General features: G+C 35.0%; 7 protein-coding genes and 1 long non-coding RNA gene across 42 annotated transcripts; 5 read left to right on the plus strand and 3 right to left on the minus strand.

The window, feature by feature from the left end:
- The first annotated feature begins 5,806 nt into the window (after positions 1–5,806).
- Positions 5,807–44,521, plus strand: LOC123525752 (uncharacterized). The gene is made up of 55 exons (XM_053538519.1): positions 5,807–5,955; positions 6,576–6,644; positions 7,887–8,006; positions 8,653–8,861; positions 9,228–9,393; positions 9,630–9,749; positions 10,071–10,146; positions 10,859–10,892; positions 11,129–11,267; positions 12,122–12,230; positions 12,537–12,683; positions 13,101–13,254; positions 14,787–14,853; positions 15,171–15,258; positions 15,755–15,915; positions 16,060–16,230; positions 17,273–17,405; positions 17,700–17,777; positions 18,105–18,237; positions 18,832–18,997; positions 19,282–19,484; positions 19,829–19,994; positions 21,092–21,211; positions 22,258–22,333; positions 22,817–22,850; positions 23,144–23,282; positions 23,524–23,632; positions 24,163–24,312; positions 24,901–25,057; positions 26,944–27,007; positions 27,269–27,356; positions 27,549–27,712; positions 28,260–28,433; positions 28,707–28,830; positions 29,094–29,162; positions 29,757–29,886; positions 30,120–30,273; positions 30,827–31,026; positions 31,304–31,469; positions 32,525–32,644; positions 33,316–33,391; positions 33,737–33,770; positions 35,946–36,087; positions 36,803–36,911; positions 37,177–37,341; positions 37,515–37,668; positions 38,583–38,646; positions 39,288–39,375; positions 39,615–39,820; positions 40,102–40,302; positions 40,540–40,645; positions 40,940–41,017; positions 41,318–41,441; positions 42,205–42,331; positions 43,870–44,521. Exons 1-55 carry the CDS (start codon positions 5,917–5,919, stop codon positions 44,005–44,007), a joined length of 6,798 nt encoding a protein of 2,265 aa, XP_053394494.1. The 5' UTR covers positions 5,807–5,916; the 3' UTR covers positions 44,008–44,521.
- Positions 44,522–48,956: 4,435 nt separating this feature from the next.
- On the plus strand, positions 48,957–52,353 carry LOC123524738 (uncharacterized). The gene has a single exon (XM_045303195.2). The coding sequence runs from the start codon at positions 49,172–49,174 to the stop codon at positions 50,741–50,743; it is 1,572 nt and encodes a 523-aa protein (XP_045159130.1). The 5' UTR covers positions 48,957–49,171; the 3' UTR covers positions 50,744–52,353.
- A 5,988-nt stretch (positions 52,354–58,341) lies between these two features.
- LOC123524737 (uncharacterized) lies at positions 58,342–60,915 on the plus strand. Its single transcript, XM_045303194.2, has one exon. The coding sequence runs from the start codon at positions 58,402–58,404 to the stop codon at positions 60,118–60,120; it is 1,719 nt and encodes a 572-aa protein (XP_045159129.1). The 5' UTR covers positions 58,342–58,401; the 3' UTR covers positions 60,121–60,915.
- A 15,707-nt stretch (positions 60,916–76,622) lies between these two features.
- Positions 76,623–83,046, minus strand: LOC128555901 (uncharacterized). Its single transcript, XM_053539708.1, has 6 exons — positions 82,883–83,046; positions 79,444–80,496; positions 79,283–79,391; positions 78,263–78,379; positions 77,931–78,033; positions 76,623–77,502 (listed from the first exon to the last, which is right to left on the minus strand). Exons 1-6 carry the CDS (start codon positions 82,904–82,906, stop codon positions 77,046–77,048), a joined length of 1,863 nt encoding a protein of 620 aa, XP_053395683.1. The 5' UTR covers positions 82,907–83,046; the 3' UTR covers positions 76,623–77,045.
- Positions 83,047–83,200: 154 nt separating this feature from the next.
- On the plus strand, positions 83,201–135,284 carry LOC123525750 (uncharacterized). Of its 9 annotated transcripts, none has more exons than XM_053538510.1 (58): positions 83,201–83,229; positions 88,851–88,877; positions 90,414–90,506; positions 93,550–93,594; positions 98,782–98,850; positions 99,150–99,245; positions 99,808–100,010; positions 100,281–100,446; positions 100,918–101,037; positions 101,669–101,744; positions 102,138–102,171; positions 102,369–102,507; positions 103,417–103,525; positions 103,736–103,882; positions 104,326–104,479; positions 106,343–106,409; positions 106,772–106,859; positions 107,185–107,345; positions 107,502–107,672; positions 109,124–109,256; positions 109,641–109,718; positions 110,057–110,189; positions 111,058–111,223; positions 111,583–111,785; positions 112,130–112,295; positions 113,513–113,632; positions 114,120–114,195; positions 114,661–114,694; positions 115,002–115,140; positions 115,400–115,508; positions 115,999–116,148; positions 116,743–116,899; positions 118,132–118,195; positions 118,449–118,536; positions 118,728–118,891; positions 119,439–119,612; positions 119,913–120,036; positions 120,355–120,423; positions 120,789–120,918; positions 121,098–121,251; positions 121,675–121,874; positions 122,184–122,349; positions 123,901–124,020; positions 124,204–124,279; positions 125,016–125,049; positions 125,611–125,752; positions 128,608–128,716; positions 129,012–129,176; positions 129,336–129,489; positions 129,922–129,985; positions 130,774–130,861; positions 131,116–131,321; positions 131,724–131,924; positions 132,168–132,273; positions 132,626–132,703; positions 133,098–133,221; positions 133,970–134,105; positions 134,563–135,284. In XM_053538510.1, exons 3-58 carry the CDS (start codon positions 90,477–90,479, stop codon positions 134,698–134,700), a joined length of 6,813 nt encoding a protein of 2,270 aa, XP_053394485.1. In that variant the 5' UTR covers positions 83,201–83,229; positions 88,851–88,877; positions 90,414–90,476; the 3' UTR covers positions 134,701–135,284. The 9 variants fall into 9 exon arrangements, with proteins under 9 accessions (XP_053394485.1, XP_053394492.1, XP_053394488.1 ...); XM_053538513.1 differs by lacking the exon at positions 83,201–83,229 and adding an exon at positions 87,923–88,198 and having other exon boundaries at positions 133,976–134,105; XM_053538509.1 differs by lacking the exon at positions 83,201–83,229 and adding an exon at positions 87,924–88,198.
- Positions 135,285–139,954: 4,670 nt separating this feature from the next.
- On the plus strand, positions 139,955–144,288 carry LOC123524736 (uncharacterized). The gene is made up of 6 exons (XM_053538521.1): positions 139,955–140,064; positions 141,319–141,363; positions 142,046–142,123; positions 142,873–143,046; positions 143,326–143,438; positions 143,681–144,288. The coding sequence occupies exons 1-5, from the start codon at positions 140,056–140,058 to the stop codon at positions 143,431–143,433; spliced, it is 414 nt and encodes a 137-aa protein (XP_053394496.1). The 5' UTR covers positions 139,955–140,055; the 3' UTR covers positions 143,434–143,438; positions 143,681–144,288.
- A 4,403-nt stretch (positions 144,289–148,691) lies between these two features.
- LOC123524733 (protein phosphatase 1 regulatory subunit 42-like) lies at positions 148,692–209,933 on the minus strand. 27 transcript variants are annotated; one of them, XM_045303182.2, is made up of 13 exons: positions 207,292–207,529; positions 203,958–204,068; positions 185,081–185,238; positions 184,779–184,948; positions 184,059–184,197; positions 181,800–182,034; positions 181,340–181,474; positions 180,613–180,687; positions 176,753–176,764; positions 171,730–171,809; positions 166,328–166,439; positions 158,831–158,860; positions 155,402–155,510 (listed from the first exon to the last, which is right to left on the minus strand). In XM_045303182.2, the coding sequence occupies exons 2-11, from the start codon at positions 204,004–204,006 to the stop codon at positions 166,335–166,337; spliced, it is 1,158 nt and encodes a 385-aa protein (XP_045159117.1). In that variant the 5' UTR covers positions 204,007–204,068; positions 207,292–207,529; the 3' UTR covers positions 155,402–155,510; positions 158,831–158,860; positions 166,328–166,334. The 27 variants fall into 27 exon arrangements, 21 of the variants coding, with proteins under 21 accessions (XP_053394497.1, XP_045159105.1, XP_045159108.1 ...); XM_045303183.2 differs by having other exon boundaries at positions 155,406–155,510; positions 158,827–158,860; positions 207,292–207,530; XR_006681332.2 differs by lacking the exon at positions 158,831–158,860 and adding an exon at positions 162,673–162,718 and having other exon boundaries at positions 155,436–155,510; positions 207,292–207,530.
- LOC128555632 (uncharacterized) lies at positions 198,801–200,721 on the minus strand. The gene is made up of 2 exons (XR_008370228.1): positions 200,434–200,721; positions 198,801–199,684 (listed from the first exon to the last, which is right to left on the minus strand). It is a non-coding gene; the product is annotated as an uncharacterized LOC128555632 (long non-coding RNA).
- Positions 209,934–214,894: the final 4,961 nt, after the last annotated feature.

Raw genomic sequence — 214,894 nt, forward strand, 5'->3', positions numbered from 1 at the left:
TAGGAAAACTGGGCAAAAAGAACATATTGTAAAGGTTTTGACTTTGAAATTGGCATATAGGTACATGGTGATGTGTCCATGTGCAGAGCGCTTGAATCGGCTCTGTAGATTTAAATAAGGTCAAAGTAGGTCAAAACTGTCCATCGGATTTTGTAGCATAACAAATTAACCACACAAGGTATTAACTTCAAACTTGGCATGTAGATAGGTGGCAATGTGACAATTTGCAGAAAACATAAATCGTCTGTAGGTCAAAGGTCAAGGTCACAAACTGAGCTCAAATGACAAATTTGTCCGTCTTATTTAGTGTCCGGAGCATAACTTTAAAAATATTAAGGTATTGATTTGAAACTTGGAATATATACAGATGGTGATGAGACGATGTGCAGACTGCGACAATCTACATTACAACCCCCTACCCACCTCCAATACCCGCACCCGCACCCGCACCCGCCTCCCCCCCCCCCACCCCAAAAAAGTCATTACCTTTAATATTTTAAGTTATGCTCTGGGCACAAAGTATGATGGACAGATTTGACCCTGCTGTGTCATCGACCTTTGACCTACCACCCTGATTGATGCACTCTGTACATCGTCTTATCACAGCCTACCTACATGGCAAGTTTGAAGTCAATACCCTGAATTGCTTATAAGTCATGCTCCGGAAACTAAATATAACGGAAAGATTTGACATTTGAGCTCAATTTATGACTTTGACCGTAAACCTACAGACCAGGTTCATGTTCACTGCACATCGTCTCATCACTACCTACTTTTCGGTGTATACATTAACTTTTGATACTATTTTTCGAGGATACAGTTTACATGCAAGGTAGTAAGCATGACGAAAATAAGTTTTGACCTGGAAAAGGTAAAGATTTTTTTCACCTATTTTCCCAATGCAAGAACAGTATCGAAATAATTCCTGGAGTAGCAGGGTTTAACCTGCTGGTTGTCACGGATGTTACCACCGCTTTTTTATTTGTTGCACTGTCAGTTATGAAATTTCTTCGCTGCATGTGCAGTTTATTGATGTGTGACTCGTCGCAATGAAAGGACTACTTCAACGTCGTTTTTTGCGGCGATACTACCTTAAAGAGTTGTTGTTACACAATTTGTATTGGGATCTCTTTTAGTGTTTTTTTTTTGTTATCATTGTTGTTGTTGTCGTTGTTTTTGTTTTCTTTTCTCTGCCTTATGGCCGTAAAAGAAAACTTTCTGTTTTTCAGTTTACCAGGAAGTTTTTTTAGTTCTTATCTTGCAATCATCTCATGACTACGAGATTCTGCAGAAAATATCAACACCTGCCCACTCTATGTTTCGTACGATTCTCCCAATAAACAGAACATTGTGAAGAAAACATGAACACAGAACAAATGAAATGTTATTGTTTTATACCTCTTATTGACCTAATTCATTTACTGAAACATGTACATTTAAAAACAACAGAACTTGAACTCATTCGGAATATAGTTCGAGATAGACTTGAAATCCTCAGAATAAGCAGACATACAGTTTAGAGACGTACATATTTCGTTTGAAAAGGTACCTGAAAATTCAACAGTTCTATAAACTTTTGTGAAAACTGTTACTTCATGTACTGAATTATTTCATATAGATACAGATGGTTGAATGCTTAGAATAAAAAGCTTTGATGTTAAATAATAATTTCAGATCAATGAATAAAGTAAAACAGTTTTTGCAAGAATTTAACAAAAACTGTAAAATACGTCCAAATAATTGCAAGTATATGTACAGAATTCTGATAATAGTATCTCGTCATTGTACATACATTTGTACAATGATATTATTGACACATTTAATGGCGTAAAGAGAATGAAACTGCAACACCACTGCTAACCAGGAATATCAGATACTACTTAAATCAGTGATAGAAAGGCAAAGAGGATTCTATTGCACGCGAATTAAGAAACGGTAACATGAAGCCGTACAATTTCGTTTTAATCAAATCAATGTGAATTTAGTTATGTGTGTTGGGTTTTACGACGAATCGACACAAAATGGTATAAATGATAACCACAATAGTTACCTTGGGTATTATCTACATCATTGAATGCTATGTACATATAAACAAACTGATATGTATGCATTTCATTTGATGTTGTATTTAAATATTTTATCTTTAAAGCGGCTAACCCACACATCATGGTGTGAGATCTTAAAATATCAAACTTTTCACCCCTATGTATTCTTCATCTAATTCTGTTGAAAATCGTTATTTTTCTAATAAATTTAAAGTAAAAGCATTCATGTACGATTTCCGATAGGGTTTCCCAGTTTATAAAAAACGGGATTCCCTTCAGCGAGCACCTTGCAAACACTACGTGTCAGTGAGAAAAAAACACAGTTATGTAGAGTAATATAGTAAAATGATGCGTAATGTAGCAAAATGGGGCGTAATGTGTAAATAGATTTAACAATAGAGCTAAAATACTTGCACAATGACATTTTTTGTTGCTTATAAAACATTTTCTCTCATAAATTATGATAATTATTATTTTATATGTGGTAAAACACATTATCTAGGTACCATTTAAAGCTAAGTACGGCATAAGTACAGCTATCTAAGCGTAGTCTAGTAGAGGCGTATTGTATGTATGAAATTTATACCAGATATTAGATAAAGAGGGTAGTCAGAAATAGTTTTGAATATATCTATGCCTGATCTGTAGGCTATAAATATATAATTTAATGCTATAAAATCTTTTTCCTTCAATTATAACTATCGATATCTAAGATATATATACATTCCCCCATACATTATATAACATTACGCCTCATTACGCCACATTTTGGCATGCGTAGTTTTGGTTCGCTGCCCACGTGAAGACAGAGTCTAAAATTACTGTCGCTTTTCGTTCTATATTTATCAATGTTTACAAAATAAAGCATTGCAACTGTTTATAAAAGTGCAAGCGAAAAACTTCGAAAATTCGAAAGGTCCTGTAATTCTGGAAACAAGAAACTTATCAACCATTAAGTTTCATGTAAATATATAAAACCGTGGCGACATTTTGCTTTTCGGTGATATTTATTTAAAAAAATCACAAATCACAATGTGTGGGTTAGTCGCTTTAACGAGTACTTTTGTCATCGTTTTACAAATATACATTATTTTTAAAATGTATGTCAATAACTGTACGTAGCTGATGCTATTTGTATATGTACCATCCGGCTTAAAATAAATTGGATTATTGCATTTGAGTATAGTAGTCGCAACTTGACCGCGATGGTTGACCTTTGGCTGATTATTCATATCGATTATTTCATTATAGTAATCAAGTGTGCTTAGGGTAGCCGTGTATATTTAAATTGAACTAGTTTGTATACATTGCAGTATCAAAGTATATATACTTGCATTTGATCAGTCAATACTTTCCAATACACTAATTTATATTTACATAAAATATTTCCTTTTTCTCGTGCAGCTCGTGTTTTACGTACACTCCTATTCAATAATATGTTGTGTCTCATTATGTATTATAATACAAAGGTCAACCATCGGGGTCAAGTTGCGTCCACTATACGTTTAACGAAATTTAAAGTTAATAAATCACCTTACACTAATACCGTTCCTTCTCAATATTTGCTATACAATTTATTTTTGTTTTGAACATATTTGCATTAAATACATTAAAGTCCCGTGACACATAAATTTAGATGTATGGACCAGAAGTTATCGACTGAAAAAAAGACCATTTGTGCCATTTGACGGAGGTTTTGATGTTTTTCGTTTTTGTCATTCTAGATAGATGTTTACAGGTATGCCAGACCTGTCACTCTAGGCAAAGGTTTGCATGTTTGCAATCCATGTAACTCTAGATAGAGATTTGCTTGTTTGTCACCCCTTTAACTCTAGACAGAGGTTTGTTTGATTGCCATCCCTACAACTCTATATAAAGGTTTGCTTCTTGGCCATCGTTGTACCTCTAGGTAGAGATTTGCGCGTTTGCCCTCCCTGTAACTCTAGATAAAGACTTGATTATTTGTCATCCATGTAACTCTAGATAAATGTATGCCTTTTTTGTCATAATGGAATGTGTGTGTTTGCCATCCCAGTAACATTAGATAGAGGTTTGACTATTTGCCATTTCTGTTACTCTAGACAGAGGTCTGCTTGTTTTTCATCAAGTATCCCATGATGAAGGTTTGTGTGTTTACCATGCTGCAGTATTTTAAACGACGATTGCTATTGAAATGCTCTAAGACATTTATAGGGGATGAAAATCCCCGAGACGGTAACGTCCGTATATAGTTATTCGTCTTTGCTTTCTGCATATACTGAGGCAATTTTTTCGATGTTTTCCGTTTCCGGTTTATGTACACACCACTGACTGGTTGTCTGCATGAACGTCCGAGCACCCCGAATCAGTCACAGAAATTCGTAAACCGCGCCAATATGAGTATTTTGCTTCTTTTTTCGTAATGAAAACTGTACATGCAACTGAAAAACACTTTTAAAACAGTAAGGAAGTGGAAAGGCCGTCAAGTTTCTGCGTGGAGTGCAAACAAACGAAAAAAATTCCTAAAGCCAGTGCGAGAACGCGGTGAATGACGTCACCGTCACGGCTTCTCGTAAATTTTGCAAAGTATGATATTCGCTGTAAAAAGTATGATGACCCTAAATGTAAACTGTTTAGAGCGAAGTTTCACTTTCTTTTGAGTGTTGAATATTTCTTTGTAAGTGAATATATGTAAAAGATAAATCCCCATGCTAGGCGGTGCCTTAATTCATATTATTTCAGAACTCGGCCTACGGCAATCTGGCTTTACAGTGATCATAGTTTCAAGTAAGTATATTGGAGAAGAAATATCTAAAAATGTATTTAATACGCCGCCGTTTTGTTTTATGGTTCCAAGGAAACAAAATAGCAGATATTAAAATGTTCAACTTTCTCATATTTTTGTTTGTTTACTGTATTGTTTAGAACGTTGAGTTGCGGTGTGATGTGAAGTTACCAACTGTCTCTTCAATTATTATTCGAGCAGCTTAATTTTATTATCGTCAAGTGATATGAACGTAGAGGAGGATTCAGGAATAGGGAAGAATAAATATATAATCTGAAAGAAAGGCTCACTCATCTTACTATCGCTTAGGTAATACATGATGACTTTGGTCAATATTTGTCTATTATAAGACAGAAACGTTGCTCATATTATTGCAGAACAGACGCACAAAAAGCCATTCAATTATTTTTTTTGACCAAATTATCAATAGTTGAAATTAGAAAACATCTGGATAATAAATGATTTTTATCACTTTCAAACAATCCTTTACTATTCCAATAAATATAATGTGTAATTTTTTTTCTATTTACAAATCATCATAGATTTTTGACATTATGGAGGTATAATACGGTTTACAGCGAGACGACGTGCACAGAATTGTGCAGAATGTGCATCAGTCACCTTAAGTATGGAGTGTGAATGTGTTTGTGTGTGTGCGTGCGTGCGTGCATGTTTGTGTGTGGTATTTATAACAAACAGATAAGACTGGATATATCACTTAGCAAATAAAGAATGGGGAACAAGCAATACATCAGAATATTCAGCTCAAAAACAGTTGACTGCAACCTTCAAACATTATCATGTTTTTCATGAACTTAATTGATAACACCTTCGTACTTCACTAAACTGAGTACTAGCAACGCGATATAAACATACTAGGTATTAGATGTGCATATATTTGGCTGTTTTTAACTATAGTGTATACCAAGTAATCATGTTATAATTTTACGTCTGCGCTCTATCGTTGTGTCGATATCTTGACGATAGTGGCATTAACAGACTGACAGGATGTATTTTTTGTTGGACCTCTGTCATATAAATTACATTTTTTCTGAAATCATTGAGAGCATTTCCTAAGATGTTTTGGTCGGACATTTAAATCTAAAAATGAAAACGGAAAATAACAATGGAAAGGGTTTTAACACGGTAAAACTTTCTAAATTCTTGTAAAATGATTAATGAACGTAGAATAAAAATTTTATTATTTGCTTTCGTCAGTAAATTTCCTTTTTACTTGCATACATTTAAATGAAGTAAAAATCGTCGATGTATTTATTATTAATAAACACAAGTTCAATATGCTATTATCGTTGTAGTTTACATAGTCCGCCTTCTCGTTATTTCATTTAAGTACATTATTTATAATAATACAATAAGCTCAATTTTTTTCACACCAGTAATACTTAAAAAAGTACCAAGGTGCATGTATATCATTAGTATATGTAAGCTGGATTTTTTTAAAGAGTACACTAAATTATCCTCATGTGCACGTTCCGCGCTCTGAACCAATGCATCCAGTTTGGTATCATAATTTACGATATACTTGATGGCTGCTCATATAGATTTTTTTTTTATCTTATCATAAAAGTCTTTGGTCAAGACACGTTCTAGTAGGCCACTTAGCAGATCGTAAACAGGGACCAGTTGCATGGACATGAAATACTTTGGATAAGTAATTTGACCATTACACTCAGCATAGATTGAATCGAAGTCAACCTTGCCATGCGCATGCATCAAAAATAAGCATGTCTTATAATTGTTTTCAGTTAATATCGGAAGATCAACACGATTTCAAGTTTCGAAGAAAAAGAACCAGATGTATACTTGCGGCTGTGGTAAGATACATATGTATATTAGCATCAACGGATATTTCAATAGCTAGATACGTGTGATTGTTTTTAACCTGTACCAACTACCGTGACCTGTAATTTTTTCAACAGTTTCTCTTTGTTATTGCAAGACAGCAACTTGCAATTTTAGTACGTTAACCACTGAAGTGTCCAAGTTTGTTTGTTTTATTCAGTTCATTTAAAGGTATTTCTTATCTGAAAATATATAAAAAAATACAACATTTATATAGTTTTTAAAATTGCTAGCGTAATCTGACGATATTCATAAAAACATGAATACAGTGGCGACGTTGGAAATTGCTTTCTTAATTAGACGATAGAATTTCCAAACGAATATTAAACTGTAGCTTTAAACTAATTCTTGTGAAGGTAAAGCTCAAAATTGAAACGACCCGAGTGCATGATTTTTCACTGGATTTTACGATATTCTAAATAGATAGCAGGAACTGTATTTATATCGGCCGGACGTGGGCGGGTTTTTCTGGCTGTTCTACATAGATGTTGAAAAGATCAATATCCAGGCATCTGTTTAGATTTTCTGATACTCTTGGAAAGTAAACCACTTATTTTCTGTTGCAAGCTACCATAAAATGTAAATATAAGAATGTTGATTTGCTCTTTTGTACGGGTATATACAATATATAGTAGTCGCAACTTGACCGCGATGGTTGACCTTAGGCTGATTATTCATATCGAGTATTTCATTGTAGAAATAAGTGGTGCTTAGGGTGGCCGTGTATATTTAAATGGAATGAGTTTGTATACAGTGTTTTATGTACATTCCTTTTCAATAATAGGTTGTGCCTCATTACGTATTATAATACAAAGGTCAACCATCGGGGTCAAGTTGCGTCCACTATATAACATAATAATATAACAATATATATAACAATCTTAGTTCACGCTTTTTACGGGTATAAACTGCATTGATACTTCTCGCAAATTACCCCTGAATCGCTAGCGCGATTCATGGATTTACAAATAGTCCTAATGTGATTTATACTCAAATAACCTTACAAAATTGGAGGTTTTTTTCTTCAAATAAACACTTACTTTAGTAAAACTAAATATATTTGAGAATTGATAGTATGTCAAGCAAATATCTGAGATAAAGTACGTTAATGAAATGGGCGGTGGAAAACTTCAAGGGTCTGCCCGACCGTGAAGCCAACATAACTGATTTGGCACCGTAAGCGCCAGTCTGCATTTCTCCCTATCTTTATACAGGCAGTCGTCTGTTTAGTTGCCCTTGCAGTGGGATTGAAAAAGAAAAACAAGTCTGGCGCACCACATGGCGATATAGAAGGTGATATAGAAGCACATGCCCGAAAGAGGTTTTTATTTCAGGTAATGTTATTTACTTGTAAGATTTTATACTAGGATAATTGTATTTGTTTTTGTTGGGTTTGACGTCGCATCAACATAGTTATCTGTAGATGGTGGAGGTAGACAACCAGATGCTTCTGCGACTACTATTTCAGGAATAAACGCTCTTCGTTCTTCTGGGTAGAAACAATACTATAATTCCAACCAAAAACCATGAGAGGATGTCTATTCAATGTATATCGTTAAGATTTTGATTTTTCCAAATGTGGAATATGAATATAAAGGGAGATTAGTCGTTTCATTTTACCAATAATAGTCATTGGAAAGCAGATCGCAGTTTCTTATAAGTATATAGGATATGTATTTAGAATTTCTAGTCGCTTCTGTGCTCTTGAGCATTCAAAAGTATTCTTTATTGTATATACTTGTCTAACAAGTAAGAAGGAAAAGATGTTGCTGTGTCACCAAAAAGGCATGAAATAGAAAATGAAAACAAAATGTTTCAAATTATAACAGGTTATTCTGCCTAAGTGTCGGAAGCGTGGCGATGGATGTGATGAAAAGAACTATATTTATAAATGCGCCCTGTTCGCTGTATATGCCCCGATACGTTAGCCGGGAACGTGTGTTTGGCACTCTTTGAAACATGTTTATTACAATGTTACAGGTAGAGTCAACATCTGCTCCATCACCAACGCAAGTTCCCGAAACTACAACAGCTATAGATAGGATATCAACCAGTCAATCGTCAGCTACAACGGCTAAAGATAGGTTATCTACCCGTCCATCTTCAACACCTGGCACTACGACACAGCCTGTTGATTGGCTATCTACTCCATGTTCGAATCTTTCAGCCGCACCTCATTGTCCATGGAGGTATTCCTGAAAGAACATTGCAAAACAAATAAGATATACGAATCAACTCAGGCACTATTTATGATTAACATGACTTAAAAACAAGTTAGGAGAAGCTCGTATACCTGTTAACACTTACCAGTTTTTACATAAATCTAATTACGTAATGAAAACAACTAGTTTTTATTCCAAATTGTAACACTTATCCAGGAGTAAGTTTGTCCTTGAATGCAATGAAAATGCTATGCAGTTTAATGCCAGATAAAGAATATGTTATCTTATATGTAAAGAAGACTCCCAGATTATGTTCTAAGGCATCATTTATGAGTCAGCACCGTGTTTATCTTTTCATTGACGCTAAGTTTGATTTTTTTTTAACAATTTCAGGCAGAATCCTTTGCTGCTTGTGTCCCTGGACGGATTTCAGGCAGAATATTTACTGAGAAATCTAACGCCAACTATAGAGAAACTACGAGACTGTGGGGTTCATACGCCATACATGAGAGCTGTATATCCAACACTGACTTTCCCTAACCATTACACCATTGTCACGGTACTTTATTACGTCTTTTATCCAAACCGATAGACTACTGTTGCATGGTATACCGTCGCTATAACATTTAAAATAAAGTAACACTTTAGAAAGTATCGAATAAAGTATTTTGTGCCAACATAAATACAGGAGTCGTTTTAGGGCATATATAGTTTTACTTAGTCGTCTTTACTTAACTGTTCGGATGTTAAAACAACCAACTCAAAGGCTTCAAAATAAAATGTATGTATTTTCAGGGGCTGTACCCGGAGTCGCATGGCATTGTGAGTAACAGTATGTATGACCCACATATCAATGCATCTTTCTCAATAGGAGGTCGGGAAAAATTGAACTCTGCGTGGTGGGGTGGAGAGCCGGTATGGTTCAATATTATTCATTTCAGTGTACCAATATTAGGGAAGTGGACAGTCTGTTATTTCCCTGTGATTACATTCTCGTATTTAGTTTCGGTATACTTCAGGGATGTGTTTCATAAAGAATCTTGTGACTGTTTATTTACTCTTAAGAGTAAACTTGGTGAAAACTGCGTTTCAAGAAAAGTCCTAAGTGCAAAATTACGACTAAATTTAGGACTATTCCTGTAAAATAATAGTATAGATTTTTTACCAGTTGAACTGCTTTATATTTTGCGTATTTTGTTAGAGTCAAACGCTAATAGTCTTAAATTACTTTTACAGCTATGGGTAACTGCTAAAAAGCACGGCAAAAAGACAGCCTCCTTTTTCTGGGTTGGAAGTGAAATGAACAATTCAGGTACAGGTATTTAAACTTGGTGGCATTAGTGTAGAGACTACCCAGTATGAACTATGATACACATCAAAACCAAAATATTTGTTAAAGATAAATTCATTTAATGCTAATGTAAACTTCTGCTACGTAAAAGAAAATAATTTTTATGGTTGATAATTAAGAAACCTTTTTTAATATCAGTTTTACTTAAATGTATAGCTATACTAATTTCATTTACAGAAGTTTGACATGTGTTTATTTGTGATATTTAAGTCAATAGTGTGTGTTCATGGTGCTATTCGGTAATTAAAACGAAAACAAGCTGACATTAAAGACACAAAAACATATAACTTATATTATTCTATACCTATTTTATCTATCCAATCGCGAACGTTCATTTGCAACACGTGACCGTACAATATATTACGGTATTTGGATGCACGTGCGTACAAAAAATCCTGTATTTTCTGTATTTGGACGCACGCGCGTACAAAAAATCCTGTATTTTCTGTATTTGGACGGTTCAGCAGTCCCATGTTAAACATACGATAAAGCCCGAAACGCGTGAAAATGTTCCGAATATAAATCGCCAAGCGGCTCGTCCAATATGGTTTTCTCAGCTGGGTACTCGTCCAAATATATCTCCGTATTGTACAGAACAATGTTAAATAACCTAATAATATCAGACAAACCAAGTAAAGAACAACCGTTTTCCAATATTTCTATATATTTACAGGGATGCAGCCGGATATCTGGATACCTTACAATGGGTATTGATACTGTTTGAATAAGTGTTTAAATATACAAAGTTTTAAATAAATATGTATACGAATTAATGACTTTTAAGACAATGTATTAAAAAATTCGTTCGAATCGTGTAAAATGTTTGATAAATGTGAAATCATAGCAAGAATACAATGAAAAAGAATTATGATCATGCACAGGACCAGAAGCAAAAAGTTTAGAGATTTTTGTTGGGTATTGTAATAACCTTCGTATATTTTAGGAGTATCACTTACGAAGATCGTGTTGACACGGTGTTAGGATGGCTAGACATGCCTGACAAAGAAAGACCCGAGTTTATTACACTTTATTTCGACGAACCAGATCACGATGGTCATTGGTCAGGGCCCAACAGCGAAAAGGTAAGATGGATATAGGCAAAGACATATTATAAAGTTTTTCATTTACTCCAAGAGATATCATAAACTGTTTTCATGTACTTTAGTGTCAGGACCCAACAGCGAAAATGTAGGATGGACATAGGCAAAGAGACATCCCAACGTATTTTTATTTACTTAGTGACTTTAAGCAAGGATATATCACACAGTAATTTCATTTACTTTTGTACCTTTAAGCGAAACGTTCATTGTGTATGAAAGGCAGTTTTGTAAATCATTTCTTATTTGCGAAAACAGATTGAATAATATCGCGGATAGCTGCAAATTACCGACGATTTGTATTGATTCCATTTATTCCTTTTCCAAAATATGTACTAGCAGAGATTATTCCAAGACATTACAAATAAATTTCCTATATGTATGCTATATTTGTTGTTTTTATCCAGCATTTGGTAATCTTTGTGTCCTTCTGAAAATGGCAACATTATTAAAACTCGAGTGAATTCTATAAAAGAGATATGAAAGAAAAAAAGAAAATTAACTGCGGAAATATCTATCTATATGTATTTTTGTTTATTATTATGTTCCTGCATATCTATATTTCATATGCCATATAAACGTTTCAGGTCAACTGATGGTAATATTTCATATGTTATCTTTTTACAGTCGCGCCGATACAGTTTAAGCTATATAGCGGCTCAAATGCCCCTCAGGGCATTCTTTCATCACGAATTGGCACTTGGATAGAACCAAACCACCTTTTTATCTCCTTGTCAAATCCTCTTTGTATAGTTTTATCATACACAGTGTCAGAGTTTCATGTCGACTTTGTAGTTTCAAGGCACCACGTGTATCATATTCTTATATCAATGTTTCAGGTTAACTCTGTGCTAGGGCGGATGGATACTATAATTCGTAGGTTAATGGACGGGCTGCTCAGGCGTAATATGGACCACTGCGTCAACTTGATTGTCCTTGCTGATCATGGTAGTACATCTTTCTTTTCGCTTGTGGATGTCCTTAAAGACACATAAAACATTAAACCCTGAACATTGTAGAAATTATTTATATGTCTGCGATATCCCACCTGACTCATGTTTCCATCAATATTATGATTCGAAAGATCTTTATTCGTAGCATTTCTTATATGTAATGATCAATGTTATTGTGTATGTGTTTTATGTGTTTTGTGACAGTGTGAAATTTTGATACAGGAAAACAGAATTGTTAAATCATTCATAAAGAAATATGAATATATGTTTGAAAAAAGTGAACAATTTATCCCTTTTTCAGGCATGGCAGACACATCATGTGAGAGACAGGTCGTGTTAGATAAGTATCTAGATGGTGTTGACGACATGTTGATATACTCTGGCACTACAGGTCATATCAATACAAAATACAGAAAAGACAATACAATTGTATACGAAAATGAAAATGGTAAGGCAAAAAGAAGGACATTTTCATAAAAATCAAGTTTTCTTTGAAATATGATTTTAACATCGTGACTGTAATGCTTCTTAGTCTACCACCGATGTGTCACCAAAGTGGACATATGATTTCCCTCGTCTGTCTGTCATATGGAAAAGTTTTTCGTTTTGATATTTTGTTGCTACTCACAATTTTGTAACTTTTGCAACAATTAGTTATAAACGTGAAAATGCACATCCCGCAATGACATGAGCAGGTTAAAGAGACATTTTAATAGAGATCCTAATTCATAGGTAGTAGACATTATAGAAAAGATGAAGGTCAGTTTTATTTACCCTTTTTGGATGTCGACAGGCCAGTGCGTAAATTTGCATATAGCCCTAAATGCAAAGTGTAATCTGCTAAAGGTTTATTGCTCTTTATCAGTTGTACCAACAGAAGACGTCATTAAATCTCTGCAATGTAAGAATTCTCATCTAAACATCTTCTCAAAATCGTCGCTACCTGCCCGGCATCACTATGCTAACAACGACAGAATTGGCAATGTTGTCCTTGACATCGAACAATCCTGGCTGGTATAGTATGTACTCTATTTTCCTCATACATATGATCTAAATAGAACAAAATTTAAACTGTTGTTATGATAAGTCAGCGTAAAATGAAGCCCTATAAAATAAATTGTAAAGGTGATGAGTATTGACACGGAAGTGTTAAATTGATGAATGATTATACTTATTATATTATTTTACCATTGACTTCATAAGTTTCTTTATTCCCATTTTCGATCAATAAATGCATGCGCCTTGTGTTTTAAATAACGTGTATTTACACTGGCTTCATGATGAAGCCTTATTTGCCGAAATCTTCATAGCTAATATCTTTTTTTTTCATTTAGTGTGCCAGCAACAAATAAACCTATAAATAAAAAAAGAGACAATGAATTTTCCTACTCATCATCAGTTTTGCGCTAGGCTTACAGTCATGGGAAATCTCATTTTATATGCATTTTCCTTCCTTACTGTTTCATAAGCTTTTGAAATCTGTTTTAAAGAAATTAATGACATTTGCAGTAACAGTATGTTTAACCCGTAGCAATACAAAACAAGAGCTGTCATAAAACTGATATAAATTCCCAAATTGTATCCAGGGCACAGGAAGTGGAACAACATTCGCTTATATAGTGCACGAAAAAATTAAGCTTACAAAGGTTTAAAAGAGATTTTAGATAAATGAGCGATTATCTAGGAAAGAAGTTTGTTTCGAGGCCATTGCACTCCATCCCCCCAAAAAGCGTAACATTAAAGCCCAAAAAATATGAGCATATCCATTGGATTTATTAATTATTTATAATACCAGTTTGAAGGAACTTCTAGAAGGTGTGGAATACACAAAGTCCAAAGGTCATTGTAATACTATGAAGCCCAAAATCGGACCTAACTAAGATAAAATGTTCGAAAAGAAAGCCCGGATAATATGTGCATGTCCACTTAATGTCGAAGTTGCACATCATTTTTCATATAAATTTCATGAAGACTTGAGTAGGATTCGAGTATCAACAGGTGTATATAAACTACTTTTCTTGAACATTTGGGAAATATGTTAGGGTGCTATTATTCGGGAAAGGATGTTTATTCTGGGAACTAATGTGGTACATGTTCATCCAAATACATACACATGGGCACTTTGATTTTTGGGCCTGGAAGAGCGCGTTTATTGAAGCGGAGGCGTTTATGTTGGGTAATGAAAATAAATGCATATCCATGAACATGTGTTAGTTCATTTCAGATCAATGGCTTTCTGTTCTTTTTGTGTTACGTCCCTTGAAAAATGTTACTTGTATAGCAAACTACAGCATTTTGATGAATTATAAATGAACATAGAACCGGACATGGTTCGCATTAGTCGATTTCGTGTCTGTGTAAAGGTTGATATGCTTCCTAGGTAACAAAATCGTTTTGAATTTTGCGAATACGATTCCGTCAAGCCTACGAAGCCAATATTATTGATTTTTCAAGAAGCCTTGTCCGCTTGTTCATTCTTTTGAGAAACAGGCAATCTATATGCCATGTATATAAGCTGTTTTTTCTTTTTTTTTTCTTTTTTTCATTTTAGCCCAACAAAACGAAAAAGTTGTCTAAAAGGAAACCACGGGTACGACAACATATATAAAAGCATGCACGTAAGTAATTGACCAGTTATTTTCAATATCACGTGACTCACGTAATGATTATCGCGGCGGTAAAATGTTGGCTACCATTTGCCACAGGTTAATATACCAAGGTCCAAGGGGTGTTTTTTTCCGGACAGAGTAATCTTTAGATATTTCTTTCTAGTGGCTTTTTTAACAGTTATTATCATTATTATTCATTATAACTATCATTGCTGTTCTTGTCTTAAAAGTGAAATCAGATTACAAACTTCACATGCCGTTAAACATAAATTGTACTGCATTTCTATCTCCAGTCCTTTAACTGGTTTCGAACATTATAATTCCAGGCACTGTTTCTGGCTCATGGTCCTGATTTTAAACAAAATGAAGCTGTAGATCCTTTCGAAAACATCGAGTTGTATAATTTGATGGCTGGTTAGTAATTGTATCACATTTACTTGTAATCCACATACATGTATATTATATTGTTTTTTTTTGCACGAGTTAATATATCGAAGGTAACACAACATTTACATTTTATGAAGTTACAAAAAATAGCAGATATATTATATATTAACAGCATGATATTAATATACCTAATAAATGCAGTGCAGTGTGGCGTATACATCTGTAGTCATATTATATCTATTGCGAGGTACATTGCATCTGAAAGTAGCTTAAGAGCAAAGATCATGGCTTTGAAAGTGTTTCAAAGAATATGGTTACTTTAGTGTTGGGTTTGTTTCGAAATATAAAGTGGCGTTGAAGTTTTTAAAAGAACTTTATCAATAGAAGGTGTTCCTAATCAAGACCTTCTTTCGTGTCAAGTAAGCATTATGCTTAACATGAAAGTAAAATCATACTAAAATGTTATTTAAATTTTGTTTAAGCTCTTAAGATATTATACACATTGCTGCATTTATTCTTGCAGAAATCCTAAAGTTACAGCCTGCTCCAAACAATGGAACATCTGGAGCACTCAGCCACCTTCTACGAAATCCTTTCAGTTCATCTTCAGCACTTTCTTCTGCGTACCCAACTTGCACCGCCTCATCAGAAATAAAGTTGCTTGGTTGTGCCTGTAATGATACGGTAATATATGTTCTGTAACATTTTTTTCACTATTTTTTGAAAATAAAATGCGAGTCAAGGCTGTTAATAATGGAGCATCACAGACTGAATTAGAAGATATGTTTAACATACGTCGCTTTTGCTCACTGTATTTCTTTTTTGCAGATACAACTGAAGCCGTCTAATAAGTCCGGGAACGAAGTGTTTCCGTTCGGTGAACCTACTGTTGTACACGGTGATGGTGCTTGCGTTCTCCATGGAAACCACTTTTCTGCTTTCTACAGTAAATTATACAAAGCGCCAATCTTAAGTTCATACAGACTGACCGCAGACCAAGTACGTTTGAAAGCAAATATTAAAAACTTAAATGTGTGCCAAAAATGCTCCTGCAGAGACATGTTTTGAAAAAGGAATTAATGACAACATTATATTTAGATTTAGTTTTGTTTTGCAATAAAGGTAGTGGTATACGCTTTTTGACATTGAAAGCTCTCAGCGTTTCCTTGCTATGTATTTATTCAACGCTCAAACGTATTACAATGCCCATGAATTATATTACTGGAATACGTCCATTTTGAATGGATATTTATTACATATTTTGGAGTTCTTTATATGTAATAACATGGCAACAAATAAAGAACAAAACGTCTAACCTTCTATTTGCTATTTTGCAAATATCTTAACAGTTACTAAAATTTATTTTTAAAATTAAACATAAACTTCTACCAGTATGTAAACCTACTGGATCACCCAAAGTTTTTATACAATTTACTACAGCATCAATTTTTTTTAAAGCCACAAAAACAAACGAAAGTTGTGTTTTTAGAAAACATCGAGCACAGTTTATAAAAATGAAGAGAAGTGTTTTCCCTGAAAAATGACTAAATATCACACAAATATTTTTTTCAACATTGATTGGATTGACCTTATTTCGTTTTTATTTTGCATTTCGTTTCCTCACAATTTTTTTGCTAGTTTGTTTGTAAATTGTAATAATTTTGGTGTATTTTTGTGACTTTTCAAAATTGGGTTTAGTCCTTAAATGAAAAATTAATATGATGTCATAGTTTTATATTAATGAAATATTTAAACATAATCAACAGCATACCGTTCTGAATGTACGCTAAATTTTGAAATGATACTTCTAGTATTTATAAGAATACGGGCAAATCACAAAGAGAAGTTTTGCTGTTTAGTTCAGTATATTGGTGATGTAAAAAATAAGCGAGAATTGTCGTCTCTATTATTGTTACTATTGAAAGACTCTAGGTCTCCCACTTTTCTATTCGCACTTTAGAAATGTCTCCCATTGCCTTAGATTGTTTAAATGTTATGGATGCATTCACATTCATTTTTCTGAAATTATCTTTACGTCAAGGTTCGTAGTTACAGTGATGATACTGATGACTGCCTAATACCTGACCCAAGACTTAATTCACAAGATGATCTTGACTGCTCGCAATATAAAGATATTAACAAAAGTATAGACTTAGTTCGTCTCTTTAATCCAGGTAAGCTTTACTCTCAATAGACAATATGAAGTATACATGTGTCTGTCCACAAAGCAGGGACATAAAAGAAAATATTGACATTCTTCATCTCTTAAATCTAGTTAACATGCGTGTACATGACATTGATTGCTCTCAGTATATCAATTTTAACAGTCCAAGTATACAGTATATTATTCAGTCAAAACTGAAAAGGTAACGCATATATATTCACAACATATAGGAGAACGTACACGTTAGTATAGATTTTGTTTAATCATGATCTTGACCTTCCGAATATATATTTGCTATTTTTAGGTTTTGTGCTCAACGATGGGAAATCTGAAGCACATTTATCGTCAAACAAAGTTCCGATGTACACAGGGTTTAGAGATGGTACACAATTTTCTCTGCATTTATAGTCATATAGATTTATAAGCAACGATATTAGAGAGAAATGTCTACATTTTACATTTGAATCTAAATATATGAACGGAACCCATAACATAAGTTAATTGCAGTTTCATGTGTTGCCAGTTACCATTTTATGATTATGACATTTTTGTATACATTTTAAATAATGTGATAATGTAATATGTTTGGGAAATTACTATTAATTGTTTGTGTTCGGACACTATATAACATTTATTCAGGCATCGGAAAATTCTCGTGTTTGGTAAAGGATATCTCCAGTGATGTAATACTTAATTCTTTGTTTTGCAGGTATTTGGTCTTACACTTGGCGTGTTTTAAAAGAATACGCTATCAAATACAAAGCAATTCATGTGTCAGTTGGACCTATCTATGACTATGATTTTGATAGTCATGCGGATACAACATTAAGCAATCATACTATGTAAGAGTGACCAACTAAGTGAAAAATATCTAGATTATAAATACACAAATAATGTATATAAAACGTATCATCTCTATGTAAGTGATTTGTATACAGTAACTATGAATAGATTTAAAAGATTTTGTATATTTTATTTACACAAGCGGAAAAGCATCTAAGAATCAATGTACAACGGATCTGGCCAAAAACAAAATATATGTTGGAATAAGATGTAGCGATGTATTGCACTTGACATATTAGCATGTCACGGCTCTAAAAGCAAGGTATCGGAAATGTGAAAGAGTGAGCGCTTAAAGTTTTTACTATCTTTGAGATGATTAGAAATACAAGGACAACAAGTTTCAGCATAGTATGTATGTTCATGTAAAGGTAAATAATGAACATTTACACAAAGATACTAGACACGATTCCATTTTCCAGATATGTAGACACAAACGAAATGTGAAAATGTGAAAGAGGAGCGCTTAAAGTTTTTACTATCTTTGAGATGATTAGAAATACAAGGACAACAAGTTTCAGCATAGTATGTATGTTCATGTAAAGGTAAATAATGAACATTTACACAAAGATACTAGACACGTTTCCATTTTCCAGATATGTAGACACAAACGAAGTCATTCCAGTACCAAGCCATTTCTACATGATACTGATGAAATGCTCCGATAAACTATCCGGCCAATTATCCGAATGTATTTCACCTGAAAATGTTGACGTTTTACCTATAATTTTACCACACCAAAATGGGACAAATAATTGTTTGGTAAAGTTTCTTTTGTAACTTGTTTATAGTCTGCATATTACAGCCTGTTAAGATGTTGTTGGCTTACCTATGATACTATTTGTCACTTGTGTTATAATCTACATCATATGGGTTTCCTAAAATTAGATGACCGAAATCAGTTCTTCAGTGTACTGAAGTAAGGCAGAAGTATAAAAAATATTGATTTTGCTTTTTTCTCCGGTTATATTTATGCCGACTTTAAGATTTTCTCCAGAAACTGGTTTGCGTTAATGCTCTAACACTGACTTTTTTATTCAACACAGACACACAAGGATTTCCTGCTGAATAATGCTGCAAGAGTTCGAGATATCGAACACCTAACTGGTATGAGATTTTTAACATCATTTGGAAGGTCAGAGGGAGTCAGATTACGAACTTTCCTTCCCCTGAAAATGTGGCCTTCACCTTTAATGACACCATGGGAAGACTTACCCTGCCCGATAGCGAACGCAGCTTGTCCAGCAGGGTATGCACTATAACATTATTATTGCGTCCTCTTTGATATATTGGCAGACAGACAACTATTTAGTAATGGTATTTTTACAAGCTGGAGGATTTTTTAAAATTTCCATTGTAATATTACGATAAATTTGTGAAGTAAATTCACACTTCATTCATAAAGATACAAATCAACAACTGAAAATTTTAACATTTTAAATCATAAAGTTATACAGCCATAGTGGATGTAGCTGTGAATATAATCGAAGTATAATATCTTCGAAGTCGGATTTCTCTGTCAAAGTCGGGAAATCTGGTCACTCATACAAACTTCAAAATGCAATACAAATCTACATTAAGCATATATTTCAGATCTAAACCGTTATTGCTGATTTCCTTAGATGGGTTTCGAGCAGACTACCTAGGTCGACATTTGACCCCTACAGTCGAGAGACTTGCTAAATGTGGAGTGCACACACCTTACATGAGATCTGCCTACCCGACAGTTACATTTCCAAACCACTACACGATCGTTACCGTAAGCAAGAAATATCTCCTTTTATCACAGTATTTTATAGTAGTGAAACACTTCATCAATGATTTATTAGTTTTTTCGCTTGGTTTAAACTTACAAAAAAAAACAAAGACAAATATCAAACAGGAAACGCCACGTACCATAAACGCAGCCTCCCCAAAACGAAACCCACAGCACGCAGACGTGCACACCACAAACACACACACACAGGCACGCGCGCACACACAAAGCCAACGCACGAGGACAAAACGAACAAACAAAGGAATACAATGGGACAACGCCTTGGAACTGTCAGTGGCAAGTCACACTGATACAGTGAAGATTTTCACAAGAAGAAATATCAACCTTACGTTCTCTCAAAGCTTAAAAACGATCTGCGGTTTCAAAGTACTTTCATTGACACTTTCACTAATGTAGCACAACAGCCTATGTGCATGGTCTTCGAATAGCAGAACATAACCTTGTAAGAAATAAAGTTTTGTGAATCAGATTTCGCAATTATTTATACAGCTTCCGGGAACTTTTCCTTTGTTGATTTGTAGTCTGGGGCTAATGAGCCGTGCATTTTTCGTAACTTTGCTTGTCCACTTTAGATAAATATCACGGTTAAAAGCTTCTAAGCTCTCTCATTTGTCACATACTTTCGCGCATACAACTTACTTGTTTTCGAATTAAAATGCATGTATATAAGATAATGTCATAAAGATAAAGACACAAAGCTCAGATCTCGAAATTCTCATGCATGCCTCGCGGAGACTGCATCTGCAAAGTGGTATATTATGAATTGGAGACCTCTCATATATGATACGTACAAAACCTATTGAGACCTAGATACAGTACTAGTTACATATACGGTCTCCATTAAAGCGAACAGTGAACGTTCTTCCATTAGGTTATTTCTATATTGCTCCTATTAAATGATTAAATGTTACAGAGGAAGAAAGTTTGAAGAATAATAGGTCTATAGAGAAGAAACATAGAAATAAATCGATTGAAGACATGTTTTGTAAACATTTAATATTACATCATTTTCTAACACTTAAATTGGAGAAAGCGACGTCTGTAAAATAAAATTTTAAAAGTTCCTTCATTACTTATAGGGTCTGTATCCAGAAAGTCACGGGATTGTATCAAACAAAATGTATGACGAAGACATTGATCAGATATTCTCTCTCTCCGCTAGAACAGCCAAGGACCCGAGATGGTGGAAGGGAGAACCGGTAAAACAATTCAATAACAAACTAGAAGCAATCAAATGTAGTTTTATAGTGTTGTTTAGGTATGACATTAGTTTGTTTCAGTTTGTTTAGTTCTGCCCTTCGTTTTTTTACGTTTAAGGGAAGCCTTTTTTTAACTGGAATCCAAACGCCGCTTTTCATGAAATCACACACTAGTGTATCATTGAACGTTCCATGTGCACAGCCGTATGAACACATTTGCGGTTGTCTCTGAATTGTTTTTTCTACTTGTAACATATGTAAATTTTGAGTTTTGCTCAACCCGTGACTAGAGGGCGTGGACGGTAGCATGCATTTCCAATACAGTCCATGAACAGACCTAATCAAACCGAGACTGCAACAATTTCCTTATAGTCGTGTTGAGCGACCTGTGTTTCCATTTTTTATAGCTTTTTAATCGGGAACATTTGCAATGCAGCTGAAAGGCTTACTTCACGACTTCAGTATTGTATTTCAAATGCTAACAATTTTTGAATATTCTTTTATATAAACAAAAAAACATTTTACCGCGTATTGTCTTGTCTTTTTTCGTTCAGGTGCCTCGTAATTAATATAAGCATCTGAATTCAAAACCGTGTTTTATTTGCCAACAAAGGACGCAAAATTAAAATCTATCTCCCAAGTTTCAATTAATGAAACCTTTTTCAAAGAAGCAAATGAAAAGATTATTACAAAAGAAACCCATCCCCTTAAAAGTATGTTTAAAGTCACGAGTTGTATCTTGTAATTTCAGTTTTTGTGTATTTCATGCGTCATAAAATAGTAACAGTACATTTTTAAACATAGGCGGTTATGTCACACCATACGCTTCTGGTCAAATTTCTCATGTCGACGTTGCAATATAAACAAGAACAGTTGTACGTGTTGACCTTAAACACTCTATGCAAGTCATCTATGATTACAATGAAACTGTTGTAGGAATAAGAATTCATCGAAGACGTTACAAACATGTTAATTAATTCACATTCTGTACTATTTTAGTGTTAAGCGTTTAAATACGTTGGAACCAGACTACAATATTTTTTCAGTTATGGATAACTGCCAAGAAGCAAGGATTGAAAACTGCTACGTACTTTTGGCCAGGCTCCGATGTTAATATATCAGGTAGACTTTTTATCATATTTAATGCATGTTACAGAAAAATGTAAATTGAATATAATAATTTGATCTCGCCGAAAAGATCGTAACTGAATCATGAACAATTAATCTTTAACATAATTAAAAATTATACATAGGACATAATTGTTACTTTTCTGCTTTTTTAATCACGGTCAAACTTATTTTGATTTCGTCATTTGCATTTTAAACAGATGTTTCGGCTTTTAAATTGTACTACATGGCATCATCATTTACAGATAGCCGTAAACCCGTGTAGGGACTTAGAATCATATTATAAAAGGAAGCCACCATGCAGCTTGTGGGAGGTCGGCGGTTCTACCTAGGTACCCGCCTTTGCCTGAAATAAAGCACGGAGGGGCACATTGGGTATTGCTTCGATATTAAAAGCTGTTAAGTCGCGATATGACATGTAATTATGCCGGTGTGACGTTAAACCAAAATAAATTAATATCTGATGTCAATTTTCAGGGATGTATCCAGATATATGGAAAAGTTACGATGGGTATGGCTTTTTCTCACGTGTTTGCAGACGTTGTTGTACAATTTTATTCTGATTCTATATAACAATTTAAGCACCAATCATATTTACCACTACCAATCTTGTCGTTATATTTATCTTTATTCATTGTGATTGTAATAATAGAGTTATGTGGGATTTCTTTTCAATAGAAAGTCAAACAGTCTTATTTAGCTTAAGTAGATTATGACATCACGCTTTGTTTAAATAAGCTATTTGTCCGTGTGTTGAAATAAAACTGGAACAGCATATTGACTGAAGTATTTGTATTTTTACAGAAAAGCCGGATACAGTCAGCGCGTATACGATGTTTTAGATTGGCTAACCATGCCAGAGAAAACCAGGCCTGATTTTATTACACTCTATTTTGATGAACCTGACCACGCCGGCCACAACAGCGGTCCAGAGAGTGATGAAGTGAAAAAATAATTATTAACTGGTTTTTTGCCCGAGTAGACATGAGAAATTATTATTTATTACATGTTTGTCATATTTAATAAAACAGTACTAGAGTTGTCTTTTGATACAAATAGTCATACAATTAACAATATCAATTTGTAACTGCATGAGACATAAAATACGAAGGATTTCATAACGTAATGTAGGGTAAATTATAAATTGATGAACCTTCATATCATTATATATCTTTTGTATACAGGTGAACGGACAGTTAGAGACTGTAGATGAATTGTTACATATTTTGATGTCCAATCTGTATGAGAAAGGTCTTCATAATTGTATCAACATGATCGTTCTAGCTGATCACGGTGTGTTCACGTATCAATTATTTAAAGACATGATAATAATAACTCGCAAGTAAATGTTTTATTCCGAAAATAGATTTTTATACTGTTTAATGTTTACCGAATGGTATGGAACTACTGCCTTTCATTTGAGATATAGATATAACTGTATGCATATATTTCACAGATATGTCACAACCTTGAACCGTTTTGCCAAAAAGTTTCGACACGGTTCGTATCTTACATATTGCAAAACGGTTCTCTGAATCCGCCTGAAGTAATATCAGCACAGCACATACTGGAGCCTCGGATATCTAATGACATTATTTATCGCTACCGATCTCAGCAATGCTGTTTAATTCTTTTTACACGAATATATCCATATTCTCTCAGTCTTAAATTCCCGCTACATCAATATGGTAGAAACGTCTCCACTGAGTGACAGATGCTACAGACACTCTTAAGAAACCCCTAGGCACTTTGCAGAATGTAGATACAACTCTTTGAATGAAATGACTCCATCTGTTGATTCAAAACGAATTATAATTTATCAGGAATGTCACCACAAAGCTGTGAGAGGAAGGTCAGTTTGAAAGATTTCTATCCAAATATAGAGAATATGCTCATGTTTGAAAGGGTGTTTGGACAAATATTTCCACAGTTTCAGAACGATGATAGATACAATGCTCACAGACTGAATACATGTACGTATATTATGTTTGGTGTCAACTCAAGTCAGTCCAATATATGCACGCAGTATACCTGAAACAATCGGTTAACAGTATTGTAGCTAATTTCTGCCATTTCCTTTTGGCATTTTGGCTAGCTTGAAGAGCGCCTACATGTCAGAATGTCAAAAAGCCAAACGAGATGGCAGAAACATCCACCATACAAAAGTACATATCAGATAATACTCATTCATAATTGTAATAAAAAATCTTACAGCAGATCTGAAAAAAATGCGGTATAAATAAATATCCTTTTTTAACAATTATTTTACAAATTGTCAAATTCTTGTAAGCGTTGATAAAAATGACAGCTAATTTGAATATTTACATAGAGCGCAATGGAGGGATTAAGTTTTACCGGAATGCATTTGAAACAGAACATATAAAACAGAACGATCCTGTATGAAAAGGTGATATTATGAATTAAACTTAATGCAATATTGCACCCTTCAAATATATTAACAACGCCTGAGTCAATTATCATTTCTTCTTTTAATTTATGCATTTGGGTAAAAATGTGCTAAATTATTAAAGCCATTGTCTTATGACAATAAGGATATTCAGCCTTTCAGTCAGAGGAGATAGTGCAGAGTTTAATGTGCAAACATTCAGCAATGAAGGTGTTCACTAAAGACACTATGCCAAGACGCCACCATTATACAAACTCTAACAGAATTGGACAAGTTTCTATTGATATGAAGGATGGGTGGCTAGTGTTGAGGTAAATTATCATAAATCTCTTCTGTTGTACTGCTGTAAAAACAAGAAATGTAAAAGTGCCTCAACTCCTCTTTAAAAGAATTTGCTCATGGAAGATGATGCTAATGTGTATAAATCTTTCATACATAGTTTTATTTAGAGTCGATCGCCAATAGATAGATGTCAGATATTCGTAAAATCGCGAAATCACATAAGGATACACAAACAAGCAAAATGAACAGTAGTACTTTACCCTAGTTATGAATTATAATAAATCCATAATTTGTTTACGAAATTACACAACATATTTTACCCGATTCGCATTATTTCCAATATGGCGGCCGTACAAACACTTGAAATATGGGTATTACTCCGCTGATTGTTGTTGTTGTTGTTGTTGTTTAACAAACTCGGCGATTGTTCACATCTTACAGCACAATAAAGACGATTAAAATTTCTAGTCCTGATTTGTGCTAGAAAATGTTCCTAATATATAATTGTTGCGGATATAGTTTTGGTATACATTGATTTTTTGTTGTTTGGGCTACCTGTGGGGAATATAAATCGGACAAAATGAAAAGTGCCAATATCTTTGTCTTTCGTGACGAAAAACATAATATATAAAAAACAATTGTTTTTTATGTAAAATGTAATTTTATTTCACCGAGTGAGCTTTGAGAATAGTATCCTCACGAGTGGCGGCATAAAAATAACACTACCTCCATGTACACAAGCGACACTGGTGACGCTTTAGTTAAAACTTGTTTTGAATAATAAGTCATAAATATCCCCTAAACCGGTAAATAAAATATAGGTAGAAACTCGGATACTGGATAATTAAATCACGAATGCTGTAGCACGACTGATCTAATTAGTCTAATCCGAACGATTGCATATATTTTATTCACTAATCAACTATAGGAACTCACACAATTGTTGTTTTTTTTTTGTTTTTTGTTTTTTGTTTGTTTGTTTGTTTGTTTGTTTTTTCGATTCTAACCACGTTGAATATTTGCACTAACTAGCTGAACAATAATTTGGCATTAACTTTTTACAATTCACATGCCGACTGTAAAGTACTAGTACTGTATTGCGGATTTTTTATGTGTATTTAACAACTAGTAATCTAACATTTTGTTCTTGGCGAAAAAAATTTCAAAGGGCCCCTTATATATTTTTATATGACCACTTGTTATGACTTGTATAACTTGGTCGTCCTGATGTCATATTCGTTGAACTTTTTATAAATTATACCTAAGCAAGTGCTCTCGGTAAGAAGTTGGAGTTTTTACTCCGTAAACGGGTAAATACAATGTGTAATCATATTTTATGACTGTGTTTTTCAAATGATGTTTCATAGCCGTTTGGCATTGAAATATTTCGTATACATAACACATTAAATGGGACAGAGGTAGCATCTCCAACATACAACTAATGGGATAAAAAGTAACTGAGAAGTATATTTAAACATTTACATAAACTACATACAGATTTATGTTCAGAGATGAATATAGAAAAAAGTTACTGATCGTATTATAATTTTAATTGTAAGTATTTACATACATGGTGTGTACATGAATGAATGTTGTTATGCATTTTTTATTTTCTCGAGAGTATACAGATGTTATTCCTTCATTCGTGTAAACACTATGCATATCACTAGATGTAATCTTTTAGAAATTTCTTTCTAATTTCATACATTGTGTGTTTGCCTGGAGAAGTATTTTAATACGAAATGCGTTGCAAACTTGAGTTGTCTTCTTTCTTTAACCATATTATTTCTATTTTTAACTTATTTTAACCGGAATATATGTTCTACCTCGATTACTTGTTTGGTGTAGAAACCATTGCATTGCATTTGCAACTTATAAAAATGTTTAAAATATTTACATCTAAGCTTAATTTCAGTGATAGGACACATTGGTGCACGGGTGGAAATCACGGATGGGATAACACATATAAGAACATGCATGTAAGTATAGAACAACATTGAAAATACTGTTAAGTCCAATTACCTCCAATTATCTTATCAATATACAGTATGTATGCTCAGAAATACATATGTTTTTTTGGCAAGATGTCGCTCCTTTTCAGGTTGCAGAATTATATCTCCTTTCATACAAATGTATAAAAATCATATTCTTTCTGTTTCAGGAAAAAAACAACAGAGTTTTTAAATATTATTTTGTCAGCTATCTGTATAATTCTACTGAAATGATATGTATTCTTTCAGGCATTATTCCTTGCCCACGGGCCAGCTTTCAAAGATAATTTTACGGCAGAACCGTTTGAAAATATAGAATTATACGATCTAATGGCAGGTAAATATTTTGTTTCTACAGAAACATACACTCTTATAGATAAGACATTATTTTCTTTTTTCTTTATATTATAATGTAAAAAGAAACACAAATCATTCGATGTTAAGCATTTTATATTTACCATTTCCTGAAATTACTCAACGCTCAGCTGTCCATACTTCTCTGAATTAACATTTGAATTGATTGTTTCAGAGGTTTTGAACATATCAGGTGCACCAAACAATGGTACGCGGGGTAGTTTGCACTATATTCTGAGGTCAAGTAAACCTCTACCTACGCCAAATATGTCAGTTGTTAGAAACTGCCGAACCGGTGATGCGGGAGCGTTGTTGCCTTGCGGATGCAACAACATTCATGTAAGTTACATGATCTAAAGATAAACAGACCAGCTGAGCTTGAAGCTCCATTACAGGTTTAGTTGATTCGGTGCTCGATCTAGATATTAACTAGTGCCATGGCTGCATTCTAAAACTCTTCTACAAACCCAGTTTTATAATCTCGAACCAAGATCATCAAAAGAAAAATGATAATATCCTATTCTAATGAGTAAAGTCAGTGAATCTATGTAGTCTATTATTATATGTATATAGATAACGTTAAAAGAAGAAAAGAAAATCAAATAACAGTGAAAATAGAAATAAATTTAGATCAGAAACCCAAACAACATTGCAGGACATCTTCTGATATAAATTTATGCCTGTGTTGAAAAATAAAGAAAAGGATTGATTTTCTCACTTGTTTTTCATTTTAAAATGTTCGTTTTCTTTTTTCCTTTGAAACAACACTTTTTATTTAATCCTATTTTTATTTACTTATGTCCACTACGTTTCCAATCACATATGTGTGTATATGTTACAGTAACATTGATAACTGTCATCTGTTTTACAACATGATTATTTTCAGAACCGTGTTAGTTCAGATGTACTTTTAGACCAGGACGACAGTGCGTTTCCGTTTGGGAAACCAGCACATACAAATGATTCGTCATGCATGCTTCACCAAAAGGGTTTCTCAGTCGCCTTTAGTCATACGTTTAGTGGCCCAGTCATGTTAGCGACGACGCTAAATAAACAGTCGGTGTGCTTATACTTCTTTTTCAAAGCTCAAACTTGATCGAATCTTGTAAAATTTTATTGAGGACCAGTGACGGACTGGCTTTTCCTTAACAATTATTAAATACCTTGCATTCAATTGAGTCTTGGCTCAATAGACAATACGACTATAGAAACTTTTGTGAAAACAGAAATGTGACAGAATCTACTTTTTAATTATTACACATCCGATCATAAAATGCTTAAAACTTTCTGAGAATGTTTTCTGATATATAATTCTTGTATGTTTCATTTTCAGCAAATTATAAGAGCTGGTTCGGATCTGTGTATATTAAACGACACCCGTGTGCCACCAACTGTTGATCTATGTTCCACTACTACGAATTATTCAGATGTAAAACTATTCCCGCTTCTAGGAAAAGGTCAGTTAGCTTTAATTTCTACTGCAGGTGATAATTGTTGATAAAAATGGAGAAGATGCTGATGATGCTGAAACATGTAATCTTATATTGACAATTATTATTTTCCGTAAAATATTTTTTTTCATGCTTAATGTTCTTAGATGATATTCTCCTGTATTAATATTAACACTACAATCATTTATCAGTTATGACGGAGTAAATGAATTTTATGTTAAGATTCGAAAGCTGTATCCTTTCATAAACAATTCTTTGTGTAATTTTAGTTGCCGAGTTGGCAAGCGATGCATACCTGACATCATCAGTGGTCCCTCTTTTTACTGGATTCCATGATGGTACGTTACGTTGGTTTTCAAAATGTAAAACGATTATGTGAAGTAGATAAACAAATACATAAACTACTTGTATAAACAGTTATTGAGTTTTACTAGAATTGATTACATATTACATCGTTTGGCATGTTTTCACTTGGTTTTTGAAACTGAAACAGACGGAGAATCGTACCTGAAATTGAAAAAAAGGTCTGCTGTTGATTTAGTTTGGATGCATTCTAATTTCTAAGGATCTCTTATATTATTTCGTTCTTTCACCTTGTGTTATGACTGAACTTTGCATTATATTATAGCATCATAATTATCACATACATTAGCTAAGTAGTTGAGGTTTGCCAGCGTTTATTATATACTGGGTTATTACTTGGTCTTAGAAACTAAAGCAGCAGGAGAATCATATCTGAGATTGAATAAAAAGGTAGGTTTAGAGAACGTGACAAGGTGACAGGCAGTATTTATACAAACATTCGATGGTGGGGTAAGAATTGGTGGCGAGGTACAAATGATGTCAGTCAAACAGTCAGCATTGACATTAAGACGTTGAATAAGTGGAACCCTAATGCTGCACCGCCAATCACTATTTAAACTGACTTTCAGGAATATGGAAGTACCTGTTTGAACTGCTCACAGATTACAAGACACGTTATGGTAACATCAGCTTTACAGTGGGGACAATTTACGATTATAACAATGATGGGTTGTGGGAAGGAATCATCAATAAAACAAGGTTAGTTCCTGGTCACATGATAGGAGGTGATTATAGTCCTGTCAACGATAATTGTAGAGGAAGAAACTAAACCTTTAATGATATCTTAGTTCATATCACTACGTATTCCGATTACAACATTTTCTAAATTGAATTAAAATACGTCCCGGTGCTATGGCTAAACGTAATGTTGCTTCATTAATCATTTATGCTATTCTGTTCTTAAATTTTAATTCATGTTTCACAATGTATAGGTACTTGGACACAGATGGTGTTCTTCCTATCCCATCACATATCTATGCAATACTTATCAAGTGCAAAGACACCGAAGAACAACTGCCATGTGGTGGAAATATTGACATACTTCCATTTATACTACAAAACTTGAAAGATGCTCCCAATTGTTTGGTATGAATAAGTTTCAAGCCTTTGTATAATTAAAACATTTCTTCCTATGCCCTTTTATTCTTTTTATTCAACGAAAAAAAAACATATATTACGTTATGTTTGACTCTGTCAAGTCTAACATGCAACCCAAAATTATAAAGAAGTAAGATTGCTGTCGTTTATCCAGCTCGCCCTCAAAACCGTACCATTCTTGTCAAAGTTTATATAAACATATTTCCTTCGACTCGCCTCGCAAACTGAAGTGGTATTTCAATCTAGTCGTCATTTTGATTCAGTCTGTGTGCGATATATATATGTATTTGTATTTGCTGCGATAACCAATTGTTCACACGCGGACAGGTTTATGAGCGGTCATGAATGACTAGAAAAGCAAAATACTGTTTAGAAAAAAAAATGAATGTATAAGTTCAAATTAAGTTTCGATGTATATCAGTAACCCCCCCCCCCCCCCCCCCCAAAAAAAAGTTGAACAGGAAATACCGCATTTGAAACACAGCCACCTTTACAAACCAACGTGCTCTATATGATGATATATGATTTTATTTTTTGACAGAAACCCGATGTTTACTTAAAGGACAATGTAGCAAGGATAAGAGACATAGAATTACTGACAGGTCTACAGTTTATGACTTCATTTAATGTTTCCACTGCTGCTAGACTGAGGACATTTCTACCTGAAGATATCTGGGAAACTTCTGTACTACGTACATGGGAAGACGAACAATGTCCACACCAAGATTTGTGCCAATCTGAGTACGCAACCCTTTTTTATTTATAGTTATAAATTTATAAGAAAAAAAATAACCTCAGATTGATTATATATCAATGGAAACCTTGAGTATGTATGAGACTGGAAAACTTTTGTGAGCCATGCTTAATGGCTTAGGTTCTTGCACAACGACATGGAAAAGACCATTTTTGACAGAATGTCTAAGAAAAATATTTACGGATGTTTATATAATGAAAATATTCAAGATAATATGCTGAACTAAATCACATAGCTTATCGTTTTCCATATCATATATCTTAGTTACAAGCCTACGATACTGATCTCGCTGGATGGATTTCGTGCGGATTATCTGTTGAGAAACATGACCCCAACGATTTCTAAACTGAGCAAGTGCGGTGTACATGCACCTTATATGAGATCAGTTTATCCAACAAAAACTTTTCCGAACCACTACAGTATTGTCACTGTAAGTATATTTTGTATTCCAGACACATCCATCAGATTAAAATATGTTTCAGAAAACATGTTTTCAATGCAAAATATATTGTGTTTTTCATTCCTAGGTATCCTTTTGGCATATATAGAATTAATGCAAGATACTTCTGCATTATACGTTTTACAAGAAGTGAATCTGTATTCGCACGATCTCATATTCCCAGCTTAATTGTTTTTCAACAATGTCCTTTGAAGGCATGTTTTAGTTAAATTTCAATGTTTACATACTACATTACTACTTGGATAAATCAAGTCCAATATAATTTTCATAGAAACGTTTCAAAGAACATGTACAAATGAAAACAATCAAGGCCTTCTTGTGGTTTGTCGCCTAACTTACCACTGTTTTTCGTTCATATCCTTAGATAATCAATGCCTGCGTATCTGAATTCTAAATCGTGATAAATACATATGACGACAAAAAGCTGAAAGGTCTTGATTATTTCTAAATATTAATGGCAACCTTTTTCCGCGATGTGGAACGTGCGATTAGATCTGACGTCATTCATAAAATATCATAAAATTGGCAGCAAAAAATTTAAAAGAAAAATCAATAATAGCTTAACTACTTCTCCCATGGTAAAGATTAATGAAACGACTATGCAGTAAGGATATTTTTTAAATCATAATCAGGAAAAGTATTTGTTTCAGAAGACAAATTGCAACTTAAAACGGGCTGTTTTTTTTTGTTGTACTGTCCACATATCGTTAGTTTTAAGTCGGAGATTGATATGAGTTTCTAATGTTTATGGGAAACACTCCTGTTTTGTATAACATTACCGCGAATATGTAAGTATAAGGACTGCTTGTTAATTCACGCGCTATTATACGGATATGAATCACTTTTGGACTTCTGGCATGTAGTCCAAGAATCATTGGCGCGATTCATTGATTTGCCAAAGTCCTAATCTGGTTAATACCTGTATAAACGCACAAGAAATACAAATGTAGTTTATTCTTATTTTTGACCGTTTGCCTGCTTTGATTCGAGCAAATATTTGCTGATTTCATTTTCTGTAATTTCAGGGATTATATCCAGAATCTCACGGGATTATAGACAACAACATGTACGATATGGAAATAGGAAAACGTTTCTATTTAGGTAGTAACACATCAGGTGACCCAAGATGGTGGGGTGGCGAACCGGTCGGTACTTTTTGTGTTGTTTTTCTTTGGTGTGTCTAACAGACTATATTGATCCTGGATATTGATAGCAATGAGTGTTTAATTTACGCCTGTTTCCATGTTTTGATAACATGATGTAAAGATGAAACATAATAATTTGATTTCAACCCGTTATATTATGGTCTAATAGCAGTGGTAGTTGTAAGTATTATATATCAATATAGAGGTCAAATCACTTTCACGTCTATGACCTTGTTCTTTATTGCGATATTGACTGGTATTCATTGTCAACAAAATCAAGACTGAGTTTTCATTATGGCTTTTGTTTCTGTAGTTTATTTAGACCAGAGCACGGTCAGTTATATAGCTTATGTATAATTTCTATCAGTCATAACATATTTAAGTCATTTCATAAACAAATAATCGAACCCTTTATTTATATGAGCCGCGTCATGAGAAAACCAACATAGTGGCTTTGCGACCAGCATGGATCCAGACCAGCCTGCGCATTCGCGCAGTCTGGTCAGGATCCATGCTGTTCGCTTCTAAAGCCTACTGCAATAAGAGAAACCGTTAGTGAACAGCATGGATCCTGATGCGCAGGCTGGTCTGGTTCCATGCTGGTCACAAAGCCACTATGTTGGTTTTCTCATGGCGCGGCTCATATGATAATGACGTATCGTCATCTTTAGATATGGCTTACTGCCAAACGACAAGGTCTCAAAACGGCGACATACTTTTGGCCTGGGTCTGACGTTAAAATTCAAGGTAAGTTGTACGTATGTACATGTAGTAATTTCATGTTGATAGCTATGATACTTTATATAAGTAAAAAACGCACAAACATGAGTAAGTCTGATCAATCAACCCGAAATATTTAATAATTCTTGATATGTCAAAACAAAATGCTTTATAGAAAGTCTGTAAAAAAGAAAAATGTTGAATAAGTTTTGATAAACAACACACTCAATCTTGATAAATGAGCACAAAATGTTTAGAAAGAATAAGTCTTGAAAAATCGACACGTAGTTTAATGAGAAAGGATTGATAGATTTATATACAATACACACATAGGTCCGTTATAATGATAATTATTTTTTTTCTTTGTAACAGGAGAGTATCCAGATATCTTTAAGAAATATGATGGGTATGGTATTTTTTATTTCATGTTTATAAGACATGCATTCAGATTAAAATGAAAATAAATCGAATTCCATACATATGACACAAATCATCATGTGTTTAACGTTGCTGAGGTAAAATGAAACCATGTCATGCTTTGGTACATGTATAAGTGTAATTGACTTGATTTCAAGTATAAAAACAGCCGATTATCGAATTAACTTTGTCAAAGAATTATTTTCATTTGTATATTTCTACATTGAATTTATTAAACACGTTGAATAACACGTTGTTATTATCCCCCGACGAAAGTCGGAGGGATATAGTTTTGGCGTTGTCCGTCCGTCCGTCCATCCGTCCGTCTGTCTGTCCGTCCGTCCGTCCTTCCGTTCGTCCGTCCGGAGCCATATCTAGGAAACAGTTGAGAGTATTTATTTCAACTTCATATACATGTTCACCACTATGAGTTCTTGCGGCCCGTCAAGTTTCAGTCAGATTGCCCAAGTAACACCAGAGTTATCGCCCTTAGAAGTTTCTAGTGTTAACTATATAGGATACTATAAATATGCCAATTTCTGCATCATAACTTTTGATATATTTGACCTAGAACTATGAAACTTAAACAGAATTTAGATCACCATAATATAGTTGTGTACACACAATTTCATTCAGATTTATTTGTAAATTAAGAGTTAATGCCCTTTAATTGTATAAAAATCCACATATTTGTACATAACAAACTTACCATTTGGTAGAATTTCATTGAATTTCTTTCATTTTTTTCCATCAACATTTATTGTAAACATGTGTAGTTGTGTACCCACACCTGGTCACCCGCTTACCTTGATCACACACCACCTTCCCTATCCCCCCCCCCCCCCCCCCCTCCCCACCACCCCAAAAAAAATAATTCCTTATTTTAGATTTTTTTCAAACAAACTTCATATACATGTTCACCACTATGAGGTTATGGGGCCCATCAAGTAACACCAGAGTTATGGCCCTTAGAAGTTTGTAGTGTTAACTATATAGGGTACTATAGATATGGCAATTTCTGCATCATAACTTTTGATATATTTGACCTAGAACTAGGAAACTTTAACAGAATTTAGAGCACTATAATGTGGTTGTGCACAGACAATTTTGTACGAATTTCTTTTGTAACTTCAGAGTTATTGCCCTTTAATTGTCTAAAAATCCACATATTTGTACATAACAAACTTACCATTTGGTAGAATTTCATTAAATTTCTTTCATTCTTTTCTGTGAACATTTATTATAAACATGTAAAGTTGCGCACCCACACCTGGTCACCTACTTGCCTTGGTCACACCCCTCCCCCTCCCAACCCCACTCCCCCTCCCCCTCCCCCCCCCCAAAAAAAAAAAAAATATTTTTCATTTCTTATTTTAGATTTTTTTCAAACCTTCCAAGTTGTACCATTCCCCCACCTCACTTCTCCACCCAGTCATGCCCACCACTGATCATGCACCCTTTCCCCCCCCCCCCCCCCCCCCCCCCCCCCACAACTTCACCCTTTTATCCGCTTTTTTTTTTCATTTTTAATTTTCAATCAATATTTATAATCAACATGTGAAATTTTGTTTCCTCTCCCGTTCCTCTGCACCCCCACCCCCTAAAAAATAAATATATACATATATCTATATAAAAACATATATATATTTCCATTTTATTTTTTTTTAATGTTCAAACCTTCAACATGTTAAGTTGTGACTGCACAAACCTTGCCCTCAGCCATGTTCAAGATATCTTACCTATGTTCTCTAAAGGAAATCTGTTCTTTTAAGTTCAAATGAACTTGTTAAACAGCAACACCTGGTGCCAAACCACTCAAAGACAATATTTCGTTCCAGTTAAACTTCAAGCTCACATTTCAATTAACTGCATTTAATTTTAAAAGCTAAGCTAGTAAGCATATCCCATTCAAAATAAATTCTTTAGTAGGGATCAAAGTATCATACATTTATTATGTACTCTTTAATTAAACATTTGTTTTCTGTTAAATTGATTTTGACTAATGAAATTATTTGCTTCTTATTAACATCCTTAACTTTTTGCCGGATATATCTTTTTGCCATTCCTCACCACAAACCCTTTCGGCGGAGAAACCAATTAATCGAATTTGCTTGTTATATTCAAATTTTGCCTTCTTTCACTTGGAATAAATAATATATTTTAGATCAGTTACGTATTCTTCTCGTGTACGTGATGTCATTTCCTGGATGTCGCTGCCGGAAGGAGAGAGACCAGATTTCATCACCCTGTATTTTGATGAACCAGATTTAGCCGGACATAAACATGGTCCAAGTGATGAAGCAGAGGTATATTGACTTAAATGGAAATGCGTAATATGTAACATAAACGAACTTCATGCTTTTCTTGGACATGTGAGCGGATAGCTTAATCAAACTATGAGTGAATGAAATTATTTGAAATTAACATTTTGATTATAAAATTGAAGACCGATTGTAACTATTATATTTATCTCCGAAAAAATGGGAGAAAGTCTTCGTTGTATTTTTGTAACTATTGTTACAGTCTTTCGAAACATAATCCGCGGCGGGTTGTGTAACTCTTCTACGTCACAGAGTGCTTCTTTAAATTATATAAAGTAAATGATATTGAAGCTTTTGATCTGTAATATTTGCCTTAAACTAGTTTTTTTCCAATAATATGCAAGTTAAGTATCATGAAAGCTTTTCAGTTATATTTTTAAATATACGTTTTTTCATTTAATGAGCGATAGCATGATGCCTAAAACTGATCCAAATTTCTTGCGATTTTAACTTATCTGAAATACTTTTAAGATAAATTGATCTTCGTACTGTTTTAATAGGTTACACCACAGGCATATTATGAACCGTAGGCATATTATGAAGTTTATTGTACAGTACTAAGATTTATATGATATCTAAAGCTCCAGCTACTGAACTTAAGCGTTTATACTAGTATTTTATATTTATTTATGTACATATATATACCTGGTACTCTATATACCAAAAACGAAACTGTAAAATTAACAAAAAAACTTTTCAGATTGGTGCAACTTTAGCACGTGTAGACGAAACCATTGGTGAACTGATGGATGGCTTGTTTTCTAGGAAGCTACATCATTGCGTAAACCTTGTTATTACTGCTGACCATGGTAAGTAAATACTGCAAGTAACTGAGGAAATGTTCTGCGTACTGCATATATATTTATGTAAACATTTAGATATATATTGGCACTTTGACGTTATATTTTTGTACACAAAATTTCGTTGAAATGATTAATGGCGATCAGTTTAACCTGATGCTATTGAATGTCCCCTGTCAGTGTGAACACTTGTACACATTGAATGATATATATTATCACCAGACGTTAACACAGATATATCAACATTATGTTTCTCTTTATTTTCTTCTCCTAGGAATGGATGATGTAAGTTGCAAAAAGATTGTTCGCCTCAGTCATTACGTTGACAACGACTACCTGAGAGGCAACTTTTACATTTGGGAGGGACCATTTGGCAGAATAGCGAATAAGTACCGTTACAATTCAACTGTACGGGACATATGGCCAGCTGACAACCCAGGTATATGACTCATATTACCTATTATTTAATGTGTTTGTCTGGAAAGTATAACTTCATTACAAATTTAAATCATTTGGAAACATGTTTTTATCAGTAGTTGTAATAACACCACAGTCTTTTGTTTGAGCTATATTGATGTGTATACACGTCTGATAATGTTGTAATTATCACAGAGCCTTATGATGATCTGCTGTCAAATATAACGTGTGCAAGTCCTCACATGAATGTGTACCAGAAGACGTCACTTCCTGTTCGTCATCATTATACAAACAACGATAGAATTGACGACACAATATTAGATGTTGAAACAGGATGGCTTGTTACTCGGTATATAACTATCTTTAGTTTTCCTCACAACACAAAGAAACTCACTAAAATGGCTTCAAAGATGATTTACTTGCTCAACAAGGCTACTTTGAACGAATTTTATGGCCATAGTTCTGTCTACTTCTTTAGCAGATAACAACAATCAGATAAATGACATCTTTTTTACTTGTTTTACATACACGTATATATTTAAAATAAACAAAATTCAACTTGCCCGGATTATGAGGTATCTTTGAAACAATTGCTCTAGTTAGTTGAAACATTTATTGTCATTCTATATATATATCTTCGTAAGAAGCTATATACATGTTTGAAAGTCACAGTGACATTTCCCAGTTTAATGGTTTTTACTCGTTTTATAAAAACACAACTTTTTGTTTTTTTAGCCCTTTCTATCTTTTCGTAATTTGATATTTCTGAAATTTTGTTATGTAGTATGTTGACCAAATAGAATCATGCTTAATTGTGGAAAAAGCTTTGAGTAATTCTAAAATATTGGCAAAATGAAAATGGCGGAAAAAATGTTTTGTCTAGTAAACATTATAATGTTCTCATTTTCTTAGCGGTAATTACAAACATAAAAACAAAATTCATGGAAATGAAAATTAAACCTTAATGCTTAAAATAGTTTTTTCGGATAGTAGAAAAGTTTTTCTGGAGTACACTTCCACAAGGTATTTACAGTAACCAATTTTAAAAACAAAATCTGCGAAGCCTTAGTAATACATGTATTTCAGCATATAAAACAATGTGAAATTATCCCTACTGTCTCTGCTTGACCCATGTTCAAACTTGTACCGGTTTCCATTACACATTTTCTTTGTACTTTCTAGTTTATATATTTTCAGTATAATTCAATGTACAAATTTTTTACGTTGACGCTCCTGTTTTTAAAAGTTGGTATGTTTAATTAGGAGCTATGTCAGGAGTTGTTGGGGCGGTAACCATGGATACGATAATATTTACAAAAGCATGGAGGTATGTGTCCTTGTACAAGCATAAAGTATTGCATTAAATTCAAAGAATTCATAGATAAATATACTTTGCAACATTTTATCTGTATGAAGAAACAGTTCTATTTTGACTGATTAAATTTGATTTTCAAACTTTTCAGATACATCAAAGATATGATGATATGCTTCTACATATAAAATGAATTTATTTTATCGGGTTTAGCGTCACACCGGCACAATTGCAGGTCATATGGCGATATTCCAGTTTTGAAGGGTAGAGGAAGACCCCAGGTGCTCCTCCGTGCATTATTTCACCACGAGCGGGCACCTGGGTAGAACCACCGACCTTCCGTAAGCCAGCTGGATGGCTTCCTCACAGGAATAATTCAGCGCCCCGAGTGAGGCTCGAACCCACATCGATGAGGGGCAAGTGATCCAGAGTCAGCGACCTTAACCACACGGCCACGGAGGCCCCAGATGTAAAATGAAAGTAATATTGATTTCTGTATACTATAGCAAAATGTATATGTGTTTAACATCAAATTTTTGGTATTGCTGAAGTCCGCTGTGGTTGCATTTTAAGTGCGGTTGTTATATTCAATTTAACGTTACGATATTTAATAGGAAGCACTCCGTTATATCTTGCACTACACTTTTGTTTTTCAGGCGTTATTCCTTGCTTATGGTCCCGCATTTAAATGGAATCAGACAATCGATCCATTTGAAAACATCGAACTTTATAACATGTTTACTGGTAATGTCTAGATTATAAAACTTTATATTACATGGATTTTATTTTTGTTGTTAATATAATTGAATGGCACTTTGTCTCCACTATTGTCCCTACTGTCTCTGTGTTATTATCATATACTGTAATTTCAATGTAATTTGTACATTATATTAAAAGTTATGTAAGTACATTTTCATATTGAATAGCTCTGGTATATAATATGCAATCTTTTTCATTTATCATACACATCAAATGATTTGCAGAAATTCTAAATATTACTGCTGCCCCTAACAATGGAACTGTGGGATCTCTGAACCATATTCTTAAGGAGCCAGTGAATGTTAAACGTGAAGAACAGTATGAAGAATATGAAAACTCTTCATCTAAATATAGAAGTGCGGACGAATATGTTTTCTTCGTGAAGTCACTAAATTGTGCTGGAAACTGTTCATCTTTGTCTGTTAATGAGGCAAGTTTATTATGTTTATCATATTTGCATAATTGATAAACTTATTAGTCTAAGATTTACTAACAACCTATCTGAATTTTATGAATCACGTCAAAATGAAAATCCTCACAATGTTTCTCGTCACCAGGTGACTGCCTTGACTTTTGCAAGTTTTTTACCATTTTTAACTTTTGTCATTTATATTTTTGTCAGCAGATAAATGGATGAATCTTATTCTAAAGATTATTTAAGTTAGGCGGGCGGATTGTCGTGTTTTACAGTTAATTAACTTTTCCGAACAGATAAAGAATATCTACACGGCCTTATCTGAACCTCGACCAAATAGAAATCATACCCCACTTGGACAGCCAAAGCTTGATGCAAATTCATTTCGGTATAGGAATGTGACGCTACTCAGTTATGAGGACTCTGTGTTGGCGTATGATAAACAGTTGGAGATACCAGTCTGGGTATCACAAACATTGAACGGATCACAAGTCACGGTATTCCTTTTGAAATATTTGTGTTGCAGTTGTTCTGCAGTAAAGTCCTCTTTAGTATAAACCTATTAATTCATCAGGACATACAGTCGTAAGGCCATCATCTATTAATTTATCTCTTTTCTGTTTTGTTTTACATCTCCCTTTAGAAAATTAGCTTTCGGTTTATTCGGTTTAATTGCTTTTTTCCAAATGATGGTTATCACGTTTTTTCTTTTCACGTTTTTCCTTATATGGCAGGGTCCAAGGGAAATTGGGAATTGTTATATACCAGACCCGAGAATACAGAATCAGTCTACAAATATGTGTGATTCCAGTCAAGATGTAATGCACACGCTATTAAACGGTATTTATAATTTACATCAGGAATAATCTTATGGGCAAATTTTTGATGCGTCGATTAATTAATCTTGTACCCATAAAGTGCGAAACTGTGCTCACTCCTATATCCCTTTTGAATCCTCTGAAAGATGTTTGTATTGGGACAAACTTAAAATGGCTTAAGACGTATGGTAACATCAAAATGTGCACGACAGTTAAGCCTGTTATTATGCAATCGTTAAATTATGCCGTTCAGAAATAAAATAACACTATGCTTCTTATAATGTATGTTTGATCGTGTAACTATATTTTGTTGCAGAGTATTTCCAGACAGACCGTAGTAGTTCTACCTTTCTATCACCAGGTCTAACTAGAATGAAGTCTTCGTTTTATGGAAGTATGTAATTTCCTTTTACTTGCGTGTGTTTGAAAATTGTATGCATTATACATCATCAAGAAAAAAGAATAAAACTGAACATTATGGTTAACAGTGTCATATTCAGTAAACAATACATACAATGATAATTAAAGATACATTCAGGATTTTTTTTCAATTTGTCTTTCTTGAAATTTATACATTATTGTTGACGACCTCCTTTGTTCTTAAAACAGTGCAACAGAATATCATTTTCTCACATTTCACCTACTGATTAATTAACGGTCTTATCAGTCTTAAAACAATTTTTGTCAATTCTAGATATTTGGAAACCAGTTATGAATTTCATCATTAAGAAAATATTACCTAATGAGGATGTGAACGTTTTGCTAGGACCAGCATTTGACAATGACCATAACAGTTTGCCAGATAGTGTAAACATAAGGTTTGTTTATTAATGTCCTCTTTCTACGTATTTCTATCGTGATGTGTGAATTGTTGTACGTTTGTGGAACACACTTCATATTTCCTTACCAATGGCGTAAACACCTCCAAAATTTTTAAACTTGATGATAATTGATAATTGAGAGGGACGTCTGAAAAGCGGAACCCTGTTATGGATCAAGGCGAAATATTGCTTGGGAATGACCAGGTCGTTTTCAAATTGGTTGGGCAATATTTACCTACGCCATCCACAACTGAACAAATTAAGTATACTAGTATTTGTCGATGTAATTATTAAGAACTTTTTACGCTAATATATTTATTGGAACATTGGTAGAACACATACATTATCATCATTTGATATGCTTTGTAGTATCACATACATTTTTCAGACTGCTATATATATTATGTTTGTCGTTCTCCATTGAACTGCAATTTGTTAATATGATATTATGCTGCCATTATCCACTGTATAACTATGAAAATGTTGCTTATGTTGTTTACTTGATGTAAATCTAAGTTGGAAAATAAAGTTTGAAAGTTTGAAAGACATCTACATCTACATCTGTGTCACTGATATAATAGAGTGTACTGTCTGTGTTGATCTCAATGTGATCTACTTGTCAAAGAGTAAAATCAGTCAATATTTGATCACATGTTAGACATGGACATCAACACATAACATTTAAAGCATTTGATTATTAAAAAATATTCAATTAATATGAGGTCAGGAGTTAATGTTTACAGTTGTTTCTTTTTTTCAGTCTTCCAAGCCATTACTTCATCATCCTAACAAACTGTATGGAGACGAGCAAGAAGATTGATACTTGTGAGAAATACCACATTGAATCATATATCATTCCTCACCTTGATCATACTAGAATATGTAAGGTAAATAAGAACTTTCATTAGATAAAGAAGGGTTTTTAATTTCCCCAAGACGTTTCTAATAGCATCGGCAGGATGGTAAAGTCCATGCCAGATCTCGTAGTAGGCTTAAATTTCTCTAGCTTAACACACTATGTAGACTAGCCACTAAACTGCTAATAAAATATTTCTACATTGATTTTCCTTTTTTTCTAATTCAATTTCGTAGAGTCAAAAGCCAGTCTATTCTTGATATTTCTTAGAGGAAAGATGTTAAAATTATCATTGTCGGCTCAGTTCACGACATTGAATCATAAAAATGTAAAAACGTATATCATAGTCTATGAGCTAGTCTATACACTGTGTAATCTATTTAGTGAGATTAAACTTTCGTCAACACAATGTTTAGTAATTACTTTTGTTATACGCCCGAAGGGACGTATTATGTTATGACGCTGGTGTCCGTCTGTCCGTCCGTCCGTCTGTCCATTAGCAATTTCGTGTCCGCTCTGTAACTCTTGAACCCCTTGAAGGATTTGAAAGAAACTTGACACAAATGTTCACCACACCAAGACGACATGCAGAGCGCCTGTTTTGGATGTCTTGCTTCAAGGACAAGGTCACACTTAGGAGTCAAATGTCATATCAATTTGTTTCGTGTCCGCTCTGTAACTCTTGAACCTCTTGAAGGATTTCAAAGAAACTTGACACAAATGTTCACCACACCAAGACGACGTGCAAAATGCTCCGGATGATTGCTTCAAGGTCAAGGTCACAGTGAGTGTTCAAAATTCATATCAGTTTGTTTCGTGTCGGCTCTGTAACTCTTGAACTGCTGGATGGATTCAAAGAAACTTGGCAGAAATGTTCACCACACTGAGGCAACGTGCAGAGCGCATGTTCCGGATAACTCGCTTCAAGGTCAAGGTCACACTTAAGGGTCAAAGGTCATATATTACTTTGCTTTGTGTATATTGCTCTGCTTTGCAGTGCTCTTGTTTTTATTTGGCAGATATCTTTTTTGTTCACTTGCAGTAAATTTTTTTAATTACTTCCCTTTTATGTTACTATAAATAGCTTATTTTTAAACTTTTTTAGTATTGGCCGTAGGGAAAAACCGAGACCACTTTTCTGTGGTACAACATGGATGGTACCTCCAATTTTTAAGTGTATTTTTACATACCTGTACCTGATAAGGATTTTTTTTGTGGACTTTGAACATTTTTTTTTGTGGACTTTTGTTTTTTAAGTTTTCCTTTTGTTTTTCCAGTCCTTTGGGATATAACAGTCAAGTTCTTTAAATTTTGCTCCCATCCTCTGATGTAACCCTTCGCGCGTATATTGCCCCGCTTGGCGGAGCTCTTGTTCGATTTATGACAACCACACATTACATTATGATTTCTATTTCCTTTTATTTGAAGATGAACACATATGTAGCGGATCTAACACCGTGAAAACATCCAATATAAGGTCATGCATATAGTTTGTTTCTGACATTGCTACTCGATACTTATATTGCCATTGCTGTGGAATCAATTTAAAATTAACACGTTTATTTTCAGGACATTGACACATTCTTGAAAGAAAACGAAGCGAGGGTTCGTGATGTTGAATTGCTTACAGGACTTGGACTTTTATCAGCAGTACCGTTTGATGTTGCCGTCCGGTTGAGAACCTTGTTACCACTTAATTTTGGATAGCTTTACTTACACTTCAAAGTGTATATGAGTGTAAAACGTGAATTTGTACGTTCAACATTTACTATTCATTTCAGATATGTACTCCAATATTTCTTGTGTTCTGCATGAATCGAGTTGTTTTATCAGTATATGTAGAAAGACGTTTATATGATCAGTATCTGTGATGAATCTGCACTGAACATACCACATCAAATCAAAAAGAATCCATGTCATGATTTCTTCAATGATTTTCTTTCATTCAACAAATTGTAAATTAGAATATTCAGTGATGCCTTGTTCATTCTAGTAACTGTTTTCTACTCTAGTTTCAATTATCGCGTTTCTGTAATTTTGCTTGACACAAGCAATTCTCATTTATTATTGTATCAGATGACACCATCCCACTTCTATATCGATTCAGTTTCGTGTATTTCATTTGATATTTTAATACATCAGATACCAGATATACTACATATCCATTGATATCTTTTGTTCAAATAAAACTGTGATTTATATGAATAAAGTTCATATCATTTGTATGCCTCCGCTGTCGAACACCTGGGAGAATATAGTGTTTGAACTGTCAGCGCGTCCATCAGTCTGTCCATTCGTCCGTCTGTCACACTTTTGTATGTAATCAACTCCTCCAATTAAAATTGAACTTGGTAAATATCAGCATTAAGTTGTCATGCTTATATTATCGGGACTTTCAGTGTTCTGAATTTGTCCCGAATAAGCTTGAAAAGTACCAAAAGCCGTACATGTACTAACAGGGATAAACCTGAATGTTCATGTTCTGATATTGTCCTGCTATAAAAGAACCAGTGACGGAATAATTAGTAGATCTAGCGCTGAAAACGTTAGCATTTGTTGTGTCCGAAGCGTGAAATCATCCCGGATTACTGTTAAGTGAGAGTTCGTAATTTCATTATATTCTGTCGTAACCGGATGACTCTAGGTTGTTAACTGGCATAAGTGTGTGCGCCTATGCGTTCTCCTAGTTTCAACTTGTAAGGCCATCGTTGAAGTCTCCGCCCTACGGCTTCCGCCCTGGATTGTCTCCTCGGCATTTCCAGATATGTAAATAAATTGAATACACGCGAAGGTATAAAAACATGTAGATCTATACCACGTGCTCGGGTCTTAAACGGCCAAAAAGCAGGTAGACAAAGATCTGAAGTTTATATTGCTAAGTCTACTAGATCTATACAAATTATAAACATATTTTAAATATTTAGACTTTCTAATAAATCAAGAGTATAACATGCACAGCTCGTTTATAAACTCTATTTTAACAATATTAAAATAATAACTAAGAGAATTTTTTTCTGACCTGTATTCATTGCTGGAATCTTCGAAAGAGAACGCTGTGACGAATGTGATGCATTACGTCAGCAGGGGATAATCATTACTTTAAGCTTTACTAGACAAGGCCGCTAGAGTTGTCTTCCCCTCTCGACAATGACATACATTTCAAGACAGACTTAAATATATGTGATTAAAATGAAATGAAACTTAGTATACGTCATCAAACATGGAGTTGACATGCACATATCGTCGTATTAGTTTTGGTACACTGCAACTGCCGTTTTTTATTGATTTTGAAATATTATAACTCATATCTAGATAGATCTACATCGAAATATTTTGTACTCAACACGTCCTTCAGTTTTCGTCCAGCAGAATTGAACTTTGTTTACTTCACCAACATGAACTGGTCACGCATATTGTTTGGATTTTTATATCCGTTTATGTTTTTAAACTATTTGTCCTTTTTCTGGACGTTGAGTTTCTACACCGGGACATTGTCTAATCATCAACAATTTCCATCAAATTGAAATGAACCTTGGTACACGTCATCAACATAAAGTGGACACGCACATGTATTTTCAGAAAAATAAGACACTTTTCATGATAAATTTCGCGTGTTCATGGCGAAAACAAAAGCAGGGTCGTTTACTGCGCGACGCCGTCAACAACGCGATCCGAGAAAGAGTCAGTGGCTTCAATCTGGCGGCGTTTCACCAAAAATCTGTCTACAACCCCTTTTCTTTTAATAGTTTGACAGCTTATTATTTGTAGTTTACGATGATATATGGGTTTTTCTAGAAAGTATAGTAAATAGATCTCAACTGTGGCGAATTTACACTAGAACCCTTTGGGAAATGTTTTACTGGTATAAAACATTTACATTTCATGAGGAATTCAGCACGATTTTATGTGTCGCGACACTAAATGTGTAGAGAAAGTAACTAATAATTTGAGGGTTGTGCACCTCGGAGAGGGTCTCAGGAGTCAGGTTGATAGGGGTACGGGGCATGCTATTAAATCATATGAAAGGAAACGTCTGTAAACAAAGATAATCTTACGTTATCAGTTGTAAACCATATTTCATCATTATCAATGCACGTGCACTTGGGATCATCACAGGTTGCACAGTTCAATTTACGTGATCAGATTTCTACTTCACAAACATAACAGAAACTGATTTCATTTGAAAAAAATATCTGACTGATGATTCTAGGAAACTCCTCAAATATAGTTAACTGATCTACCAAGACTTAGGTAAGTTGAGGGAGTTAGTTTGTTTTCCATTTGTTTTAAAATGTTATGGTCAGGTGCTATTTTTTATTTCACTAACTGCGTCTCCATTTTTTGTCTGATCTTTTTTCTTTTCTCTATTTGACATCTGTTGTACTTTTTCACTAAACCTTTTTTCGACTGTAGCGTTTGCATTCTTCTTTCTTGATTACAGGCTTCATTTTCTAACTGGTAATTACACTGTCGCTCACGACATAAGGCAGTCCTCTCCTCACGTTCAAACTAGAAAATGCTTTTGTAAAAAGGCGCATGTCTCCCCCAATGCAAAGTCCTATAGGCAAGAAGTCAATAGGGGTCAGGAGCAAAAGTCAAAGAGACACTGATGGTTGGCTGCAATAGGGATCATCTACTTGGCATGTCCAGACATCCCGCTAAATTTCAACACTCGTGGCCTAGTGGTTCTCAAGTCACTGTTCAGGCTCCTGTGACCCTGACCTTTGATCAAGTGACCTCAAAATAAATAGGGGTCATGTACTCTGCATGTCCAATCATCCTATTAAGTTTCAACATTGTAGGTCAAGTGGTTCTCAAGTTATTTCCAAAAAATGATTTTACATGAACAGGCCACTGTGACCTTGACCTTTAATAGCCTGACCCCAAAATCAATAGGGGTCATCTACTCTGCATGTTCAATCATCCTATGAAGTTTCAACATTCTGGGTCAAGTGGTTCTCAAGTTATTGATCGGACCTGGTTATCAATGTTCAGGCCCCTGTGACCTTGACCTTTAACAGAGTGACCCCAAAAACAATAAGGGTCATTTACTCTGCATGAACAATCATCCTATGAAGTTTCAACATTCTGGGTCGAGAGGTTCTCAAGTTATTGATTGGAAATGGTTTTCCATGTTCAGGCCCCTGTGGCCTTGACCTTTAACAGAGTGACCCTAAAATCGTTAGGGTTCATCTACTCTGCATGACCAATCATCCTACGAAGTTTTATCATTCTGGGTCAAGTGGTTCTCAAGTTACTGACCGGAAATGGTTTTCAATGTGCGGGCCCCTGTGACCTTGACCTTTCACAGAGTGACCCCAAAATCGTTAGGGGTCATCTACTCTTTATAACCAATCATCCTATTATGTTTCAACATTCTGGGTCAACTTGTTCTCTAGTTATTGATCGGAAATGGTTTTCAATGTTCAGGCCCCTGTGACCTTGACCTTTGACGGAGTGACCCCAAAATCAATAGAGGTCATCTACTCTTCATGACCAATCATCCTATGAAGTTTCAACATTCTGGGTCAAGTGGTTCTCTAGTTATTGATCGGAAATGGTTTTCAATGTTCAGGCCCCTGTGACCTTGACCTTTGACGGAGTGACCCCAAAATCAATAGGGGTCATCTACTCTTCATGATCAATCATTCTATTAAGTTTCAACATTCTGGATCAAGTGGTTCTCTAGTTATTGATCGGAAATGGTTTTCAATGTTCAGGCCCCTGTGACCTTGACCTTTGATGGAGTGACCCCAAAAACAATAGGGGTCGTCTACTCTAGCAGCCCTACAAACCTATGAAGTTTGAAGGTTCTAGGTCAAATGGTTCTCCAGTTATTGCTCGGAAATGAAGTGTGACGTACGGACGGATGGACGGACGGACAGACGGACGGACGGACAGGGCAAAAACAATATGTCTCCTAGGGGAGACATAATTACTTCATCAAAAGAAATCTGGTATTTGCAGTCTTCCATGCTTTCAAAATGATCTCTGAATTCGTACTGGGCAACTCTCTTTATCTAAAAAATCTAAAAAAAAAATTATCTACGTAGAAAATCATATTCTGTATGTAACTGATCAATATTTGAAACAAAAATCAAATAAAGTATTTTGAAATTCTGACGACAGACTTTGCCCAAAAAGTATGGAATTACCTATCTATCCATTACTGTGTGTATTTACAGATGATGTTACTGGCTTTTTACTGGTGTGCTAATTACTTCAAGGATTTCTCTTTTTACTTACACTTTATCCCTTAAGTGATATTATCCTGCAAGAAACCAAGCTGTTTCTGTTTTGACTGCCTAACGAAACAAAGACGATATTGAATCTAACTCATTAAGTTATATAAACATAGGACCTGCGTCATGACAAGAATTTACAAATTTCGGTGATAAATATCCATTTGGCAGTATCGAGTTGCAAACTTCGATTACATGTACAGAACTTCGATATTTCTAAAGAATGTACATCGAAACATGCATGCATCATTACATTAATGCATGAAGCTAATCTAAGAAGATAATATTTGCCCGATATTTGACCTCAATCCACTTTTCTCAGAAAATATAAACATCTATTTTCGAGAATTTTGCTAATGCAGTTCTGATAAGAATCTCCCTAATACTTTTTCAAGAGAAAATGTAAACAATCTGCCTGGTGTATATCCTGTTTACTTGCAAGAACTTCACAGTTTTACAACTTGATATGTTGATGCTAGCAAGATGTGTAAAATATTCTATATTTTGGTTGTACTATATTGTCATTTCCGCACTTTTACGCTACGTTAAAATCATCGTCAGAAAAAGAATCTATTCATGAACTTATTTTTGATGAAATAGGTGCTATTAAACGGAAAGTATGGGTAGATATGTCGGCTCAAATTCGAGATCTGGCTGAAAAAATTGATGGATTGATATCAGAGGGGAAGACATGTGAGTGCAAATCGTTTGGGAACAACAATGTCTCGGATCAAGACAACCTTGTGACACATCAAGAGTATGTTAGGCTATTGAAAGGGTTCAATGAAGAAAAGTGTATTACTAAGGCTATGGAACATAGACTTCAAGACGCTTTTTTGAAAATTTCAAAACTAGAAAATGAACTCGGTATTTATAAGCAGGAAAATTACAATCTAAAGTTAGAGTTTGATACGTCTTCAAAGGATCTCAGAAAAACAGCAGACGGTTTGGATAATGCTCATTCCTCTATCATTGGCTTACAGTCTGCAGACGACGATCTTAGAAAGGATATAGACTCGGTTAATAGTACATGTTTTGATTACCATAACTTTAACACCGGTTTCCTTGGACCTTCATTTGTAAGTGAATGGATGTTTATGCGGGCTCACGACCAGGAAAATGTTCAACGCGTTGTGCAACATGGATTAAGGGTATTGCCGTTCAAAGTAGAAGTTCAAATTCGACCAACAACAGGACCTAATGCAGGTTGGATATTTCACGGAGATCCAGCCTTCCAAAGTGATGATGACAACGGGGAAGTATACGGGGGCATTGTTTATTTGTATAACGAAACACATGTCATTCTTGTTGCACCAACTAAAAGTAACAATCAAGATGCAGGTGTTGTTGTAAACACCGGCAGCGCCGATTTCCGACGTATTGGAAATAATCACCAAACTGCCACTGAAGCCTACGTGCGCGTTAAAGTTTGGGCTCCCTCTGATTTTCCAAAGCCAGATTTTAAAACAGATTGGTTACCGCTAGATGTAACAAACAGTTCTTTATCATACTATGAACTGAAACACGGGTTATCTGGATACCCTCGGTTTATCAATGTACAAATTCGTTTTCATGCTGCAGATTATAGCGTGGTTTCTGAAGGTCTTGGCGCCACCATGATGCACCGGAAGTATTCAAACGCAGGGGGTGTTGTTTATGCCTTTAGTGACAAGAATGTTCGTCTTTGGGCGGGATATTTGGAGTCAACATCAGATAATGGACATTACAGGCTAATAGGGTATAGCGATGGCTGGGGTTCTGATCCGATAAAAGGTGTTAACATACTCAAAGGCGAATTCAGAATCCTTTCATGGGATCGTAGCGTACCAATGCACTATGATTTTGACACTGAGGTAAAAACCGAACGGAATACATATTTCTCGGAATGGCCTGCCTATGAACACATTTCTTTTGATAGTGACTTACTGTCATTCTATGTCGAGGCAGTTGATGGAGTTAACAAGGGATACCGTTTTAGAGGCTACGGTAATTCCCAGTCCATTGATTCACCTTTCGGCGGAGCTGTGTATGCGTTTAATTCTGGAGGTGATTTCAGAATCTGGCGTCCAAATGCCACCACTGATGGGTACCTAATACATGTTCATTCACCATATGGAAACGGGAAACATGTTCAAGCTTCAACAAACGGACAGTACGTGAGCACATTGATCAAGAAGTCGGGACCAGTGTCTAGACCTTAAAAAGAATGTATTTAATAATGTTAAACATGTTCTATACAGCGAACGTTCATTATCTTTTCAATGAATTAAGCCAGAAGAACGATTTGCATTGATCAATTTTGGCTTGTGTTCAAGATAGTTAATGATGCGACAAAATACTGTAAGATAGTTAATGATGTGACAAAATACTGTCTGCCTCTTTTCACAGTTCATATGAGAAAAGTGCTTTTGTAATACCCAAGAAAAGTATATAGAGAACTGATTATTTTCCTACGCATTAACTCTTCATCGTGCTTAATTTAAACACGCCTTTGGTTTATATGTTACTTTTTTTTGTTTCATTATCTGTTATCATGTCAAAGTACATAGTGATGTTGTCAACACAGCGTGTTATTAAAAGCTAGAAAGATCCAATGATACTTTCAGATTATAACGTAACATTTTGACAAAACAGTATTTTATTTTGTCAAAATGTTACGTTATAATCTGAAAGTATCATTGGATTTTTCTAGCTTTTAATAACACGCTGTGTTGGCAACATCACTAGGAACTTTGACATAATAGCATAGCTTTTTTGACATTATAAGACACTATTTGGACAAATTATCAGCACACTTTGACATGATTACATAGTTTTTAAACGTGATAAAACACTGTTTTCAAAAGATAACACCTAACCCTGAGAAGATAATATGACTATTTAACATAAGAAGACACTGTTTTGACAAATTAACACCACACTTTGACATGATAACATACATAATGTGTAGTTTCTTTACATAATTAAACATTGTATAGGTAAGTTTACACCATATTCCGACAAAAATGTATGAAATGACCGGGCATAAGACAGCTGCGGCGTTCCATATAAACTTGTGTTTTTATGCCTTCGTTTAAACGCACTGATTCCGTGTCCACCGAATGGTCGGGCACCGTTGCAGAAAATTTGTTTATTTTTTACAAACATGACATACTTTGAAAAATTTGTACTCTTGATAATCTTTATATTTAATTTAAATAGAGATCTAAAAATCATATATTTCTACAGAATAAAAGATAAATATTTCAGTAAATGCTTCCCGTTTTATATTTAACGCCAACTTTCCAAAACTAAAGGTCGTTTTGGATGGCGTCATAAACGTCACCGGCAATTTGGTATTCATAATACAGCCGCGAAAGGGTTAAGGACACTCAGAAAGATCTGTTTGCATGGAGGAAGTTGTTCTTTCTTGCTCTTGCTGTCAAATATGTCATACCTGTTCGACATAGTCCAATTTATTGACTATTGATAATTGGTTCTCTCCCCCTCCCCTACCCACACCCATCTCCAAACACACACACACTTTAACTTAGTTTCCCACCCCACCCCCTTAGTGTTTGTGCAACAAAAAGGGAGAAAAAAACTAAGCAGTTGATTTTTTTTCTTCCCTGGTTGTTTTTTTTCTAGTCCCAATCTGTGACTCCGGTGATAATGACGTCATGAGTTGGACTAGTTTCCCTGTTTCTTTTATCACTCCAAGCTTCTGTGCACAAACAGAGGAAAATAGTAAAGCAGTTGAGTTTATTCTACCCCCTGGTTAGTTTTCCGTTTAGTTTATTGTACACAATAAATGAGAAAAAAATAAGTGACACCTCTCGTTTAGTTTATTCCTTCTCAGTTTTTGTGATCGAACTTCGTCCGTCGTCCGTCCGTCCATCCCTCCGTTCACAATTTCTTGTGAACACGATAGAGATCACATTTTTCAATCGATTTTAATCAAATTTGCACACAACTTGTATTGGCATAATATCTTGGTTCCTTTTGAAAACTGGCTAGATCCCTTCCTGGGTGCCAGTGTTATGGCCCTTAAAGGGCCAAAACTTGCTATTTTGGCTTGTGAACACGATAGAGAAAAACAATAACAAGTGCCATCCCCCGTTTAGTTTATTCCTTCTCAGTTTTTCTGATCGCCCTTCGTCCGTCTTCCGTCCGTCGTCCGTCCGTCCCTCCGTTCACAATTTATTGTTAACACGATAGAGACAACATTTTGCAATCAATTAATTTTAATCAAACTTATACATAACTTACATTGGCATAATATCTCGGTTACTTTTGAAAACTGGCTAATCCCATCATGGGTTCCAGGGTTATGCCCTCTTAAAGGGCAAAATTTGCTATTTTGGCTTTTGCAGCCATATAGAGACTTCAATTATGGTTTGATTTGATATAAGCTTGCAAAAATATCTTTAACAACAATAGATCTTGGATTCTATGATGGATCCGTCAGATCCAATCTTAGGTTCCGGAGTTACGGCCCCTGATTGACCCCTGAAAGAGCAAAAATTGGTTAATTTGAACGTTGTGAACATGATAGAAGTGACATTTTACATTTGATTTTAACTACACTTACACACAACTTAAGTCACAATAAAATCTCGGTTCCTTTCGAAAACTGGCTAGATTTCATCATAGGCTCTAGAGGTACTGACCCTGAATGGGGCAACAATTTCTATTATGTTTTAATTTGATACAAACTTATATAGAATGTTTTTTTGATGATTTTAAAGCCAAGTTCGAAACTGGGTCTCGAGTAGTTTCAAAAACTAGGTCACCAGGTCAAATCAAAGGAAAAGCTTGTCAACACCCTACAGGCCACATTTTATACCTATCTTCATGAAACTTGGTCAGAAAGTTTATCTTGATGATTCATATACCAAGTTTACAACTGGATCATATGGGGGTCAAAAACTAGGTCACCCGGTCAAATCAAAGTAAAAGCTTGTTAACACTGTAAAGGCCACATTTATAACCATATCTTCATGACACTTGGTCAGAATATTTATCTTGATGATTCCTAGGTCAAGTTCGAAACTGGGTCATGTGTGATCAAAAACTAGATCTCCCGCTCAAATCAGAGGAAAAGCTTGTTAACACTCTAGAGGCATATTTATGACCATGTCTTCATGAAACTTGGTCAGAATGTTTATCTTCATGATTCCTAGGCCAAATTTAACAGGCGAGCGATATAGGGTCATTATGACACGCTTGTATATAAAAGGGAGGAAATACTGACCAGCTGATCATGATTCATTACCCTGTGGTAGGTACCCCGCCCCAATAGTTTGTGTACACAAAAAATAAGAAATTAACAATGTTTATTTTTTTTATCGATTATCTATACCATTAACAACCCCTGCCCACTGTCTATTATTCATATTATTCATGTATGTAGAAAATACATACCATGGTGGAAAGTACTAAATAGTAAATTTCTTCCTCTTTCACTGTCTATTATTCAGGTATTTAGACACATACGTACTAGAAGAAACGTCTACTAATTAAGTGTGTAGATACATATACAGGACGGACGAAGGGGAAAAACAAAGTACTCAGTTCCTTCCTCTTTCATTGTCTACCTGGTCAGTTGGCCAAGGCCAAAAAAATTGAAAGTCGTAACCCAGAAATAAGGCAAAGGTTGACTATATTATGGTTTTATACTATCCTTCAGAAAACTTTTAATTAAGGTTGGATGCCGGTCTTAGCAACATGACAGTAAAACTCAATGACGATTTAAAAAAAAACCGTTGGTGTCTAACGAATGCAATTTAGCCTAATATTGTGATAACGTTGATATGGATGGTGAAAACGACATTTATGTGACACTTCGTATTATAGATCTTTTATTGCCGGAAATGATTGTTAGTTTGATTTGGTTGTTACAAAATGCTATTTTATGTATTATATACGGAATAAAATGTAAAACATTACGGTCGATGTACCCCACACACCACATTAGGGCATATACTTATTTGGAAAATCTTAAAAACCTCTAACCCTTAATGAAATAAATTACGCCCAACAATGCAATAAAGAAAACAAAATAGATAAACAATTATCTAAAAAAATCAAATACCATTCCAGCCTAATGTCAGTCGGCTTAAAATATGGTTCGCGTTTCATTTCTAGGTGATTTGCCTACTGACAGGCCTATTCTTTATAGTGGGGTAGAAATTATGAAAGTATTGCAAAATTTGATACAAGCGCGTAACTTTCAACAAATATTCCCCATCGGCAACATCAAAATGAAGAAAATACAAAGGTCTAAGTCTTCATTTAAGACGACAACCAATTCAAATTGGTAAACTGAAATTATTAAAATGATATCATACAAATGAGATGTAGCCTAAAATTATTCCGGTAGGTAGATACATATAGATAAGGGAGGGGGGAGAACAAACTACTAGTAGTCAGTTTCTATCCGCTTCACCCTCTATTATAATTCAGGTATGTACATATATACATACTTGAGGAATGAACCAACCAGTTATTTTCTTCCGCTTTTATCATTTATTATTCAGGTATGTAGACTTACAGGGAATAACTATGTAATAAGTTTCTTCCGTGCCTGCTAGAGGGAAAGAACCAACTAGTCACTTTCTTTCCACTTACTGTTTATTATTCATATGTAGATGCTCTAACATTAGTGATGAAATTATAAAAATATTCAAATCAGGGTAAACATGAAGTAGATCAGTACACCAAATAAACTCAATGATTTGTAGTCATCACGCCATCAACTAGGAAAGTGACTAACTGTAGAGGGTTCATTCACCAAACATGTGCTTTTCTTTACGATTTTCGTATTGTTTCTTCTTTTAATATTTTCTTTACAGATGTTACAACTGTTTGATTAAAAAAAGCGTAACTTTTATTTTGTCCGTAGTTTATAAACTAAATCCTAGTAGTATACAGTTTATGCAAGAATAAGTTTAAGAATTGTTTAAGGGATTTTTTTTATATTTCTTTAAATGGTTAGGCTATCTGTGGTAAAAATGGCAGCTCTACGCAGTAGGTGAAATGACAGCTTTACGCGATAGGTGACAGCGATAACTCTGTTGTGACAAATTTTATTGTAATATACATTTTCTATATAGAAAATCTTGTACCTTTGAGCAAGGTTTTGCAAAACGAAAAAGCTGTGATATATAGATTCCGAATGATGTTGCTCCATGAAAATCTCCGTCCAGATGAAGGCAAATGACAATTTTCAAACTTGAAATGATTGTCACTTTCATCATGTATATATATTTACTAAAGTATATGTTTTGTGTCTAATATACCATTACCAGTTGTTAAATTTAACATTTTTCACCACCTATTATGCTCCTAAAACAAGAAGACTTGCCACTGTGTAATGGTCACTAGGAAACAATAGCCGGTTAAATTTTTAAATTAACACCTACCTGTCAATCCCTGGTATTAATCGACGGGTCTGGTACCATTCTGTCAAATGACACTACTCCTGACAACTGACATTCGGATTCCGACGAGAAATTGATAACTATTATAAATCGATCAATTTTAATTTTATGGAACACTTCCCTGCGAATTGTTCCCTGCTTTGTACTGCGCATATTAAAACCGGGTACCAAAATTGGACTTTTGTAATAGGAAGCTATGATCCAAAATAAATCTAGTCGTACGCGTATTAATTTTAGTACCCGGCTAATGAAACGCACGATAAAAGAACGGGACTCCAGCGCAAGCAAGTGTTCCCAGTGTCAGTTTCACAATTGCAAGTGTTCTTATATTAGGAGCATTGGTGGTGAAAAATGTTTTTAAAACACACTGAAATTTTAAAGAACGTCATCTATGTGCAATACGTGTTAAAATGCTACAAACTATTTGCTTACCTTTGGATGGAGCTGAGGAATGTGGAGTGGGTGGGTTTCCTGACCCCAAGTGTCTGTGGTTAAATACTGAAGCATCTGAACGATAAACCGTGATTAATTAGACGATAAATCACAAGAAGGCCTTGATTGCTTTCGTTCTGACATGCTCATTGTAATATTTTAATAAATATTATGCTTGACTTCTTTTACCCGAGGAGTAATGAACAGTACGTGATGCGGCAATTTGACGTCATAAGTGACGGGAAAATGCTCTCTTACCGGTCCGCGCGTCAACCGTTGCTTATCGCAGATTCTAACATGGCTCGATTTGATTTCCAGTTAAACAAAGAAGGAAATCAAGCTCTGTATATTCTGCAATAAACAACGGTTGACGCGCGGACCGGTAAGAGAGCATTATGACGTGAATTATGATGTCAAATTGCCGCATGAGGTCCTATACATTACTCCTCGGGTAAATGAAGTCCAGCATAATATTTATCAAAATATGTCAATGAGCATGTCAGAATGAAAACAATCAAGGCCTTCTTATGATTTATCGTCTAATTTACCACGGTTCATCGTTCAGATGCTTCAGTATTTAACCACTCGGGCTAACACCCTCGTGTTTCAATTCCTACGCATCTGAACTCTGAAACCGTGGTAAATTAAACGATTAACCACTCGAAGGCCTTGATTATTTGTTAAATATACAGCGCTTGGTCTCTTTCTTTGTTTAACTGGAAATGAAATCGGTCAATGTTAGAATACACGGATTACATTTTTAATAACCTGCAGAAAGCTAATCAGTTAATTTATTCCAAGCTTCTAATTTCTATCACGGCTGTACACAGATGATGTAGCATTCCCATCTTTAGTCTTGACCGTATATTTTTGCACTTAGATGCCAAACTCTCAGTATTCTATAAGAACATTATCTATCTCTCCATGCGAAGTTGGAACAATTTGTACTTCACATGACACTTCAAAGTCAATATCAAATAACGGAAGCAGAATTAAAATAAAACCTTATTTTTTTCAAAAACTGTGTCACATTTTGTGTCAAGCTTAACTCTGATAAAGTAATTGGTAACGCTTTACTTACATGCCATTTCCTTGAAAATATTATGTTATTAATGAAAAAATGATATTATAATGAAAAAGAAACATGCATCGATAAAGTGATAGCAATCAGTTGCATCTGGAGGCTTAGCTGGAGAACATGTTCAGAACTCATTTACAATATCTGAATTACAAAATCCGTCAGTCCGTCTACAATCTTATTAGAAGACAATGGACTAATACATGGAACAACCTCATCCATATTTAATACATGTTATTTCCTAAGGTCAGTAATTCGGTCAAGGATGGTTTTGAAAAGGAAACTGTGGGACATACGGTAATGACACACAAGTGTATGCATGTTAATCAGTAACATACTAAGACAGACTCTTATCTTCCTTGTGTTAGCGCCATCTTTATCTTTTCAAAATAATAGGCGCCACAAAAATAATATTGGATGACTTTATTTTCGCGGGCTCCAGTAAAATTCCGCACACGTTGCGGTAATAAGAAAATGTGTGGTGACAAGAAAAGGTACGTTAATCCAAATTCATCCAACTAACCAAACACAGTGACAATGCAATTTCCGCAATCAAATAATAATAATAATAATAATAATAATAATAATAATAAAACATATTAAATCAAAATCATCATGTTTATATTAAAGATAAGACCTGCTCCTGTCAGTGATAAATGTTCATTTGTAGGTGTACTATTACCAACTTTGATTACAGAAAAGAAGGCTTATCAAAACTGCATGCGTCATTAACTATAATGCATTAAACTAATCGTTCCAAGACGATAACGTTTGACCGCAATCCACTTTTCTCAGAGAAAATAAATTGTTATTTTCGAGAATTTTGCTAATGCAATTCAGATAAGAAGTAAACAATCTGTCTGGTGTATATCCTGTTTACTTGCAAGAATTTCACAGTTTTACGACTTGATGTGTTGTTGCTAGCAAGATGTGTAAAATACTCTATATTTTGATTGTACTATATTGTCATTTTCCGCATTTTTACGTTACGTTATCATCATCGTCAGAAAAAGAATCTATTCATGAACTTATTTTTGATGAAATAGGTGCTATTAAACGGAAAGTATGGGTAGATATGTCGGCTCAAATTCGAGATCTGGCTGGAAAGATTAATGGATTGATATCAGCGGGAAAGACATGTGAGTGCAAATCGTTAGGGAATAACAATGTCTCGGATCAAGGCAGCCTCGTGACACATCAAGATTATGTCAGGCTATTGAAAGGGTTCAACGAAGAAAAGTTTATTACTAAGGCTACGGAACATAGACTTGAAGACGCTCTTTTGAAAATTTCAGAACTAGAAAATGAACTCGGTATATATAAACAGGAAACTGACAATCTGAAGGTAGAGTTTGATACGTCTTCAAACGATCTCAGAAGAACAGCAGACGGTTTGGATAATGCTCATTCCTCTATCATTGGCTTACAGTCTGCAGACAACGAACTTAGAAAGGGTATAGACTCGGTTAATAGTACTTGTTTTGATTTACATAACTTTAACACCGGCTTCCTTGGACCTTCATTTGTAAGTGAATGGATGTTTATGCGGGCTCACGACCAGGAAAATGTTCAACGCGTTGTGCAACATGGATTAAGGGTATTGCCGTTCAAAGTAGAAGTTCAAATTCGACCAACAACAGGACCTAATGCAGGTTGGATATTTCACGGAGATCCAGCCTTCCAAAGTGATGATGACAACGGGGAAGTATACGGGGGCATTGTTTATTTATATAACGAAACACATGTCATTCTTGTTGCACCAACTAAAAGTAACAATCAAGATGCAGGTGTTGTTGTAAACACCGGCAGCGCCAATTTCCGTCGTATTGGAAATAATCACCAAACAGCCACTGAAGCCTACGTGCGCGTTAAAGTTTGGGCTCCTTCAGATTTTCCAAAGCCAGATTTTAAAACAGATTGGTTACCGCTAGATGTCACAAACAGTTCTTTGTCATACTATGAACTGAAACACGGGTTATCCGGATACCCTCGGTTTATCAATGTACAAATCCGCTGTCATGCTGCAGATTATAGCGTGGTTTCTGAAGGTCTTGGCGCCACCATGATGCACCGGAAGTATTCAAACGCAGGGGGTGTTGTTTATGCCTTTAGTGACAAGGATGTTCGTCTTTGGACGGGATATTTGGAGTCAACATCAGGTAATGGACATTACAGACTAATAGGGTATAGCGATGGCTGGGGTTCTGATCCAATAAAAGGTGTTAACATACTGAAAGGCGAATTCAGAATCCTTTCATGGAATCGTAGCGTACCAATGCACTATGATATTGACACTGAGGTAAAAACCGAACGGAATACACATTTCTCGGAATGGTCTGCCTATGAACACATTTCTTTTGATAGTGACTTACTGACATTCTATGTCGAGGCAATTGATGGAGTTAACAAGGGATACCGTTTCAGAGGCTACGGTAGTTCCCAGTCTATTGATTCACCATTCGGCGGCGTTGTTTATGCGTTTAATGCTGGAGGTGATTTTAGAATCTGGCGTCCAAATGCCAGCACTGATGGTTACCTGATACACGTTCATTCACCATATGAAAACGGGAAACATGTTCAAGCTTCAACAAACGGACAGTACGTGAGCACGTTGATCAAGAAGTCGAGACCAGTGTCTAGACCTTAAATAGAATGTACTTAAAATTGTTAAGCATGTTCTATACAGCGAACGTTCATTCTCTTTTCAATGAATTACGCCAGAAGAACGATTTGCATTGACCAATTTTGGCTTTTGTTCGAGGTTATTAATGATGCAACAAATTACTGTCTGCCTCTTTTCACAGTTCATATGAGATATGTGCTTTTGTAATACCCAAGAAATGTATATAGAGAAAAACTTCACTGAATATATTCCTACACATTAACATTAACTCTTCATTGTGCTTAATTTAAACACGCCTTTGGTTTATATGTTACTTTTTTATTTTATTATCCGCTGTACACGACTCAAAACTGTGAACCGCACTTGCCAAAACTAAACTTCATAAACAATGTACCAATAATAGGATTAAGCAATATTATTGTTACGAGACATAAATAATTGGTAGTGTTCAGGACTAGACTCGTGTCTCTTCTTCAAATTTGTCAGATAAAGAATGATCACACCTTACCTCTGACAGTTGATTGCTGTTTTTCTCTTTTAGTTACACTACTTTTTTATGGACCTTTCCTACTTTATTGTTGTGAACTCTATTATAGCTCTCATGCACTTATTGTTGAAGAAACGTATTCCAGTTGTAGGCATTAATAATTTTTAATCACAAAACGATAGGCCTAGATCTTTTCCGGCTGATACTAGTATGTACATTAAGTGTTAGCTTGTCCAGACAGTGCCCAATTATATTAATATGCTATGTTTTCATGTCTAAGTATGGTGTTAACTTGTCCAAATGGTGTCTTATTATGTTTTCTAGGTATGTTGTCATGTCAAAATGTGGTTTTAACTTGTCCAAATAGTGTCTTATAATGTCAAAAAAGCTATGTTATCATGTCAAAGTACCTAGTGATGTTGTCAACACAGCGTGTTATTAAAAGCTAGAAAGATCCAATGATACTTTCAGATTATAACGTAACATTTTGACAAAACAGTGTTTTATTTTGTCAAAATGTTACGTTATAATCTGAAAGTATCATTGGAATTTTCTAGCTTCAGCAGAAAATTTGTTTATTTTTTACAGAAATGACATACTTTGAAAAATTTGTACTCTTGATAATCTTTATAATTAGAGATCTAAAAATCATATATTTCAACAGAATAAAAGATAAAAATTTCAGTAAATGCTTCCCTTTTTATATTTAACGCCAACTTTCCAAAACTTAAGGTCGTTTTTGGATGATGTCATAAACGTCATTGGCAATTTGGTATTCATAGTACAGCCGCAAAAGGGTTAAGGACACTCCGAAAGATCTGTTTGCATGGAGGAAGTTGTTCTTTCTCGGTCTGGCTGTCAAATAGGTCATACCTGATCGACACAGTCCAATTTATTGACTATTGATAATTGGTTCTCTCCCCTACCCACACCCATCCCGTCTCCAAACACACACACACTTTTACTAAGTTTTCCCCTCCCCCACCCCTTAGTGTTTGTGCAACAAAAGGGGAGGGAAAAACTAAGCAGTTGTTTTTTTTTCTTCCCTGGTTGTTTTTTTTCTAGTCCCAATCTGTGACTTTGGTGATAATGACGTCATGAGTTGGACTAGTTTCCCTGTTTCTTTTATCACTCCAAGCTTCTGTGCACAAACAGAGGAAAATAGTAAAGCAGATGGGTTTATTCTCCCCCTGATTAGTTTTCCCCTTAGTTTATTGTACACAATAAATGAGAAAAAAATAAGCGACACCTCTCGTTTAGTTTATTCCTTCTCAGTTTTTGTGATCGCCCTTCGTCCGTCGTCCGTCCGTCCGTCCCTCCGTTCACAATTTCTTGTGAACACGATAGAGACCACATTTTTCAATTGATTTTAATCAAATTTGCACACAACTTGTATTGGTATAATGTCTTGGTTCCTTTTGAAATCTGGCTAGATCCCTTCATAGGTTCCAGAGTTATGGCCCCTTAAAAGGCCAAAATTTGCTATTTTGGCTTGTGAACAAGATAGAGGAAAAAAAACAAGTGACATCCCCCGTTTAGTTTATTCCTTTTTAGTTTTTGTGATCGCCCTTCGTCCGTCTTCCGTCCGTCGTCCGTCCGTCCCTCCGTTTACAACTTATTGTGAACACGATAGAGACAACATTTTGCAATTAATTCATTTTAATCAAACTTATATATAACTTACATTGGCATAATATCTCGGTTCCTTTTGAAAACTGGCTTATCACATCATGGGTTCCAGAGTTATGGCCCCTTAAAGGGCCAAAATTTGCTATTTTGGCTTTTGCAGCCATATAGAGACTTCATTTATGGTTTGATTTGATATAAACTTGCAAAAATATAATATAATATCTTGGATTCTATGATAGATCCATCAGATCCAATCTTAGGTTCCGGATTTACGGCCCCTGATTGACCCCTGAAAGAGCAAAAATTGGTTAATTCGAACCTTGTGAACATGATAGAAGTGACATTTTACATTTGATTCTAACCACACTTACACACAACTTATGTCACAATAAAATCTCGGTTCCTTTCAAAAACTGGCTAGATTTCATCATAGGTTGTAGAGGTACTGCCCCTGAATGGGGCAACATTTTCTATTATGTTTTAATTTGATACAAACTTTTACAGAATGTTGATTTTAATGATTTTAAATTCAAGTTCGAAAATGGGTCTCGTGTGGTTTCAAAAACTAGGTCAACAGGTCAAATCAAAGGAAAAGCTTGTTCACACCCTACAGGCTACATTTATTACCTATCTTCATGAAACTTGGTCAGAATGTTTATCTTGATGATTCATATAACAAGTTTACAACTGGATCATATGGAGGTCAAAAACTAGGTCACCCGGTCAAATCAAAGTAAAAGCTTGTTAACACTGTAAAGGCCACTTTTATAACCATATCTTCATGAAACTTGGTCAGAATATTTATCTTGATGATTCCTAGGTCAAGTTCGAAACTGGGTCATGTGGGTTCAAAAACTAGGTCTCCCGCTCAAATCAGAGGAAAAGCTTGTTAACACTCTAGAGGCATATTTATGACCCTATCTTCATGACACTTGGTCAGAATGTTTCTCTTCATGATTCCTAGGCCAAATTTAACAGGCGAGCGATATAGGGTCATTATGACACTCTTGTATATAAAAGGGAGGAAATACTGGCCAGCTGATTATGATTTATTACCCTGTGGTAAGTACCCCGCCCCAATAGTTTGTGTACACCAAAAATAAGAAATTAACAATGTTTATTTATTTTTCTTATCGATTATCAATACCATTAACACCCCCTCCCCACTGTCTATTATTCATATTATTCATGTATGTAGAAAATACATACCATGGTGGAAAAAACTAAATAGTAAATTTCTTCCCCTTTCACTGTCTATTATTCAGGTATTTAGACACATACGTACTAGAAGAAACGTCAACTAATTAAGTGTGTAGATACATATACCAGGACGGGCGAAGGGGTAGAACAAAGTACACAGTTCCTTCCTCTTTCATTGTCTACCTGGTCAGTTGGCCAAGTCCAAAAAATAATGAAAGTCGTAACCCAGAAATAAGGCAAAGGTTGACTATATTATGGTTTTATACTATCCTTCAGAAAACTTTTAATTAAGGTTGGATGTCGGTCTTAGCAACATGTCAGTAAAATTCAATGACGATTAAAAAAAATGTTGGTGTCTAATGAATGCAATTTAGCCTAATATTGTGATAACGTTGAAATGGATGGTGAAAACGAAATTTATGTGGCACTTCGTATTAAAGATCTTTTATTGCCGGAAATGATTGTTAGTTTGCTTTGGTTGTTACAAAATGCTATTTTATGTATTATATACGGAATAAAATGTAAAACGTTAGGGTTGATGTACCCCTAACACCACATTGGGACATATACTTATTTGGAAGATCTTAAAAACCTCTAACCCTTAATGAAATAAATTACCCCCAACAATGCAATAAAGAAAACAAAATAAATAAAAAATTATCTAAAAAATCAAATACCATTCCAGCCTAATGTCAGTCGGCTTAAAATATGGTTCGCGTTTCATTTCTAGGTGATTTGCCTACTGACAGGCCTATTCTTTATAGTAGGGTAGAAATTATGAAAGTATTGCAAAATTTGATACAAGCGCGTAACTTTCAACAAATATTCCCCATCGGCAACATCAAAATGGAAGAAAATACAAAGGTCTAAGTCTTCATTTAAGACGACAGCCATTTCAAATTGGCAAACTGAAATTATTAAAATGTTATCATACAAATGAGTTGTAGCCTACAATTATTCCGGTAGGTAGATACATATAGATAAGGGAGGGGGGGAGAACAAACTACTAGTAGTCAGTTTCTATCCATTTCACCCTCTATTATAATTCAGGTATGTACATATATACATACTTGGGGAATGAACCAACCAGTTATTTTCTTCCGCTTTTATCATTTATTATTCAGGTATGTAGACTTACAGGGAATAACTATGTAATCAGTTTCTTCCGTGCCTGCTAGAGGGAAAGAACCAACTAGTCACTTTCTTTCCACTTACTGTTTATTATTCATATGTAGATGCTCTAACATTAGTGATAAAATTATAAAATATTAAATCAGGGTAAACATAAAGTAGATCAGTACACCAAATAAACTCAATGATTTGTTATCATCACGCCATCAACTAGGAAAGTGACTAACTGTAGAGGGTTCATTCACCAAACATGTGCTTTTCTTTACAATTTTCGTATTGTTTCTTCTTTTAATATTTTCTTTACAGATGTTACAACTGTTTGATTAGAAAAAGCGTAACTTTATTTTGTCCGTAGTTCATATTTTTATACACGAGCATTTTTGTGTTTTACATGCCATGTCTTTTTGTTTCCATTACGTGTGTTAGAGATTCACCTGGAGGTGATTACTTTTATTTACACTGTCCCGTGTCTTTGGAACATGGTGGGGGTAAGAGTGAGGTTGGGTGCGCACCATAAACCGGTTTAAGCTCCCAAGTGGTGTTTTTGCCACTGGCCGTTCCAAGGCGGTGCCCAACTGTGTTCCTTTGTGTGTTCGTTTTGTCCCCTTTGTGTAGGCTTTGTGTGTGTGCGCGTGTATGTGTGTGTGTTCCTTTGTTTGTTCGTTTTGTCCTCGTGTGTTGGCTTTGTGTGTGTGCGCGCGTGTATATGTGTGTGTGTTTGTGGTGTGCACGTCTGCGTGCTGTAGGTTTCGTTTTAGGGAGGCTGCGATTTTGGTACGTGGCATTCCCTGTTTGATATTTGTTTTTGTTTTCATAAACTAAATCCTAATAGTATACAGTGTATGCGAGAATAAGTTTAAGAATTGTTTAAGGGATTTTTTTTATATTTCTTCAAATGCTTAGGCTATCTGTGGTAAAAATTGACACTAGTTTGTGACTTTTATATTGAAATCTAAGAAAAACTAAGCGAACGTGTGAAGTCATTTTATAATTTTACGATATATATATATATCGACGGGTCTGTTACCATTCTGTCAAATGACACTAGTCCTGACAACTGACAACTGACATTCGGATTCCGACGAGAAATCGATAAAATTGGACTTTTGTAATAGGAAGCTATGATCCAATATAAATCTAGTCGTACGCGTATTAATTTTAGTACCCGGCTAATGAAACAATGTACTAATAATAGAATTAAGCAATATTATTGTTACGAGAAATAAATAAATGGTAGTGTAGGACTAGACTCGTGTATCTTCTTCAAATTTGTCAGATAAAGAATGATCACACCTAACCTCTGACTGTTGATCGCTGTTTTTCTCTTTTAGAAACCCTGTTTTTTTGCGGACCTTTCCTCTTCTGTTAAAAACACTTGATTGTTTTGTGAACTCTGTTCAAGCTCTCATACACTTATTGGACAAACGATTGGCTGTGTTACGTATTGGTAAACGAGGGACGGACGGACAAGAATACAAAGGTTGACTCAGCAGTATATTAAGGGCCAGAATTTAATGGGATAATAATTTTAAAGCGAATCTAAAAAGAAATGAAACAGAAAAATGCAGGAAAAACGTATCCCAATTGTATGTATTAGTTATTTTTAATCACTCTAACGATAGGCCTAGATCTTTTTCAGCTGATATGTACATTAAGTGTTAACTTGTCCAAACAGTGCCGAATTATTTTGGTATGCTATGTTGACATGTCAAAGTGTGGTGTTAACTTGTCCAAATGGTGTGTCATTATGTTATCTAGATATGTTGTCATGTCAAAATGTGGTGTTAACTTGTCAAAACAGTGTCTTGTTTTGTCAAAATATTACGTTATATTCTGAAAGTGTCATTGGATCTTTCTAGCTTTGAATAACGCTCTGTGTTGACAACATCACTAGGTACTTTGACATGATAACATAGCTTTTTTGACATTATAAGACACTATTTGGACAAGTTATCATCACACTTTGACATGATCACATAGTTTTAAACGTGATAAATCACTCTTTTCAAAAGTTAACACCACACCTTGAGAAGATAATATGACTATTTTACATAAGAAGACACTGTTTTGACAAATTAACACCACACTTTGACATGATAACATAGTTTCTTTACATTATTTAACATCGTATTGGCAAGTTTACACAATATTCGGACAAAAATGTATGAAATGACCTGCATAAGACAGCTGTGGCGTTCCATATAAACCTATGTTTCCATGTTTTTATTTAAACTGAAACGCACTGATTCCGTGTCCACTGCATGGTCGGGCGCCGTCGCAGAAAATTTGTTTATTTTTACAGAAATGACATACTTTGAAAACTTTGTACTCTTGATAATTTTTATAAAAGAGATCTCTAGTAGAAATCATATATTTCAACAGAATAAAAGATAAATATTTCAGTAAATGCTTCCCTTTTTATATTTAACACCAACTTTCCAAACCTAAAGGTCGTTTTGGATGACGTTATGAACGTCACTGGCAAGTTTGTATTCATAGTACAGCTGTGAAAGAGTGAAGGAGACACTCAGAAATATCTGTTTGCATGGAGGAAGTTGTTCTTTCTTGCTGTCAAATTGGTCATACCAGTTTGACACACACCTATTTATTGACTAATGCTCATTCCTCTATCATTGGCTTGCAGTCTGCAGACGACGAACTTAAAAAGGATATAGACTCGGTTAATAGTACTTGTTTTGATTTCCATAATTTTAACACTGGCTTCCTTGGACCTTCATTTATAAGTGAATGGATGTTTAATCACCAAACAGCCACTGAAGCCTACGTGCGCGTTAAAGTTTGGGCTCCCTCTGATTTTCCAAAGCCAGATTTTAAAACAGATTGGTTACCGCTAGATGTAACAAACAGTTCTTTATCATACTATGAACTGAAACACGGGTTATCTGGATACCCTCGGTTTATCAATGTACAAATCCGCTGTCATGCTGCAGATTATAGCGTGGTTTCTGAAGGTCTTGGCGCCACCATGATGCACCGGAAGTATTCAAACGCAGGGGATGTTGTTTATGCCTTTAGTGACAAGGATGTTCGTCTTTGGGCGGGATATTTGAAGTCAACATCAGATAATGGACATTACAGGCTAGTAGGGGGTAGCGATGGCTGGGGTTCTGATCCAATAAAAAGTGTTAACATACTCAAAGGCGAATTCAGAATCCTTTCATGGGATCGTAGCGTACCAATGCACTATGAGTTTAACACTGAGGTAAAAACCGAACGGAATACACATTTCTCGGAATGGTCTGCCTATGAACACATTTCTTTTGATAGTGACTTACTGTCTTTCTATGTCGAGGCAATTGATGGAGTTAACAAGGGGTACCGTTTTAGAGGCTACGGTAATTCCCAGTCCATTGATTCGCCGTTCGGCGGAGCTGTGTATGCGTTTAATTCTGCAGGTGATTTTAGAATCTGGCGTCGAAATGCCACCACTGATGGTTACCTAATACATGTTCATTCACCATATGGAAACGGGAAACATGTTCAAGCTTCAACAAACGGACAGTACGTGAGCACGTTGATCAAGAAGTCGGGACCAGTGTCTAGACCTTAAAAAGAATGTACTTAAAATGTTAAGCAAGTTCTATACAGAGAACGTTCATTTTCTTTTCAATGAATTAAGCCGGAAGAACGATTTGCATTGATCAATTTTGGCTTGTGTTCAAGATAGTTAATGATGCGACAAATTACTGTTTGCCTCTTTTCACAGTTCCTATGAGAAAAGTGCTTTTGTAACACCCAAGAAAAGAATACAGAGAAAACATTCAATGAATTTATTCATACACATTAACTCTTCAACTTGCTTAATTTAACTTCATAAACAATGTACCAATAATAGGATTAAGCAATATTATTGTTACGAGACATAAATAATTGGTAGCGTTCAGGACTAGGCTCTTCTTCAAATTTGTCAGATAAAGAATGATCACATCTAACCTCTGACTGTTGACTGCTGTTTTTCTCTTTTAGAAACACTACTTTTTTACGGACCTTTCCTCTTCTGTTAAAACACTTCAGTGTCTGGTGAACTCTGTTCAAGCTCTCATGCACTAATTGTCGGACAAACGCTTGGCTGTGTTACGTATTGGTAAAGGACGGACGGACGGACAAGAATACAAAGGTTGACACAGCAGTATATTAAGGGCCAGAATTTAATGGGATAATAATTCAATAGAGAAAAAAAGAAATGAAACAGAAAAATACAGGAAAAACGTATTCCAGTTGTATGTATTAATTATTTTTAATCACTCTAACGATAGGCCTAGATCTTTTTCGGCTGATATGTACATTAAGTGTTAAGCGTTAACGTGTCCAGACAGTGCCGAATTATGTTGATATGCTATGTTGTCATGTCAAAGGGTGATGTTAACTTGTCCAAATGGTGTCTTATTATGTTAACTAGGTACACAACAGTGTCTTATTATATCAAAAAGTTACATTATATTCTGAAAGTATCATTGGATCTTTCTAGCTTTTAATAACACGCTGTGTTGACAACATCACTAGGTACTTTGACATGATAACATAGGTTTTTGACATAATAAAACACTATTCCAACAAAAAGGTATGAAATGACCCGGCATAAAACAGCTGCGGCGTTCCATTAAACGTGTTTCTAAAACTGTTTGCATGGAGGAAGTTGTTCTTTCTTACTTTCAAATAGGTCATGACAGTTTGACACAATCCAATTTATTGACTACTGTTTATTGTTTCTCTCCCCCACCCACACCCATCCCGTCCCCCTACACATACACTTTTATTTAGTTTCATCCTTAGTGTTTTGCATCAAAAAGGGAGAAAAAACTAAGCAGTTTTTTTCCATGGTTGTTTGTTTTTCTAGCCCCAATCTGTGACTCCAAAGACAATGACGTCGCGAGTTGGACTAGTTTCCCTGTTTCTTTTATCACTCCAAGGTTCTGCGCACAAACAGAGGAAAATAGTAAACGAGTAAGGTTTATTCTGCCCCCTCTTTTTATTTTATTGTACACAATGAGAAGAAAATAACAAGTAGCACCCATCGGTTAGTTTATTCCTTCTTAGTTTTTATATATTAAAGGGAAAAGATATTGACCAACTGATCCCCCCCACCCCACTGTGGTTAGTCCCCCCAACCCCAACCCCATAGTGTTTGTACACAAGAAAGAAGAAATTAGCACACATGCTTAATTTTTTATTGCTCGATTATCATCACCATTACACGCTTACAAAATGTTATTTTATGTATTATATACGGAATAAAATATAAAACGTTAGGGTTCATGTACCTCACACACCACATTAGGACAAATACTTATCTAGAAAATCTTAAAAACTTCTAACCCTTTATGAAAAAGATAATTACCCTCAAGACTGCAATAAAGAAAAAAAAATAAAGAAAAAATTATCTAAAAAATGAAATACCATTCCAGCCTAATGTCAGTCGGCTTAAAATATGGTTCGCGTTTCATTTCTAGGTGATTTGCCTACTGACAGGTCTATTCTTTATAGTAGGGTAGAAATTATGAAAGTATTGCAAAATCTGATACAAGCGCGTAACTTTCAACAAATATTCCCCATCGGCAACATCAAAATGGAAGAAAATACAAAGGTCTAAGTCTTCATTTAAGACGACAGCCATTTCAAATTGGCAAACTGAAATTATTAAAATGTTATCATACAAATGAGGTATAGCCTACAATTATTTCGGCAGGTAGATACATATAAATAAGGAAGGAGGTGAGGTGATGGGGCCGGGGAGAGAACCAACTTGCATCACCGTCTATTATAATGCAGGTATGTAGATATGTACAGTACATACTTGGAGAAAGAACTAAACAGTTAGTTTTTTCCGCTAGGTATGTAAACTTACACACGTACTAGAGAGAAATAACTATGTAATTAGTGTTTTCCATACCTACTAGGGGGAAAGAGCCAACTAGTCAGTTTATTTCCACTTCACTATGTATCATTCGTATGTAGATACATACATACCAGTTGACCTTGACCTTTCAAGTACTTACGCCTGACAGATTGTCTCACTGAGGCAAACAATTGTGCCAAGTTATTTAAGAACCCCTCAATCCATGGCTGAGTAACAAGCCGGACAAGGAAAACTGCATCAAGTTTTGACCTTTGACCTCTAAATATGACCTTAACCTTTGAGGTAGGAGTCTGGCAGTTGCACGCGACACTCTGTCTAATTGAGGCAAACATTTATGCAAAATAAAAAAAAATAGATTGCTTTATGCATGGCAAAGTTACAGAAATCAGTATCATGCATGCAAGTTGGTATTTAACGGGTGTGTTATATTTAGTAAGCTAAAATACTTCTCTTTTACGCTTTTCTTTATTTTCAGACTGCACAATTTTTTTAATAATAATTTCTGGCCTAACTTTTTGTATTGCATTGATTTAAGGTGTTCTATAAATTGAATTAAATTTGTTCAAATCGGCCTCCTGAAATTTTGAAAAATTTAAGTTTGAAAAAGTCTTTTAATTGCAAATGCCTATGTAATATAAAGTATCGCTTGGTTATTTTTGTAGTGAATGACGTTTTGTATTTGGTTTTCTAGGGAACAAAATAAAAGGTATTATGTTAAAGGCAGTGAAATAAACTTAAGAGCATATTCAAATTAAAGTTGCGCATTTACATCAAGCCCCGCTTTAATTTACATGTATGCAAAACTGCTTCAATTCGTGAAACGTCCCGTAACGTAAACATATATTTTTCCGTCATGTAAACTTTGAATGACATCATAATATATAATCACACCAGGATTTTCAGTGTACACAAATTAACTTTTTCCTAAGATATAACTTAAGAAAAATTATGATATTCTTACAGGATAGTAAGGACGAAAAAATGACCTGAGATAATGCAGATACTATCCGCACGTGTCAGTTAGTTAAACGTTAGAGTTATTGCAGAAATATTCAATTCAAATTGAATCACCAACGATTCAGTCAATATCAGTGTAATATGTGGTTACCTCCTGGTTGTCACGTATGTTGCCACCACTCGCTTAAGTGTATTTGCGGGGGCCTCCGTGGCCGAGTGGTTAAGGTCGCTGACTTCAAATCACTTGCCCCTCATCGATGTGGGTTCGAGCATCACTCGGAGCGTTGAATTCTTCATGCGAGGAAGCCATCTAGCTGACTTACAGAAGGGCGTTGGTCCTACCCAGGTGCCCGCTTGTGATGAAATAATGCACGGAGGGGCACCTGGGGTCTTCCTCCACCATCAAAGCTGGAAAGTCGCCATATGACCTATATTTGTGTGGGCGCGACGTTAACCCCCACCACCACCACCAAAATAATGTTTTTGTTGCTTATATGTACAGTATATTCCAGCAAACATCTTTTGTTACACAAGGCTTACGCTAATCTAATGAGTTCTTACATTTTGTCTTTTTTTTTTTTTTGCTATTTTCATTGTTATACATATTGAACGTGACATGAACTTTTTTTGCGGTGTTTTTTTTTTTATCTCCTTTGCACGAGATAAATGTTTTGTGATTTCTTTTCTATTTTTCATGTCTCGTGACCATGAGATAATGCAGATACCACCGCACGTGTCAGCTGTGTTTCCTCAATATTCTGAGAACTGTAAGGAAACACACTGTAATTCAAACAGAAAGAATTTGTAGTTATATTATTTCGCATACTTTTCATATAACTTTATTAAGTTAATGCAAGATTTTCGTAATGCGTATATTTATGAAGTATGCATAATGAATAAGGATATTAATGTGGTAATTTGTCTATGCTAAACGAAGCATGAAGCTCATGTCCGAGTAAGAATTATTCGGATATATTTATTTATTTATTTATTTGGGTTTTACGGCGCACCAACACAGTATAGGTTATATGGCGCCAAACAGGACTACAAATTTTGGTTTCACATCTCATTTACATCGAAATAAAAACATGAGGTATGGAATCAAAATTTGCATACCTGCTGGAATCACAGAGTTCCAGCAAAACCAAGTGTTAAGACCCTGTTAGTCGCCAGGTTTACGATCATGCAAGGGTGAGGCAGTGGTTCCAATTCTTTTCATACACAGATCGTCCCAGGACCACATAGGGCTCGGATTTATTTAGATTCGGTCTATGTATTTAGATTAGGTCGTCTCCGCCGGATAAGAATATCAGTATCATTTTAGGTCGATGTACAGTTAAAAGATAAACAAAGTGACCAGTTTGTTCAATGATAAAAGGGTGTACCTTGCAACACACCAACGTAGGTGACGTTGACGTAAGTTAAAACGCACGCAGAACCTTTAATCCGCACCCTGACCAGTATAATTTCGATGACACTCCCATACCAATATAACTGGTTGGTGCTTGATATTTTCGCTTAATAGCGTTTCAATAAGACATTTCAAGAAACGCCTACGTTTGAGAAGAATGATTTTAAGTCAATACTAACTTTAATGAATAGATTTTTAATCTAACAAAAGTCGGGATTTTGATAAAATTGTTTTTCATGAGTTTGTAATCGACTTCAGTAACACGCCCGGTAATCTCCAGAGTCATAACCTTTCGGTTATGTATTGAACTGCTTCTGTTGTGATTTCCGGTTATGGTGGTTTTCACGTAAAAACAGTGACACAGGTAAGGATTTCTTACGTTTTCTTTCAAACATTACTATAAATGAAAAATCAGAGAATGCTATTCGATGCACGATTGAACAACAATTACATACATACAAGATTTTCCGTGCATAGATCAACAATTTGCTTCCTGTAAACTTTAGAAGTTGAACACATGATGACATTTCAGCGTTTTGTGCCACCCATACCGCTTTCTGCTATTGTTTTCGAAAGCATACGATTTCTTGCGCCAAATAGTCGGCGTCAGTCGATCAATGATACACAAACGTTTCATTTGAACACCGAAAAAACGTGCGAAAGCGTTGTTTACGCCGGAAATGTTGCAGTTTTTATTAGGTGTTATGATTCTTCAAAGGGGGTTATGATTCTTCGTAAAACAATACCTGCCACATATCAATGATTTTATTTTGCTTTTCATGACAGAATAGTTTGGATTTCCTACGGCAGGTATTGTTTTACGAAGAATCATAACTCCCTTCGAAGAATCATAACTTCATCAACCGAAGCATTTCAATACATGTATAATAACCGAAAGGTTATGATTCTGGAGATTACCGGGCGTGGTCATGCCGGCGTGAGAAGGATGACAGGTGCTTTTTTAAATCTCTGTTGGCAACCGAAAGGTTATGATTCTGGAGATTACCGGGCGTGATGACGTAGTTTGATTTTTACGTCACTGTTTATTACACATATGCACCAAGAAGGAAAGAGAATATATGTAAACAAAAGCCTTTGCATAAGCAGTGATCCAATGTTCTAAAAATAGTTTTATCTGCTCATAGGTGTCTATTTATAGCCATACGTAGAGTTATTTATAGATCGAGGCCCGTAATGAGTGTTGCATAAAACTGTGCTAGTAGTACGCGTGTCAATTAAGATGAAATGACAAATCACATTGGATAGGAAATTGAGTTTTCACGTTTAAAACTACACTGACTAAATTCAGAAACATGTTTAATGAGCAAAATCCCTAATCAATATCGCCTGTTCCATGCAAAGATACTTCCCGACAGCCTGAAATATCAAGGGGAATGCTAAGATTTACTAAAAAAAATTAAAAAAGTGATTTTCTGAGTGGACTTTCCCGTGGTATGGTTGGGAGTATTTTCAGGAAAAATGTGAAAATATGCAACCTGAATAGCACATAGTTTTCTTATTATATCATAGTTATGGCCCAAAGGAAAATATGAAAGTAAATGCTAGACTCGTTTCTTGAAAAACACAACCTTGCTATGGTTAAGAGCATTTTCAGAGTGCTATGGACGAGAGCAACCAGAACGTGTGTGTTGTTTAATCAGACTTTTTTCGTTTTGAGTAGCGTTTGTCACTAATTTAACTCGTCAGCATTTTTCATGACCGGACTGAGCCTCAGTGCAAAGTGACAAAAAGAAGACAATGTTCTAATTAATCACAGTGTTTAATCGCAGAAAATCAAAATGTTTAATCACAGAAAAATATCACAGAACAATATCGGAGATCGTTTCCTTCTTCACTTTACCTTGGACCCTCGCACTGCTTTGACGTCGAATGAGTTACCACTGAAATCAGATATTAATCCAGTATTAACAGACGACTTGATTACGTATTATTCCATACATATTTTATTATTCAAATGTAGTTAGAACAGAACAGAACATGACTTTATTAACTCAAGTTACATATGCAACATGTGAGTATACAGACACAAGTAAATTATTACAAATTTTCACATGACATGGTGTTTCTATACTTCAAAAGATAGGGGGTCATGGGGTGCGCATGGGGTGAAGGGGGGGGGGGGCGGTGAATGCCCAGATAACATATTAACTGGTTGATTTTATATAATCATTTAAAATGTTGTCTATTCCTAACAGATTTACCATTTTTATGTGATTTTATACATGTTTTAATTTATTCTGGGGGTAATCTGAGAGTTAAGTTTATTGTCTTGGTTATTCATTATGTCAGCAGTACTTAGTATATCAGTTTCATCTGTATCATGATTATAATTATTGCTAGCTTGTTTAAAATGTTCATACATAGATTCTAAGGTTGGCATTTCTACAGGTTTCTTAGCATTAATTCTGTTAAGGTATTTCCAGTAATCCTTTGGATATTTACTTTGCATCTTCCTTAGGTTATTTTCATTATTCTTATTATAATCATTCATATACTATATAGTTTATAAATACAGTTACTTCCAGTACAAGATTGACATTTCTGTAACAGTATAAACACTACCGATTATTTATATGGCCCATAAAGTTCAAGCTACCTTTTGAAAACAAAACACATAAGACTTGAGTAACCACGAGTAATAAAATTTTACCTTGAATTTGGTTTTCTCTGCTAGCATGATGCTCGGTGATACGATAGGACTGATAGACTGAAATTAGAAAGGAGAACTTATTATTTAAATAACACATACTTTGGATCAGTTTTACGAGGAGTAAACATAATTATACCATTAGGAATGTCGGTTCAACCTTAATCAGACCAACTTTGGCTTTGCACTGAGACTCAGTCCGGTCATGAAATATGCTGACGTGAGTTAAATTAGTGACAAACTCTACTCAAATGACAGTTTCAGTCACAAAAAAGTCTGATTGAACGACACAAGTTCTGGTTGCTCTCGTCCATAGCACTCTGAAATTTATGCTTTGAACCATAGCAAGGTTGTGTTTTTCCAGAAACAAGTCTAACATTTACTTTCATATTCAACCTGTTCTCCGCAAGTAACTGCCAACTTCCCCACATGAATCAGAGGTGGAGGACTAATGATTTCAGACACAATGTCGTTTTTCAAATAGTCACGGAGAACATACGCCCCGCCTGAGGATCGAACTCACGACCCCGCGATACGTAGACCGACGCTCTACCTACTGAGCTTAGCGGGCGGGCATTATATTTACTGTAAATAGACGTCCAAAATAAGTTTGGGCATTTTATAATTGTTTTGTTAGTACATATTATATAACTAGAATAATTTGATTTAAATTTTTGATACTTTGCATGTGAAGTATTGCCGAAAATTCATGTTTTAAAAGTGTTTATATTTTGTTCGTTTTTACGATATGTATAAATAAATTCAGTCAAATATTTAAATTGAAAGCTTCACCAGAACCCCATCATCAGTTAAAAATCAAAAAGTTTGCATTGTTTGAGTTTATGATAATAAAGTACTGTAAGCTAAAAAATAATTCTGTTTAACGCCTTCCACTACGCAAGTTATGACTATAAACTGACTTCATCTGAATTCAACCCCTTTAGAATGAACATATGTAATAAAAGTCTCGCTTGAACATTTATGTAGTAAATTACTCAACGTGTTTGAATTGTCAGGTATCCAAATGGAGTTAAGTACATATCATAAAGAACGTTGCACATTTACAGCAAGCCTGGTTTTATGAAAACTGACATATCTGCTGTTAACTAACTTTTGATACTGCTATACGAAGATATAATTTACATAAAGGATATTAAGAATGGCAAAAACTGTGAGCCGCGTCAAGCATTTTCATGTCTTATGGTAATTTTTTACCTTTTTTAGATTTTTACAGTTTCAAACTGCCCATTTCATTAGCTTTAAGAAAATGTAGACATCACAGGGTACAAAAATGTTAAAAAATAATATAATTTTGGCAGTAAGAATGCCTAGTGACGTTACGTGGAAGTACATGACGTCGTTTAAAACGTTAAACGTCTACATTACGTTCTTACGACGTTATGTATATCTTTGTGCAATTAAGTCCATTCAACACCATTTTGTCAAACTAAAACTATGTAAACCTTTTGTCTTTATTTAATTTGATGATCTAAATGCATCATTCATAGCGACATAAAATAACACATGTTTACTTAATTGTCATTTATAACTGTCATTTATAAAACTAAACTAAAACAGTCCGAACACTTTACGACTCTTCTGGAGCAGGGCATAAAACATCCTGAAATGGTCGTCTGACTAGAGGACGCACGTGCCGGTACAGGTAACGCACACGTTCAGCAGAAAGACCGGGAGGAACTATCTGAGACGGGACGTCATCTCTGGCCATCTCCAACAGTTGCGTTTTGCAAATAACGAAGCGCACCTCGTTTTCATCAACAGCTGACTGCCTCATATATACAACCCCTGGCTCCTCAGAACTAAAACGGAAGAAGTGATATTTTGCGACATTTGGCACTTTCTTAAATCTATCACCAATGAAAGTTTTCCATGCCTTCCAAACCCATCCACTACCTCCGCCATAGGTAACAGGCTGGTTACTATGGGAACTGTTGCTAACGACTTCAGCTATATGTTGTAATGTGTCACAATCCTTCCTACGGTACAGTGTCTTAATGTTCCCAAATCCTGCATCGATCAAACACCTTAAAGAAAAAATAAATAGCATTTTGCAACAACATACAGAAGCAACCAGCTTTGGTGTTCAAGACCGTCATTGAAGGTATATGTAACTGAATTTCAGGAATTGATTCGTGACGTTAACGTTAATCGTGTCATTTATTGTTATATTCAAATATGTCTAGTCACGGCTCACTGCTTAGCATCGTTCTGATTATTGAATATATAACCACTGGGCTAACACCCTTACGCATTTGAACTCTTGACCCCGTTATACCCGACTATAAATAACCCGAATGCTTTGATTATTTCACTAATTAATCAAAAATATTTTTAAAAAGGGTCAGCATGCTAATTACTATGATTTAATCAGTTCCACATACAATCACTAAATTCGCCGACATCCGTTTCGATACTGTTACAACTCTGTCTTTAATCTAAAATTAAAGCTTACCGTGTGTGTCCAGGAAGTTGCATCATGTACGTGATTTTCTGGTGACGCTGCGTCATAATTCTCCAAGACAGGTAACCGAGGACGTAACGGTTCTTGTTTTGACCTGTAAAAAGGATAGCCATAAGCGATTAAATACATGTTTTGAATTAACTATTTAATGCATATTTCATTCTCTGTCCGTTACAATTTGAAAGATCGAAACAGAGACACTATACGCTAATAACCTATAATTATAGCACTACTTTCGAATATAGGTAAAAAGAAGGCTTACAGCAAGCTTTTTCAATAAAATTGTTATTGAATAAAAACAGGACAACAAAGGAACCACATACCAAAGCAGTTGTCTGCATGCAAGCTACACTCATTTTCACCCAGACTATAGTTGGCAAATGCATGGTCTAACATAGATATTACAGCGTCAGGTCCATGTACCAGTTGGCCATCACGTCCTGAAATATTATCAAAGCATAAATCAAGTCCACCTTCAAAGACTATTTAAGAATAAGTACACGTAATAGAATCCCACATACTTAAATTGTAACGCCAAGACTCGTAACTAACGTAACTCTCATACACAACTGACATGACGAATTTTGAAGAACAAGCCTAGTGATACAAATATGTCGAATGTATGCATTCCGTCTCTAATTTTGAGCTAAATGATGTCATGAAGGTACTATATACTACCTTCATGACGACGCCACTCCTTTTCATATGTAATTTTAGAAGTCTCTGATCAAAACAGGCAACATTTTTAAATAACAAATATTTTGCATGAACATTATATTCAGAATGTTTTACACGTTTTTATGATAATATGTAACTCCGTCGGCAATTTATATTAAGGATAAAATGTTCATTTCAGCTAATCAGCAGCAAAGCTCATAGAGTAGGCTTGGATGTTTCCCTCTATGTAATATACTTAGACCTGTCAGCAAAATATTTCCCTCATTAAGAAGTACCGTTCATGTACCGTCGCCATGAAGCATATATAGTTTTCGTTTATTACCGTGTTAAAACGTATTTAAAGCACACTTAATCATTTCTTTGAGCATTGAGAATAACAAAACAATTTATTATTATAAAGCATTTCGGCTAGACTTTAAATAAACATGTACTGTAAATTGGGAAAATTTCGCGCCGCCAACATTTCGCAAATTTGCTCGAATATAATTGCAGCATTATCGATTTCATTAATTCGCGAGCAGACGTCTTGAAGCAACAATTTGTTTTAAAATATGTCACTTTCTTAAATTCGCAATATATATATAAAAAAAAAAAAAAAATCTCGCGAATAGTGTCCAATTTTCCGTACACTGAAAATATACTGCTGAGATAAGTAAAAGAAATACCTATTGTCTCATTCTCATCAATAAGGAAGTTGTACTGTTTGTCTCCATCCACTCTGTATCCAAAGATCAGGATTTTTCTGGGTTGAATAAAGTATGTCGGCCTTTTTCTCTGGTGTGGTGGGTAATTTGACATATTGTGAGAAATCGAACGTGTAGTGTACGTCGTTGCATGAAAAGTTGTCTCCACTTCTTTCGTCTTGTCGCCTTAATCTCTCAAACATGTTTGTTGATCTTTCAACACACTCCCGGTATATTTCTCTTTCTTTCCTAGCTTGTAATACATGATTATGATATTTCTCTGTGGCAGACAGTTTTTCATCTTCTGTTCTTGCTAGCTGTATATCTTGGCGAAAATCCTCACAAGTTTTGCATACGTCATCTTTTGGAGCAGCTATTTTAATGTGAGGAACACATCTTTTCCATAGATCTTTAAAAGTAGACAGGCCAACATATTGCTTTTCAATTTGACTGCATGCTGTAACATATTCTTGATGAATGGAAAGCTTAGTATTTTTTGAAGGAAGGTAGACCGGTGCTTTTTCTCCCCGGCCACGTGGAGCTGCTGGCTGTGGAAGCCCTTCCTCACTAGCATAATTCAGGAGAAACTGCACTGCATCTTTAATGGTTTCATGCGAAAACGCGTTAGGTGCTTTTCTACCAAAATTCCCATGAACTCGAGGTTGAACGCCTTTTTCTTTCATATGTTTCAGGAGAGCTCTAACTGTCCATAAACCTATGTCATAAATTACAAGAAAAGCATCTTGACATATCTTAATACCATTAAAGATGTATTCATAGCGTACACGTTTCCTTTCACCACTTCTGCATCTCTGGTCATTTCCGACTTTTTTTAATGTTCCCATAATTAACAACTCCTTTTCTGTTTTTGTCAATTCCCTCAAATTATATATATTTGATCTAATTTCTTCGACAGAAAACTGCAAGAAACAGTTCTTAGAACACCCACAACCCTTGTCATAAACACTGTCCAGTTTATCTAAGTCAAACTGTGGATCATCATTTTCAGGATCTACTTGATAAGTCACAGATTCTTGTGATAAATACCTGCTAACGTGGGTGTCAATGTTATCTGTGGTCTCTATTTCATCTTCACTTTCCTCATGTGTATCATTAGCACGACACAAATGAGACTGTGTACTGTTTGTGGAAGAAGGTTCAGTTAACCCAAACGCACCCAACAATGTATCTAATTCCTGAAAAATAAAAAATAAAATGTTATTTTATTTAAAACTTAGAGTAAGTTAATACAGTATGTTAATAACGATTTTATCAAGGAATATAGAGAAGGGTATTGTACACATTGTTTTGCATTTATATTCATGCATTGAAACATAGTTTATTTCTTTATTTTTAAACATTTTTAAAAAAGATAAAAAAAAAAAAAATAAAGAAAGAAACAATGGTCACATAAAAATGCTCTTCAAAAAAAAAAAAAAAAAGAAAGAAAAATTGGCACCTTGAGAAGTCGGTCTTTGGTACCCTTGCTCTCAAGTCAAGAGTGCTAATCTCTCGGCCATTCAGACCTTAGCGTATATGAAGTCACTACTTATATATAAACTAGATCTACAGCTTCCTTCTACTTTGACTATTATGCCTCTCAAATTTCGATAAAATTGCGATTTAAAGCTTTAATATTCCTTAATAAAATCGAATGGAATCAATGAATAATAAAAATATCACCAAAATACTATATATACTTGGTTCGGTCGAATAACTACATCATTAGTCAAAGCTGGCCCTTTAGCGCAAAATTCTGCGAAACGGTCGTTAATATAGTTATCATATGATGATGATTATTATTATTATACCAGATTTATGATGTTACAGGACCATCAGACAAAGTTAATAGCAGAGCTACCGGCGCCGCGAAGCGGCGTCGGTAGCGTCGCATTACGGTTAGACGTATGAACAAGAAAACGAATAGAGAGATCTAACTGTGTATACTATCGAGTTGAAAATTCGTGGTACTTTTTAGAATCGGTGTTGTTCGGATTTTTTCATGTGCTCTATGCAGATAGTAATTAATCAGTAAAGACGTCAGTAGACGCTTACTGTTTACGATTGACAAAAGCGTCTCGCTTACTGCTTTGAATATTGAATAAAAATGTAATTGCGCGTTTGATAATAAAACATTAGTGCTAAATACATTTTCTACGACGAAAAAAGAAATAAAATACAATAATTTCATTTTGAAACGACTTTCGTCACGCTGCCATTACCGAACTTTATTATATATACTTATGTTTGTCATAATGACGTCATAACTCCACAGTGGTGTAGTGGTTAGCGAGTTCGCGTTCAAAACCAGAAGTCGTGAGTTCGAACCTCACTTGGACCAGATTTTTTTTTTCAATTCCTTTTTTTTTATTTCAGTTCTTTTTTCTATTATTATGAGTTTTGAAAATATTGTATAACTAAAGTCATTCATGTGAAATTTAACAAGTATTTTTTTGATGTATTTATGTATGCTTGTTGTATGTGTGTGTATTAAATATGTATATATATATACAATAAATTATGATTAAACTAAATTTAACAAGTGTTTAGTTTTGATGTCAGGTTCCAATGCAGAGCCTGTGCAGTAGTCAGTAGACATAACTTTCAAAACAAAAACAGCTTTAGGATAAAATAAAATGCTCTTCTCCCCGTTTGCATGTATTTCATCCGTTAGCTTTAAAATCACTGACCAGAGTTTATATATATAAAAAAAAAAAAAAAAAAAAAAAAAAAAAAAAACAACAACAACAAAAAAAAAACTAAAACTGTTGGCGATGAATTATCAATAAACATCTAAAAGGTTTTACTACCATCCCTATTTTATAGTGCTAACCATAAAAAACATAGAAATGTTAACTTAGAAGTTCAGTAAATAAACAGGGTTTTTCGAGAATTTCGGCAAACACTGTTTTTCTCAGGTAAAATTCTGATCATTAACTTTTAAAAGATGCTAGTCTTTTGAGTTTAAAACAAGCTTTGTACAGTCATGTAAATGATTGTAATTTTCCCATACCAGGCGTCTAATTTCTATTAACTTTGGAATTGAAACATTAACTTTTTACATTAAGTCCTTATTGCCAAACATTCACACGCAAAGAAACAAAATTCCTTCGGCTATTGGCCTAATGAGATTCTGTTAGGTTTGAAGCTTTTCAATTTGAATGAGTTATCATTTGTGACTGGTTTCCAGTATGATAATAATTTATGTAAAATTGTTGATGCAGTACGTTTTAATAAGAATAACAGAAATTATTCAAATACGTTTTTTTCTTTATCTTGGTGCAGATTTTAATCTATATCGAACTTTCTTTTAATTATATACAGAATATCTTTCGAGTATTTCACATGTCAAGAATTAAATTTGATGCAGTCTAAAACATGCATTCAGAAATCATGAACTATCATTGATAGTTATAATTTTAATAGATTTAATAGAACATAAACTTCCTAAACGAATCCATAATTCCAGACAATTCCAACACCACTCCTTTAATTTTAAAGGGGCACTGTGATTTTTCAAGGGAGCTCTGCCTTTTAGGTAGCACCTAATTTCATATTATTCTATATGCACACAAAACATACGTAAAATCCCACGGTGATTTCCATACTGCAAGCAACCGCAATGTCAAATCAACAAAAACTGCCTCGGAAATGTTAACTTATTTCTACAAATTCTAGCAGCCCGGAGAGATTGTGACTTCAGCATCATCTAAAATTAAAATGTGTTCATGATTTATAAAAGAAAATAGAACTCGTACTCACATCAAAAGTCCATTTCCTTTGTTTATTTTTCACGTGTAAATTTCAAGGGCGCCGCCATTTTATTTTCATCTCGCTCGACTTTGACGTCACTTTTCTCGCTTACGTCATAAATACCATAAGACATGAAATTGCTTGACGCGGCTCATTACTGTTTTGACTTGAAAAAGGTAAATAATGTATTTCATTTTTCTGAGCAATTTAAATATTTCAATTAGTTAAACGAATAAAGTATATAAATTAATTTGTATCAGTACGATTCCGCTCCCAATAAATTGATATGCGGGGATGCAGGGTTTGATCTCCTGGTTGCCACGGATGTTACCACACTCCTGGTTGCCACGGATCTTACCACCCTCCTGGTTGTCATGGATGTTACCGTCCTCCTGGTTGCCACGGATGTTACCATAGCTACGTTAAATGTATTTGTTGCGGAATGTTGTTTATACCCTCATATTTACAGTTAGCAAATTTCTTCGCTACATGTGTGAACCGTCTGCTTAAAGAAAAAGCAGATCGAGGGGTCAAATTGGGACTCAAATCTTGGTCCTTTACCACTGCTTCTGAGCTATCGGGCACTTACCTGCCAGTTAGAACGGAATTCAAACATTAAGGCCTTGTAATACTTTTCCGATGGAGTACTTAAATGACCTACCAGTTTTTATAATCAAGGTCCATTCCTTGACAAATACCCATTACAATTTTTAGATATCAGTAAGTACATTATATTTTATATGGGAACATATTTTTTATTAGTTAAAAAGGGTTAAAGCAGACTCCCTGGAAACACCGAGTACAGCAAACACAGCCAGAGCCACACGTTGCAAAGTAGGCCAACATAAGATAAAAAATGTAGTGAAAAGATATAGCAGACAGGTTGCTCCAAATACCTATCAAGCCCGCCCGCTTAGCTCAGTAGGGATAGCATTGGTCTACGGATCGCGGGGTCGCGAGTTCGATCCTCGGGTGGGGCGTATGTTCTCCGTTACAATTTGATAAAAGACTTTGTGTCTGAAATCATTCGTCCTCCACCTCTGATAATTCATGTGGGGAAGTTGGCAGTTACTTGCGGAGAACAGGTTTGTACTGGTACAGAATCCAGGAACACTGGTTATGTTAACTGCCCGCCGTTACATAACTGAAATACTGTTGAAAAACGGCGTTAAACCCAAAACAAACAAACAAAATCAAATACATTTCAATAACATGAAAGATATAAAAATTGGGGATGGGTAAGATACTGCTATGGGAGTTGAAATATGTTAAGTAAAGAGCGGGATTTAAAAATAGAGGAGTAACATAGGGTGAAGGGAAGTAAGACAACATACAAAGACCAAAAAGCATGCAATGGTCTGTAACATATATAAAGGAAACTGGGTGTTGAACCGCGTTTTTGAGCAGGCCAACTTCACAAGTGTAAAGAAAATAATTCCCCGCTGCGATAAGCTCTAACATTAGTGACAAAATACCAAAATATTTAAATTAGGGTCAACCTGTAGTATCAGTACACCAAATGTATTCAATGACATGTGTAAGTTTTAAGTAGTCATGATAATACCCATTAAAAAGAAAAGTGAGGTGGCTAACTACGGCATTTGTTTTAATAGGATATGACGATTTCTATAACATAGTTTATACTGTATTGAGCGGTCATGTCTTTTTGCCCTACGTAGAATATGCATGCGCGAAATTTTACTTCCGTTGCTTAGGATTGCGCCAAGAGTAAATCTTTCTGTTATTTGAGCAGGGTCTTGCAAAGATACACAGACACTGTATAATATATCCTTCCAGATAATTTCAAAACTGAAATCGTCTCTTTTGTCGTTTAAATGTTTTTGTTTCAAATATTCCTTTATCAGTTGTTAGATTTAAGTCCTAAAATAACGTATCAAAATTTGAGGTTTTAGCTTTGTTTATGTGTCTTGAGGGGAAAATGTGTTTCAACATTTCTGGGAAAATATAGGCTACATTATCAAGGTATCTTAAGGCTTCATAAAAAGGCCATGATAATGTCAAACTAGGCTTCAGTGATAAAGCATGAAAGTTAGGCCAGTTTTTTTTTTGTTACTCGGATTCTGGGCAGAAAAATGTCGACAGGAGGGGTGGGGGGGGGGGGAAGGGGCAGTAAAGCAACAGACGATAAGTGATCACTTCAAATATGTTGCCTGAAAGGGTTTTAACAGCATTTAACCTGTATTACAAAGATAATTACCATTCTTTGTTTAAATTTTTATTATCTTGAACATAAAATTGATGATTTCAAAAACTTTAACAAAATCACTCTTAGGGCATGGATATTATTTGCCCTCGGTCATAACATCTCCGGCGAGTATTAAATTGATTTTTGAATAGCAAACCATCCATCATTTTCAATGGTCTGATCGGCTGGTTTCAGTTTTTACATGTACATACTTTTATTTTTAATTCACAAACTTTTCTGACCAAGATCTTTATTTAATATTTTTAATATTTATTTGTTGGATTTTAAGTCACACTGACACAATTCTATAGGTCATATGGTGACTTTCCAGCTTTGAATGGTGCAGGAAGACCCCCCAGGTCCAAGAATCATCTCAGGCAAGAATGGGCACCTAGGTAGAACCACCTACATTTCGTCAGCCAACTGGATATCTTCCTCACATGATGACCTGAGTGGGACTCGAACCAGCAGCGGTTAGGGGCAAGTGATTCGAAGTCGGGCCGCTTTATAATTGTATTCAATGGTCAGAAAATGACTGTTTGGGAGAAAGCATAACTAGATAGGTCCCTGAAAGGGATGTGTATGCAATGAAATATAGATAAATACCTCCAATCGGGCAACTTGTCACATGTCTTCATATCACAGGGTTTTTCCCCCTTCATAATAGGAGCCTATAACAGGCTCCTTCCCTCAGAAAATATCTTTCAAATCATGCAGTTTTCCCCAAAAATTGACTTTACATCAGGTCTTTTTATTCCCCTTTGCCCAAATACCGAGCTATTTTGCCCCAAATCACAGCCCTGGGCCCCTTCCCCTCCTGGTAAAAAAAAACAAAACCCAAAAGCTGAAACGGACTTCTCCTTTGTTTGGCAGTGCTTTCTTGCTCCTATACCGCATCCACATGTCATATATAACCCCCAAAGGCATGTCAAATTCACATTCAATGTTGTCATTGTTATTTACGTCGGGGAAATCTTCAAATGTTTTTCTAGGATTTTGACTGAGACATCGTTACTGACCGTAACCGTTTCGTTATCTAAATTTCGCCAAAGGTTTTCTAGCTTTCAAAGTTTCATCTTCTTGGCCTTTACAGAACTTGTTTTTCATTGTTTTATTGTCTATATACCGGATCCCAAACCGGATGGCAAATCTATGTACCATTCGACTCTTGATTATTTTGCTTCTTAGGCACCGCTTTGTTGTTTTTGTTGTTATTGTTGTTGTTCATGACGTCAATTAAATATAATTTATTACCATTATACCAGATTTATATAGCGCCCTTTTTATGACAAACACATTCAAAGGTGCTTTACGTATAGCAACCTAGCCACACAATGCGCGAAATTCATTTTCTACTTGTACAAACACAGAGCAATCTGACCAGAGGGACATTTGAGATAAAGCCCCCAGAACAGATAGAAAGACGTCCTTTTTAGATACAGGCCTGTATTGCTAACTTAGCCTAGCTCTTTGCGAATAGACAGCCTGGTTCTTTAACGTACCCCGTGTATAGCACCGATACACGCGAAGCCGTCTTTACTGGGAAGAACAACAGTACAGGCCTCTTAGTTAGGTGGGAGACACTCAAGAGCACCTTAGTAATTTCCAGTGCCTGGACCAGGATTCGAACCCTGGACCTCTGGATTGACAGCCAAGCGTGTTACCACTAGACCACCTGCGCACCTAACCGCAGCGATTCTGCATCCCATTGAGACCAGGCATCACTTGAATGAGATTCGCTTGAAATCTTAAACACTGACCTATTTTATTGGAAACATGATCAAAACGACACATTTTAAAAATAAAGAAGTTATATCGTATGTGGCGGCAAGTGATCCTACCTTTGCGACCAGTGAAGACCAAGATCAGCCTGCACGTCCGTACATTTTCAGTACACACCCCTTCTAATAATAAATGGTATTGCCCGAATTGAATGATGGACCGGTCCATTTTAGAAATTTAGCAGGGTAAAGGTTAAAAGTCCTTAGGATGACATTTACGCACTTTTGTGAAAAGGGTCCTTGTGCTAAGCTTGTCTTGGGTTTTCCTCTGGAATGTTGCCATATGACCTATAATTTTGTCGATGGAACGCTAAATCGAAAGCTACTTATGAAAATTTTAAGGCTATCGACTACGTAAAATTTAAAACAATATGGAATACAGCAGCACTTTGTTTGAGCGGCTGGGTTCGGTTTTAATTTGCCCATATGCAGGGTCAAATCTGCAACCTGTAATTGCTCTGGATGTCATTCTAAAGCACCCCAACCACAATTAAAGATGACATATCAATACTACTTGTGTTTGTATTTTATGAGTTTATGATAATAAAGTACTGTAAGCCAAATTAATTCTAGTTTAGGTTAACTTTAGTTTATGCCTTCTTTAAAACTTTAACACAACGCAAGTTATGAACTTGTGAATGTATACTCAATGAATGACCTTGTTTTTACTGTTCATTTATAGATTTCTAACAAATTATAATTCTATAAATTTGAATACAGCCCCTTCAGAATAAACCTATGTAATACGAAGTCTCGCCAGAACGTTTATTCAGTAAATGAACGTGTTTGGAGTGTCGGGTATCCAAATAAATATTATTAAGTGAAGAGGTTGTGCAATAAAGTTAAGTACATATCATAAATAACGTTGCACATTTACAACAAACCTGGATATATATAGAGAGAGTTTTATTTATGCAAAAAGTTACTTCAAATCTGAGGTTGAGTTCAGTAAATATCCCGCAACATTTTATATACGTACAATGCATTTTACTTGCCACCACATGGGACGTGTAAAATTTGGATGATATTAATTTAGTCATCGCGTTGTGATTTTCAGTGTTAAACAAATTAACTAACATTTAACACTACTTTTTGAGGATACAAGTGACTTACAGGACAGTAAGAATTAATGACGGAAAAAGTTTTGTCCTGAAAGAGGTAAATAACTTACTTCATTTTTATAACCTATTTAAATGTTTGGATTAATTATACGATGAAATATTTAAGATAATTTATGACAGTATCGGTGTAATATGTTGAGATGCAGGGTTTAACGTTCTGGTTGTCACGTGTGTTACACTTAAATGTAGTTATTGCGTAATGTTGTTTATACTCTTTAGATGTTATGAAATTTCTTCTCTACATGTGCAGTATATTATTCATTTGTGACTCTTTACATTAAAAGGGCCACTGCAATGTCATTTGTTACACCGATGCTACCTTAAAGGCTCATAATGCCTTTGTTTATAATGTGGCAGCCACATTTTTGTGATGAACATTGATATTTGTCAAAGGTTTGAATATTGTCTCCCTTTATGGTTTTAGTGGAATAAGTTCATATGCAGTAATGAAAGTAGTGTATTTCTGACCATGTAATTATGGACATCCATTTTCACATCTGTTTCATCTGATTTTTACATAAAAATTAAAGCCGTTTAAAATTTTAATGAGCTGTTGTTACACTTTTTGTAGCGAGATATCAGTTTTTGTAGTTGTTGGCGTTATTTTTGTTTTCTTTTTCATATATATTTGTTTTCGAATTACTTATCTCTTTTATTAGAAACTTTTCTGAACTTTTTTCTATTTTCAGAGGAATATATTTAAGAAGTGTTTTAAGGTTTGTATTCTATTTTACGATTTGTGGTAGCATTAAGTGAAAGCTTTCTGTGGTATATGACTTTGTAACGTCATTTTTTGTGAAATGAAGATTTCTAAAATTAAAATCCTTTAACTTTGAGCAGTGTCTTGCAAAACGAATAAGCTGAGAGCTATAGTCTCCGTATGATGTTGCTTCATGAAAATCTCTGTCCGTATGAGAGCAATTGACATTTTCAACGTTGACATCGTCTCTTTTATAAAATTTGTTAAAAAGGTTCCAAGCCCTCCGACCACTCTGGCCCCACCCCCAACCCCCACAATGGCCATTTGGTTATGGTCGCTGACTTGGATCAGTTACCCCCCCCCCCCCCCCACCCCCACCGCTCTTTGTTTGAATCTGCATTGGGATGTAGAATTCTCTCATGTCAAAAGCCCATCTAGCTGGCTTACGAATGGTTGGTGGTACTAAACAGGTGCCCGTCCATGCTAAGATTTCCTGGGGGTTTACTTCACCATCAAAAGCTGGAAAGTCGCCTTATGACCTAATATTGTGTCGATGTGACGTTAAACCGAGCAAGACAAAGGAAAAATCGAAAGCTTACTATGAAAATTTTGCCGACAGTGACCACAGTTTCATATATAGTAGCACCATCTTTGAGCGGATGGGTTGGATTGTAATTTGCCGATATGTAGTGGCCTCGAATCTGCAACCTGCAATTCCTCGGGAGTTGATGCTAAAAGTATCCGCAATTAAAAATCCAAAATCAATATTACTTCAGTTTGCATTTTTTGAGTTTATGATAATAAAGTACTATAAGCCAAATTAATCCTAGTTAAAGCTTTCTTTAAATCTTTTACTCTACACAGGTTATGACTATAAACTGACTTCAGCTCACTGAATGACCTTGCTTTTTCTGTTCTAGACGTCTAACAAACGGTATTCTATATATTTGAATTCAACCCCTTCAGAATGACCCTATGTAATATAGAAGTTTCGCTTGAACATTTATATAATATAGTGAATGGCTCTATCTGTTTGAATTGTTATTTATCCAAATAAAACTTATTAGGAGGTAGTGCAATAGAGTTAAATACATATGAGCCGTGCCATGGGAAAACCAACATAGTGGGTTTGCGACCAGCATGGATCCAGACCAGCCTGCGCATCCGCGCAGTCTGGTCAGGATCCATGCTGTTCGCTTTCAAAGCCTATTGGAATTAGAGAAACTGTTAGCGAACAGCATGGATCCTGACCAGACTGCGCGGATGCGCAGGCTAGTCTGGATCCATGCTGGTCGCAAACCCACTATGTTGGTTTTCTCATGGCACGGCTCATATCATAAATAACGTAGAACATTTACAGCAAGGTTTTACGACAACTGACATATCAGCAGTTATATCTATGCAAAAACTGCTTCAAATCAAAGGCTTGAGTTTGTTAAATATCCCGTAATGTTTTTATATACATCACGTACATCACATGCGTTAAATTGTTGCCGCATGGGTCGTGTAAAATTTGAATGTTATTAATTAATCATCGCATTGTGTTTTTCAGTGTATACAAATTGGCTGACGTTTAATACTACAGAGGGCATAATATACAAACAGGATAGTAAGAATGACGAAAAAAAGTTTTCACCTCATAAAGGTAAATAATTTATTTCATTTTTAACACCTATTTAAGAGTTTAAATTAGATATTTCAGATAATTCCAATCTCCCAATGAAATGACAGTATCGGTGTAATATACGGAGATGCACGTTTTAACCTCCTGGTACTCACGGATGTTACCGCCGTTCCCTTAAATGTACTTATTGCGTAATGTTGTTTATACTCTTACAAGTTTTGAAATGTCTTCGCTACATGCGACTTTGCACAGAAAGGGCACTGGAATGAGCTGTTATTACACTTTTTCTAATCAGATAACATTTTTGTTGTTTTTGCTTTATTTTGTTGTCGTTGTTTTTTTTTCTTTTAATACCTTGTGGTCGTGATGTAAATTTTCGTTTGTCGCATTTTTTTTTATCTCTTTTAGTTAGAAAACTTTTCTAATGTTTCTTTATCTATTTTTCATATTTTTTGGTTATCACATGACTACGAGATACTACAGAAATATTCACATATATCCCCTCTATACTTCGCATGATTTCCTCAATAAATAGAAAATTGGAGAGAAATCATTATTACAGAAAGAATTATCCGTCACTGTATATACCTTTTATATTACTTGTAAATTCCACATCTGTGTACCTAAAAATATAGTTGTTAATCAGCCCATATCAAATTTGAATTGATGTAGTTTGTCGTTAAACAAGTTTTTAGTAAAAAAAACTCCCATTTTCGTATCTGGTTTTATTAGCATTATATTTGACTAAATTTTACACCACAATCAAAAGTAACATAAATATTTAAAGTCTTAAACTTTTGTATGTAATTATATAGATGTAATTAAATAAAGTATTATGTTGCATAATAAGTTTGTAGTCATTGTATATACACAGTCATCATACATACATGTTTATAATAATATCATTGACACAATTTATGGCATAAAGAGACAGCACTGCTAACAAGGACATATTAGATACTACTTTTATACAGAGATAGATCTAGAAATGAAGCGGTACAATTTCGCTTTGATCAAATACAAGTGAAAAAGTTGTTCCAGATAAAAGACACTGTATTATTTACCTTAACTATAATCTACATATACTAAATGCTATTTGTACATACAAAACTGACACGTACACATTTTATCTAATGTTGCATTTAAATATATTATCTTTAACAGAAACTTATATCATTGTTTTACGAATATATTTTTTTAAATGTTGGTCAATGGCTGTGTAGAGGCTGATATTGACTGTGTATATACCATGCGACTTCTATTCTCGAATTTTCGATGTAAGTTTGTAAGTTTCGTTAGTATGCCGAAATTTAGAAATTTAGAGTTAATACCGGACGCGCACCTGACTCTTATGCTCTTCCTTATCACTGTGTTTTAAAATATTATTTTTGATTTGAACAATATTTGCATTAATTTCACTATAGCTTAATTATATATAAGTTTAGGAGCGTGAATCAGAAGTTATTAACTGAAAATGGCCATGCATGCTGTTTGGTATAGGTTTGCATGTTTGCCATCCCTGTAACTCTTGGTAAATGCTTGCATGTTTGCAATCCCTATACCTCTTGGTAGATGCTTGCATGTTTGTCAGCCCTGTAACTCTTGGTAAATGCTTGCATGTTTGCAATCCCTATACCTCTTGGTAGATGCTTGCATGTTTGCCAGCCCTGTAACTCTTGGTAAATGCTTGCATGTTTGCAATCCCTATACCTCTTGGTAGATGTTTGCATGTTTGCTATCCCTGTAACTCTTGGTAGATGCTTGCATGTTTGCCATCCCTGTAACTCTTGGTAAATGCTTGTATGTATGCCATCACTGTAACTCTTGGTAATTGCGTGCATGTTTGCAGTCCCTATACCTCTTGGTAGATGCTTGCATGTTTGCTATCCCTGTAACTCTATGTAGATTTTTACATTTTTGCATGTTTTCAATCCCTGTACTCTTGGTTAATGCTAGCATGTTTGCCATCCCTGTAACTCTTGATAGATGCTTGCATGTTTGCCATCCCTGTAACTCTTGGTAGATGCTTGCATGTTTTCAATCCCTGTACTCTTGGTAAATGCTTGCATGTTTTCAATCCCTGTACTCTTGGTAAATGCTTACATGTTTTTAATCCCTGTACTCTTGGTAAATGCTTGCATGTTTTCAATCTCTGTACTCATAGTAAATGCTTGCATGTTTGCAATCCCTGTTACTCTTGGTAGATGCTTGCATGTTTGCCATCCCTGTAACTCTTGGTAGATGTTTACATGTTTGCAATCTCTATACCTCTTGGAAAATGCTTGCATGTTTGCAACCTCTGTACCTCTTGGTAGATGCTTGCATGTTTGCCATCCCTGTACCTTTTGGTAGATGCTTGCATGTTTGCCATCCCTATAACTCCTTGTAGATGCTTGCATGTTTTCCATCCCTCTACGTAGATTTTTACATTTTTGCATGTTTTCAATCCCTGTAAGTCTAGATAGAAGCTTGCATGTTTGCCGTCCTTGTCTTGTAACTCTTAGTAGATGATAACACGTTTGCTATCCCTGTCCTGTAACACTTGGTAGATGCTTACTTGTTTGCAATTCCTGTAACTCTTGATAGATGCTTGCATGTTTGCCATCCCTGTAACTCTTGGTAGATTGTTGCATTTAACTCTAGATAGAAGCTTGCTTGTGTGTCATCCCCTTACTCTAGAAAGACGCTTGCGAGTTTGCCATCTTTGATAGAGACTTGCATGTTGGTCACCTCTGTAACTCTTAGTAGATTTTCACATTTTTGCGCTTTCTGTAACATAAGATATAGGTTTGTATGTTTTCCATCCCTCTAATTCTATATACAGGGGTGCGTGTTCCCCCCCCCCCCTCCCCCCCCCCACCCCCCACACACACACCCCGTGTTTGTTTGTCATTCTTGCAACACTAAATAGAGAATTGTGTGTTTTTGTCATCTCAGAAACTGTAAATAGAGGTTTGCCTGTTTGCCATCTCTGTAACTCAAGTTGAATATGCGTGTGTTTGCTATCCGGCAGTCTTTTATATGACGACTGCTTCAGAAATATACCAAGATGTTTATATTTCAGGACTCCACTTACGAAAATCCGGCTTACCAGGGATCACAGACTCAGGTAAGTACAGTCGAATCTCGGTATTTTGGTTCCAAGGGATTGATTGTTACAATTCGACATAACTGAAATTCGACTTAAGATGATATGTAAATCACGTGTTTTCGGGACGTTGCTTGAGAATGTCTCCGAGATGTTGAAATTTTTAGATAAACGAATTCGAGATATCGAGTATTAACAACTGTATTCGAACAGTTGAAATAAATTATATCTAAAATAAATCGGTAAAGATGTATATATACCCATTAACACGTGTTTTCTGAAATATATAAGCGCGTATAAATATCAGTTGCTGTTTTTATCAGTAGAAATGAGATTAAGTTTATCTCTGAATTTTTCAAACAAACATACTTTTCAAACAAACAACCTCAGTCTAGTGAAAAAAAGACAGATGTTTTAGTGCAGAGCAATAAATTGGAGTATTAAGAATATTTATGTTTTCATTACTACATACATTCGTTTATAGACAAGGGTTTTGCTACGATAAATGTAAGTATACAGATAACCCTAGTGGATGTTATGCCCAGGGGATTATCACAGGTGGAAGTAACGTATCTAGGATACAGTATGGTTCCATGAGCTATAAACACTTAAATATATTACAATTATAATGTTCTCTAGGGAAAATATTGCCAATAAGTCATTTTGAAAAATTTTTGCCCCTGTGACATTAAGCCATTAGCAAGGACATGAACAGCATTTTGACATGTGCACTGCTTCCAGGAGCGCATTTTATTTTTTTAATTTCTGATCAATGATTGACCGTCTTTTGGGCAATTGAGTAATCTTTCAGAGAAATTTTACTTCAAAGCCCAGTTGCAAACCGTTTACGCACAACAAGCGAGCAACGGCGTACGAAGCGGTAGTTTTCTCCTACCCGAATAAATCTCACACATTTTTCGCACCCAAGTCTTCCACCTAAACGCATCAAGTACATCGTACCAGTTAAAAATAGTGTTACAAGCGGTCAGAACCAGCTACATGCAAACTAACAAGACTAAAAAATTAGGTTCAATCCATATTGAATAGAAAATATTTCAATTCGATATATACTTTTTATTTAAAGAAGGATATCGAACATTTAATCTAAATTTTTTTACACTTACTTTTCTTCTCGCAACGGACTACTTGTGAGGACAAAGGAAGCATGGGCTATTGACTCGTTTCTCAGATAAATCCGAATTCAGTTGGATAAGTGGTCAATAGTTCGTATTTAGGAGTCAGTAGCTCATGTTGTTGAACACCTTTCGGTTAGTTTTCATCCAATCACATTATAGCATTCATAGTGATATGCAAAAATTTGCAATGCTCATTTGTTACGTTTATATCGATTCATTATGAATTTTAAGAAAGGTTTTGCTCGGTTTTACATCTCACGGACAAAATTATATATATATATATAGGTCATATGATGACTTTAAGATGTCGGAGGGAAGACCAAAGCTGCGTTTACAAGCATTATTTTTTGGCCACGGACGAGTAACCGACCTTCTGTAAGCAAGCTGGATCGCTTCCTCGTGTGAAAGAATTGCACACCTAAAGCGAGGAACCGAACCCACCGCCGTGAGAGGCAATGGTTCTAAGCCAGTGACCTTAACTACTCGGACGTGGAGGCCCCAATAATAAAATGTAACGATGAAGAGCTTCGAATTAACTTAAGGGTTTTATTTACTGATCTAGTTGAACAAAGAAATTATTATTTCAAGCAACACTATTTAATTTGTGGATAGAAAAGAAAAGTCTTGCCAAGAGTTTCCTAGCAATTTTACAAGAAACAATACCTAAATATCTGAAAATTCGGCTCAATTACGGCCGGTGTAATGAAGTATTTCGACCCCCATAGAATAACGACCCCCGGTCATTATTCTATAGAAAATGTGACTCCTTTCCTGTAAAATATTGACTCCCCTTATAAAAAACTGACTCCCTTTGAAAACTCTATAGAATAACGACCCCCGGTCATTATCTATAGAAAAACTGACCCCTCCAAGTAAAATACTGACTCCCTAAAGATGACTCCCTTCGAATCTCATAGAATAACGACCCCGGTTATTATTCTATAGAAAAAGTGACTCCTTCCATGTAAAATACTCACTGCCGAAATTACTACATTCGAACTCTCATACAATATCGATTCCCGGACATTATTCTATTTAAAAAAAGTTATTCTTTCCGTGTAAAACACCGGCTTCTAAAAAGACTTTCGACGATAATATCTATTAAAAAGTGATCCCCACCAAACCTAACGTACAATTTTACTAGATCTACAACTCTAATACCCTCCATTGCCAATAGTTAACATTTTGATTGTACTACTACTACTGGTGCCGCTACTTCTATTTCTTACTACATGTACTTCTTCTACTACTACTACTACTACTACTACTACAACTGCTACTACTGATACTACTATACCTGCTCCACTAATACGTCTTGTACATCTACCTCTTCTTCTCCTGCTGCTGTTGTTGCTGTCACTCATTCCTCTGCTGCTGCTGCTGCTGCTGCTGCTGCTACTGCCACTGCCACTACTACTACTACTACTATTACTACTACTACTACTTCTACTACTTTTTATTGTTGCCGCTACCGTACTTTACTGCCACTGCTAAGTATTGCAACTTCTATTAATACTAAGTTCTATGCTAGCAGTTTCTTGTGCAGTTTTCTTCTGAAGAATTACTTCATACCGAAGTTTGCAGGGATTATTGACACTGGTGTGTTTTGTGAACGTATTGTGAATTGTTATTTTCCTGAAAAAATGTATACACCAAGATACAGCGTCTAGAAATAGAATCCCTTTTCCCGTTGCGGAATGCTCTGATTTCTGTGTCAAGAAAGGTATCTGGGGCTAATGGTCAAACGGGAGGCCGGACGGACGGACGGACAAGAGCAAATCTATATGCCCCCCTCCCCCGAGTGGGGGCATAAAATGCAGCAATTAGGCCTTAGATACATGAGTTATCACTAAATTTGACCAAATGACCGGGGGTCGTTTTTTTATGGGAGTCAATATTCTTCGTGAGGTTCAGTTTACTTCACGTGGGGGAGTCATAGTACTATGATCTGGAGGTCATGATACTATGACCGGGGTCACTTTTTCTATAGAATAATGACCGGGGGGTCATTATTCTATGGGGGTCGAAATACTTCATTTCACCGGCTTCAACCTTAAGACATTATTAAGTACATGTTGTATTTCAATTCATGAAACTTAACTAATTATACTTTCGGACTATACTAAATTGTATGCTATCAACTTGTTATAAACATACTAAGTCTTGGATATGTAGATATTTGACAGTTTATAACCATAGTGTATATCAAATAATCATGTCATGATTTCACATCTGCACTCTATCGTTGTATAAGTATCTTGACGATGGTGGCATCGGCAGGCAGGCAGGGTGTACATTTCGTTTGACATATGTCATATAAAATATAACTTGTGTCTTAAGTTATGGAGCGAATTATTTAAAATATCGGAGATTTAAAATTTTAAAATGGAAAATAGCAGTCAAAATGATCAGAAGGGTTTTAACATGGTAAAACTTTCTCAGTTCTAGTAAAGTGAATAAGAACTGTGGAGTAAAATGTTACTTTTTCAAGTTTGTTAAAAGAGATTCTTTTTTCTTTTTTTCATCGCATATATTTGAATGAAGTGAATACTCGTTGATAAATGTAACATAGGTTACATATGTTATTATTCGTGCAATTATAAAGCCTGCCTTGTCGTCATTTTATTCAAAGATATGAAATGTTATATTTTGTTTTATAGGAATAAGTTCAAATATTTCACTTCAGCAATATCTGTAGAAATATAACAGTGAATACTTATCATTGGTAGTAAATAACTTTAATTTTCCTCTCGCATGGCAACGTTCAGCACTTTGAATCAGAGGTCAGTGCACCCAGTTTAGTACGACGGTTTGAAATATTTATATTTTGTATGGAAAAATGTTTTTAATGGAAAAAATGTTTTTAATGTATCATGAACGGCCCGGCGAGATTGCACGTCACTCACAGAAAAAAAATGAACAAAATGGCGTCGTTCGAAAAAATCTTTTATAGGAATACGGTCAGTAATTCGGTCGAAAATGTGCTTCCGTGGTGTAGTCGAAAGAAGTCCATAATAAATAGATCCTAATTTTCCCATTTTTTGCGCAAATTCGTGTAGAACGAGTGCTTTAATCACACTTTTTCACTGCTAGAATACATTCTGCATGAAATGAGACGGTTTTCATGTTCATACACCCCACATGGCAAGTTTTGCAGATCGAAACCGGAAGTAGGTGTTTATTGCGCGGACGAGAGCAAATATGCGCCATTTTTAGGGTAGCAGACCATAACTGACTGGCATTTCACTAGGAACTATTCAACCCCCTATTTTCTTTTCATTTTTTCGTTTATTTTTGATAGAACTTTCATGAAAAATAGGTGTAGGAAAAAGTGATGTTCTCTAAAGATACATAAAGAGGACCTGAAGTTGTCGTTTTTTATATGAAACAAAGTAGGATTTGATTTACTGACCTTTAACCTTTAACATTGGACACTAAAATTAAAAAAAGATCATTAATTATACCAAAAACCTTTTTGTTCTGACGGTAAAGAGCTAAATTGAATTGACATGACTCTACGATTTTCCACTGGATTTAACGATATTCTAAAAGAACCAGGCAATTTATTGGAAGGCGAATACAGTTGAGCGTTGGCTGTTCTATTTAGGTCTTAAACAGATTGATTTCCTAACATTCTTCTTATTTTTTTTCTGATAGTTATGGAAAGCAAACCACTTCTTCTTGTAACAAGCTACTGTAAAAATATATACTAAGAAATGGTTGCAATTTGTGAGCGTTTATTCGGGTATAAAATACATTAGGACTTCTTGCAAAGCGATTCATGTATTTGCAAGAAGTCCCAGTGTGGTGTATATCCGTATAAACGTACAAAAATAGCATTTAATTCTTAAATATTATATATAATACATAACGGCTGCTTATATAGTTATTTCATTTTTTGGTCAAGACTTTGGAAAATGGGTGTGTAGTTAAATGAGCAGATGTTAAATAGGGACCTGATGCATGGACAGAAAGTCACTGGATGAGTTATCAGGGTACCAAACTCGACATAGATTTAATCGAAATGAACTTGTTATGCACCAGGCAGTTTAGAAAAGCGTGTCTTTTTCAGTTAATGTCGGAAGATCCGCACGATTTCAAAGCTCCAAGAAAAAGAACCAGATATATACTTTTGGCAGTGGTAAGATGCATGTGTATATTAGCATTAAATGTTTCGATAGTTTTTAATCTAAAGTGAAGAATAGGCTCTAACATACTTCCATTACTACCAGCAGCAATGACTTGTAAGTTTTCAACATTTAGTTATTTGTGTTTGTGTTGCAAGAGCAGCAACTTACAACTTTAATGTCCTGGTTTATGGCTGAAGCACCCAACCTTTTGTTTTATTCAGTTTATTTAAGTGTCTGCCTGACCGTGAGACAATCATAACTGGAGTGACTCCCTAACCACATGTCTACATTTTTCCCTATCATTTTACAGGTATTTGTTTGTTTAGTGGCTCTCGTGGTTGGTCTAGCAGTGGGACTGACAAAGAAAGACAAGTCTGACACATCACAGGGCAGCAAAGGAGAACAGGTACTTTTATTTTACATCTTAACATTCATTTTTCTAGGATAGATGTATTTGTTTTGTTAGGTTCAATGTCACATTAACATAATCAGCTTTTGATGGTGAAGAAAAACCCAAGATTCTCATCTAGTCACTATTTCAGACACGTGCTCGAACCTGGGTAGAACCATCAACCGTCTGTAAGCCAGCTGGAGTACTTCCTCACATAAAAGAATTCAGCATCACATGAAAACGGCTTACAATGTCTTATATGTTTTTTATGCAATATATAGGACACACTTCTACTCTAACTATCGCTCCTGTGTCCGCATTGTTCGGTATGCAAAAAAATGTTTATTGTATATTCTTGTATAACAAATACGAAGAAAAGATGCCGCTGTGGTATAAAAGCGAAATTCGCCAAAAGCCATGGAAATTTGAAAGATTATACTGCATAAAAGTGTCGGAAGGGTGGTGAGGATGCGATGATTAACTTATAAATGCGCCCTATTCGCTGTATTTGCGTCGATACGTCAGCCAGTAAACAATGTTAAGGACTCACTGCAACATGTTTGTTAAAATGTAACAGGAAGGAAAATCGACATCATCAACGCAAGTTCCCAAAACTACAACAGCTAAAGATAGATTATCTACTCAACAATCATCAGCTGCAACGACTAAAGATAGGTTATCTACCAGTCCATCGTCAATACCTGACACTACAACGCAGCCTGTTGATTGGCTGTCTACTCCATGCTCCAATCCTGTATCAGCACCTCAGTGTCCATGGAGGTATTTCTGAAATTAATACTTTTTTGCAAATATATATGAATATTTTAATCGGGCACTATGACGACGTCGCTATTTAAATTCGTAAGGTTAACTTTACCTTTTACGAACAAACTATGCGAGGCTTGTATACCCCTGAAAGATTTAGCCAGTAATAAGTAAAAAATAAGCATATTTTATACTCTCAGATAATGTGTTTAAAGAGATCATTTACGTCAACACTATGTGTACCATTTCTTTATTGCTAAATGTGTTAGTTTAAAATAATTACAGACAGAACCCTTTACTGCTTGTGTCCCTGGACGGATTTCAGGCAGAATATTTACTGAGAAATCTAACGCCAACTATAGAGAAACTACGAGACTGTGGGGTTCATACGCCGTACATGAGAGCTGTATATCCAACACTGACTTTCCCTAACCATTACACCATTGTCACGGTACTGTAAAGCTTTCCTTAAGTTTAATGTCCGTTGTTTCTGTCACAATTTTTATATCTGTAAGATTTTTAAAGCTGAATATTTGTTTTAGAATTAATACTATTTCTTCCTTCCTCGTGTTCCAGTTCGATCGATTTCTTCGGAAAATCAGACTTCGTCTTTTCTGCAAAACCTAAAACTAAATCTTTGTTTGAAGCCAGCAAGGTGAACTGTTACCGTCCACTTGCAGCTGCATTTTAAATACAGTTGCGAGAAAGAATCGTATAACATATTCCAAATATATTAATATTTTTCAATATAACATAGATATTTTTGTACCACACATAATTGGCAACATATATTTAAGACATATATTTTTATTGCTGTCTGTCTGTTTTATTCAACTCTCTGGCTTGTATAAAAGCAATGTAAAACTAACCACTTCTAAGATCAGTGAAATAATATATTGTACAAAAATGTATATATTTTCAGGGTTTATACCCGGAGTCACATGGCATTGTGGGTAATAGTATGTATGACCCACACACCAATGCATCTTTCTCAATAGGGAGTAAGGAAAAATTCAACTCTGCGTGGTGGGGTGGAGAGCCGGTATGCTTAATACTATTGATTTTAATTTTAGATTTCGGTATACCAGTTTTAAAGTTATGTACCAATAACGATAATTCATATGTAATTCATATGCTATTTCTCATATTGAGTTTCGGTATACTTCTTACATATTTACTTGTAGCTTATACGAGCAGATGTTTTTCCGTTGATGAAACTTTATTTGTTTCTTATGAAAAGTCCTTTCTTTTGTTTTCCTAACAAACAATGTTTGCTCGTATGAGTCCTTTCTTTTGTTATTGTTCGTAACTGAATTGACACGTCAGACAATTTTGGCTTAATTAATTTCTGATGGAATTTTCTGGAAAAAAAACCCGCCCCTTTTCTTGTATCTTAAATAATTATTTAAGCGATATTTCCTAGAGGCAATACACACGGTGACCTTTACCATATAGCTTATCAATTTTCTGTCACATCGTTCTTGAGGCCAATTCTTTCTCATGAGAATGCCAAAATCGTATACGCTCATTACGTAACCCTAGAAAGGTTAACCCTGCTAATAATACCATATATTAAAACGTGTTTTTATAAAATATTACCGTTTTTTAACTGGTAAACCTGGCGTACATTATGCGTAAAAATGTTGGAATCAAACTTAAAATTATATTTACAGCTATGGGTAACTGCTAAAAAGCAGGGCAAAAAGACAGCCTCGTTTTTCTGGGTTGGAAGTGAAATGAACATTTCAGGTACTCCTATTTGAACTTGGTGGCATGTCTTTGGAGACTGCCTAGTATTACTATGATACATGGCAAAACCAATTTTTTTTTTGTTAAATAATTTCTTTAATTTTTAATGTAAACATTTGCTTCTTAAAAGATATTTTTTAAAAGTCGGTGGATAAATCTAAACTTTTTTTATGGAATATCAATTTTTATATAACTATATACGTATATCTATAATAATTTCAGTTTGCTTGTACTGATTTGAGACATTTAAGTCAATAGTGTGTATTCATGATGGCATTCGGTAATTAAAACGAAACAAGCTGACATGAAAAGACACAAAACCTATAACTTGTAATTATATCAGACAAACCAAGTAAAGAACTACAATTTTCTAATATGTCTATATGTTTACAGGGATGCAGCCGGATATCTGGAAACATTACAATGGGTATTGATACTATTTTGATAAGTATTAAAATTTAAAAAAAATTAATTGAAATCAGTTAATACGAAATAATGACTTCGAAGAAAGTATATTGAAAATTTGTTCAGACCGTGTAAAATATTTGATAAATGTGAAATCATAGCAAGCAAGCATGCATAGAAAAAGAAGTATGGACATCCATGTAATGATGTATATTGTAGGAGTATCTCTTACGAAGATCGCGTTGACACTGTGTTGGGATGGCTTGAAATGCCCGATGAAGACAGACCTGAATTTATCACACTTTATTTCGACGAGCCAGATCACGAGGGTCATGGGTCAGGACCTAACAGCGAAAAGGTAGGATAGATATATGTAAGGAAATATTAAAAAAAGTTTTTTATTTACTTTTATGACTTTAAACAAAGAGATATCATAAACTTTTTTTCATTTACTTTAGTGTTAGGACCCAAAAGCGAAAAGGTAGAATGGATATGGGCAAAGAACTATCACAAAGGTTTTTTTTTATTTACTTTAATAGTGACTTTAAGGAGGAACCACACTATAACTTTTTTTCAGAGCCCACGTTATTGACTGGTACCCTGTGTATATTTTTACGTTTAATGCATCAGTGACGTTTCCATGACGTCGCAAACGGATGTATTAAACGCAAAAATGTATACAGATCTAAATCAGAAATATCTTCCAGTTTTTGCTGGTACCAGTCAATAACGTGGGCTCTGAAAAAAAGTTATAGTGTGGTTCCTCCTTAAGCAAAACGCGGCAGTTTTGTAAATTATTTCTTATTGCCAAAAGAGATGGAATGGCATCGTAAAAAGCTGCCAATGGCTGACGAAATTTGTATTAATTGCACTTATCAGAGTATCAACAAATGACAACATTTTTGTAACTCAAATGAAATGTTATACAACAGATTTAAAAGAAAAAAAAATAACTGCAAAAATATGCCATGTTTCCTGCATATTCATATTTCATGTGCCATTCCACGTTTCAGGCTGCTGACGGTCATGTACCATATACTTTTCCTTATCAAATTTGTTTTTGTTTGTGTAGGTTTAGAGAAACACGACAAAGTTTAAGTTATATAGCGGCTTTTCTAGCTTTTGATGGTGGATGAAAACCCAAGGTGCATTTTTTTCCATCATGAGCGGGCACCTGGGTAAAATCACCCTATGTTTCAAACCGACTCTATGATCTGTTGTATCATTAAGGCACCTCGTTTATCATATTCTTAAATCAATGTTTCAGATTAACTCTATGTTAGAGCGGATGGATTCCATAATTCGTCGATTAATGGACGGGCTGCTCAGGCGTAATATGGACCACTGCGTCAACTTGATAGTCCTGGCCGATCATGGTAATACATCTTACTACTATATGATTGGGGGTGTCCTGAAATGATGATTCGAATGATCTTTATTTATGGCATTCGTGATATTTCTTATATGAAATGATCAAGGGTATTCTGCATGTGTTTCACGTGTACTGTAACATTGTGAGATTGTAATTGTTGCAATATAGATAAAGAAATGTGTTTGAAACAGTTAACAGTTGACCTCTGTTTTAGGTATGGCAGACACATCATGTGAGAGACAGGTCGTGTTAGATAAGTATCTTGATGGGGTTGGCGATATGTTGATATACTCCGGCACTACAGGACATATCAATACAAAATACAGAAAAGTCAGTAAAGTTGTATACGAAAATGAAAATGGTAAGGCGCACAAAAGATCATTTTCAGAAATAAGTTCTTTTTAATGTGTTTTAGCATCCATATATAAATACTTCTTGGTCACTACCGCATATCGTACGTTAGTGTTTCAAGCATAAGTAACATTTGTGCGTAACAACAGTTTGTTGATACATCAAAATGTTGTGGCTTTAGCAACATGCAATTGCAAATATGAAACTGCGGATCCCGCAATGACATTAAAAAGTTCAAGAGACATTTTAATAAATATAGTATGTAGGCAGCAGGAAATATGGAAAAGATGCAGGTAATTTTTGTTTTTCTAGTTTGTCCGTCCGCTCGTCAATCAGTCAAAAAAGAACATAGTATATGGACCAAAGCAGACTGTTTTATTTTTGGTAGGACTGACCTGTGCATAGTCCTCAGTGCAAAGCGTAATGTGGTAAATGTTTCTTCCTCTTTATCAGTTGTACCAACAGAAGACGTCATTAAATCTCTACAATGTAAGAACTCTCATCTGAACATCTTCTCACGGTCGTCGCTACCTGCCCGGCATCACTATGCTAATAACGACAGAATTGGCAATGTTGTTCTAGACATCGAACAATCTTGGCTGGTATAGTATGTAGGAAACACAAAGCAGTATTTAAACCTCACTCTATTTTTCCAAACATATGATTTTAGTAAAACCAAGTTTAAACTTCTGTGAAGAAATATCTGTGTAAAATAAAACACAACAAGGCTTTTGTAAAAAACTAGGCAACGGCCGTTTACTAATTTTCAACATAAATGAGACTTTTGAAGTACATAAACTGGTGAACCAGAGACTAGTTCCGCAAAAAGGGCATTAATTCCATTTAGAAAGAGTCTCTTTGGGTTTAGTATTCCAATAGCTGGTTCTCAGCTTGACAGTTCATTTGAAAGTGCTCGCTAAGTAAGCTAGGTAAAAAACATCCATATGATTCCAAAGCTTCGGTCATTTTCGTAGTTTTTTAACAAAACTGGTTTCGTAATACCGACCCTTCGAGACAGACCGGGATAAAACAAATCATAAGGCTGTGTATTGGCATGAAAATGAAATGTTAAATTAATAAGTGATTCACCATTGACTTTACATGAGTTCCTTTATTGTCATTTTTTTCTAAATGAATTGATAACCATGCATGCACATTGTGTGTTTTATAAGATGTATTTACATTCGCTTCATACGCTTGATGAAACCCTCTTTTGCCGAAAGCTTCAAATGTTATATCTTTTGTCTTTAATAGTTTAGAAAGTGTGCCAACAACAAATGAATCAAAACGAATCAGTTAATCACTAAAAAAGAAACTAAAACAATGTTGTACTCGACATCAGTTTTGGAACAAGCTAACGGGCAGGGTAGACCCCATTTTATATACTGTGACTTGCTGTAGAGCATCATAGCCTTTTGAAATATGTTTTCATGATGTGACAGTATGTTATACCCCAAGCAATAAAAACAATATCTACTGTTAAACTGATGTATGTTCGCCGAATATATCCATGGCACGGGTAGTGCAACATTACATTACACGAAAGAGTAAGACTTGAAAAGATTTTGAAGAACGTTAAAATAAATCAACGGTTATATAGGAACGAAAAATGTTTCGTGGCCTTTGCATTTCATCTCAAAAAGTAATCAAACAGCAAAGTCCAACCAATATACGGATGTCTATAATTTTGATGTGTTGATAATGTATATCAATTTGATGAAACAAGAAGGAGTTGAATTTACAAGGTACAGAAGCAGTTGTCACAGACATTATAAAGCCAAAAAGGGACAAAATGTAAATTATTTTGGATATAAGTCCAGATAATATGTGTATGTCCACTTGATGTTGACGAAGTATACCAAGTTTCATTTGATTTTGATTGAAACTGAGGAAGGAGTTCAGGACCCACAAGGGGCATAAAACTTTAATGTTTCTTGACAAATAGGGGGTGTTATTGTCAGGGAGGTTTTTTAATGCTGGGGTATATATGTTTTTATCCTAACACTATTTACTGCGATATAAGGTTGTACATGTATATGTAAACAATATGGTTCTTTGGCAAATAGGAGGAGTGCGGGGGCATTTATTCTGGGGTGCATGGCATTACTTGTATAGCCCGTTTACTTAATGGCAGTGTATTTCTGTTGTTTCGACTTGGTCCTTTGAAAACTGTTATCAAAAACAGCGTTTTGTAATATTTTAAAGGGTCATAACTCTTAAACCGGAGATGGGTCGCATTTGTCCAACTCGTACAGATGTATAGGTTGACATATTTCCTAAACATCCCATAAAAAAAATAAAAATCGTTGACATTTTTGCGAATACGATTCCGTCTAGTATATGGAGTTACTTTTAATTATTTTGCTACTGGTTTTGACATAAGCTCATTCTTCTACAAATAGAAACTAGTCAGTCTATATGCTAGAGATTACATAGATGCATTTAAGTTATTGTCTGTTTTTCATCTTAGCCCAACGAAAAGAAAAAGTTGTTTGAAAGGAAATCATGGTTACGACAACATATATAAAAGCATGCATGTAAGTAAATGACCCTTTCTTGTTCAGTATTACGTGACTCATTGCAAATTGTTAGCTATCATGTGCTGCTGATCATGCCAAGCTACGTAAGTGGTTTGGTTTTGTATTTGCGGACAGGATACTTTATTTCTTTCTAGCAAGTACTTTAACAATTTTATTTTTATTTAGTTATAACGACTGCCATTTTTATTTCAAAATTGTAAAATATTTTAAGTACTGTTTACATGTTGGGCACCTATTGTATCATTGCTATCTTGCTATGGTATTGAAATCGGATTGCAAACTTTACCTGCCCTGAGACAATTTTTTTATTGCATTTCTATCGCCGATCATTTAACTAGTTCCGAACTTTACAATTGCAGGCATTGTTTCTGGCTCATGGTCCTGATTTTAAACAAAATGTAGCTGTAGATCCTTTCGAAAACATCGAACTGTATAATCTGATGGCAGGTTAGTATTTGGATCACATTTCCTGGTAATCCACATACACTATGTCATATGCACGACATATACTTTAAGGTAATACAACATTTACATTTCATAAACTGCAAAAAGTTTCGTACACAAGTAACATGTTATTATCACACACTTCATAAATGCAGTGTGACATATAGATCTATTGTTACAAATTACATAAATTGAAATTAGCTTTAACCTTATATTAATATATTTGAGGAGTTTCTATATTTGAAGTAAGATATTTCAGTCAAAAATAGCCATTGGATGTCTTAAAGCAATCAAGATATTATACACTTTGTTGAATGTATTCTTGCAGACATACTAAGGCTAGAGCCAGCACCAAACAATGGTACATCCGGAGCGCTCAACCACCTTCTACGCAATCCTGTGAGTCCGTCTTCAGCATCTTCTCTTGCTTATCCAGTTTGCACGATCTCATCAGAAATAAGGTCGATTGGTTGTGTCTGTAAGGACACGGTAATATATGTTCTATAACAAAATATAAACTATATTTTGAAATGACGCGATTCACTCTTTCGAAGCTATTAAAAGACAGCACCACAGACTGAATTTTAAGATATGTTTAATTACGCTACTTTTGCTCACTATAATTATGTCTTTTTTTTTTTGCAGACAGGACTGAACCCACCAAATAAGCCCGGTGACGAGGTGTTCCCGTTCGGTGAACCTGCTGTTGTACACGGTGAAAGTACTTGTGTTCTCCATGGAAACCACTATTCCGCCTTCTACAGTAAATTATACAAAGCGCCGATCTTAAGTTCATTCACGCTGACTGCTGACCAAGTATGTTGAAATGCAAAGCTAAAGATCTTTAATCTTTACCCTGCTAAATTTCTAAAATGGACTGATCCATCATTCAATTTGGGCAGTACCACTTATTATTTGAAGGGGTGTTAACTGAAAATATACTGATTGAATAGCGAAGAGTGCAGGCCATGATCAGACTGCACGGATGTGCAAGCTGATCTTGGTCTGCACTGGTCGCAAAGGCAAAACCACTTGCTACCAGCAGGCTAAAGGTTAATGTGTGACAAAACTGCCACTAGAGAGAACCGTTTAGAAAATGAATTATTATAATACTTTTGTTGATTAGATTTCTCTTTGTTTTGCAAAGAAGTCAATGGTATACAATTTTTACATGAAAAACTCTCAACGTGTCCCTGCTAAATAAAATCTGGAAAGTAGATCCCTTGGAAGCACTGAGAACAAGGCAGACAGTGAAAATTGCAGACTCGGTTTGATTGAGTCTGTTCATGAGCAGTAATGGAAAATGCCCACGCCCCCTAGCACCAGCTTAAGCAGTATTCAATCTTCAAATCTAAATGAGTTGAAATCAATGATCCCGAAGGACTACGTTTTAATTCAATGAAATTGCAGTGCCCATGAATCATATTACTGAAATACATAAGTTCCAGTAGTACATATTTTGGATTTATTCATATGTATTAACATGGCAATACATAAAGAACAAAACAGCTAATCTTCCCATTTGCAAGAATCTTAAGAATTAAGGAAAGAACTTTTTTTAATTAAGTACAAATATCGACCAGAATGTTGTTATTAATATATCAAAGTATCACCCAAAGATGTGGTTTTATTCATTTTACTACAACGTCCCGCTCTAAAAGGTCACAGAAATTCACATGAATTTTTTGTTGTTTTTTTTGCGAACGAGTGGATACCATTTACAAGAATACATGTGTATAGGTTTTTGTTTTTTGTTGTTGTTGTTTTTTTTTTAAAGAAAGTTAAATACCACACAAGTAGCAACTGCTCGTTTTCAATAGGGCCAAAAAAGACCTTTTTGTTTTTGTTTTTATATTTTTCCATCATAACGTTTTTCTAGTGTGTAAATTCTAGTTTTAATGTATTTTTGTGACTTTTCAAAATGTGTTAAGTCGTAAAATGGGTAAATTAAAATGATGTCTTAGTAACTAAGTCTGATTTTGTTCAAATGTTTGTAAACTATCAACAATATATTATTCTGAGCGTACGCTAAATTTCACAACCAGTGATTTTTAAGATTATAGATATATGAAAAATAACAAGTCGCGGTGTAAAAAAAAATAGCAAAGACTTTCAGTCGACTTTAATTCCATTTCCATTAATGTTGTTACTGACAGACTCCCGATCTTCCCCGCTTTTCTGAACTTTTGTTTGGAAATGTGTTTCATTAACAGTGGTTTTTTAATTGACTTACATCTATTAATATCATTTTACATTTTATTGTCAAGGTGCTTAGTTACAGTGAAGATATTGATGATTGCCTAATACCTGACCCAAGACTTAGTTCCCAAGATGATCTTGACTGCTTGAAATATAAAAACGTGAACAGAAATATAGACTTTGTTCGTCTCTTTAATCCAGGTAAGATATACGCTCATAATGATCTTGATTGTTGTCAACAGAAGGTTTGTCAGTTTAAAGTGTCTTGTGTGTGTTCGCTCGCAGTATATGGAGGCAAAGAGAAGTATAGATAATTGTTCGTCTCTTAAGCTGTGATAGGCTTTATGTAGCACACAAAGGCATAAAAGGAAATATTGGCTTTGTTCTTCTCTTAAATCTAGTTAACACGCACGCTTATGACTTAGTCTGCTCTCAGTATTGTTTTAGTCTAAACTGATCAAGGTAACACGTATGTTCGCAATATATAGACGTACATAGAAGTATAGACTTTGTTTATCCAGACACGACAGTTCATGACCCTGACTTTTCCGTTGAAGTTTTCGCAATTTATATTTGTGTTTTCAGGTTTCATAACCAAAGATGGAAATTCTGAAGCACAATTGTCGTCAAACAAAGTTCCAATGTACACAGGGTTTAGAGATGGTAATTATGCAACTTTCTCTTCTCTGCCTTTGGTTATACTCATTTATATTCACATAAATATATAACCAATAGTACTGAAGAAGAATTTAAATGTAAGAATGGAAATTTTATTAAGAGTAATTTATCAATTAATTTTAAAATTCATTTGGTGCCAGTTATCTTTTTATAATTAGAGTATATGACTTCTTTTATACATTTTAAACGTAACATTTTTCGCAAGTTACTGTTCATTGTTTCTGCTCGGTTACTTTATAAGAACCATTTTGAAAAGTCTAGTGTTTGAAAAAGTATAGCTCCTGTGATTAGTTTTTAGAGTAGAGTGTTTCATTATTTTGCAGGTATATGGTCTTACGCTTGGCGTGTTATAAAAGAATATGCTATCAAATACCAAACAATTCATGTATCAGTAGGACCTATCTATGACAATGATTCTGATGGTCATATGGATGCAACGTTAACCAATAAGACAACGTAAGGAATCAATAAACTAAAAAACCATCTAATTTGATAAATTACATATGTCACAGGGTGAAAATAAATGTGCAGCCAGACCGGGACTCAAGCCCGGGGTCTCGGAATACGTTTCGATGCTCTGCCGACTGAGCTACCTGGCCGCCCACACGCTTTTCTCTCCGTTTTGATATTCAAGTCCTATACCATGACATATTTCCCCACCATTTTGAAATTCGTCTTCGAATTTCAGCGGGTACTTTATAAATCAAGCAATTACAGGCGTCGAAGATGCAAACAATGTAATGCCGTCACGGCCCCACGTTGAGACAGGGTGAGAAAAATGTGCAGCCTGACCGGGACTCGAACTCGGGGACTTGTAATACTTTTGACCTGTAATACCGACTGAGCTACCCGGCTGCCTACAGATTTTCTCCCCATTTCAATAACCAAGTCTTTTACCGTGACACATATTTGCAAGAAATGTTGCAGTTTACACCTCTATGAAAGCGATTTGTATTCAACTACTTGGCATATATTTTAATAGTCCTTTTGTATGTTTTATTAACACAAACGGAAAAGCAGTTAAGAAGCAATGTACAGCGGATCAAACAAAAACAATAAGATGAAACAATATTTTGCATATGACACATTAGCATTCAAGGCCACTAAAAGCATGGTATTTGAAATGTGAGAGCGTGACCGTTTATAATGTATACAATCACTGGTAAAACACCACTTGGTGGTTAAAGCCTGTTAATGGTGTGCACCAATCTTCACTCTAAGTCCCCATAATATTCTGAAATAACAGAACAGTGTAAACATTTTTTTTGTGTCGTTAAGCTGTATAGCTAAGTTGAACACAGTTTAAAATCGACATTTGTTTCAGATATGTAGACGAGAACGCACTTATTCCACTACCAAGCCATTTCTATATGATATTGATGAAATGCTCTGGCAAATTATCCGGCAGCTTATCCGAGTGTATTTCATCTGAAGATGTTGATGTTTTACCTATAATTTTACCACACCAAAATAAGACAAATAATTGCCTGGTATGGTTTTCTTAATAACTTCTTTCTATATACTCTGCATAATACTGCCTAAAATTCTCGTGTGCTGATCTAAGATTGGTTGATAATAATGTCCCTTTGTTGTCCTTTGTATTTCCGGGGGTTAATAAGATATTTGAGTTATTTTTGACACTGTTTGTCACTTATGTTATAATCAGCATTAAATGGATTTTCTAAAATTAGATAACCGAAATCAATAGGTGTTTCAAGCTTTCTAAAGTAAGGCAAAAGTATAAAATTATTTTTGCTCGATTTGTTTTCTCTGGTTACATGCAAGTCTGTTGTAAAGTGTCCGTGAGAAACTGGCTGACACTTGTTTGTTTTTTTTTTATTTCACAAAGACAAACAAGGATTTCCTGCTGAATAATGCTGCAAGAGTTCGAGACGTAGAACAGCTCACTGGTATGAGGTTTTTGACATCACTTGAAAAGTCAGAAGGTGCAAGGTCAAGGACATTCCTTCCCCTGAAAATGTGGCCGTCACCTCTGATGACACCATGGGAAGATTTACCCTGTCCGATAGAGAACGCAACTTGTCCAGCAGGGTAGGTTCTTTAACATTGATATATGTCTTCTGTAATATTGACAGATATTCAGTAATTTAGTACTGATATTCTTATAAGTTGAAGTCATTGTTCTTTGTTATATTATAGTAAAAATATACATAATTCATTTCATAAAGATACAAAAACCAACAGCTGGTAGTCCTAGCACTCGTGTTTAGCTAGCCATAACGACTCTAGCTTTATACCATCAAAGTAAAAGATCTTTGAATTTCGGATCGGGTTCTCTGTCAGACGTTGTTGAATCTGGTCACTCATAGAAACTTTGAAAAATGATACATTTATTATATAATCTATACAAATCAACGTTTAAGCATATATTTCAGATCCAAACCATTATTGCTGATTTCCTTGGATGGGTTTCGAGCAGACTACTTAGGTCGACACTTGACCCCTACAGTTGAGAGGCTTGCTAAATGTGGGGTTCACACACCTTACATGAGATCTGTATACCCGACAGTTACCTTTCCAAACCACTACACAATCGTTACTGTAAGCGAAAAATAATACTTTCTTTTCATCATGATGTGTTACAGTACTGTAGTGTAGGTCTTCACCTGTAATTTAAATGTCACGCCGATATAGTTTACTAAAGTAGAACCATCGACTTCCCGTGGATGAACTGGATTTCTCTAACCTGACAAAAACCACAGCTTAAACCACGACTGGTATATTACATTTGGTTCTCAGTCTCCATTGACTGCAAGTGATGTTCGACTTGTATTTGACCACTATTCAAACTTACGTATGATTTCAATGATTCGTTTTTTATTGTAATAAATATTTGAGTTGGTGTACGTTACTTATAAAAACAATGTGCTTATTTTATCCATAACGTGTCCAAGAACGTTCAAAAACTTTATATAGTGTTTAATTTACACCATCTCTAACGTAGCACAACAGACTATATGCATGATTCCGCATTGTAGAACATAGCCTCGTCAGTAATAATAATTTTTCTTAATCCGATTGCAGAATTTCTTACACAGCTTCAAGAAACTTGCTCTTTGTTGATTTGCAGCGTTGAGCTGACGAAATATGCATTTGTCATAACTGTGTTGGCTAATTTTAGAAAAAATATCACGGCTGAAAGTTTTTAGAGAAACTTCTAACCTGGATGATATTAGAATTTATGTTGGTAGATTGTCTTTGGGTAAATACAAACGAAATGCTTAATAACCGTAGCTGTTTTCACAGTAGGTCGATTTTGATACATTTCATTAGTTCCATATATACTATATTAATTGTGATTTAACGCAATTGTATGACCAATATTTGGTAATTAGGTTAACGAGGTGTTATATCCGAGTTCATTTACAACATTTTTCATACTTCTGTATGAGTAGTTTGTCTCAAAAAAGCGAGCTACTATGCTCTCCATTTGTCACACATTTACGCGCGTATAATTTAATTCTCTAGACGAGATCAAGATAATGTTCCTGTCACCTATACTGTCTCCGTTTGTGCGAACATTCAATATTTTTCCGTATGGCTCCTATTAAATGGGATAGAGGTAAGAATTTAGGGAGAACTTCAAGTCTGTAGAGAAGAAAGGAAGAAGTAAAAAGACTGAACACATTATATACCCACATTTTATTATTACATTATTCACCAACAAACAAAATCTGAGAAAGTGACTACTGCAAAAAAAATCAAAAGTAATAAAGGCAATATGAGTGTAACTATACATATTGCTTCTTTCCATATAGGGTCTGTATCCAGAAAGTCACGGGATTGTATCCAACAACATGTATGACGAGGACATTGATCAGATATTCTCTCTCTCCGCAAAAACAGGCAAGGACCCGAGATGGTGGAAGGGAGAACCGGTAAAACTACATAACACATTAGAAGCAATTAATCATAAGGGTTTTTGTGCCATCTGGGAGCGTTTGAGGTGCATGCGCGACTGCAGTATTTCATATCCAAATGAAAATTGATAAAATATTTAAAGAAAAAATGCATTAAAAGTCTTGAAAGAAGATCATAGTCATGAAGGTATATTTCAAATCGCGAGATCTACAATTTGTTGCTTATTGCGTATGTTATAAATCTACCACGGTTTCTTGTCAAATTTCACATGACAAAGTTACAATATATAAACAAGACAAAAAATTTTTAATGAGCGAGTTAACATGAAAACACCCTGCTTTCGAGGTCAATGGAAGTCATCAATGACTGAAATGCAAACACATTATAGAAGTATTCATCGAAGACAGCGTGCATAAAATTTTGAACTAGGAATTTGCATTACGTACTGTTTTAGCGTAACGTTTTCGTATACTTCGGAAGCCCACTACGTTTTCTCTTTTCCAGATATGGATAACAGCAATGAAGCAAGGATTGAAAACTGCCACGTACTTTTGGCCAGGCTCCGATGTTAACATATCAGGTAGAATTATTCGCATATATTATATGTTACAAAACATGTGAATTGACTATAATACGTTTATCCGGCTTAATTATAACAGAAATAACAGAAGAACTAACCTTTAACATTTTTACAGTTTACTACACATGAATTGTTTATAAAACATAATTGTTTCTTTTCTGCATTTTTAATTTTGCTGCTAGTATCTTAAGAGTAGGCAAACATTAAAGATGTTTCAGTTTTTGAAATGCACTACATGGCATCATCATTTAATGATAGCTGGAACCTTGCGTGGGATCGAAGAATTATGTGTGGAAGCCATCCAGCTGGCTTGGGAGGTTGGTGGTTTTACTAAGGTGCACAATAATGCTAAGAGCAGGACCTGGGGTCTTCCTGCAACATGAAAACATGGAAAGTCCCCACATGACGTGTAATTTTGTCGGTGTGACGTTAAACTGAATAAAATCATTTAATGATAATTTACAGGGATGTATCCCGATTTTTGGAAACTCTACGACGGGTATGGTATTTTTTTTTTATGCTTGCAGACTTCGTTATAAATTTTGTTTTAACTATATGTAACAGTTTAAGTATTGTAATTGATACCATTACTAATCTTGTCATTAAGTTTATCTTTTTTCATTTACTTTTGTTAACTTTATTATTTTTTTATGAACTTTAATTGAACATTAGGTGTGTTTTCTGTTAGGGGTCAAACAATCCTTTATTTTTTAAGTAAATCATGACACCACGTTCTGCTTTAGTAAATTATTTGTCTATTTGTCTGCATGTTGAAATAAAAATGGAACAGCATTTGTAATTTACAGAAAAGCCGGATACAGTCAGCGCGTATACGATGTTTTAGATTGGCTTACTATGCCAGAGGAGACTAGACCTGACTTTGTTACGCTGTATTTTGATGAACCGGACCATGCCGGCCACAACAATGGTCCAGAGAGTGACGAGGTGAAAGATAGTTATTTACCTTTTTTTTTTTTGTTTTCCTAAGTAGTTGTCAGAAGGTATTGTAGTATTTTTGACGTATTGTAAAACAGTATAAATGTTATATATGGATACACAAAGTCGGGCAATTGAAAATATTAGTTTATAACTGCATAAAGCATAGAGGTTCAAGGATTTCATGATAAAATAATGCAGGGCTCATTATAAATTGATGGGTCTATTAGTTAAAGCTTTCATATAATTCTCTATCTTTCATTTGCAGGTGAATGGACAATTAGAAACTGTAGATGAATTGTTGCATATTCTGATGTCCAATTTGTACGAGAAAGGTCTTCACAATTGTATCAACATGATCGTACTAGCTGACCACGGTGTGTTCACGTATCAGTTCAATGATTTAATAAATAATTACTTAAATTCGCATGTAAATGTTAATTCCGAAGATAACATTTTTGTACATGTTTTACCTATAGATTCAAAAACTGAAGGCAACTACTCCAGTCTATAACATATTTCATCTATTTGATATCTTTTGGGATGTAAATGTAACGGTCTGTTTTCATTTTACAGAAATATCTTAACTCTGAACCGTTTTGCAAGAACTGCAAACTGCTTAAAGTGAATATCAGTACAACAAAAGCCTTGCATTGGTCATTTAATAGCATTAATTATCGCTAATGATCCTGAATTTTCATTCAATTGTTTTCTGTTTTACACAGATGTCTCCTCAAGTCCCCGCCTTATCAATCTCCACTAAGTGACACTCACTTGTAGATATACTCCCTTAAGACTCCTGGCTCTTATACAATATTTAGATAAAAGAAATTGAATGCAGTTTCTCCATCTATTGATTCAATATAGGAATGTCACCACAAAGCTGTGAGAGGAAGGTCAGTTTGAAAGACTTCTATCCAGATATAGAGGATATGCTCATGTTTGACAGGGTGTTTGGGCAGATATTTCCACAGTTTCAGAAGGATGATAAATACAATGCTCACAGACTGAATACATGTACGTATGTTAAATGATTGATATCAACTTACGTCATGCCCTGTGTATCTTTGTAATATACCTGGAAAATAAGATAAAAGTATGGTTGATCATTTTTGCCATTTCACTCTGGCGTCTCGGTGCGTTTGAAAAGAGCAAACACGCTATAACCTGCAGGTCGGTACGGCAAATCAGGTAGGCGTGTTGTATTGCAGGCGCTCTTCAAACGCGCAAGATAAATAAAATTACAGAAATCAGCCACCATGTTAAAGCATATATTCATAATCGTGACAAAAATCAGTTACGAAAACATCCTAAAAATCATATTGCAGATTTTTAAACGCCTTACTGAAGAAATATATGTCCTTCTGGAACAAAAATATTTTATAAATTTTCAAATACATTTAGCAAAGTGTTGATAGGTCAGAAAATGGCAGCTAATTTGAACATTTACTTGTAGCACATTTGAAAAGGTTTTCCTCAAATTATTTATAGGAAACAGATCGATTCTACATATAAAAGAATTTTTAAATATAAAATTTCTTATTTTAATTTATGCATTTTGGATTGATTAAATTCATTGCCTTTTGATAATTACACATACGCTTTTTTCAGCCTTTCAGTTAGAGGAGATAGTGCAGAGTTTAATGTGCAAACATTCAGCAATGAAGGTGTTCACTAAAGACACTATGCCAAGACGCCACCATTATACAAACTCTAACAGAATTGGGCAAGTTTCGATTGATATGAAGGATGAATGGCTTGTGTTTAGGTAAAACATTATGGTTTTCTACTGTTGTACTGTGTAAATACACCCAGGGAATAAAAAAAGAAAAGCTTCAGCTAACCTTCGGAAGAATTTGTTCCAGGAAGATTTTGCTAATATGTGTAAATCTGCGGAATATCAACTGCAAATTTTTTCCGGCAACTTGACGCGTGGCAGCCGCTCGTGAAACTCGTATTCAATTTAGTTTTATTTGGATATACATAGAGTCGATCTTCTACCAGGAATGTCAGATGTCCGTGAAGTCGTGAAACCATCAAAGGGTTGATGATTAAGATAGAAATTTTAAATTTTTAAGTTGCAAAACGTTTCCGAAGATGACTCACGTAATTAAAAAAACACATTTGCGTGTTATTTCACACGAGGTTTCCTATTCTACTGTCTGCCTGTCGTACCAGGTATACTTCTACCGAAACACTGAATTATTATTGGCCTTGTGGCGTAATAACGCTTGAACAAAAGATATTTGAGATACGCTTACTTCTGCCTAGAAAAAAAAACTTGTAAATAAATCTGCGCCAGATTTAAGAAAAAGTCGGACAGTTTTGAAAAACGGATGTATGTAATACAATTTTATGATGAGATATAGGAACACAATTATTATTTCGATTCTAATCACTCAAAACATTGCACTCTATATTGACCGATCTGCATCAGTTACGTTTATTATTTCTATGACTGTTTTTGAAATGTTTTATTACTGTTTGGCATTGAATTATATCAAGTACATAGGACATTAAGTGGGATAGAGGTAGCATCTCTAAGATATAGTTGTAAGTGATAAAAAATAACTCCAAGTACGTTTTATCACAGAATTATATACAGATTACATATTCATGTTTATACAGAATTGTTGCAGATCGTGTTAGAATAAATTATAACTGTTTGCATACAAGTTGTAGACATAAATAGATGTTTCGATCTTTTATTTTCGCAAGTTTATGCTGCTGCTTTTCCTTCTTTTTTTATAAATAATGCGCATTTCACTAGATGTTGTCTTTTAGAATTTTCTCCTTATTATATCTTTAACGTAATAAATACCTATCTGCAATCGAGAGTGTGTCAACAAAGCTGACGCGGGAATTTACATTTTTAGCGTAAGTGTAATCGGAATATGTTCTATGTTTTATAAATAAAACGATTAAATGTTTCGTATGAATACCATTGCATTTACAGCTCATAGAAACGTTTAAAGTATTGACATTTAAGCTAAATTTCAGTGATAGTACAACTTGGTGCACCGGTGGAAATCACGGATGGGATAATACAAATAAAAACATGCATGTAAGTACACTGCAACATTATACAAGTATTGCTGAACTGAAATGAGTTTACCCAGCTACCTAATCAGAAATATGGATTTTTCATCGGCATATTAGACCTATTTAGTTCTTGTACAGTTTTTTTTTAATTTCGCGGAAATTTACCCCCTTACATGCAAAAGTATAAAAGTCATGTACATTTTTTTAAATACGTTTTAGAATATATTTTGGCAGCTATCTGTACGATTGTATTAAAATGAGATATATTCTTTCAGGCTTTATTTCTTGCCCATGGTCCAGCTTTCAAAGATAATTTCACGGCAGAGCCATTTGAGAATATAGAATTATACGATCTAATGGCAGGTAAGTATTAATTTGTACAGAATCACACGATCTAACGACAGATAAATAATATTCTCCTCTTGTTAACATTAAACTGACAAGAAATCTAATCGCATTCTATGCAATGCATTTGAAATTTATCATTTTCAGAATTTGTTCATCGCTCAGTCGATCATACTTTCCTGACTCTATATTTTAAATAACATTTTCAGAGGTATTGAACATATCAGCTGCACCAAACAATGGTACTCGGGGTAGTTTGCACTATGTTCTCAGGTCAAGTAAACCTCTACCTAAGCCAGATCTGTCAACTGTTAAAAACTGCCAAACCGGTAAAGCAGGATTATTGTTATCTTGCGGATGCAGCAACATTCATGTAAGTTAACATGGTCCAACGATATATAGTACAGTTGAGTTAGAATCTTCGGTTGATTCGAAGCTCGATCTAGAAATTGACTAGTGACAAGAGTGCATTTGAACCTGGTCTCCGAACGTAGTTTTGTAGCCTTGAGGCCAGATCATCAAATCAAACTGCGACCGTTCTATTCTTCTGAGCTAAGTCAGTGAGGTTTTATGATCTTATCCTTAATAGGTATAAAGATATCGTTACAACAGGAGAAGAAAATCTAATACCACTGAAAATAGATATAGATTTGACATGCTAATCGATCTGTGACCCAAACAATATTGCAGGACTTCTCTTGATATAGAGTTATTGGCTGTGTTGAAAATAAAGAAAAGGATTGATTTTCTGTGCTCACATGTTCACCATTTAAAATGTTCGTTTTGTTTCACTTTGAACCAACACTTTTTATCTACATATTGCCACTACATTATGACATATGTGTTTATAGGTTACAGTGACGTGTTGTCTGTAACGTGTAATTCATTTGTGTCATCTGCTTTACAACATAATTTTTCAGGACCTTGTTAGTTCTGATGTACTCTTAGACCAGGACGACAGCGTGTTACCCTTTGGTACACCAACAAATACAAATGATTCGGTTTGCATGTTACACCAAAAGGGATTCTCAGTCGCCTTTAGTCATGCATTTAGTGGCCCAGTCATGTTAGCGACGACGTTGAATAAACAATCGGTATGTTGGTGCTTCTTTTTAAGCTAAAAATTGATCTTAACTTGTACATCTTTATTAGGAGACCAGTTAGGGACTGACTGTTTCTTAACAATAATTCAATACGTTGCATTCACTTCAGTTTTTAACCCTCGAACTTGACTCTATAGATAGAGCCACATTATCTGCAAATAAAAAAGAAACATTTGCGAAAATAGAAATGTGACAGAGTCTGCTTTCAATTCTTATGCATCCGATCATAAAATGCTGCAAACTTTCTGAGAAGGTTTTCTGATATATAATTCTTGTATGTTTCATTTTCAGCAAGTTATAACAGCTGGTTCGGATCTTTGTATATTAAACGACACCCGTGTGCCATCCACTGTTGATCTATGTTCCACTACTATGAATGATTCTGATGTAAAACTATTACCGCTCCTAGGAAAAGGTCAGTAAGCTTTAATTTCTACTGCAGAAGATAATGATGGTAATAATCATCTTAACATTGACGACGATGATGATGATGATCATGATCATGATCTTCTGTTTAATCATATTAACCTTTATGAGTTTTCGTGCTAAATGTTACTAGATGAAATTCACCTGCATTAATATTAACAGTGTCACCATTTAATAGTTATGACCACGTAAATGAATGTCTTGTTAAGAATCGAAAGGTATATCATTTCGTATGCAATTCACCACGCTATTTTTCATGTTGAGAACCATAACATTAAAATTTCAAAAATTCTTTGTATAATTTTAGTTGCCGAGTTGGCAAGCGATGCTTACCTGACATCATCAGTGGTCCCTCTTTTCACTGGATTTCATAATGGTAAGTTACGTTGGTTTTCAAGTTGTAAAAAGATTATGTGAAATAGGTGAACAAATACATAAATTCTTTGTATAGACAGTAACTGAATTTTGCTAGCATTGATTTATATTATATCGTTTGGAGGAAACGCTTTTCACTTTTCACTTGGTCTAAACAGCCGGAGAATCGTATCTGAGATTGAATAAAAACACATAACAAAGTGACAGGCAGTGTTAATTCATGCTTTCGATGGTGGGGTTAGAGTTAGTGGGGAGGTACGAGTGCTGTCAATGAAGTTAACCAAACTGTCAACAGTGTCATTTAGACGTTGGATAGGTGAAGCCCATATGCTGCATATCTATATCACTATATAAACTGACTTTCAGGAATATGGAAGTACCTGTTTGAACTGCTCACAGATTACAAGACACGTTATGGTAACATCAGCTTTACAGTTGGGACAATTTACGACTATAACAATGATGGGTTGTGGGAAGGAATCATCAGTGAAACACGGTCAGTTACTAATGACATAACAGATGGTGATTATACGTATATTTCTGTCAACAATAATTCTGGAGGACTTGAGTTGAAATAATTCCTTAGAACCCCGCGGTATAGTAAAGCAGAATGTTGGTTTACAAATCGTTAATCATATTCTGTATTTATCTTAATTCATGTTTCTCATTATATAGGTATTCGGACACAGATGGTGTTCTTCCTATCCCAACGCATATCTATGCAATACTTATCAAGTGCAAAGTTACCGAAGAACAGCTGCCATGTAATGGAAATATTGACATACTTCCATTTATACTACCAAACTTGAAAGAGGCCCCTAATTGTTTGGTATGAATAACAGTTTAGTCTATATATAGATAAAAACTTTCTTCCTATGCCCTTTTATTCTTTGAAAGAATGAACATATTTCACGTTCTTTTTATATTGTCAAGTTAAACCTGCGACTCAATATCACAAAAAAATAAAACGTTAGATTGCTGTTTTTTATCCGAGTCGTTATATAACAACTGTACCATTATCGGCGCAGCTTCAGTTAACAATTTTTCTTCGACTTGCCGGGCAGGTTGAAGTTCAGATATTCTCGTGGTATTTTAATCAAATCGTCATTATAATTCAGTATGTTGGCAGTACATATATATGAGTAAAACCCCAGGACAACAGTCCAGCAAGAAACGTCAAATTTAAAACACAACCGCCAGTACAAAAACTAACGTGCTTAATATGATGATATATAATTTTATTTGTTTACAGAGACCCGATGTTTACTTAAAGGACAATGTAGCAAGGATAAGAGACATAGAATTACTAACAGGTCTACAGTTCATGACTTCTTTTAATGTTTCCACTGCTGCTAGACTTAGGACATTTCTACCAGAGGATATTTGGGAAACCTCTATACCACGTACGTGGGAAGACGAACAATGTCCACATCAAGACTTGTGCCAATCTGAGTAGGCAACTCCTTTTTTTTATTTAAGTTATAAATGTATAAGTAGAAATTTACCTTCAAGATATTTAAATTGATATTTTGAATATTTTTGGGGATGAGAGGCTCTTCTCGTGCTTTTCTGAACCAATGTCATTGCTTTGGCTTTCGTAAAGTGCCGTGGAAAAGAACGTTAGACAAAGTTTGTATTCAACAAGAAAAGTTTAATAAATACAAACGAATGCTATATAATGAAGATATTCTGAGATAATTAATAGATAAAGTGTTTAAACAGAATCACATAACTTATCGTTTTCCATATCATATATCTTAGTTACAAGCCTACGTTACTGATCTCGCTGGATGGATTTCGTGCGGATTATCTGTTGAGAAATATGACTCCAACGATTTCTAGACTGAGCAAGTGCGGTGTACATGCACCTTATATGAGATCAGTTTATCCAACAAAAACCTTTCCAAACCACTACAGTATTGTCACTGTAAGTATAATTTGTATTCCAGACACATCAATCAGATTATATTCTAACACGATCTGATTTATTTCCTATTAAGGTATTGGACCCCTAATATTAATGTTTTAAAAATGGCATTTGTTTGGTATATTCTTAAAGTTGACCATGTTTTGCACTATGTTGCAAATTTTAAACAACTTTTACCGTGCCGTTTTTTTTTGTAAATTTTGTATAATTTATGGTATTTCCTCAATCTCAAGTAGAGACAAATTCATTGTGATGGCCACTATCTAAAACGTTTGCAGAGAGTTCATTACAGCATTAATTTTGATAAAAGAAACATCAAACTATTGTTAAACAATTATAAAACACAAAATAAAACTGTAAATATCATTTTTGTATGCTGCCTTAAGTAAACGGATTAATGAGACAGAATTTTAACTCCAACATCGAAAAATTAAGGTCGAAAAATTAAGGTCGAATCCTGTGGGTCTGTTTTGAATTTTGCTAACTTCATTAAGAAATAACCTTGGGGCAGAAGTAAAACATACCTGCAGTTCTTCTTCAATATGTTATCTAAAGAATGAGGGCAAAATAGAGAACTTTTACCACATGTAACTCAGTATTTTTAAAGATGTCTAACTGTACCCCTCCTAATTCAGAGGTAAATTCACTTTGAACAGCAAGAAATCGCTTATAAAATGAACATTTTCAACTTTTGTACTATACATCCATAAAAAGTCTTGAAAGAAGTAAAAACTTACTAGGAAAAAGGGAAAATTTGCCGGGGGGGGGGGTGAATTTGGTCCCAGTGGGGCTTGAACCCCACTGAATATTGCAGTCAAAGTAGGTTTATGGTGGGAATTGAATACTCTTCAAAAAGGAGGTACTCTATTACGGGTCCAATACCTTAAACAAAGAAGGCTGAAAACAGTGAATTATTATACAACAATTCACTGTTCTGAGTCACAATTATTACGTCATAGCGGCGCGCTGGAAAAGAAACCAATTGAAAACGAGCAAATATTTAATGGATGCCGTCCAGGATGTACTTTAAAGTCCTTCGTAACGTGTTAGAATCGAAATAATATATCTCATTTAATGATTTGCTCTTGAATAAAATCATTGTTTGTCGTTCAGATGCGTATTATTATATCACTCGGGCTGCGCCCTCGTGATATAATTCCTTCGCATCTGAACTCCAAACAATGATTTATTCAGCGACAAATCACTAAATGAGATACATTATTTCTTAAATACTTTTTCAGAAAACGTGTTTTAACTACAAATACTTTTTTTTTTCATGCGTAGGTATTCTTACTCTTACGCTATGTAAAGGCATTAATGTGTTAAATGTTTTCTAAATAAATATTTTCAATAATCAGTCACTGCATCATACGTTTACCACATGCATAGCGTGTCTACATTTCGCTCAGCCTCTTTGGTTTTCAGATATTTCCTTAGCAGCCCAATTATAGTCAATATTTCATTGTCTCTTATTACTGACCATTTTACTGTTATACAGACCAGCTCTGATTCGAGCAAATGTTTGCTGATTCCATATTTCTGTTATTTCAGGGACTATATCCAGAATCTCACGGGATTATAGACAACAACATGTACGATATGGAAATAGGGAAACGGTTCTATTTAGGTAGCAACACATCAGGTGACCCGAGATGGTGGGGTGGCGAACCGGTCAGTACTTACGTTTGACCTTATAACCTACATTGGTCTTGGAAATTTGATTTACCTATATAAACCCACGCATGTCAGCAATATATCTTCTAGGTATAATTTACATCATTGATTACACATTTACCCCTTATCTTATGCAAACAAACTAATCAATTTATAGCAATGACGTTTTGTCGTCTTTAGATATGGTTAACTGCCAAAAGACAAGGACTCAAAACGGCGACTTACTTTTGGCCTGGGTCTGATGTTAGAATTCAGGGTAAGTTGTACAACTTTAATATTGATAAGTTTGATACTTAATATTAGTAAATACACAAAATATCTAATAGGTATGATAAATCAACACAAGATATTGAATAAGTCTTATAATCAACATAAAATGTTTAATAAGTCTAACAAATCAACACAAATTGTAATTGTCCTGATAAATCAACACAAAATATTTATAAGTCTTGATAATTCAACATGAAATGTTAGTAAGGCAGATAACACAAACTATTTATTAAGTCTGATGATCAACACAAAATGTTTAATAAGTCTAATATGTCAACACAAAATTCTTAAGCTCAGTCATAAAAGTGTCTCGTACCCTTAGCCTTACAAGGACTAGTAATTTGAATTTGAAACAATCATGATTTTTTACCAGTGCCTGTTTGTTGGAATGCTTTTAGCTTCTGAAAAAAAAAATGGTTTGAATTAGTACTGAGGCATTGTCATTCTTATATGACAATTTTCCAACTAAATCCGGGAAAGAAATATGTCCCTCTCTAGACATTATTTCAAGCTCGGATAGTCCCTTGGGTAGAACCACAGACCTTCCTTGAAGTTGGGTTAGACAATCAGCGACCTTTACAACTTGTAGCTGCAAAATGTGCATGCTAATTAAATCATGTGATCCATGTGCTTTTTAAGCATGCTTTGTATGAGAGAAGTTTAATTGTTTAATGTACATTTAGGGCCGTTATTGTAAAAAATACATTTTTTCATTATTACAGGAGAGTATCCAGATATCTTTAAGAAATATGACGGGTATGGTACTTATTTCATGTTATAAAGATGTATTCAGTTTACTATGATATAGATAGATTAATTCAATATATATACCATACATTATTATATGTTTGAAATCATGGGAATAAAATAAGCCATGTCATGTTTTAGTACATGTATTACACCAGTGAAAATTTCGATGTTTCAGCACAAAAGCTTACATGTGATAAAGAGAATATTTGAGCCGTGCCATGAGAAAACCAACATAGTGGCTTTGCGACCAGCATGGATCCAGACCAGCCTGCGCGTCCGCGCAGTCTGGTCAGGATCCATGCTGTTCGCTTTCAAAGCCTAATGGAATTAGAGAAACTAATAGCGAACAGCATGGATCCTGACCAGACTGCGCGGATGCGCAGGCTGGTCTGGATCCATGCTGGTCGCAAACCCACTATGTTGGTTTTCCCATGGCGCGGCTCATTTCATTTGTGTCTTTCCACATCTAATTATTAAACTCGTTGAATAAAAATGATGAAATGCTCGACAGAGCCTTATTTTATTATTTTATTCATCTCTTGCAATCTGGTATAAATTTTCTTCTAGATCAGTGCCGTATTATTCTCGTATACATGATGTTATTTCCTGGATGTCACTTCCGAAAGGAGAGAGGCCTGATTTCATCACCCTGTATTTTGACGAACCAGATTTAGCCGGACATAAACATGGTCCAAGTGACGAAGCTGAGGTAACCAATATATTTGTTGATTTAAATCGTAATGCATACTATGTAGCATAAACGAACAATAAGTTTTTCCTATAGGCATGTGGACGGACCACTTAATCAAGCAACTAATGATTGAACTTGGCCGTTGTTTTGAAATGAGTGTATCAAGTGCTAATTAAACAATAATGTAAATCACTATATTTGCAATAATAATATACATTGTATTTGTATTTCCAAATGACTCTAGTATTAAACATGAAATACATTCTTTACTACATATTTAGGTAAACATTCTCGAATAGTTTTAGTCAGCAAAACGTAAAACTTAAGTATACAATTTTGCACAAATACATTAAATGTCATTAGATAAAAAGGTTTGATGACAAGTTCAAATATCGTTAGAATTATGTTATGAAATTTTTAAAATATGATGGACACATTATTAAGTTTATTATTGAAAATCGAAAATATCAATACACTCGGAACTTATTTTCTTCATTTATTTGTAAGGTCATTATACTTTAACACAAAGATGTATATTAGGCAAGTCAAATGTTTTAAAAGATTTATTTTACGTTACTTTCATCGTTTTAACCCGATGTGTATCTGGGAGAAGCATCCCGCCGTATGCTTGAAGACTGGCTACGTCCGTTGATCATTACTAAGTCTTGTTTCTTTATCCATTTACACATTAAAATACGCACTAGTTCCTTCCTGAACCTAGACCCAACCAAACAATATACACAGAAATTCATGCAACTATTGAGAACATTCAAAAGCTCCGTGATCACCTCTATTACAAGATAAACTTTCGTATCTGGGGAGTCAATATTATTGGTGATATCCGTGCATTCATTTTTGTCTGTCATTTGGTTAACGATCTTGTAGAACATAAACACGCATTTTGGTAGGTTACACGTGATATAAACTGAGAGAATGAATATTATCATGATAGTCAGTTTTCTATTTGGGTTCAACGTATTTGGAACCCCAACTCGAATTCTTGACGACTTCTGCACCAAATATGATAGTAAGATATTCATTATGGATAGCATAACGGCCGGAATGATATACCATAATATTGGGATTATATAATTATGGTAAATGCATGGGTATAAACTTGACTTTCCCATGTCGGTTAAAGATGCTACTGCGACAGTTTCGCCGAGAAAGTCAAAATGGACAACTTTGTATGAAAAGTAATTTGGAGTGCTTAGAACAATACTAAGTGTGACTACAGCAAAAATGCATGCTAATGCTATACATTTTGTACACGTACGTTTAACGAGCAAGGGGAATCTAACAGCGAGAAAACGTTCAAACGACAGTGTAATGGTTATAAAGCTGGAAGATCCAAGTGCCATCCAATGTAAAGGTTCAACATATACTTCACTGTAAGCATCAAAATGAAAAGCCGAGTCTAGTTCATGACTCTCGTCCAGAAATAATTTATATGTTTTGTATCTAAACACAGCTGTTATAAGCACAACTATGTCCGCGACTGCCAGTGCTCTAAGGTACACAGACGTTGTAGTGTTTCTTACACTTCTTGTTGAAAATGTCACAAAAGCTAAAACGTTTCCTATGAATCCAACACTGCATAACATAAACATGATATATCCTTCACTAATTCTCCGTAGATTTGCTTGAAATTCAAGCATATCTTTATCTGGTTCTTCCATAGTTACCAGCTCAAGCTAAATCTGGTTTAAATTTAACTAATTATCGTGTATGAAAAAAAGGGAATTCAGCGTGAAGATTGTTCAAATACTAATCGTTTGTAGTAAGGAAAGAGAATATGAGTCTCAGAGTAATTGTTCAGTAAATTAGATGATATAAAACTATTTGTCATGTAAATACTTCAAGTATTTTGTCAAAGACGGTACGTCATTTTCTTCATTAGACACTTTATGTGGTTGACTGTTATATAATAGTCATGATATAAATATTGAAGTGACCAAAGATCAATTTAATAAATATTTGAAGTTCATTGTAGAAATTGTTATTACAGTGATAAATGATCATAAACTTTATAATATCTCCAATCAAAGGTATAACAGCAGTTATCAATAAATCTATTTGAATGGTTATCTGTAATCCAATGTTGCACGTTTGGACGAAATATGTTGTTTGGTTTTACTGATAAAAATAATAAAAATAGCTTCATGATTTTTGTGTATTTTTTACTTGTTGTAAACCCTTAGCGATAACTGTTTGTTGTACGTTTTGCGCAGCCATGCGGCAACAACCATTTGGTCACAACCATATGGCAGTATATTTCAGAGTTTACGGATTCCTGTTCAATGCGTTGAGATGACTCCTTAAACAGTCGCGTTTTTTTGTTAGAGATCTTTTAATCATGATATAATGTTAATATAAAAAAAACGCTTTAAAAGCGCAACTGTTTTAAAGTCTTCTAAAACTATTTGAAGTAAATATTTTGATAATAAGATTTAAGACCGATTGTAACTATTGTGTTTATCGAGATAACAAATAGGAGATTTTCATCATTTTAACAATTTTTAATATTGATTTGTGACTTTTTTTAACAGTTTTCCGACACACAATCTGATGCAAGCGTGCATTACTTTTCTACATCACAGAATGTTACTTTAAATTATATATAGTGTATAATATCTCAATATCTGAATTTTTGGCATAAAAATTGTTTTCCATTGGCAGGCTAATGTACTGCCATGAAAGCGTTTCTGTTTATATCCTACATGTACGTTTTTTGACACTGCGCACTCTCTTTTCAGGTTAAATCATATGAACATTAAATTGTTTTGTACAAAACTATATGCATACCGGAGAAGCCTGTACTTCATACTCTATGTACAAAGACGTTGTTAAATAACCCCGCAGATAAATTTCAGATTGGTGCAACTTTAGCACGTGTAGACGAAACCATTGGTGAACTGATGGATGGATTGTTTTCTAGGAAGCTACATCATTGTGTTAATCTTGTTATTATTGCTGACCACGGTAAGTAAATACTGTGAGTAATTGAGGAAATGGTTGGCCTAATGTTTCTGCATTTACGTAAAAGGCATGATATGAGGAAGTTTATTTTGGCACTCTGACGTTGTATTTTGGACACACCAAAACAACGTTGGTAGGGTTCAAATCTACCAGTTTAACTTGCTGTTATTTAACGTTTCCTATTAGCATGAACATATAAATTACATAAATTGTTTGCATGACTATAAAACTTGTCATCAGGCGCCATAAAATGTATTCACCATATATAAATAAAATGTTCTGTATTTCCTCCTTCTAGGAATGGATGATGTAAGTTGCAAGAAGATTGTTCGCCTCAGTCATTACGTTGACAAAGATTACCTGAGCGGCAATTTTTACGTTTGGGAGGGACCATTTGGCAGAATAGCGAATACGTACCGTTATAATTCAACCATACGTGGCATATGGCCAACTGACAACCCAGGTATTTGACGCATTTTACTTGTTAGTTAATGAAGAACGTCACTGCAAAATCATTACTTTGAATACAAGTTCTTTATCAGTAGTTGTAATATTATCACAGTATTTTGTTTAAATTAAATATTTTCGTGTTTACACGCCTGATCTTTTTTAATTATCACAGAACCTTATGATGATCTGCTGTCAAATATAACGTGTGCAAGTCCTCACATGAATGTGTACCAGAAGACGTCACTTCCTGTTCGTCATCATTATACAAACAACGATAGAATTGACGACACAATATTAGATATTGAAACAGGATGGCTGGTCACTCGGTATATCACTATCTATACATTTCCTCACAACAAAAAGTAACCGTCCAAAATAGTTCTTTGCTCAGGCATGCCGTCGCCACCAGGACTAGTTGATAATAATTATATTTTAGCCATAGTTTTGGCTATTACATTTGTAAGTACTAGGCAAATAACACCTAGGTAAGAACTATCTTATTTTTTTACATATACTTACATAAAAACGCAGAGAAAAAAAAAACTGTTTTCGTTTCTTTACTGGATACCTTTTCTACTTGCCTCGGTGTTGTTGTAAGTAGACCTGACTAATCTCGGTAATTTTGCTTGTATTCAAACTTGAACCGGTTTCCCTTACATCTTTTCTTAGAATTTTCCGGTTTATATATTTACAACATAAATACAATTTAAAATTTTAAATATGTCTGCGCTCTTGTTATCTGTTTTTTTCAATTTTAGGAGTTGGGTCAAAACATGTCGGGGTGGTAACCATGGATACGATAACATTTACAAAAGCATGGAGGTGAGTGATTTAACATAATGTAGTTATGGTATATATGGAATTAAATTAAATTTCAAAGACTTTTCTTAGATAGAAACGTATTTCTACATTTTACCTGAAAAAAAAGACTGAGAATGCAATGCTCAAACATCTTAGATACATCAAATATGATAGTTTGTTTCAAGATTTAAAATACGAAAGTAATATCGGTTTCTTTATTCTATCGGAATAGCTATGTGCTTGGCATCAAAGTTTTTGGTATTGTTATATTCCGCTGTGGTTGCATTTAAAGGCACTGGCCTCTAGATTGTACGACAACATAAAAAGAAAAAAAAAAGCAAATTAATGCTTAATTTCTTAGAATGCTTCGAAACTTTATCTCTGAGAGACTATATGTTATGGAAACACATGAGAATTAGTTGGTTTCACTACATTTGCAGTGAAAATCGAAAAAAGAGTTTGTAACGCTTTACTCGAGGTAAACTGTCTTAATTATAAATATCTATTTTTCACATAATCTCCCGTGACAGTATTGGTAAAGACAATGGTAAAGTTTTTATTGTTACGACGACTGGGTTCGATTCCCGACGCGAGCATCTTTTTTTTTTCTTGATTTGGCAGTTTTTAGATAGTTTAGAAACAAAACTTATAATTCTAATGTTCAAAATATGACCAAATTTCAATTTTAAAGAAAGACCACTTTTAGCCAAAATCTGAAGGTCAATGTCTTCAATTTGAGTATAACAGTTTAAACGTTTCAATAATAATAGAAAGCGCTACATTATCATGCGTACTCGTTTGTTTTTCAGGCGTTATTCCTTGCTTATGGTCCTGCGTTCAAATGGAATCAGACAATCGAACCATTTGAAAACATTGAGCTTTATAACATGTTTACTGGTAATGTCTAGATTATAACACTTTATAATATTTAGATTTATTTTTGTTGTAAATAGGCTATATGAATAAGTTGGTGGCACTTTGTCTACACTATTGTCCCTAGTGTCTCTGTGCTATCATTATACACTATCATAATGTTATTTAAACATATTTACGCTCCTATTTCAAAAGGGACATTTTATATTGAATAGCTCTGGTATTAACATACAATCTTTATCATTTATCATGCATATCTACTCTTTACTGATTTGCAGAAATTTTGAATATTACTGCTGCCCCGAATAATGGAACTGTAGGATCTCTGAACCATATTCTAAAGGAGCCAATGAATGTTAAACTTGAAGAGAAGTATGAGGAATATAAAAACGCTTCATCGCTATATAGGAACGCAGAGGAATATGTTTCGATCGTGAAATCACAAACTTGTGCTGGAAACTGTTCGTCTTTGTCTGAAAATGAGGCAAGTTTTCCATATCTAATTAAATAATTGATAGGCTTATCAGTCAAAGGTTTTCAAATGGTAATAACTACCTTATGAATTATGAATGACGCAAATGAATCAATTAATGTGTATTCGTACAGAGATTCCTGCATGTTATATATTAACAGCTCGATGCGTTAAATTGCAGATTATACAGTCATCTGTAGAGACCACCTCTGACAGAGACCACCTGCTCTAAGACACATGTCGTTCCATTTAACATTTACGTGTATTTCAACTGTGAATAAAGACACTCCAATAAGACCCCAAATTGTCACCAGAGGCTTATAGAAGGTTTTATGTATACCAAATATCTGATTGTAAAGACTATTTAATTGATGCCTATGTTTGGGTTTTACAATCAATTAACTTTTTAAACAGATAAAGACAGTCTACACTACCGTATCTGAAGCCCGACCAGATATAAGGCATATCCCACTTGGACAACCAAAGCTTGATGCAAATTCATTTCGGTCTAGAAATGTGGCGCTACTTCATCATGAGGACTATGTATTGGCGTATGATAAACAGCTGGAGATACCAGTCTGGATATCACAGACATTGAACGGATCACAAGTCACGGTATTCCTTTTGAGATATTTAAACGCTGACGTTTTTCTGCAGTACAGTCGTCTTTAGTACAAACCATTTAATTCAAAAGAAAAGTTGGTCATAAGGCCGTCATCTATATATGAATTTCACCTTTTTTACCTGTTTACATCTTCCTTTAGAAACAAAACATTCAATTAGTTCGGTTTAATTATTGTTATTTTTTCATAATGATGGTTATCATGTTACTGTTTAAATGTTTTCTCTTATATAAAGGGTCCACTGGAAATTAGGAGTTGCTACATACCAGACCCACGGATACAGCATCAGTCTAAAAATATGTGTGAACCCAGTCAAGATGTAATGCACACGTTATTAAACGGTATTTATACTTAGTTTACATCAGGAATAGTCTGTTTCTCCAGTTTCTGCATTGACGATATATGCGATATCCATGAAATGTGTAACTTTGCTCATTCCTACATCCTTTAAACCATCTTAAAGATGTTTGTATTCTGACCCCTTTTAAATGTCTATAATCCCAGAGGTATGATAACGTCAAAATATGCACGACAATAAAGCCTGTTTCAATAATATCTTCCGTTCTGAAGTAATATTTAGGTTCAATTAGTTGGATTAGTTTCATTAACCTCCATTAATCCTGCACGCGCTCTGAAACATGATATTGCTAAATTGCTTGAACTGTTTTTGTTTGATCTTGAATTTTGTTGCAGAGTATTTCCAGACAGACCGAAGTCGTTCCACCTTTCTATCATCAGGTCTAACCAGAATGAAGTCTTCGTTTTATGCAAGTATGTAATTTTATTTTATTTACGTGTGTTTGAACATTGTATATATCATATATAATCAACTAGAAATTTTAAAATTGATCATTATGTCCAACCGTGTCATATTTTGCAATCAAGAAATTCAATTTGTGTAATTGTACTGTTCATGTGTTTATATAGTTACTTACCAACTCCTAGCGTAATGTCTGTATGGAACTGATTTGATTGAACACATGAACATGTTAATGGTTCAGCCAACTATTTTTCAGTTTTTCTTTCTTAAAATGTATACATGGTTGACTTCTTTCAGTTTCTTTTGTCCTCAGAACAAAACAACAGAATCTCCTTTCCGCGCATTCAACACTTTGATTGTTTTACGGTCTATTCAATCTTAATATAGCTGCTTCTTAAATTCTAGATATTTGGAGACCAGTTATGAACTTCATCAGTAATAAGATATCAAATCTTGGGAATGTGAACGTTTTGCTAGGACCAGCATTTGACAATGACCATAACAGTTTGCCAGATAGTGTTAAAATAAGGTTTGTTTATTCACTGTTCTTTTGTTCTTGCTTGCATGGTGGCGCGTTTGTGATGCACCCTCCATATTTCCTTATTAAGGTCGTAGACACCTCCCAAAGTTGGTAGAGGTAACTTTGAACTTCATACCAATGCAGAGGGACGTCTAACAGCAAAATTCCTTCCTTTGGAGACAAGCGAAATATTGTTTGGGTATGCTTATGCCTTTTTTGGAGATTGGTTGGGCAATGATTACCTGCGCCATCCGCTTCTATGTCAATGTTTTTAGTAATGTATTGCCTTTAAAATATAACTGTTTTGTCTTAGTCTGGTTTACCTTTCCAAGCCGAAAATAAGTCAATACTTAATTGCGCTGGTGTGTATCCAGATTTACGGAATCAGTAAATACTTGATCAGGCTAGTGTGTATCCAAGTTTACGGTACGAAAAGTTGTTTGCTTTCGTTTAGTTCAATGTTTAATGGGGCTCTATTTCCACTTCTATTTCACATCTAAAAGCAAGGAAACAGTATATCAGTGAAATAATTCAGGCTCATAGCATTATGGTAAAAATAAGAATAAATGTTTAATGTAGATCAAGTTGCATTATTCTTTAAAATGCGTCACTGGGGCATCAAGTCAGAACATTTAAAAAAATCGGACTGTTGAAAACTTTTTTTCATAACAGGTCAGAAGTAAATTTTTACAATTTGTTAATCTAGTTAATCATTGAAAATCTTGCAATACGTACGTTTTTATATGTGTTATTCCAGCAACAGCAGTCTTCCAAGCCATTATTTCATTATCCTTACAAACTGTATGGAGAAGCACAAGAAGATTGATGCGTGTGAGAAATACCACATAGAATCATACATCATTCCTCACCTTAATCATACCACAATATGCAAGGTAATGTAAGAACTTTGATGAATAAAGAATGACTTTCAATTTAACAAGACGTTTCTGATTGTACCAGTAGGAGGGTATGTTAAATATGAGATCTCATTATAGGCTTACATGAACATTTCCGAACTGTTTACCAGTACCCGATTTTTGTCCAGTTCAGTTGACTATGCATTCTGTGTTGAAAGTTGAAGAAGCTTAGTGTCATTTATCTTCTATGCATTGTGGCATGATGTAGAACTGAGATAAAAGAAAGTATCAACAGCATGTCCAGTAATTACGTATGTACATATACGAAAAGGTTTCTAACAACCACGTTACACTATGAACTCAGCTCTCTTTTATATTAAGGTGAACACATTTGTAGCGGTTCTTACACCGCGTTGTTTCTGACATTGGTACTTAATATTTATATTGCAAGTTCTGTGGTATCAAGTTCTGATATTACCACGTTTGTTTTCAGGACATCGACACATTCTTGAAAGAAAACGAAGCAAGGGTCCGGGATGTTGAATTACTTACCGGCCTTGGACTTTTAACAGCAGTACCGTTTGATGTTGCCGTCCGCTTGAGAACTTTTTTACCACTTAGTTTTGGATAGCTTTAATTATTGTAACATTTCAAAGTGTATCTGTGTATAAAACGTGAATTTGCGCGTTTAGCATTTAGTACATGTATTTTGAGATATGTACTGCAAAATTTCGTTGTTGTGTTCTGCATGAATTGAGTTGTGGAAGTTGTTTTATGAGTATGTGTTGAAAGAAGTTTATAAAATCAGTATCTGTGATATCTGCATTGAACTTGCCGAATAAAATCAAGCAAAATCCATGATTTTCTGCATTTCCTTCCATGATTTTGTTTCATTCACTATTGAGCATTTTAGTTGTCCACACTGTAAAAGAATATTCAGTGATGCCTTGATCATACTAGTAACTGTTATTCTGTGCGAGTATCCATAATTACGTTTTTGCATTTTTGCTTGACAGAAATGCACGTCTCATTCACTATTGTATCACATGACACCATCCCATTTCTATGTAGATTCAGTTTCGTGTAATTTAATATCAAGAACAAGCCATGCAGGTATTTATAGTCAGAGTATCAGATATACTAGGGATAAAATATTTTATTTTCAGAGAATTCCATTGAAACCTATTATTCAAATAAAACTATATTTTACTTGAACACAGTTGTTGTCACTTGTATGCCCTCGATGTCGAACAACCGGGAAACATGTATTGTTTGAGCTGTCCTTCCATCCGTCAGTCTGTCCATCCGTTCGTCCGTCACACTTTCTTGTGCAATCAACTCTCCCTACAGTTTCCATTCAATTGAAATGGAATCAACATTATGTGGAATGACCATATTTTTGGACGTCGTCTGAGATTTTTTTAGATGAAGCCCTTTCATGACTTCGAAATATTACAACTACCTCAAAACAGTGTATACTTGACTCCCCCTACAGTTACCATGCAACTGAAATGAAACTTGGTATACGCTATTGAACATGAAGTGGACATGCGCAAATTGTCGAGACTGTCTTATCTGACTTTTTTTTTTTAGATATTTCCTTTTTTATTGACTTTCAAATATTACCACCACATGGGAATACTTTATCAATGAAGCGGACACGCACATATCTTTTGATTTTCATGTCCGCTTATGCTTTTTATGTAATGACCCCTTTTGTGGACTTTGAAATATTACAGTTATATCAGAACATTGTCTACTAACAGTTACATATTCAAACAGATTGAACTGCAACTTGGTATGCATTATTAACATGAAGTGAAGATGCACATTTCGTTCGGACTTTCATGTCCGTTGTTTTTTTTGTGTTCTGTCCAAGTTTCGGACTTTATTCATTAATCTGTCAAGCATTTTCCGGGGGTACTTTACATAAAATGATGATATTTATCTAGAACTGATTTAGGATAGGTTTCATATAGATTTATTAACAATATTGTTGCAAATGTCGTATTTTATTATGCATTCGTAAAAGGTACAACAAGCGACTAATATTTTCCTTGTTTCCTAAAGACATACCGGGACATGCTGCTACAACCACTAGCTTTAGAATATAAACGCTGCTTGAAGATGCAACGTACAATGCCATGATGTTTACCAATTGAAAAAAATGTATGTATGGTGTTGCTGTATATAGATGGAAATCACTTGGACTTAAAATGTCGGCAACATTTGCCACAAACAACTGTATAATAGGACATTTTTGTGTTATCAAAAAGGGGATGAAAGGTTAATACTGCTGATGCATTCACTTTCCTCAATGATCATCAGCAAAAAACTAATTCTCAAAAATTTTAGGCTGGTATGCGAAAGGTCGGGGCTTCTACCCATGTCCCTTCCCGTACTTGAAATAATGCACGGAGGGACACCTGGTACCTACCTCCTCCATTAAAGCTGGAAAGTCTCCATATGATCAACAAAACAAAACAAATGAAACAATCACAGTAAGATCTTTCATAAACGTTTTTCTATGGGACTGGAGTTTGAATTTTCTCTAGGTAATAGGAAAATATCCATTCTAATCAATTTCTTAAATTTTCAAGAGGTCTGTATATTTCAGATTGTGTGTAAAATAGACCTTGATCGAATGTTTGTGAGCGTTATGCAAAGTACTGAACTATTTTATTTGCTACTATATTAAAAAAGTTAAATGGTCCTTAAAAACCACACACTAGCAGTATGTACGGGGTAAAGAAGGTTTTGTTTTTATTTCCAGTCTGTAAGAAATACTTGATAATAGTTTGTTTGTTTGTTATTTGTTTGTAAGATCGAAATATCTCCCTCCGAGTGAAAATTTGACACAGTATTTTCTATATTTTCAATGCTTTCACGAGTGGCGTATCCACAAGTGAACAAAATGTGAGATTTAGTGTTTACGAGTGAATGATATTGGATTATTTATGTAAAATTCTTGTATTAGCCCATGTGGTTCCGGGACGATCTGCGTATGAAAAGAATTGGAACCACTGTCTTACTCTTGCGCGATTGTAAGAGGCGACTAGTAGAGTCTGAACACTTGGTTCTGCTGTTAATCTGTGATTCCAGCAGGTATAAAAGTTTTTATTTTGATATAAATGAGATGGGAAACCAAACATTTTAGTCCAGTTTGGCGCCATATAACCAAAATCAAATCGAAAATCAAATATTTTTGGTTTAAACCAAATTTTTTTTACTTGTATATAATGATATACTTCATCCTAATATTTTAGTAATTCACTGAAAACTCTTTTATTAGAAACATAATTCTGTGAATATTTTTTTAAATATAAACAAAACGGTAATATGATGAATCCATTCAATGCAAATGTTGTTACTGCCTGAAAACCACAGGACGTAGAAATGATTGAAATTTGGCATTCAGGTTACATAAAACCTGAAACTGAAACTGTTTTATTTGATTAAACGCTTATTTTTACGTAAAACATATTCAATGGCTTTTTACAAACACATAAAAATATTTACGTCTGAAACTTAAGGCATTTTAAAGATGTATGATATAAATTAGCATAAATATCATTGTGAATAAACTATTTAGTAAGTATTAAACAAAACATCAGGCATCAGATAAGATTGTTAAAATATTAGAATATTAAGATACAGTAAGATAGCTGTTTTGTTAGTAAGTAAGTAAAAGTGAATTATTGTGACATGTCCATAAGTTATTACAAACAACTGTATTTTTGTATTTGTGATAAAATTGTTCATATTCGAATGTATTTACACAGTAAAAATCATCCAGTTCATGTTACCAAAAAATCACAGTCACAGTCTCTAAAAGAGTGCAAAGTAATTTCCAAAATAATGAGTTTTCAATTTCTTTTTGAAAACATCTAATGTGTCTGAGTTCCTTATTTCGAGAGGCAATTCGTTCCAGAGTTTATGTCCAACAGTACTAAAACTTCTGTCGCTGAACGTTTTGTTTAAAGGAACAACGAAACACCCATTAACGGAATTTGAAGAACGCAAGTTTCTTGTCTGAGTTTGTTTTATGAGAAGTTCTGAAAGATATACCGGAGAATTTCCGACTGAACAATTACATGTTTACATGTAGGTGAGCATCTTGAATGTGATTCTGGCTTTGATGGGTAGCCAGTGAAGATCTTAGAGCGCGTGTTTGGAACTGTCATATTTTCTTCGATTTAGGACAAGTTTTGCACACATGTTCTGAATTCGTTGCATTTTGTTTACCTCGCTTTAAGCAATACCATACAAAATAACATTGCAGTAATCTAAATGGGATATCACCAATGACAGCACAAGAGTTTCGGCAGCCTCTTTTATGGAACGCCTAAACTGCCTTCGCGTGATAATTATTAGTTCGTAATGTGCCATTTCCAATATATTCTGTACAAATCATAATTTGTTATGTAGATAAAGCAGTTTGTTATGTACATTTGCTAGTTTGTCCAGTACATATTTTAGTTTGTGCTGTGCATTCACTAGTTTGTGCTGTTTGGTCAGACATTTCAGGATACAGTTTATTCTGAAGTAGTTGAGCATTGCTGTTTTACACTTTCGTTTTACATGCTCTTAAGATTCAAGTTTTCATCCAGGTATGTACCTAGATATCGAATAAAGCTCACTGATTTCACTTCATCGCCTACAATGCAAATTTTGTCAGCTGCACACTTAGAGAGCTGTTGCCTACTACCAAACATGATGAACTCGGTTTTGATAGTGTTCATTTTGAGCTTATTTTCATTCATCCAGTTGTTCATTGTTATGGCACATTGTTCCAGTTTTTGTATTGCCTGGGATTTGACTGTTGGAGATGATGGTTTAAAGCGTTTGTTAGCGGTGTGGTCATCCGCAAAGTCGTAAACTGAAATCGATGGCGGAATAACATCAAACAGTGTCCCAGCATATGTCAAATAGAGCCACGGTCCTAAGCAACTCCCTTGTGAAACGCTACAATGTAATTGGCGTGGAAAGGACATGGTTGAATTGACACTTACACGGCAACTTCTGGGCGGCAGATAGGAATCAACCCAGCTCAGTGCTGTTCCACAAACGCCACACTACTTGTTCAACACATTAACGAGAATGTCATGGTCTACAGTATCAAAGGCGGCACTGAGATCGATGGCAATTAGCGTCGTAGCTTCTTTCTTTTCCATAGCATCCAGTAAATCATTTACCAGACGTAACAATGCTGATTCGCAAGAATGGTCTTTCCTGTAAGCAGACTGGTTTTTGGGTAGAAGATTGTGTTCGTTTACATGATTGTTGAGCCTGAACAGAGCTGCTTTACAATTAGTTTTCACAAAAACGAGAGGTTACTAACAGGCCTGTAGTTTGCATCCCACTTTCTTCAACAAAGGTCTTACAATTGCCTGTTTCCATTTTGATGGAAAGATGCCGTCACACAACGACAAATTTATCAATTTGGTAATAACAGGTAATAGTTCATCTAAGTACTACTTAACGTGAAGTATGAAAATTATATATTTGATAGTAACAGTCGACTTTTTATAATCGTAAATTTAGTATTTTGTGATAACATTAAATAAGGTTGTTTTCTGAGTTTGAACAATGCTAGTGAGACAGATATATTCATGAAATTCACTATGATACTGAAATGTCCATGAATGCGGTCGCGACGTGGCAGGTACATGAATAAAATAGAATATAATGTCTTAATGTGACAATCGGAGTGACAAATGATTTTAAAAATTCCAATAATACATACACGGGGAAAAAAGAATTCAATCTGTATGAAAAATAGCTTGTATCATCCGTTCTACTTATGTTAAAGGAGCGTAATATAAACTAATAACGAAATCTTTGGATAACCTCCTTACCCATAGTGCCATAGGTATGCCTCAAAGTTATTTTGAATAGTTATCGTAGGTGATATTACTCATAAGTGGTAGATTACCATCTAAGTAAAATGTATACATATTATTTTGTGTTGTGATACCTTTAAACCATGGCTATTGTAAGTTGATTAATTACATTTTGCGTGTTAATATTGCTGAACAACAATTGATTCGGTTTTTCTTTTTTTTTTTCTTTTTGTTTTTGCTTGCAGATACCAATTTAAAATTATATACTAAAGTGCGTCAGGAATGTAAAACCATAATACTTAAGTAACATGTTTAGATCTTACATTATATTGTTATCATTATAAATGTTTTATTCGAAATTCGGTATCACTTTTGCATAAATAACGTTGATGCTTGCGTATTTCAGTTTTTCGATTCATCGGCAAATCGTTATTTGAATACATTTTCGGCCTTCTGAAAGGCTGTCTAAAAGATTACAAGTTGGTTCTAAAGTAATTTAATAGATACAAAGGTATGATACTAATATGTGTAAGCATATAGTTACGGAGCGGCGGCATCTGTCAGGGTTTTCATATTACATGTACGTACAAAGTATTTAGCTGCAAAATGTGCTCTTTTGATAGTATTTCCTATCACTCTATGGCAACAATCTAGTAAAAAAAGTTATACGTTCTAAATAATTGATGTTGCCATATACTTTTGACAAAATGTCGCTATGATTTATTTGAACGCAGCTAATAACGGTGTCTCTTTGTAGATCTATGGCGATATCACTGGTTCTAGTACATTCTTTTGCATAATGACGTTGATTCTTGCATATTTTACTTTTTCGATTCATTGGCAAATCGTTTTTTTTTAAATACGTTTTTAGCTATTTAAAAGACTGTCTTAAACATTACAAGCTGGCTGTAAGGTAATTCAATGGGTTCGTCTTGAAAAACACAAAGGTATGATTTCATGAAGATAATACAATATGTAAGCATATTGTTAAGGAGCATCTGTCAGGAGTTTTGCTATAATATTACATTATCATTATTACAGTATTTAGCCGCAAAATGTGCTCTTTTAGCAGTATTTCAAGTCACTCTATGGCAACAGTCTAGAAAAAACAACAGTTATACGTTCTGAATAATGGATGTTGCCATATAATTTTGACAAAATGTCACTGTTGATTCATTTGAATGCAGCTAATAACGGTGTCTCTTTGTAGATCAATTGCGTACTTAAAATAAAACAAAAATCATTTAGTTTGGTTATTTTACATTGTAATTTTTGCAAATATTAAGAATAATTGGGTCCACCAAACCAAAGTGAAATTTGCGAAATCTCTCTGTGACTGATTATGACAATGAAGTAGTTTGGTAAATCGATTTATATAGCGTTGTATAGATTTAATTGCATTTCAGAGTCCTAAATATGAAAACTTCTCGTTTGTTGGTTCCAAAGAAGATGTAAGTATATTCTAAAATACTATATGTAAAGTTTTATTCCACCATGGAACTACATTGATGATTAAGTGCATAATGTGTTTGGTCAAATCTAATTCGCCGTTAAAAGTATATAATTTTGAGCACATTGCGTAATCTGTTCAAATGTATCATTACTACTAGTATCTGCTTGTCAGCTAATGTAAAGAAAATACAGGAAGGATCGTCAACTAACTGTTTATTGATTTGTGTCTATATAACTGGTTCATATTTATGTAAATAGTTAATAGCAATAGAATATGATTTAAATTAGAATACGGAGAAATGGAAAAGGATGCGTATATTTGGTCTATAACAAGATAACGAAAAGTCACTGCTAACGGAGTAACAATATTGACATTTATATGGTCACATTTTAAAATTGTGGTAATCAAGCGACACTGGCGGAATTCAGAAAACAAATAACTCTGTAGTTAATGATCTGATAGACGGTAGACATATAGATATGTCATCATACCTGCCACGATAGCATGGGCTTTAAAAATAACTTACCTAGTTTATAAGTACGACGCAAAGAGCCTGGTAGTTGGTCCGGAATGTAAGGTTCATTGAATGTGATTGACCACCAGATTCAGTATATTTGTTTTTGAAACGGTCTGTTAAAAACAATCGCCTTCTTGAAATTCTATGCACATTTTTATTTCAGTTGTTTACAAAGTATAAACGCAAGTGTACTGACGCCACCATAAGACAGAAACGATCAAAATACATAACAACTGGCGTGGTGAGTAAAGTCAATGTGTGTACCTATCATTAGTGATTGAAATGTCCAAAGTCATTTCTGGGGGCAGCGTGGAAAAAATGTGGAACTTCACCAGTAAAAGAATTTTGCGGATATAAAACGAAACTATGAAAAGTCATTATTTGATGTCATACGTGTAACATGGTGGTGCGCGTTGGGCCAGTTATAGAGCATCATGCACGATCAATTTTACAAGTTTCCAAAGAAACTGACTATGAAATAACGATTCATTCCCTTGGGAAGCTGCACAGCAGTGATACGGATTTCCTTTTCTAGTGTTTTAATTGCCATAATCTCCAATAAAAAAGTGGCCTAAAGTTTTTGGATTTTATTTTCTTACTATACATGGTCAATTAAAACAATAACTATCACGTGACCAAAGTTTCTTCTAGCAAATGATAATCTGTTTACTAGGAAATAAAGAAAAACAATTTATTTATTTGGGTTTTACGGCACACCAACACAGTATAGGTTATATGGCGCCAAACAGGGCTACAAATTTTGGTTTCACATCTCATTTACATCGAAATAAAAACATGAGGTATGGAATCAAAATTTGCATACCTGCTGGAATCACAGAGTTACAGCAAAACCAAGTGTTAAGACCCTATTAGTCGCCTCTTACGATCATGCAAGGGTAAGGCAGTGGTTCCAATTCTTTTCATACACTAGTAGATCGTCCGAGAACCAAAAAATACTAAAAACTGTCAATGAGTCGCTTTATTTTTCAGGTGTTATTTCTGTTGGTTGCCTTGGTGATAGGCCTGTCAATAGGATTACATGTGACAAAGTCTGCTGAAAAAGTTGAATCTTCCGGAGATGTCGATACACACGGGAGCATAGAAACATATGATGAAAATAACACTGTCCACATTAATGGAAAATTGTCGTCTGCTCTTCTTTTGGTAATAAGAGAAGCTAACATATCAGAATATCAAGTAATATATATCATGAGAAAATGTCATATTAATTGGAGTCTCCTTGTCCGTGCGTAACTATAATGCAACTATAATGTCGGAACATTCCAATGACGCTTTGAAGTTCTGCTGTGCAGAAGCATATGATACCATTCTTTTGTTTCAAATCAGTTATCACAATGCTAGTGGAGGAAAGGATTTTAAATGTTATATCTTTCGTCATTTTAAAGAAAAATATCAGTAACAGTTATAATTCTTTATTTACAGACGGAAACAGTTACGCCTCTACTGAATAAAGAGAAATCGGCAGGGGAACAAGACACAGTGCAAGATCAAGAGTCATTGCCATGCTCAAATAAATTACAATGCCCATAAAATAGGTAATTAAATATTCATTAGCTTGGTGTACGTATGAGGTAATGCTGGAAAACACAATTGAAACTAAAACAAACCACGGCGAACTTACATTTTGTAAATATGCTTTACATGAGTCAAATCACATAATTTTACTAAGCACACATATACGAAGTTTCGATGTAAAAACTAATTTTTCATTTTACATGTATATGTATGCACTTTAATCTGTAATATTATCTTAAAATTTCTCCTTCTGTCATTTCAGGAACACATGGTGCCTTATCATCAACAGATCCAACAAGCTAAATACAACATCATGGAAAGTTCAGCATTTGTACAACTTTAGTCGATTCTTCATTCATGTTGGCATAAGCAACTTTTACAGTGACTGGGCAATATTTCTTCTAACTTCAGAGAAAAAGTGAACATTTTAGCATAGTATTCCACCATGTGTGTCACTTTCTTTTCATATTCACTCTTGTATCATAATACATGAGCAGACATTCAACTGGTATTAAATTCGAGCCTAGATAATCGATCAAAATCAGAAACAATTTTTGCAATATTTTCTTCAGTATAAATATGTACAGATTTAACCGGTTATATGAATGCACCAAAAGGTTATAACTTAAAAAATTATCGTTTCTAATTTATGTACTGTTTTAAAGGTCTTTGGTTGAAATATCTCGGAAAGTGTGTAACAGCAACCAGTTTTCATGCAAACAAAGTGTCAAGGTTTAAGCAGACTTATTACCATTAGTTATTATAATTATTTGTAATGTTCATTACCAACGTTAAAACTTCTCATTTATTGTTCAAATTTTGATATAACATTTTAGACAAGTGAAGTCAATTAAATCTAAAATAGTTTTACCAGAGTTCTTCTTATCTACTTATGTTTAAAAGTAAAATGCTTTAGGGTTAAATATATGGTGTGCTTCAGCACAACAGTTGCTAAAAAGTATTGAATAATGAATAATTTGCACAGTTCAGAGTTAAAAGAAGTTATGTTATACCACTATAATTATATTGCAACAATGCATCAAATGTGAACAATCTGCAAAGGGTTAAATATGAACAATTTGTAAAGAAATTCAAAGGTAACACAAATTGATGTTAAATCAGTTTTGCTCCAATGTATTGAAACATGAAAAATTTGAAAAAGTTGTGCTGAATAAAGGGTGTGTTCATGAATAATTTGCAAAGAAAGTTCAGTTTTCATCAAATCTGATGTTCATCTTACAACTAATAAATGTTAATGTATCAAAACATCAACAACCTGGAAAGGCTGTTCTAAGATTAAACATATCTAATGTCAATCACAACTGCTCCATGTATCAAAGCAGAGAAAGTTTATGGTTAAACAACATGTGTGTTTAAACACACTTATTCAAACCTATTAAATCATGAATAATTTAGAAATATAATTAATGGTTAATCAAGTCAAGTCAATAGAACTGGGTGTTATACAAAAATTGTTCCAATGTATTAAATAATGATCAAGCAATTTGCCAATTTAAAGCACAATTTTTCGAATATTTCAAAACATGAAGAATTTGCAAGTGTAGTTTAGTGTAAAATAAATTGAATGTTAAACCACACTTGCTCAAATATCTTAAGACATTAACAATTGCAAATTGATCATCATTTAACACATTTGTGCAAGTACTGCTTAACTTAAAGTCCGTGTAACCCTAGTCTACCTTTGCAAAGTGTTCATGTTAAAATGCACTGGAGCCATTGGGATTAGACAATAGGTTCAACCCTAAACTACCTTGCAAATTGTTCATTATTTAATACATCTGAACAATCATGGTTCAACATCAGATTTATTTAAACATAAATGGATTAACTGGAACACCCCGAATGCCCAAATACCTTAAACAATGTGCAGTTGAAAAGTTGTATTAATAGTTCAGAAAATATAAAATTCTGTAACATCAGCAAATCAATTAAAATTAAGTTAGTTTAAAACTATATGAAATTTAATCTGTTGGTGAAGTGGTCATATTCAAAGCCTTTTGTCAAAACATCAGTGACAAATCACATATGGAAATTCAAGGTTATTTTTTATTCTTTATGTGATCATTTTGTTTTGGGTTCAATACCGTTTTTCAATAGTATTTCACTTATGTAACAGCCGTCAGTTAACCTAACCAGTGTTCCTGGATTCTGTACCAGCACAAACTTGTTCTCCGCAAGTAACTGCCAACTTCCCCACATGAATCAGATGGAGGATGAACGATTTCAGACACAATGTCTTGTATCAAATTGTCACAGAGAACTTAGGCCACACCCGAGGATCAAACTCACGGCCGAACGATCTGTAGATCTGCACTGTCCCTATTGAGCTATGCTGGCGGGCTAGATTATTTTGTAGTTTAATTACAATTTTAATTGCTTTTGGGTGTTCTGTGTGATTTTGGGGAGTTTTGATGGACCAAACCTAGACAACCGTTGGAAATTTCTTACGCCTGAATACAACTGAGCAATCATGGTTCAATACAAGACTTGTCAAGTGCTTGAAACCTAGACTACCTTTGCAAATTGACCACGTTTAATTAATACTGAAATGTTATTTATGTGGACATTGATTTTAGTAGTTTTGGTCAAAATGGCTTTTCCTGGGGATATGACCTCACAGATTTCTAATTTTTAACATAGAAGTATGGTAAATTTACTTGTTGGTTGGAATTTTATTTCATGAATCAACTCAAAACAAGAAGACCATGATGGTCCTGAATCGCTCACCTCTTCCCACATGACCCAGTTTTGAGTATGACGTCGTTTTTTCTATTATTTGACATAGTGACCTAGTTTTTGAGCTCATGTGACCCAGTTTTGAACTTGATCTAGATATTATCAAGATAAAAATTCTGACCAATTTTCATGAAGATCCATTGAAAAATATGGTCTCTAGAGAGGTCACAAGGTTTTTCTATTATTTGACTTATTGACCTAGTTTTCGAAGGTACGTGACCCTGTTTTGAACTTTACATAGATATCATCAAGGTGAACATTCTCACTAATTTTCATGAAGATCTCATGAAAAATATGGCCTCTAGAGAGGTCACAAGGTTTTTCTATTTTTATACCTACTGGCCTAGTTTTTGACCGCACATGACCCAGTTTCAAACCTGACCTAGATATCATCAAGGTGAATATTCAGATCAATTTTCATGAAGATCCATTGAAAAATATGGCCTCTAGAGAGGTCAAAAGATTTTAATAATTTTAGACCTACTGACCTAGTTTTTGATAGCAGTTGACCCAGTTTCAAAATTGACCTAGATATCATCAAGATGAACATTCAGACCAACTTTCATACAGATCCCATGAAAAGTATGGCTTCTAGAGAGGTCACAAGGTTTTTCTATTATTTGACCTACTGACCTAGTTTTTGATGGCATGTGACCCAGTTTCGAACTTGACCTAGATATCATCAAGGTGAACATTCTGACCAATTTTCATGAAGATCTTGTGAAATATATGGCCTCTAGAGAGGTCACAAGGTTTTTCTATTTTTAGACCTACTGACCTAGTTTTTGACGGAACGTGACCCAGTTTCAAAATTGACCTAGATATCATCAAGGTGAACATTCTGACCAATTTTCATGAAGATCTTATGAAATATATGGCCTCTAGAGAGGTCACAAGGTTTTTCTATTTTTAGACCTACTGACCTAGTTTTTGATGGCACGTGACCCACTTTCGAACTTGATCTAGATATCATCAAGATGAACATTCTGGCCAACTTTCATACAGATCCCATGAAAAATATGGCCTCTAGAGACGTCACAAGGTTTTTCTATTATTTGACCTACTTACCTAGTTTTTGAGGGCACGTGACCCACTTTCGAACTTGACCTAGATATCATCAAGATGAACATTCTGACAAATTTTCATGAAGATCCCATGAAATATATGGCCTCTAGAGAGGTCACAAGGTTTTTCTATTTTTAGCACTACTGACCTAGTTTTTGATCGCACGTGACCCAGTTTCGAACTTGAACTAGATATCATCAAGATGAACATTCAGACCAACTTTCATACAGATCCCATGAAAAATATGGCCATTAGAGAGGTCACAAGGTTTTTCTATTATTTGACCTACTGACCTAGTTTTTAATGGCATGTGACCCAGTTTCGAACTTGACCTAGATATCATCAAGGTGAACATTCTGACCAATTTTCATGAAGATCTTGTGAAATATATGGCCTCTAGAGAGGTCACAAGGTTTTTCTATTTTTAGACCTACTGACCTAGTTTTTGAAGGAACGTGACCCAGTTTCGAACTTGACCTAGATATCATCAAGGTGAACATTCTGACCAATTTTCATGAAGATCTTGTGAAATATATGGCCTCTAGAGACGTCACAAGGTTTTTCTGTTTTTAGACCTACTGACCTAGTTTTTGATGGCACGTGACCCAGTTTCGAACTTGACCTAGATATCATCAAGATGAACATTCTGACCAACTTTCATAAAGATCCCATGAAAAATGTGACCTCTAGAGTGGTCACAAGCAAAAGTTTACGGACGGACGCACGATCATAAAAGTTCACCTAGTCTCTTTGTGACAGGTGAGCTAAAAAATTCTTCCCCAAGAAAAATTAACTATTTCATAGTCTTGAGACATTCAAGGAAAACAACATAGAAATGATAGACTAGACATTTCTGCAGTGCAAAAAGGGAAATAACTTTGCCAGAAAGTGAGGGTATAAACCTTGATATGTGAACATGTCTCATGATTCTTTGTTTTTTTTTGTTGGGTTTAACATCACACTGACACAACTGTAGTTTATATGGCGACTTTAAAGCTTTAAATGGTTTCAAGACCTTACATGCCCCTCAATGCCTTATTTCAACCCTTGCAGGCACCTGGGTAGAACCACCAACCTTCTGCAAGCCAGTTAGATGGCTTTCTTACATGAAGAGTTCAACGCCCTAAGCCAGCTTGAAACTACACTGATGAGGAGAAAGTGATTTTAAGTCAGGGACCTTAACCTCTAAGCGACTGTACTAAATGAATTCACGCTTTCATTGATCGTTATACCGGCCCATCCAACAAGGTTTGTGGGAGATATTAAGGCAATCACATTGTTTTGTTCCATCCATCCCACATTAATTTCCTTGAATGTCTCTGGAACCAATACAAATACCAGTCTGAAACTTAAAACAGACTGCTGGCCTCTGTGGCCTACTATTTTCCCATTTGTACTGTTCAGTGACTGTAAATTCGGTACTTTGCTGACATAAAAAAGAAAAAACTCAGTTGTTTGCATGAACTTTGATCATTTTTATTTAATTTTACAACAGCAATTAAGCCTAACATTTCTAGTCTATCAATACCTTTGAAAATATTAACAACAAAATATTAAACTATCACAATATCTTTAGCAATGTACAATGTATCGTTTTTCAAAACAAGTGTTAAAACAGCTTACTATATTCTCAGATCTCAAAATACACATAGAAATAAATGTTTAGATTAATCAAATAAATCTACAAATGTATAAATACTACATAAACAAATAAATAAAATTATAGAATAAATCAACTGGAAATAAAATTAAACATGGATCTGAGACAATTTTTAAAGAAATTGAGCAAATGCAGTTATTTTTTGTTAAAACACTGTAAAAAGTATGCACACGGGTCAAGCATCTCTAAATCACACCTAGGCTAGCTTGATTTTTGTTTTCAAACAAATAATTAAAATAAACTATCTACTGTAATCAAGTAAAATATTGCCAAGCAATAGAACATATATCAGAATACAAAGTCAGTATGTGCCCATACTGTTGCAATAAAATATGGAATAATTATGTTTTATTACATACTCATTTAAAAACCTCAGTTCTGAAACATTAGTATTATTTCGTACTGACGTTCAAATTTCATATTGGGTGTGTGACATCATTTGTGATGTCAGTTTCATGTATGTCGTCGGCTTTAAAAGTTCTTTAACAACAATATTTTCAATTTCACTCAGGCTTAATAACAGATTTATATCATTTATATAATAATTTTAAGTGTAGATGCGTTTGTAATAAAAAGATTATTAGATTACACTCGTTCTTTCGCGAAATAATATTGCCCTCCTAAAGTCAAGCAATATTTCCGCTTCAGAACTCATGCATATTTCTCAATACAAATATAATACTAGTAACCTATAAATATCACTACCATTCTCTTACAAAAAAATACCAATCTTAGAAAATCATTTACCAAATATGTATTTCTAGTCACATTATTCTACTCCAATTTGACTTTGATTTATAATAAAGCATACAACAATAAAAAGAACTAACCATAGTTGGTAGGTTAGTTCAATCTTTCAACTTCAGAAAATCCTTAGCACTGCCCATTAAGATAAACATACTATGCAGTATAACTTTAAATTATTCACTTACTTAATATTATTTTATATTTAATATCAACTCAGTTATAAGGAACTCGTCAGGGTCGCCAAAAAATGCTGATATATCCAAGGTACACTATATCCATATAACAAACAAAGTTTGCTATAAATCCATTCGGCAAACTGGACTGGCAAAACTGTGACATGAGCATTTGCTGATGTGTTTAATTGCTGTTTTATCAAAATTAAGTTGTAATGGTGGACTTATATTCATTAATAAATGAGTTCATATTGACTTGTTGACGATTTAATTCTTATTTTAAAGTTTGTTATATCAGTGTGATTTTCATATAAAAAATAAAGGAAAAAAAAAAACAGGCCAGAAAAATTAGTTCCTTATAACCAAGTTAGCTGGAATTGAGTTTTACTGTATACCTTTTCCTAATTTCAAACACTTGTGATAAACTGACGTTTCAATTATGCAATTATACAAAACAGCTCTGCCTAGTGATATAGAGAAACAGTGAAGTCATTAGACTTCAAAAAAATTTTTTTTGTTTTTTGTTGGGCTTAACGTCGCACCGACACAACTATAGGTCATATGGCGACTTTCAAGCTTTGACAGTGGAGGAAGACCCCAGGTGCCCCTCCGTGCACTATCATCATCACAAGAGAGCATCTGGGTAGAACCACCGACCTTCTGTAAGCCAGCTGGATGGCTTCCTCACATGAAGAATTCAACGCCCTGCGTGAGGTTTGAACCCACATCAGTGAGGGGCAAGTGATTTGAAGTCAGCGACCTTAACCACTCAGCAACAGAGGCCCCCTCAAATATTTGTATTTTATGTTTTGCTTAGATTTACCTTGTAAGTTACACTATGCTTTATGTACATATATATTCTTTACAAAATGTTGAATGAATCTGAACTATTATTGCTAGACCTAAATAAAGCAATGCAAAGTCCACTTCTCCTATACAAGTGGAGCTTTACTTCCAGTTTTCATGAAACTTTAGATCTAAATGAAATGTGTAATTCTTCACAGAACAGCAATAAAAAACCTTTCATGAATAAAAAGTGAACACATTTATTTTCATATACTGTGAAATCATTAGTACCTGTGACAGACCGACTTGGCATTAATTGTTTGTGATATACTTAACCCTAAGCCTGCTGGCGGTAAGTCATTCTGCCTTTGCGACAAGTGCAGACCAAGATAAGTCTGCACATCCATATAGCCTGATCATGGTCTGCACTGTTTGCCATTCAGTCAGTATCTTTGTGGTAAGCAATTAAGCCTTTTAACAGTTAATCGTACTGTCCAAATTGAAAGATGGACAAGTTCTTTAATAGAAATATAGCAGGGTAAGGGTTAACTGAAAGAAAACATAAAGGAATTCATTGTCCATTTACAATACTTCCCCTTTTAACTCCCTGTTTACTAATTTATGAAAATTTTGCTACAAAACTGCAAAAATATCATGGGTGATGGGGTCAGATTATGATGAACAAACAATTTCAGGCCTTTTGTGGATTCTGTGCTTACTTCATCCCACAATATTAAACTCTAATGATTTGATGAAATATTTCTTTTAGCTAAAAAAAAAACTATGTCCTCACAACAAAGCTTATCCTATTTGGCAGAAACCATGAAATTTTCTGCCAACAAAATTAAATAATTAAATGATTTCACAGTATCCTACAAATACATTATTTTAAACAAGTGTAATAGAAAACAGCTGTACAAAATTAACATCATTAGCTGTGATACAGAAAACAAAAGAATTTCAAATGTACATGTTTGAAGCATTAATACTGATATATGGAGTATATGTGAACAATAAAACCTCAATAAAAATCACTAATTTTGTAACAGAACTTTAAAAAAAAACTTCTTCCCGTATGAAACAAAAATCAAAACTGTCAAAAAATACAAGGTCAGTACTTAAATTTGCCAATTATATAATCTATACATAATTTGACACCTGTGAATTTTTATTCATTAAAAATTTATCTAAGAACATTTGTTTCAGAAGCAGGGACTATGATGTAATTCATGTTCTAAACAATAATTCATGTTATAATTCATGTTCTAAACAATAATTCATGTTCTAAACAATAATTCTGAAAAAGAATTTGCTTTAATGGTGAGAAAACATTGACCATCCGGTATTTGTTTTTATGCCAACAAAAACTATTTTTGAAAAAGAAATGTATAACCATAACGGCAGTTTAGAAACACTGAAAATTAAAAATATTGCTTTCATTTAAACAAGAGATACTTTACAAAATAAAATTTGCTGACTCATCATGAATAATGACAAACATTCTTACCCTTTGTCAACTTCTCAACAATACATTACCCTTCAAAGAAACAAAGAACTGTGACAAAAACTCGCATTTTCCTATGAAGTACAGTAATGATACGTGACAGACAAAAAAATAGTGAAATATACCATTAAATGGCCACAAACACTTGAAGCATATAGTAAATATATACAAAACTCAGTTTTACATTTCAATATTACATACTAAAATTTCCCAAAGAACAAAAGCCACAATCCACCAAACATGACTGTCTGCGAGACTAATTCTGTTTAAAACAAAAAGAAAGAAAAACAACACCTTGCTCCAATATAAAAATAGAGGCTAAATAGACATTGGTCAGAATCCTTTCTGAAGACAAGATGAATAGGTCACTCTAGTAAGTCATGGAAAAGTATATGACCCATAAAAGACTGAATCCAAATTTTCTCATATATTGTGTTACAGTATCTGTTATTTGTCTCATTTTGTAATGTTTTGTTACTAATTAATTTGATGATGTAACCAGGAGCGATAAGTTTTAAATTCAGCTGAAATTAATGAAATAAGAAATACCATGATACACAACTTCATCTCAGTAATGGATTGGGGCAAGTTAAAATATTTCTATATCAAATATAAGCACCTATAAGCAGCAAACACAAATGAGCCGTGCCATGGGAAGACCAACATAGTGGCTTTGCGACCAGCATGGATCCAGACCAGCCTGCGCATCCGCGCAGTCTGGTCAGGATCATGCTGTTCGCTAACAGTTTCTCCGATTCCAATAGGCTTTAAAAGCGAACAGCATGGAGCCTGACCGGACTGCGCGGATGCGCAGGCTGGTCTGGATCCATGCTGGTCGCAAACCCACTATGTTGGTTTTCTCATGGCGCGGCTCAAATTATCATCAAAAGAATACAAATGTATACTCAGTATAATTATATCATTCGCTAACTTATTCTAATTTTTCAAACTGTACCACACATTATCAAAATAAAAGATCATGTAATTTCAGATATCAATTCAACAAGTCTAATTCTATATGAAAAATGCCCATCATAAACTGATCACTACATCTCAGTTTCTTTAAAGTGGAATTATGCGCATTTTTCACATAAAAATCCAGCTAAAATAGATGTGTGAGGAAATTATAGCTTTTAACACAAAATATCAAACTCTTCCTGTTACCAGTACGAAATAATGACTTTCCAAATACGACTTTTATTTTGACTGGGGCAGTCTTTTTGAGAAAAGTCAAACTGCATGCAGGAGTTGCTTCCCTTCAACATACCTATAGGTAAGGGAGATCACTGGGTAGAAGACTGAAGAAAAGAACTATTATTTTATTAGTCTGATTTCTTTATTTCTAAACCATCAACTTCAAATACTTATGCATGCAGTATTATCTTTTGTATCATAGCTTGGTGTTTTTTCTTAACAAATTTGGTGCAGGTAATTCGTATACTCTGACTACAGGGTGCGGTAACTAAAAGTGTGCAGGTATTTAATACCCGCACTCTAGTTACCGCACTGTTGGATAGGAAAGTATGCCAGCATGTCTGGAACAGTAGACAGCGACGTGTATTTTATTGATTTTCTGCTCTAGCATTGGTTTATTTTACCTGGGCTTTACACATTTGTAAAGCACGGATTTTAAGTACTCACTGAACTGCTGTATATGGCAATGTGGAACGCCTACAACTACCATATATGGATGGCTATGATACAAAACAGAAAGAACATTAAAACTCTCGGGTAAACGATTTATACTCGGGGGCTACGCCCCCTCGTACAAATCGTTTACCCTCGAGTTTCAATGCTCTTTCTATTACTAATTTAACACATTTAAATGCACAGCAACCGAAAATTGCTTTTATAAAACATTCACCAAAAACACACTATGTGCAGTAAGATGCGCATAATGCCACTTTTAAGTTAAAAAACCTTGACACCTCAAACTCTTAAAGACATCTGGCATCAAACTGGTAATATTGTTCATAAAACTTTGCAAAGACGAAACTATTTCATAGAATATGGAGACAAAATATGTACATTGATCAAAAAAACTAACCTGCCGTTTTAATATTTGCATTATTTTTTAAATTTCTACTGTTTGAATGACGGACATTTATGAAAACACAAAAAAAAATATTTCTTTTCAAATCTTAACAATTAGCTGGTAAATTTTCAATATCGATGAATTTACACAACTGGTTAAAATGATAACTGCAAGGTTAGGTCTTTTGATTCGTACACTTGCTAAGAACACTGTACATTACTATTTAGTTAAAGGTATACTGGACCCAAATTTCACATTTGAAAATATGAACAATTGCCTACATATAGTATATGTAAAGTATATTTGTATTAACAGTACTGTGCATTAGGTTTAAACTAGTACACACTTTAAGGCATGTACAGCTTAACACAATGTTAATGTGTACTATCATGGAAAAAGACTGGAAGTTTTTTTGAACAAATGACAGCTCCTGTATGTTAGTTTATCATGAATGAAGTTCTACATACACATTTAATTTATATAATTATTTAGTAAATTAAATGCACTTGATGAGGATTTTTCCATCTGAAGAAAATAAGTGACAAAATGTTTTAGTGAAAAATGGGCACTGAATATCTTTAACATAACTGAACAAAAAAAAAAATAGCGCAAAGCTGACAAAATGCTTCTTATCACAGTAAATTTATTTTATTTTATTTAGGTTTTACAGCACACCAACACAGTATAGGTTATGTGGCGCCAAACAGGACTACAAATTTTGGTTTCATATCTCATTTACATCGAAATAAAACATGAGGTATGGAATCAAAATTTGCATACCTGCTGGAATCACAGAGTTACAGCAAAACCAAGTGTTAAGACACTATTAGTCGCCTCTTATGTAAAAGCTTATTCAATCTTAACCCCTTAGCCTGCTGGCGGCAAGTGATTCTGCCTTTGCGACCAGTGCAGACCAAGATCAGCCTGCACATCCATGCAGTCTGATCATGGTCTGCACTTTTCGCTATTCAGTCAGTAAATTTTCAGTAAACACCCATTCAAATGATAAATGGTACTGCCCAAATTGAATGATGGACCAGTCAATTATAGATATTTAGCAGGGTAAAGGTTTAAAAGCTCAAACTACAGTTTTGGTTATGAAGGCCCATAAGAGCTAAAAGCAAATCCCATGGTTTGAAGTTTCACATTATAAAGTCTTAAAGCTTGCATGAAAAGCTTGATCTTTTGTTGTGTCAATGACTAACTGTTCATCTGACATTATCCCACAGGTCAGGTGGAATATGCTGTGTCTGGTTCAAAGTTTCTGTATTTAGTTCAAATGCAACACTCATCAGTGGCCGACGTCTAAGAGGGGCAGATCCAGAGAAAAGATTGGTCTTACTGCCATGAGAAGTGTCAATGTACCTGAAAAAAACACCAAAAAATATCATTAGATAAATGCTTTTGATTAATTTAACCCTTAGCCTGCTAAATTTCTATAATGGACTGGTCCATCATTCAGTTTGGACAATACCATTTTATTATTCGAAGGGGTGTTCACTGAAAATTTACTGACTGAATAGCGAACAGTGCAGACCATGATCAGCCTGCACGGATGTGCAGGCTGATCTTGGTCTGCACTGGTCGCAAAGGCAGAATCACTTGCCGCCAGCAGGCTAAAGGTTAAACATTGAACATTTTCGACAATGTTTGACATAATGTGCTGCGGACTGTGTTTCATAAAGAATCTTTATATTGTTTCTACATATATTTTGTCAACTTTCATCAGTTAGCATAAAATTGTAACATAAATTTCAGCTATATTTTCTTAATTAAGTTTAAATCCAGCTTCAACCCTAAGATGTATGACTAAATGATAACTTTATGTTTCCTGAGATGTATGCCTGTAAAATAATGACTTCAAGCTACTACAAAGTGCAACACGGATGCTTCTAGCCAAGTCTGAAAAAGACCTATCCAGTGGTTCATCATCAGAATTTGTTTCAAGCAAAATATCAAAGCCAGATCCTATCCACCCATACTTACAGCTTATGAACCTTTAGGAACAAGTGTTTGTAAAACACATAATGCTCGAAACGATGGCTTGTTTTCAGCCCCCAGATCAGTATGACATTGACCTTTGACCTACTGAACGCAAGTATAACAGGAGTCCTACTGACCACAGGTAATTATCCTACAAAGTTTGAAAGCAGTAGGTCAAAGGGTCCTTAAGTTCTTATGTGGAAATTGTTTTCAGTCTCAATGGCCTTAACCTTAGACCTAATGGCCCCTAAAACAATACGGGTCACCTACTGACCACGAATAAACCTCCTATGAAATTTGACGACTGTAAGAAAAAGCCTTCTTTATTCATTGAGTGAATCAAGGTCTTTTGATCTACTGATCCACAAAATAATTGGCACATCTACTGACCACAGGCCACAGGCAATCATCCTTGGACCTACTGACCCCAAGTAGTTTTACCACTGTTAGGCCAAGCATTCCCTAGTTACTGATCTGACACCAAGCTCCAATATTACTATTTAGTATGAAAAACTGAAGAACCATACTCTGCTCTTTCTGATTTAACCCTTACCCTGCTAAATTTCTATAATGAACTTGTCCATCTTTTAATCCGGACAGTACCATTAACTGTTAAAAGGGGTGCTTACAAAAAAAGAGACCGACTGAATGGCGAACACTGGAGATCTTCATCAGACTGCACGAATGTGCAGGCTGATCATGATCTACACTGGTCGCAAAGGCAAAACCAATCGGGTCCAGTATGGTCTGGGTTAAAAAGTCTAATCTGAGAAGGAGCACAGCTTTACATGCTAACAAATATTTCCATAACATTTTGTTACTCTACGTCATCAACTTTTCAATATCTTTTGTAAGGCATAAAGATACACAACAGTTAATCTATATGCCCCGAAAAGTGGAGACTTACACTGCTCTTTAATAATACATAAGTTATCATTGGAAGACATGTAAACCTATGACTCTTTGTAACTCAATCTCAAATAATTTCTATTCAACTCAAACATGATATAATATCTTGCATATTTCACCTTTCCTAATAAAAGCAAATCAGACACACACAAAGTTCAAAAAAGATTTCCAGTGGAAGGAAGACACAGTGTGAAATTTTAAGTTACAAATCTGTAAAGCTAAAATGTCAAATATGATAATCAACACTTAGCTTCAATACACCACTAACCCTAATTAGCGGCCACTTTTTTTTTAACAGGGCAAATTAACAGACAATAGGAGCAAGATGACCCTGTATTGCTCACCTGAGTTTCACAGCTCTAGCAGTCATGTTTGCATTAACATGTTTCATGAAGGCTATCCCAAAAAACAATTGTACTGAATCATATATACATGTATATCAGATCAGTAGTTACAGAAAAGATGATTTTCAAAGCTTCCGCTACAAACATACAAAGACAGTAAGCGTTCATGTTAATCATGTTTTTTTTTTAATCAATCAAAATGTGCAATTTTGGTAGATGGTCAGGAAAGGAAAGACTGCAGGAAAGTTTTATGGAATAGAACTAACAACTTCAGACAAAAATATTTTCAACTTTTCATTATATTATAGTTATAGAGAAAAATAAGTAAAGTTTCATATTATCAACTGCAACAGTTTGATCAGCTATGGATGTGGTTCCAAAATGCAATTCCTGCAGGATTGTACTGTAGTCTGGCAAGTAGATTCATAGGAGAAGACTTTCAAAGTCTTCCATACAGCCATAATTAAAAAGAACATTTTTTGAAAAACTGTTTTAAAAGAGGACCATAGCAGAAACATCCATGCTAAGTTTTATCAACTTCATCCACATGTTCTTTGAAATAATTGCTATCAAAACAGGCAGTGAGTGTTCACAATAGCTCACCTTTTGCATATTGTTTGTTCTCTGGTAAGCTTAAGATAACACTGCAAGGCTTTGAGACCTGCTTAAACACTCCAATCTTTTTTGTATTTCTGAGCAAAGCCTCTTCACATACTAATTACAAAGTTGCACTCTTAAACTTGTCTCTAAACTTGACTGTATAATCAGTACAATAGGTTTTGTGTAAAAATGTATCCAAAGTAAGTTAGGAACAGACAATCTACCAATATATTTGTGTGTTTTTGTTAGTAAGAACGTTGTGTTAAGTCATTCTGCATGCTTTGTTAGTTGCCTTGAAATAAACACATGTAAAAACTGGGAAAAATAGACAAAATCCCCGTGTCAATCATTTTATACATTAAAATTTATAAAAGTACCCTTCCTGCTCCATGCAATTGTGAAAGTCACCATAGTGTACTAAAACTCTTTAACAAATTTTACATTGCATTAACTTAAAAAGATACTAGGTTGTTTGAGAAACTGCAAACTTTTCCAATAAATCACAGATCTGTTGCTGTTTTTTTCACTTGCTATACCAAAAAGCTTATTTCGTATACTGACACTGAATCCACTCTGGAGGACCCTGCAGAAAGTTAACAATTCTACCAAGGGGCCTTATAATGCCTGAAATAATATACTGAGGGTATCTTGGGTCTCTTTGAACAGATAAAAGTGCAAAGTCCTGTAATTGTGATTGAAAATCCATCAAAACAAACAAAAATGTGTAATGACTGACAAGGGGTCTTGAACTTTCAACATGGTTTTGAACGTGACAAATAAATCTGGACAGTGATGGGTTAAAACGTAAATGGTGAAATTGCAGAATCTAACAGACATGAATGTACCTACGCTCATTTGAACTCCCCCAAAACAATAGTACTGCAAACAATTAAAATCAATAAAATAAATGATTGATTTATATAAGAGTAATTTGCACCATGTATAAATACCAGCTGTAAATATTTAAACCAGAGCTATCACTAAATGTGATTCATACCCACACTAAAAACTTTGTTTGACGAGGACATAATCCTGTTAAATTCTACTAACTATGCCTTTTATTTTCAATCTGGGATATTGTTATTCAAGAAAAAAATTCCCATTCACTGTGTCGTGCATTTTATTTTAGCTGACTTCAGTTTAATCCACAACTGTATAAATGTTTATAGAATTTATTTTACAGGCTTTAATGTTGTTGTCCAAATGTGAAAAATTAAGCACAAAAAGCGAGTTAATATTTATTCTACTCATGGCAAACTCACACCTGAGTTTTGTCTCTCTTTTTTTTTCAAAATTTAGACAATACTTTCTCATTTAAGTTAGCAAATACTATGAAAAGAAATTCAGAAATCATAGATTATTAACAATAATTATTTAGAATACTACATCTGTAAAAAAATGTTTTTTTCCATCAATAAAATATGTAGAAAACACCTAGTGTTAATAAAACTGTTGAAATTTGGTACAAAACAGAAGGAATTTAGCTGTACTTTTATCTCCTACACATTAACAAATCTACTGGTTTATCATTTTCAATATGTAAAATCAATGGCTACACCTGTTTTAACAAACATTAAATTCATGTTCGACTGCAGGCCTCTGTTTTTCAATATTATTCAGTAGTTTCTGAGTTAACATCTTGAATGACAATAATAGGGGAAAAATAAAGCACAGAAGCTAACTTTGTCATTTTTCATGGCAAAATCACAATTAGTGGTGCTTTTCAGTTCATTTATCACTATATCAGCTGACACTGAATTCTTTCACTTGAATTTAATATTATTCTATTTGAAAAGTTGTGAAAAATTAGTACATTTAAAAGGGAGACAACTTTGTAAATATATAGAAGCCGAGCAACACATGACTAGGTCAGTTGCTGTATGAACCTAGATGTTTATGAGATTTTCTAATGCAGCTATATTTTGATAGCTTTCAAAGCTATTCAGTGAAAAAAAAATCAGCAATAATTTTCAAATGAGGAGCATTTTCAAAAGAATAAAACACAGGTTTATTTGACTTGTTATTTAAACTTGCACTATGATCCAAAAGGTTCCTATGACATTTCAGTACAGCTGATAAGGAGGTTTCAGAAATTGCATTGGTTCAAGAAATATATAAAATTATGTCTTTTTGGACACTGCGAAAAAGGGACATTATTTTGTCCAACAATTGTCAGAGTTATGAGATCTTGTACATGAATTGTAAAACTTGTTTAAAGGCGTACGCTAGAATTCCCTGTATATGAGATGGGCGAAAATTTTCCCAATAACAGAATTTCTTTAAACTTTGGATATTGAAGGACAATCATCTAAGAAACAAAAAAATGCAATAAAAATCATAGGTCACCGGATTTGAAAAAGAGTTATCTGCCCTTGAAAACATCATTTTTGGTGGAAATGCCGCTTTCAAGGGCAGATAACTCTTTTTCGATACCGGTGACCTATGATTTTTATTGCATTTTTTTGTTTCTTAGATGATTGTCCTTCATTATCCAAAGTTTGAAGAAATTCTGTTATTGGGAAAATTTTCGCACCAAATTCTAGCATACGTCCTTAAATACAATACCTTCACTGAGTTCTAAAAACAATATTTCCCCCCATTTTTTAAAGCCAAATAGAATATGTTTTTGTCCAAATCAAAGGCAAAGTTATAAAACCATATTATGTAAACTTACATTGTAATCAAAAAGACTTGTGTGAAGGGTCTGTCAGATGCATGCATGAGTCAAAGAAATAGTGAAAGAAATGTCAACTTTGAAAAATTTTCAAAATAAAACAAGAGTGCCAGACTGTCACAAAATACGCCTGTCATCGATCTTGACCTAATTCAAGGGCCATAATCCAACAGTGCCTGGGCTGATTTAGGTGGTTATCGAACTTGGCCAAGATATTATGCCAACAAACATTGTCAGCAAGTTTGGTGAAGATCGGATGAAAACTGTTCCAACTTAGAGAGCTGACAAGGCTAAATTCGCATTTTTTTAGTAATTCAAGGGCCATTATCCAAGAGTGCCTGGGGCGATTTAGGTGGATATCAAACTTGGCCAAGATATTATGCCCATAAACGTTGTCAGCAAGTTTGGTGAAGATCGGATGAAAATTGTTCGACTTAGAGAGCGGACAAGGCTAAATTCGCAGCTTTTCGAGTAATTCAAGGGCCATAATCCATGAGTGCCTAGGGCGATTTGGCTGGTTATCAAGTTTGGCCGAGATATTATGCCCTCAAACATTGTCAGCAAGTTTAGTAAAGACTGAATGAAAACTGTTTGACTTAGAGAGCGGACAAGGCTAAATTCTGAGTATTTTTTAGTAATTCAAGGGCCACAATCCAAGAGTGCCTGAAGAGATTTGGCTGGTTATCAAACTTGGCCGAGATATTATGCCCATAAACATTGTAAGCAAGTCTGGTGATGATCCGATGAAAGTGTTTGACTTAGAGAGCGGATATGCTCTGGACGCCGACCGCCTGCCGTCAAGGGTATTCACGTAATACGCCCAGCTCTTTTAGAATAAAAATGAAAGTCAAAAGTTATGGAACCTGGTGTGTGGACTTGTCTTATGATCCTAAAAGCTTGCTTTTAGTTTCAAAATAATATCTATATTGGTTCTGAGAGATGTATTATAGGAAAGCAATATGGGAAGAAAACAGACAAAGTAATTCCAATACAGCCCCGCCTCAAACTTTGTTTGGAGAGGGGTATAAAAATCAAACCATGCAAAATGTGCATCAGAAACTTCAAAATTTTATAAAATCTAATCTAGTTTAATATCAAAACCAGCAACACAAAAGAAGTATCTATAAAAAGATTAATACCACATTATATGATTGTCAGAAATACTTTTAATGTATCCATACACTAGGCAAGCGGCCTTATTATAACATGGTTCTTAGTAATTGTGCACATCTATAAATAATATTTAGTATTTCCTTTAAATACTTAAACTGAAAAAAAAATATTCATGCAGTTATGTGCAGAAAAACATATTTTTATTGTTTGAAAAAAAATTCTGGTATTCTTTTCCTTAACTTTATATATTGGCCATATTAGATCAATCAGGATATATACATGGGTAAAAACCATGCATTACTTTCAGAAACAAACTCAATCAAGGGATATTAGACAATCAAGGGCAGATAATGCATGCTTTACTACCTAACTACTCCAAATGTTGCCTTGGTGATGTGACAATAAGAAACTGATAGGGGTTTATTTCAGGTAAACTGCAACTGCAAAATATGAGTATATAGTTCACATTGTTCCTTTTCCTATCAATATACTGTCACTAATATAATCTTATCTTGAAAAGTTAAAATTTGAAATTTCAGCTAGAAAAAAACAACTTATACTTATTTTCCTTATAGTGTAGGCCTGAAAAGACTTGCAAAAATATTCAATTTAGATTTCAAATAGCAAATTCTTTTTTCAAAACCGGTACTTTGATCTTCATTTTAAGGAATTCAAAAATAAAAGATTATTTGCTGGCAAATGTTCATCAACCTGATATATACTGCTCTACAAAACTGACTAACATCATACCACATCTAAATATGAACACCTCAAAAATATACATGCACACCAACCAATAAGAAGACTAAAATAGCTATACTACCGCAACAACAGTAAAATGATAAAAAAAAATTTTTAAAGAGTGCGGAGGAAAACCAATATATTTTGTACTCAAGTCACACACCTTTTTCTACCTGAATCTGAATCTTGGTGAAGTAGCTTGGTCACGGCTTAATAACAAGAGGACCATGATGGTCCTGAATCGCTCACCTATCTCCACATGACCCAGTGTTCAACTGAGTATGACATCGTTATTTCTATTATTTGACATAGTGACCTAGTTTTTGAGCACATGTGACCTAGATATCATCAAGATAAAAAATTCTGACCAATTTTCATGAAGATCCATTGAAAAATATGGCCTCTAGAGAGGTCACAAGGTTTTTCTATTATTTGACCTAATGACCTAGTTTTTGAAGGCACGTGACCCACTTTTAAACTTAACCTAGATATCATCAAGTGAACATTCTCACCAATTTTCATGAAGATCTCGTGAAAAATATGGCCTCTAGAGAGGTCACAAGGTTTTTCTATTTTTTCGACCTACTGACCTAGTTTTTGACTGCACATGACCCAGTTAGGAAACCTGACCTAGATATCATCAAGCTGAACATTCTCACCAATTTTCATGAAGATCCATTGAGAAATATGGCCCTCAGAGAGGTCACAAGGTTTTTTCTATTTTTAGACCTCCTGACCTAGTTTTTGACCCCACGTGACCCAGTTTCGAATCTGACTTAGATATCATCAAGATGAACATTCTGACCAATATTCATGAAGATCTCATGAAAAATATGGCCTCTAGAGAGGTCACAAGGTTTTCTATTTTTAGATCTACTGACCTAGTTTTTAACCCCACGTGACCCCCGTTTCGAACTTGACCTAGATATCATCAAGGTGAACATTCTGACCAATTTTCATGAAGATCCATTGAGAAATATGGGCCCCTAGAGAGGTCACAAGGTTTTTCTATTTTTAGATCTACTGACCTAGTTTTTGACCCCACATGACCCAGTTTCGAACTTGACCTAGATATCATCAAGATGAACATTCTGACCAATATTCATGAAGATCTCATGAAAAATATGGCCTCTAGAGAGGTCACAAGGTTTTTCTATTTTTAGATCTACTGACCTAGTTTTTGAACCCACGTGACCCAGTTTCGAACCTGACCTAGATATCATCAAGATGAACATTCTGACCAATTTTCATGAAGATGCATTGAGAAATATGGCCTCTAGAGAGGTCACAAGGTTTTTCTATTTTTAGACCTAATGACCTAGTTTTTGACCCTATGTGACCCAGTTTCAAACTTGACCTAGATATCATCAAGATAAACATTCTGACCAATATTCATGAAGATCTCATGAAAAATATGGCCTCTAGAGAGGTCACAAGGTTTTTCTATTTTTAGACCTACTGACCTAGTTTTTGACCCCACGTGACCCAGTTTCGAATCTGACTTAGATATCATCAAGATGAACATTCTGACCAATATTCATGAAGATCTCATGAAAAATATGGCCTCTAGAGAGGTCACAAGGTTTTTCTATTTTTAGATCTACTGACCTAGTTTTTAAACCCCACGTGACCCAGTTTCGAACTTGACCTAGATATCATCAAGGTGAACATTCTGACCAATTTTCATGAAGATCCATTGAGAAATATGGCCACTAGAGAGGTCACAAGGTTTTTTCTATTTTTAGATCTACTGACCTAGTTTTTGACCCCACATGACCCAGTTTCGAACCTGACCTAGATATCATCAAGGTGAACATTCTGACCAATATTCATAAGATCTCATGAAAAATATGGCCTCTAGAGAGGTCACAAGGTTTTTCTATTTTTAGATCTACTGACCTAGTTTTTAACCCCACGTGACCCAGTTTCGAACTTGACCAAAGATATCATCAAGATGAACATTCTGACCAATTTTCATGAAGATGCATTGAGAAATATGGCCTCTAGAGAGGTCACAAGGTTTTTCTATTTTTAGACCTAATGACCTAGTTTTTGACCCACGTGACCCAGTTTCGAACTTGACCTAGATATCATCAAGATAAACATTCTGACCAATATTCATGAAGATCTCATGAAAAATATGGCCTCTAGAGAGGTCACAAGTTTTTCTATTTTTAAGACCTACTGACCTAGTTTTTTGACCCCACGTGACCCAGTGTCGAACTTGACCTAGATATCATCAAGGTGAACATTCTGACCAATTTTCATGAAGATCTTGTGAAATATATGGCCTCTAGAGAGGTCACAAGGTTTTTCTATTTTTAGACCTACTGACCTAGTTTTTGATGGCACGTGACCCAGTTTCGAACTTGACCTAGATATCATCAAGATGAACATTCTGACCAACTTTCATAAAGATCCCATGAAAAATGTGACCTCTAGAGTGGTCACAAGCAAAAGTTTACGGACGCACGGATGGACGACGGACGACGGACACCGCGCGATCACAAAAGCTCACCTTGTCACTTTGTGACAGGTGAGCTAAAAAGGACAGAAATATTATTTCTTCCTTAAAAATCAAATACAAAAAAAATGTGAAATTCTACAAGAATCATGTTTCCCTTAAAGCAAATCATTTTAAAGACAAAATGTTTCATCTAAATGGTCCTTTTTCAGTTAATTAACAACTGATTTTTATCTACTTTTCGGAAAGTGACCATGACCCTGTCCGCTTTATAGCAACTCTAACCTTAGACTCAGTATTATATAAGCTGAGTAACCTATAGCTTATCATTTATTTCATTCCATTTAGTGGGATTTTCTTCCTATTGTAGTAATAATGACTTGACCTTGAACCCAACAATCCAGAGCGCAATCCAGTCTTTGGTACTGATAAAAAACTTCCTTTCATCTAAGTTTGAGTTATAAAGGGAACATTTTATTTTTATATATTTTTAGTAAATGTGACCTTAATCTGACAGGCCCTGGTATCCAAAATTTCATTAAGCTTTCTATAACGAAAGTTGCAGTTGATTCCCCTCATCAAAACTTAACATACTGAGCAGACCTGGTTCTTTTTTTCTATTTCTAATAATAGTGACCTTGACTAACCTGGCCTTGAAATTCAAAATTTGGTATTGATACAAGTTTCTTTCAGACTAAGTTTCATTTGAATTACTCTATCATAACTTTAGTTACAGAGCAGACGCTGAAACTTTTATGTTTAGCAAACAGTATCATGATTTCTGCTCCATCCGCCCCAAATGCAATTACAATATTGGCGTTTAACTTACTATATGCAATCTAGTTTGTGACAAAAAGAAACCTATAGAAGCTACTGATTCTAAGCATGCATTTCTGTAATAAAGCACTACATTAGCTATGTGTACTTAAAGTTTGATACTAAAAGCATATTACCAGCCTTAAGTCAACACAATATAATGCTTTATAAGAACAGGATAGCAAAAGTTTCATGGTGCTGTTCTTTTGATAAACCGATAACATGCCTCTAAAGAAATGACTTCTGTAATTTTTTTTCAAACAAATTACCCATTCAAGCTGGAAAAATTTATAATCAAATGATTTTTGAGTAGATTGGCCTCATTAGATAAGATTTCAAAATATAGTTCCAACTTAGAAAAAATTGACATATCTCTTGATTGTACGCCCCTTTTCAAATGACTATTACTGAGAACAACTGGTAACTTGCATTTTACTATAATTGTAAAACTGAATCAGGGAAAACAATCTTATATATTCAGTCAATATATAGTGAGATATTCTGAGTATCACTTCATAATAATGTAACAAATACGTACTTGGATCTTAAGAGGCCACTCCTTGCCTTGATCGGGGCCGAGCGCTGGATCCCCGTGTCTGCAAGGGCGGACGTTCTGGCCAACAATTCGTCAAACTGTTTTCTCGGTAAACCTTCAAAATAAAAATTAAAACTGTGTCATATAATACAGTTTAAAATTTATGAAGTTTTTGAAAGTATCACCAGTAAATCAAGACACAATGTAAATCAGCAAAAATTATGTGTATTCAAGTATTAAATAAACAAAACAAAATAACTAAACACAGTTTAATGCAAGTAGAATAAAACAATGACAAAATAATATTGCTGTGTAGCAAAAGTTCTTCATATCAATACAAAATATGTAATAAAAGTGTAAATAAGATGAACTTGTAACAAGAGTTACAATAATGTAAAATAATAGGACAAACATGCCGCAACTGAAAACTGTGATTATATAAAAATATAAAATACTCTTTTCCTTTAACTTTATTTAAATGTGGTGTTATGGAGATTTACAAAGAATTTACGTATAATTATATGTATTTTTCTAACATGGTAATGATATATGTAGCTTAACTATTTTGTTACAGTGATTTACATTACATATAAATTAGCGTACATCTGATATAAATCTATACTAAAATATAATCTACATGTGTTAAGCCATTTATATTCCTACAAAAAAAACTTAATCTAAAAATGAAATAGATATAAACACTATAATTCCCCCACCCCTCTCCCAGACCCTTCCATCTAACTTCATATATTTACATGTATCTAGATTAGGAAAAGCAGACCAGGTGCACAGAACATAACATGAGTATTGTGACTGTTGCAAAATAAAAAGAGAATATTTACGGTACAGAATCGGTGGTGGGAGGAGGGGGGAGGGGAGGGAAAGCAATGAAACTGAGGGGTTTGGGGCAAAATAAGAATTTCTGAGAAAAAAAACATCATGTCTTTCCAAATGATTTGAAAGGGAAATCAGTCCAAAAGGACTTAAAAAAAATTCATGAATACTAAAGATACATTTCACAAAAGAAGACCCTATGGACTCAACTCCTCTCTTATATCAACACCTCCTTTCGGGATATCACTTTATACTGAGAATAATTTAGCCATGCATCACTATCCACTGAGAAGGTAGGACAGAGGCATCAAGCATCTAACCCCAATACTGTCAAGGCAGCAACACTCGTAGGATTATTGGTTTATTCACTCTTGATGCATTATCCAGGTAAACACAAAAAAAACAACAGCTAAACAAGCCATACATTTTCCCGATTCCGTGCCTTAGTACTTCTCCAACTCCCACAGCAGGAGAGGCGCACCAATATTTATTTATATTTACATATAATACAACAAAACTGACCATGGCTGCTTTTACAGATACAAGTTTAACTAGAGCTATCACTAAAGGTGATGAATGTACCCCCCTCATGCACTGACACAGTACATTGCAATTTGACACACACAAGATTGCATAATTATGTGGACTGTATGTATACAGTATAGTAACAAAAAACAAAGTCCCATAACTATGCAGAATATTTATCTAAAAGAACGTAACATGCCCCATGCACAACTAGGGTTGGTACTGATCACTTGTGTGAAGTTTCATTAAATTATGTGCAAGGGTTTGGAAGATCAGGCGCGCACAAGATTGCATATGCAGACTGTATGTACATAGATTTTTAACAAGAAACAAAGTCCCATAACTCTGCAATTTTTGTTGTTGAAAGAACCTAACATGCCCTATGCACAACTACTGTTGTTACTGATCACTTGTGTGAAGTTTCATAAAATTGTGTCAAGGGGATAAGAAGAGATGGTGCGCACAAGATTGTGTCTATGTATATAGTATAGTAACAAAAAACAAAGTCCCGTAACTCTGCAAAAAAAATTTCTGAAAGAACTTACATGCCCCATGCACAACTACTGTTGTTACTGGTCACTTGTGTGAAGTTTCATTAAATTGTGTCAAGGGGATGAGGAGAGATGGGGCGCACAAGATTGTGTATATGTATATAGTATAGTAACAAAAAACAAAGTCCTGTAACTCTGCAATTTTTTTTTTCTGAAAGAACCTAACATGTCCCATGCACAACTACTGTTGTTACTGATCACTTGTGTGAAGTTTCATAAAATTGTGTCAAGGGGATGAGGAGAGATGGAGCGCACAAGATTGTGTCTATGTATATAGTATAGTAACAAAAAACAAAGTCCTGTAACTCTGCAATTTTTTTTTTCTGAAAGAACCTAACATGCCCCATGCACAACTACTGTTGTTACTGATCACTTGTGTGAAGTTTCATTAAATTGTGTCAAGGGGATGAGGAGAGATGGAGCGCACAAGATTGTGTCTACGGACAGACAGACAGACAGACGGACAGACAGACAACCTGAAACCAGTATACCCCCCCTTACAACTTTGTTGTCGGGGGGTACAATTAATATACACCATTTTTTATCTACATTTCGCTCTTGGCGACTCTAGCAGTTTATTTTATAGTAAATGATGTGAAAATTATGTGTTACTACTGATAGCACTTTATACATCTTGTTCCACACTATCATACCTTCTGGAACTTTTTGATAAAACAAAAAATCCGTAAATCTCACAACTAAACAAACAAAACTTCCAGATCTGCACAAACTACAGAAATCGGAGATAAATGGCATGCATGTGAAAAAATGTCTAGAACAACACCTATAGCCAGATCAGAATAGGAAGTTATCAACAGAAGATTGTGTGCCCAATATGCAAGATAATACCAGTGTTGTACAATGTATTGATTAAGATGACAAAACCTCAGTGACGAAGTGCACTTTTTAAAACAATATTTGTTTTTATCGTAAATGTATTCTCTAAGATATACTCCGAAATTTTTAAGGTAAGCTCCGAATAAGTGCACATTTATATGTTAATTCCAAGTTCCTAAAATTCCCTACCCTCCAATAGCAATCAAATGGCAATGAACTAGAAAAAAGCATTTACCCCTATGTATAATTAATGCATCCTTTTATGTAACATTTTTTTCATTTAATGGCACAAAACAATGTTGTCTTCTAAACAGAATTTACAAAATTCCAGTAATTTTCAATGGAAGTAAATCAAAATTATGTTAAAATCTCAATATAATTTGACCAATCGCACTTCATATGAAAGTTAAACAAAATATCATTTTCTTTTGAATTTCTGAGTAACTCTGATAGTAACACTGCACCTAAGAGGAAATAACTCATACTCTGAAAGAAATAAAATATAGAACAACTCTTGTTTTTCCCTAACACCAGTTACAGCCCTTGAATCTTGAGGTGATAACTTTGATCTGACTACCCACCTTTTATAATATTTTCTGAAAATGGAAAAACCAAGGAATATAAAACAGTCTTGTGTACATGCAAGCATAAAAATAAAAACAAATTCTATAAAATCATTAACAGTTTGTGAAATGACACAATTTTTTCAGCTAAAATGATCACATATTTGTTTTCCTGTGGAATAAAATAGACTTGTCAAATACTAAATGATTTTGTTAATGATTTTACAGAATTACAAACCATGCATATATAATATATACACCTCATGCAAAAGAAAGACACTGCTTTGCAAAAATAAAGACAATAATGCGAGACTATAGAAAAACAAACACCTGTATAGAAAAAGGGACAAACGAAACCAAATTTCTAGGGCAAAAAATACAATGTTTTGGATCAACAATCTAGGATAAAACAACTTTTAGTCCACTATGATGATGTCAAAATGTTAAGTTAGTCTTTCTAAACATTTAAACACTTAAGTGTTTAATACTAAACATAAAAAGAACCTTCCCATGCATCATTGTATACACATTTTTGTAACATGTATTCTAACAAGACATCATTTGTTTTCCTACTAAACAAAGAGTACTGAAACTGTGATCTTATTAGGCTATAAAATGACTGTTGGTACACCACAATTACATCTTAGCATCAAGCGTCACTTGAAATGAACCATACAAAACTGGCAAGTATTTTGTGCATGCTACTTAATATCATGTTATAACCAAAATAATACATGGTTTGCAATGATTTTCTTTTGAATAAAATGATCATTGTTTGTTGATCTGATGTACCGTATATTATCATATCACTCTGGCTGCGCCCTCATGATATAATTCCTCTGCATCTAAACTCCAAACAATGATTTTGCTGAACAACTAAATCACTGATTTTACTTCTGAAATATTGAAAAAACTAGAAATGTGTCCATGGGACACAGATGCCCCCACTACATGACATTAGTCAGGGGCCAGAACTCCTACAATACTGAATGAATCCGGATGCGAAACCCCAGGTGCACAACTACACATGCTGACCAACATTCCTGTAAACTTTGGTGATTCTAGGTCAAATACTTTTGGGGCTATGCGCGACACAACATTAAAATGACCAATTTTTTACTAAGTCAGGGGCCATAACTCCTACATGACTGGATGAATCCGGACGCGAAACCCCAGGTGCACAACTACACATGCTGACCAACATGCCTGTAAAGTTTTGCGACTCTAGGTCATATACTTTTGGAGCTAGGCACGACACAACATTAAAATGACCAATTTTTACAAAGTCAGCGGCCATAACTGCTACATGAATGAATGAATCCGGACGCGAAACCCCAGGTGCACAACTACACATGCTGACCAACATTTCTGTAAACTTTGGTGATTCTAGATCAAATACTTTTGGAGCTATGCGCGACACAACATTAAAATGACCAATTTTTTACTAAGTCAGGGGTCATAACTCCTACATGTCTGGATTAATCCGGACGCGAAACCCCAGGTGCACAACTACACATGCTGACCAACATGCCTGTAAAGTTTTGTGACTCTAGGTCATATACTTTTGGAGCTAGGCACGACACAACATTAAAATGACCAATTTTTACAAAGTCAGGGGCCATAACTTCTACATGACTGAATGAATCCGGACGCGAAACCCCAGGTGCACAACTACACATGCTGACCAACATTCCTGTAAAGTTTTGTGACTCTACGTCAAATACTTTCAGAGCTACGCGTGACACAACATTTTCGGAAGGACGGATGGACGGACGGATGGACGGAAGGACGGACGGACAAGAGCAAATCTATATGCCCCCCCAAAGGTGGGGCATAAAAATGCATTAAAAGTTCCAGTCATTGTTAACTGGACCAAGACTTTAAGTTTATAGATCAAAAAATTACTGGAAATGTTGCAATACAAAAGACGGCCCAGTGGCTGTTTAACACTTAAACATTATGACATCATCACAAGAGAAAAGATAAAATTCTCAATAAAAATATAACAAAATATCTACAAAATGGTACGACTATATCTAGTAGGCATTCCATGGGTATAACCCTACTATAGAGGGCTACAAGCATATAGTATCACCTTTCGCTGCACGGGAGCACTGCTAGCTCGTTTAGTTTGATTGGGGCGGAGCAATGGAGTCGAATGTATGATCAAGAGGTCTATGGAACAGAATATAGCATAACGGTAAATAAACTACTGGTAAACAAAACTGCTTCATTCATGTTTTTTTATTTTTAAATAAAACTAAATAATAAAGAATGGATGAGGCAATGTTAGGGTGCTAGATAACTATCTAGTTTCTGTGATGTTATTAAGAGCAATAATTTATTTTCTACACCAGAGAGTGCATGTTTTTGTTAATAGCAACAGTTTTTGTGAAAGGGTAAATAGGTAAAACAATTAAGCAATAATATGGTTTCTGATGTAACGAAACAATCAAGCCCTGTGACATTCTTCTTTTTTTTAAATTTACCACCTTTAGTCCAAATGGAAGGTTTATACAATTTATTTTTCATACATTTCATTAGATATTACATTTTGCTGTGTGTAATTTGATTTTTAGTTATCATTAGTTAAGTTTAACACAGGCTGATAGTACTGAAGACTGTATTCTTTACGAATGTAGGACATTTTGGCCAGCGGACGTTTGTATATATGTGTGTGTGTATGTGAAAATATTTGCCATTTAGAACACACAAAAATAGTAAATATGAAAATAAATTTTATTTTCCTTAAAAAAAATGATCAATTATACTATAACATTGATAGCAAATTAATATCCAGATCATAGTTTGCATATTATGGAAATATTTTTTTTTTGGCCAAAACATCCTACGTCAAAAATTTTCATGGCCAAAAGATCCTAGGCCAAAACGTCCGTCCTCCATTCTTTACAATATTCATGCCATATGTAATCACAAATCGCAAGGTATTTTCATGGGCACTTATCTTCTTTAAATAAAGATGCAAAATACATTGCACAATGCCACAATAACATAATAACTCCTAGAAATATTGAAACAAGAGGGCTCTGTAGACCCTGTATCGCCCACTGAACTAGTTCTTACCCCTGATAACCTAGTGTACTGTATATGGACTTTTATTTTCGCTATATTTGCGGATTTTGAATATCAGCAAATTCAAAAACCGCAATGTTAAATTGGACATATTTGGTATGTTTTACATGTTTGTTATCATTCATAACAAGGGAGGTTACTCTTACTGACTAGTTCATGACAACTTGATTCACTATATAAATACATTTCTAAAAGTCATCGAATAATTGTATCAAATCATAATTTCAACTTTTAATAATTTCTTTAAATAAAATGTAAATAAGCATGATTTATATATAAATATATGAAGTCTATATTAAATTTTGATCGTCTGCATTAAGTCTAAATGCCTGATAATTGCTTTTATTAATACACTAAATAGCCGTCTGCCCAAAAAAAGCACTTACACTAACAGTTTGTCTGGTGTGACTAAACCTGCTAATGCAAAAGATCTTTTTAAGAGTTCTGTTTGTTGTGACAGTTTATTGAAAGAGTTTGTCCCATTGAGTAATTAGTGAACTGTTTTCAAACAAGTTAATGTAATTTCAAGCAAGGCGATAATAATGTGCATGACTTGTTATAATTACGATATATAACAGTGTGTTTTGAGCGAACCTAATGTGATTACCTTATTTATACTCAATTATGATGGCACAATTTTCAAAATATGTGCTAACAAGAGCACCGTAATGCGGAGCAATATATGCCCAAAGGTATGACCTTTAACCCCTTAGTGTGACCTTGTAACTAGCCATCCAGAACATGCGCTCTGCACACTGTCTCTATGTGGTGAACATTTGTGTCAAGTTTCTTTGAAATTTTTCAAGGGGTGCAACAGTTACATAGTGATGACCTCTTTGACCCCTAAGCATGACCTTGACTTTGAAGCAAGACATCCAGAACGTGCATTCTGCACATTGTCTTGATGTGGTGAACAATTGCGCCAAGTCTCTTTACAATCCTTCAAGCTGTTCAAGAGTTACAGAGCCGACACGAAACATACTCATATGACTATAGACCCCTATTTAGTGTGACCTTGACCTTGAAGCAAGCCAACCAGAACATGCGCTCTGCATGTCTTCTTGAAGTGGTGAACATTTGTGTCAAGTTTCTTTGAAGAGTTACAGAGCAGACAGGAAACACACTCATATGACCTTTGACCACTCTAACCTTGACTCTGAAGCATGCCATCCAGAACATGTGCTCTGCACGTCGTCAAGGTGGTGGTGAACATTTGTGTCAAGTTTCTTTGAAATCCTTCAAGGAGTTCAAGAGTTACAGAGTGGACACAAAATTGCTAACAGACGGACATACAGATGGACACCAGGGGTATAACATAATACGTCCCTTCAGGCGTATAAAAAGCAGACAATCAGAAATACAATCAAGTATACTCTATAGAAAAAAAAATCCGTGAAAATATCATCGAAATCAAAAATCAAAAAACTGGGAACCAGCCCCTTTGGAAAAATAGCGAAAAAAAACCCCAGCAAATTCAAAGCCCTATCTAATTTGGCCTAGATATCATACAGACAAACATTTTGACTATATTTTATGTAAATCAGGTAGATCATTAACCAAGTTTTTCAATGGTTTGACCTAGTGACATAGCTTTTGACCTCAAGTAACTCACTTTTTAACTTGACCTAGATGTCATACAGACAAACATTCTGAAAAAAATGGCGTCTAAAGTGTTAAGTTAAAGCAGCTTTAAAACTGATCTAGATTTCAAAGGGACAAACATTCTGACAGACTTTTATGAAACTCAAACAGTAAATGTGGCCTCTAGAGTGTGAACAATGTTTTTCTATGATTTGATCAAGTGACCTAGTCTAAGACCTCAAGTTTTCAGGTTTTGAACTTGACCTAGATTTCATAGAGACAAATATTCTGATAAAGATTTATGTGGAATAAGTTGAACATGATGTCTCTAGAGATTTAAGGAGGTCTTTCTGTAATTTGACCTAGCTACCTAGTTTCTGACCTCATGTAACCAAGTTTTAAATTTAGACTTGTTTTTTAGAGACAGACATTCTGACAAAGTTTTAAGAAGACCAAAGAAAAAATGTGGCCTCTAGAGCATTATGGTTTTTTTTTATAATTTGACCTAGTGACCTAGTTTTTGACTTCAGGTAATCCAGTCTGAACTTGACCTAGATCTGATAGAGACAGACATTCTGACAAAGTCAAGACAATCAAACACAAAATGTGGTTTCTAGAGTGTTAACGAAGTTTTTCCTATGATCTGATGTAGTGACCTAGTTTTGGACCTGAATCCAGTTTCAAACTTATCCCATATTTCATACAGACAATTACTCTGATGAAGCTGCATAAAAATCAGGTAGAAAACTAGAGATGCTTTTGAGAAAAGCATATGTCTCCCACAACTGCCTTGTTTGTCTGGATTGTTCAGACAAATGGTTCCTATCAAAAATGTCTAGTTTGTCTAGATGGTCTAGACGATTGGATCCAATCAGTAATTGAAGGGCCATAATTCAAAAGTGCCGGGGCGGATTTGGCTAGTTATCGAACTTGGCCGAGGTCTTATGGTCAAACACATTTTGTTCAAGTTTGGTGAAGATCGAATGAGAAATGTTTGACTTAGAGTGCGGACAAGCTTTGTGACAAACAGACAGACAGACACTGTAACACACACAGACAGGAGTAAATCAATATGTCTCCCACACCACTGTGTGATGGGAGACATAATTTGGCTTCTAGAGTGCTAACAAATTTTTTCCCATTACCGATAATTGACCTAGTAACCTAGTTTTTGACACCAGATGACAAAGTGACAAACTTTATTCAAAATTTTATTGAGGTTATTATTCTTACCAAGTTTCATTAAGATTGGGCTAAAATTGTTACCTCTAGAATATTAAGAGTAAACTTGTTGACGACATACGACGCATAATGACTGACATACGGTGATCATAATAGCTCATCTTGAGCACTGTGCTCAGGAAAGCTAAAAATATAACTGAAATTGAAAAACTTAAAAAAACAACAACAATTTTTAAGAAACACTTGAAAACTGAACAAATTAACTTCAGGAACTGGAAAACCTTCTCAACCTTTCTATTCCCTACTTTCATAAACTCTCTCTTTTATTACTCTGATATACCTCTCTCTCTGTGGCAAGAAACAGTTATTATTGGCACCTGTTTATAAAAAATCAGAAAATTTGTATGATCTAGAATATAAGTTGATAAAAAGCATTTTTTCGAGAACATGAAGGAATATCATACATCAAGAGAAGATACAATCAACAGACTATTGTGTACATTTCATCACATCCATATCTCATACTCAGCCTCTTTGTTAACAGTCAGTGAATTGTTTTATGAATACCTCTATGCATCAAGTACATCACGCTAACGAGAAATGTTTACTTACTACTTTTACCAGCAGTTAAATAGTAAAATGCTGTCTGTTAAATTTGTACGCGAGTACGATGCAATGTATTTTTTCTGAGGAATTTGTTTTTTTTAAATGCTAGTCTAAATTTCAAATCATACTTGAGCAAGCAATGCAAAGTAATTTAATGCAAAGAATTACAATTTTCAGTAATATTACATATTTATTTCATGTACTATATAAGTTCACATTAAATTTTGTAAAGCTATAATTTGGTGGTATTAGACTAATACATGTATGATATCCTAGGGCTTAATAGATCTAAATTCTGAAACAGCATGAAGTCTCCCTAACACTGCCTCATGGTATCAATACAACTATAAATGAGTTACACATTTCTATATCTACAAATGTGTTGTATGAAATCTTACCAACACTTTAAACCTTTCTTTTAACAGAAACCGCAGTATATTATTACAGCAAATAATTAGAAATTAACAGACAGCTAACATAATTATTATAGAAACAAGTCTAAATAAATCATCTTGTTACATAAAACATAAACTGTCAGGCCGCATGCAAGTTTTAGGTACAAAATAAACTTTATTCTATATAAATGTAACACAGATTTCCGTATTATTAATTAGAAATTGTATCAATCTGATTAGGCTGTTAAAAGGTAATTTTACCTCTAAATGTCCCTGGGAAAACAAAGAAATCTACTCATGTTAGAGTCTATCATAATTATTATGTACATATCTTTACATATTACTGGTCACTTGCAACTGTCTACTTTTTGGTACATATGTACTACAACTTCAAACAAAACTACAGAAGAACCTGAGGTTCTGGAAGGGTTAAGCAAAATTTCCATCAATTTAAATACCAGAATCACTAGTCTCTAATTAACATAAAACCGAGCCACTTTACGTAAAGTTTTATTGTAGGGTCTCTTATGGTAGTATGCAAATGGTAAAATGACATGCAAAGAGAGTTGAGGCTCAGGGTAGGGGTCAAACCTGTACAAAGAGATGTCAATAGTGAAAACTCAGTAGGGAAATGCTTTAAAGCACTCACCTGAAGTACCACCTTTATATATACAGTCATACATATATATAGATCTACATGTATTTATACATGCAAATATAATACTCAAAGCAGAAAAAGCCATTCATTTTACATACAAAATTCAAAGCCAGGTCACAGAATGCATAAATAGTATCTAAATACACTAATTTCAAACAAGTTTTGTTTGCAGTTATCAAATGACATTTTTTTTCAAGAATGGCTGTACATATAATTCATATAATACAGTCATACACTGTGCACTATACCAACCATACAATATGTCATATTCTGGTTTCAACAGTGCTTTTAGTAGGTAACTAAGAGTTAACAAGAGCATTGCGGGTGCAGAGGCTCATCTGATTTTTTTGTCTCTGTAGTGTATAATAGAAATACTGTCCTACCTGTGTGTTTTAATGATATTTTCTAAGTCCAAAAGGGGCCATAATTCTTGCAAAAAGCAGGATGGAGTTATGTTTCTAGCTGTACAGAGTCAGCTTTTGATGGTGAACAAGTGTTGCAAGTTTTTAAGCAATAGCTTTGACAGTTTAGGAGAAAAGCTGACCTGAACACAAAACTTAACCAAGAAATCTGATTTTCTAAGTCCAAAAGGGGCCATAATTCTTGCAAAAAGCAATGTAGTTACGGTACTTGCTGTGCAGAGTCAGCTTTTAATGGGGAATAACTGCTCCAAGTTTTGACCGTTAAGGAGAAAAGTTGACCTAAACGCAAAACTTAACCAAGAAATCTGATATTTTCTAAGTCCAAAAGGGGCCATAATTCTTGCAAAAAGCAGGATGGAGTTACATTTCTTGCTGTACAGAGCTATTGATGGTGAACAAGTGTTGCAAGTTTTAAAGCAATAGCTTTGATAGTTTAGGAGAAAAGCTGACCTAAACATAAAACTTAACCAGGCAACGCCAACGCCAATCAAGTGTCAGAGGACAATAACTCATTTTTTGTTCAAGAAATCAGATGAGCTAAAAATGATTCTCCTTGTCTGCAACTGATCTTTTTTATACTGATCTATTTGTCTATTATTTTTACACTTTGAATTTCTAAATTAATATAACTATTTTCTTTTTCACTTAACACTTTCAAAAACATGAAAAAATATGACAGAGTATACTGTTAGCAAGGTGATGAAGCATATAAATGATGCGGAACTGCTCTGTACAAGAGATAGTGTGAATGTTAATATTACAGTTGTTGCAAGCTTTAATATAACAGCTGAAAGGGCAGGATATATTGCGAAATACATCAAGATATCAGTAGTATGAACCTTCCGTGGCAGCCGTTTTGTTGTTTTTGGTCAAAGCTGGTCTTTCAAGTGTAATGGTCGAGAAAAGACTCAAGATGCTCTTTTGGGCATTACTTCAAGTATCAGCGAACACCTGGACGGACCACTTAACTTCCCAATATTGAGTTGGAAGATATCCTGGCTCAGACTTACAGTCCTGGTTTGGTTCAGACTAACAGTCCTTGGTTGGCTGTGACCATAAAACCTAGATCAGCCCAGATCGACAGTCCTAAGTAGTGATTCAAGGAAAGATACCCAACCACTCTAGACACGAGAAGTCTCCACTTACACTTGTTCTGTTGCGGAGAGTTTACAATTAAAATTGAGCCGTGCCATGAGAAAACCAACATAGTGGGTATGCGACCAGCAAGGATCCAGACCAGCCTGCGCATCCGCGCAGTCTGGTCAGGATCCATGCTGTTCGCTTTCAAAGCCTATTACAATTAGAGAAACCGTTAGCGAACAGCATGGATCCTGACCAGACTGCGCGGCTCAAATAAAGAAAGATAATTATAAAGCTAGCTGAAGTAATACCAAATAAGGTAGAAACCAGTTGTTATATAATATCACAGTTCCATTTTTCTTCTTTTTAGTACATTAACCCTTACTCAGCTAAATGTCTATTAATAATGAACTTGTCAATCTTTCAATTTGGACAGTACCACTAACTGTTAAAAGGGGTGCTTACCAAAATGATACTGACTGAATGGCAAACAGTGCAGATCATGATCAAACTGCATGGATGTGCAGGCTGATAATGATCAACACTGGTCGCAAAGGCAGAATCAATCGTGTCCAGCATGATAAGGGTTAAACTACCAGGAAAGGTTTTCTACTTTTAGCATAGTCATGAAGGTGCCACTTTGCAGTATATTATCTGTGAAAGTTGTATCTGTCAGTGATTTCTCAAGTCCAGGGAAGATTTTACAACTAGGGTAGTCTACGGACTGGTAAATATAGTGATTTGTTAAACACAGACAGAAAGCTATCAGGGGAGAAACTGACAAAAGTAAAAGCATGGATAGACAAACATTAAACTTGATAATACTACTTGTTTGGTCATATGACATTTCTGTACTGTTTAGTTACTGTGTTATGACCAACTAGCTTACCATGGACTTCCATTTGAAGGAGTTTTGAAACAAAAATGCTGTTAAATTTCTGCTTTCTCATTATAGGACATGGAAGGCAAAACTAAATGCACCCTTACCATAACAGAACGGATGTGAGCTCATTTCGGCTCTGCAGGCTTTGTAGGGTGACATACTCAAATGACATCTAAACCAAATTATGAAAGACTAAAAAACTCTGGCTTCAGTCTAGACATTTTTTACGTATTTTTTGTTTCAATTCTACCACATTATTTTACCGAATTCTTCCCTTTGACAACAGAGATCCAAAACAGCTACATGCTATCAGTGAACATTTATGAAAATTTAGTATCACATTGAGCTGAGGAATCCATGACAGACACAGTTTTGCTTTGAGGTGATTTTTAGATACAGCATGGACTAGAAAGATCCCAAAATAGTAATACCCTGGCTGAACGCCCATAAACTCGCGGTAAAACTTCAGAATCTTCAACATTCTTCGCCCCTTAGAAACAATGAAAGAAAGTTAGTTTTTGTTTTCCTGTGAATGCCATATATTAGTATAAATGAGCCGTGCCATGAGAAAACCAACATAGTGGGTTTGCGACCAGCATGGATCCAGACCAGCCTGCACATCCGCGCAGTCTGGTCAGGATCCATGCTGTTCACTTTCAAAGCCTACTGGTATTAGAGATACTGTTAGCGAACAGCATGGATCCTGACCAGATTGCGCGGATGCGCAGGCTGGTCTGGATCCATGCTGGTCGCAAACCCACTATGTTGGTTTTCTCATGACACGGCTCAAATTAGTTTGACTGAGGTCATGTTATTAACCCTTAACTGACAGATATATATTTGTATACTTCAAAAGCAAACAGTAGGCATACTTTTGTTAAAATTTGCAGACAGACATAAAAGGGTGAACATTTATACCTTTACACAAAAGATGACAGAGCTTTAGCAAGTATGACCAAGTGGCCTTGAAATTAATGCATTATCCCCAACCTAAACCTCACCAACAAAAAACAAGCTATTTGAAAACAGTAATGGATCAAATAATTTGAAAACAGTCTTGACTGGTTCCCAAACTCACCTGGCATCATGTATCCTGGAATGGTTCCCATTCTCCCAGGTTCCCTCACTGGTGGCAGGTCTCCACTTTCACCAACTGAATATCAAAATAAACTGTGAATAAGTTTCGATTATTATTTCAGTAGTAATACAATCTTTCCTAAATTAAGAACACCACAAAATGTCTTCCTTTGTTTAACTGTTGCAAACCTTTTTAAAAGTGCCAGTCTTTCACTTGCAAAGATTCTACATAGGTGAGAAAAACAAGAAAGAGGTAGATAAATTCCAATAGCAGTGACTGAAATAATTATATTCAATAATGGGACCACTTTCAAGAATAATCCTAGGTGGTCTATTAGCACATTTCTAATTGTCTGAACATGGTATGTGTGCTACCAGTCTACAAATACAGACGGAAAAAAAAACATACTAAAACTTAAATGATATTAACAACTTTTCGCCGAACCATCCTTGTTCCGGGTAAACTCGAGTAGCAAAATGTTGCAAAATTTTAATACATGCACATTCATTTTAAGACAATATTTAATATTCAAACAATACAAAATATGCTTTTTTTCGATTAAAACTTATATAAGAAAAGAATCCTTAAATGCCAGAAAATCATTGAATCTGGACATAATTTCACTGTGAAACGCTATGTCCAGGACGCTCCTTTTTTCATGCCAACATGCATATATAAAACATAATTTAGAATACATTATAGTAGTGTGCATCCTATTTTATATTACCAGCATAGTCATCTATAAAAGATGTTCCTCTTCGTATCAGATCTGCTCTCTTCTGTCGTTGTGTCTCTTTATTTGCATGCCAGTTTTTCAAGAACTGTTTTGCTGTCTCACTGATCTGTTTACCATCTAACGTATCTACGGTAACAAAGTACAGGTACCATTATATAACACCTTTTTGTAACTTTAACATAAACCTTTACTGGCCTGTCTACAAAGATTTTAACCAGAGAAAAAAGTTGGAATGTAGGAAATGTCTTAAGGGTAACTTAATAAGGAGTTTATCTATAGTCAGTCTTATCACCCATAATGGGTAACTCCTCCAGACAAACATTTGCAAGATACTAAGTACACCAGTTACAAAGTAGATTTCCTAAATGCTCCCTCAGATCTTTAACATGCTAGGAGACTGTTATTTAAATGCACACAGCTTTATATCAGAAGCCTGATAACAACAACTTACCTAACTGTTTAGCCATCACTATCACTCTGTCCCGGTATTTTGCTTTGTGACACAAGGGGTTACCCATTAAATCCAAACGATTAAGGTAATACCACTGTCCGAGAACATGTGCAAGTTCTTTCATATCATTTAACTGGTTGTCTATTGCAAGAAAATGTGATAACTGATTTAAACACTCAAGGTCTTTTATACTGTCTAAATTATTGCCACTGACATTAAGCACTTTTAGTGAACCCTGAAATATAAAGGGAAGAAATTTGAAAAATATGTATTATTTAAACCTTTACCATGCTAAATTTCTAAAATGGACTGGTCCATCATTCAATTTCAGCAATACCGTTTATTAATCGAAGGGTTGTTAACTGAAATTTTACTGACCGAACAGCTAACAGGGCAGACCCTCATCAGTCTGCATGGACGTGCAGGCTAATCTTGGTCTGCACTGGTCACAAAAGCGGAATCACTTGCTGCCAGCAGGCTAAAGGTTAAGCAATTGAATACCATTTTTAATTCAGCGGAAAAATCAGTATATTTTTATGGAATGTATTGGAATGTTAATAACCAAGTTTGTTTGTTTTGTTGCATTTTAATTACGACACAATTTAAGACATAACATGATTTAAAGCTTTTGATTGTGGAGGAAGACACCAGGTGCCTTTACAGGCATTGTTAAGACTTAAGCAGTTGAACCTCCATCTCTTCACAGGCAAGATAGGTGGACTTCTCATACAAAAGAATTCTCAACACTAAGCTGGAACCTACACCTGTTAGCACAGACACTTGGGGTCAGGATACTTCCACCCACCCCACTCTCCTCCGCCCATGGTTAAGTTTAGTGAATATTTTTTAGCATTTTAACATGTATTGAGCATAGGTGACGATCATAAAATGCATTTTGTAACAATTTCAGCGTGTTTTAAAAATGCATTTTTTACCATCAATACTCTTAAAATATGAAGACTTGGAACAGTGAGACACTAGAAATCAATAGTCGATTTAACTTTTAAATTTGCACCTGCCTATGAATCCCTGGTATCAATGGACGATTCTGTAACCATTCTGTCAAATGACACTGGTCCTGACAACTAATGTTCGAGTTCCAACGAGAAATCAATAACTATCATAAATCAATTAATCTTACTTGTATGGAACACTTCCCTGCGAATTGATCCCTGCTTTGCACTGCATATATCATACGCGGGTACCAAACTTGGATTTTTATCATAGGAAATGATGATCCGGAATAATATAGTCATAAGCGTATTAATTTTCGTACACGGTTTATGATGCGCGGGTTCAAGCGGCAAGCAAATGTTCCCAGTGTCAGCTTCACTGTTGGAAGTCTTTCTTATTTTAAGAGCATTGATGGTAAAAAATGCATTTTTAAAACACGCTGAAATTGTTACAAAATGCATTTTATGATTGTCACCTATGCTCAATACATGATAAAATGCTAAAAAATATTCACTAAACATAACCACGGGTGGAGCAGTGGGGTGGGTGGGGCTTCCTGACCCCAAGTGTCTGTGGCTGTAAGAGGCAAATAGTTCAAAGTCAGCGACAATAATCACTGAGCCACAGAAGCCCTTCACTTACAAAGATGTTCCAATACAGAATTTAATAAGCCAATATCATCAATATACTTACAAAATTATATAAATACTGTAAACTAATTCAATTTTGTCGGCATACAATTTAGAAATTTTGGCAAAGTAAAGCAACTTCATGGAGATACGAATGAGTATATTATTATTTTAAGATTTAAAGATAAACTAAATGATAACTTTACATGTTTGTTGGGATTTTGTTCCGCTTAAGAACTGGCACAATAGCAAAATGCACAAAAATTAGTACTCAGCAAATAACAATTTCACAAAATAACTTTCAATTTTTCTTTTAAACAAAAATCTTGGTATTGCTTTTCATTCAGTCTTTAAAACCTATGCACCTATACAACCATTGATATCAAGTAAGTGTAAGGCTTCTGTTGTATTTGCTTTTAATCTATTGTGTAAATAATCTCTACAACAGGAATTTCCTAATTAACAAAAAAGTTGTGTTAACAATATTTTTTTCCTGTGTCAACACAACTGGAAATCTGATAGCACCGAATCATTATCATTGTGGGAAGTTGTTAGTTATTTCAACAGAAAGCAAGATCATAACAACTGAATGACAAATATCATTATTTATATGCAATAAAAAATATAGTCATTACTTGTGGAGTAATAAGTTTAACTGCAGAAATCTGATACTTACAGAAATTGCCCTTATTGATCTGGGGTCAAATAAGAGTTTTTCTCCAGGAGGGAGAGCTTGATTTTCAACATGGAGTTCTTGTAACCTGTCCAGTTTCTCTAAACCTTCGATCACAGTTATAGCATTCCCTCCTAAATATCTGAAATATATAAATGTTGGCACTCGTAAGTCTGTAGCATTACTTGCTAAAGATCTGAAATATATAATGCTTTTAGAATTACCCCTAGTATAGATCTGAAATATATAATGCTGTCCCAGATAAGCCTTTAGAATTACCCCTAGAATAGATCTTAAATACATAATGCTGTCCCAATTATACCTTTAGCATTACCCCTAAATATCTGAAATATATAATGCTGTCCCAATTAAGCCTTTAGCATTACCCACAGAGATCTCAAATAAATCAATTTTGACACAATTAAGCCTTTAGCGTTCCCTCTAAAGACCTGAAATACATAAATGCTGACACATTTACACAGTAACATAATAGTACACAGATATTCGGAGTTTCTTGGCAGTTTTTTACACTATAGTGTTCATCTTATTAACACTAGTTTAATCATTCACTCTGTAATCTAGTAATTTCTTGTATGAAATAACATTTTAAAATCTTAAAAAAAACTGTATGAATTAGAATACACGCTCGTACATTATTTAAACTTCGGATTTTTCACAAAATTTAATAATCTTGTCAGAACTGAAAAATGGTACATAACTTACAGTTTAGTTAAGCGTATAAGGTGCGCGAGTCCCTCTATCCTGCTGATATTGTTATTCTGTAGATATATCATAGTAAGATGCTGATTCTGGTGAAGACTTGGAATGTGTGTTAACTGGTTATCATACAGATACAGCACTGACAGATTCCTACATAGTGACATATCATCTCCCTGTAAAAAATAATTCCCAATTTTATTAAATTATGTAATTTACGTAAATTATGTGCATCTCACATCTAAATGATAAAACAATAGCAACAATCTAAGAATTTGAACTCTGTTTGGAATAAATATGAAACTTACCACTTCATCTATGCCTTTATTTTCTAGATACAAATGAGTCAGTCTTTTTAAATACTGATGCATTGTTTCATCTCGTTTTTTCTTTGTGTAGCCCGATGTCCCTCGTGCAATTAAATCTATTGTTAACTTCACCATTTTTCCTTCTTTTAAACGATTATCTGAAGTACAAAATAAATTAATGGTAAAATAATGTTTCGCCACATGTGATTACATCAAGAATAGTTTCAATGAAATGTGCTCACATTTAACAGTTACAGGGATGCCTTATTAATTAAGGTAATGCAGAGACAGATATGTGTGTCCTATCTATTTAATGTTTATTCTAGGACACACATTTGCAATAATCACGCTAGACTATTCCATATCCTGCACCTTTCCGAGTTGTAATCGCAGCAGGGTGCGCACATCCTAGACTGTAAGCCCGCATTCATATACTAAATATAATATTATATACACAGCAAAAAGAGCAAAGTAAATTCTTTTGCATAAGAACAATGTTTTCTTGATAAGAATACCTTCTTATATCACCAGTTTACCATTCTACTGAATGAACCCTGTTACGCATACCTCACACAATTTACATTTGACGAAATATACAAGCTTGTATATAACAAAAGCTGTCCTTAGGACAGCCTGAATGCTTGACTATTCGAATTGTTGTCCCAGAAGGAGGAATATTACCCTAAATGTTAACCCTTACCATGCTAAATTTCTATCATGGACTGGTCCATCTTTCAATTTGGACAGTACCATTTATAATTTGAAGGGGTGTTTGACTGAAAAGCGAACAGTGCAGACCATGATCAGACTGTAAAAATTATCAAATAATTTCCAGAATTACAAATTATCAGGTGATTTAAACCTATGAACATATTTACTGTACTCGATTAATGTTTTCTTATTTTCCGAGAACAGTGTACCATTGGAACCAACTTCTACCCAGTGTCGCCCACCTCCCTACCCTAGAGCAGTTCAGTGCTGCAGTTGGCAGCCTTGAACATGCCTCGCCCTAGTTATCCTGCAAACTCAAGTTTTAACCTTTTTATATCACCAAAGTCATTTTTAGTTTCTTCCACTCTAAATTTTTATCACTATATTCTTTCTCTTTTTGATTTTGACGCGCAAACCATCTACGTTCCCGCAAGGGGTTTGACGTCAACGGAAGATAGATAATGTTTACCGCGTCTACACTCTAGGGTAAATCCGTAGAAACTCGGACAAAATTCGAATGAACAAACTTGACAGATTGCTATACTTTACTAAATGGCGATAGCTTCCTTTGGATTACTTCCCTTTACTTATAACAGCATTAGTTTCCCATTTCGTATCCAATTGCACGCTAATGTCTGAAGCATTCCGAAAAATACGAAGAAAATGTACCTTCGGGTGAAACGGCATGACTCGGACAGTGTAGCTGAAACTCGGACATGCTGTAGTAGAAACTCGGACATGTATTTTTTAGTTGTCAAAACTCGGACATAACACGATTTTTTTTTAAATGAACAACTGTAAGCGCACGGTTATCATGAAATAATTTGACTTTATATGTAATTGTCTAGGGGTACGGATCCGTACCTCTAGATTCTGATTCTAGAAGTACGGATCCGTACCCCTTGACAATCCTGTTAGGTGTTTTCTAGGGGTAAATACCTTCTTTTTCCAGATGTTGTGTGTCATTTACGTCTTAAATTTTTTTGCAAATAAACAATCAAATAAGATTCAACCAATATTAAACCAAAACTTGAATCTAAATTGTTCATAGATACCAGAATTCTCCCGATTGTTAACATTTTCATTCGAACCAAAGAAGTATGAAATATTTATTTTATAGCTCTTTGTTCGAACCTAATAACCGAGTAACACCAAATAAATAACGAAGTATCGAACCGGCACAAAATGATCTTGAGATATGTTTCGACATACCATTTATATAATAACGACTATGTTATCACATGTTTTCACTTCCTTCAACTCATGTCTTAATTAATCTTAAAACAGACCGTTCCATGCGGATTATTTATTATCAGATTACAAAATAAACGGGTACACATGCTTAACCAATTTATTGATTCTGCTGAATTTCAAATAGCTTGACAGATCTACTCTGGTGATTTTTTATTAACAGGTTATTTTGCAATAAATTAATAAGCACGAAACGCCTCTTTCGTTTGTTCCTTGATATTTTTTTCGGTTTGGAAGAAAAATTAAATAATCAAGAGAATTTGGGTGTCTGTAATTCATTTTGATTATTAAAGTTGCAGATTTATATTGATATTTCATTTCATTTCGTTTGGTTTATCGTCGCGCCGACACAGTTATAAGTCAGATGGGGATAGTCTAGCTTTGCTGGTGGAGGAAGACACCAAGAAACCCCCCGTGCATTATTTCATCACGAGCGGGCACCTGGGTAGAACCACCAAAGAGCTATAAAAATAATTTTATACTTCTTTGGAACCACCGACTTTTCGTAAGCTAGCTGGATGGCTTCCTCACATGGAGAATTCAACGCTTGGCAAGACATATAATTAACGCTAATAAAATAACTAATAAACTAACTTAGCTAATAAGCGCTAATTAATGAGTGGTACAAACACGATAATCTAAGGCAATTAACTTTTACACATTGATTAATAAACACCTTTGATTTTGACTGGGCATTATTGTACTGAATACAAACCACGAAATGACCACGTGTCGTTCAGTGCGTGGTGTGATTGACATCTGTCAGTAGCTAATTAATATACGACGCTCCGCCTACTGCTATACTTGCGCTTGTGTCGGCGAACAATATTTAGCCAGCCCTGTTACCTCAATCGGTAGAGCACGAGACTTGTAATCTCGAGGTAGCGGGTTCGATTCCCGGGGCTGGCCAACTAAAATTACTAACAGTCTTTCGGATGAGACTTTAAACCGAGGTCCCGTGTATAAGTACTTTACACTTGGCACTTTAAAGAACCAGGAGAAGCTTCTGGAACTGGGGCATCTTTCTGTATCTTGCACTATCCTCCAAAAACCTAAAATGACTAATACTCTTCTGGAGGAGTCGCCCATATGGGTTTCCGGTGGCGACTATAAATAAACGCAAATACAAACAAACGAACAATATTGAATTGATATTCATTGGGATTTTAATTAAGGGACTGAACACTCGAACAAGAGACACATAGAGACAAGCCGACGAACGGGGCTCATCAAATACGAGTGTTTCCCGATTTTCGCGCGTCAAAACCCGGGATCTTGGGTCAACCGAACGCCCTGATTAAACTGTCTTTCCATATTTGGGGTCAGAAACATCTGACGTATAACTATCGTCAACGTCAGAAAGGGTTTCAAGTTCTGTCAATTAGCCTAATTGAAATCGGACGTCGATGCGATTCATCTTGCTATTTAGAAAGCTGCATTTTTATTCGTCCGACTTTTAACTACAATGCAAAAAAGATAGTTAAACTTCGGACACTCAGTTTTTCTCAAAATTTACATTTATTTTCCCGTTTCTTTTTACAAAATATCATTTTTATTACATTTTCAATAATTATGGTTTCGATAAGATCATTTATATGGAAGCTTTTGCATGAATAAAATGACAATCACTGATTGCACCCAAGGATTCAAATGACCCGCCTTGTGATATAGCGCGAAATTTGGTATAGGATGTGTGTGTTACGTCACTGACTAATGTGTATACGTAAACGGTGCCATTGTAAAGTTGAGGCAGCTGTATTATTAGATAAAGCAAGGGGCTATATGACACTAAAAATAAGCCTTTTGGACCTGTAACGGCGGATTTAGTTAGATAAACATGTTTTTCTGTTAACTGTCCGAGGTTTTACGATGTCCGACTTTCTACGGATTTACCCTACAGGGCAATATTCGCAAGCGATAAAACCAGTAACTTTACATGACTGTGATTTATACTCCATTATTTTGGTCCTTCTGTTTTGATGGTTAGATTGCCAGCAACAATTATAAAACAATTTGACCATCAAATTATTTTTGACTAGAAACTTCGCATGACGTACGTCGTCATCAGTTTCTCACCAGTCAGTATGTTATGGTTCGAACTGCTAAGGGAAACAAATGGGGTTCTGCCTATGTTTAATCAAATTAATTTCATTTACCAAATGGCTAGAACACATGCTAAAACTAGCTCGTAATACAACAGAAGTATCCGCTTCTGCCATCTCAGGAATACTGGTTCGAATTATTTTGAGTGCGAGAAAACAACACAGTTTATCAACTGAAATTTCTTATAAAACGGGGATTTACGAGAACAATAAATCGCTACATATGTACAGGCACCTTTCATTTTCAACTTACTTCAATCAAGATTTTTAATTAAAAATGCTAATAAATGTCAGAACACTTTAAATTCTTTTCATTTTTGCGAAAACACCTGTGCCCAAGAGCATCCGCCATGTTGTTTTCAGTACAAAATAGTTACGATATCCAGTTCTGATTTTCAAAAAACTTCGCGTTTGAATTCGCTGATGGATAGATAAAGATACAGACAAAACATTCGGTAAATAGATCTATCATTAATGTCAATCAATTTCATCTAGAAACAATTTCATTATTTTCCAAAAATAGTGCGAGTATTAATATATGGAAATTCGCATAGTCACGTGATTAGTTGCTATGCGGATTTTGTTGGTGATCACTTAGATTATTACGAGTTAACTTGATCCTACCAATATCCTGTATAAATTGATAAACTTGCAATCGTTGCAGAACACAACTAAATCAGTTTTAATGCATGTAACTTACATTTTCTTGAAAAAAGTTGTCAATGCAGAATTAAATCAAAAGAAGAATAGATCTAGATCTAGATCTACGTAGATCTGACACTACTAAAATGATACATAGGAGGGCCTGATTTGAGTCACTTCCTCTTTTTTTATTAGATCTAATTAAATTTGATATTTCATTTCAAAGCTTATCTTTGTTGCGTTTTTGTTGTTTTTTTTCTCCAAAAGTAAATATAAAATATTGCATATAAAACATTTAGATCTAGCTTAAACACAACTCGGATCATTTTGTTACATTAGCCTACTTATTTCAGGGGAGGACCGTCATTAATGTTAGAAAAACTTGTGGTCCAACCCATTTGATTTTTACTTAAATAATCTTCATCATATGTGTGTTTATTCTAATGTGTTATATGTACAATGTATTGCATGTTCTAGATTTATATTAGCAATAATTAAAACATGATTAAATCAATGACTGACTCGATCTGTGGTGGTTGTGTATTGCTTTAATTAGTTTCCATGACGAATTCTGTTACATTATTATTTCATCATGGAAGTGCTAGATCTACCTAAATGTCAATAAAAGATTTATCATGTGATTATGCGCGCCATTATAGGCAGACATTTACTATGTGAACATCCAACTTTAAATGCTGATCGATATGTACACCTAAAAGTTTTTGATTAGTGACAAAATTTATACGACAGTTATTCACTAGTTGTTAGATTCAGAGAGGCAGAATATCTTATTTTAAACTGGGAACCTATCACCATCGAAGTAGTTTTTACAGGATTAAGTCACGGGAGGGGATCCAACATATGTATTCCCAAATGGGCACCGCTTAAATTCATATGTTGTGCTTCCGGTAGTAGGCCTACATATGTGGTAAAAATTTCGCAGAGAAACAGGTGGTTTTTATTTGTGAATGAATTTTGTGGAAATAACATTGTTTTGCCAAAAAATCGCGATGCAGTGCAACCGACTATACATTGACTAGCACGTAAGTGCATGTACCTTACCTGTATTTGTAGAAATGACAGAGAAAAACTTATCCTCCGTGAAGCGGTATGACTGAAAATTAGCAACATTTTTATCAACAGATTGAAATATGTTGTAATTACCCTGCGCCTGCTTAAATTTTGCCCTGGAAACCTTCCGAATGCAAAACCTCACCCAGAAAAAGAAAATTATGGTGATCACTTTGCTAGAAAAATGTTTTTGGGCGAAAAACCGAATGGGCTACATATGTTGTGCATGGGCTACATATGTGGTGAATTAGACTTTTTAGAACTCTACAGATCTTGAGCTTAAATAGTACCTGGATAAAGAATTAACGAGCTGGAAATACTTGCCAATTATATGTCACATTATTTCAAAAAAATATATACATGTATATTAAAGGGATAACATATTAGAAACGAGCACAGCTTTAAGCTTACATATGACGCTGTAGAACATTTCCACGAAAGAGTCAACGTATCTCTTCTAAATCCGAAGACGGTTGCTTATGTGTGTTGACCTGTGAATGTCGGAAATATACATGCATAGTTTGGTGTATAGCATATTAGCTGCCGATACGGTCTGCGTAAATTAATTATATGTTATTGAACCTAGTGTTCTTTTCGTGTTTGTTTTACTTGTTCATGTGTGCCTCTATATATATATATCTTCGGCGGTATTTTGCATCGTTAATTGTGGAAATTGTCTGTCTTTGAATCATGTACGTGAACTGAGTTACAGAGCCAAATATCTGTGTCTCTGGCAACGGACTCGAAAACAAAATGTAATAAATACTTTAGGGTCTGGGATTTCAATTCAGGAGGTAATTTTGGTTTGCCCGATACAGAACTATCGGCCCGGCCGCTCCAATACATAAGATATTGTGGACCTGGCACTTACTTGTGTTAAACTACGCAATAACTTCGCAAGCTAGACCTAAATAGTACACGGCAAGGTACTCGATCAAAAATTGTGTGAATATAACTGAGCATGGTCATTAAATTATGAAATATGTCCTGGGCCCTCTATTTGATTACGTTACCTACCAGACGCAGCTATGTTCTGATTATATGACCGATCAAGTACCTTGCAGTATGTCCTCCTCCTATATTTCCACAAACTATGATAGGCCTAGAATGTGGAGATGCGGTATACACGTAACAACGTAGTTTTACACAAGTAAGTGCCAGGTCCACAATATTATATGTACATGTAGTGGAGAGGCTGGGCCAGTAGTTCTGTATCGGGCAAACCAAAATACCTCCTGAAACACCCTGACCGTAAAGTATTTATTACATTTTATTTTTGAGTCCGTTCGCCGAGACAGATATTTTGCTCTATAACTCAGTTCACGGACAGACAATTTCCACAGTTAACGATGCAAAATACCGCCGAAGATATATATAGAGGCGCACATGAACGGGTAAAGCAAACATGAAAAGAACACTAGGTTCAAGAACATATAATTACGCAGACCGTATCGGCAACTAATATACTATACATCAAACTATGCATGCATATTTTCGACATATGCATATATGGAGAGTCCTATTTTATCAGTGACTTTTAATTTTAATTAAAATTTAAGAATTTTGATGAGAAGTAGAAATAATGCAAAATCTGATAAGATATAGTAGTACAACAGTTACTGTATTTTGCAGACAGAGGTCTGTTTAATTTTGCGGACAAGTAGAAATAATGATTAAATTGATATATAATAAAACAGCAACATTAACTGCATTTTGCAGACATACTGTAGTTAAATTTTGCAGACAAGTAAGGATAAAGAATAAGCTTAATGAATACCGTATATATAGCAACATACACTTGAATTTTGCAGACAAGTAAGAATAAACCTATGCATTTTTATCACATATTAGTTGAATTTTGCAGACAAGTAAGAATAAAGAATAAACCTATGTATTTGTATCATAAATCAATTGAATTTTGCAGACAAGTAAGAATAAACCTATGTATTTCTATCATATATCAGTTGAATTTTGCAGACAAGTAAGAATAAAGAATAAACCTATGTATTTGTATCATAAATCAATTGAATTTTGCAGACAAGTAAGAATACACCTATGTATTTGTATCATAAATCAGTTGAATTTTGCAGACAAGTAAGAATACACCTATGTATTTCTATCATATATCAATTGAATTTTGCAGAAAAGTAAAAATAAACCTATGCATTTATATCATAAATCAGTTGAATTTTGCAGACAAGTAAGAATAAACCTATGCATTTCTATCATATATCAGTTGTATTTTGCAGACAAGGAGAAATAAAGAATAAATTGATATAATAATAAAACCGCAACATTAACTGTATTTTGCAAACAGACTGCGGTTGAATTTTGCAGACAAGTAAGACTTAATTAAGACTAAAGTTATGGAATACTGTACAATCAACAGTAACTGCATTTTGCAGACAATAGAAACAGAGCATAGACTGATATAACAATGAACATGTTTATATAATGTTGAATTTTGCAGACAAGTAGAAATAAAGAATAGACATAATAATGTAATGATAATCAGTTGAATTTTGCAGACAGGTAAGAATAAAGATCCGAATAAAGAATAAATATTTTTAAAAAATGATATCAGAGTAAAAGAAACCAGAAATATTCACTTTTCTTGTGTTATTTGAATCTGTCAAAGTGTTACAAACTCCCTTATATGACCTTATGCCATTTAATATTTATCTGTTATTAATAATAAGATTTAAATGAGAATTATAGTTATAGATTATATTCGAAGTGTTATTTCAAATAATACAATTAATAATAATCAAAGCCTTGAGATGTCTGGTGGTTGCCGATTTTGCTAGAAATATTTTCATTTAAAATGCAAATCTATAAATATATATGTATAAGAAACAAATACTGATGTGCCTCATATCTAAGATAAACTCTGCCTGACCTTACATGAACAGCGGGAAGTCAGTGATGTAACCATGGGCTGGAATACCTAATCATTGGCATATCTTATATAATCTAAATGGCCAGTGTGAATGGATAGAGGAAGAATAAGAGTTACTTGTTCATTGATAATTCATCCGCACTCTTCTTGAATGGGACTACTTTGTGTAGCACATGAACATCCTTCCTTTGGATGTGATTTGGAATCAAATAAAGATACTACATGATTGTCAGAAATACACCTAACTTTGGTAGCGGGATAAACCCGCAACCAAAAACCATTAATAATAAGAACAAATAATGATTATATTATTAATATTAAATTTCTATCATTATTACCATTTGTTATTATTAATATTATTAATAATTGTAAATAATATTTTGAATATTTTATAAACCACAAGTCCCATTTAAATCTTGGTCTTAAGTACAAAGTCAGTGACATAATAAAAATATTATCAGTTCACTCAACCATCCATATAGACATTCACACCTTTTGTTCTTTACATATAGTCTCTGCAAAATCCAATATCCTTCTTTACCTATGTTGTCTGCAAAATCCTTCTTTGTGTATAGTGTCTGCAGTATTTGTCTGCAAAGTATTCTGTTCCCTGGGGGTGCCCAAACTAAAAAAAATATGTAATTTCCCAAAACGGCCTCGGACCAACTTCGAGACCCGGTCACGAGTAAACAAGAATTTTCCCTGGGCAGCTGCTATGCTGGCCCACCAAAGACCGTCACCCTCTACAACGGCCACCCGGTCCCGTCCCAAAGTTAAGACCCCGTAGGGTTCACCTATTAACTGCTGTAAGGATTTTAGGTCGCCCCAGCCTCGCATCTTACCGCGGGTTCCCCACAAACAAGAGTTTTCCCGGAATGCCGGCCACCCGTGTTGGGCGGGGACAACCCCCTCTACAAAGGCTACCGGTCCGATCTAAAAGTCAACGTCTGGGGCGGGGCTGGGGGAGCCAAAACTGAAAAATGTGAAAATATATAAAAACGGCCTCGGACCAAGTTGCGGCCAAGCGAAGCGTTTATACCTAACTTTAGTGCTTAGTGCAGAAAGATGATAAACTTCATACCTCACTTAAAGTTTAAGTTTTAGGATTGAGTTGAGGCCTTACTTAAGGTTTACTTTTAGATTTGAGTTCCGACCTAATTTAGGTTTAGGTGAGGATTTGAGTTTATACCTAACTTTAGTGCTTAGTGCAGAAAGCCGAGTTAACACCTAATTTAAGTTTAGTATAAGATTTGAGTTCACACATAATTTTAGTGCTCAGGGCAGAAAGATGAAGAATTATCGCGTGCGAGTACATACGTACGAAAGACGGTCGCACGCGTTCCCACCAGCCATTAACCCCTGAACAACCAGCTAAACTTTAGTGCTTAGTGCAGAAGGCTGAGTTGACACCTAATTTTAGTTTAGCTTAAGATTTGAGTTTAGACCTAAATTTAGTGCTCAGGGCAGAAAGATGAAGAACTACCGGACGCGAGTACGTACGTACATAATTAAAAGATGGTCGCGCGCATTCCCACCAGCCATTAACCCCTGCTGCGGCCAACCGAAGCGTTTATACCTAACTTTAGTGCTTAGTGCAGAAAGATGAGAAACTTTATACCTCACTTAAAGTTTAAGTTTTACATTTGAGTTGAGACCTTACTTAAGGTTTACTTTTAGATTTGAGTTTACACCTAATTTTAGACTTGAGTTTATACCTTAAATTTAAGTTTAGGTGAGGATTTGAGTTTATACCTAACTTTAGTGCTTAGTGCAGAAGGCTGAGTTGACACCTAATTTTAGTTTAGCTTAAGATTTGAGTTTAGACCTAAATTTAGTGCTCAGGGCAGAAAGATGAAGAGCTACCTAACGCGAGTACGTACGTACGTAATTACGTAAGACGGTCGTGCGCGTTCCCACCAGCCATTAACCCCTGCTGCGGCCAACCGAAGCGTTTATACCTAACTTTAGTGCTTAGTGCAGAAAGATGAGAAACTTTATACCTCACTTAAAGTTTAAGTTTTACATTTGAGTTGAGACTTTACTTAAGGTTTACTTTTAGATTTGAGTTTACACCTAATTTTAGACTTGAGTTTATACCTTAAATTTAAGTTTAGGTGAGGATTTGAGTTTAATACCTAACTTTAGTGCTTAGTGCAGAAGGCTGAGTTGACACCTAATTTTAGTTTAGCTTAAGATTTGAGTTTAGACCTAAATTTTAGTGCTCAGGGCAGAAAGATGAAGAACTACCGGACGCGAGTACATACGTACATAATTAAAAGACGGTCGCGGCGCGTTCCCACCAGCCATTAACCCCTGCTGCGGCCAACCGAAGCGTTTATACCTAACTTTAGTGCTTAGTGCAGAAAGATGAGAAACTTTATACCTCACTTAAAGTTTAAGTTTTACATTTGAGTTGAGACCTTACTTTAGGTTTACTTTTAGATTTGAGTTTACACCTAATTTTAGATTTGAGTTTAAACCTTAAATTTAAGTTTAGGTGAGGATTTGAGTTTATACCTAACTTTAGTGCTTAGTGCAGAAGGCTGAGTTGACACCTAATTTTAGTTTAGCTTAAGATTTGAGTTTAGACCTAAATTTAGTGCGCGTTCCCACCAGCCATTAACCCCTGCTGCGGCCAACCGAAGCGTTTATACCTAACTTTAGTGCTTAGTGCAGAAAGATGAGAAACTTTATACCTCACTTAAAGTTTAAGTTTTACATTTGAGCTGAGACCTAACTTTAGGTTTACTTTTAGATTTGAGTTTACACCTAATTTTAGATTTGAGTTTAAACTTTAAATTTAAGTATAGGTGAGGATTTGAGTTTATACCTAACTTTAGTGCTTAGTGCAGAAGGCTGAGTTGACACCTAATTTTAGTTTAGCTTAAGATTTGAGTTTAGACCTAAATTTAGTGCTCAGGGCAGAAAGATGAAGAACTACCGGACACAAGTACGTACGTACATAATTAAAAGACGGTCGTGCGCGTTCCCACCAGCCATTAACCCCTGCTGCGGCCAACCGAAGCGTTTATACCTAACTTTAGTGCTTAGTGCAGAAAGAGGAGAAACTTTATACCTCACTTAAAGTTTAAGTTTTACATTTGAGTTGAGACCTTACTTAAGGTTTACTTTTAGATTTGAGTTTACACCTAATTTAGATTTGAGTTTATACTTAAATTAAGTTTAGGTGAGGATTTGAGTTTATACCTAACTTTAGTGCTTAGTGCAGAAAGATGAAAACTTTAACCTCACTTAAAGTTTAAGTTTACATTTGAGTTGAGACCTTACTTAGGTTTACTTTTAGATTTGAGTTTACACCTATTTTAGACTTGAGTTTAACTTAAATTTAAGTTTAGGTGAGGATTTGAGTTATACCTAACTTTAGTGTTAGTGCAGAAGGCTGAGTTGACACCTAATTTTAGTTTAGCTTAAGATTTGAGTTTAGACCTAAATTTAGTGCTCAGGGCAGAAAGATGAAGAACTAAACCGGACGCGAGTACGTACGTACATAATTAAAAGACGGTCGCGCGCGTTCCCACCAGCCATTAACCCTGCTGCGGCCAACCGAAGCGTTTATACCTAACTTTAGTGCTTAGTGCAGAAAGATGAGAAACTTTATACCTCACTTAAAGTTTACGTTTTACATTTGAGTTGAGACCTTACTTAAGGTTTACTTTTAGATTTGAGTTTACACCTAATTTTAGACTTGAGTTTATACCTTAAATTTAAGTTTAGGTGAGGATTTGAGTTTATACCTAACTTTAGTGCTTAGTGCAGAAGGCTGAGTTGACACCTAATTTTAGTTTAGCTTAAGATTTGAGTTTAGACCTAAATTTAGTGCTCAGGGCAGAAAGATGAAGAACTACCGGACGCGAGTACGTACGTACATAATTAAAAGATGGTCGCGCGCGTTCCCACCAGCCATTAACCCCTGCTGCGGCCAACCGAAGCGTTTATACCTAACTTTAGTGCTTAGTGCAGAAAGATGAGAAACTTTATACCTCACTTAAAGTTTAAGTTTTACATTTGAGTTGAGACCTTACTTAAGGTTTACTTTTAGATTTGAGTTTACACCTAATTTTAGACTTGAGTTTATACCTAAATTTAAGTTTAGGTGAGGATTTGAGTTTATCCTAACTTTAGTGCTTAGTGCAGAAGGCTGAGTTGACACCTAATTTTAGTTTAGCTTAAGATTTGAGTTTAGATCTAAATTTAGTGCTCAGGGCAGAAAGATGAAGAACTACCGGACGCGAGTACGTACGTACATAATTAAAAGACGGTCGCGCGCGTTCCCACCAGCCATTAACCCCTGCTGCGGCCAACCGAAGCGTTTATACCTAACTTTAGTGCTTAGTGCAGAAAGATGAGAAACTTTATACCTCACTTAAAGTTTAAGTTTTACATTTGAGTTGAGACCTTACTTAAGGTTTACTTTTAGATTTGAGTTTAGACCTAATTTTAGATTTGAGTTTATACCTTAAATTTAAGTTTAGGTGAGGATTTGAGTTTATACCTAACTTTAGTGCTTAGTGCAGAAGGCTGAGTTGACACCTAATTTTAGTTTAGCTTAAGATTTGAGTTTAGACCTAAATTTAGTGCTCAGGCAGAAAGATGAAGAACTACCGACGCGAGTACGTACGTACATAATTAAAAGACGGTCGCGCGCGTTCCCACCAGCCATTAACCCCTGCTGCGGCCAACCGAAGCGTTTATACCTAACTTTAGTGCTTAGTGCAGAAAGATGAGAAACTTTATACCTCACTTAAAGTTTAAGTTTTACATTTGAGTTGAGACCTTACTTAAGGTTTACTTTTAGATTTGAGTTTACACCTAATTTTAGATTTGAGTTTATACCTTAAATTTAAGTTTAGGTGAGGATTTGAGTTTATACCTAACTTTAGTGCTTAGTGCAGAAGGCTGAGTTGACACCTAATTTTAGTTTAGCTTAAGATTTGAGTTTAGACCTAAATTTAGTGCTCAGGGCAGAAAGATGAAGAGCTACGTAACGCGAGTATGTACGTACATAATTAAAAGACGGTCGCGCGCGTTCCCACCAGCCATTAACCCCTGCTGCGGCCAACCGAAGCGTTTATACCTAACTTTAGTGCTTAGTGCAGAAAGATGAGAAACTTTATACCTCACTTAAAGTTTAAGTTTTACATTTGAGTTGAGACCTTACTTAAGGTTTACTTTTAGATTTGAGTTTAGACCTAATTTTAGATTTGAGTTTATACCTTAAATTTAAGTTTAGGTGAGGATTTGAGTTTATACCTAACTTTAGTGCTTAGTGCAGAAGGCTGAGTTGACACCTAATTTTAGTTTAGCTTAAGATTTGAGTTTAGACCTAAATTTAGTGCTCAGGGCAGAAAGATGAAGAGCTACCTAACGCGAGTACGTACGTACGTAAGACGGTCGCGCGCGTTCCCACCAGCCATTAACCCCTGCTGCGGCCAACCGAAGCGTTTATACCTAACTTTAGTGCTTAGTGCAGAAAGATGAGAAACTTTATACCTCACTTAAAGTTTAAGTTTTACATTTGAGTTGAGACCTTACTTAAGGTTTACTTTTAGATTTGAGTTTAGACCTAATTTTAGATTTGAGTTTATACCTTAAATTTAAGTTTAGGTGAGGATTTGAGTTTATACCTAACTTTAGTGCTTAGTGCAGAAGGCTGAGTTGACACCTAATTTTAGTTTAGCTTCAGATTTGAGTTTAGACCTAAATTTAGTGCTCAGGGCAGAAAGATGAAGAACTACCGGACGCGAGTACGTACGTACATAATTAAAAGACGGTCGCGCGCGTTCCCACCAGCCATTAACCCCTGCTGCGGCCAACCGAAGCGTTTATACCTAACTTTAGTGCTTAGTGCAGAAAGATGAGAAACTTTATACCTCACTTAAAGTTTAAGTTTTACATTTGAGTTGAGACCTTACTTAAGGTTACTTTTAGATTTGAGTTTACCTAATTTTAGATTGATTTAATACTTAAATTTAAGTTTAGGTGAGGATTTGAGTTTAATACCTAACTTTGTGCTTAGTGCAGAAGGCTGAGTTGACACCATTAATTTTAGTTTAGCTTAAGATTTGAGTTTAGACCTAAATTTAGTGCTCAGGGCAGAAAGATGAAGAACATACCGACGCGAGTACGCACCTACATAATTAAAATACGGTCGCGCGCGTTCCCACCGTGCCATTAACCCCTGCTGCGGCCAACCGAAGCGTTTATACCACTTTAGTGCTTAGTGCAGAAAGATGAGAAACTTATACCTCACTAAAGTTAAGTTTTACATTTGAGTGAGAACCATACTTAAGTTTACTTTAGATTTGAGTTTACACCTAATTTTAGACTTGAGTTTATACTTAAATTTAAGTTTAGGTGAGGATTTGAGTTTAAACCTACTTAGTGCTTAGTGCAGAAAGGCTGAGTTGACACCTAATTTTAGTTTTAGCTAGATTTGAGTTTTAAGACCTAATTTAGTGCTCAGGCAGAAAGATGAAGAACTACCGGACGCGAGTACGTACGTACATAATTAAAAGACGGTCCGCGCGCGTTCCCACCAGCATTAACCCTGCTGCGGCCAACCGAAGCGTTTATACCTAACTTTAGTGCTTAGTGCAGAAAGATGAGAAACTTTAAAACCTCACTTAAAGTTTAAGTTTTACATTTGAGTTGGGGACCTTACTTAAGGTTTACTTTTAGATTTGAGTTTACACCTAATTTTAGACTTGAGTTTATACCTTAAATTTAAGTTTAGGTGAGGATTTGAGTTTATACCTAACTTTAGTGCTTAGTGCAGAAGGCTGAGTTGACACCTAATTTTAGTTTAGCTTAAGATTTGAGTTTAGACCTAAATTTAGTGCTCAGGGCAGAAAGATGAAGAACTACCGGACGCGAGTACGTACGTACATAATTAAAAGACGGTCGCGCGCGTTCCCACCAGCCATTAACCCCTGCTGCGGCCAACCGAAGCGTTTATACCTAACCTTAGTGCTTAGTGCAGAAAGATGAGAAACTTTATACCTCACTTAAAGTTTAAGTTTTACATTTGAGTTAGTATGTAGTATTAAACACGTGGAAGAGTCCATTTTAGACCCAACCGTCTCTAGGGCTCTGCATTGTTCTTTTTCGCGGAAATTCTTAGTTTAATAAACATCATAAATAACTAATTGAATATACACTGACGAGATAAAGAAACGCCTCATTCAAACTCGGTATACAATTTTTCGTTAACCGTGATTCAAAATTAGAAAAGAACAATTCCATTCGCAAATTAGATGCTTTACAAGAATTTATGGTCAATAAGAAATCATTTCATTGTCGCATTAAGCTTAAATCTTGAATTTTAATAGCCCGGTCGGAGAATTTGCATTAGAAAAATCAGTAGCGCGTGTGGCCACCTCTGCTAGCAACCACAGCAGCAAGGCGACGCCTCATAGAGCCGCACCAGTTGCGTAACAGATACCGTGGGATTCTGGCCCACTCCTGGTGCAGCGCTGCTACCAGTTCCCGGACGTTTGCTGGCTGGGGTTGACGTTGGCGTAACCGCCGTCCGAGATAATCCCACGCGTGTTCAATCGGATTGCAGTCCGGTGAACACGCCGGCCAAGGTAAAACATTAATGTTTCTAGCCTGTAGAAAGTCCCTGGTGACGCGTGCAACGTGAGGTCGCGCGTTGTCGTGCTGATAGAGTAATCCTTGACGTTGACGGAATAAAGGGACAACTACATGACGTAATATCTGGTCGATGTAACGCCTGGCTGTGAGATTACCTTGGCAAACGACGAGTTGGGACTTAAACCTATGGTTGATTGCTGCCCACACCATTATTCCACCCCCACCGTAACGATTGTGCTCCAAAACGCAATTGTTTGCGTAGCGTTCATGGCGTCGTCTATAGACACGGATACGTCCGTCGGCGTTCCACAAGTTGAAACGCGACTCGTCACTGAACACTACGTTCTGCCAACGCTGGCCGCGATCGTTGCGGGCCCAAATAAGACGTTGGTGACGGTGGCGTAACGTTAGAATTAGACCGCGGTAGGGCCTACGACAGGTAATTCCGCGTTCTCTGAGTCGATTTCTCACTGTATGTCGACTAATTGGACGTCCACGGTTACCTACAACTATACGTGACGTAGATTGCGCCGTCACAAATCTGTCACGTAAATGACGTTGACGTATATAATTATCCTGTCGTATTGACGTTACACGCGGTCTACCTGAACGTGGTCTATCGATAGACGTTCCCGTGTCTCTAACACGTCGAATAAGACGCACAATTGTCGAACGAGAGACGTTAAAACGTCTAGCAACTTGTTCCTGCGTTCGACCACATTCAAGCATAGCCAAAACCTGAGCCCTCTCTTCAGAATTCAGCCTCGGCATTACGAAAACTAATGTTTTTTTCAGAGAATAGCTGAAAATATGGTTGTGTGTCGTATTACACATGTACATGTGCAAAAATCGTTCAATCAAACCACATGGTTTACATGCACGGACTGCACGAGGAAATCATGATCAGGTACATGAAGTGAACAAATGGCTGAATGAAATCGCGCGCGTTTTTGTTCACTGTGTTTGTCGGTCAGAGTACATGTAGATTTACTACATTTCACAACAATTAAAAGCGTTAGGAAAAAAATAACGCCAGATTTCAATGAGGCGTTTCTTTATCTCGTCAGTATATATGCGTTTAAAAAAACAACTACGTGTTTTATTTAGAAAACGTACCCGGGCCGAATACGAAACTACCTGTGCCAAATACAAAACCCCCACAACTCTAAAAAGGGGCATAACTTTATAGATGATGGAAAATTTTCATTCAATGTCAGATCAACACACTAAACGATACTTGACACATGCTCGTGGTAAACTAGTTCATGATAGAGGAAGACTCCAGATATCCCTGATTACTGATGATGACAAAAAACAACTACTTTTAATTACAACCATATATCCCTTAAGTTGTAAAAGAAACGAAGTTGTAAAAGAAACGAGGTGAATGTGCATCAACATTTCAATCTGAAAATCGACATAATTCCGATGGAAATTGATTTCTGATATCACGTAATAAAGTATTGACTGTCAAACCAAGTGTATAATATTCTATGCGTTCTAATCACTTTTTAGACTAGCCATTGTTAAAATGTCACCTAATTTGTTTTGTACTTATTTTGTTATCACATAATTTTATACCTGTATATGAAAAGAAACCAGAAAAAAGAAAATATGTGGAACTGCGACTCACAACTGAAAAAAAAAACGGTTTATACAACATTACAGGCACTAGAGCGCCAAACAGAGCGCAAAAAAGAATTAAAGATACTTTAACCACTGAATAATAGTCCAGTACACGGAAAAAAAAACTTGACTGTTTGACATAATGTAAAGGTCTGTACTTTCTGTCATATATGGAAGATTTATCAGGTTTGTGTGATTTACATAGAGGGGAATGTCTTTTCATACGGAATCTGTTAACAAGCGGAAGAAAAGTATAAAATGCGAATCTCTGTTGAGGTTTTATCTGTTTTATTCGACGAGTGTAATAAATACGATGTGGAAAGGCAAAAGATATTTTTATTATTATTATTATTATTAATATTATCATTTTTTATTATTGCCAGATTTATATAGCGCCCTTTTCATGATAATTACGTTCAAATGCGCTTTACATACATAGCAAACGCAGCCACACATGGCGCCAAATTCATCCTCTTCTAGTACACACACAGAGCGATCTGACCAGCCATTATTTTAGATACAGGCCTGTCTGGCTAACTTAGCCTAGCTCTTCGGTTCTTTACCGTGCCCGATGTATAGCACAGATACACGCGAAGCCATCTTTCCTGGGAAGAACCAGTACAGGCCTCTTAATAAGGTGGAAAAGGCACACAAGAGCATTAAAAAAATTCCAGTGTCAGAACAGGAATTCGAACCCCTGACCTTTTGATTGAAAGACAAGCGTGTTACCACATGCCCACCGGTCCACTGTAAAATGTATTATTCTTTTTATCACAAGTTTGCTTTTCCTGCTAAAACATCAAAAAAAAAATTCTTTCTTTACCTGTTTTAGATCAAGCCAATTCGACCAACGTATCACCTTGTTACACTAGTGTAAAAAGAAAATTATGAAATAGCTTTATTTCACTCCCTCGACGCCAAACATTTGATAAAACCTATTATTTAATCAATTTCAACTTACATGCTCTCCTCGGCACGTGCGAGTATTTTAACGTCACTAGAATTTTCATCCGTCAATCTAAGTTTGAAGGCATAGATCAGTACTGTCATGACTGTCTGCAGTTGGATCAGGCTGCAATAATACAAGACAAACAGATTAGTTATCCGTCGTTGCACATTGATGCGAAATATTAAATAACGTATTTCTTAGATACAATAGTCATCATCATTGTTCACCGCACATTTTCTACTTTTATTTACTTTTCGAATTCCATGACAAAATTTTAATGGTATAGTTCTTTAAAGTCAAACTTAAGACAAATGGCATTGCATGGATTTTTCGTGTGCATATCTATAGCTGTTATATTATGACCTAAATAAACAAGAGCTGTACGTAAGACAGCGCGCTCCACTATTCGGCGATGACAGTAAAATGAATATATGTCTCAATAAGAGACCTCTACTTTAAAAGGAAGATACACCAAGATATTAAAGGAATGAATGTCATATTTTTGTTTACACACTTTTAAAACCCGAAACCGAAGTACACATATCCGATAACGGCCGGCCGGAAGGCCGTTATCGTACATATGTGTACGAGGTTTCAGGTTTTACAAGTCTGTAAAACAAAAAAAAATCTTTTTATAGTAATTGTTTTTAAGTTAATCATTTTTAAGTACAGGCAATATAAATAAAAAGTGAAAAAAGCAGTCCAACATAGGGAGCAGCACAAAAGAATTTGTTTTACACACTTGTAAAAAAATTATGTTAGCCAATCAAATTGAAGGAAATGGTCCAAAAACAGATACAAAAAAGATAAAAAGACCTTATTACTTAGAGGGGTTAAAGGTTAAGTATGGAAGGGGTACTGACATTCTTTATTTTGATGGAATTAAATTATATTTTTATCTTTTAAAGTACCAAAGATATGTCTATAAACGAAGCTTTCGAAAAACTTTAACATGAAAATATTTCCAAGTAAGACAACTTGGTGTCCTTGACCTTGAGTATAATGGGCTAAGCCCCTGCACACACTTTGTTTGTATGCTGGACAATGTTTATGTGGAGTTACAGTAAGATATAAGCAATAGCAACACAGATATGACAGAAAAACAAAGGTTGCCGAAAAATTTTAACCTTAAAAATAACCTAAGTATAACACCTTGGTGACCTTGACCTTGGGTATAAATGATTCGAACCCTGCACACACTTTGTTTGTATGCTGAACAATGTTTTGTGAACTTACAGTAAGATATAAGCAATAGTAACAAAGATATGACAAAAAAACAAAGGTTGCCGAAAACCTTAAACCTTACAAATAACCTGAGCATAACACCCTGGTGACCTTGGCCTTGGGTATAATGGGCCTAGCCCCTGCAGTACTTTGTTTGCATGGTGAAGTTACAGTAAGACATAAGCAAAAGTAACAAAGCAAAATAAAGGTTGCCGAAAAACTTTAACCAAGAAAACTCACGCCGAGGCCGACGCCGGGGCTAATAGAATAGCACCCCTAGTCTCCGAATAGTGGAGCTAAAGATTTAACTAAAAAAATCATTCTTCTATGTACTAAAAGGGCCATAATTCTGAAAAATGCAATGCCAGAGTTATGGTTCTTGGTCAACGGACTCGCCTAATGACGATAAATAGCTGCAAAGTTTCAAAGCTATTTCTCTTATAGTATTCGAGAAATGTGAACCTAAACAAGTGTTTTAACAAAAAAACAACAACAAAACAACAACAACAAAATTAAAGTACAAAAAGGGACATCGATCTGACAGACTGCATACGAGAGTTAGTTCTTGACCTACTTGCTCATTTATTATGATAAACAAGTGCGCAAAGTTTCAAAACTAAAGCTCATACAATGCATGAGAAAAAGTGAACCTAAGCAAAAATCTGAACCGACACCAACGATCAAATAACGAGAAACACTCATAGATATTTTTTAAACCCAGTCGAGCGAATAATATTTCTATGAAAGATACATTTTCTCACTATGACATATTGATTAATGAACGAAGGATGTTAAAAGAACAGGAATCGGACGAGAATCTGAGCCAATATCAATTCAAATATGTTCAAAATTTTGTGAACTGTTTTAGGGTTAAGGAAAGAAATATCCAAAAACAATGTTTGATGACATACATGTGTTTTAGCCCACATAACTTTAACCAGTTTTTTTAGTTGAAAAAGATTGTATTTACATTAAAATCAAACAAAATCAACAAAGGATCACGTCTTTCGGTTACAAGAAGGTATCAGTGAAATACATAATTATGGTTGTCACTTAGCTTGATAGTTATTTGCACGCAAAACTTTAATCAAATCCTTTAAGTCGAAAAAGGGTTATAATTGACATTGAATTTAGACAAGAGTGTGCTACTGCGAAATGTTTCAAGAGCACCGCCTGTTGGTGCCATCGCTCGTCTGCAAGTGCTGGTCAGTATGTAAAAAAAGTGTTATAGTTCAACATTTCTAAGTACAAAACGGGCCACAATTCTGACAAAATGCAGGTTAGAGTTATGATTTTTGGCCTACATTGCCACCTAATTATTGATTAACAAATATGCAAAGTTTCAAAGCTGTAGCTCTTATAGTTTTTGAGAAAAGTTTGACCTAAACAAACAAAAAATAACGACGAGGCTCAAATTTTCTAAGAACAAAAAGGGCCATAATTTAGTCAAAATGACTATTAATGACTTTTTTTATATAAGTCAGCGGACTGCAGTATACATATATAGGGATGTCTTGCCGGTCAATAGTATAACTATTGCCCGAGGTTCGACAGAAGACCAGATTTTATTCAAATTTTGACTGTAGCCCAACAAAATATGGTGTTGAACTTAAACCGATCATGTAGCATTATCTGTGGACTGTTGATTTATTACAGCCTTGTAATCATACACAGTTGTTAAATCTTTTTGCGATCAGTAATTGTTTTAGTCTACGGATCGCGGGAGACCCCTCGGGTAAATTTCCATTTTGAAAATTATACCTGGCAGACCCGTAATATTCATAGCATATATATACAGAATTGTTTACTGGAAGAAGTAGAAAATACTTTCTATAGAAGTCATCTTGCTCGGTAATATGTTTTGTTTTTGTTTTGTCTTACAACACATGTACTTCAACTGTTCACATTCTATTTTGTAGAAGATATGTATGTTTAATAAGGCATGCATACACAGACGGTTATTGACTGAACACTATTTCCCTAGTCTGAAGGCCGAGGGTTCGAATTTTGTCAGTAGAAGCATTTCAAGCAGAGTCTTCACAGTCCTTCTATTTGACAAAGCTACGTTTTAGAATCACACCTAGTTTTTACCAAGTTTTAAAGAAATCAAGCTATAACGTACCTGCTTCCGTGAAAACATGCTACTATCAGGCCGTCATCGGCTTTTCTACTGCATCATTTTCTATTCTTTTTATGACTGTTTTCAGTTCCACCCGTCAAACTAATGTCCGACCTTTTGACTTGTTCATCCGATCTCACATATAGCTCGTGCAGCTTTGAGTGGTTTATGCACAAAGGTTGTATTGGGACAATTCAATGGATTTATTTAAGCCCCTGGGCTTTTCTTTATTTTGCAATCAAGGTAATAATATAATGCGCATTCACGTCAACACAACACAAATTGAAATACTATGCCCCAACGATAACGTGATGTTTACAAACATAATTATAAATAGATTTTTAGTTTTGTAATTGGTCAAAAATGTAAATATTTCTTTTAGTTTAATTGTATTTTATTGTTAAAACAATACATGAATAGATAATTCTTGCTTTCATACCACAAGTTTACAAATTAGCTTAGCGGTAAATTATACTGATTATGTTCTTCAGATCTTTTGCCGTGTAGGTTCGAAACTCGACGGCAGTTAGGTTTTTTTTCTTGTTGCTTAAAAAACGATTCATTGATTTTCATTATGACACAACGATAGAGAAATATCTGACGCCGATATGGCAGATGAGAAAAGTTATTTGATATCAATTAAATACATGTAGCCTACTAATTTAATAGAACAAATGGAAACCCCAACAAGACAAAAACGAAAACGTTGCAGGCAGCTTTGATTGAGCCTGTTCATGGAACATACTTATAGAAAGTTTAAGAAGAGCTGTGTTACGAATTCTCACATTTCGTTTTTGAGAGATGTGTGTGAAATTAGCCAGAGCAGCCAGAGTAGCCAGAGTTCAGCCAGAGTTCAGTCAGAGTTTAGCCAGAGTAGCCAAGGAAGTCAGAACTCTGGTTACTCTGGCTAGCCAGAACATGTTAGAAATCTAGAAACTCTGCCTACAGAGTTCTGGGTACTGGATGAATTCTGGCTACTCTTGCTGAACTCTGGTTTCTCTGGCTGAACTCTGGCTACTCTGGCCAGCCAGAGTTATGACTTCTCTGGCTGAACTCTGGCTACTCTGGCTAAACTCTGGCTACTCTGTCTAAACTCTGGCTGAACTCTGGCTACTCTGGCTAATTTCACACACATTTTTGAGAGGCCATGTTTAAGCCTGACAAGTAAAATGCAATAGTGTTACCCCTGCATCACCGATGTTCTGACTAATAAAATGGAGGGTATGCTTTTATGTCTGGATATAAAAAATTTAGGGCTGTTTAAAATATGTAGAGGCTAACAGACTGAAATACTGAAAACATAGTTGGTTTCGGTGACTAAATGAAATCACATATTTGTGATTTCTGCGGATCGCGACGGCCAGAATCTCATTCGAATCGAACAGTTCGTTACCATCGAGACAGATGTGATATGGTCAAATATTTGACTTTTATATTGACGTCATACTTGCATTTAGTTCGAAAATTGCATAAAAGTATTAATTGTCAGCTGCAGCTGACAAAGACAAGACTTTGATATAGAAAACAGAAAGACAAAATGCGTAAGAAATAGTATGTTACTCGTACAGTCTTGTCTGCAACTCTCATGATAAAAAATAGGTAACACGGATCAAGCCAATATTAGATATACATGGTTTATTTAATTTATATATAAATTGCTGTTTTGTTTAGCCTACATATCCTAACTTGATCAGTCTTATATTGTTGGGTTTTACGTAGTCCAACTGGTGACGTAATTAAATTTCATTTTTAAATTTCAATCTGATATTTTTGTGATCTGACCGTCAGGGGAGGTAACTGGAGTCACGGACTGGGTCTAGGTTTTACGTCACACCGACAAAAGTGTTGGTCACATAGCGACTTTCCAGCTTTTCGTGGTGGAGGAAGACCACATGTGCCCCATTAGGTATTAGCTCAAAAATGGGCTTCTTGGTATCTAACGTCCGACCTTCCCTAAGGTAGATAGAAGGCTGCCTCACTTTGAACTATTGATTATACTTTCCAAGGACTTTCGAACCGACAGTGGTAAAGGGCAATTAAGTGACTCTTCAGAAAGTCGGGGACGTTAACCACGCGGATACTCTCTAAATGCAATTTCCATTCGAGTTAAAAGGCAATGCAGATTGGAGTAGTATTTACATATGCAGATGATATTCATTTTTAAAAAAAGAATTCATTTTTAGACATGTATGACGTTTTTAAGGAAAAAAAATAGAAATCTACCAAAATATACTCCGTTCTCCAATGATCGCGTCAGTTCTCTTACCTCCGTCACACATGTCTAAATAAGAAGTGACTACGTCATGACTAGGAGTAGGCCTAACTATCTGCTAAGAAGGACTGACTAGTCTAGTCCGACTCCTAACTAGAAGAAACGTAGTTCTAATTAGGACTGAATTAGGCGGTAGACTAGTAACTTCTGACTCGAAAATACTAGTCCTAATTAGGAATTACTAAAATTAAAATGAGTAGGACTAGTTATACAAGTCCTATGGATGTAAATATTTACCTTAAATATTTAGGCTTACCTTAAAACTGCTATGTGATGTGGCCTGGTTTTGAGGTCTTCAGCAACCACCTCTATTTAAAATTTGCTGGTTCCTGGACTATTTATAAACTAGTGCGAATGATACTTCGGTAGATCTAGTGTACATGCATTTTCGCGAGCTGTAATTTGCATTTGTCATGAAGAGCCTACCTAAATGAACATTAAATATTACGTCACACCCATGACGTAGTGTTTGAGGTTATTTAAAGGAGCCAAGGGTAACATGGGGTAACCAATATCACAGTGAGCAGGCGGTTCCAACAATGGTTTCGTTATTTCGACTTTTCGAACACAGAATATGCGGCGATACCCTTACGTACGGGACACCATATCATCTTTGAAAAAGGGCATTTATTTGATGTACGAATGTTAATGTAAAACAACACGTAATAACTTTGACCTTAAAAGGTTTTGTACGGTGTTCTGTTTGGACCATCGTCATTTTTATTTCTGAACCCCATATCTCGAATGTCAAAATCATGAACCTGCGATGAAGAAAAATCGAAAATACGATGGTGAAAGTCAAAATTACGATGGCGAAAACTCGAAACTACGATCTTCGGGTGAAAGCCGAAATTATGCAATATCACTTCGCGTTTCGCCATCGTCGTTTCGTGTTTTTTTTTCATCGTGCTTTTGACTTTCGTCATCATGGTTTTGACTTTCATCATCGTTGTTTCAACTTTCATCATCGCAATTTCATGATTTCCTGGAATGGGGTTTAGTTAGTCGAAAGCACGATTATGAAAGTTTATAACTAAAACAAAACATGTTATGGAATGTGCAAGTACATACAGCTATTACTAAAAGGCATATAGATTTGAAACTTACTTTTTTTTTCTCTAGATAAGTTACCAACCTCACTGGGTCAAGTTCCATAACTCTGACATGTATTTTGGGCAAATTTTGCCCCCTTTTGGACTAAGAAAATCCTGTTAAATTTTACATGCAAGTTACTATCTCCAAAGCGAATGCAGATATTGAATTGAAACTTCACATGTGTCTTTGGGGTAATAAAACTAGTTGATAGCATCAAGTCCCATAACTCCGACCTTCATTTTAGCCAAATTATGCCCCCTTTGGACTTAGAAAATCCTGGTTAAAGTTTTGCGTGCAAATAGGCTACATACAGCTATTACTTAAAGGCATATAGATTTGAAACTTATTTTTTTTTTCATTTTCTAGATCAATTACCAACCTCACTTGGTCAAGTCCCATAACTCTGACATGTATTTTTGGCAAATTATGCCCTCTTTTGGACTTAAAAATTCTGATTAAAGTTTGACATGCAAGTTACTATCTCCAAAACTAATGCAGATATTGAATTGAAACTTCACATGTTCCTTCGGGATTATAAAACTAGTTGATAGCATCAAGTCCCATAACTCTGATATGCATTTTAGTCAAATTATGTCCCCTTTTGAACTTAAAACTCTTTTGATATTTAACATTTTGGGTAATATTTTCCTGCTTCAATATTTCGAATAGTCGAGCTTGGCTGTCTTACGGATAGCTCTTGTTTGCCTATGATGATAAAAATCGAATCGGGTCTGACGTTAATCAAATATTCAATATAGTCCATTGAAATTTTGTTTATACATTGTATATATATATACATATTTTTGTTTGTTTTGGGGGGTGGGGGTGGGGAATGAATAATAAAGTATTCTTTTCATGCGTTCATATTATAAACATACAAAATGCAGACCATTTTATATGCAATTATTACGATAAGAACATGGTGTAGATTATGTAACATATGGTTCAAAATATACAAGTTACTTTCAACAGTCAGAAAACGGCAGTAAAAATCAATATCACATTATTACTAAACATCCATTTTCCATTTCTGTCTTGTGTCAAAGTGATGTAATGGTCTTACCCAGGGAAAAGAGCAATTAAGGTTAGTAAAATGTCCAAAACGGTCACTAACGGACTCACACTGGCCATAGCTTTCGCAGAAGCGGTGGTTCCAACGCCACGGCGGTGGAGGATTCGTCGCAGAAGCGGTGGATAAATATGGCCGGTTGACTACATTACGGTGTTTTCTAATGAGTTTTCCCATATTTTTTCACGAAGGCTATGGCCAGTGTGGAACTGGATACAGCGTAATGCGTTGCAATTGTATCCACCGCCCATGCGTTGTAATCATTTCGTATGCCTGCGATGACAATTCGCCGATTACGAGAAAATGGTTGTTGTTTGATAATGTCATACTTACGCTATAATGTAGACATAATCAGGGGTCGTTTTATACAAAAATCTACAAATTTAATCGAAATTCTACAAAATCAGAAGTCACTCCTCAAACTGTACAGAAGTGTTTACATTAATGGCAAGGAATTGCACAAAACAGATGTTTGTGGCAGGAAGAGTACATGTGTGGGCTCCTGTCTTACTTGTTGGTTCCAGCTAAACTTGAAAACAAATAGGTAAAACTCATGAGAAAACTTACGATTAGATTCACCCGGCCATGTTTATCCACCGCTTCTGCGACGGAACCGCCGCATCTGCGAAAGCTATGGCCAGTGTAAGTCAGAGCGCAAATGATGGCGAATTATTCTGCACAGCAAATTACCAACTTAGTGTCACTGTGTGTTTAAATTAAAGACAGTTGTGCTATGTGAAATTTCGTTTTAAACTTTCTTTTCCGATAAAAAACCGTCAGCCTTCCATGACGAGATTTTTGTCCCGTTAAAACTACCTTCTTACACGAATCCGTAAGAGAGGACTGTAAATGAGGTACGAAGACACCTGGTTGAAATTGCCTTTTCTTTCCTGATGTTTAGTGATGAGCATTATTTCATGTTTTTACCTATTTTATCAAAGTTTGACACACAATAGAGTAGGGTCGGACAAAAGCGGATAATTCCGAAAAATACTCTACAAAAGAATTTAATGTTATCGTTCAATTTATCTTGATTGATTTGAGGGACCTCGCCATCGCTCGTCTGCATGTGCTGGACAATATGTAAGAAAAGAGTTCTAGTTAAGATTTTTTAAGCACAAAAAGGGCCATAATCTGTAGCTCTTATAGTTTTTGAGAAACAGTGACCTAAACAAAAAATTTAACCAGGAAACTTTCTAAGTGCAAAAGGACCATAATTCTGACAAAATGTATATGAGTTATGGTTCTTGGCCTACATAGTCATCTAATGATGATTAACTAGTGTACAAAAATTGTAATTTAGAAACTAAAGTACAAAAAGGGCCATAATTCTGATAAAATGCAGGTTAGGGTATGGTTCTTGGCCATACCCTAACCTGCATTTAACTTTTGTTAAAGTCCACATAGTCATCTAATGATTATAAATAAGTTTCAAAGCTGCTCTTATAGTTTTTGAGAAAAAGTGGACTTTAACAAAAAATTTAACCAACGCTGACACTGACGATCAAGTTAAGAAAATACCTCGTAGATTTAAAAAAATCAGACGAGCTAAAAATAGAAAAACCTTTAAACAAGTTCTAAAGAACCACATGATAGATCATCACCAAACTTTGTCTGAAGCATCCTTGTATGGTCCTCTTTCAAGTTTATTCAAAGGTTCTGCTAGACTAATTTTTAGGGGCTGCCAGAGCTGAAAATAGAACAATATTTAAACAACTTCTTCTCATGGACCTTCGCTTTATGGAACATCACCAAACTTGGTCTGTAGCATATTTGTGTGGTCCTCGCTCAAAATTCAAATGGTTCCACTTAACGGATTTTCGAGGGCAGCCAGAGCTAAAAATAGAAAAGCTTTTACAGAACTCCTCTTGAACCACTTGATGGATCAGCATCAAACTTGGTCGGTAGTATCTTAGTAATGTTCTCACTCACTCATTCAAATGGTTCTGCTTGAATGATGTCCGGGTCTGCTAAAGCCCGCAATAGAAAAAACTAAACGACTTCTTACAAACCACTTGATGGATCATACCAAACTTGGTAGTTGACATTTCTACGACATTTTATTAAATAAGTTCCAACATGTCCGAGATAGGACTTCGGACAGACAAAATATATTTGTGCCAAGTTTCTTTGAAATCATTCAAGCAGTTCAAGAGTTACAGAGCGGACACGAAACACACTCATATGACCTTTCACTCCTAAGTGTGACCTTGACCTTGAAGCTAGTCATCCGAAACAAGTGCTCTGCACATCGTCTCAGTGTGGTGAACATTTGTGCCAAGTTTCATTGAAATCCTTCAAGCAGTTCAAGAGTAACAGAGCGGACACGAAACACACTCATATGATCTTTGACCCCTAAGTGTGACCTTGAAATGACACATCCAAAACATGCGCTCTGCACGTCGTCTTGGTGTAGTGAACATTTGTGTCAAGTTTCTTTGAAATTCTTCAAGGGGTTCAAGAGTTACAGAGCGGACACGAAATTGCTAACAGACGGACGGACGGACACCAGGCCCATAACTTACGTCCCTTCGGGCGTATAATACAAGAGCTGTCAGTAAGACAGCACGCTCGACTTTTCTCAGTGCTTGACTCTGAATTTGAGCTTTGCCAGTAAAAAAAAAAAATCCAAGTTAAAAAGGGGCATAACTCTGTTAAAATTCAAATTATAGCTATGAGAATTGTGTCTCCTGGTGTAGACTTTGATAGTAAATAACTATTTTGAGTTTCAAGTCAAAAGCTTTAATAGAAACAGAGATACTTGACTTTATCAAAAAATTTAACAAAAAAATCTAAATTAGAAGGGGCATAATTCTGTCAAAATTCAAACCAGAGTTATAGGAATTGTGTCTCCTGGTGTAGATTTCGATAGTAAATAACTATTTTGAGTTTCAAGTCAAAAGCTTTAATAGTAACATAGATATTTGACTTTTATAAAAAAAATTAACAAAATTTCTAAGTTAAAAAGGGGCATAATTCTGTCAAAATTCAATTCAGTGTTACGGGGATTGTTTCTCCTGGTGTAGACTTTGATAGTAAATAAGTATGTTAAGTTTCAAGTCAATAGCTTTGATAGTAACAGAGATATTTGACTTTATCAAAAACTTTAACCAAAAATTCTACGTTAAAAAGGGGCATAATTCTGTCAAAATTAAAATAAGAGTTATGGG

Source organism: Mercenaria mercenaria, chromosome 3 (genome assembly GCF_021730395.1).
Source record: "Mercenaria mercenaria strain notata chromosome 3, MADL_Memer_1, whole genome shotgun sequence".
Lineage (NCBI taxonomy): Eukaryota > Metazoa > Mollusca > Bivalvia > Venerida > Veneridae > Mercenaria > Mercenaria mercenaria.

Coding starts and splice junctions, on each gene's coding strand:
- LOC123525752 (XM_053538519.1), top strand. CDS start 5,917: ATGAAAACGGAAAATAACAATGGAAAGGGTTTTAACACG. Junction 8,862..9,227: donor GCACCTCATTGTCCATGGAG/GTATTCCTGAAA, acceptor TAACAATTTCAG/GCAGAATCCTTTGCTGCTTG. Junction 12,231..12,536: donor GATTGTCCTTGCTGATCATG/GTAGTACATCTT, acceptor TCCCTTTTTCAG/GCATGGCAGACACATCATGT.
- LOC123524738 (XM_045303195.2), top strand. CDS start 49,172: ATGTCGGCTCAAATTCGAGATCTGGCTGAAAAAATTGATGGATTGATA.
- LOC123524737 (XM_045303194.2), top strand. CDS start 58,402: ATGTGTAAAATACTCTATATTTTGATTGTACTATATTGTCATTTTCCG.
- LOC128555901 (XM_053539708.1), bottom strand. CDS start 82,906: ATGGAAATCACCGTGGGATTTTAC. Junction 79,392..79,443: donor ACAACTTTTCATGCAACGAC/GTACACTACACG, acceptor CCACCACACCAG/AGAAAAAGGCCGACATACTT. Junction 77,503..77,930: donor CAACTTCCTGGACACACACG/GTAAGCTTTAAT, acceptor TTTTTCTTTAAG/GTGTTTGATCGATGCAGGAT.
- LOC123525750 (XM_053538510.1), top strand. CDS start 90,477: ATGACGAAAAAAAGTTTTCACCTCATAAAG. Junction 112,296..113,512: donor ACCACTACACAATCGTTACT/GTAAGCGAAAAA, acceptor CTTTCCATATAG/GGTCTGTATCCAGAAAGTCA. Junction 118,196..118,448: donor ATACAAATAAAAACATGCAT/GTAAGTACACTG, acceptor ATATTCTTTCAG/GCTTTATTTCTTGCCCATGG.
- LOC123524736 (XM_053538521.1), top strand. Junction 141,364..142,045: donor TTGTTGGTTCCAAAGAAGAT/GTAAGTATATTC, acceptor TTTTTATTTCAG/TTGTTTACAAAGTATAAACG. Junction 142,124..142,872: donor AATACATAACAACTGGCGTG/GTGAGTAAAGTC, acceptor TTTATTTTTCAG/GTGTTATTTCTGTTGGTTGC.
- LOC123524733 (XM_053538522.1), bottom strand. CDS start 204,006: ATGAAAATTCTAGTGACGTTAAAATACTCGCACGTGCCGAGGAGAGCA. Junction 175,868..180,612: donor TCCAGGATACATGATGCCAG/GTGAGTTTGGGA, acceptor TTTTATAAACAG/GTGCCAATAATAACTGTTTC. Junction 155,511..166,327: donor AGTGGCCTCTTAAGATCCAA/GTACGTATTTGT, acceptor TGTTTTTTTCAG/GTACATTGACACTTCTCATG.